General features: G+C 53.1%; 10 protein-coding genes and 1 long non-coding RNA gene across 30 annotated transcripts; 5 read left to right on the top strand and 6 right to left on the bottom strand.

Moving 5' to 3' along the window:
* The first annotated feature begins 73,078 nt into the window (after positions 1-73,078).
* Positions 73,079-83,763, top strand: POMGNT2 (protein O-linked mannose N-acetylglucosaminyltransferase 2 (beta 1,4-)). Of its 3 annotated transcripts, none has more exons than XR_004971651.1 (2): positions 73,079-73,294; positions 78,872-78,931. XR_004971651.1 is itself a non-coding variant. In XM_036333322.1 (2 exons), the coding sequence occupies exon 2, from the start codon at positions 81,552-81,554 to the stop codon at positions 83,292-83,294; it is 1,743 nt and encodes a 580-aa protein (XP_036189215.1). In that variant the 5' UTR covers positions 73,079-73,294; positions 81,441-81,551; the 3' UTR covers positions 83,295-83,763. The 3 variants fall into 3 exon arrangements, 2 of the variants coding, with proteins under 2 accessions (XP_036189215.1, XP_036189216.1); XM_036333322.1 differs by lacking the exon at positions 78,872-78,931 and adding an exon at positions 81,441-83,763; XM_036333323.1 differs by lacking the exons at positions 73,079-73,294; positions 78,872-78,931 and adding exons at positions 79,025-79,070; positions 81,441-83,763.
* A 12,509-nt stretch (positions 83,764-96,272) lies between these two features.
* Positions 96,273-111,025, bottom strand: GASK1A (golgi associated kinase 1A). The gene is made up of 6 exons (XM_036333321.1): positions 110,555-111,025; positions 109,800-109,944; positions 104,858-106,111; positions 98,170-98,292; positions 97,419-97,522; positions 96,273-96,765 (listed from the first exon to the last, which is right to left on the bottom strand). Exons 2-6 carry the CDS (start codon positions 109,872-109,874, stop codon positions 96,555-96,557), a joined length of 1,767 nt encoding a protein of 588 aa, XP_036189214.1. The 5' UTR covers positions 109,875-109,944; positions 110,555-111,025; the 3' UTR covers positions 96,273-96,554.
* An 18,342-nt stretch (positions 111,026-129,367) lies between these two features.
* Positions 129,368-135,811, bottom strand: KRBOX1 (KRAB box domain containing 1). 5 transcript variants are annotated; one of them, XM_036333318.1, is made up of 5 exons: positions 135,620-135,811; positions 133,848-133,929; positions 130,959-131,085; positions 130,306-130,410; positions 129,368-129,625 (listed from the first exon to the last, which is right to left on the bottom strand). In XM_036333318.1, the coding sequence occupies exons 2-5, from the start codon at positions 133,878-133,880 to the stop codon at positions 129,513-129,515; spliced, it is 378 nt and encodes a 125-aa protein (XP_036189211.1). In that variant the 5' UTR covers positions 133,881-133,929; positions 135,620-135,811; the 3' UTR covers positions 129,368-129,512. The 5 variants fall into 5 exon arrangements, with proteins under 5 accessions (XP_036189211.1, XP_036189208.1, XP_036189213.1 ...); XM_036333315.1 differs by having other exon boundaries at positions 135,498-135,628; XM_036333320.1 differs by having other exon boundaries at positions 130,306-130,407; positions 135,498-135,628.
* Positions 135,812-136,754: 943 nt separating this feature from the next.
* On the bottom strand, positions 136,755-146,822 carry ZNF662 (zinc finger protein 662). The gene is given in 5 exon segments (XM_036333314.1): positions 136,755-137,266; positions 137,268-138,256; positions 141,938-142,051; positions 142,692-142,818; positions 146,606-146,822. Coding segments are annotated over 5 exon segments (1,293 nt in total). The 5' UTR covers positions 146,627-146,822; the 3' UTR covers positions 136,755-137,224.
* A 2,280-nt stretch (positions 146,823-149,102) lies between these two features.
* On the top strand, positions 149,103-151,612 carry LOC118668388 (5-beta-cholestane-3-alpha,7-alpha-diol 12-alpha-hydroxylase). The gene has a single exon (XM_036333313.1). It carries the CDS (start codon positions 149,555-149,557, stop codon positions 151,046-151,048), a length of 1,494 nt encoding a protein of 497 aa, XP_036189206.1. The 5' UTR covers positions 149,103-149,554; the 3' UTR covers positions 151,049-151,612.
* Positions 151,613-153,660: 2,048 nt separating this feature from the next.
* Positions 153,661-168,881, bottom strand: ACKR2 (atypical chemokine receptor 2). 4 transcript variants are annotated; one of them, XM_036333309.1, is made up of 2 exons: positions 168,675-168,881; positions 153,661-155,616 (listed from the first exon to the last, which is right to left on the bottom strand). In XM_036333309.1, the coding sequence occupies exons 1-2, from the start codon at positions 168,799-168,801 to the stop codon at positions 154,346-154,348; spliced, it is 1,398 nt and encodes a 465-aa protein (XP_036189202.1). In that variant the 5' UTR covers positions 168,802-168,881; the 3' UTR covers positions 153,661-154,345. The 4 variants fall into 4 exon arrangements, with proteins under 4 accessions (XP_036189202.1, XP_036189205.1, XP_036189204.1 ...); XM_036333312.1 differs by lacking the exon at positions 168,675-168,881 and adding an exon at positions 167,145-168,645; XM_036333311.1 differs by lacking the exon at positions 168,675-168,881 and adding an exon at positions 165,397-167,103.
* Positions 168,882-178,291: 9,410 nt separating this feature from the next.
* Positions 178,292-207,566, bottom strand: LOC118668386. Of its 9 annotated transcripts, none has more exons than XR_004971647.1 (5): positions 192,618-193,416; positions 191,676-192,200; positions 185,348-185,538; positions 183,748-183,914; positions 178,292-178,990 (listed from the first exon to the last, which is right to left on the bottom strand). It is a non-coding gene; the product is annotated as an uncharacterized LOC118668386 (long non-coding RNA). The 9 variants fall into 9 exon arrangements; XR_004971644.1 differs by lacking the exon at positions 191,676-192,200 and adding an exon at positions 188,338-188,477 and having other exon boundaries at positions 192,618-193,399; XR_004971645.1 differs by lacking the exons at positions 191,676-192,200; positions 192,618-193,416 and adding exons at positions 188,338-188,477; positions 191,553-191,571.
* Positions 191,692-200,888, top strand: HIGD1A (HIG1 hypoxia inducible domain family member 1A). 3 transcript variants are annotated; one of them, XM_036333306.1, is made up of 4 exons: positions 191,692-191,785; positions 197,157-197,271; positions 198,584-198,718; positions 199,647-200,145. In XM_036333306.1, the coding sequence occupies exons 2-4, from the start codon at positions 197,175-197,177 to the stop codon at positions 199,694-199,696; spliced, it is 282 nt and encodes a 93-aa protein (XP_036189199.1). In that variant the 5' UTR covers positions 191,692-191,785; positions 197,157-197,174; the 3' UTR covers positions 199,697-200,145. The 3 variants fall into 3 exon arrangements, with proteins under 3 accessions (XP_036189199.1, XP_036189200.1, XP_036189198.1); XM_036333307.1 differs by lacking the exon at positions 191,692-191,785 and adding an exon at positions 194,068-194,087 and having other exon boundaries at positions 199,647-200,888; XM_036333305.1 differs by lacking the exon at positions 191,692-191,785 and adding an exon at positions 194,208-195,833 and having other exon boundaries at positions 199,647-200,888.
* Positions 207,507-238,327, top strand: CCDC13 (coiled-coil domain containing 13). Its single transcript, XM_036333304.1, has 16 exons — positions 207,507-207,628; positions 209,120-209,346; positions 211,298-211,446; positions 213,488-213,630; positions 215,167-215,256; positions 218,949-219,065; positions 220,242-220,346; positions 222,366-222,527; positions 223,228-223,404; positions 224,847-225,053; positions 226,916-227,052; positions 227,531-227,614; positions 230,005-230,127; positions 234,856-235,007; positions 237,389-237,503; positions 238,049-238,327. Exons 2-16 carry the CDS (start codon positions 209,126-209,128, stop codon positions 238,206-238,208), a joined length of 2,142 nt encoding a protein of 713 aa, XP_036189197.1. The 5' UTR covers positions 207,507-207,628; positions 209,120-209,125; the 3' UTR covers positions 238,209-238,327.
* A 4,965-nt stretch (positions 238,328-243,292) lies between these two features.
* On the top strand, positions 243,293-252,407 carry HHATL (hedgehog acyltransferase like). Its single transcript, XM_036333303.1, has 12 exons — positions 243,293-243,540; positions 245,232-245,350; positions 245,720-245,787; positions 246,283-246,396; positions 246,531-246,725; positions 247,094-247,303; positions 247,693-247,864; positions 248,341-248,485; positions 248,588-248,623; positions 251,403-251,604; positions 251,923-252,064; positions 252,187-252,407. Exons 2-12 carry the CDS (start codon positions 245,245-245,247, stop codon positions 252,309-252,311), a joined length of 1,515 nt encoding a protein of 504 aa, XP_036189196.1. The 5' UTR covers positions 243,293-243,540; positions 245,232-245,244; the 3' UTR covers positions 252,312-252,407.
* A 65-nt stretch (positions 252,408-252,472) lies between these two features.
* On the bottom strand, positions 252,473-260,094 carry KLHL40 (kelch like family member 40). The gene is made up of 6 exons (XM_036333302.1): positions 258,262-260,094; positions 256,725-256,885; positions 256,338-256,445; positions 256,022-256,207; positions 254,727-254,873; positions 252,473-253,221 (listed from the first exon to the last, which is right to left on the bottom strand). Exons 1-6 carry the CDS (start codon positions 259,420-259,422, stop codon positions 253,110-253,112), a joined length of 1,875 nt encoding a protein of 624 aa, XP_036189195.1. The 5' UTR covers positions 259,423-260,094; the 3' UTR covers positions 252,473-253,109.
* Between the last annotated feature and the right edge of the window lie 5,992 nt (positions 260,095-266,086).

Genomic DNA, 266,086 nt, shown 5'->3' with positions numbered 1-266,086 from the left:
TCCTGGCTGTGATTAACCCCTGTCTTTCGTTAATGGCCTAAGAAGCACCCCACTCCTCCGATGTTGACAATTGTGGGAGGGACTCAGCCACAACACCTGTTTCTCTTGTGGCCTCAGGGAGGTTTGAACCCAGGTCTCCGGAGAAGAAAAGTTACTTCTTTAACCTGCGACAACAGGACCCTTCCCTTAATCTAATTCCGCTGTGGCCTGTGCTGCTTCACTGAGCACCTGGCGTGGTTTCGAATCCATTAGGCTCAGAGCCACTGTGGGGGCAGCCGAGTCCCATTTCCAGTCTCGGTCCCTGGAGGACACGTGCTCATCCAGGGGACACAGGCACAGCCATCCGTGCTGTTTCTCTGATGCCCCTTCCCACCCGTCCATCCTCCCTCTTGTTTATTTCCGTTGCATGGAATTGAACTTGCAAAAGTCAAACCCCCTGGGATCCAGCCAGACTCGAGTGAGACACCAGGGAGCTGTGGCTTTCCACAGTGAGAAGGCACTTTGGGGGCAGCTTGGTGAGAAGGGGCTTCCACACGCTGGTCTGTCTGCTAGACGTAGAGTTGCCCCAAATGCCCGTTGGCGGTGCCAGCTTGCCGCTGGAGAGGGTCTTCCTGATTCCAGACACAGCAGGTCACGTCCCAGCAGCCTGTGCACCTAGTTAGCTCACCGCACCTCCTCCAGGCCCCCAGCAACCGGAAACTCTCACCTCTCCCCAGAGGACCGCTGGGTGGCACTTGGCATTCAGGTAGGAGAAGGTTCCGGAACCCCCTGCCGCTTCCCTCACCTTCCGGAGTCACTGTTCTGCCATTTCACTCCTGACTGATTCCTGTTTTCTGCTTTAATGCCCAGCACCACCTCTTGGGCCCGCTCTTTCCTAACACCGCCTGCAATTGAGACTCAAATAGTAAAATACACAGAACCGGCCATGTTACCAAGTCATCATTTATGAATCCAGCTCGATTCATTTGTTTAGTCAGATGTAAAGGGCAATAAAAAGCGATTGACTAAGAACAATTAAAACAGTAAAAGTAAATTGTTTGTGTCCATTAAAACCTGCTGAGGCCGTCAGTGGAAAATTGTGGGCCTCAATGTGAAAATTAAAACTATTGATTTTCCCCGAATGTATGTGAATAGCAGAGTTCTAATTTGTTTTGTTTTTTACTGGCTGCAAGCCCCTGGGGTCACAGTGAAGGTAGGCCTTCAATAAGCTCTTTTGGTGGAGTTAATAAAGATTTGGAAAGACAAATATGATAAGAAACGGCCAAGATGTTTCAGGGGGAGAATGAATGTGTCTGAACGGCACCATGCCCAGGCTCATACTTTGTAATTTATTGCATTTTGGGGCTGAAAATGGAAAATCAACGGCAGAATATATGATCTTCATAAGCTGAATTTTTAGGGCTTTGGCTTAATTTATGTGAGTGAGAGATTTTTTTATTATTGTCATTTTATGTTTTTATGTGCCACACTAAATCTTGTATTTCACGAACTGTTACTTTTTTAGTGTTCAATTAAAACACCGATATAAAAGGAATTCACGTGGACAGATCTTTAGCCGTGAGAGGAAACTTGGGGGAAACCCTCTGGACCAAATGAGGAGGTTCAGTCAGGAGACGTGTTGTTGGAATTAAAAAAGCTGTGAAAACAGTATAACATGAAGGTATCACGGTATTGGGTTGGACATGAGCTAGTATTAGGTTTACATTCTTAATAAATGAGAATGCAAACTGTTACACTTCTCTGGAGACCTGGGTTTAAACTTACTGTATAACAGTAATTAAGTGAATGATCAATAAACAGAAATCAGACTTCCTTTTAATCTTTATACATGTCAGGCATGGTTTTCAAATAAGAGTGGATAAAGTTAGAGAATACGTCCGCACTTGGAATACGACATTTAAAAACCTGTTACAATCTTGGTGTTATCTAAACCTGACTCCCAGACACTGATGTTTAAGAGAGAAAAAAGTTTCAAACAAATAGTTTCTTTGTTCCTTTCTTGGGAGACTTTTGTTTCATTCTTCACCCCCATCCCCACCACAGAGAGTTTTCTAAAGAGACTATAAACAGTTTACCTGCAGAAAATGCTGTGGTTTCTGAACATTTCTTCTTTTTTCTCTTTATTGTTATTTCCCAGCCGTATTGAGGTGTACTTGACTGATATAAATTGTATATATTCGAGGTGTACAACATGATGATTTGCTATCCACATACATTGTGAAATGATCACACAAATTAACACATCCTTCACCTCACATCGGTCCCACTGTGTGTGTGTGTGCGGGGGGGTAATAACTCTCTTAGCAAATTTCAAATATACAGCTCAGAATTATTAGAGTCACCACACTGTACATATATCAGACCCTCACAATGTACTCACATCACATAACTGAGCCTCTGACCAACGCCTTCCACCCCACCCTCCAGCCCCTGGCAGCCTCCATTCCACTCTCTGCTTCTATGATTTGAACTTTTTTTCAGATTCCACATAGGAACAAGATCAGACGGTATTCACCTTCCTGTGTCTGGCTTACCTCACTCAGCACCACGTCCTCAACGTTCGTCCATGTTGTTTCAAATGGCAGAACCTCCTTCTTTATGAAGACTGAACCCTTTGCCATCGTGTGCGTACACCACCTTTGGTTTATCCGCCCTTCTCACAACACTGCTGTGTTATTCACGGCAGCCGGGACGTGGAAGCGCCTGAACGCTTGCTGCTCCTGGCCGAGACTCAGACGTGGGCCAGCTGGGCACTCACACTGTCTCCCAGGGCGATGCCGAGGCGTTGCCTGCAGATATTTGGGGGGAGGGGTCCGCAGGGTAGGATGTGTGGCTTAAGAAGCGCTGCAGGTGCCCTGGGTGGGCAGCCTCAGGACCACAAGGGGCACGGCCTCCAGAACAAAGATGCTGAAATCTTGGGGATCAGGAATCTCTGAGAATCTGCTCAGAACGATATACATATTTTCTGATTGTTTGTTTGCTGGAAAAAGTCTGCCTGTTATGGTCTTAGATTAAGAATTCCTGCTACTTTTTGTTTAAATGGGGCTGGGAGGAGTTTCACCTGGAAACAGAATTAACCAGAGAATCACCCAGCTCCCCCTGCGGGGCCGTTCACTGGTCCTCCAGGGCTAACGCAGCCTGAGAGCTGAGGTGCTGTGACCTGGTGACCTCCAATGGATGTCCGGATGCAAGCGATGCCAGGTGAGCGGTGCCCGGGGTGCGGGCTCCTGGGTTCTGCGCAGCCCCTCTCCTGATAGGCCGACGTGGCGGTCATTCTGAACTTACTCGGGAAAGCTGACTCCCGCGCCATTTAAACTGGTGAATGGCGAGGAGGGGTTGGAGTGCTGGGGGTGGAGAGGTTTATCCCGTGCCCAGTGGGGGGACTCCATCCCATGGCCCAGCCAGCGCTGGTGTCTGGGTGGATTTAGGTTTTCACTTATTCTTGAATTTTAAATAGGAAAAAAATACGAGCATGGGAATTAGAACAGATACGCTTTAAAAGACATACAAACTGCTTTTCCTCTTTGATTCTCATTTTTCTTAACTACATCCGACCTGCAGACACCCAGGTACCTCCTGTAGTTACCAGTGGGGGGCGGGGACATCCTGGCCAGGTAGGAAAATAACGAAATCTTCTCATCTTTGTGGCAGGTGTTGTAATGATTTTTGTTTGTTTGTTTGTTTGTTTTTCACTCTACACCATAGTAATTTATTCCAGACTTCGTGGGCAGTTTTAACCTTTGGAATTTTGGATGTTCCCAGGACCACTGTGGAGGTTTGTGTAAGCGCCACGCTCCCCAGTGAGGGCCAGGCACCCAGCAGCTGCAGTTCACTGGGGCCCTGGAATGGGGCCTCCACAGCGAAGAACCTGGGCTACGTCGGGTATCGGTAGTTAAGTTCTTCAGTGCGATCCGGGCAGTGCCCGCTGGGCACCCTCATCCAAGAGGGGGCACGTGTTCTCCTGGTTTCGGAGAAAAACGCTGTACTTTCCCATAAACCACCTGGCGGGCGGGCCCAGCTGCCGGGAAGGTGTTGGCAGGGCTTTCGAACCCTGTTCGGACAACCTGGGAGATGAAGCGCTAGCCCTCTCAGGCCCAGCGGACACGTGATAGACTTGGGCAGTGACATGAAAGCCTTGTCGGGCTGCTCGGGGAGATGTGTCTGCAGTTAAAACAACGCTTGAGAGAAAATCGAGAATGTTCAAGGAAATCCACACGCAAATATTTGTGGGGAAACAGCCACGGCTGGACCTGAAGACTTGAAAGGCTTCGTGGTGGGCGTTCCCGTCCCAGAAGGGCGCGGCGGGGAGCCCCAGGCCAGCACCTCCCATCTGAGGCACCCATCTCACGGCTCTTGGAAAACGCTCACAGCAGCGCACGTGTCCAGGTACTGCTTTCACTTTGATTTTTTTAAAACTGCAGTTTTGATTAATGACAAACATATTGATGTTTGGGTGCTTCCCCGTTCTTTCTCCGTGAAGTCTGGGCCGAGGCGGCAAACAAAATCTAATTAGCTCTTTTGAAGTTCCCCCAAACCCCAGTTCTTTCTAAGCACTCCCCCCACACACACACTTCCTAGTCTAACATGAAGTGTGTGGTCTCTTCTGGTTGTGAAAGTTTTTTTCATTATTTATATATTCAAATGCAGTTTGCATGTGATGCATATGGAAATATTTAGGGGGAAGTAGACTGGTGCCAGCAATTTACATTGAAGTATATAAAAAAATTGATGAGTGGAGCAGTGGATATACATGTGATGAAGCAAGACTAGCCAGATGTTAATCGTGGACGCTATGTATTGGGCATTCAGGGATTCACTTTTATGTGTGTCTGAGAATGTTTACAGTCAAATACGGGGAGGGGAAAAGAGCAGGTCTCCGTCACGTAGGTTTCTTACTCGGATGAAACCCAGGCTCTTTATGCTATAAAAGTCCTGATTTACAGGCAAACTTGGGGGTGCTGATTGCCTCTGAAGACTGGGGAAGTCCCAGTAAACATGGGTTTGTTTTTCTTGCAGTCTTTAATTTGTATATTTACAAATCTAAAAGCCCTGCTCTTTTTAAAAACATAAAAATTATATACCTGTACAACCTTTAGAAAAGAAGAAAAAAGAAACTTCCCCTTAGAACAGTGGTTCTCAACCTTGGCTGCACATGAGAATCACCTGGGAATCTTTTTAAAATCCTGATTTCTGGGCCTCATCCTCCGGAAATTCTGTTTCTTTGTTATGGGGTGAGGCCACAACATTAGTAACAAAGAAACAGAATTTCCGGAGGATGAGGCCCAGAAATCAGGATTTTAAAAAGATTCCCATGTGATTCTAATGTGCAGCCAAGGTTGAGAACCCCTGCCCTAGAACGTAACTCTTTCTTCCAATGATCCACCTGTCCCTCATGGTAACCGTGATCTCTTCAGATCTTGCTGCACGGGTACTGACCACTCGGTTTATTTTTTTTATCTCACAATAAAGTTGGGACATCTTTCCACGGCACCACACGTGGCTCTTCCCCGTTTCTTCTCAAATCTCCATAGCTCTCCAGTTTCATGCATTTGCTGTCATTTATGTAACCAGATATTGGCTGATAGATGCCTTGACACAACAGCATGGAGGGGCAGGGAGTGCTTAAAACACATCATTTGCTCCTAGTTCTAGAGGCTGGAAGTTGAGATGCAGGTGCCAGCAGACCTGGGGGCGGGGAGCCCTCTTCCTGGCTGCGGACAGCTGGCTGCCCTCTCGCTGTGCCCTCACCCGGCCTTCCCTCAGCTGGCTGCCCTCTCGCTGTGCCCTCACCCGGCCTTCCCTTGGTGCCGTGGGTAGGCAGAACCCTCCAGTCTCTTCCTCTTCCAGCCAGGACACCGTCCTATGGGGCTGAGGGCCCACCGTGTGACCTCACTTAACCTTGATCACCTCCTGCCCCACCTCCAGACATGGAGACAGTGAGGCCGAGCTTCAGCATAGGACTCTGGGGGTCCTATGTAGTTCAGGCTCCAGCAGGACACCCGTAAGTGGTTGCACCTGTGGGGCCGCCATCAGCAAGCCTGCCGTCAGTGTACGTGCATGTGGGGAGCTGCGCTGCCGGCTTGCAGATTATCCTTTTAAAAACGGGTAAAGCTGATCTATCTGCTTGAACCAATCAGGTTAACCTTTCTGTCTTTCCCACACGTGGCCCACACGCACGTCCTCCCAGCCCGGCCTTTCACACCTGCTAGGCTGTCACTGGCACGTGTTGGATCAATTTGTTTGCCTTTGCTAATGAGTGGTCCCATGTTATTCCATTTAAATACCTTTCGTGTTCTTACGGACCCAGCATTGCCCTGCGAGGTCATCTGGCTTCTTTATGGATTTCCAAGAATGAAGGCGTGGTTGGTAACCAAGCGTGTAACCATCTCTCTCCACGTTGGCTTTTTCCCTTTTAGTCTTAGGTCTTGTTTTTATAGTTTCTTATACTGCCCCTGTGTGCCTTCTGGAGGCGTTTTCATCAGAGTAGCTTCTCTCTTATAAACTGGCATTGTTCGTCGTCTGACTGCTTCTCCACTGCATCCCCTCTCCTGGGCTCAGGTCCCCAGGCCCCATGATCTGCAGGGGACAGCGCTGGCCCCACCAGGAAGACCCAGCTGCCCCCTCCCTCGCCTGCCTGGTCTGTGCGGCCAGGGCCGCCTCTGAACCCACTGCTGCCCGGCGGTACCAGCTGTTAAATATTGGGCCTCTCACCCCCGCCTAGAGCCAGTGGCGCTGCTGACCCTGCTCTGCAGAGAAGTCGCGGTCAGCTTTCTGTGGGAACTCACATTTAGATGCCGACTCCGGGTCCCTGTGTTACAGGGACAATCTGGGAGAGTCGGAATTCTCCACCATTTCACCAGTGAAATATCCATTTCTCCATGGAATCAGAGGAGTTCAGAAGGTCTGCCCTTGTCTGTGCTGATGGAGGGGCGCTCTGGGAGGCTAATCTGCCTGCAGCTGAGGCCCTCCTGGGGGACAGTGGGTCCTGATGAAGTGAGGGGCTCAGTGGCCAGAGTCCTGATTCCCGTCGCCTCTAGGTCACGGGTCCTCGCTGGCCTCGGTGAGCAGAGAACATGTACCACGGGAACAGTGTTTCTCCACCAGCGCTTGGCTGTCCCTCCCACAGAGCTGAGCTTGGAGGGATAAGGAGACTCCTCCCATCGCTGCCCACCACAAGCACACCTGGACCTCATAGGCGGTGGTGTGACAGAAGAGGTGGCCCTCGCTGTCCTGTCCCAGCAGCGGCCCAGCCCCAGGCCACGTGTCCCGTCTCAGTCACAGGGGCAGCCTCTAGAGGCGCTGGGGGAGCTCATGTGCTGCTGTCCCATTCCAGGGACCAGGGAGGGGGACCCCGTGGAAATAGGACAGAGAGAGGCACCGGGTCACAGTGTTTAACGCAGCAGCCGCTAACCCCAGACACAGGGGCAGAGACACCGTAGGGCCCGCAGGAGCAGGGTGGAGGGAGCCCCTGGCATCGCGGTTATGGGGTGACCCTGTCCTCAGGCAGGTGATGTCTGGGAGATCCCTTTCCATTCATGCCCATCGTGGGCTCCCCGGTAGACAGGAGGGCCATGTCTGATACTGGCTGTGAACTCCCACCCCTTGGGGGCTGCTACTGGGATCTGGTGGGCGGAGTCCAGAGCTGCTGCTCAGCCCCCAAGAGGCCGGGACAGCCTCACTCGTGGGCCAGGATGGCAAGCCCCGCTCCAGGTGTGAACGCTCACGTCTCTTTACAACTCACTGTAAAGTCAACACAACTTGACAAACCGCATTCAAATCAAACCGTCAGACCAAGGGAATTGAAAGGAGCCGTTCAATGGGAAGTTGAGGCTGCGTTGTTTTCCTGAAGTTGACCTGGGCTCTGAGTGCGAGGGGCGGTTTGGTGGCTCTCGGGGCTGAGCCAGACACTCCACCCCTCAGCCATGCTCTGCTCACCACCAGGCAACCTCTGCCCCACGGGGGCCCAGGGTTCGCGTGGGCCTTTATTTGGCACCAACAGTTTTCATCTGGAATCTACCGTGACCCTTTCTCACTAACCCGGGGGCATTGAAGCTACGCCGACTGGTGCCAATACGTTCACACGCTTACTAGCGCAGGGGGACTCTGTCAGTGCTCGGTCCTCGGATAGTTTTTAAGATGTCATAGAATTTAAGGCGAGAGAAACATCACGTGCTTATAGAGAACCTGGGGGCCCTGCGCCTCCGTGCTGGGGAGGAGCGTGTTCTGGTCTCTCGTGGGAACAGACCCGGCTTCCTCCCAGGCTCGCGAGGGAGACGCAGAAAGCTCCCGCCGGGCAGAGGGGTGTGCTGACGGCCACACCCCTAAGATAAAGGACGGCCTTTCCAGCCAACGCACCCCCGCCCCCCGCGGCACGGTGGGGGCTCTCACGCAGTCCGGTCACCCCCTTCGCTGTGGCTCTTCTCCGTGGCCTTCCCCCGCGATGAGAGGATGGCGCAGGATGGTTTTCTCTTCCTGACGAGGTTGGCCGGATCCCCCCCCCGGCCCCCGGCTGGGGGCGTGTGTGAGCTTCCGCGGGCCGGGGAGGTGCACTGCGCAGACCTGCTCTGCACCGGGCTCGCGTCCCCCATCCCACCCGTCCTGCCGCTCACCCGCGGCCGCATCGGTCTCAACGCCCTGCCCTGCGCTGCTGCTCACGCGTTCACACCTTCTGCAAATCGAAGACGATTAGGAGACCATTTGAAAACAATCACGCCTAAATGCAAATGCTTACGTCGTATTAGACTGTTCGCATGTTGCTGAATTATTTCCTTATGGTTAATTACTCCATTTCTTTATAGCTGCCCGGGACTGACTGCGGGCAGACTCGTTCCTGCCGTTAGAAAACAGGGCGACGCGACCGGAAACGGGCCGCCGAGCCCACCGCCCCCGGCGCACCCTCTCGGAGCTTTTCGTTTTCCTTTGTTTGTGGCCAGTGGAGTCCTTCGATTTCATGTAGTTTTTATTTTTAAATAAATATTTAGCGACGGGGATTGTGATGAAAAGCTCTTTACTGGCTTAATGGAGGATTTTTATGGGTCTCCATCACATCAGTGTCTTAATTACTACAAATGGGTAATAAACCCTTCCTCATACAGGAGGATGGGGAACCCAGAGTGCATGCCATTAGGAGCGATTGGATTTTCACTTGATAATTCAGTGAGAAAAAGGAGTAAATACTGTGAATCACAGCCCAAGGGGTAGTCCCTGCAGAGCCACCAGAAACCAGGCAGCATAACTAATCTTCGCAGAGATTTTCTCCGTGTTTTGGGGGGAGGAGGGGTTGTGGTAAAAGAAAAATAGAAATTCATGCAGGGAATGAAATGGTGGTTCATTTGGTGGCTGCTAATTAATTTCTCGGTGTGCCAGAGACACGTCCTTCCCCAGAGAAATGGTCCTTGAACTTAGGGGGACACCCAGAGGGAACCTGCCTCAGGGAGGGTGCTGTGGGTTCTCGGTGTGTGTGTATGTGTGTGTGTGTGTGTGTGTGTGTGTGTGTGTGGTGGTAAGAGATTCAGCCCAGCCGGCGTGGCTCAGTGGTTGAGCGTTGACCTATGAACCAGGAGTTCATGGTTCGATTCCTGGTCAGGGCACATGCCCGAGTTGCAGGTTTGATCCCCAGTGTGGGGCGTGCAGGAGGCAGCCGATCCATGATTCTCTCTCATCATTGATGTTTCTATCTCTCTTCCTCTCCCTTCCTCTCAGAAATCAATAAAAATATTTTTTTAAAGAGTAACTGTTTAACAGAGAGGGAGGGAGGGAGAGAGAGAGAGAGAGAGAGAGAGAGAGAGAGAGAGAGAGAGAGAGAGAGAGATTTGTGCCATGCCAGCACTGCCACGGGTTCGGTGAGCCTGAGGAGGGGCGGTGAAGGATTAAAGAAAAGACAGACAAAGAGAATACAGCTGGGGCTCGGTGGATCTCCTGGCCACAGAGAAGGATCCAGCCAGCAAGCTGAGGCTTTATTTTATAGTCAGAGAAAAACCAGGTAGTGGTCACCATAGTTACAATGTTCTTGTGAGTTTCACTTGTTTTGGCAGCACTTGGGGGCGGCCATAAGGTCAAGCTTAATTATGCTAGGAGGGCTCTGCCCTCTAAGCTGGGACTTGTTTGTGGCTCTGCCACAGGTCCATCGGAGGCTTAACCCTAGAGCTGCTCCCTACAGAGACTCACTTGATTTTACAAACTCACTTGTTGCTGACACCTTGTTCGCAAAAGGCCAACCAGACAACCTCAGAGGCAGTAGTTTCAGTCCTGCAAATGAGAAAGGGAAGAGCTGTTCAGATCTCGAGTAAACCACAGAATGATCTCTCTGGGGAATTTCCTAGTCGGAGGTTGCAGACGGGAGTGTGTCTGAGAACTGCCTAGAAAAGGTGGCAGAAGGTCTGGGCCCCTCCGGGAGACGGGGACTCAGCGGGTTTGGGCCGAGTCCAGGGTCTTTACTAACAAGGACCCCACGCACACACCATGTTTGCAAAACACTCGCTGCTTCTTTTGGTAGTTTAAACATTCTGCTTGAAACTGTCTTCTCTTCTTTCTTTTTTTGTTCTTGTTACATAAATGTTCTTAATTTTACTCAGTTCCTAACCAAAGGGACCCAAATTTCAAGCTAAAAATTGTAAAGATTGCTTATATACCTTTTGCTCTTTCCTTGGCCATCCAATGTGCTGTAATCTTCAAATTCTAATAGCCCCAAGATCACTCTAGAAAATGGCAATTATTTGCACAAATTGGCTCATGAATTGAGTATATAACTGTGTCTCTATCTCTTTTCATAGCACTCGTTCAAATTAAGGGGGGGGGTCCCAGAGAATCCAGAGCATAGCTCCAGAGAAAGAGTGCACTCCCAGCTCCAAAATCCTAATTAATAAGCTCTTCCAGTAATATTTTTGTCAGACCTGTTTCTACAATGATATTTGACTAGAGGCCCGGTGCATGAATTCGTGCACCAGTGAGGTCTCTCAGCCTAGCATGTGGGATCAGGCTGAAACTGGCTCTCCGACATTCCCCGAGGGGTCCCAGGTTGCAAAAGGGCACAGGCCAGGCCGAGGGACCCCACTATTGGGGCCGGGGAGGGATGCGGGAGGTTGGCCAGCCAGGGGAGGGTCCGCAGGAGGACTCCAGGGCATGTCCGGCCCATCTCGTTCAGTCCCAATCATCTGGACCCCAGTAGCAAGCTAACCTACCAGTCAGATCGTCTGCCCCCTGGTGGTTAGTGCATGTCGTAGTGAGTGGTTGAGCGGCCTAAGCATATCATTAGCATACTATGCTTTGATTAGTTGAACAGATGACCGGATGACTGGACACTTAGCATATGAGGCTTTTATTATATAGGATTAATCACTTTAATTGGGATTTAGCATTTAAATCCTTTGCCCTACACTTCATTCCACTGTGCCCCCGAACCCTGTTTCTAGATTCTCGATGTTCCATAATGTCTTATTTATTTTCAAATTAACTGGTTACAAAGCCAAAACATTTTCTTCTTCACTTCAACTCCAGGTTCCATGACAGCGTCTCCTTTCTCCCCATTGGAGAAATGGGTCCACAATATGTAGCCCAAGAGGATCACTGATCTTATATTGTGATAAATATCATAAATCTTATATTCTACTTTTCAGCTCACAAATTGAGGCTCAAGTTTTGATTCAAATAGTAACACATTTTCAATCCTTAAAAGGTATAAAAAGGTCAAAGGAGAGAAAAAAAAATTGTTCGGTTCTACTACCCTGGTGTAGGTGGGTTACTACTTTGGCCAAGTTGGCTTGGAGTCTTTCAGACCTAGATTTTGTTCAGGGTTGAAACTCTCCAGTACCCTGTCGTAGGAAGTTACTAGAAACATCTCACCTGTACGCCCGCATTTCTTCTGGAGCCATGCCTTGTGGAGAGCCCAGCGTGGTTCTTGGAGGTGCCTCACACGACCCACCACCATCTGCTCTTGGCGCCTTTCAAACCGGTCCTCCCTCCGGGTCCTCTTGGACAAATATGAGAGCCAGTTTGGGCACGAGTGAAGGAAGTTTCTCTCTCTCTACTTTTACCTCCTCATCTCCCTCTGCCCCTCGCTTCTTTTCCTCTGCTGTTTCTATTCTGGGTGAACACACAGACCTTCCCATGGGGTCTTTTTGATCAATACCCACAGGACACGCCACAGATGTAGACTTTGGGTTGTGGCTGTTGTAATTTGATACTTGCCATGCCGATAGCCACCACATGTTTTCTTCTGGCTAAATGGCATTTATTTGACATCCTTTGTCACATGACTGATCTTTATCCTGTGCATCCCATTTATCTTCTCTCAGTCGATTGGTCACAACCTCTGCACAGATGCTCACAGCGGCACGGATCCATCAGCTACTGAGCGCTGACGGTGGGCCAGGCACCGGGGCAGCGGCTACAGCACGTTCCCTCACCTAACCCTCCCGCCCCTCTGCCAGGCCAGTGGTGGTGTCGTGACTTGACAAGTGAGGCTCAAAGGGATTAAGGAACTTGCTTTGAGGTGGAAGAGCAAGGGTTCCAACCTAGCTGGTTTCTTGAAGGTTGAAGTCAGTGAATGAATCAAACGGTCTTCCGTCAGCTGAAGGAACTTTCTAGAATGGCACTGAGATGTCTGCCAGAGGAGGAACTTCACAGAGCAGCAGGAATTGGTTCTGCTGGGAGGTTCTGGGCAATAAAAAGCCTGCCAGCCCCGAGCGGTTTGTCTCAGTGGATAGAGCGCCAGCCTGTGGAGTGAAGGGTCCCAGGTTCCATTCTGGTCAAGGGCACATGCCTGGGTTTCAGGCTCAATCCCCGTGGGGGGCGTGCAGGAGGCAGCCAATCAATGATTCTTGCATCATTGATGTTTCTAACTCTCTCTCCCTCTCCCTTTTTCTTTGAAATCAAAAAGTATATTTTTTAAAAAGCCTGCCAGGGCTGTCACAGGTCCTGAGGGAATCATTAAGGGCCTGCCCACCTCTCCCCCAGGGCATTCCCGACTTCAGGTTCACGCCCCAGGCGCTGGCCTCTTCAGTGTTGCCGGAGGCTCTTGCTGGCACCTGAGCCAACGGGCTTCCTGTCCCGTCCTCAGGAAATCTGACTGGCTTGTCACGAGGCCGAGACAGGGCAGGCCTCGCAAACGCCGGTCTGCCGGAGGACATCGCGGCCACGGCATGAGCTGCTGATATGAGATCAGGTCCTTTTCCTGCCTGGAAAGAGTGAAAGTCTTTAGGTGACGGAGGTGGAGGTGTAGCCTGGAGTCTGGGGAGTCCATCCCAGGAGGGGGGACGTGGATACCCAAATGTAGTCCATCAGGCAGCCCGCAGAACCTGCCGGACCCGAGTTCGCTTTTGGTCAAATTTAGTTTCATGAGGAGACAACAACCACCAAGAAGCCAAGTTCTCGTTCAGGCTGTTTGGAGGCTGAGGGTGGAATAAAGGGAACCATCCTTCTCCCCACGAAAGACGCGGAGCCCCTTGTCTGTGCCTGCACCCCCTTCTCCACGCAGCATCATTCTCAGGAACAACTATAAAATGAAACCAAGAAGAGCAACCGACAGAGAAGGGATACAGACCAGCTTTTCTCTTATTGACCTGCTATGTAATCATCCTATTGAGAAAGAAAAAGAAATATTACCGTCCCAGAGGGGGGGAAGGTAAGGGAGGAAAACCTTACCTTGTATCACTGTGGTGTCGTTTTGTATTTACAAAAGGGGGAATCCTTCCGTTATCTTGCAGTAATACATAGTTTTGTTTTTCAGGCTTCTGCAAACTTGCCAATTCAACAAATTTCAACACATTCCCGTTCAACAGATGGTTATGGTTGGTTTTGTGAATTTGTCTTTGCTCGTGGTTGCTCAAAGCACACTTTTAAATATAATTTTAAAATGTTTCTTTCGCATGAAGTGACAGATGCATAAATATTTGGGAAAAGCCTTAAACATGAGGCTAAACTGGCAGGGGTCCATAAAATTCTTATTTCACCACAAATTCTAGAACTCACAACACTGCCCAGGTCTTCATTTCTTTTTTTTTTTTTTTCTTCCCCAGGATGGATTCTAGGGGCTTTCGAACGTCTCTGCTGTTGAAAAAATATAAACACAAACACCCCAGTGGTCACACCAAATGACGCAAGCGAAGTAACTCACATTCTATTTCTTGGTCTCTGACCCTCCTGTTTAAACACAGAAACATGTTGTACAGCAGGGGCTGGAAACAGGAACTGGGCCCAGACAGGCTCACACCGCCAGGAACTTACCCCGGAAACCAACACGTGCAGCCGGGTCCCTGTGTTTGGGAGGAGGACCGGCCGTGTAATTAGGTCTCAGAATCTGCTCTTGTGTAGAATACAACCTTTCTTAAAGGACACATAGCAAAGCCATGCTAATTGGAAGCTTACGTATATATTACTGCAACTGCACTGAGGAACCATAGCAATGGTTTAGAACTCGGACCAATGAAAGTGTTATTGGGTTTTTTGTTTGTTTGGTTGTTGTTTTTTGAGGAGTAATTGTCTTCATTCACACTCTTTTAGAAGTGTCAGCTCAGGGTGGTTATCAGATGGAGCCTGATGACTAGGCAGTTCGATTGTTGTTTGAAAACCTGCCACACCAGTGCCGGGCCTTTTCTCCTGCGGTGGGGAGAGCTGTGGCCCCCCAGGGCCCCGCTCCCAGGACTGCTTTGGCTTCAGGTGCTTTGAGCTATTTCTAATCCATTTCGTGGTTCTCTTTCCACACCATCTGTGCTCCTGGAGGAGGGTTCCTGGTGGGGGACACCCCAGGTCTGCCTGCGAGCCCACTGCCCAGCTCAGAGCAGGAGCCGGGGTGGCTCCCGGGAGACGGCAGGCCATGGGTGTCACCACAGCTGGAATGCCCTGTGACCCCAGGACAGAGAAGTACCTGGTCTGTCTGCATCGAGGTTGCACGTCTCTCTAACTTGGGTTCTTTCGGAACCAGCGTACAGGCCTCCCCCTTCAGCCCGAGGCAGAAATAGCACGACCCAGGCCCAGCTGTGCTGGCCAGGGCATCCCCGCTGCGTTCACGCCTCTCCCGGCTGCGTTTTCTCCTGCCAGGGCTGCCGCACAGCACGCGTGAGCAGCTAATCCCATTAGGAGACGGTCCCTTTGTAGGGCGATCTTGTCAGAAAGTCCCCTGGAGAAACAATGAGCATTGAATGTGGTTGAGGAAATCCTCATTCCAGATGACACAGCCTCTCGGAAACGTGCCCCTTGTGATGAGGCCGGAAAGGCCTGCCCGTCCTCCTTGGCTTCTAGCACTTCTGGGAGATTTTGCGTGGACTGTAGAAATGCTAAATGCAGCAAGTGCATCCCACTTGAGATAAAATAGACATGGGGACGGTTAGGACACCGGCCGTGGTGGTGAGAGGTCACCTGGGTATTTTATTTTATTTTTTTTAATTAAATCTTTATTGTTCAGATTATTACATTTGTTCCTCTTTTTTCCCCCCATAACTCCCCTCCTCCCAGTTCCCGCCCCACCCTCCGCCCTCACTCCCCACCCACTGTCCTCATCCATATGTGCACGATTTTTGTCCAGTCTCTTCCCGCATCTCCCACACCCCTTTCCCTCCCAAGAATAGTCAGTCCATTCCCTTTCTATGTCCCTGATTCTATTTTGATCACCAGATTATTTATTCACTTGATTCTTAGATTCACTTGTTGATAGATGCATGTTTGTTGTTCATAATTTGTATCTTTACCTTTTTCTTCTTCTTCCTCTTCTTAAAGGATACCTTTCAGCATTTCATATAGTACTAGTTTGGTGGTGATGAACTCCTTTAGCTTTTCCTTATCTGAGAAGCTCTTTATCTGACCTTCAGTTCTGAATGATAGCTTTGCTGGATAAAGTAATCTTGGTTGTAGGTTCTTGGTATTCATCACTTTGAATATTTCTTGCCATTCCCTTCTGGCCTGCAAAGTTTCTGTTGAGAAATCAGCTGACAGTCGTATGGGTATTCCCTTGTAGGTAACTGAGTTTCTTTCTCTTGCTGCTTTTAAGATTCTCTCTTTGTCTTTTGCTCTTGGCATTTTAATTATGATGTGTCTTGGTGTAGTCCTCTTTGGATTCCTTTTGTTTGGGGTTCTCTGCGCTTCCTGGACCTGTAAGTCTATTTCTTTCACCAGGTGGGGGAAGTTTTCTGTCATTATTTCTTCAAATAGGTTTTCAATATCTTGCTCTCTCTCTTCTTCTGGCACCCCTATAATTCTGATGTTGGTACGCTTGAAGCTGTCCCAGAGGCTCCTTACACTATCTTCGTATTTTCGGATTTTTTTTTCATTTTGCTTTTCTGGTTGGGTGTTTTTTGCTTCTTCGCATTTCAAATCTTTGCCTTGATTCTTGCGCTCCTCTGGTCTGCTGTTGGGAGTCTGTATAGTATTCGTTATTTCATTCCGTGTATGCTTAATTTCTAGTTGGTTCTTTATCATAACATCGAGGGTCTCATTAGATTTCTTGAGGATCTCACTACATTTATCGGCGGCTTCTAGACAGTTCTTAAGAGACCTTAAAAGTGTGGTTCTGAACTCAATATCCTCCATTGACAGTTTTGTCCTGTTTCTTTGTCTCTGCATTTTTTATGCTTTCTTGGTGCACCCCCTAGTGGTCTTTGTGCGCAGTCTTGTAGTTAAGCCTTGATTGTTGTCGGCAACACCGGGGGTGATTTGACCTCCAGGCTAACTGGCTATGAGAGTCCGCTGTGTCTGCAGTGGGAGAGCTTCTGTGCTGGATCTCTAGGGCAGTGCTAATCTAGCGTTTGCCTGAGGCTATCCGGCAAATGGCTCTGCGCAGGGCTTGGGCGGGGTGGGTCCCCGGGGATCTACAGGGCGGGCCAGAGCGAACAGTTATGGCTGCTCTCAGTTCCGTCCCTAGGGGCTCTGCCTCACAGAGTCCCAGCAACCGCTGCAAACCTCAGAGAGAAAGCTGCCTTCGAGTTCCGACCGAAGCCAGACAGTCCTGCTTCTCCCGTTTGAGTCTGGGTCCCTAGAGACTCGCCCAGATCTGGAGCTCAGAGTCTGAAACTCCCTCCCGATTGAAAGCAACAACCACGCCCTCCGCCGCCAGCCCGCTCCGCGCGCACTCCGCACCTGAGTATTTCACTTCAGCACTGCGCCTCCTCTGAGTCTGGTTATGATATTCTCTTTCCTTCTAGTTGTAGAATTTCCACTCAGCCAGCCTTCCTGTGGTTCTGGATGATGTCCGTTCCGTCTTTTAGTTGTTTTTTGAAGTGGTTGTTCGAGGCAGCAATCTCCGGCGTTAACCTATGCCGCCATCTTCACACCTGGGTATTTTAAAACTACCTTTGGGGTCAGCGCTGGCTTCAATGTTTAGTTCATAGATGAATTAATCCTGGGCTTAGAAGCAAACTCTGGATGCCATCTAGTCTCTCCTGACAACGGCACTTAGGAGAGAGGATTCTAGAACTTGACCTCATTTTAGAAATGAGCACAGTCATCCAGGTGGCGTTTTCTGGCTGCCCGTGTGTTAGAGGTGGTGGCTGTGTTTGGGGTGGTGGCGTGGTTGGGCTTTCCTGGCATCTTCGTCACCGAGAGAATTAAGGAATCAGGCCTCCGCAGAATTGCCGGGATTATATGTGAACCATCAGCCGTCTTCCCATGATACATGGCAGCCTGCATCTTTTGGCTATAAAACCGTGATGCCGTAAATCTGGAAAGAGACAGGCAAATTACAAATTAGGCATATTGCGCGATTAGCTGCAGATTTCGTGATAAATCCTGCACATAAAAAAAACCCTGCAAGGGTCCTATCTAAGAGAATTTGTACACACTCCATATATATCCTTCAAAACGAAGACCGATGAATAATGGTTGGGCCGAGCAATAAATACATAATGAAGCATCACCTTTGACCTTCCCTGCTTTCTATGAGGTCAAAGTTGGGATGGGTTATAAATCATGATTTATGCCTGGAAGTCTCTGGGATGTTTTTAAAGCAGCCCTGCCCCCAGCCCCTGTGGCTTGATTTTGAGTTAGTTTAATTATTCATCAACGTGTAGGACTTTCACTTCTTAGTATCAGGTAAAATAGTAGGTACATTTGTTTCATATTGGCTACAATCTGACTGTCAAGGTTTGGCTTTGTTTTCCACGTCCATGCATTATTTTTCACCTTTGTTTTGAATCTATTGTATTATACTAACCTTAGTAGAAGACAGTTGCAATAAATAAAAACCCAAGATACAGATGCATATCGATGTGATCATAATGCAATTGAAATAAAGGTTTTTCAATAGAATTTCCAGCCATTTTCTTCACCAGATACAGGTGTTTCTATTTTTCTTCAAAATTCAAATGTCTAGTTGCTTATGGGAGCTTTGAGAACTCAAAGACATATATTTCACACACGATTCTAGTGAATTTTTGAAATGCTGCCTGACTTGATGGCGTAGGCATCTGATGAAAAGAAATTTCTAGAAATGGTATTTCCTTACAAGATGACTGGTTAATAGTAAGAGAAGACAAACTGGTTTTGCTCCCGAAGGAGCCGCACATTCATTGGAAACTAGAGAGGGTGCATGCAAATTCCTCTTTATTCCAGTGATGGGCTTTAAATTTGGGGGCTGATGGATGAGCGCGACTGTAATGCGTCCGACCCCTAACCTGCAGCATTGGCGGCCGTAGTACAGCAGCCTGGACAGTGGCAGGCGCTGACTCACATTCCTAGTGCCAACCTGCTCTGTGTCCGTTTCTCTCCCTGCCACGTGGTACCTCTGGGGAAGAGACTGTTGGCAACACACTTGAGAAAAACCCCGGCGCACCTCACCTACGGGGTGAACGCCTCTCTCCTCCCCACCGTGTCTTCAGACCTTGAGCGTTCGTTCTCTCCATGGTGCCCAGAATGTCCCAGCGAAAACGGCGTCGCCGCATTCAGCATCCTTAGCGAGGGCTGGATGTGGGCCTGTGGCCACGGCCGTGAATCCAGTCCCAGCTCTGCACACATGATCACCACCTTCAAAAGCAGGACTTTGAAGGAGCCATCCCCTCCTCAGCTACCCAACAGGCACAGGGTCTTTGGATGACATGTCTCAGGTGCCTCTCCTGCTCCTTGTCCCCTGAGCTGTCATTCCTGCTGTGCCCGTGCCAGCCGCTGGGTGACGCCTCTCTCCAGTCCCCTCAGATCCGTGGCCGTGGCTCGCTCACGGCTTTGCTTTGTTTGCTTCCTGCTCTTGTTCTCATTCTGGAACAGGCGGTTCTGCATGTCTGGCGAGCTGTGGTCTGTGCTCCCAGGACGCGTGGTCTGTGCACCGCACTTGGAGTAACTGGGTCTTCGGTAACATTGCAGGGTGGGAACCAGCAGGGTGATGATCGGGCAGGGGAGGGAAAGGGTGGCCCAGGCTCTCCTCCTGTCGGCCTCTCCTCCCAGGGAGCCCGCGTCCTGACTTGCAGGAAACTCTCCCAGCAGCTCCGCTCCGCTCCACTGTGGCCTGGCGCTCACTGAACACCCCGTTGTTCGTGAGGGTGAAACACACAGGCAGGGAAACGTCCTGAGGCAAAGCCCATCCTTGAAACACAAGAGAAAGAGACGTTTCCCGCGTCGGAGGACGGGTGCCCAGCCCACACCGCGGCCTCCGAGGCCGGCCCTGGCGGCACCACCCGGTTGGGGCAATTGGTTCCGTTAAAACTGGAACTGGGTGAAGCCAGTCATCTGGAGCCAAAGCTGCTGGCTGCAGAGTGTTCTCTTTGCTTCTCGTTTGGGAGCAAGGTCAGCCAATGTGGTAACTGGTTCTTCCGTAGCAGGTGAGGCTTTGTGGTTACCCGACGCGGTGCAAGCAGCCGCCCCAAACCTCGGCGCCTTTTTTAAAAACGGCGTTTATTTGACTCATGAGCGCGCCGCCTGGCAGGGCTGGGTGGGGCGGCTCGTTCTGTGCGGCATCGGTGAGCGGACAGCTGTCCTCATCGGCAGGGTCACGCGTGTCCGGCTCCTGAGCTGGAAACCACAGCCCACTGCACCGCTGGCTTCAGCCTCTCGGTCTCCTGTTAGTCTCTCCCTCCCGAATGGAGGCTCCTGCAGGCAGCTCAGGGCTCCCCAGGGAGGCGGAGGGGGGAGGGGAGAAGGCAGGACAGGGGGCGGGCGGGGTCATGGCCTTGGATGACCTGTCCTGGGGATCACACAGCAGCACATCCTCTGAATTCTAGGTCACTGCAGTTTCAAAGCCCCAAAAGGGGCTCTCCATACCAGGTGTCAATGTCACGTGCGTTGTGTGTGTCTGTGCGGTTTGTGCGGTGTGTTGTATGTGTTGTGGGTGAGTGTGTGTTGTGTTGTGTATGTGAGTATGGTGTGTGTTGTGTGTGTGACTATATTATGTTGTGTGTGTGAGTGTGTGTGTGTTGTGTGTGTGACTGTATGTTATGTTGTGTGTGAGTGTGTGTTGTGCTGTGAGTGTGTGTGTTGTGTTGTGTGTATGTATGTGAGTGTGTGTTGTATGTGTTGTGGGGGTGTGAGTGTGTGTGTGTTATGTTGTGTGTGAGTGTGTGGTGTGCTGTGGGTGAGTGTGTATGTGTTGAGTGTGTGGGGGGGGTTATGTGTGTGATGTGCTGTGGGTGAGTGTGTATGTGTTGTGTTGTGTGTGTGTGATGTGCTGTGGGTGTGTGTGTGTTATGTTGTGTGTGTGAGTGTGTGGTGTGCTGTGGGTGTGAGTGTATGTGTGTTATGTTGTGTGTGTGTGAGTGTGTGGTGTGCTGTGTGTGAGTGTGTATGTGTTGTGTTGTGTGTGTGGTGTGTGTGTTTGTGTGGTCACCTTTAGAAAACACACACTAACACAGAGGCTCAGCGTGACACCTATCGCTTTTCTCACATACATGCCCTCCTGATGTTTCCAAAGAGACCATGTTGCTGTAATAAAAATTAAAATTAACAGCAAAGCAACTGTGATAGGAAGGACCTTGTGCAGGACCTTAGGACCAGCGACGACAGTATACGGTGTGTTTCTTCACCCGAATCCCCGAGCCTCTCGGAGCCTTGATGAGAAGGGAGCCAGGCCGTTCGGGACAGAGCAAGGCCTGGCTGGCCAGCCCCATGGATGCTTCTCGTGTCCTCCTGGGAGCGCAGACCTGCCGGGCGAGCAGCTCGGGGTTGCCTGGACTGTCTCCGGCTTTGTGCTCAGCGGGCGTGTGACTGCGAAGCGGGTTGGTTCTAGCTGCAGGGCACAGCGCTGAGTGGTGCGTGGGTCTCATAGGCTCAGCCCCTGCGGCCGGGCCGTGCAAGGAGCGCACCAATAACACGGCAGGAATGAAGCCATCCGCCAGGGCTGACAAATCCCTGACGTAGATGTTCTCTATGTCCCTATAGGAGCTGGTTAAACGTGATGGAGCTGCTAATAAAAATCTTTGGTGGTCCTGCCCTAGCCGGTTTGGCTCAGTGGATAGAGCATTGGCCTGGGGACTGAAGGGTCCCAGGTTCAATTCCAGTCAAGGGCACACGCCCAGGTTGTGGGCTCGATCCCCAGTAGGGGGCGTGCAGGAGGCAGCCCATCAATGATTTTCTCTCATCGTTGATGTTTCTATCTCTCTCTCCCTCTCCTTTCCTCTCTGAAATCAATAAAAATATATTTTAAACATTCTTTGGTGGTTCTAGCGACACAGCGTTGAACGCCCACTCTCCTCCCTTGCCAGCGGAGCAGGAATTAGACTTTTCGGCGGCTGACGCTGATTGCAGTCTCAGGAAGCGAGAGGCGACTGGACTCCTCGGGGAGCAGGCTCTCCTCCCTGCGATGGAGACTATGACTGACCCTGGGACCCGAAGGCCGGCGCCCTTCCCAGGCTGGGGAGTCCCCCACCCCTCTCCTTTCCCTCAAGGGGCTGGCTCCCTGGCTCACGTGGCTCCATGGAGCGGGGCTTTTGCAAAACAAAGGGAAGTGGAGACGCCAGCCTGCGTCTGTCTGCTCTCCCCCCAAAAGTTCCCAAAGCAGTTTGAAAGGAGACTGCCTACCTCCCAGGAGCGGGGAGTGGGGAAAACTCAAAAACACATCTGTGGCCCCGACTCCGGTGTGGCAGGCGGATGCTCTGGATGGGAGACCGGGGCCTGGAGGTGAAGGGATGTGTACAGAATCGCACTCGGAGAGGCTGGCCTGGGCCAGGTTCTGGCGGCCAGAGTCCAGCGTGTGTGAGTGCCTCTCCTTCAGTCAGAACCACCCTGACCCAAACAGGCAAGGAACTTCTGCTGTTTGCTCTCAGCCCAGCCGTGGCTCCTTGGGTCCTGGGGACAGAGCAGGGGACTGTCAACACCCGGGATCCGGGTTTTGAGCCGCCATCCTTATGTGCTTTTGGACAAGTCACCTGACCTCCCTTGATCTTGAATTTTAAAAATCAAAACCACTTGCTGGGTCGCCATCACGGGTCCGTGAGGATTAGCGGGAAATGCTGGGAGCCTGTGGTGAGTTATGGGCACCGGAGGGTCAAGTGTAAACCGTCTTCATTGCTGGGATCTGCTCTGCTTGCCTCGAACTCCAGGCAGCGCCTACTTCACCTTGTCTAGTCCCAAGAGCCTCCGCAAACAGCGTGACGTCACCCCCAGGCCTTCCAGGCACAGATGGGCTTATTTGTTGGCATGTGGCCTGGGACGCTCTCTTGCCTCATGGGGATTTGACGCCTACACAGGAGTCTGGCCTGTCATCTGTTGACAGAAGTCACTGAACAATGCACCTGTGTCATTAATAGTTGGTTACCAGCCTTGCTGCTTTGGCTGATGGGTGGCCCTGGGCACGTCAGTCAGTCCATCGCTGTTCCTCCTGGTCTGTGGAAGGGTGGACGGCTCGGGGGGGTTCCTGCCCTGTGGGGGCGGATGGGGAGTTCTTCTTGCTGAGAATAAAAGCTCCTCTCTCACCTGCTTTGCAAATGCAGCGCCTCCCTTGCTCAAGGCCTGTAGGTCCAGGTGCCCAGGGGAGCAGAAGGCTCCTTCTGTAGCTGTTTGTGTAACTGGCTGCTTCCCCTGCCAGGTGTGGGGCCAGGGCCGCTCTCTACCTTGTGGCATCACCAACAACCCCTGGCAAGATATCTCGCCAATTGTAATTACCCAACGCAGCGGGTTTGAATTGAATTTTACTACTGACTGGGCGGCTCCAGAAAGAATGGCTGGGAGACTTATGAGCTGTTGGTATTCGTGTATTTTGCAGATGAATTGGTTGTTTAATTGCAGAGAGTGCATACAAGGGGTGCATCTTATGAAATATCTGATTTACCAAATAGCATGGCCCAGTGGGCAACACCAGGGCACTGACAGGTCCAAATGCCTTCCTACCACAGCTGCCAAAACGCCTCTAGGATAATGTTGGAAATTGCCTTGACAATAGCAGGGTTAGAATTGAAGAGGGTCATGAAACCAGGATGGAGGGGGGTGGGGGTGTTGAAAGACACCTGTGTCCGGCCCCACCTGCACAGATCAGTGTTCAGGGCGGTAGAGGCGAGGCCCAGGCATCTGCATACGAAACAAACTGCCCCAGTTGTTGAGATGATGGTGGTCCTCAGAATACAGCTTGAGAAACTGACCCCCGCCCCCCCCATTCATGAACAAAAAGCAAACTGAACAGGTGAATGAACCGGCAGCGTTGAGATTCCTGAAGAAACATTGAAAAGCCTGGCTCAGTGTTCCAGAGAATGGTGCCAACCACAGAATTCAACGTGAGCAAAGTACATATCTTCTAGGTGAAGTTCAACACGGAAGGTTAATGTTCTGGCTTTCTATCGCTGCAGAGAGAGCTATCCAACCTGTAGCTTAAAATAACTACCTTATGTTGCTTTTATTTTTCGGGTCAGGAATTTGGGAAGGACTTGGTGGCAGAGTGAGTCTGACTCACGGGCCATCGTCCGCTGTGCCGATGGAGCTGGGGGGCCTGCCTCCAGGACGACCTCTCCAGTGACAGGCCGCCCCTCGGCCTCTCTGTCCACGTCCTCTAAGGCAGGTGCTTTTTCCTGGTGAGTCACTTTCTGGTTTTTGTTGTTTTTTTTTTAATCCTCACCCAAGGATATTTTTCCATTGATTTTCAGAGAGAGTGGAAGAGAGAGGGAAAGACAGAGAGAAATATCGATGTGAGAGAAACACATCCATTGGTTCCCTCCTGCATGTGGCCAAACCAGGGCCTGGACCGTGGAGGAGCCTGCAACTGAGGTACATACCCTTGACCGGAATCGAACCTGGGACCCTTCAGCTCACAGGCCGACGCTCTATTCACTGAGCCAAATCGTCCAGGGCTGGCGGGTGACCTTCAAGGGGCGGGAACTGGAAGTCACAGGCCAGTGAAGGGCTGGGTGTGTCAGGGGCACAGGGGCACTCCGCCGCCTGACCCTGGCCACAGAGCTCCTGCACCCGCCCAGGTTCGAGGGGGCGTAGGCACAAACACCACCACCTGATGGGGTGTTGCGAGGTCTCAGTGCACAAAGGGCCTGTGGCCGGGGGTTGTTGACGCTGTCCTTGGGAAACACCATTTGCGCGTGTGGCTGGCGGGATTGGCCAAGGGCGCCCAGAGAAGCCAGCCTGGGTAGAGGGTCGTCTCCTACGTGAGGTTTAGGAACCAGTATGTGTCAGGAATGAACACGTCGGTGGTGGAACGTTCGCTCTGTCTCTTTGCATGTTTTCTTGGCATTTTTGAGGAAAGTGCACATTTCCTCTTGCTCTCTGTCCTACGCGCCTTCTTGAACAGGGATTCCAGGCATGTGTGCGTGTGTCCAGTGGGTCAGTAGCTCCGTACTCCGACTCCTCGAGTCTGAAGCATTCGCGCAGCCACGGCTTCGTTCCTCAGCGGCATCGCCTCTTCTCCAATCGTACTTCAAAATCCAATTTCACTGCCGCATCAGCGGTGGCTCTTTCCTTCTGATTTCCGCTTTTTTTCACTCTTTTGCATTTGGTGCCATCATCTCAGCCACCCGAACCACTAGTTACGCTTTATTACACTGGCGCGCCGAAGAATTGCATTCCCCCTCATTGACGGAGGCCGTGCCGCCTCCACACGCGGCCCTGCGAGGTCGCACCGAGCGCCCCGAGCTTGTTAGCGAGCCCACGAACCGCACCTCTCCCTCCTCCGGCGTGCGTCACGCCGAGCAGCCATTTCACACATAGAGCTGCCCCTGTTGGTCTGTCTGTTTTAAATGCCATTTGCTCATATTTGTAAATGCGGAATGAGCTTTACTTAAATTGGATTGCTTGGTTCCAAGCCACTTCTGATGTTCCTAAGGACCAGAGAACCACGGAGCAGAACAGACGGAGAAGGGAAAGGAAGTCTCGGCCATACGCGGCGTCCGAGCAGCCGGGCTGGGCTACAGCTGCCTCGTTCGGCAGGAATGGCCAACAAAGGAAACGGCTCCCCAAAGAGTTGCCGCGGCCTTTCATTGCCCTTTTTTCTCGTGGGTCTGAGACACGGGGCTGAACAGTATGCGGTCAGTTTCTCTGCCTGGTGTCTGGCTCACGGGCTGGGCTTTACTGGGCCCCGGGCCTGGCGGACTTAGGAGGGACCCAGGCAGGCTGCCTCGGGCGCAGTTAACGGGGAAGCTGGATGGAGACCAGCCTCGGCGCCGTCGTGGGAGCCGAGCTCGCGTGCAGGGGCCTGGCTGTCGCGCTGGGTCCAGCAGCGGGAAGAGGGGCGACGGGTGAGGCTGACCCAGGGCCCCCTCCACCGTCATGGCCTCTGAGACAGTGGGCGTGGAGGGCATTCTCTGTGGGCTTTTTTCAGAAGAGCAGAGCGCTAGGCAGCCCTTCTCGCCCGGAGCTCATGGAGTCTCGGAACCGACTTGTGGAAACGCTGTGACGGACGGACGCGCTGTTGGGAAGGACTGGGAGCGGCTGGGGCTGCCGCAGGGGAAGGGTTTTCTCTGGCTTCTCCCTACCCTGGAGCTGAGAACCGCTGCGTCAGAGCAGACATGGGTGCTGGGTGCTGAGTGTATCTAACTCCTGTCGTTTTTTAAAGGAAATGCCCCCTTTTCTTCTTGACTGGCCCGGGGTGGGCCACCTGTCCCCCTCCCCCTCGGCCCATCCCCGGCCACGCATCGGGCGGAAACATGCCAGCCCGCGGGCACCATGAGCCGTTTATTTCTCCATCTGCTCAGGGCCCGTGGGTTTGTGCAGTTACCCAGACTCCGGGCCCATTGGGTTCCCATCTTCTCTTTGTGCCCCTGACTGGCACTGGCAGCTCCCTGGGGCGTGTCCCCCCGGGAGGGGCGGGGGAGGAGCCCAAGCAAACGCTGCCACTCATGGAGAGCCTTTCAGGGCCTCAGGCCTGGGAGCCCCCAGTAGGCAGGACCCTATATGTCCTCTGTCCTCGGCCGCGGGAGGCATGGAAAGTCGCGTGGAAAAGGAGGGGAGTGGTGGTAATCCGACGGCCCACACACCTGCACAGCCACGGGACAGGATCCGCAGGGAAGCTCTCAGCACGGGCCCGGCGACCCGTCGGTGCGCGATAAACGGCCGCCGCTATGGCTGTTTTTATTTTTGAACAAATTCTAGTGCTTATCTTCCGTTGCAGGTTTACGCGGACATTTTCCTGCCGAACGCGTAGAATTAGCTGAGTAAATAGCATGAATATTGGGTTAAATAAAAGCCTCTGCAGACCACATTCTCAGAGCTGTGATTAATTCTGCTCCCTTCTTCTAAATTGCATGTGTGCTCCAGTGGATCAAGCAGAGAGGTGATTTCAAGCTTCTGTTTCTCCTTAAGACGTCGAGGTCACAATTAAGCATCCTTTCTCCCCCCTCTTCTTTGGGGGGAAAAAAAAAATCGAAGTCTCTTCCAACGTATTGTTGTGAAAGGACACATAAATGTCTGAATCGACCACTGAATTTTCCCAAAGCGCCATCAGGACAAAGTGTTAAATGTTCTGATTAAGTCTGTGATCGGTTAAGCTAGAAATCCATAGAGTCGCACGCCACACAATGTTGAATAAATGGCACGCAGCGCGTCTTAATTGTACCCATCTGTCACTCCCCTCTCTTTCTAGATGCATAAAGTTCTCCGAATCTGGAGACACAAACATTTTTATTTCCACTGGCTTGGTTGGGCTTTGTCCTCTTGCTGCATTGAGTCTGGTTTTGACTTAAATATTTGTCACACAACCTTCATGACTCACTTACATTTAAATAGTCACAGGCAATTTCTCTGCCAGGAAGGCTATTGGAGTCAAATTTTACACCAGATCTTTCTTTTTTTTCTTTTTTTTTTTTCGGTAAGAGATGTCATTACTGATTATTTTGTACATCGAAGGACTGTTTCCCCTTCTCCTTTTTGTGTTACAGGCAGCGCATGAGGTTTTCGTTTTCCATCGTGGGCACTTCTTATTGCTTCTGATGCTCAGAGTTGGCACCAGTTGCTACAATGTTAAAAATTAACCAGCCGGCGTGGCTCAGTGGTTGAGCATCAACCTATGAACCAGGAGGTCCCGGTTTGATTCCCGGTCAGGGCACATGTCCGGGTTGTGGGCTCCGTCCCCAGTAAGGGGCGTGGGAGGCAGTCCATCCATGATTCCCTCTCATCGCTGATGTTTCTCTCTCTCTCTCCCTCTCCCTTTCTCTGACATCAATAAAAATATATTTTAAAATAATAATAAACAGGAAGCTTTAAAAAAAAAAGTTAGAAATGGACTTCTGAGAGGGCCACTGCCTTTGCTGCTGCATTGTGTTGCAGGGGTCTGAAGTGCAAGGCCTGCTCCTGACTCGTTCGTTCCATGTGGAGTGAGACCTACTTGTAGGACGGGGAGCGTATACCTCGAGGGCAGGTGGTGAAAGCAAACAGATTCCTAATTAGCGAGCTGCGGTGTGGCCTGCAGACGGCCGATGCTGGGAAGATGAAGTGGAACTTGGTGTGAGTTGAAGATGATCTGGAGTCAGTCCCTGGAGCTGGGAAAACAAGCCTCGTCAACAGAGGGCCAGAGGCCAAGACTTGCCAGGCGTCCGCGTGGGTTCCACCTGCCACACCGCCGCGCACGCCCAGGAATTCTCCGGCGCAGGCCTGGGAATCACAGGCAGGCGTCCCGCTCGCACCGCCGGCGGCGGCATCGCACGGCTAGCCGTTGTTATTCTAGAATGTGTGGGAGGAAGAACCGCTCATTGTGTGCTGGGCTTTGGGCATGATGCTTCTCGGATTGGGTAAGAAAGCAAAGCCTTGTTCAAGCGTAACTTAAACTTTACGGAGTGCTTACTCCGGAGGGCGTGGGAATCATCTCATTTCCTGTGAATCCTCCCAGAAGTCTCCGCAGGCGGCCGTAATATCCCCATTTTCGAAAGACACACTGAGGCCCGAGGAGACGGGTGGGCAGCGTGCCCGGCGGTGAGGCTGGGCGTCCACCTCCTTCGAACCCGCGTCTGCCCTCTGGGACCACAGAGGTCCCTGTCGCCGGGTGTTTACTCTGTCCTAGGAGGAGGCGCTTCTGATTAAACTGACCCCGTGGGGTTCTTGGTGAAAGGATTTTACCCAAAAGGGCCCTGACTGAGGGGCACGGAGGAAGGTCCGGAGCCCGACTAGAGTTTGGTCAGGCAAGTCTCAGTCTGAGTGGAAAGACCTGGTGATGTAGGTGGGGGAGTCCAAAGGGTCCCCGTGCCTCTGCTTAAGGGAGGACTCGCATGCCTAAGTGACCCTCGTGGGAGGTGGACCTGCCCTCAGAACCCCGTGGCATGCACCGCGGCGACTCTTCCACGGCAAGTGCTTCCTGCGAGTGTTCCCCGCAGCCTGGGAGCAGGGGCGCGGCTAGGCAGCTGTGTGGTTCCCAGCTCCAGGGCCTGCTGGCAGGTGAGGGATCCAGCCTGAGACGGGGCACCTGGGACCAGCCACTTGGCGGGGGGGAGTGGGGCTCTTGGTCCCCTGGAAGCATCGCAAGTTCCCATCCTGACCAACAGCGCTTGGCGACCATTCATGGCCAGCCGGGGCGGCTCTAACCACAGGAGAGCGGCAGGCACTGGTGGAGGGGAGGCCGGGGAGAGGCGGAGGAGGGGGGGAGAATGTGAGGACGGAGCTGGCAGACCCGATGACTGATTTACAGGCAGGTGAGGGCGGAGGCGGGATGACGGAGGGGCTGGTGCTGGGAGCCGGCTCCCGGTGGGTGGCTGGAGGAGGCTATTGTTCCACCGTGGGACGCGGCTGGTCCCGGCGGCACTGGGAAGCCCGCAGTGTTGGTCTCCGGTAGCCCTCACCTCCCTGTCACTGGGCCCCATTGTGAAGCGCTCCTGCCCGTGCGTGGCCCTCACAACAGCCTCCCTGTCTGGCGTGTCCAGACGGCAGGCCTCCCGCCTTTGTTTTCCCAGAAAAGGCTCTTTGGAGTCGTCTGTGTACCAACCTGCCTTGTGATGATGACGGCTAGGAGCCCCGTGGGACTCCAGCCCGTGTAAATGAATCTGTGGTTTTGAACACACACACACACACACACACACGTTTATTTTTGAATGTATTTCAGATTTACAGAAAAGGCACAAAGTAACAGAGAAGGTTCTGATATCTCTACTCCACTTGCCCTGATCATAGGCAACATGGTCTATAACCGCAGCCCAGCTGGGGGAATAAGCCTTTGAGGAGAGACTGTAGCACATCCTATATAATAAAACCCTAACATGCAAATCAACCGAATGGTGGAATGACCAGTCACTATGATGCACTCCCTGGTGGTCAGTGCGTCCCCACAGGGGAGCGCTGCTCAGCCAGAAGCCAGGCTCACGGCTGGTGAGCGCAGCAGCAGTGCTAAGGACTGCAAGGGGGCGCAGGCTGGGCTGAGGGACACCCCTCCCCCCCCGGCCCAGGGCACGAATATCATGCACCAGGCCTCTAGTTGTGTGTGAGAGGAGAGATGACCAAGCCCAGCGGACATCTTCCCCAGAGCCATGGGCCGTAGCCGGGCAGGAGAGGCCATGCGCTGGGGACGTGGCTGCCGCATGGACGGCTGTCCCCACAGCAGAGGGCACAGCCAGCATTCCAACTGTGGTCTCCGGACGATGTGTGTGGCATGGACCCTGCCCGGTGACCTTGGGGAGGGGCGAGAGGCGTTCTTCTCCAGCTCAGTCTCTGAAGCAACATCGGACCGTTCGCTGCAGCTGCCCGAAGCCCTCGCTGTCCGGGGGCTGTTGAGGTTCGGGACCCAGGCTGGCTGTCTGCGTCCGGCGACAGGGACCTTCTTCCTCCTGGGCCCGGAAGGCCGTGTGGCTCTGAGCAGCCAGGACCAAGGAGCTCAGGGCCCTGTGGCTCCTCCTCTGTGAAGTGCTTTCATTTTTTTAGAAAACATATATACATTAAATTTTATTTTATTGTTGACAGTCTTACAGATGCCCCCCAATTTCTTCTCTCCTTCCCCCCCTCCCAGCCCCTGCCCCACCCCAGGCCTTCCCACACTATTGTCTGTGTCCATTGGTTCTTTTCGTCTTTGGCAGCACAGAGGACACTGTCCCGAGGCAGGGAGCCAGCTGGTCCGACAGCAGTGGGGACGTGGTGGGGACACGTGGGGCTCTTCCACGCGGAGTGCCAGCCAGGACACCAGACAGAAAGATACATGAAAAGGACTTTGCTGAACAGTGAGCACTTTTTCTTTTCTCCTCACCCAAGGATATGGTTTTATTGATTTTACAGAGAGGGGGAGGGAGAGGGAGAGAGAGAGAGAAACATTGATGTGAGAAACCTCAATTGGCCTCTCAGACATGCCCCAATCAGGGATTGAACCCACAACCTAGGGATGTGCCCTGACCAGGAATCGAACCCGCCACCTTTTGGTGCAGAGGACGATGCTCCAACCCACCGAGCCGCCCAGCCAGGGCTAAACCGTGAGCACTTCTGATGTCGGGCGATTTCTCTGGTGCTCATGCTGGCAAGGTCTGGATTGCTCAGTTTACATTGAAAGCTGCCGAAACTTTTATTTAAGAGCAACACTGGCATTCCACACCATCGGCCAGCGGCAGACCCTCCTCCTCCCGCGGACTCCGGCCTGTGACACTCAGGCCGAGGGAGTGACCCAGAAAGCCTGGACCCGTGGTCACTGCGGGGGACACCTTTGCCGGGTCCCAGGGGCCGCTGCCGACCGGTCAGGGGCTTCTGGCCTCTCAGCTCCCGGAGGCGGTCCAGGTGAGTCGTCAGCACACGCCGAAAGGGCCCATGACTTGTTCTACCTGTTGTTTTTGAAAAGCAGCATTGAGACGCTTGGCATCGTTTGCCGAGGGGGTCTGGCAGGGCACGTCAGAGGGAGGGGCCGACAGCGGGGAGGAGAGATGCATTTCCTATGAAGGATGGCCAGTTAGGACATGTGTGCGTTGCTTATGGATGTAAATGAGAATATTTGGAGGCTCCGTGGTATTATTCCCAAACCCCTTACTTATTATTCATGGCTTCATTATGGCCCCTTTTATTCCCACACACATCCAGGGCGGCGGAGGGGAGGAGCAGGTGCTGGGAGAGCCTTCGAAAGCGCACACATAAAACTCGCCATATATTTTCCTTATAGGTGCCTGCATTTTTCCTCCCATCAAATCTCACTTCTCCATTTCAGCCACATAAATGGTTGTCATAGTGACATTTGCTTCCAGGCGCCGTTGCTTTGGCGTGAGGCTCCGTAGGACGCAATGACCATAAATCCAGCTCCACTGTCCCAGCTCCGCCACCAGTCAGAACCCAGGCCCGCCCGTCGCCACCACCCGCTCCTGCGGCCGCAGAGCAAGTGACGACGACGCTGAAAGTGGGCCACGCCGGGCCCCGGGTCCGAGCTCCTCCGAACGCGGCTGTGCGTTTCCGGGGGGAAGTTTGCCAGGTCAGCTTTGAAAAGGTCATGCAGCCAGTCAGAGGCAGGAGTTCTGTGATTCCGCAGCCAAGTAGGAAGTTTAATTCCTTGTAGGAATGAATCCCTGCCAATCTCGAGTCTGGAGCAAGCATGTCAAACTCGCAGCCGGCGGGCCGAGGGCCTCGTTTATTAAACGGGCCGCTCCGAGGTGGAAAATGACAGCCCCTTCGTCTAGTCCCGAAGAAAGGGGAGGACGGGCCATTCCTAGAGGGAAAGGTTTTCTGGAATGAATGGGAAGTTATTCCTGGACGGAGGTGTTTATTTTCCTTCCCGCCATCAAACGCCTCAGCGCTGCTGAGCGCGGAGGGCACAGGTTCCCAGCGCCGCGTTCCTGCTGCCACCGCTCCTCACCCGCCGTCGCCGAACATGCGCGGCTTTAGGAAGCCGACAGGACCCCTGCCTTTGGAGGAGCCATCTTCCATTTGAAAGTCCTTTATGGGAACTTAAAATGTGCACATTTACTTGTGACCTTTGGGCACAGGTAACCCCTACCTTCTGGGGCAGAAGCCAGACGGCTGGCTGTTGCCTCTCACAGGCTGTAAAGCACGCAGTAGACGTCTTAGCAACTTAGCGGTTTCATGTTCAGGGCGGCTGTGAGCCGGGTCTGGAGCCGCCAGGCCGGCCCGTCGAGCGGGGAAGGTGCCAACTCGGGAAGCGTCGGGGCCCCTCTCGGCCGTGGCCTCGGAGGGCCATCCCGGGACTGTCGGTCGGTATTTATGTCGATGTTGAAACTCCTTTTGATTGAGCGGAACTGGGTCTTTTGTCCATCACCAGAAGCATGTGGCCACTTAATAAGAGCCAATCAATACCTTCCCTGGTATTGGAAAGTAGCCGGGCTTCCCAGAGGGCTCCAGGGAGAGACTCTCCACAGCTGTGCTTCACTCTACGGAACCAGGAGCACAGACCTCGTGGCCCGCAGACCCTGGACGCTGCAGCGCCGTGGATGAAGCCGTTCTGGAATGCTGGGCCAAGTCAGTCTGTGTTCACCGAGGATCATCCCTTCCCGAGGAATCTGGTGTGTGCTGGGGGAGGGGACACCCTGCAGTTAGTGCGGTTTTGTTTTGGTTTTGGGTTTTTTCAGTTTTCCTATGTGTAGCCATTTCTGGTTGAACATGATCAGCCAGGATTCCTGTCGGCCACAAGTCTGCTCCGTCCGAGGTGGTTTGGCTCCTGGGTTTCCTAACAAAGGAATTCTCCCAATTTCTGCAGAGCGTTACCAGGCGATGAATCAAAAAGGAAGCATCATGAATCCGTTCTTGAGACCCCCCACTCACGGGCATTCTGCCCCTGGAGGTGGTGGCAGCGGCTGGGCAGCCTGCTCTCCCCGACAGAGACTCTGTGTCGAGGGAGGAAGAGGAGACTGAGCGGTGGGAGGAAGCTGACGTTGGAATCCCTCCAGGTGGAGTCAGGACGTGGAGCTGGAAAAGCCAGAACCGGCCGTGAAAACGCGGATGTCTGGTTGAATGGCCTCATCCTGCAGCACAGTCCCGCCCCGCTGGCCTTTGTGGGGTGCTCAGCAGGCATCGATCGAGGCTCCTCTCGGCTTGAGAAAGACAACCTGCCTCATTTAGTGAAAGTCAGTCATGCAGGGGCACTGGCCGGGCTGCGGTTCGAGCCTCAGCTCCCCTCCTGACAGGGCCGGGGCAGGTCTCTGAGCTGAGAGGTTCCTCGGTGGGCGCCCGTCACCGGCTCCCGGGTGCACCTGAGAGTCTCAACTGAGGTGTGTTCTGTGATAATGAAATGCAAACACGTGGAGACAGCCCACCTGCAGACGCCTGGAGGCCCAGCTCAGAGCCGCCCTGCGTGCAGGCTTCCTGTGCAGGGGCAGTGACCTGCGTCCCCGCGGGCCGCTCAGAGCAGGACCCACCGGCTCTGTCTGAGCCTAACGGGTTCCCGAAAAGGCTCCTAGCGAGTCATCCGCAAGCACGAATGCTCCCCGCGTGGCCGCTGTGAGGCTGTATCCCCCAGGAGAGGCCGAGGCCAGCTGCCCACGTGGCCCAGAGCTCGCGGGCATTCTTCTGGCTGCCCCAGCGGCCTCCCCCGCTCCCTGGGCCTGCGAGCGGGGCGTCTGGAGAAAGCAAACGCCAGACACCGAGGCCGGGCTCAGGTCCCTGTACGCTTCGCGTCCTTCGTGATGGTTGAAGTTTTTTTTGTTTTGTTTTGTTTTTAAATATATTTTATTGATATTTTTACAGAGAGGAAGGGAGAGGGATAGAGAGTTAGAAACATCGATGAGAGAGAAACATTGATCAGCTGCCTCCTGCACGCCCTCAACTGGGGATGTGCCCACAACCAAGATACATGCCCTTGACTGGAATCGAACCTGTGACCCTTCAGTCCCCAGGCCGACGCTCTGGCCACTGAGCCAAACCGGTCAGGGCTGGTTGAAGTTTTTGACACTGAACTTGGCGGTGTTAGAATAGCATTTAGCAGCCCGTGATCTCGAGAGCTGGTTGCGGGTGGGGAGGACAGCGCCAAAGGACACTGTGTGGGGAATGGACCTGACAGGGTTACGTGCAAAGGTGAGGACCGTAAACCACCCACCCTCCTGCAGAAAAGTCCCCGAGACGCCCCTGGAAACATATTCACATGCGGTGAAGACTTGCTAGCAAGACCAAGTGTCATTTCTCGAGGTCTTGGACGTGAAGGCAGGCACGAGACTGAAGGCAGCCAGGTCCTCCTGTTCAAAGAATTACACAATAATAAGGGACGCCGGCTTCCCAGGCACTCTGCTCGGGCCTTAGTAATTACTTTCATCCCGAAAGCATCCCAGGAAGGCTGATTTTATTGCTTGCGAAGAAGACGTGCCCTCCAGTTATCTGAGCAAAGCCCGTCACAGGCACGTTTATCACGGTATTGACCTTCAGACAATAAAGCGAGTGGTCCAGGCTCCGGGAAGGCATATTAGGTTTGTGCAGGGGCTGTCGCTGGGGAGCAAGGGGAGGAGGAACACTGAAACCCAGAAAACAATTCACATGCATTTGGGTTCTTTTATTTTGTTCCGACTCAGAGAGGCCTGTCATCGTTACAGCACGTAGGTAGTCATGTGCCCAGTGCTCATGTGGCTCTCTTTGGGGCGGGGGGGGGGGGGGGGCAGAAGGAAAATAAGGGGATCCTATATAATAAAAGGCTAATATGCAAGTTGCCCCCTCGGAAGTTTGACCACTCGCTATGACATGCTCTGACCAGCACCAGGGGGCGGTGCGGAACGAAGGAAGACCCTGGTTGGCAGCCAGCAGCCAGGGGAAGGAAGACCCTGTTTGGCAACCAGAAGGCCCCGATCGCCACCCAGGCCTAGGGACCCTCCCATGCATGGATTTCGTGCACCGGGCCTCTAGTTTTAAATAACATGACAAGTTACATGCTGAAATCTTAGATATCCAGAGGAGGCTTAGGTAATCAGAGCCTTTAAATGGAGCTCCAGCCCTTGGCCCTAAATCACAGGCTGGCTGGCAGGAAGCACTATGACAAGGAAAGACTCCTTCCTCCTCTGAAATACATTTTGTGAAAGTCAAGCCAGCTCTGGTCCAACGTGGAGAACAATAATAATTAGAATTAAACAATTATCTGAAATCAATAAAAATACATTTTAAAAAATAACAATAAATCAAATCAAATTTCCCTGAGTTTATGGTGCACATACACTTAGACTAGAGAAACCACCCACCTTGCCTTCCCCGCCCGCTCCGAAGGACCCAGCAGGAGGTTAATGACTGGACCCCTGGACCCGGGACGGCCAGCTGCTGGCCCACAGCTGGCAGACAAGGGGGCAGGTGCCGTCTCCCAAAGAAGGGTTAATTTTCCTCATGTTTTAATCTGACAGAATCTGGCCACGTCGTTGGGTATTCCTTGGAAGTGGGTAGGTTGTGCTTGGTCGACATAAGGAGAGAAGGTGGAGTGTACTTTGGGGTTATTTGAATGATAAAGCAGCAAGCTGGAATTTGTAGAAAGCCTGCCTTTCTGGTGACCAGAGTAACAGTCACACAGAGAAAGAGCATTGGGCAGAGAAACAGTGATGAGGAAGGAAGGAGGGCGGCATCGTGTTTCTGGAAGATTCCGTGTGTGGTGGTCTCCGCGCGGAGTACAGAGCCGCACGCACACGTACTGGCGTGAGCTTCTGCCCCAGCGACTCCACGTGTCAGACACGGCTCCCACTGGTGTGGGGTGGCTCCTCCTGTGACAGGAACAGACCCTTCCATCCTTAACTGAAGACCAACTGTTTTCACTGAAAAAAATCACACAAAAAATAATAGGAACTTACTATAAACATTAAAATAAGTGGATCAAATGGACAATTTTTTCCCCTACCTTGAATCCCGACCATAGGTTTTCCGATGTAAGCGCTGTTAAGCTGCTTGGACAGGTGTTGGATTTGGGGGAAGGAGGCACCAAGTGTGTGTGTACATATTCACGGATTGTGGAGGGCCCTTAAGTTAAATTGGTACCGGGCAGACCCACCAGAGCGAGCGCCTGCTGGGGACCCGCCTGCCGGCACAGTGGGCCTCTCGCTAACACAGCGCGCGCCTCATCCTTGCCTTGTTCACTGTGAACCTGAATGGACAGGGATCACCCGGGCGGGGGGGTCCTCCATGGACTCCGGAGGAAAAGCATCTCTCTCCCAGGCAGAGCAGCAGCTGCCCCAATTGCAAGCATCCCCTGGAGCAGTGGTCGGCAAACCGCGGCTCGCGAGCCACACGCGGCTCTTTGGCTCCTTGAGTGTGGCTCTTCCACAAAATACCGACTTCTGCGCACGGGCCACGAAGCTTCAATCGCACTGTACGTGCGCGCCCGCACGTGGTATTTTGTGGAAGAGCCACACTCGAGGGGCCAAAGAGCCGCATGTGGCTCGCGAGCCGCAGTTTGCCGACCACGGCCCTGGAGCACCTCTCCGTGGGATTCTGAGGCTGCCACGCTAGCCCAGGTGCTCAGACCCCTCACCAGAGAGGTGCTTTAGGCCTCCGGTGCGTCCTGTGAGGGTGGGGTGCTGGGGAGAGGGGGGCTGTTGGCAGGGAGGGGGTGGGGCGATGCCGGAAGACACTGCACATTCAGGCGAAGCCCCGCTGTCGGCGATGAGCCTTTCCCGTCTTGGCACAGGCGGGGGCTTCAGAATCTCCCCAACTCTCAGGCGTGAAAGCTCAGGCGACTTCTCCGCCGCTTCCTGTCAGTTGCGTGACTGACTCCTTTGATGCACGTGAGGCTGCTCTCATAGTGGACCTCACAGGCCTCCCGGACCAGAAGCAGGGATTGGCTTCCCCTCCCCAGCCCCCAGGGCGCCCTCCGGGCTTGTTCCCCTGGCCTTTGCTTGTTTACTGGCATGAAATCCCGGGCTCTGTTTACGTCTGACAAGCTGTTTATCCGGCTAATCACTTCCAATTATGAAGCACTGAGCGGGGCCTTTGAAATGGAAGCCAAGGCTTATTAAAGACTCACTCGTGGGTCTTTATGTCCTCTACACAACCTATGATCTCTCTCTCTCTCTCTCTCAGTCCCTCTTAAGCAAAGTAAGTTTGGTTCTAAATTTCGGTAAGGTCATGGAGGGAGGAGAGACTGGGGTGGTGTAATCTATGCCAACTGTACAGAAAAGGGTGTGTGTCCCTGTCCGTGTGTGCAGAGAGAACGGCTTCTTGTTACATACATGTGTGTTCACTTAACCGTGTAGAGGCCTCCGTAGTATGTCCGTCTGAAATCCCGTTGTCTTCCCAGGGACGCCCTGGGCAGGTGAGGCTCGCAAGCCAGGCTTGTCCTGCGGGTGGTCAGCTCCCTGGGAGTTCGGTGCGGGGATCTGCCTGGCTGTGTCTCTCAGTAGGATCTAGGGCCCCCCAATCCCAGCCCCAGGGGTCCCTGAGACCCATCTCTCAATGAAATCAAGAAAAAGGCCCTGAGCGAGAGCACGCTCAGGTCTACCTAAGGGCCGGGGTGCGGCAGGAGAAACCAGAACCGTGCGCATGGCACCCGGCTGCCCGCTATCCTTCATCAACATGTTACCATAACATGGGTGACAACCAAATGGGAGGCTTTGTTAAGTTTTCTTTTCCTCTTTGGCCTGCTGTCTCCAGAAGTTTCCGTCGCCCGTTTGCTGAGTCATGCCAGTTACCCCTGGGACCCTTCTCTATACGTGGCAGCTGTAGAAAAAACCAAACGGCCCTTTATCTTCATCACACACAAAGGCTCACAGGTACCAGAGGTGTCGGGTCGGAAATAAATCCCATCTTCCTACAATGACTGCGAGCAGGGCCGGCCGCCCCGGGGGCTAGGTCGGTAGCTCAGATTTCACTCTCTGAGATTACTTTGAGCTTCCTGATATCGGGAACGTGCTATGGGGTCTTTTATTTTCTTTTAAAGCAAAGCGTTCAGAAGCGCTCAGTGACAGGAGAGGAGGTCCCTCGGGATGCATGGAGGGGACCGGCATTTCAGGGGAGTTCGCACGCAGCGCCCGCTCACCCGGGCCCTCCGGCCTGAAGGACTGTGTTCAGCCGAGAGGGTCTGGGGTGCTCACCCCCAAAGGGGATCAGCACAGTGCATTCGTGGTGTCATTCCCTTTCAAAGTAGGGCGGTTTTCCTTCTCGGGTGTAAGTGAAAGCATCTCTCACGAGGATTCCTTCGCCCCATCATGGTTGTCTGTACCTCCCGCGAGAGTGGAAGTGATGGGACACTAATCATTAAAGTGTGGAAGCTGCCCGAGTGTAAGTCATTCTCAAAAGGAAACGAACGGTTTCAAGGTCATGTCTGTCGTCGCATCCTTCTCACCTGAATCCTGGGGGTGCTCTGGAGGGGGGCCGGAAGGGGAAGTTAATTCACTGAAATGCAGGCGCAGGCTCCTGTCAGTCACGCGTGGAGCATCATGCATGCGACCTGCCCCCCTGAAGACGGAGTTCCTGCTCCGTCCTCACCTCCTGCTCTGTCCTCACCTCTGGCCAAGCCCCTCCCGGGAGGGGCTCCCGGCACTGCTGGCACTTGCATCTGCGTAAGCCACACGTCTGAGAGCACAGTGCTGTTTTTACAGGCATGTTAGGTATATCGATTTCTTTTTTTATTTGTGGTAAAATACACATAAAATTGATCATGTTAGCCCTAGCTGCTTTGGCACAGTGGGTAGAGCGTCGGCCTACAGACCAAAAGGTCTGGGGTTCGATTCCAGTCAAGAGCACATACCTTGGTTGCAGGCTCCTCTCCGGCCCAGGCCCTGGTCGGGGCTCATACAGGAGGCAACAAATTTATGTGTTTCTCTCGCATCGTTGTTTCTCTCTGACTCTTCCTCTCTCTTCCACTCTCCCTAAAAATCAATGGGAAAATATCCTCGGGTGAGGATGAATAACAACAACAAAATATATAAATAAAATAAAGCATCATCTTTAAATAAATAAAAACTAATCATTTTAAGCATTTTGACTGCACGGTTCAGTGACATTACGTCCATTTAATGTTGCTGAAACACCTTGTTCTTAAACTGGTTTACGGTGGGTTTCTATTTTCATTTTTTATTTTACTTAACAGCATGTCTTAGAGGTTTTTTTTAATGTTTTTTAGCATTTTTGTAGCTTTGCCTCATCCTCTTAACCTGGGCTTGGCATCTCGCGGTCAGCAGGTCTTCGAATCCTTTCCGTAGGTGCAGCCACGAATTCACTTCCAAGTTTTCGTTTTGCATGGAAACTGCCTCACAACATCTGCTGTCTGTCCTGCTCGGTAGTGAAGCGCGGTCCAGAGCCCTGGCGGGTAACAGCCGCTTCCCCCCTCCCTGTTGCTGGAGGCCATGACACGCCCGCTCAGGGTGACCCTGTGCGTCAGAGGTCATCCTCCGTGCCATCTACATGCGAAGAGGCCGAGCATCAGGAGGCACTTGCATCCTGTGGGCTGGTGTGCGCACCGCCGGTGTGTGCCTTCCCCTGGTCGCACAGGGCGCTGGGGCCCACCAGATCCTGCTCCAGCCCCGCCCCACCCAGCCCTGGGCGACAGCATCATGGCAGGCGCCGTGGTCACCTGTGCAGCAGGTGAGCTGTGGTCCCTGCCTCAGGCTGGCCAGCACAGGATCCTCGAGAGCCGGCTCCCCGGGTCTGCGGTGTCCCTAGTCCCAGCCTGGCTGAGTGAGGGAGCCTCAGTAATGCCCTCATGTACGCGGGAAGGGAGGAGATTCAGTTCCAAACCGCTGAGCTAGCGCGGGTCAGGGTGGTGCCTGCTGTCCCCGGGCGGGCGGACGGACGGACACAGAGGACTGGAGCCCTCGCCGGTGGCAGGGACTCTGTTCAGGTCAGGCAGGTGGGGCTCGGCCCGTCCCTCTGCCTTTGAGGGCGCTGTTTGGGGAGTGATGTCAGTGTGCCCGCTGGAGGAAATATAGACGGTGCGTCTTGAAAGCTCTGGTGCTCACGTGCCCTCATAATAATGTTCTGAATCGTCTTCTCAGGCACTTTATGAAATCTATTTAGGCCCGGGAGTCCATGCTATTGATTTTAATGTTGCTCCCGGAGATTGTTTTATGGTGTTTGGGTTTAGAGATTGTGTAATTGCAGTTTCTAATCAAATCCAGCCTCGGATTCTACCCCCCCCTCGGCCCGAGCGCTGCCCTCCCCGGGGGGCGATGACGACAGGGGATGCAAGGCTTTGTAATCGAACACTCCGAGGTCAGTCACTGGGAAAAACAAGCCAGCATTCGCCTCAAAGATCCCAGATGATGAGTTCGGGGTTTAAAAAAAATCTTGTATTTCAAATGCAGCCAGAATCAGCCTAATCGTCTGAGCTGTGGGCACCCAGTGGGCATCAGCAGACTGGCAATCGGCCCAGGCCCGCCTCTACTGTGGGCTCAGTCCCCAGCCCCAGTCGGGGCAGGTGCAGGAAGCAGCCAATCAGGGTGTCTGTCTCACATCAATGTTTCTCTCTCTCTCTCTCTCTCTCTCCCTCCCTCCCTCCCTCCCCCCTCCCTCCCTCCCTCCCTCCCTCTTCCCCTCCCTCCCTTCCACTCTCTCTAAAATTCAATGGAAAAAAATATCCTTGGGTGAGGATTAACAAAAAGAACAGAAACACAGACACAGCACCTGATGCTTCAAAATAACATGTGAGGCCTCCAGAGACCCGTCTGTCGCTGGAAAGCTGCTGCCCTGCCCCTGAGAGGACGGACGGGGAGAAAGGACGAGGTGGGACAGAGGCCTCGCCAGCATCGCACTTCCCGCCCCGCATCACCCCGCATGCCTGTAACCAGCCCGCGGGTGAGAACACAGCGCCCCGAAGCTACTGCGGGCGCAGGGCCCGGGTCCCTGACCTCCAACCCGGCCGTCCTCGCTCTCGGCGCTCTGCTCACGGCCTCTGTGACGTGGCCCTGCTTCCCATTGTTTGGGGCAGGTGGCCTTACAAAGGAATATTTTTTTTTTTTATGATTAGCATATCCTGCCGTCCTGTCATGCTCAGAAAGCAGCAAACGCATGGAGGACGGGGACACCCTGATGGTCTTGTCGCGGAGCCCGCTGTCGGTGTTAGAGGAAAACAATCCACGCTGGATTTAGAATGAATTACCTCCCAATGGCCCCGCTTCGCGGCACCCCACTGCAATCTGGGATGTTGAGAGCCGCTTAACGTGCCGGGTGATGACACGGGGGGCCATTAGGCGGCTCTCCCTCATTGAATGCGCTGGGCGCGACCCCAACCGTAAAGCTGCCAGCAACAGAACAGCACATCTCCATGCCAGACCGGACCTCCCGCCCTGCCTCTGACACCGGGGTCGCCCGCGGCTAGTAAATTAAGATGCAGCATAGAAGGCGCCTGCCGGGGCTGACTCGCGGGACCATGTCAGGACCGGAGACTGCTCTGTCGTTACCGACGCCGCTGTCTGTTGTCAGAGCTGCGTGAGCACAAACCGCGGTCACTGTGTGTGTCAGGAGAGGTGCCCTCTGTCCCTCAGACGCTCTGGCAGTTTTTTGGGTGCGAAGTGTAGTCACATCCTTTCCCCAAACAGCAAGATCTCTGGTGCCAAGATCTGGGTGTGAAATAAACCGAGGAGAGCAGACGGGCGAGGACGGCCTGTCACCCTAACACGTCTCCGGGTGACAAGGAATCACACTTATGCTTTCATGGCATTAGCTTCCCAGGAGTGTTTACCGAACGCCTGCTCAGGTGCCATGGAGGCACCACGTGACCACGTGCGCGAGGATGACGGACGATTCCGCTGAGAAAGGATCGAGTGGTCAGTGCTCGGAGCAGAAGCCTCCGGGGGGTTTGAAGCAGGTGGGGACGAAAGGTTGGAAATCCAGGGCCGAGAACCCCCAGGAAGCCTGGAGGTGCCCAGAGCCTGGGCTCCGGATGGCCCTCTGAGCCCCTCTGAGCCTCTGTCCATCACCAGGGAGGAGGAAGAGGAGGAGGAGCCAGGAACCCCTGTCTCCAGCACGGCCACCTCAGCCGCCTCTCGACAGGGACGGTGGGGAACGCCGTGGCCCGGCCCTGGGTGACACGGAGCAGCCACGTGGGCAGGACGGTGCCGGGGGTTCCATTTCATTGTCTTGTGATTGTCAACATCCTCAATCGGGCATTCCTACCCGAGAGGCCCCTTCAGGCCGCAGGGAATACAGCGGCCGTGCCTCCTCGGTGCTGTTGGTGCAAGGACAGCGCGTGAGGCCGCGGGAACAATCGCCCAGGTCCCCCGAGGCCGGGCCATCGCGGACAATGCGGCTGGGGTTCTGGGGTCTGATCAGGGCTCCCGGGAAAATCATCATGAGAAGCCGTCATCACCAAAGCCACCCACAGTTCTCGGGAGCTGAGTACACGGCAGGCCCCGCGCTAAGAGCCCTACCTCCATTACCGCTTTTTATTTGCTTCCTTTTCAAATTTCATCTGTGAGTGGGTAATAGAGTCACAATTCCAGAGAGCGCAGATAAATGTCCCTGTCCCCTGGCCATCAGTGCCGGTAATGATGTGTGTGTGCCCGGGCAGAGTTATTCCACGCATAATAAGCAAATATCTCCATGTGCTATGTGCTCCTATCTTGTTTTCGTTCTTTTAACACACAAATGAGGACATGCGTGCCCCGTTCCACACTCGGCATGTCCGCTTAACCATGTGCTGGCGTGTGCGGTTCTCTCCAGGTCAGAACAGAAAAGCACCCACTTATTTTCGTTTATTTCGGGAAAGACAGCATTATGCCCCATGCACGGCTCGGATTAACATTATTTGTTTAGCCTTCTGTTAAAAGCCATTGAAATTCGATTCCATTTGTCGCTGAAGACAAATAGCGCTGCAGGGAGAAACCTCGCGTACGGGTCATGTCCCATGTGGGTGCACACGCCTGGGAGAGGGATGGCTTGTCCGGGCGTGTGCCTTGAGATCTGGGCGGCCGTGCCATGGCCCCCGCTCCCCCGGTCACACCTGCCCACAGGGCCGGCCGCCAGGTTCCGCTCCCAGCACGGCAGGTCACCCAACTTCGGGATGAAAGCAGGCATCCTTCTACAGTCACCTCGGACATCATCTCCTTGCAAATGAGCGTCTTTCTGTGCGTTTGGTCATTTGCACTTGCGTTTATATTTTCTTCTATTTTGGGTCACCTCTCTGACTTCAATTTCTAAAAGTTCTTATTTCTAAAAGAGAAAGGTTGGCCTTTTGTCTGCGCTGTAAGCAGCTGATATCCCCACCCCCCATAGACGTGGCTTTGCCATGCTCATTTTGAGAACTGGGTGCCACTGAGTTTTTTATCAGCCTTTTGAGTTTGGGGGCGTGTCAGAGGGTGTCTCCCGTTGCGGTGCCATGAAAACGGCCCCCCGTGTTTCCCCAGCACGGCTGTGGCCCTGCTGGCATGTTTCCATCTCCGATCCATCGCAGGCAGTTCTGGCACGAGATGCAGGTCTGTGTGCTTTGTCCGTTGCTGATGGCTACCCTGTTCCCCCAACACCATCCGACAGGGGCAGAAATGGAATGTTGGGGGCCAGTTAGCATTGTAAGAAACGTTAATCCTGCTCTGTAACCGGGATTGTTTTGTTCTGATTACAGAAGGCACATTCTAACCGGGCTGGGAGGTGCAGGTGGGACCTGGGAGCTCACCTGGAAATGCAGCCCGTCCTCCCCCTCAGGGAGCTGCCTATGGCCATGGGAAGATTAACAACCTGTTGCAGAAACCAGAGCCGCCAGCCCTTTGGAGGCCCCCAGCCTTTGCACACCCACAGGCCTGTGCAAATCTCCAGCCCCCATTCCCTGTAAACTGCCCATTCGGCCTCCCCTTTGCCTCCTTCCCCATGGAACCTCTGTCCTTCTACCCAACATGAGCAGCCGGCGTATGGGGAGGGACGGAGCAGATTCTGTGGGTGACCTGCTGCTCGTCCAGGCTGCCGGCAGGATTGGAATAAATGCTCCTATGATCCAGCCCTGTCTCTGCTGAACCGGCTCCAGGAAAGGCAGGCAGCCCGCACCCACTGACTGTCCCGCTCCACGTCCACGGAAAACCCGTCCTTTCTCACTGGGTTGAGATGCTTCGTTTCTTATACACCGTGATCTCACCTACGCCTCACGACCATCCTCGAGGGCAGTGTTTGTCTCCCACCACACAGGCGAGGCTCCGAGGGGCTACATGACGCGCGTCACACAGCCAGGTGTGCGGCGGCCCAGGCCTGCGTCCAGCCTGCTCCAGCGGCCGCCGGGCTGGGCTGTCTCTCTCGGCAGCAGTCCTAGAAGTTGCTTTGTAAGGAGCTGAGCCCCCACCCGACCCAGGGCCTTCATGTCACTGTGGCTCGGCTCAGCTCCGTCTGTCTCTGTGGCTACTGCCCCCACCACCACCTACTGACATCCACTCTCTGCAGCTCCTGATCTCTAAGGCTTTAAAAGGGAGGCTGTGGGGTCCGCCTGCAGCCGCCCGGGAGGTCCTCTCAGGCAGGACTGCCTCCTGGCGACGGCCAGCGGGTGGTTGTAATCCAGGGCCCGGGCCCCTGGGAGCCACGGTCGCGGCAGCAGGGCCGGGCTGTGCGGCATCAGCCACCCACGGACGAGCACCGCTCTGAGGCTCCACAGAGGCACCTGCTGGCTGCCTCGGGTGGTGATGGGAAATGCGGTCACTCCGTGTGAGTCACGTCTGTGACTTCTGTGTCGATCAGGACTCTGGGCTGTGACAGAAGGCCAACTTGAACTTCAGCAAAGAAGTCCATCTTGTCTTCTCCTCAAACCCCAGAGGAAGCTGGGGTCAGCTTGCCCCGGGGGTGCCAGGACTCGGGAACATCAACACCATCAAGTCTGTCTGTCTTCTTGGCTCTAGTCCCCCCTTCTCTTTCCGTGACCCCTTCATTCTGAGTAGGCAGCCGGGAGGAGCTTAAACAGCACAGCTCACACCATCTCAGGGAGAGGTTCCGGTGACCACAGCTGTGTCCAGGGAAGGGAGGCACGCGGCTTATCGCCGCCCAGCCTGGCCAGGTGACCGGCACCGCTGAGCCCAAACTGGGTGTCAAGGGGAGCAGGGGGCTGGTCTGCTGTGGCCTGGAGGCGGGGTGGATTTTGGGTTGTCGGGAGTGGGCAGGGGTTTCTCCTTGTAAAGCCACCCGTGAACCAGAAAACAGCAACAAGATAAATCCCCTGGCCCTTTGCTCCCCAGGAAAATGTTCAGTGTCCCCGACTTCAAAGTCCCCGAGTCATGTGGGCGGGTGATTGAATTGGGAGGAGCGCATCTCATCAGCAAAGCCTGCCTTGAGTCGCTGCGCTGACAGCTGGGAGGTCAGGCAGTGGGGCGTCCTAGGGTTTGGGGGACCTGCAGAGGAACTGTGCAGCGAGGGGAAGGGGTGGTGTGTGAGTGCTTGTATGAGCGTGTGAGTGTGCAAGTGCGTGTGTGTCTGTGAATATGTGTGCATGCATGTGTGTGTGTGCATGTGAGTGTGTGTGGGTGTGTGAGTGTGTAAAACCAAACTATGCTGCTTTAGTGGAAACTGAAATGAGGCTCAGGGTCAGGAAGTGTATGTACTTTTTAACTCAATATTGCAAAGCAGCTGCTCAGCATTTTTTTCAAGTCCAATCAGTTAAATGTCCTCTCGCTTTCTCTCCCTTCCTGGGTAAACTATGAGGTTTTAATGTTCTTGAGAATCATTTCATGATAAAGACATGGCTCCAGCCCATTTAAACTCCCTCCGACGGGCTAGAGCTGATGTTACGATTTTTTTTTTTCTCCAAAAAGGAGAATTTTGTTTCATCTTATCCTCAATGTAAATTCTTACCATCAGAGCGCACACATCCGCGTCTAACACTTACGGAAGTCCTTTGATAAATGACACCATAAACGCAGGCAATTCTCTACATCTTCTTCACAAGCTTGAAATGTATAAGGTTTCCTTTTAATACAATTGTCTACCCAGCTAACAGGCCATTTTGCAGTCCACCTGTATTTATCATTTGGATAAAAAAACACCATCACCTTAGATTCCTTATTTGCACAGGGACATAAATATCCAAGTAACTGGCAATACCTTGCCCACAATTTGATTTGGTGGCTTGGGGGGAAATAGCTCCGATTTGATAACTGCTCGACCCCTTTCCACCACATGCCTGTGACCTTTGAAAGCCTGGGTGATCCCCACGTGTGTCCTGTGGATCTGATGAACGTGCACCACAGTGCTGAAATGCACTTTTGAATCAGTCAGGCCATTATCGGATTTCCTCTGGGCCCTCGTCACACCTTCACTTAGGCTGCCTTGGGGGAGGGGCTGAGAAAGGTGTCAGCGTGGCTGGACTTTCCAGGTTCCGCCTAAGATGGCCACAGATCACAAATGTATAGAATTGTTGGAAACTGAATCACTTTTCTATTATGTTGGTGCAGTCAAAAAGCCTGTTATCTTATCCTATATAATAAAAGGATAATATGCAAATTGACCCTAATGGCGGAATGACCAGGAACGACCGGTTGCTATGACTCGCACTGACCACCAGGGGGCAGATGCTCAGCACAGGAGCTGCCTCGTGGGGAGTGGGCCTATGCCATCAGCCTGACATCCCCCAAGGGCTCCCAGACTGCGAGAGGGCACAGACTCAGCTGAGGGACCCCCCGAGTGCACGAATTTTCATGCACCAGGCCTCTAGTTAAGACAATAAGAGCAAATCCATTTTTCCCCAAAATGCTTAAATTAATCCATTTTTATAGTTTTTAGTCGTTATTTTTCAAAATAGATTTCAGCCCCTAACTGTTACAAACGTGCTATAAAATATAACAAAATAAATGCATGCGTATCAGGAGATATGTTATATCTTAGGTATGTAGCAATTATATCTTTCTTCATTCGCTACTATTTATTGCCCATGGCTCACAAGCCACTTTCCCTGGGCTGTTCAGCTGTATACTACTACAACAGGTAAAAGGAAAATTTAAGCACGATTTAAGCACAATTACGTTAACTTCTCTTTCCCAGAAACTCATCAGGTGCCAGGAAGTCCTCGGGGACCCTGATTGCTCCCAGCCATTTCTCCTCGTTCCTTAGAATGGGCCCCTGACTCATGGTCCAAAACAGTTGCCAGGGCCCCGGGCATCACAGCCAGGTTCCAGGCGGCAGGACAGAGGAAGGAGAGAAGTCTTAAAGGGTCCCGGGTGTGCAATGTCATGCCCCTTGCAGGCGTACAGCACAGTGACTGCCATGTACGTGCCTCTCTTCGCACTCCTTTAAGGACACTTCGTAGTAATGTCACGCATTTCTGTTTATGTCTTATCAGCCAAAACTTAACTACATCGTCACATCTCCCTGCGTGCAGTGGGGGCAGCTGTGATCTTTGAGTTGGTCAGCAATGGGCGAAAGTCGGACAACAAGACCACACCCTCATTTTACGAGGGGTGAGGGGAGAGAGGGACCTGCCAGGGAGAGGTAACCGGCTCTTCCTGTTTAAAACAGCGACTTCCAGGTTAACCATCTTCTGAGCAAAGGCTGCCTCCCTCCTGTCTCCCTCCTCCTCCTCTCCCTGTGCATCTGGTTAAGGAGAAGGTTCGCACTTCACGGGACAGCCGGGGGCAGGGGGCCCTCTGTGCACTGACCCCCTGCACAGGCCCTGGTGGCCCCCACATCAGGCTGAGATGCTGCCTGTGCTGGTGGTTCCGTCTGGAGGTTGCACCGCTGCTGCTGCTGCAGGCTGGCTGCCACCTGCTGGTCAGGGGTCTCCCAGGCCTCTCCTGACCCACCTGTCCACTCAGAACTTCCACTCGTGGGGCCCGGGGACTTCTCGCCTGAGTGCAGGCAGAGGGCAGCCAGGGGCGAGACCTCCGGCCCATCCTCCTCCTTGCCTTCTTCCCCCCTAGACTCTGGGGGGGTGAGGGCTCCCAGGTCTTCTAGGGGACACAGGTGCCAGCCCCGCCTTTCTGCCACCTCCTCCCTCAAGGTCCAACCTGGGGAGGAGGAGGCGTCGGGGGCACGGAGGTCTTAGGTCTGTGTCCTGCTTTCCTCTCTCCTTTGGCGCTTTGATTTCTGAATTCACACTCCGATGCCCAGGGCTCGGCCGTCCCGTTCACCAGCACCCCTGCCCTCCCCTCCTGCTCGGCCGGCCCCCCTCGGCGCATTTCTGTGCACTGGGCCCCACGGTGAGGGCAGGGTGTTCTGCCCCCCCTACCTGGTGACACGGAGGAAGGGAGATATCCCCGCGCTGAGAGCGAGCCACTGTTTCTCACAAGAAACTTTCTCTCCCCCCTTTTCTTCTCTCGTGTTGGTGTGAAGTTCCCCGACATCGAGAGCGGTGAAAAGGACAATGCGACTCTCCGGCGACACGTGGGGCTCCGGGCCCGCGGCATTTACTGGCTTAGATATTTATTTATTACTTAGAGTGTTTTTTCTGTCCAGGTCTAATAAGTCTGCTGGAGAGACCCGGCAGCCCCTTTCTTACAAGGTGACCAGATATTAATCTGAAGATGAATTCGGGTCCCGCCGCCTCCCCGGGCCGGACTAGCTGCTGTGACTGTGGGTTGGACGTGGCGTTCTTTCCCGTTGAGAGAGAAAAGGCCTGGGGATCCCAGCGCTTTATTGCAGGTGAGCGGGCATCTGCGGCTCTGTAATTTCCTGTCTGAGAGAAGCGGCGAACTCCTCTGGGGGCTCTGTTTGTGGCAAATATTTGCGCTGCTCCCCACGGGGCCCCTAGAATTATTCCTCTGGGTCGGCGTGGCTCCTCTGAGGATGTAAACCTGTCCGATCCCCCAAGTCCCCAACCTCATCCTAAAGCAAAAGCTAACGAGACATGAGCGAGGTTTTCTCAGCACATGTGGCACAGAGGAGGGGAAGCCACCCCCGCCCCTGAAAACTAAGCAAAGTATTTATGTCTATGCTTATTTTTTTTCCTATGGCCAAAGTAGTTCAGAAATATATATATATTTTTTAATATATATATAATAAACCAAATAAAACAGGTATATAAAACAGCAGACAGCGCAAGTCTCCAGGTAAACCACCTGGAGAAGTCAGTGTGTCTTGGTGCAGATTGAATCGTGCGATTTTAAAAGACGTGCAAAGTTTGGGGAACCATAGGGTGGGGAATAGTGCAAAGCAGAGGATGTGGGGTCATTATGGAGACAGGAGATGCCCAGTCGCACCCACTGCCCAACAGATGTTACCAAAGTCTGGTGAGATGCAAAAATAAGAAGCACATGAGTTCTGTCCTTCTGACTGTTGTGGCATTAAAACCGCATCATCATTGCAATGGTCATGGGCGTTCGTTGGTATCATTTCCTTAGCCCTTTCTCAGAGCTGTAGACACGGTTTTCACTCAACATATTTTGGGCCCCTCCTTAGAGGAGCAATATGCCCCCTCCCACTCGGGCCCCCGGGACACCAGGCTCGGCCATGCACATGGCTTTGGCTATTTCGCTGACCAAGCGTATCATTTCCCACCAGAATCTTTAAGAGACAGGGTATGATTCTCTCCGTCGTCTCTTTTCCTCCCCCTGCCTGGGCCTCAGAGTGAAGGCGGTGGGCTAGCTCCCTCTGGGCACGGGGCATGAGGAGGAAGCAGGACCTGGTGGCTGGGAGCCCCTGGGCCCTGCGGCTGCTGGGTATGGAAGCGCGGCTCTGCCTAAGCGGACACGTGCTCACGGGCAAAACTAAGTCACCCCTCCACGGCCTCATCAAGTCTTTAACAGTTTATGTGTCTATGAAACGCAAGCACCCGGGACTCACTGCCGTATTTAAAAACACAGCGGCCCTGGCCGGTTTGTCTCAGTGGATAGAGCATCGCATCCGCCTGGGGACTGATTCTGGGTTTGATTCCGGCCAAGGGCACATGCCTGGCTGTGGGCTCGATCGCCAGCAGGGGGCGGGCAGGAGGCAGCCGGGCAATGATTCTCTCTCATCATTGGTGTTTCTATCTCTCCCTCTCCCTTCATCTCTGAAATCAATAAAAAGATCTTTTTTAAAAAATAATAATGAAAAATAAAAATTACAATGGTAGGCAGTAGTTTGGGTCAAAACTCTGGGTCCACGTGGTCTGGTAAGTAGCCACGGGGCACCTGTGGCTATTGTGCGCCTGAAATGTGGGGAGACAGAGCAAGATGTGACGTGCAGCCCAGCCTTCCGAGACCTCGTACAAAGAATGTGAACTGTTGACCTTGTTCAAATGATCGTGTTCTGGTTCGACTGGGTTACAAACAAGTATAATAGAAGCATTACTTTTGTCTCTTGTGTTTTTAATGTGGCTACTAGTTTTTTGTGGGGTTTTTTTGTTTGTTTTGTTTTTATTGATTTCAGAGAGGAAGATGAGAGGTAGAGAAAGATAGAAACATCAATGATGAGAGAGAATCATGGATCGGCTGCCTCCTGCACGCCCCACACTGGGGATCGAGCCTACAACCTGGGCATGTGCCCCGACCAGGAATCGAACCGTGACCTCCTGGTTCATAGGTCAGTGCTCAGCCACCACGGCCAGGCACTACTAGTTTTTAAAATTACACACATGGGTCATGTTGGACTCATCGGTCAGCCCTGCTCTAAGCTGTGGGGTCCAACAGACCTTGGTTTCCACCTTAGCTGGGCCAGCGTTCCCCCGTGAGCGTGCAGAAGCTGCTGGTAACCCGAGTCACTACGCATCAAGATCATGGACATAGTGAGGCAGCTCACAGCAAATGCTTTCTCTCTCTGCTCTTCTCAATAATGTGATTTTTTTTGGGGGGGGGGTTCTTTTTGCTTTACAATTGCTCATATTTTCTGCCCAGGAGTGGAAGGCGGGGAGAGTTGGTTCCATAACTTTCAATTGCCCCTGGAATTTGGCTCCCCGGCGTCCCCGGTGAGATGAGCTGGTTGGGCCGACGTTTGACTCTGATCATGAGCAAGGCTTTCTCCCTCTGCCTGTGCCCAGCCTCTCCGGAGGCTGCGGTGTGGTCTCGCGATACTGTTCGCCCTGATTCCTTACTCTCCGCTCTAGAAAATGCAGAAGGCCCTGCGCCCTAATGGATTGTGTTGGGATGCTCATCTTGAAATCATTCATCTTTATTGATTCTTTTGACATACACGTTTGGGGCCCATGAAAAGCAAATTCCCCGTGGACCACAAATTAATTTCCTTCATAAATCCACTCCAAGATGCCAGGCTAGTTTATTATCCCTGGGGGTTGATCCATGAGGCAGATTGAGTCATTTGGAAAATGTGTGTCTTACCAGTTGAAAACATTTTTATGTGAAAACTTCCCTCTATTTTAGGTATTCAAATTAAATATATATATTTCATTTACAATTTTTTGGACTCCTCTTGAGAGTCCTTTGCATGTATGTATAGTCGTCTGCAAAGATTTAAAGCGTCATTAATATCACAAACCTATTGATCTAAGAGCCTCAAACTGTGGTGGGTTGCTTGGAGTTCACAGCAGATTATGCAGCTATAAGCTTTATGCTCCATGACCGAGTGCCAGGCATCACCCTTGTCCGTGGCCCTCGGTGCTGCCTTCCCCAAAGGGCTTCCCCGCATGTCCCTCAGCGACGCCTGAGTGAAGACAGTAGAGTGGGGGTCAGGCCCTCTCTACGTGGGAAGCGTAGGAAAGACCAGGCTTGACCACCGTGGCTGTGGCTCCCTGTTTCCTGGGCTCAGGAAGGGGCACCAGGCACCAGGCTGAGCCCTTCCCGGAGCTGCCCTCGCCCCCGACGCCTGTCAGCCTGTCTCATTGCTCGGGACGCCCTGTCCTCCAAAACACCCCCTGGGATTCTGGGCCCCTTCACCAACTTTATGACCTGAGTTCCGGTTCAGCTACAAAGGAAGGAGGACCCAAAATCACAGCGACCTACATTGGATTGGACTTTCTTCCTTTCCCAGGTGAAAGGAGACCTGAGGCGGGCACCCCGGCTGCTCGTGCGGCCCCCCAGGTCTGGGGGCTCAGCTCCCTTTTGTCCTCCACGGACTCCCGCCGTCAGGTCCGCGGGCCAGCGCGCAGGGAAGAAGGTGAGGCGGGGTCTGCCATGGCTGTGACGATGGCTTCCTGGAGTCACACAGAGCACTTCTGCTGTATGAGACAGCCAGCTCAGTCCCTGGGCTGCACTCCGGTGCCAGGGAGACTGGGGGATCCTGTCTTGGTTCTGAGAAGCCACCCTGTTGCTGAAAGTCATTCTTCATATTAACAAAGAAGGGGAAAGAGGATATTGAGGTCAAGAACTAGTCTCTTCTGGTCTTAGCCGGTTTGGCTCAGTGGATAGAGCGTCATCGGACCACGGACTGAAGAGTCCCGGGTTCGATTCCGGTCAAGGGCACACAGGTACCTTGGTTGCGGGTTCCCCGGCCCTGGTCTGGGTGCATGGGGGAGGCAGCCAATCGATGTGTCTCTCTCTCATCGATGTTTCTTTCTGTCTCTCCCTCTCCCTTCCACTCTCTCTAAAAATCAATGGGAAAATATATCCTCGGGTGATGATTAACAAACAAACAAAACTACAACAAATAATAGGCATTGGCTGAATGGCTTCATAAAATCCACTTGGCGGATTTTAAGGAAGACTTCCGTGTGCCAGGCACGGCGTCAGGCTCCGGTGTGTCCAGATGAAGCAAGGCTGAGGATGGTCCCTGCCACCTTGGACCCTGTGTTAAGAGAGACACACCAACCAGCACATAATTTCCCCAACATGACGTTGCCGAGGGTCCCGCCAACCGAGGGTCTTCCGGGGGAAGCGACGCTTAACCTGCACTGGAAGGACCAGGGGACTCGAGCTGGATGACGGGGTGGCTGGGGGAGGCGGGGGGTGCAAACTTAACCAGTATCTGGAGACTTTCCTGACCAGCTGGTTTCCATACCCCAGGAGACCTGATACACACGGTAGTGGACATACTCTGGGGGCTCCAGCCTCACCACATAGAAGGGATTTGGGGGCAACAAGGAAGATTGCTTTGAAGCAGTGTTTGCAGAAGAAGTAGTTTGTATGTAGATCTTATTCTATTTTCAGTGGAGAATTAGTTGAGAGGAAAGATCACTCTTTTTTTTTTTTAATATATTTTATTGATTTTTCACAGAGAGGAAGGGAGAGAGATAGAGAGTTAGAAACATCGATGAGAGAAACATCGATCAGCCGCCTCCTGCACATCTCCCACTGGGGATGTGCCTGCAACCCAGGCACATGCCCTTGACCGGAATCGAACCCGGGACCCCTCAGTCCGCAGGCCGACGCTCTATCCACTGAGCCAAACCGGTTTCGGCGAAAGATCACTCTTGACCACCGGTCAGTGCCACAGCCCTGGGTGCTTGTCTGCAGCCATGCCATGCGGGGGCCTGAGGCACAGGAAAAGGGACCTCACAGAATCGCACTCCGTTGCTGGCGTCTCCGGCACTTCTCAGCTCTCGTCCTCCTGCGAGCGCGTTCCTTCCCGACCTCCTCCAGCTGTGCCAGGGGCCGTACTGACCCCACTGAGCAGTTAAAGAAATCGAGAGAAGAGCTCTTCGCCGTCTTGTAAAAAGCCTACAGCGACGTGGCTGTGGCCTCATCGGTCTGAAATCCTTACCAGGGTTGCACACGCCTACGTGCCAGGCCCCGATCGCTTTGTGAGCTCCTTGAGCACATCATCCTACTTAGTCCCGCCGTCGGCCACTGGGACTGTTCTTTTTCCTCGTTTTCCAATGAGAAACTGAGGCTGAGCCAGGCCCCGTGAGTTCCTGCGGGAGGCGGGCAGGACTGCCCTCTCTGCGCTCCGCCCGCCTCCTGGAGTTACCCGGTTTGGAGACTGAGGCAGGGAGCGGGAGTGACAGAGCGGTGACGGGTTTCTCAAGCTGCAATGTGCGTGCGAAGGGCGGCCCCCCACATCCCCGCCCGGGACCCTCTCCACGCCCAGCGTGACGTTAGCCAGCGAGCCTCCTTCCCGCGCCTCTCACACGGCGTGGGGCCGGCTTCCCCACCGAGGCGGACACGAGAGACTTGGGGTGCTGGTCGCAGAGCCAGGTCCCCAGGCTCCCACGCCGCGTCTGCGTGGCCGCACCTGCATCCGCAGAGCCTCGCACGGGCCGTCTGGCCGCTGAGCAGCGCCGTCCCGTCCCGGGAGCCTGTTAAAGGGCATCCCGGGCGCAGGGCACTGGGGCAGGGAGAGCCCGCTCTGCCACCCGAGCCGCCGGGAAGGTGGGGAGGGGGAGGGTTATGGTCACGGCTCCCGAGGCGCCACTTGCAGTGACCGTGCGGAGCCCTTCACCCGCGACCTGCCTGCCGCAAGAAAGGAGCAGGAATCGGAAGAGTAGCTGGTGTCGTGTGACCTCCCAGGGGCCAGCGGACACCCAGGGCCCTGGGCAGCGCCTGCAGGGGAAGCAAGAGCATCAGGGTTGTCCCAGGCCGAGGGGCCCGGGGAAGAGGTGTGTCTGCGCCATGTGTCCTTGGTCCGCTTGGTCCTAGGATGGGGGCTCTGTGATCCCCGCCAGCCCAGGGCAGCAGCCACTCTACGCCTGGTGCGCGGGGACGTGCTCTTAGCACGATATTTATCTTGCCGCCGCGTAGACCAGTCTCACTGGCTAGGAAAACACGGCTGACTGCCTCCTTGGGCCGTGCACTCCGCTGGCTGGGCTGCTGCAAAGCCATCTGTGTCTGACGGTGGAAATCACTCATCAGCACAAAGGCTGGGGAATGGATGGAGAAAGCTCCGTGTGCGCCGAGAGCGGGCGGCGGGCATTTAGAACCGGGAAAGAGGAGACAGAACACGGGGGGCGAGAAGGGGGGGCAGAGCCTGCAGAGCCCACGCCTGTGTCACACCCCAGCCGCTGTGCCTCACCTGCTGTGTGTCCTGGGCCAGGTTACTTGGCTTTTCCGTGCCTCAGTGTCCACGCCAAGCAGGGAACCCCATGGCAAATACACGCACTAACATACCTGGAACACGCCTGCAACAGGGAGGAGCTCCATCGTGTTCGTCATGTCAGGTTCCAACACGAGAGGGTGATGGGGGCCTTGGGGTGTGGCTCCGCAGGGCCAGGGGGGGAGGGGGGCTCCTGTGGGGAACAGAAGTTAAGGGGGACCCCAAAGTTCAAGATAAATGCTTCGAAAACATCAAAGTCCATGGTGAACAAAACATCAAACATGTGACTAAAGCCAGGGTGCCACCGTGCAGGGTCCCCCGGCCCCGCTCGCCCTGCCCTACCCCCGCCTGGTCGGCCAGGGCACCTGCATTTACTCTGACAGCAGCCGGCACAGGGGCCGTAGGCTGCTGCTCTGATGTTCAAACAGGATTTAAGTATTTATTCTTGCCCCAGCTGGTTTGGCTCGGTGGATAGAGCGCCGGCCGGCGGACTGAAGGGTCTCAGGTTTGACTGTGGTCAAGGGCACATGTGGGCTCGATCCCCAGTGCGGGGCGTGAGGAGGCAGCCGATCAATGATTCTCTCTCGTCACTGATGTTTCTTTCTCTCTCTCCCTTCCTCTCTGAAACCAATAAATATATTTTTAAAGCATTTACCCTCAATCCTGACCCTCCTGGCACCCTCTCCGGTGTGCTCCTCACCCGCCTCGCCCGCGCCCGCCTCGGCTGCTTTCCTTCTCAGGTTCGCAGAGAAAGTCTAAGCGGTCTGCGGACTCAGAGCTCCCAGGGCCGAGGACAGGAAGGTCATCAGTTCCCTGATGTGGCCCGTTGGGGCCGCGAGGCTGCAGGGCCGCTCCCGGCCAGAGAGAAAAGCAACCCGCTTGGATGCATTCTCTTTTCCCAGAAAGCGTATTTTTGAAACTAAACTGAAGGCCGGTGAAGGGAGGGGCCAGGGCGCACAGGGCTGGGCGAACAATCCCGGCCCAGCCACTGCCTCCCTCCCCCCCCACCCCACCCCCTACCCCCGCCCTTGCTCTCACCTGCGGGGCCCTCAGGGGGGCTCTCAGGGGAGGCATCTTGGGGCCTCCGCAGCCTTAGCGCCTGTGTTTATGGCTGTGGATTTAATGGGAAGGACATAAACAGACACTTTCCATCCATCTCACTGCTCCTCGCTCAGGCTCAGCTCAGCGCGGACAGCAGCTCCGATCACAAGCCTGCGGGCAGAGCCCCCCACACACACAGACACCCCATTAACGCATGCCAGCCCCTGCGGCAGCCTCGCCCCCTTGGTGTGGATGGATCCCTTGTTTCAAGGCTGAAAGTCACCTGGCCTATACCTGTCCCCTGGCAGGTTGGACGCTAGGATGTTGGAAGCAGTAAAACGTGTAAAACGCAGGCTGTGAACCGACCTCCTGGGGGCAAATGCGAGGCTGGAAATGGCTCCCAGCCCTTCCCGGAGGAGGCGCTGGCTCCTGCCTCTCAGCCCGAGCACAGCCCACTCCAGGGAGCTGGGGAGGAGGTGCGGTCCACCTGCTGGCAGGGCCACTTACTGGGCCCAGGGCCGGAGCGGGGGTGCCAGGTCAAAGGTCACATCCAGGCTAGAAAGGCGGGAAGTCTGGGTGATGGACGCAGTACCGGCCAGGGCAGCAGTGGGACTGCCGGGTCCCCGATCAGGAGCCTGGGGGTTGTGGCTGCAGATGTTTCAGCTTTGCAGACATATAGCAACAGAAAGTTAAAATACACACACACACACACACACACACATGTGCACACATGTGCACACACTAATACACAGACACAGTCTTACACAGATTCACACACGCATGCACACACTAATACACATACACTCACACAGCCTTACACTACCACACACTCACACACACAAACACACACGCACACACAGTCACACACACTACCACAGCCGTCCAGGCATGAGGAGGACGCGCTGACTAGCAGAGTGAGGTGTGCGCTCTGGGTGCCCAGCGCCTGCCTCTGACTTGGAGTTTGATTCTTTGCGTTAATCTGAGTCTGTTACACCCTGGAGGGCATACAAATTTTCAGTCGTTTTTCAAATAGCATTCCATTTACTGAAATTACCCTCTAGTTTTCCCTCAAACTTTCATTCAACTCTAAAATCTTATTATTTGATTCATAAATCGCACATGTAGGTAAGCTCATTAAAGGAGATTTTGTTCACTATTTGAGCTCATTGTTAAACTTGGTAAATGAAGCCTTTTCAAACACATAAAACTTAATGTATTAGTTGACTATATTTAATTGCCGGGGTCCAACCCCAGAAGGTCCAGGGGTCCCCAAAGGTGTGGACGGAGTCGGCGAAGACTATCCACCCTCTTCCTACGGTGGAGTCCTATCCGTCCCGAGTGCAGGGCGCTTACCTAGGGGTCCCTGTTCGTGCGCCAGATGCTGGGGTCCAACCCCAGTGGGTCCAGGGGTCCCCAAAGGTGTGGACGGAGTCGGAGAAGAAGGAAGGACACGGAGACAGTGTTCAGTTGATCAGCAGCCTAGCCAGGATCTCTAGCCAGGATCTCCAGCCAAGTTCTGGTCTGGATCTCCAGCGAAGTTCTGCTTAGGATCTCCAGCCAGGGTCTGTGTCCATGTTCTCTTGCTAGGTTCTCCAGGTTCTCCAGCCAGGTTCTGTAGCCATGTTCCCTCGCTAGGTTCTCCAGCCAGGTTCTGTCCAGGTTCTCCAGCCAGGTTCAGTCACCAGGTTCTAGTCAGGTTCTCTTGCCCATTTCTGTAGTCAGGTTCAGTCCAGGATCTTTTGCCATGTTCTCTCGCTAGGTTCTGCCTCTAGGTTCTGAGGCCAGTTTCTGTCCAGGATCTTTTGCCATGTTCTCTCCAGCGAAGTTCTTCTGTCTCTAGAGAACGTTCTGTGGAGGTTCTGTGCCTCCTGGTTCTGTGCTCTTCTGTCTTCTTACATCTGTATTTATACCAGTTGATTCCAATCCTATCAATCTCTATTCCAAAGGTTAGGGCGTTTCTTATCTCCATTCCAGGGAGTAAAGATTATGTAGCTTAAGCATGATTGTTCGTAGTTAAAGTGATTAATTACCCACCTGGCACTTAGTTAAGAGGTTTTATTCCCTTCCTAACTTCAGGGGAAAATCCCTACCTGGGGAAACAACCTTTCTCAGAGACCTTGGTTAAAACACATAGTGCCAAGAAGGTGAGCAAACATATTAAGAACAGTATGCCATATATGCCAGGTCCCTTGAAACAGCAAGCATGGACCGGCTCCCGGCATTAGTTGACTATATTTAATTTCCTTTTTAAGAACTTTCGTTTATGTCAATTGTATGTTTTCAAAACTTTCCAAAAGCAATCAAGTAATCGTTGTAACTTAAAAGAATTGTAAATATGCTGAGGCGTAAGATTTCTTACTTGTTGCAATGTTTTAAATAGGTTGGGGCAGCCCTAGCTGGTTTGGCTCAGTGGATAGAGCGTCAGCCTGAGGACTGAAGGGTCCCAGGTTCGATTCTGATCAAGGGCACATGCCTGGGTTGTGGGCTTGATCCCCAGTGTGGGGCCTGCAAGAGGCAGCCAATCAATGATTCTGTCTCATCATTGATGTTTTTATCTCTCTCTCCCTCTCTCTTCCTCTCTGAAGTCAATAAAAATATATTTTTTAAATAAATAAGTAAATAGGTTGGAACTTAAGTATAGCAAGCCTGTTATTCAAGTACACATTTCAGACGGGGGTTTGTGAGGGTGATGATTAAGTCCAGGCTAATTTTTCTTAAAAATAAAAGCATGTAAGAAAAGGAGTGAGTGTAGATTCTCTAATGGAAAATATTATATGGTTAGAGCGTCAGCCTGCGGACCAAAGGGTCACGGGTTCGATTCCTAGTCAAGGGCATGTACCTTGGTTGCAGGCTCGATCCCCGACCCCGTTGGGGTGTGAACGGGAGGCAGCCAATCGATGTGTCTCTCTCTTACCCCCCATCCTCTGTCCCCTCCATCCTCTCTAAAAAAAAAACAATGGAAAAAATATCCTGGGGTGAGGATTAAAAGAAAAGAATGATGCTGCAGATTCCTACTCTTGGACCTGGGACAATCCTTCTGAGGGAAAGAGGGCTACAGAAATCAGGATCCTGGGTTTGAGCCTAAACAGACAAGTGTGTACAGCTCCTGGCGACGCAGTGCCCCTCTGAGTGTGTTCTTGTGCAGGGAGCTCTGGCGCTTGCTCCCACGCAGGCACGAGGAAGGGATCAGTGGTCAGTCGCCGAGACGTGAGGACTGAGGCTGGTGACCTCATGCCCTTGGTTTTATGACTGTCCTCCTATGAATGCTCACTTGTCCATTTAAATAGGTGCCCACAATTCCTGAGTCCTCAGCAGGCCGCCATGGGAGCGCCGGCTTTGGGGCCCTGAGGGCGCACCCAGCCCTGCCGGTCACTGGGTCACTGCGTGTCTGACTTTGCAGGTCGCAGCCTTGCAGAAGCTCGGCATCCTCCCCTGCACAGATGCACGTGCTGCAGAGGGCTGTCGAAGCGCCCACTGAGATTTAGGCTCTCAGTTCAACACCTGGCAGGTGTTAGGTGCTCCATGAATGTGGAGAAGCTGTGCCTGCTCCCTCTGCATCTGCTTCTCCCTCTCACCTACCTGCTCCCTCTGCACCTGCTGCTCTCTCTCATCTACGGGCTCCCTCTCAGCCACCTGCTCCTTCTGCACCCACCTGCTCCCTCTGCACCCACCTGCTCCCAGCACCTGACGGGTTCTCCTCGGCTTTGCTCGACTTGTACAGACCTCAGTGCAGAGACAAGAGCAAGAGGCCTGGGCGTTTCTGCTCCTGCTTTTCCATGAACCCCTGGCTGAGCTTGGGCGCCACTTAGCCCCACTGAGCAAAGTTTCATTCGTTTTAAAGCAGGAAAGGTGGAGCGAGACACTTCCATCGCTGTAATTCTAAGGCGGCTTGGCCTACAGACCCCATGAGCCTACTTGACTATCTGGTTGAGACCTGTGGGCAGAGCGGCCGTTATCTGTGTGCCCTGGGCTGGCAGGGACCTTTACGGGCTAATGACAAAGACTTCCGTTCTGTCTGCGTCTTGATGCCATTACACCAGCTGATAGGCCCGCATTCGGCTGTTACAGAAATGTAATGTCACCACGGGGTCTGCTCTTATCAGCAAAGCTAATCACATTGGAAGCTTTTGGAGTTTTCTGTGTCTCGTGACCACTTGCTTTTACTGCCTAACGTATCTTTAAGTGATAGTTCAGCTCTCTGGTGTGGGAGGAGGGGGCGCATTCTGCAGACTCCAGCGACTCTGCCAGGTAGGGCCTTGCCGGGAGAAGGTGACGCTGACAAACTGTCCCCGGTGCCTCGCAGTGTCAGCGCGTAGTAGGTGCCCTGCAGGTACTTGCAGGGTGAGGGCGGGCAGGTGGGCAGACGTGAGGGAAGGCGTGTTCCAGCTGTCCCGCCCAGCTGTGCCCTTCCTTGGTGAGACTCCCATTTCCATGAGGCCCCTGGCGGGGGGACAGGCAGAACCTGGGTCAGCCTCTATCCCAGGGAGAACCTCACGTATTCAGCCCAGTTATTGCAGTGCAAACACGGCCAGATGCCCCAAAAGTGTGCGATGATGGGGTGGGGGCGCTGTGTCACGGTGGGTGTCCCGTGGGTGGGATGGGGGTGGGAGGGAGAGTGTTGTAGTCAGGGGCCTGTGGCTCTCCTTCAAGCCAACATGAGTTCCCAGAACATGGCCGCGAGGTGCTTCCGGAGAGCGGCCTCACACCTCCGTGGATGAGATGAGAGTTGACACGGACACTCCGACGCCATCTCCCCGGGAGGGCACCGAGGCCAGCCCGCAGGGAGTCCTGCGCAGGACGGCGCTCCTGCGGGCAGCGTGTCTTGGTCATTCACACCCTGGCATCGCTCACGGTTTCCTAAAGTGCATTTTGGGCGCCAGCTGGCTTGACTCAGTGGATAGAGCATCGGCCTGCGAACTGAAGGGTCCTGGGTTCGATTCCAATCCAGGGCACATGCCCAGGTTGTGGGCTCCATCCCCAGTAGGGAGCATGCAGAGGGCAGCTGATCAATGATCCTCTCTTCGTTGATGTTTCTATCTCTCTCTCCCTCTCCCTTCCTCTCTGAAATCTATAAAATGATGATTCCTCCAAGAGATACGCACTTCTCTAGTGGATGGTCCCCAAAACAGTAGGGACGTATTTCTTACGGTTCTGAGAGCTGGAAGCCCGAGGTCAGCATGCAGCGGGGTCGGGCTCTGGGAGGGCCCTCTGGGCTGCAGAGGCATCTACTGTTTCCTCATCGGGCAGAGGTGGGGCGGGGGGAGGGCTTGGGTACCTATGCATGGAACAAGGATGCACAAGGACTGCTGCTGAAACAGAACGAGCAGGGTTCAACCCACAGCTGCAAGGACTATGGGATTAACCCAGGATACTGCGTGTGCTCGCTCTTCCGGCCCAGCTCGGCCCAGCTAGGCCTCGCCTCTGGACTTGGAACTGTGTTAGAATCTGTCTTCAGGTTAAATACCTGACAAATGGAGTTCACAAACGTCCCTGCCTCAGCTACCACGTGGGAGAAGTCGGTAAGACGAGGCATGTGAGAGGCTGAATAGGAATTATATCAAAGTGAGCTTATACCAGGGGTCTGGATTCCCATTTTAATGCAGAGGCCAGAAAATGGTATTTGCTGCCATCTCGTGGGCGTCTTGGGAATAACACCTGAGTGAAGGCTTCCGGGGAAAGTTTTTCTCTGCTGCCATCTAGTGTACATCTTGAAAATAACAGCTGAGAGCCGTCCGCAGGGACCTTTGTTGGGTGTACTGGGTCACCTGTGAATGTTGACTCCTGTGTTATTTACAAGCATATTTCATAGCTTTTACACAGAAGGGCTTCTTAGTTCCCTTTTGGTTACTGATTTCTAGATGAACTGCATCGAGTGCCAGCAATATATGCAATTTCAATTTTTTTTTGAAGTTGGTTGAAACTTGCCTAACAGTATAATATGGTTACTTTTTTTAAAAAGGTGCCAAGTGTGCATCTCTGCTGCCATCTCCTGGGCATCTTGGGAATAACACCTCAGTGCCTGTCGGCAGGAAAGGTGTTGGGGACGGGGATCGTCTGTGCACTTCTCTCTCAAAAAGAGCTCTTCCCTTGCTCACAAGAGTTAGAGGTGAGAGGACACGACACACGGATCTCCCAGGGAGAGACAGCGTCTCACACTCACGAGACACATAGCTGACGCAACAGGACACCCTGCTTTTAGAGGGCAAGACTCACCCCAGCCCTCACAGGACCAAGAGCTTTGGTGACAGGACCCTTTGGGACGCATGCCGGCACTCTAACCACTGAGCAACACCAGCCAGGGCCTGAGCACCTGCTCTTCTCATTTTGCAAAGATGCTGTGAATCTCCAAAGCACCTCTCTCTTCCCTAGGTCAGGGGAGCCCCATATCCCAGTGTGAGGACCCAGACCTGGTGTGACTGGACTCCCTACCCTACCCTCACTCACCAGTCCATGGTGATATGACACGATCCCCAGGTCTCCCAGAGAGAGACTTCCCCACACACTCGCAGGACACACAGCCACTACATCAGGACACCCCCTTGTACATGGTGAGCCCCTTCCCCGCACTCACAGCACCAAGAGCTGTGTTGGACAGGGGACCCCACTCTCTCAGGTGTCACCTTCTCCACACGCACAGGACCCGGAGAGGATGTCAGAGGGCCCCATATTCTCTCAGGTGGATCCACGTTTCACACGCATGGGCCCAGAGCTGGAGGGAGCGGACCCCAAACTCCTTCAGAAGGGAATCCATCCCACACTCAGAGGACTCAGACCTGACAGGACCGGGCCTTCTACTCCCTCCGACGGGACCTCTCCTCACAACCCCAGGGCCCAGGTCGGGTAGGACGGCACCCTGTACAACCCCAGGTAAGACATCTCCCAGCAGGCAGAGAAGCGAGAGCCACCCTAACCGGTTTGGCTCAGTGGCTAGAGCGTCGGCCTGCAGAATGAAGGGTCCCAGGTTCAATTCCGGTCAAGGGCATGTACCTTGGTTGTCAGCACATCCCCAGTGGGGGGTGTGCAGGAGGCAGCTGATCGATGTTTCTAACTCTCTATCCCTCTCCCTTCCTCTCTGTAAAAAATAAAAAAATATTTAAAAAAAAAGAAAGAAAAAGAAAGAAAGAAAAGCGAGCGCCGATGTGCAGGAGCCCGTGTGCTCTGAGACTGCTCTGCGCACAGCAGGACTCCCGCGGCCGAAGAGGCTCTTCTCTTCTGCCATCTAGTGTACATCTTGGGAATAGCACCTACTTACTAAGCCCGTGCCCGGCATCATTTCGCAAGGACCCAGTGAATCCTCCAGTCATCCTCCAGAGGTACATGGCCCCTAGCCAAGGCTGCATTCTGTTCCCACAGGGTGGGACCCACTACTCCCTCTTGCGGGACTTTCCCCAAACTGGCATGACCCAGAAATGCTCAGCCGTCCGAATTCAAATAAGGGACTCGAGGCAGAAGCATGGCGAAAACGAGACTTTCAATACGCCCCGGAGAGCAGTGTCCTTCCCGCACACCTGGAGTCGCACTCACACCTGGAGTCGCACTCACACCTGGAGTCGCACTCACACCTGGAGTCGCACTCACACCTGGAGTCGCACTCACAGCCCATCCATTCAGTCCCTCCTCCGCCTCCTCACTGGCTGAGTACCCGTCACCGAGGTCTCGCTGTCTCCCGTTGGGCCATTCAGAAAAAATGGGGCTGAGGCCCCTTCTAGTTGCCTCCTGGCCCCCTGTCTCGCTGAGGCAGGCCCCTCGGGGGTTTCCACCTCGATGCAATGCGGGCCCAGGCCCACAGGCCCTTGCTCTTCCATCCTCTCCCCTCCTCCCTGCGTCCCGTTTGCCCCGGGGAAACTCAGCCACCGTTTCCATCAGAAGCCAAAGGTGCCGGAGACGGATCACAGAGGCCCATTTCCTACACTCCACGCATTCACAGCGCAGAATACATGCCTCTGCGATTCATCTTCTAGAAAAGAAACGGCCTGCGGCCAGGCGTTTCCTGCATTTCCCCAGAGCAAACGGTGAGGGGTGGGGAGAGGTATGAGAGCTGGGCACGGGCTGAGAGCACCTGTTCCAGGAAGATTCCTGACAAAGGGAGATGGAGGCAACTAGAAAAGGCCTCAGCATTTTTCAAAATAACCCAACAGGAGACAGCAAGGCCTGGGGGACGCTGGGGATCGGCTGTACACGCCACAGCACTCGGCCAGTGAGGGACTGGAGGAGGGACTGGTGCAATCGGGTAAATAGTGCCTTGCTAGCAGGTCCCTGTGCCTGCCACCCAGGACACTGCCCTCTCCAGACCCTGTTATTCAAAAAGTCTCGTTTCGCCATATTTCTGTCTCCGAGTCTGTCAGTCCTTTGAGCTCAGACGGGTGAGCATTTTCTCACAACAGGACACAACGCAGATGTGACAGGACACCCCCCGCCCCCCTAGGAAACTCCCTCTCCTCTCTGATGGGAGACGGCTCCTTACCCTCTCTGGGGGTCCCCTCACACACTCCTACGTCCCAGAGCTGATGGCACCGGGCCCACAAGTCCGTCTGGGTGAAACCCCTCCTCCCAAAGGACCCCCCACGGGGCCCCGCCACGCCCCTCACCTTGGCCTGCGAGGACCAGAAAGGTGTGCCTGGGCTGTTTCCGGGGGGCAGGTCGCAGGTGCCCATTGAAGTGAGCGATCCCGGAGGGACCACCTCTGCGCGAGCACATCCGCTAGACGGGACCGGGGTTGGGAGCGCACAGTCCTGGTCCCGGTTGGCCCGAGCATCGCGGGCCAGGAGCGGAGCCGCGTCCTCAGCCCAGGCCTGGCAACACCGATGCGGTTTGTTCCGTGTCCGCAAGAACACGGCTTGGAAGCGGCAGGCCCCGGCGCAGATCAGGGTCAGAGGCCACAGCCAGACCGGTCGGTGACCGGGGCCTGGGGACACCGCAAGTGGGCAGTGAGCGAGGGGGGTGGGGCCCGGTGACCAGCTGGGCGGGGTGATGTCACCCAGGGGGCGGGGCCAGGTGGGCAGCCCGCAGTGGTGACGTCACCCGGGACCCAGGGGGTGGGCTGGGCCCAGGTGAACACCCGGAAGGGGTCAGGGGTCAGGGGTCAGGTGAGCAAGGGCTTGGGGCAGGTCAACAGCTGGAAGGGGTCCGTGAGTGCGGAGGAGGGTCACGAGAGGGCGCCAACACCCCACCGCCCTGTGTCCAGCTCTGGGTGGCAGCAAGAAGGGCCTGCCCTCAGGGAAGGGCGATCCCCGAGAATGAGGCAGAAAGCCGGCCCTCAGGGCCCGGCCACCAGTGAGCGGCTCTGGAGGGGGCAGGACAGTGCTCCCAGATGGACAGGGTTTGCAGGGGCTGAGCTCAGCTCTGTCCCTGGTGTCCAAGCCCACGGGCAGGGCGGTCTGGGTCGCAGGCCTCTCCAGTGTGAGATGCCCCCATGGTGGGGATGATGGGGAGTCCCGAGGCGGATGGCCCCCCACGGCTGTCTTAAAGGGGGGCTGGCGGCCCCTCCCGCCCCCGCTTGCCGCCCTCCCCACGGGTAGGAGGCATCCTGTGAGCAGAAGGTGGTCTGGGGCTGTGGGTGTTAGGCACTTAAGCCAACTTCCAGAGATTGGTCTGTCCACCCCTCTGTGAGGAGCAAAGCTGCCCGGCCAGGGTGGCTCAGTGGTCAGGTGAACAAGGGGGCGGAGTCTCGGGAACCAGGGGGAGTGCTCAGGTGACCAGCCAGTAGTGGTGAAGCCAACAAGGGCCGGGTGAACAGCCAGAAGTTTTCCCAGGAACAAAGGGGTTGGTCCAGGTGAGCCGCTTGAAGTGGTCAAAGGGATTAGGTGGTGGGGCCATGTGAATGGGGAAAAGGGTCACAGGAGGTGGAAACCACCCCACCTCCCTGTGTCCAGACCTGGGTGGCAGCAAGAAGGGCCCTGTCCTCAGGGAAGGTTGTTCCTTGTGAACGAGGCAGGAAGCTGGCCCTCAGGGCCTGGGGACCAGCCCGTGACTCTGGTGGGGAGAGGACAGTGCTTTCAGGATGGAATGAGGTTTCAGGGGCTTAACACAGCTCTGTCCCTGAATTCAAAGCCCAAGGCAGGGCTGTCAGGGTTGCAGGACAGTCCAGGGTGAGATACCTCAATGCTCAACAACCTTGTGGTCAGTGCTAGGGTCAGTCTTAATGCTTCCATTGAGATTTACCTGTCGCCATCCCTTTGTTCAATTGGCGACTTCTTGCTGCTCACCTGGCCCCACCCCCTTGTTCTCCTGACCTCTTCCAGCTGTTCACCTGGCCCCACCCCCTTGTCCTCCTGACCTCTTCCAGCTGTTCACCTGGCCCCACCCCCTTGTCCTCCTGACCTCTTCCAGCTGTTCACCTGGCCCCACCCCCTTGTCCTCCTGACCTCTTCCAGCTGTTCACCTGGCCCCACCCCCTTGTCCTCCTGATCTCTTCCAGCTGTTCACCTGGCCCCACCCCCTTGTCCTCCTGACCTCTTCCAGCTGTTCACCTGGCCCCACTCCCTTGTCCTCCTGACCTCTTCCTGATGTTCACCTGGCCCCACCCCCTTGTCCTCCTGACCTCTTCCTGATGTTCACCTGGCCCCACCCCCTTGTCCTCCTGACCTCTTCCAGCTGTTCTGATCTCTTCCAGCTGTTCACCTGGCCCCACCACCCCCTTATTCACTTGACCACTTCCCGCTGCTCACCTGTTTCCACCCTGTTTTCACATACACACCCCCTTGTTAGCCTGGCCTCTCGCTCACAGGGTAACCCTATATTCACTGAACACCGAGGCTGGGCCCCTGTTTCCTCAGGATTCTGCAGGAAGTCTAGCCCAGACATCTGTGCCCACCCCACCCCCACCCCACCCCCGGAGGCATCCTCACAGGCTTTTGCTGGCTGTGTGAGGTGTGGAGGCAGCCGGTGAGCAGAAGTTGTACCTTCCTGGCCTCGGCACTCTGGGAACCTCAGTGGGGTCTCAGTTGAGAGGGCCAGTTCTTGGGTTTGGGGGAGACGGAGGAGGAGCCAGAAGACATGTGCCTATATAATGGGACAGGAAGAGCTGGCCCTGCCCCGGGAAGAGAGTCCAGGCTTTGCTTGGGACACCCTTGGGGTCAGTACTAGTGTCAGACTTCATGCTGGGGTTGGGGTGGACCTGGCCCCACCCCCTTGTTCCCGGGACCACACCCCCTGTTCACCTGACTACCTCACAGGTCCACCCTTCCCAGGAAATCACTCCTGGCAGAACCACCTCTCCCAGGGAAGTCACCAGCAGAGAGTAATGAGATGAGTGTGATAGTTAAGAGTGTACCGACAGGTCCCATCTCCAGAGTCCGCTGAGACGAAGCTGAGTGCTTTTCCTCCCTCCCTTCCTCCTTCCTTCCTTCCTCCCTTCCTTCCTTCCTTCCTCCCTTCCTTCCTTCCTTCCTCCCTCCCTCCCTCCCTCCCTCCCTCCCTTCCTTCCTTCCTCCCGCCCTCCCTTCCTTCTGCCCTTCCTTCCTTCCTCCCTCCCTCCCTCCCTTCCTCCCTCCCTCCCTCCCTCCCTTCCTTCCTCCCTCCCTCCCTCCCTCCCTCCCTCCCTTCCTCCCTCCCTCCCTCCCTCCCTCCCTCCCTCCCTCCCTCCCTTCCTTCCTTCCTCCCTCCCTTCCTCCCTCCCTCCCTCCCTTCCTTCCTTCCTCCCTCCCTCCCTCCCTTCCTTCCTCTCTCCCTCCCTTCCTTCCTTCCTCCCTCCCTCCCTCCCTCCCTCCCTCCCTCCCTTCCTTCCTCCCTCCCTCCCTCCCTTTCTTTCTTTCTTTCTTTCTTTCTTTCTTTCTTTCTTTCTTTCTTTTTTTTACAATCTGGCACAGGTTAAATTATGTTCCATGGCAACTTGCATCACTGGAGTTGTCATGGTTACAGGTGAACCTGGAAATGAGCTGTGACAGCCTGGGCTCTGAGCTCCACGGCCTGCACGCCTTAAAGACATATATCCCCATTTGTCTTCTCGTCCTGGCTAGAAAGGTAATGAGAATTAATAGCATTGCCCAGCAAGGTGGAGCCTGTGGGCAGGTGTCGGCCAGGGAAGGGGAGAGCCACTGGCCTCTTCAAATACACGCCAGCCACCAGAGCAGTGTCCCATAACATCGCGCACAATCTTCCCACGCCTCCATCTGCCATGCGCGGGGAGCAGTGGAGAGCAGCTCTCCAAATGGAGAAGCCGTGAGCCCTTCCTTAGGTAAAAGGTAAGAAATAATATCTTCCTTCCCCTTTTCGCCTGGCCTTGCCTTGTCCTCATCGTCCACTCTGTTTCCGTGGTTACCAGCTCCTGATCATTGGCGTATTCCTGACTTGAATAGTCACTTGACATCTCCAGTTTCACCCTCATCACTCCCTCCTCGTCCTAGTTTTATACTCATCCTCCTCCTCCCTTTTCTATTAGCCTGGCCTCACCAGACCCCAGCCCAGCTCAGAGATTCTATTCTGTCATCAGCTCACATGACCAGTTCCTACTGGGGCTGCATGGGTCCCTGTGAAGGGATGGGGGATACAGCTGGGGGTGCCTTTAATTCGATGTCCACATTAGGGGTACCTACCCAGTGCTACACCGCTCTCAGGTCTCTCTGGTTATGCTATTTCCACAAGACAAAGTCATTTGGAAAATGAGCAAATCATTCCCAGGGACTTCGGATGTGCCATTTGCCAGCTTCCGGCCCAAGTCCAGTTCCGTCCAGCGTAGACCTCAAACTTCTGGCCCATGAAGTGAGGGGACTGGACTAAAGCATTGCCAAAGCCTCTTCGACCTCAATAAAATAATCTCACTGTTATCTGAGAGACTGGGCAATCAGCTCGCATCCCTGGTGTGGTTAGACTCACCCAGTGGAATAAAATAGATTAATCCTGAATAGAGTGAAAGCAGGCACCCATGGCAACAAGGAAAACCATGGGCTTATTAAAAATAGAGAATTGTCCTTTAAAACTGCCTGCATTCATCTCAAAGGCACTTAAAGGAAGTGGCTGTGGCCAAAGCAGGTGAGTCAGCAACCTTATTCCAATCCATTAGTGATTCTCATGAGAACGGCTGTCATTTCCCGGATATTCTTCTTCCCCAAACACTTGCCACCTATTGGCAAGTGAAAAGGCAGGTGACACAACAATGTGCAGGGTGTGAGCTCACTTGGATGCAGCGGTTCTCAACCTGTGGGTCGCGACCCCTTTGGCGGTCGAGCGACCCTTTCACAGGGGTCGCCGAAGACCATCCTGCAGATCAGATATTTACATGACCATTCATAACAGTAGCAGCATGACAGTTATGAAGTAGCAACGAAAATAATCTTATGGTTGGGGGTCACCACATGAGGAGCTGTATTTAAAGGGCCAGAAGGTTGAGAACCACCGCGTTGATGTAACCACGCAGAGCAGGCAGGTCGGAAGGCGATACAGCCAAACGCTCACCGTGGAGCTCTCCGGATGGTGAAATTACGGGTGACTTTAAACTGCCTTCGTTTAGCCTTTACTTCTGCCGGCGGTGAGCATGTTATTACTGCTTCTGTAGAGAAAGCACAAACGCTTTCTCGAAAGACCTTTTCTTTCCAAACGTGTATCTCCCGAGCAGTAGAAGCCTCGTGGGAAGGAGCCTGTGCCACGGTGTCACTGTAGAAGCATGGGCAGGTTGGGCTCCCTGGGGGCCTGTGTCCAAGCCATGATTGCCTGCCCAGCCCTCCACCCACAGCGCCTGTCTGCCATGTCCCGGGGAAAACAAAGGGTCATTTCCGCACGTTTTCAGGCTTCTGGGTATGTAGAAACTTTGACGAGGCCAGGGAGCTTTCCCAGCTTTGAATGCGTAGGACATCCCTAAATCATTTTAAATCAGTGTGTGCGGGAGAAGAAAGCTTTCCCCTACCCGTCCAGGCCTGATCATTGCGTAGAGACGAGGCGGATTAACAAGAGCAGTTGCAATAGTCCCCTCTTGTGGACATTCTGAGAACAGCACCCTAGTCATTCCGGGAGCCTCAAAAGAGAATCCAGTTGGTAGTCCTACTGCCGTGGTCGGCAAACTCATTAGTCAACAGAGCCAAACATCAACAGCACAACGATTGAAATCTCTTTTGAGAGCCACATCTTTAAACTTAAACTGTATAGGTAGGTGCATTGTTATTAACTTAATGAGGGTCCTCCTTAGCTGGCCTTTGCTAAAAACGTCCTCAATCTGATTGAGGTACGTTCGCTGAGGTCGACCCCTTCCAACTCTCCCATCCACACTCGTTGTTTCAGATAGACGAGTGTCAATGGGAGAGTTGGAAGGGGTCGACCTCAGCGAACGTACCTCAAAACAATGTACCTTCCCCGCGCTGCGCATCCCGCGGCCCGCCTATGGCCGCGTCTCCCGTCACCCCACCGACTGACACCCCCACTTCTTCTAACGCCACTTCTTCAAAATAGACTCGCCCAGGCTGAAAACTGACTTCTGCACATGGGCCACGAAGTTTCAATCGCACTGTTCGTGCGCGCCCGCACATGGTATTTTGTGGAAGAGCCATACTCAAGGGGCCAAAGAGCCGCACGTGGCTCGGAGCCGTGGCTTGCGGAGCACTGTCCGAGAGGGCTCTCGCCCTTGCAGGGCCGTGTTGAAATACTGCCCTCTTGTGGACATTCTGAGAATAGCGCCCTAGTAATGAATTCTGCAAGTCTGAAAATAAAAGCCTTGTCCCACAGCTCCCTTAAGCTGTCCTCCTGTTTTGTTTTGCTTTTGTTGTTTTTTTCTTTGATTGAGGGATTTTTTTCTACCCTGTCTTCGAATCCACTGGTCCGATCTTCAGCTTCCCCTAATCTGCTGTGTATTCCTTCCAGTGTGTTCTTTATTAATGCTATGTCATTCTTTATTTCCGACTGCTCTTTTTTCACAGTTGCTACATCTTTTCTCATGCTATTGAGCACCTTTACCGTCATTATTCTGAACTCCATATCAGATAAATTTCTTATCTCCATTTCATTCATCTCTTCTTCTGGAGACTTCTCTTGTTTCATTTGGGGGTTATCTTTTTGTCTCCCCATTTTGGCTGCCTGTTTGGGATTGTGACTATGTATTAGGTAGATCTGTTACACCTCTCAATCTCTAGTGCAGGACAGTGTCAAACACTGTTTTTGACTAATTAGATCAGGCAAGGAAAGCCTCCAGAGACCGCCTCTGCCTGCAGACGGATTGGATTCAGTCTGGATTAGCTCTCAGGCAATCGTCCACAGGGATGGCAAGAGGGTTTCCAACCGGGTGGGGCAATTGCTTCTGCCTGGAGGCTAATTGTTATTCTCACTCTCTCAATGGGCCCCAGAAACTCCATACCATGGAGAAAAGGGTTTTTCCAGTAGGTTGGATCAACTGTCTTCCCCCAGGCAAAAACCACTTAGATAGCAAAGGTCGGCCTGAGAAAGATGGCCTCCCCAGCATGAGGAATGACTCAGCACAGGAAACCAGGGTTCGTATCTGTCTTCTGAGCTCCAACCCCAGAGCCCCCAACCCTGGCTTCTGCTCACACAGCTCCAGTCCACTCTGCTCTCCCTCTGCCAGAGCAAAGGTGAGTGGCTGAGCTAGAAATGTTGTGTGTTGGCCCTTTAAGAGGGTGCCTGCATTTCTAGCCGTCTCTCCCTGGCAGACAGCAACCCTGCTGATGTTATGTGGGCACTTTTCTTAGTTCTGGTGCTCTCTGCTGGGGGGCTCAGCTTGGGGATTAGACCCCAGAATTCTCAATGGCAACCCCCCACAGCTGAGATATCTCTCCAGAACTTCAGCTGCTGTCTGTGGGAGTCCGGCCAGCCCTTTCTCGCCTCCGTCCTTCCTACCAGTCTCTGTGCGGTCTCCACTTTCCGTCCTTGGTTATCAGGCGTCTCTCCAGCTAGTCTCTCAACGTAATCTCAGTTTGCTTTTCCCTAATGGCCAGTGATGTTGGAAATCTTTTCATGTGTTTGTTTGCTCTATATCTATGCTCTTCAGTAAAATATGTATCCATGTCTTTTGCTGATTTTTAAATTTATGGCCCAGGATACAGTTTATTTTAATGTAGGTACTATGGGTGCTTAAGAGAGAGTGTGTTCCATTGTTGTTTGATGGATTATTCTGTAAATGTCAATTAGATCCTGTTGCTTTGAGCTTTTCTGTATTCTTGCTGACTTTCTATCTAGTTGTCCTATCAATGGTTGAGGGGAGGAAGTTGAAGTCTCCAACTATAACTGCAGATGTGTCTGTTACTGCTTTTAGTTCTGTCACTATTTGATTGTTTTATTTTGAGGTTCTATTGTTAGGTACATTCACATTTAGGGTTATTATGTCTTCTTGGTGCATTGACTTTTTTTTATAATCATTACATACAATCCCTGTTTATCTCTGCTAATTTTAATAGATGTTGATTCTGTCTTGCCTGAAATTAATAAAGCCACTCCAGCCTTTTATTTTATTATAATTATAAAAAAAACACTGGCCAACCCTTGTGTTCATCCATGACTGTTAGAATTTCTTGGTTAGAGGGCTGCATGTTTTTAAAGACTTTTGACTGTATTGTCAATTGCCCTGTAAAACTTTACCAACTTACTGCCTTAATACCTGGGCATTATCATTTAAAATGATTATAAAGCGAAGATAGGTTTTCCCCAACTCAATAAAGGGCACTGTTTGAGAGCTCTGGTTCTCTGCATACTCACCAGCGTTTGTTATTGCGGTTATTTTTTCCTCATAGCTCAATGTGGGTGAAGGTAGTCATGTCCAGTACACATTTAAATGAGTGAAATTAAAATCTATCCTAGCAGAAGGTCAAGGTGCCTAAAATTCATAAGTCAAGAGATGGGGCATATGTATATTTCAAGCATTGGAACTAAATGCCAGCTGCAGCAGCCAGGAGAGTTGGGATTGGTCACTCTTGAGGAGTTGGACAGACCGGGTGGATTAGGGTGAGGCTGGCAACATTGGAGTGATGCAGAAGAGGAATGGTGCTTTTGTATTTAAGTACCCCGTCATCGTACATTGTGTAAATAAAGCACGTGAACGTATTACTCAATTCGACTTTATAAGTAGTATCTGGTTGCTGGTTTAACTCGCATTTAAATTTATTATCAGGACTCCCATAATTGCCCAAACTTAACACCAGGTAAAACAACCTCTCCAGGAGCGAACTACAACTCCCAGGATCCCGCGGGTTGAAGAGGTGGCGTCTTCTCGGATTCAAACTACAATTCCCAGAATTCCGCGGGTGGTTCTGGCCGGGCTCGCTCAGTGGGGCAGTCGCGCCTCGGGCACCCGCGAGCCCGGCGGCGGGGGGCGGCGGGCGGCGGGCGCGGCGCTGCTGTGCTCCCTGCCTAGGCCTCCCCGGCTCGGGGCTGGCACCGGATTCAGCCAAGGCTGTCGCCGCAGAAAGCCTCCTGGACGCGAGGGCGGAAGTGGTTCAGCCCCGCGGAGCCCCCGCCGCAGGTGAGACGCGCGCGGGGCTGGCGAGGGCTCCGTGACCCGCCTGGGTTTGGAGTGGAAGGATGCGTCCGGACCTCCCCGGAGAGTGCACCACGGGGCCGCCGGGTCCTGGGGTGGAGGGGAGCCCAGGGAGTTTGCAGAACGGAGGAGGGACGTGTGATGCAGGCTGAAGGGGGCGCGGGAGGGGGCAGGGGTCGGGGGACGTGGACCTGCAGCGTCCCGGTGCCGCCGCCCGCCCGCCGGTGCCCGCTGACGCCCTTAGCTCGGGCGGGACCCGGCGTTGGGTCCCCAGGCCTCGGAGATGATGGCGCGCTGGGGCGCGGGTGGCAGGAGCCGGGTGAGGTATGCGAAGAGGCCTGGCCTCCCGAGCTCCCTTGGAAGGCCTGCAGCCCGTCCCTGTGCTACTCGGGGTTCAGCAGGGCCCCTGCTGTGTGTCGGTGATAGGAGCCCATCGCGCCCGCCTGTCCGCGCCTGGGTAGCCTCCGGGGATGGGAGTGCTTTGCCAGGGGCCGAGGTCCGCAGGCCAGAGCCCTGCACTTGGTGGTGGGCACCCAGGGTCTGTTTATGCCAACCGACTCCCAAGCCTCCTCTTGGGGGAAGCAAGCCGTCCCTGGGTAATGTTACCCGGTGCGCTTGGCAGGACTTAGTGGCTAAGAACACGGAACAGGCTTCCGGCACCAATGTTTACTGTTGCACGTGCAGGCCGTTCAGATCCTGATTGCGATTAGCTGTGTGCCCGTCAGCAAGTCACTTGCCCTCTCTGAGCCTGCCTCCGCCTCTGCCCCATGGGAATAAAAATCCCGCACACTGTGGCCACGTGGGCACCCTGCTGGCCTCGGTGTGGTGGGCTGTCCTGTCCGAGCAGCTGCGCTTTTCTCCGGCCGGCCTTCTGGTTGGCAACCCCTACTCTAAGCCAGTGGCTCTCAACCTTGGCTGCACATTAGAATCACCTGGGAATCTTTTTAAAATCCTGATCTCTGGGCCTCATCCTCCGGCAATTCTGTTTCTTTGTTATGGGGTGGGGCCACGGGGTGAAGTGATGAATGTGAAAGGGGGAACCTACAAATGACATCATACGCTTTGGAGCCAGACCTGGGCTCAGACGCCAGCCCCACCGCTTCATAGCTGTGCGGCCATGGGCAGTTCCCTAACGGCTGGGTGAGCTTTCTCAGGTGTGAAATGGCATTGCTCACGCCTGTTTTAGGTTTGTAGGAAAGAATAAATGAGAGGATTCTCATAAAGGACTCAACCTTGCGCCTGTTACACGTGCGAAGCGTGAGAGCCAGTGGATGGGAGCTGTTACCAAGAATAATCGTATGAGGACACTTGTCGGGCAGTGTGCTTTGCCTGTGTTGTCTCTTTGAATTCATGAAACCACCCTGAGAAGTAGGTGTAATTGTGTCTTTTTCAGACCAGGGGATGGCGGCCTGCAGGGGTCACGAACTGGCCGAGGCACAGTTTGTTCTGCGTGGAAGAACAAGTCCTACGTGACACCACTTAGATGATGAATCTAAAACCGTCAGGCTCAGAAGCAGAGAATGGGATGGTGGTTGCCAGGGGTTGGAGGAGGGGAAACGGGAAGGCATTAGTCAAAGGCTGCGACGTCTCAGCTACACAAATGACCGCATCCTAGAGGTTGCTATACCGCATGGGGCCGGTAGGTAGCAACGCTTATAGATTATCATATGCTTAACGTTTTCTCAGAGGATAGATCGTAAGTGTTTTATCACAAAAAGTAACCGTAATAATAGGGCAGGAGGAAGCTTTTGGAGGTGATGGATGGATAGGTTTCTGGCATATCGGTTATGCTGATGGCTTCATGGGTGTGCACTTCTCTCCAAACTCCTCCGCCTGTAGGTATTAATTATGTACAGCCCTCTGTATATCAGAAGGAAGAAGGGGAAACGGCCTAGGCCTAGGGTCATGCCGCTGCTCAGCGACAGGCCGGGAGCTCACATCCTGGCATCTCAGCTCCAGAACAGGTGCCCTGAACTCTGCGGCTCCCGGTCTTTGCAGCTGTTGAAGCACAGATGTGCCTGGGCAGCCTTCCATGTTAGGACCCGGGTGTTCTCGTACCACTTGGGGAAGAGGCGGGACCCTGCAGCCCTGGCTGCTGGTGTTTCCTGTCCCAGTGGGAGGTGCTGTGAGGCTGGAGGAGAGTGGCCCTCCCACCCACGCGGTGAGTCTGGCAGGTGCCGCGTGAGGAAGAGGCAGCTGAAGCAAAGTGCAAGCGGGGGAGACCTGGAGAGCTTGGTTAAGAGAAGTAATGGTCTTGTTTCAGGGCTGGGAAGGGTCTCGAACTGCATTCTCTGGGCAGCTCGATGCTTGGGGGGGGGGGGGGGGGCCACTCGTGCGCCGTGGGTGTGAGGAGCCCCGGACTCAGCACGCCGCTGTTCTCATCTCGGCTGCCCGTGAGAGCTCACACTGCCTCTCAAGACCTCTTTTATGTAAAGAGTTGGAGCAGATCATTTCAAAGGGTTCTTTTCGCTCTAAAGAGGGGGGGTTGTCATTCTAAATTGGTGGCTTAACCCTCTCAGCACAGCCTAGGGCGGGTGGGGTAATGGTCACAGCAGGGTGTACCCAGACTTCCCTCGGGGGAGAGAACGGCACGGCTCCCTGAGCCTCCTGCCGCCGGGGGTATCGCTGTGCCCGGCTCCCTGAGCCTCCTGCCGCCGGGGGTATCTCTGTGCCCGGCTCCCTGAGCCTCCTGCCGCCGGGGGTATCGCTGTGCCCGGCTCCCTGAGCCTCCTGCCGCCGGGGGTATCGCTGTGCCCGGCTCCCTGAGCCTCCTGCCGCCGGGGGTATCGCTGTGCCCGGCTCCCTGAGCCTCCTGCCGCCGGGGGTATCGCTGTGCCCGGCTCCCTGAGCCTCCTGCCGCCGGGGGTATCGCTGTGCCCGGCTCCCTGAGCCTCCTGCCGCCGGGGGTATCGCTGTGCCCGGCTCCCTGAGCCTCCTGCCGCCGGGGGTATCGCTGTGCCCGGCTCCCTGAGCCTCCTGCCGCCGGGGGTATCGCTGTGCCCGGCTCCCTGAGCCTCCTGCCGCCGGGGGTATCGCTGTGCCCTGCTCCCTGAGCCTCCTGCCGCCGGGGGTATCGCTGTGCCCTGCTCCCTGAGCCTCCTGCCGCCAGGGGTATCTCTGTGCCCGGCTCCCTGAGCCTCCTGCCGCCGGGGTATCTCTGTGCCCGGCCAGGTGGGGTGAATTACACAGAGGAAGCCTCGGGTTGCTAAGTTACCGTTGAGAGCCTGTGGGTCTGCGTTTGCAGAGCTCTCCACAACTGCTCTGCCCTTGAGTGATAAAACTCGTTGCTCTGAGGGCTGCCCTGCTTCCCTGTCACTAATTGTACCTCTGAGTCTGATGGCAGATGAACACAGTGCTTGGGAACAAGACCTCTGGCCCTGGCCAGGTGGCTCAGTTGGTTGGAGCATCGCCCCACACACCGAAAAGTGGCGGCTTTGATTCCCGGTCAGGGCACACATCCAGGGTGCAGGGTTTGATCCCCTCTTGGGGCGCGTACGGGAGGCAACCCATGGCTGTTTCTCTCTCACACGGATGTTTTTCTCTCTCTCCCGTCCTGTCTCTCTCAAATGAATAAAACCATCCTCGGGTGAAGATTAAAGAAAAGGAAGTGGAGGTGATAGTAGCACCTGCAAGGGGAGCCTTCGTGAGGCTTAACTGAAAAGGACGGGGAGGGCTGAGGGCTCACCGGCTGCACACCCTGGGATCCGGCAGGGACCGCCCACCTTAACCCGCAGAGGGCTTTACATGTGGTTGCCTGCGCTCCGGGCCTCCCCTGGTGAAACCCAGGCCCTGGCAGCTTCCTCCCCCTGCTTCCTCCTGGCGCTGCCTGCGCCTGCCCTGCAGCCTGACCCCCGGGCTGTGCCTGTCTTGTAATGCAGGGCCCACTCCGCTGCACATGGCTTTGGGTCTGGCCGTCACTGCCCTAGGACGGGTGAAGAGCCTACGGCTTAGAGGTTTCAGGACTTGCTTGGTGGGCAGATGTGATAACTGGGCACAGTGATGCCTGCGGTGGACAGATTTGTAGTGGTCACTGCTACAAATGGAGACATGTGAGCACACAATAGCTGTTCATCTTATCCCCCATGGCCAGCAAAATGCCTCCAAAACCCTGCTCAAACCCCCGCACGCACCCCCGCCCTCCAGGTCACCTCTCTGGCTGCTGCAGCCCCAGCCAGTACTTTCCTGGGATGCGCCTGTGTGCTGCTGCACGCACCTCCCACTTCTTTGTGAATGTTTTATGCTTCCTACAATGAACGAGCTGTCTTCTGATCCCCTTGATGCTCCAGCCCTCTCAAACCAGACCCAGGGCCCCTTGGACGTGTGTCCACATTGGGATCTGAGCATTCCCTGTGAGAACTGCTTTTATTTGAATTTGCAGTTTCACCTAGAAAAACAGATGTCGGCATGTTCTGTCACCTGTTGGAGCATCTCAGCAGAGGCTCACAGGATTCTGTTCCCTGCTTGCAACCCCGTTCATGGCCACACGGGTGCGCAGTCGGGCTGCTCGCTGATGCCAGAGAGGACCACACAGGCCGACCTAACTTGCAAGCGATCACGGTGCCAAGCAAAAGCCAGATGATGGTGGAGCAGGCTGTGTGATCGAAGGTTTCTGCATTGGGGGCTGGTGAGAGGGATGCAGATGAGCCAGGGCAAGGCTGGGCCCCCCTCGGCCTGCTCCACAGTCTCGCCTGTGCTGAGAACCTCGGAGTCTTGGCTGTCCTGCACCTATCTCGCCAGCGCCACACAAACGAGTTCTCTTGGGGCCCCCTCTTTGAAGGTGTTGCATACCCGGGTATTGATAAGGAAGTCGAGTCACAGTCACCGGCTGTTAATGTCGGATGACTGTCTCCAGCTTCGCCCTTTGTCCTGGAGCTAGGAGGACTCTTAGCTAAGTGTTAACTACGCCTGCCCGATGAAATGTGAAGTTTTACAAGGAGCACTCAGGCTGCCGACGTCTTGGCAAAGGGTAAATACTCCGCTCGGAACACCTGGTGCCCTGTAAATGTCTGTCTAACGTGGGGGCACATTTAAGCAATACGGTACCAGTCTCCATTTTATATGCTGCCACCAGCAACAAAAGCGGGTTGGGGATGGATCATTCTGAGGATGGTTATCAGAACTTGTTTGCTCTTTACTAACCGTGTGTGAGACACAGCAGTGCAGGTGGAAAGCCTCCGTAATTCAGCACTAGCAATTCAGCCCGTATCTAGGGTAAAAACACTTTTCAATGGCAAAAGCCTGTACTTTTCAATGAGAATTAGGCACAGCCCTTGGAAGTAAAAGGGTTAGAAAATTATGTAAGACCTCGTGTGGGCACCGTCTTGGCCTGGGCCCTGCTGGGTCTTCTGCAGCCTGGGGCCGGCGGGTGCCTCCAAGCCCGCTCCTGGAGGGGTGACCAGTGGCCCACCGCTGGGCTGGCTGTCCTGCAGGTGGGAATTCGGTGAGGCCAGCAGCCCCAGCCCTCGGGCCTACATATCATCTTCATTCAACTTTAATAGTTGCCATAAGTTATAAGTGAGCACATTTGACATTTTTTTAAAAATATATTTTTATTGATTTTAGGGAGGAAGGGAGAAGGAGATAGAAACATCAACCATGAGAGAGAATCATCGACCGGCTGCCTCCTGCACGCCCCCTTCTGGAGATCAAGCCTGCAACCCAGGCATGTGCCCTGACCAGGAATCAAACCATGACCTCCTGGATCACAGGTTGACGCTCAACCACTGAGCCACACCAGCTGGGCACATTTGACATTTTACTAGTAAGTGGATTTCTGGCTTCCTGGAAAGACCAGCAGAGTAGTGTTATGGACTGAATTGTGTTCCCACAGATTCATATGATGAACCCCGAACTCCCAAGGTGACTGTATTTGGAGATAGGGCCTTTAAGAAGGTCATGAAGGTTAAATGAGGTCGTAAGGGTGGGCCCTGATATGATGGGGCCAGTGTCCTCATGAGAAGAGGAAGAGATACCAGAGCTCTCATCCTCTGAGCACGCAGAGAAGGTGTCCATCTCAGGCCAAGGACAGACACCTCAGGAGAAACCAAACCTGCTAGCACCTTGATCTTAGACTTGCAGCCTCCGGAACTGAGAAAAGACATGTCTGTGGGCCAAGCCACCCAGGCAGTGGCACTTTGCTATGGCCGCCCGAGCAGACTAATGCCAGGCCCTCGTGCCCCCGGTCACACAGCCCACCCTGGCTTCACTCTCCCCTTTGGCTCTTGGTTCCAGTAAGCATGTGAGTCTGTACCTTCTGCTCTTGGCCTGGACTTCTTGCAGCTTTTGCTCCTTATAAGACCCCAAGGCCCCTGTGGATGGCCTGAGCCTGTGCCTGGAGCTGGCCAGCACGCACCCCACCCCATTGCAGGGCCTGCACCCCGTGCCAGATGCCCAGCCTCAGATGGTGAGCCCCCTGGCAGGTGGCACCCCCACCCCAGCTGCCCAGCTCTTACTGTGTCTGCAGGTGTGGCAGCATCATGGACACCTGCCTCCTGTGCCTCTTGGAACAGGTGGGACCCTGGAAGGGGGATTCCCCGAAGCCGTGGCGGCCGGTGGTATTTAGCTGCTCCAGGAGCTGAGCGAAGCAGTTTGGGGGAATGAATTGGCAGCTTCCTCCTGTCTGCCTGGCAGAGCTTTCTTGGGCATATTTTTAGTCCCTTATTTTTCCCCCCTTTCCTTTGAAAAATAGTCTTACTCTGTCATGCTTTGTCCTGAAAGGATTCAGGTGTGAAACTTGCACTGGTTTCCAATAAACATGAACGGGGGAGTGGAGGAGTGAGACAGGGAAGGGGACAGGGGTGTGCGCCAGGCCTGTTGCCACTGTGGGCAGCTTAGTCCTTAGAGGAATCTGGGATCCAAGCTTTGCCACCCGGGGAGGATGGTGTCTGCATTTGTTCCCAATAACATTGGTGCAGGCGGCCTGTCTTAGTGGTCAAGTTAGAAACCCAGGCACTTTAACACCACAGTTTCTAGCAGAATGTGCTGCCCATCCCCAGCAAACCTCCCTTTCCAAGCTCCCCTTCAAAGGGTAACAGAACCTGAAGTGCCCAGCGAAGGTCGCAGTGGGCCACTCGGTATTCATCCTGCCTGTTTCAACACCATTCCAGCACGGCTTAGGGCTGGGTGGCGGAGGACTTAGCATCTAATTATAAACAGTCCTCTCCTCCCCCACCCCCACCCCCACCCCACAAGGTCTCTACCCCGCTGTTGCCTGGCCCTATAAGCTTTGCCCCAGGGCCTGAGCTCAGTGGATTGGCTACTGCTCACACGGCCCCCAGGCCTAAGAAAACCGCCACCCCTCCCACATCCCCACTGGCCAAGCTTGCCTTCGCCACAGGGACACCTGGGAGAGGGCAGGTAGAAAGCTCACTAGGGATGTGAGTACCGGGGCTGAGACGCCCATCAGGTTGGAGGTGGGCCTTCCCTCTCCCCTCTCATTTCCTGGGCATCTTGCTCTCTGACATTCCCGGGGTGAGCTCGTTTTAGCTTTAGCTTCTGCTGGAAGCCGTTCTTGTCTGTGATCAGAGCAAAACTTGCATCGGCTTACGCGCACACGGCTGCCTCAGGGAGGGCTTTATGTTATTTTTTCTGAATATCAATTTATGACTCAGCCACTCTCCCGAATTCCGTCATTTGTAGTAGTGATTTATTTGATTATTGTTTCCTTTTTGGTCAAAGCAAGTTATGTGGCCAAGCCCAAAGTCAAGGTATGGATATGTGTACTGCACCCTGGAAGCAACGAGGGTGGGGAGGAGTACTTGTTTTTTAAATTATTGATTTCAGAGAGGAAGAGAGAGGGAGAGAGAGAAAATCATTGATCAGCTGCCTCCTGCACGCCCCACACTGGGGATCGAGCCCGTAACCTGGGTACATGCCTTGACCAGGAATTGAATCGTGTGACCTCCTGGTTCACAGGTGGATGCTCAACCAGTGAGCCACGCTGGCCGGGCAGGAGTAAGTACTTTTGAATAACAGTCTAACCTGCCATTGTGCCTAATGGTGCACGGACCCCCTGCCGAGGCGGGGACAGTAGTGGGGACACAGCCGAGCGCAGTGCCCAGCACACAGCAGGAGCTTGAGGCGACAGCAGACAGACTGTGCCAACAGCTGTGTCTTTTCCTTCTTCCTGCAGGCCATTGCCAGCCGGTGCTCAGGGTGCCCGCAGGGATGGGGTAAGCCCGTCAGGCCTGTGGCACTTACCAGGGGCCATCCTCTCACTAGGGCCCCAGGTGGCAGCGAGAGGATGCAGCTCTCGGCCGTGCTCAACGCCCTGCTGGTGTCCGTGCTGGCGGCGGTGCTGTGGAAGCACGTGCGTCTGCGGGAGCATGCGGCGGCTTTGGAGGAGGAGCTGGCCCTGGGCCGCCAGGCCCCCGAGGCGGCCGCGGCCCCGAGGATCGACTACCCGAAGGCCCTGCAGAGCCTGACGGAGGGCGGCACGCACATGGTGTGCACGGGGCGCACGCACACCGACCGCATCTGCCGCTTCAAGTGGCTCTGCTACTCCAACGAGGCCGAGGAGTTCATCTTCTTCCACGGCAACGCGTCCGTCATGCTGCCCAACCTGGGCTCCCGGCGCTTCCAGCCCGCCCTGCTCGACCTGTCCACCGTGGACGACCACAACACCCAGTACTTCAACTTCCTGGAGCTGCCGGCCGCCGCCCTGCGCTTCCTGCCCAAGCCCGTGTTCGTGCCGGACGTGGCCCTCATCGCCAACCGCTTCAACCCCGACAACCTCATGCACGTCTTCCACGACGACCTGCTGCCCCTCTTCTACACGCTGCGCCAGTTCCCCGGCCTGGCCCGCGACGCCCGCCTCTTCTTCATGGAGGGCTGGGGCGAGGGCGCGCACTTCGACCTCTACAAGCTCCTCAGCCCCAAGCAGCCGCTCCTGCGGGCCCAGCTGAAGACCCTGGGCCGGCTGCTGTGCTTCTCCCAGGCGTTCGTGGGCCTCTCCAAGATCACCACCTGGTACCAGTACGGCTTCGTCCAGCCCCAGGGCCCCAAAGCCAACATCCTGGTCTCGGGCCACGAGATCCGGCAGTTTGCACGGTTCATGACGGAAAAGCTAAACGTGAGCCACGCAGGGGGCCCGCTGGGCGAGGAGTACATCCTGGTCTTCAGTCGCACCCAGAACAGGCTCATCCTGAACGAGGCAGAGCTGCTGCTGGCGCTGGCCCAGGAGTTCCAGATGAAGACGGTGACGGTGTCCCTGGAGGACCACGCCTTTGCAGACGTCGTGGGGCTGGTCAGCAACGCCTCCATGCTGGTCAGCATGCACGGGGCCCAGCTGGTCACGGCCCTCTTCCTGCCCCGGGGGGCCACCGTGGTCGAGCTCTTCCCTTACGCCGTCAATCCTGACCACTACACCCCCTATAAAACGCTGGCCACACTGCCTGGCATGGACCTCCACTATGTCGCCTGGCGGAACATGGTGCCAGAGAACACGGTCACGCACCCTGAGCGGCCCTGGGACGAGGGGGGCATCGCCCACCTGGACCAGGCAGAGCAGGCCCGTATCCGGCAGAGCCAGGAGGTCCCACGGCATCTCTGCTGCCGGAACCCTGAGTGGCTGTTCCGAATCTACCAGGACACCACGGTGGACATCCCATCCCTCATTCAAACCATACGGCGCGTGGTGAAGGGCCGGCCAGGGCCGCGGAAGCAGAAGTGGACAGTCGGCCTCTACCCAGGCAAGGTGCGGGAGGCGCGGTGCCAGGCGTCGGTGCAGGGCGCCTCCGAGGCCCGCCTCACTGTCTCCTGGCAGATCCCGTGGAACCTCAAGTACCTGAAGGTGCGGGAGGTGAGGTACGAGGTGTGGCTCCAGGAGCAGGGGGAGAACACCTATGTGCCTTACATCCTGGCCCTGCAGAACCACACCTTCACTGAGAACATCAAGCCCTTCACTACCTACCTGGTGTGGGTCCGCTGCATCTTCAACAAGCTCCTCCTGGGACCCTTTGCAGATGTGCTGGTGTGCAGCACGTAGCGAGTGTGCCGAGGCCAGGCCTCGGAGGGTGGCCCCTGCAGCTCAGTGTCCCTGGGCCCGCTAACCCCCGTGGTGGCTTCTGGGAATCGTGTGTTTATTTATTGAGCAGGCCTGCCCTGGGCCTGTGCCCCCGTGACTTCTTACTGCATCTGGGGGCGTGGGGTTCGTAGCACTCTGTGCCCTGTTATGGTGGGACACCCCCTCCCGCACCCTTCTCCCCCCCGAGCATCCATACCCCTGGAGAAGGTCCTTCGGGAGGAGGAGCAGGACGTAAGGATCCCGAGAACCTCTTTGGCCGAGTGATCGTGCTGTTCCTTACCGAGTCCTTCTGGTTGGTGCCCAGGTGTCCGGAAACGGCGAGTAATCAGGGTGGTTTGGGCAAGTGACTCATCAGCTTCCATCACCGTAAAATGCACCTGCAGCCCAATAAGGTGTGTTTGGGTCAGTCATTAAATGATCATAAACATCTCGGCCAAGTCTCTTTATTAGACGGTAGGAAGTGGGGCTGGGAGATGCCCTCCCTTTTTTTTTTTAATCCTCACCCAAGGATATGCTTTCATTGATTTTGAGAGAGAAGAAGGAAGAGAGAGAAACATCAGTGTGAAAGAAACATATATCAGTTGCCTCCCATTTGTGCCCCAACTGGGGGTTGAACCCACGACCTAGGTATGTGCCCTAATCGGGAATGGAACCCACAACCTCTTGGTGAATGGAATGATGCTCCAACCAACTGAGCCACCTGGCCAGGGCAGTTCTGATCTTAATTGTTCCAGCAAAACTGGGTTTAATCAACAGAGGAGATTTGGACCCTTACACCGTGGGAGGCACCTGACTGCCTCGTGGCCTCACTGGCTGGCCAGCAGTCCGCTGCAGTGAGTGCTCAGAGATGCACTGTCGTCTCCGGTGGAACTGGAGCTCGGGTGTTCTCCTCTGAAGAGAGATGCCCTTTTTAAAAAATATATATTATTGATTCCAGAGAGGAAAGGAGAGGGAGAGAGATAGAAACATCAACGATGAGAGAGAATCACTGATCAGCTGCCTCCTCTGCATACCCCGAATGGAATCAAGGCTGCAACCCGGGCATGTGCCCTGACTGGGAATCGAACCATGACCTCCTGGTTCATAGCCACACCGGCTTGGCTGGGAGATGCCCTTTAATCCTGATTGTCAACCAAGGGGATGTGGCAGAGGGCAGCGTCGAGGCCTGGGAAGTGAGGCCGCTGCCTGCTGGATAAAGGCCACAGTTCCGTCTCAGTGGGCTAAAGCTGGGAGTGGGAGGGAGAGGGCTGTGGTGAGGAAGAGCAGTGTTCACCGGGTCTTAGTGCCACTGGACACTCAGACTCAGGACACGAGAGGCCACAGTGGCACGGGGTCCACTCCGAAGGATGCAGGACAGGACAAGGCAGGGTGGCTGGGCAGCGCCGGGCTCTGCTCTTCCACAGGAGGCGCCCTCACCCCAGTCCAGGGGCCATTCCCTTGCCCTCGTCCCCGAGTGACTGCGCAAGGGTGAGATGAGACCCACAGTGGTAGTTGTGGGGGGCACTTCGGCTTGGAAACCCCACAGAAGCCCTTATCTTTTAAAAAGCCACAGCCACAGTTTCCAGGGCCGCTCAAAGGACTTGTGCGGTTATAAGGGTTGTCGCCCCCAGGGGAGCTGTGCTGTGGTGTCCTGCCAGGTGCTGTAGTCCATTCACAGTCCCTCCATCCAGATGTGGTTTGTCTAGCAGAGGTCAATTTTACCATCAGCAGTTTTGCGGAATAAAACGCCTGACATTCCACCTTTATCTGGCTTCCATGGAAACAGCTAGAAAGTGAACCCCAGATCAAATTTGTCCCTAGAGAAGGAGAAAGAGTTTTAGCCTTTTCTTCAAAGGGTGACTCTGATAACAGGTCTGACTGCTGCAAAGGAGAGAGGGAAAAAGTGTCAAAAGCCTTAGGGTCTCGGGCTGTAGCTCATTCTGAGAGATTGGCACCAGGACAATCAGGAGTTTCTGGAGCTGGAGTTGTCTATATCAGACGAGTCTCCTGGTCACTGGCTGAGCCACTGTGGGAAGAGTGGTCTTAGTGCCAGTCGGCAACTGGATTGATGGGAGGAGATCTGAGGGCCACATTTTCGTGGTCAGCATTTGCCTCCGTGACATTCCTTCTACCCAGAGTATCTTTCTCCCTAACTGTACCCTCCACCTGCCACCGTCTGACTGCCACATGGATCCACATGAAAAAGTTCAGTTCAATCAGAAGTCTCAGACACTGCTGCGGGGGGAGAGAGGGGGGGTAAAAATGGTGCAACCACATGGCAAACCATTTGGCAGTTCCTACTAAAGATGAACACATATCTCAGCTACCGCATATCTCAGCAATCCCACTGCTAGATGTACTAGTATACCCATAAATGAATGCCAGCCTTATCAAGAAGACATGTATAAAATATTCCCAGCTCTGACCAGACCAAAACTAAACAACCCCAGTGTCCATCGGCAGGTAAATTCACGCAGAGGACACAGCAGTTAAAGAAAAATGAACTATGGGTATGTGCAACAATATAAATGTCACAGACATAGATGCCGGACCCAAAAGAATATATGCCATATGATTCCAGTTAAATGAAATCCTAGGACAGGAAAACAAATCTGTGGCAGCAGGTCAGAGCCGTGCTACTGGGAAGGGGTCAAGACTGGATGAAGAGGGGAACTTGGCAACGTTGATCAAGGCGGTGGTTCCACAGCAGCTGTCCACGTGGGCAATCATCAGCTTATACCTGAGACTAGTGCACTTGACACACTTCATACATGCACATTACACCTCAGTGGAAAAGGAAAAACTCGGCTCACGTGCTGGAAAACCCATGTGTGTCTCCTCCAGCTCCCTGGCAATTAGGCTGCCACATCCATCCCCCAAACCTCAGCTCAGCTCCCACAAGGAGGTGCCCACAGGCTAGAAGCTCAGGGTGGCAGAAGGAGCTCCATGAATGGCCAATTGGTTCAGTGAGCCAATGGGTTGCTGCCTGTGTCCAATTCACCTTTTCCAAATTTGAAGTCCTGCCTTATGTGAAACTGTCCTGGTATTTTTTCTCTTAACATTATAGCATGAATGCTTCCCCATGTCACTAAGCATTATTCTTTGAGAAGAAGATTCTGGGTGGCTTTGTGTAGACTCACAAAGGAATTGGTAGCACAGCATTTGGTACACCCAGCCCAGCCACCCTTGGATAGCACTGAGTATCACCAGCTTTCCTTCTTTTGCTTCTGTTTGTTTTTAACATTTTTTTTAAATCGATGTTTAGTTAATTTATGGTGAAACACATAGCTCTTTGGTGTAGAGTCCCATGAGTTTGACAGGTACATCCATCCATGTACACACATCCTGCATGGTGAGGATTAGTCCACCACCCCCATATTCGTACTTTTTACACTTCAGAAATTTAGTAGGCAAGAATTATTTCTTTGTTATTATATAGGAACTATTTGGGGGTTTTTTGTTTTGTTTTGCTTTGTTTTTGTTACTCCTCACCCAAGGGTATTTTTTCATTGATACTTAGAAAGCGTGGAAGGGAGGCAGAGAGACAGAGAAACATCAGTGTGTGAGAGACACATCGATTGGTTGCCTCCCACATGTGGCCCTACCATGGCCAGGGATTAAGCCTGCAACCAAGGTATGTGCCCTTGACGGGAATCAAACCAGGACCCTTCAGTCCATGGGCCAATGCTCTATCCATTGAGCCAAACTGGCCAGGGCTACAGGAATTATTAAAGTGCATTTAACATTAAGCATATTATTTCTCAATGCTAGTTTGTTTTAAATCTATGTCTTAGGAGATGAAAAATGGCAGTGAATAAGTGGAAGCTCACAGACATACTCCCAGGACCAAACTGGAATTATAAATAAAAAACAAAAAAAAAAAAAAAACCACCCTGAATAATCAACTGAAGACTAGCTGGAGAGAACCCTGATAACCAAGGATGGAAAGTGGAGACCACAGAGACTAATAGGAAGGGCGGAGGCGAGAAAGGGCTGGCCAGGCTCCCACAGACAGCAACTGAAGTTCTGGAGAGATATCTCAGCTGTGGGGGGTTGCCATTCTGGGGTCTGATCCCCAAGCTGGGTCCCCCAGCAGAGAGCACCAAAACTGAGAAAGGTGCCCACATAACATCTGGCTGTGAAAAGCAGCAGGGTTGCTGTCTGCCAGGGAGAGATGGCTGGAAATGCAGGCACCCTCTTAAAGGGCCAACACACAACATTTCAAACTCAGCCACTCACCTTGTGCCCTGGCAGAGGGAGGGCAGAGTGGACTGGAGCTGTATAAGCATAAGCCAGGATTGGAGGATCTGGGGTTAGAGCTCAGAAAGCATACGCCCCGGTTCCCTGTACTGAGTCATTCACTCAAGCTGCAGAGGTCATCTTTCTTAGGCAAACCTTTGCTATCCAGATGGTTGGTTTTTTTAAAATGTATTTCTATTGATTTCAGAGAGGAAGGGAGAGGGAAAGATAGATACATCAATGATGAGAGAGAACCATTCATCAGCTGCCTCCTGCATGAACGCTACTGGGGATTGAGCCCACAACCTGAGCATGTGCCCTTGACCAGAATCGAACCCGGGAGCCAACATCCTTGCCCCCTCCCCATGGAAGAAGCCGGGGGCCAGAGTAGGGGCAGGTTCAGGGGCAGAAAGACCAGCATCCATGGAAACGCCCAGAACCAGAGAGACAGCCCTTGCCTGCAGGTTGTCCAGCAGTGGGCCTGCAGGAAGTGCCTTACCTGGGCTGGCAGGTGAGCCTCAGGGATTGGGGCGGGGAGGGGGGTCGGGGGGGGGGCGTCCGAAAACCCAGGCCAAGGGGAAATACCTCAGGATGTGCACAGAGGGCTCCGCTCCCACACTCCCTGTGCCTCCCTCCGCGCCCCCCCACCCCCACCCCGCTCTCCCCCAGGCAGAGCTCTTCCTCTGCCCTCTGGTCCACAGCCGTAGCCTCAGTTACAGGGAACCTCGCTTTCCAAACAGAATGCCAAGACACGTGCTCTGACAACCAGACGGCGCATGGAAAACCCGGCCTGTCTCCAAACATCTGGAACTTGTGGCCACCACAGCACACGGCCTCTAATTCCTTCCAAATTGTGCATTCTCTGGGGAAATGTGCTCCAAAAGATATACTGAATGAATGAGAGGAGGAAGGGAGGGAGGGAGGGAGGGAGGGAGGGAGGGAGGGAGGGAGGGAGGAAGGAAGGAAGGAAGGAAGGAAGGAAGGAAGGAAGGGAGGAAGGAAGGGAGGAAGGAAGGAAGGAAGGAAGGAAGGTCCACCAGTTACCTGCTCTGCGACCCTGAGCAAGTGACACCCTGTCTGAGCCTCAATTTCCTTTACTGTCAAACGGGAGCAGTGAAGCCTGCTTCTTGGAGCTGTGCTGGAAGTTTGCGATGAGGAGCATGGGTAGAGCTCTTGGCACAGTGGAGGCCACTGTCCCTGCTCCATTCATGCCAGGCGGTGCTCCCCAGCTTCACGGGCAGACTCTGCCAGCTCCATCTCTGCAGCCTCGCGTTCGTCTGCAGCGGGAGGCTGCACAGCTGGGGTTGCTGTAGGGGTTCAGGAAGCCGCTGGAGTCAAGCTCTCAGCACCGCACCTGGCTGGTGATAAGTCAGTTGTTATGGCTCTGGAATTCCATACCAGAGCCCCGGGGGCAGCTGTGATCCAGAAGCCTGAGTTTTCCAGATAGAAAGGCACCAGGTGTTATGCGAACCCCGCAGCAGGGCCTGAGGCTACACCGGTGACTGAAGTCTCTGAGACGGAAGGAGAACACCCACGCAGAGTGGGACATGAGCAGCACCGGCCACGTGGAAAAGGTTTGGATGTGCAGAGCTCAGGGACTGTTGGAGTCGCACCTAGAGACGGGTGAATCTGTTGTGATCATCAGCCTCTCCCGCTGGGAAACGCCACCCTTTTCCCTGGAATCGCCTTTTTGGGGTGAGGTGCCAAGGAACGGGGTCAGGCCTGCCGTGAGGCCAGCCGGGGAGCACAGTGGCCAGTGGTGGCGATGCCTCACCGGAGACCTTTGGCGGCCTCTTTCTGAAGGCCCATTAGCCTGTGACTGCGGACATCCTCCCGCCCTCACCCTTACCCCCTGCGCTGCGGCCCCGGGGCAGCTCCTGTTCTCGAAGCCTCTGGGTCGACGGGGATGTCCTGATTCGCCCTCCCTGGCAGTTGGCTTCTCTTGGCACATCATTCTCATTCCAGAGGGAGCGGCTGGGGAGGCCCAGGGCCAGCAGCATGCCCTGAGGCAGAGAGGGCTTTTTGAAAAGGATAAAAAGCAGATGAAGTTTCAAGTTTGCAGGAAAGACGCTGATCACAGACGGAGCAGACGTTAACAAGCAAAGAGCAATGGCGGGGAGCCAACTGCCTGTGAATGTGCTCGGCCAGCGTCTGTGTGCAGCTCCACATTCCAGGATCCGGGCCCTGCCTCGTCATCAGCTCTGAATCCAAAGGGGTTAGATGCCGGGAGCCGGTCCATCCTTGCTGTTTCAAGGGACCTGGCATATATGGCATACTGTTCTTAATATGTTTGCTCACCTTCTTGGCACTATGTGTTTTAACCAAGGTCACCTCTCTGAGAAAGGTTGTTTCCCCAGGTAGGGATTTTCCCCTGAAGTTAGGGAGGGAATAAAACCCCTTAAGTAAGTGCCAGGCGGGTAATTAATCACTTTAACTACGAACAATCATGCTTAAGCTACATAATCTTTACTCCCTGGAATGGAGATAAGAAATGCCCTAACCTTTGGACTAGAGATTGATAGGATTGGAATCAACTGGTATAAATACAGATGTAACAAGACAACAGGACACAGAACCTAGACACAGAACCTAGACACGCAACCTAGACACAGAACCTAGATACAGAACCTAGATACAGAACTTACACAGAACCTAGAGACAGAAGAACTTCGCTGGAGAGAACATGGCAAAAGATCCTGGACAGAAACTGGCCACAGAACCTAGAGGCAGAACCTAGCAAGAGAACCTGGCTGAAGAACCTAGAGACAGAACCTGGCTACAGAACCTGGATAGAACATGGCAAGAGAACCTGACTAGAACCTAGTGACTGAACTTGGCTGGAGAACCTGGACAGAACCTGGCTGGAGAACCTAGTGAGGGAACCCGGCTACAGAACCTGGCTGGAGAACCTGGACAGAACCTAGCGAGGGAAAATGGCTACAGAACCTGGCTGGAGAACCTAGCAAGAGAACATGGACACAGAACCTGGCTGGAGATCCTAAGCAGAACTTCGCTGGAGATCCAGACCAGAACTTGGCTGGAGATCCTGGCTAGAGATCCTGGCTAGGCTGCTGATCAACTGAACGCTGTCTCCGTGTCATTCCTTCTTCGCCGACTCCATCCACACCTTTGGGGACCCTTGGACCTGCTGGGGTTGGACCCCAGCAGTTAGAGGAAGAGGAGCTGCCAGGGCGGCCGGAGAGGGCGGTGGGCGCGTCTGTTAGGGGTGGTCCTGGGCTCAAGACTAGTCAGCACAGCTCCTGCCCGGGTTTGAATTCTGGCCCTTCCATCTACCAGCCGGGTGACCTTGAACAAGTTCCTTAACCCCTCTCTGCCTCATCTGTAGGATGGAGATAATCATAATCACAGCTACCCATCAGGCTGTGGGAAGGTTAAAGGCTTTACACCATGTAAACCACTGTCCCAGTGCGGGTACATGGTCACCACTCGTTAAATGTCAGTGGTTCTCATAGCCGGTGCTCAGTAAACACTTGTCAAATGCTGACCTCAGATCTGAACCCACAGCCCCTGCATTCAAGCCCAGTCCTCTGAAAGGCAAAACTAAAAACAATTTAAAGGGTAGATATATAGATGATAGAGATAGAGATGATAGATATATAGAGACATATATATAAAGACTTTCTGAAGCAGGTGGGGACTGATGGGACACCTGCTGAGGAGCAGCACATGAGAAGCCTGTGCCCCAAATCTGAGCCATGGTCAGCTGAGGAGCAGCCAAGGTAGGGACTGAGCTCAACCCTGGATTCTGTGGACTTGGGCAGGGCCCCCTGCCCCCTCTCTCCACCCTCTCCCCAGGGGAGGAGGCCAGTGTTGAGGGGCATGCCCGGAGGTGGTGTCTTTGCTGGGTGGGCTAAGCTGGGAGCACTGGGCCCTGCCCCACAGTGCCACAGGCAGCTGGCATGCACTGGGCAGGCAGGGTGGGGCCGTAGAGTATCTGCCCATGGCCCCTCTTTCTGAGCTGAGCAGGCCTGCTCCCATCAGGACACAAACGTGCTTGCTGGAAGCCTGGGGCCTTGCTCACTGACAGGAAGATTCTGGCTCGGTATCTTCAGACGGGAACTCTACACACACACACACACCTCACACAGACCAGCCAGCCCACCCACCTGCTGGGCGGATTTCCCCTCCTTCCCCAGGCAGCCACCCAGACCTAGTTCCATGCAAAGGAAACCTGCTCTGGGATGGGGTTCAGTCTGCCTTCCCCTGGATGACCCTCTAACTTTAAGCCTCTTGGTCAAGTGCTTACAGAAAGCCCGCCCAATAGAAATGAGTGCCCTAACTCTGCTTTGGCAATGAAATGTCCTCACATCCCTCTGTCCTTAACACTTTCTAGGGCAGGGGTCCTCAAACTGCGGCCCGCGGGCCACATGCAGATATAAATATTGTGTTTGTTCCCGTTTTGTTTTTTTACTTCAAAATAAGATATGTGCAGTGTGCATAGGAATTTGTTCATAGTTTTTTTTTTAAACTATAGTCCAGCCCTCCAACGGTCTGAGGGACAGTGAACTGGCCTCCTGTTTAAAAAGTTTGAGGACCCCTGTTCTAGGGTGACAAGAGCCTCGCTCCCACCTCTGGCTGAATGTAGGTCCACCGGGCAGGAGGCAGGGAAGGGGGGCTCCAGATAGAAGGCGGAACGGGGGCAGTTAAATGGACTGTGCAGTCTGGAGGGGCACACGCCTGGATAAGGGCGTCCTAGGGAAGAACTGAGAAGGAAAGGAGAGGAGAAAATGCACGACGTCAACAGAACACAAACGTATTGGTGATCGTAAGAGAAATACCTGAACCTTCAGAAGCCAAACTCCCCTTCCAAAGGCGTAAATCTTGTTCATAGTTGTTCAAGAGCCCCCCCCACCCCCACCCCCATGCCCCTCTCCCACATTGGAAGCTCCTTGAGACGGTGGTAAAAGAGCTAGAGAAAGGCACAGGGCCCACCCAGATGGTTTTATGGGGAGTGCTAGCCAACCTTCGAGAAATACATGATTCCTACTTAAAGTGTTCCAGGACACTAAAAAGATGAAACCGTCTGAATCCATTTCGTGAGATCTGCTTAATTTAAAAAATAAGACGGCCTGGGAGTGCACAGAAAAGGGAAACCTTAGGCCACATGTGACTGTATCTGCAACGATTCTAAATAAAATGTTAGCAAATTAAATCCTGTAGTTCCTGAGAGACTAACATACCGCAGCCAAATGGGTTTATTCTGGGAGCGTGACTATGGTTCAGAGAGAGACAACCAAGATGACGACGCAGGTAAACACCGGACTCACCGCCTCCCACAACCACATCAAACCTACAACTGAAATACAGAACAGTCGGCACCCGAACGGCCTGAAAGCTGGCTGGATAGAAGTCCTACTAGAGACGTAAAGAAAAAAAGCACATGGCGATGGTGCGAGGAGCGGAGGCCTGGAGGCCGGATCGGCGGTCCGACACCCACGTGTGCTGTGTGTGTAACCAGGAGGGAGATGGTCTCTGCAGAGGCCGCCATGAGGAGCAGGGGGTCCCAGCCCCACACCAGACCCCCAGCCCAGGGTCCCAGAGCTGGGAGAGAAGTCCCTATAACATCGGGCCATAAAAACCATCGGGGGTTGTGGCTGAGTGACAAAGAGGCTGCTGGAATCCCAGGGCCCGCGCACAAACTTACACGGTCCCGCGTCTTCTGAGCTCCAGCGCTGGGGGAGACACGTACAGGCAGGGACTGGAGCGCCTGGCATCGAGGCAGGAACTCAGGGGTGGCTTTCTCCCAGACCGGGGTGCTCACAGGGGTCGTTGTTCTGGTGCTGGGACCTCCCCTGTCATAGGGCCGAGCAGCAGCCATATCTGTTTCCATCAGTGTGGCCCACGCCGTTTGCTCCGCCCTGGTAATTCCCTGAGACCCCGCCCCGTCCAATTTGCAGCCCCACCGGAGATATTTGCAGCAGCTTTTCCATAGGAATGGCCTGTCCTGGATCAGGCTTCAACCTTGGCCAAAATCTCTCTAACAAGCTGCAGCTGGTGACAACGTGCCCCAAACCGATCAACAAAAGGCCCGAGACCCGGCTCTAGCACCAGCTGACCTTGCTTCACAGCTGGTCCTCACAGCCAATTGGCCTGGAGGTCAACTCCTCCTAGACGCCAACAGCAATCAAGGATCAGCTACAAGACTGTGCACACAGCCCACAGAGGGGCGCAGCTAGAGGGCCCAGCTCAGGCGACTAGGGAGGCTGAGCCACTGGGCCCTGCAGGACACCTACTACACAAGGCCACTCTACCAATTCCAGGAGACATAGCTGCTCTATTTAATACACAGAAACAAACACAGGGAAGCCGCCAAAATGCCAAGACAAGGACACATGTTACAAATGAAAGAAATGGAAGCAAACAAACTACTGGGTACAGAATTCAAAACCACAGTTATAAGGTTACTCAAGCTTCTTCATGAGAGCTTCAAGGGACTTAGTGAGACTTTCAAGGATCTTAGTGGTTTGAGAGTGAATGTAAATACTAAAATAAAGCATAGATTACTTCAATAATCTTACAACAGTGACAGCCTTTCTCAGAAGGCATGAAACTCAAGAGTACTCCAAGCGAAAGGAAAATAGATTTGACTCCATGGAAATTAAAATTTTCTACTTGGCAAAAGACACCATAAACAAAGTCAAGAGACAAGTGACAAGCTAGAACAAAATATTTACAACATAACTAAAGGGGAAAAGATTGATTATGCTAACTGGATTCAAATATCTAACACATTAACAAGGAAAGAACGAACATCTCAAGAGAAAAAGGCAGCTCACAAAAAAATCAAATACAAATAACTACTAAATAATTGGAAAGATAACCTCATTAGTGATTAAGGAAATGCAGTTTGAAAAGTAGGTTTCCCTGCCTGGCTAGTGTGGCTCAATGGTTGAGCATTGATCTATGAACCACGGTGTGAGTCTTAGCCAGGGCACATGTCCAGATTGTGGGGCTCAATCCCCAGTATGGGCATGCAGGAGACAGCCAATCAATGATTCTCTCATTGATGTTTCTCTCTCTCTCTCCCTTTCCCTTCCTCTCTGAAATCAATAAAAATACATATATTTTTTAAAATTATAAAATAAAAGATAAAAGTAGGTCTCCCTATCAGTTGAATAAAAACAAAATTTGAGCATAGCAAGTGTTGGTGAGGTGGTGGGAAGACATTCAGTCTCCCCCCCCCCCCCCCCCCCCGGTTGGAGTATAACTTGACACCTCCATTTTGGAAGGAAATTTGGCAGTTTCCCTCAAAATAATACATGCTCATACATGCCCTTTGATGCAGAAATCCACTTACGCAAATACAGCTGGCAGAAACAATTGCACACCATGCAAAGATGTTCATGACAGCACTGTTTATGATTGCTGAAAAGTTGGAGCCACCTAGGGTTCATCCTAATGGGAACAGCTAAGTAAAACATGGCACATCCCTGCCTTGGAATTCCATACAATCATCAGTAAGACCTGGGTCAACCCAGGTGGCTAGTACGGAATGTAGAAAACAGAGTCAAGTAAAAGCAGTGAGCTGACAAACATAGATGATCCTATCCTATATAATAAAAGCCTAATATGCTAAGTGTCCGGTCGTCCGGTCGGCCATTCAACCAATCAAAATGTAATATGCTAATGATATGCTAACACCACTCAACTGCTTACTATGATGTGCACTGACCACCAGGGGGCAGATGCTCCAGCTGGTAGGTTAGCTTGTTGCTGGGGTCTGGCTGATCGGGACTGAGCGAGATGAGCCAGACACTCCCTGGAGCCCTCCGTGGTCCCTCCCTGGCTGACCAACCTCCTGTGTCCCTCCCCGGCTCTAATCATGCACCGGTGTGGTCCCTTGGCTGGCCTGCACCCTCTCGCAATCCCGGACCCCTCAGGGGGTGTCGGAGAGCCGGTTTCGACCTGACAGTAGAACGACTGGTCGCTATGATGTGCACTGACCACATCTGGTCATTACAGCATGACAGCGTTAGGGCCAAGGGGTTTTTATAATAGAGATTTGTATGCAGTGTGAGTGTAAATAAAAATACAAACATACACATCTCTAGGGCATTTCATGTTTTATCTTATGTGCTTCTATTAGTTATGAATTTGGTTTTGGTGAGCATGTATTACTTTTATAATCCTTAAACCAAAAACATAACTGAGTAAGAATTGAACATCTAATGCGTATAAAGATAAAATGCTTAGTGTTTCATTTTTTTAAATGTTTTATTTATTTATTTATTTTACAGGAGTAGCTATCTTTTTTAAAAAAATACATTTGTATTGATTTCAGAGAGGAAGAGAGAGATAGAAACGTCAATGATGAGAATCATTGATTGGCTGCCTCCAGCAGGCAACACTGGGCATGCGCCCCTGGGGGATGGAACCCACAACCTGGGCATGCGCCCCCTGGCTGGAATCGAACCCAAGACCCTTCAGTCCACAGGCCGACACTCTATCCACTGAGCCAAACCAGCCAGGGCTTAGTGTTTCATTTCTTAGACCTGAGTTGACTTTCAGCCCAAGCAGTTCCAAGCAATGAGTATAATTCCATGAAGAACCTTTATCTCATATATGTGTGCAGGCATGTACACATGACACACACACTTACACACATCTACACACACTCATACATTCATACAGACACACACTTGTCCAGCTCTACATATGCATGTGGGATGCATCATTTGACAGCATATGGAACAGTTCATAGAACATTCTTGAATGTCTTTATTGGTGCAAGGAAGTACATAACCATTGCTGAGCAGGCAGAAGAGAATGCAGTGAGATTGAAAACCCAACACCCCTACTTCTTCCAAGCAGGTGGCATGGCCCGAGGCATCCGTGCTGCCCTTCTGGCTCTGGCTCTTTCCATTTGTCGTCAAGATGGGCGGGCCCAAGGACGTGTGGCCATCAGCACGGGTGCTCGTCCAATCAGGTCGTGCTGTGAGCCCCCCACCAGCGAGGCGAGAGCCCCCCTGGGCAGTGTGGGGTTCACGGGTCCTCGTCCCTGAAGACTGTCAGGTTGTGCTCCTGGATGTGTCCCAGAAGGACCTGTCCTCGCCGCTCCAGGGTCTGGAGAACCTGCCTCAGGCCCCGTCGCCCGCCGTGGCTTTCCCAGAACACCGGGTCCACCTGCAGCGACTTGAGCAGCATATTCTGTAGACACCCTGACTGGAGAACCTTCACGACGGACTCAGGGAACCTGGACGAAAGTGCCCGAAGGTCAGAAGAGAAAGGAAAAGCAAACGTGATCTCGGAGTTTCCGGCAAGGTGAAGCCCGGAAGGCCAGAACTTGCACCACCCGGAACCCCGGTCCCAAGGGCCGCCCCTGGATGCTTGTTACCAGGGACTCTTCCACCGCTGAGCTGTGCCAGCAGGCAGGGATGAAGCGTTCAGATGGCCCCATCCCACAGAAGAGCCAGGCCAGTCATCACTGTCCTTCCAGGGACCATGCCCGCTGCTCTGCTTGGCAAATGCCAGAGCCCTAGGAAGGCTGAGCTGCCTGCCAGGACTGAGCAAGGAGACAGGCTGCCAGGCTGCCAGGCTACCCCCACCCATCTAGGGCAAGGAAGGGCTAGCCTGCCTCTACCCCAGCAGGGCAGCTGATGTCCTGTGGGCCAGGAGGCTCTCTGGATCCTGGGGGCGGGCACTCCATCCAGGAGTGGAAGGGCCTGCTGGCTGTGTACCTCTCAGCTTTCCCAGGTCCCCACACCCCTCCCAAGGCTCAGATCTAACAGCTTTTGTCTGATGGCAGACTGTGGACTTCTCCAGAGCCCCGACGGAAGGTCCCATGGTCTCCAGCAGGGCCATCAAGCCTCAGTCCCTGAGCCTCCACCCAACCCCTTTGACCCTCACCCATCTATGCCCTCCAGCAGCCGAAAGTTCAGCCTGTCCTCAGGGTGCTGAAGGTGGGCGGCGTTATCGATGTAGACCAGACGAGATGGATCGCTGCTCCGGACCTCAGGGAGAAGATGGGCAGAGACAGAGGTGGGGGAGGGTGCAGCCTAGCTGGCGCCCAGGGACTGTGTCAGGGTGAAGCGGCTTGGGGGCCTTGAGCTGTCAGTCCCACCATCCACCTGCTACTTGCCAGATGGTCTCCAGGTGCTGAGCAGTCAGCTAACTGTGCTGACACTGCTCGATGCTTCCAGGCATCATCTCAGTGAGCCCTCCCAGCAACCTGAGAAGAGGGCCACTGGTATGAGAACCAGGCACAGAGAAGTTGTAATTTGCACAAGGTCCCACTGCTAACAAACAGCTGGCTGGTTCAAACCTGGGCCAGGCCACAGCGCCATCCTCTGGAACTGCAAGGCAGAGGGACTGAGTCCTGCTCTGGTGGCCAGAGGGGTGAGGAGCATGGGGGAGAATGGGGCAGGTGCAGAGGTAAGCTGCCCGGCAGGACTGCAGGTTGTATGGCACAGGTATAGGCTCACACACACAGCTCACCACCACCCCCAACACCTGTGCCCAGTTTTACGCATTATTCAAAGGGTTCTGCTACCAAAAGGAACAGGATTGGAAACCCCTGGACCACACGATCCCAGAACCTCACTAACAGCACCTTCGGAAGGAGACAGGAAGGCCGGAGTCCGGGTGACGAGGGACATACCAGGATGTGGACCAGTCGCAGCTCGCCCGGGTTTGTGCATTTCTCCCGGAGCCCCTCTTCCGCACAGGGCTCTGAGGGCGCAGGTTCAAAGCCACAGCAGTAGCGATCCAGGCGGTCATGGACCTGTGGGGACACCCATCCTGAGGGCGGGTGGCACAGCACCCAGGCCTGGTCCCCGAGCCACACGCTGGGGGCAGCCCTCAGTGGCTCTGTAGCTGGCCTCCGGCTCCTAACGGGGCTTCTGCTCTGCCCCTCTGGCCGGTGGCCCGCCCTGCACACTAAGCTCAGGCCAGTGGGGATTCCAGCCACACCCACCGCTTCCTACAGCTGTTCCTACGCTCGGGCCTGAGGTCTCGGGTCTGATGCTGAACTGTCCCCTTGGGAGGCCACACATGGCTCCAGGCCATTCTGTGCAGATTTCAACTTGCGGCAGTGTTTACTTCCCGAGAAAGCTACAAGGAATCCTGGCCTGTGTGACACGCGTATCGCTGGCCTCCCCAAATCTTCGCCCATTTAGTGTCTAACAGGAAGGGTCTGGCCGGGCCCAGTCACCAGTTTGATTACTGAGCCACACCATCTGGTTATTTTTTTCCACTTAAGAGAAATTCCGTTAAACGACAACAGACTAGCAGCCAACAAAACCAAGTTCAAATTTCATGTCCACAGCCCTTCAGGATTTGATTCTTTCCCCCCCTTTTTAAAAAATGAGGTGCTACCAAAAAAACAAAAAGAAAAACCTTCGCTATTCTGATTTTCTGACCAACCTACCAATGTGGTACAATCATGACGTGAACTGAAGTTTTTGTTTAATTGAACTTAAGCCGTTGTAAAGCCCTTACTCTGTGCCACGTCCCACTCTGAGTGCTTTGCACACCATTAACCCCTCCCAGCAGCCAGGAGGTCGATCTGTTATTATCCCCATTTCAAGGATGGGGAAACTGAGTCACGGGGGTTGGGTAATGTGGCAGGCACCTGTTTTCTGGCATCAGTTGATGGCAAAAGTGTAGGTGTGGTTCAAGCTGACCCCAGCACCCAGCACTCGTGCAGCCCAGCCAGGGACTTAAGCCGAAGTCTGGGGGTGAAAGAATGAATGGATGAAGTACATTGCTGGCTGGCAGCAGGAAAGATCTAGAGGGGGCTTCACATGAGGACTGTGATCACAGAAAGCCTGCCCATCACGCCACCTCCCTGCCCAGGGTGCCATCACCAGAAGGCTTCAGGGGAGGCCTGGCTCTGTGGTCTCCAAACAGGACATCTGGACAGGACAACACACTGCAGTCTTCCAGGAGGGATAGCAGGCCCAGCTGTAGAGGAGGCACGGTCTGGAGGGAGCCCAGCACAGGGCACGAGGGGTGGCCACGTCCTCTAACTGACCCACCAGGCTCGAAGGCCGGGACTGGTACCTCAGCCAGGGGCTGACCTGGGTCTGGTGGATTCCAGAAGAACCGCTGGCTGTCCCTGGTGCCCCACTGCCCCCCCCTACCCCCGCCATCCCCAACTCGCATCCATTATAAAATGAATCTGCCACAGCAAAAACTGTAGAGCTGTCCCAAGTCTGCAGAAACAGGCCACAGTCATCATGCCATTAATATTTGCCATCGCTCTGGAGGCACCAGCAACGGCATGAGGTAGGAGAAAGAAAGGTGATTAGAAGATATTCATTACAGATGAAATGATGGTGAACTTAGAAAGCCCAGGACAAAGCAAATGAAGTTAGCAGGTGGCCAGTAACCAAACTAATACACAGAAATAACAGCCTCCACACAGACCAAGAGCTACGGGCGAGATCCTATAAAGGAGGAGAAAGGTCCCATTTTCAATGGCCACAGAGGACGAAATACCCAGGAATAACTGAACATGAAAGCAAGGACCCAGCTGAAGGAAACTGATGCCTGCGGGAGCATGACGAAAGGGAGAGACATACCCTACTCTTGGCCGGAAGGCTCTACATTTTAGGGTGTAAATTATTTCTGTCTTAGTTCACACAAACTTAATTTGATTCCAATAAAATCCCAAAAGGACTTGGGGAGGAGAAGGAAGTAACAAGCTGACTCATAAGTTTCATGAGAATAGCATGCAAGAATATGGGGGAAATTCTAAGAAAGGGCAATGAGAAAGACCACACCCTGCTAGTTAGCAACATAAATTACGAAGCACAGTAATTAAAACAGTGTGATTCTGGCATATAAATAGACCCTTTACTGGAACAGAAGAGTCTAGAAATAGACCTACATACATATGGAAACTGGCAACATTGCAGACTGGGGGAAAGATGGATTATTCAGCAAATGGTGCTGGGACATGTGGGTTGCCATTTGAGGGGGAAAAAAAATCACTGTTTTGTACCTTATCTCTTGCTCCAAATAGCTTCCAGATGGATCAAAGATATATGAAAACACATGGGAGAACTTTCAAAACAGCCTGGAAATGAGGATGGCCATCTATACTAATAAAAGAGTAATATGCTAATTAGACGAGGAGACCTTCTGGACGTCCTTCCAGACAAAGCTGGGGGCTTGGCCAGCCTGCAAACCGCCCCCAAATGGCCCTCAGCCCCTCACCCAGGCCAGCCATGTCCCCCAGCGGGGACCCTCACCCTAATGGGGTGTGGCCATCCAGCAGTCATCAGCCCCTTGCCCAGGCCCACCCTGCCCCCAGCGGGAACCCTCACTCCAATGGGGGCATGGCCAGCCTGCAAACCGCCAGTGGCACCTCACCCAGGCCAGCCCTGCCCCCCAAGGGGACCCCAACCCTGATCCAGGACCCCCTTCAGGGCAGACCAGCCGGCCCCTATCCGTGCCCCAGGCCTCTATCTATACTAATAAAAGGGTAATATGCTAATTAGGCCAGACGTCCTTCCGGACAAAGCCATGGTGGTGTGGGCCAAGGCAGAGGCAGTTAGGGGTGATCAGGCTGGCAGAGGAGAGCAGTTAGGGCAATCAGGCTGGCAGGGGAGAGCAGTTAGGGGGATCAGGCTGGCAGGCAGATGAGCGGTTAGGAGCCAGCAGTCCCAGATTGTGAGAGGGATGTCCGACTGCCAGTTTAGGCCCAATCCCGCAGGGATGGCAGTCAGACATCCCCTGAGGGGTCCTGGATTAGAGAGGGTGCAGGCTGGGTAGGGACACACTCCCATTGCACGAATTTTGTGCACCAGGCCTCTAGTCTATAATAATAAAAGCGTTAATATGCTAATTAGACCAGATGTCCTTCCTTCTGGACAAAGCCACAGTAGGCGGGGGCTGAAGCAGAGGCAGCAGAGGCCCCCGGCTGCAGCGATGGCCGGCGGGGGCCGGGGCCAAGGCCCTTGCATGAATTTCGTGCATCGGGCCTCTAGTTTGAAATATAATATATGAACCTAGAAGTCATAAAAGAACAGTTCAATAATAGACAAATTTTAAAAATTTCTGCACAGCAGCATCTGGCACCCTATGGATTGTATGTGTGGGGGTGTGGCGATAGCACACGTGAGCTTATAAGGTGCATGGATAAGTGTGCATTTGTTTGAGATGTTGTGACTGATTTGGTGATTGTCCAACAAATATTTTCTCCTCTCCGCCTTCAGCTCTGGGCAGAGCGTGCTTCCCTTCCCTGACAGTGGGCTTGGCCATTCACTCGCTTTGGCCAAAGGAGTCTGAGCAGAGGCCTTAAATGTGCTCCTGCAGTTTGGTTGAGCTCTTGGGCTTGTTCCCTTCCCCGTGAGAGGGTCGCCCAGGTGGTACTGCTCCTGCAGCCTGGGCTCCAGAATGAGAAGTCAAGAGCAGTCCTGAGCCCACCCACAGTTGGAGCCAAGTTCAACTGAGCCCCACTGACCCACAGACCCTGGAGCAAGGCACGGAGAGCTGGTGTGTTAAGCTGCTGAGTGTGGGCGAGTTTTGTTACACAGCATTATCTCTACAGTCACTAATTCAGAACGCTATGTGGTGGGATGTGAAAAGCATAGGACTTGTGGGGGGATAAGGAATGTGTATGTGTGCAGTTCTTGTGTATTGTGTCCAGGTAAACGGTATGCTGCGATACACACACACAGAGAAAAGTAAGGGTTTATACTGGATCAAACAAAACAAAGGAGCAAGCACACCGCAACATGGGCTGCATGTGGAGTCCGTTCCCAACCCCCGGTCAGAAGGTGCCTCCAGTTCCTGTGCTGGGAAACCCACAGCCCCGCCTCTCTCCACGTGCCAGTGGTTTCTAGGAAGGTGGCATCAGCCAGGGAGGAGGAGTGGACTGGACCAGCCTTCAGCAGACCAGGGAAAAGGTGGCCTGAGGCCAGCCGAGTCGCTTCTGACCACACACCCGACCTGTGTGTGCTTTGGCGGCTGGGACTTGCATCCCCACAGCAGGCCTTGGCAGCTGAGGGAGGTCCCACACCGCAACCCAGGGCACAGACAGAGGGCCTCTGTGTGGAGCAGAAAGCTGCCGTGTGCGCACCAGCTGGACCGGGGCTTTGCGCGGAGGTGCCCGAGCTCCAGGGCACCCCTGCAAAGGTCCCCTCTTCCTGCCCTCAGTCACGGCCAGGTGACTAGTGATGCTGATTGAGAGGTGAGCTCTGGAGTCAGACCGTCCAGGCTGCGTCTCTGCTCCTCCGGCCGTGACCTCGGGCCAGTAACTTCACTGCTCCGGGCCTCGATTTCTGCACTTTAACAGAGTAGAATCTCACTCATAAGCTTGTCATAAAGCGTAGATGAGTTAATTCCTGACCAGTGTCAGGGGCAGTGCCTGCTCATTCTTGAGCGTGTGCCTCCACCAGGCACCGTCTTAAGTACATTTCACAAAGGATCTCCTGTGCGGAAACGTCACAGGTCAGTGTTGTCATCTGGGATAGACCGAGACGAGGATTCAAGTGAAAGCAGTTTATCTGTGAGCCAATCCCAAAACCCAAGCAGGGGACGAGACACAGCAACGACCACTGCGGGTACCCGGGGCGCAATCCCGGTAGGCAACCCTGAGAAACACACGGAATATGCACCACAGAGCGACCCCAGACCAGACAGGAAATAGCTGATGCCTGCAATCCCTCCGTTACCCCTGTGCTCTGACTGGGGGTCCCCAGAAACTCCAGCCTGTTCCCCAGAAACTCCAGGTTACTTGCTGGCACAACAGGAACCTCAGCTGCCCTGTGGCTTCCTTCTCTCTTCAGTGCCCAGGCTTGACCTGTATCATCCATTTCTCTCTCTTCTCTCTCCTCTCTCTCTCCCCTCCCTTTCTCTCTCACTCTCTCTCTCATTTTTTAAATTACACAACCATGTTGATCCTTGCCGAGTCAAGGGTATAACGCTATAAACAGTCGTGTGCTGGTAAATGTTTAACTCCCCGGGAGGAGGGGGCCCATATGCAGCACGTGCTGACTCTCATGGTGACAACAGCCCCACCCTGACCAATCCGAGCTGCCAACACGACGGACAGGGGAGCTGACAGGAGACGAGCCACCGCTACCCAGTATTTCCCAGACAGACGCAAACAGCCTCAAGAGCACAGATAACAGGGAAAATGTTGCTGGGAGCCGGTCCATCCTTGCTGTTTCAAAGGACCTGGCATATATGGCATACTGTTCTTAAAATGTTTTCTCACCTTCTTGGCACTATGTGTTTTAACCAAGGTCTCCTCTCTGAAAAAGGTTGTTTCCCCAGGTAGGGATTTTCCCCTGAAGTTAGGGAGGGAATAAAACCTCTTAACTAAGTGCCAGGCGGGTAATTAATCACTTTAACTACGAACAATCATACTTAAGCTACATAATCTTTACTCCCTGGAATGGAGATAAGAAACGCCCTAACCTTTGTAATAGAGATTGATAGGATTGAATCAACTGGTATAAATACAGATGCAACAAGACAGCAAGAGACAGAACTTAGAACACAGAACTTAGAACACAGAACTAAGAAGACAGAACCTATACAGAACCTACAGACAGAAGAACTTCGCTGGAGAGAACATGGCCAAAGATCCTGGACTGAACCTGACTACAGAAATTGGCAAGAGAGCCTGACTAGAACCTGGTGACTGAACCTGGCTGGAGAACCTGGACAGAACCTGGCTGGAGAACCTAGCGAGGGAACATGGCTACAGAACCTGGCTGGAGAACCTGGACAGAACCTGGCTGGAGAACCTAGCGAGGGAACATGGCTACAGAACCTGGCTGGAGAACCTGGAGAACCTAGCAAGAGAACATGGACACAGAACCTGGCTGGAGATCTGAAGCAGAACCTCTCTGGAGATCCAGACCAGAACTTGGCTGGAGATCCTGGCTAGAGATCCTGGCTAGGCTGCTGATCAACTGAACTCCGTCTCTGTGTCATTCCTTCTTTGCCGACTCCATCCACACCTTTGGGGACCCCTGGACCTGCTGGGGTTGGACTCCGGCAAAATGTGGTGAAAGAATTAGGAAGTAATGGGTTGCTGATTGTTACTTTATATAATTTAATTTTTTTCCCTTTTTTGTTTTGTTTTCTTGTCTATAATTAAAAATTTTAAATGCCTATGTTTCACAACCAGCTCACAAAACTAAAAATATGAACCATCAGCTCTCCTGAGCTGGCACTCGCTACTCCAGCACTCGGAACTGGATGAATAAGCCCAGAGGCTGGAAAATAACGAGAACGGGGGCCTGGTGCTCAAAAGACAAGACTGGGGGGAGAGTAACCATCCATCCCCACATCTGCTGCCCTCCGGGACTCAGCCCGGCCCCACATACCTGGAGCAGGAAGTCGAAGAGAGCCAGGCGTGCCCACTCAGCATGGCGGATGCCCAGACAGGGCGCCTGGCCTGGCTCGCTGCAGCCATGGGCCAGCAGGGCCTGGTACTGCAGCCAGCCCAGGGCCAGAGAGTTCTGGTCATTGTCAGGGTCACCCAGGTGCTGTACGTCAGGTGCCCACCAGATGACGGGCCTGGCGCCACCGTCTGTGTAGCGGTAGGGCAGCAGGGGGCTGTGGAAGCGTCGGGCCACAGCCGGCAGGCTCCGGCGCAGCCCCAGCACGCGGTCCACGTGGAAGGACAGGACCTCGGACAGGTCCCCGGGCCTCTTGATCAGGCCACAGAGTCCCTGGGAGCAGAGTCCGCTGAGCCCAGGAGACGCGTCCGGAAGGGCACCCTCAGCGGAGAAGCCGACCTGCAGCACCTGCCCGTGGCCGGGGACCCTGGCTTTGCCCACCACCTGCCCCTGGGCCAACAGCCGGAGGGTCTGCACATCATGTTCCGTGAACCATGGGGGCACCAGGCCGTCGGTCCCCGAGCCGGTCAACAGCCCAGGGGTCTCGGGGGCACACCACATGGATCCCTGCAGCTCCCCAATGGAGTCAGGCCACCGACGAGTCCCCGTGGCCGGGCTGGGATCCCCTGCTTGCTGCCCACCAGTCAAGGCTCTGCTCCCAGCTTCTGGCAGATCCCTGCCTCTCCCTGGATGGGGCCACAGGGTCGGTCCAGCAGCTGCTCTCTGGTGCCCTGTGACGGGGCTGACCAGGGCGCCTGTGTCACTCTGTGCCTCCCAGATGGGACCATCCTCCCAAGGGGGTCGCAGGTCTTTGGCTCCTGGACTCCTGACCTCATCCTCCCTCAGGGGCACAAGACGCGGGGTCCTGAGTCTCAAATCTCCGAGAGATGCCAACGCAATGTCCCTCTTGACCCTCCGGACATGCCCGCTGTCCCCTCCTGGGGACCTGCTGCTGTCCACTCGCCCTCGGTGGCCTTGCCCCTCAGCACACACCGGGTCGGGGCTCGTGGGCAGGGCCCAGCCTCTCCAGAATCGCAGGTTCCTTGTCCACTGCCTCCAGCGAGAGCTCAGCGCCTGCGGGGCGTGGGGGCCAGGGGTGCCGGTGACGCCCTGGGGCTCCATGGCGGCCTGAGGCTGAGCGGGGAAGCGGGTGACAGCCAGCACAGACAGCGTCATCAGGAGGCAGGAGGCCATGACCAGCCGCCTCTTGCCACGCAGCTTCCTCCGGACCCAAGGTGCCTGGGGGGCGGGGTAGAAAAAGCAAGTGTGAGACCTGGGATAACATCAGCCCAACCCACAATGCAATGGGGCTGCGGAAGGGAGGCCCATCCTGGATCCCTGAGAGGGAAAGGCACGGAGCCCAGGCGAGTGGCACCCAACCGCCTTCCAGAGAGGTGGGCACCTCGGCCAGCTCTCCTGCTTCAAAGCTTGGCTTGCCGGCTTCCAGGGCAGCCTTGGCAATGCCTGCAGGCAGACATGGGCTTCCCCCTGGAATAAACCTCCATATGACACTGGTCACCAGGCACATAAGGGTCTCTTCCACATCTGTCCCCACCGCTGAGTGCCGGCCTTCTCTTGATCTCCAGGGGAGTCCCTGGGCCACTCTGCAGGCCTCTGGTTCCCACCAACACACTCTTCCCTCTCCCAGGGGCACAGATCTGCTCAGCTACGGATGACCCCGCCCAGCCTCCCTGCAGCCAGGGGTGGCCACGTGACTAAGTCCTTGCCCATGGCAGGAGTCCTTGCCTGCCCCTCATGCTCAAAAGGACGTTGGCTGCCAGCCACCAGCTCTGCACCTGCTGGCAAGGACACATCCCGGGGCAGTGATTTTCAACACGTGGTCCCGGGACCATCAGCATCAGCATCACCTGAGAACTTGTCAGAAAGGCAAATTCGCAGGCCGCAACCCAGAACTACTCGATCAAAGCTGGGGCCCAGAAATCTGCGTTTTTACCAGCTCTCCAGGTGACGCTAATGCTTGGGCACCGTGGAGTCACCAGAAGGAAGGAGCTGGGGAGCCTGCAGGACCCATGGGAGCAGGGCTGCCAAGAGCAGTTTGAGCCACTGTGTTGAAGTCAGAATTTATTTATCTTATTAGCTATTCAACTTAAGACAGAAGGCAGTTCTATTTTTAATACGTTGAGAAACCTCCATACTGTCTCCCAAAGTGGCTGTACCAATTTCTCAGTCTACTACAGGTGGTAATTACTTTTAGCATAAAGGGGGTGACTAGCCCAGCCGGTGTGGCTCAGCGGTTGAGTGTCAACCTAGGAGCCAGGATTCCCGGTCAGGGGACTTGCCCTGGTTGCAGGTTCGATCCCTAGTAGGGAGTGTGCAGGAGGCAGCCGATCAATGATTCTCCCTTATCATTGGTGTTTCTGTCTCTCTCCCTCTCCCATCCTCTCTGAAATCAATTAAAAATAAATAAATGAAGGAGGCAGTTACTTCACAACTTGCTTTGGTTGACATGGCAACATGTCCTGAGGCGGTTTCCATCTCTACCTTTTTCAATGTAAAGTTACTTAACTGCTACACAATGGTTCCCAGGGGGGACTGTGCCACAGTCCTTTACCCATTCCTCTACAGCAGCGGTTCTCAACCTTCCTAATGCCGCGACCCTTTAATACAGCTCCTCAGGTTGTGGTGACCCCCAACCATAAAATTATTTTCGTTGCTACTTCATAACTGTAATGTTGCTACGTTATGAATCGTCATGTAAATATCTGATATGCAGGATGTATTTTCATTGTTACAAATTGAACATAATTAAAGCATAGTGATTCATCACAAAAACAATATGTAATTATGTATGTGTTTTCCGATGGTCTTAGGCGACCCCTGTGAAAGGGTCGTTCAACCCCCAAAGGGGTCGTGACCCACAGGTTGAGAACCGCTGCCCTACAGGAAGGGTCTTTAGATGGTTTCCCTTTTTTTAAAAAAAAGGTTTTTTTAAATATATTTTATTGATTTTTTACAGAGAGGAAGGGAGAGGGATAGAGAGTTAGAAACATCAATGAGAGAGAAACCTCGATCAGCTGCCTCCTGCATACCTCCTACTGGGGATGTGCCTGCAACCCAGGTACATGCCCTTGACCGGAATCGAACCTGGGACCCTTCAGTCCGCAGGCTGATGCTCTATCCACTGAGCCATACCAGTTAGGGCTTGTTTCCCATTTTTATTACAGCCAAGAACTCGGCACTGAAGGTCCTGTCCACACAGCTCCGGGGGGAAAGGTGAGGGTTTCTGCAGAGGAGACCCCGAAGTGTGAAGTGACGGGCCCCACTCCTTCTCATTGACGTTAACTTCTCACGGCGTGCCGGTGAGCGTCTCCTTTTGCCCCCGCAAGGACATACGGAAGTGGGCCCACGGCATTCCTCTCACAGACGAGAGAACGCCAGCCCAGAGCGCTGAGATTTGCCCGGCTCACCCAGCTGGCAGGAATGCCAACGCCGTACATTAAAACTAAACGGAGAAACGGCCACCGACAGACTGTGGGCGTTGTCTTCTTCCTCCTCAGAAGGAAAATATGTTTTCAAGTGGGATTCGCCAGCTGTATTCTCCAAGTTTTGGATACCACTGGGGGCAAAGAATTCATCTTTTTAAAATGTCCCAAGGGGACAGAATGTTCGGACCCCTCCCTAGGCCGTCCTTGGCTCAGACAACCTGGGGGAGTTGGCAGGTGCGCAGTTGTGCCGAGAGAGAGGTTCAGGTGGCCCTAAGCAGCTGTCCCCGCAGGGCCACCCAAGGAAAGCTTTGGGCAAAGAAAGGCGGCTTTGATCAAACTGGGGGTGGGGGGTGGGGGTGGGGAGGAGGATCCTCTGAAGAGACTATTCAGCTGAATGATAAAGAGGACATGAGGGGAAGGAGAAAGGAGAGGACACCCACTAGACTAGACAGTTTGGGGGTGGGACCCAGCGGGACCCGCCCGCCTCAGTGCGTGCCCTGGTCAAACAATAGGGCGGCTTAATGGTTGGGGAGGGATGGTAACTGGATTTAGAGCCATGAACACTAGGTAGTGTAGACAAGTACTGAATTACAATGGCACCTGAAAAAATACATAACAATAGGCAAAGCAGTAATAGAGAGCAGGGTCCTCCCCTGGCTAACAAGGGTGTGAGTCCATTGTTACAGATGGGGTTCGGGTGGCGGGGACAAGGATGGGGCAACCTGGTCACGGATAAACCCATGAACCAGGGCCCCATAAGATGGGCAGATGGCACGTGGAGAGGACGCAAGAGAGGTCTTCTGAGAAGGACTTGAAGAAAAATTCCAAGACGCGCCGGTGGCCTATGCACAGGGACCGTTTGAGAGACGAGGACACGTGAAGGAAGGGACTTGAGTACCGTTTGCTCTGGACCTGCCAGCAGGAGACTGTCTCACTTCTGGAGGGTCACAGGGGAGATCCCAGCCAGGACCGTGCCTCCCTTTGGGGCACGGGTCGTCCTTCCCTGTGCCACGACCCAGAACGCCCTGCTCTAAACCCTGGCACCACCGGCTGCTGCAGAGGAACCGGCGGCAGGGACAGGGGCACAGCGGCTTTTCTCAACTCCCAGATGTCAAGAAAGATGACAAAACCTGGGCCTCCACTAATCGGCCACGAGGGACGGGATAGCATGCTGGGCAGCGAAGGGGGTTCTTAAGGACAGAAAACATCCTTCTTAAAAGTGAAAATCTCTTCTCATCTCCTCCTCACCCTTCCTGAGCTGCCCCTGCCAATGCTATCCTTGGCACAGCTGAGGAAAAGCATTATGAACAGGCAGAGACACCACAGATATTTGGCCTTGGGGGCTTCTGGCAGAGGCGGGGCTGAAGGCCAGGGCAGGGGTAATCGGCAGGTCCGCTAGGTTCAGCTCCCCATCTTCTCCCCAAGCAATGCGACCCTGGCTGTCTGGCCGGGTTCTAGCATCCCTTGAGGGACGCGGTCACCTTGTGACAGGATGGAAACTTCCTTGTTGCACAGATGGCAACGGCCGGAGTTGGGGATGTTAACGAAGACCACATGCCATCTTAGAAAGCGAGGGCTCTCGGTCAGAAGAAAAGAAACAGGGAGAAGAGCCCCAGGGAACGCCAGCTGTGACAACAATAAAGAGAAGAATGTTACATTAGAGATAGCAGAAATCGGATCCAAAGCGAAAGCTCCACGCCCTCCAGAGAATAAGAAAAGCAATTCGAGAAATCATTTCGGCAAAGGCTTGGCCACAGGAAAAATGACTTTTTCAAAAACAGCAATAAAAATGGACATGTTAACCCTCTCAGCGCATGTTGCTGCCTTTTACTTGGAACATGATCTGTTCCAAGGTGCTTTCCCACTTGGGGACGAGGACACAGGGCTCCTTCCAGCGAGAAGCCGGGGCTGGAGGGGCTAAGGGAGGGACTGGGCAGAAGTACCCACGAATCTAGCTCTGGAAGACTCATTTCGGACTTCTGGCTCCCAGAACTATAAGAGAGCACATTCCTGTTGTTTTGAGCCACCAAGTTCGTAGCCATTTGTTAGATCAGCAATAGGAGACTACTGGCCACATAAATGCAAAAAGAATTGGTGACCCAGAGCCCCCCGACGCTGGGGCTGTATGACCTGCCCCCTTACTGTCTCCTCTAATTTCTCACTGAGGCTCCTGGCAAAATGAGGCATTCCTGGAAGTCAGCAGCTGCAGCCCCCCTCTCCCCTCCCACTCACACACCTCGAATCTCAGCTCTCCTCTTTCAAAAGCGGTGAAGGCAGCCCATCGCGTTTCCCGTCTCCGCTCTGTGTCTTGAGTAAATAAGCAAGGACTGTCTCCCCGTCCACACACTTGGCAAGGGCTGCGCGAGCACGGAGACAGACCAATATTTCACAGCTCTGGCTCCGTCTCCTCTGTCTGGCCTCCGGCCCTGGTCCAGCTGGATGTGGCCACGCGCTGTTCGGATGAAGTTGCATCAGTGTTAGAAGAACGGTCCCTGACCCCGGACCGCACAGCACCACGTTCCACCGAGGAAAGGAGCTGGGAGGGCGGCGCTCGGCTCCTCTGTGTCATGAAGCGAAGCTGGTCCAGCACCTGACCCTCCCCCTCCTGTGACAGGCGTCTCCTGGGTCCTCGTCAGGGCCCGGCGGTGCCACGGGCTCCAGAAGAATGAGCTTTCCCTTCCCCGTCTTCAAGAAAACGTTCATCTGAGCTCAGGAAATGGGCCCAGGGCAAGGCTTTAAAAGGCAAGCCTGGCAAGGAGGAGCACTTAGTCTCCGGTGTCTTCCAGGCCGCATCCTGCCCCCACACACAACGAAAGCCAAAGTGTCCTGAGCTTCAGCCACACGCTGGGTGACCTGACAGTGGGTCTCCGGGGCGCAGCACTCTAAACCCGCAAGTGCAAGACGGAACAGATTTAAAGGACCATCGTGCTTTTCCTGTTGGCATTCCTGAGGCCCTCAGCTCCCCAGACGTGGTACAGGGAGCCTTAGACCGAGGAACCGAGGAAATGTCTGCCTTCTGACAGCCTGGGGCCTGCGGGAGGGGAGGGGGCTGGCCTGTGGGGAGGCACCCATGTGCCCCAAGTTGGTCCAGAACACAGAGTGCATTGGCAGGGAGGTGTGCTGATCTCAAAATGCAGCAACAGCCCTGGCCGGTTTGGCTCAGTGGATAGAGCGTCGGCCTGCAGAGTAAAGGGTCCCAGGTTCAATTCCGGCCAAGGGCACATGCCTAGGTTGCAGGCTCGATCCCCAGTGTGGGGCATGCAGGAGGCAGCCGATCAATGATTCTCTCTCATCATTGATGTTTCTCTCTCTCTGTCCCTTCTCCCTTCCTCTCTGAAATCAATATTTTTTTAAAAAAATGCAGCAACAGGCATACTGCCTTCCAAACCGGCCTCACTCCCAACACCTTCACCCCATCCCACCCTTTGGTGACATTTTCCAAGTAAACCCCCTGCACAGGGATCCTTGTCTGAAGGTCGGCTTCAGGGGAAGCCAGCCTAAGATCCCACCGTACAGGGCAGTTATGCGAACTAAATGAGATAATACGTCTAGTGCTGACAGTTATTCCAGACTCAGGAGATGCTCAATAAATGTCATTTAGAAGGAGGTAGCAGGGAGGAGGGGGACAGCTGGGAGATGAATCTGCATCGTGAGGCTCAGAGCTGCCCCTGGCTGAGAACCCCGGGACGTGCATTTTTGGAAAAGAACGTGCTGTGTCCCATCTGAAGACTCTCCCCATCTCTGCGAACCCCAGATCTCTCTCTCCCGCTCTCCCCCACTCTCTCAAGCAAATAGCAGCCTGCACATGCAATACCTGCCACTTCAAAAAAAACAAATAGTTGGGCCAGGAGGGAGCCCTGCTGAGCAGGGAGCAGGGGCCAGCAGGGAACCAACAGGATCTGCTGAGGGCCTGCCCACCCTCCGACCCGGCAATTTGATCCCAGAGCCCTTCGCCCATCCCCAGACACCATCACATAAAACTATCTTCCTGTGACTCTGCTAAAGGGAGTGGCAGGGGGGTCACCCAAGGTGTGGGCCTCTGAGGGTGGAGAGTGGGCAGGAAGAAAAACTTCTGCATCACCGACACCCAGCAAAGCGCCGTGGCTGGTGGGGTTGCCCATCACAGGGCCGCCAGCCCCACCACGGAGTGGACAGTGTCCAGCCCACGTCCAGCCTCAGCGCCGACTCACTGCTCGGCACACGAAGGGAGTGTGGAGCGTGCACTTCTGCGCATGGTCCTGGGCGCGTGCAGCGGCCAGGTCTCTGCTCCAGGGACAGAGTCACCTACTTGTCACCAGAAAGACAAACAGCCTCTTGGGTTTGTGTACATTCTCCGGAGAGGCCACAAGTCCTCAGGCCCAGTGTGGATGGCCCACAGCCCACAGATACAGACTCAGCAAGGGACTGGGCACCCCACATCCAAACAGTCCCAGAGGGCCCCACCCAGACCCCAACGGAAAGATGAGCCCCGGCACAAATCTGCTCACCCCAACCTTTCTCCAGACCCTGAGCTGCTGCCAGCGGAGGCGGAGGCGGGGCCAGCGGAGGCGGGGCCAGCGGAGGCGGAGGCGGGGCCAGCGGAGGCGGAGGCGGGGCCGGCGGAGGCGGGGCCGGCGGAGGCGGGGCCAGCGGAGGCGGGGCCAGCGGAGGCGGGGCCAGCGGAGGCGGGGCCAGCGGAGGCGGAGGCCGGGCCAGCGGAGGCGGGACCAGAGGAGGCGGCAGCTCAGCAGGCTTTCCTACTGCCACCAGCCCATAAGCGCTGAGCTCCCAGCCAGGCTGTCTGAATGCTGATTCCAGCTCCACAGCGTCCTTGCTCTGTGACCTTGGGCCTCGGTTTCCTCATCTGTACAATGGTGATAAGAACAGTACCTCCCTCCCAGGAGGGCCCATTCATTAGTGCATGGAGCAGCTATTCCTGAGCCAAGCACTGCTCCAGGCAGAAGAGGTAAGTCAAACACAAAAGAGACAAAAGTCACTCCCCTTATGAAGGTGACAGTCTGGTGGGAAAAGTCACGCATAAAAACAAATCACCCCACTAAGGGAGCCTTATGAGCTGTTGTAGGGAAAACATTCAAAACAGAGAGAGTCTGGCACAGAGTTGGGTTCCATTAGTGTTGCTGTTACTACTACGATGGTGGTAATTTTCTGACAACACCCACGGGGTTACCTCCATCCCGTCGTAGGGCTCCTGGGACCCTAGAGATGGGCCTGGGAATCCTCTGCTCCCTAGACGGGAGGGAGTTAACTGTGGGTTCTTTGTTTCTCCCCCTACCCCCCGCATTTACTGGTTCTGGGGCTCCAGTCTCCACGCTGATTATACGTTGGGGCAGCCCTGCTGGCCCCAAGAGCCCTCTGCGTACCCATGACTGAATCACCATCTTGTTCCGGCGCACAGAGCAGCAGTGTGGGAACACCGCAGAGAGAAGGCATTCTGGAGACCCTGTCATTTGTTGGAAACTTTCTCTGGTTGCCTTTTATGAACAGCCTTACATTTTGGTCTCGGGCCTGGGGAGGGAGGGAGTGGAAACTGCTGCAGGAAAAAAGTTAAGCACGTTCTCTCTGCGCTGTTCCAGAGCTTGCTACTCTCTGGCCAGCCAGGTCCTGCTAACACTCATGTGGCTCGCGCCTACAGTCATCATCGAGGAAATGCCGCATTTCCGTCAGAGATCCGTGCCCACAAGGTGGGACTCCTCTTCAACCAAGTTTCGGGCTCCCCCACATCTTAAGGTCAAGAGCCCTTAAGTACCAGACATATGGGGTGACCACCCTGTAAGGCATGTAAGTGTCTAAGCGCCCTGTTGTACGCCTGAAACTACTACCATGTTGTATCTCAACTGGAAAATAAATAATTTTTTTTAAGAAGGAACCCTTGAACTTGGCACACGTTTACATCTATCATCCGATTACATCTTTCTCTAGCTCACCATTACAGGGATGGTCCGCATGGTGGATATAAAGGCAGTCCGTTTATAGCACACATCCCCCAATCCAGAAACCCTTTTCCTGGGAGCTACCCCCCAACTCATGCTCCCCCTGATGCCCCCCTGCAGGATCCTACTAACTGTCCTAGAGGCCCCGTTGAACTTCAGCCCTCTCTGTTGTCCAGGGACCATGTAATCCCAGCTCCCATTAATTGAACACTTACTACGTGCCGATGACTATTGTACGAGGCACTTTATGCTCACTGCAGCACAGAACTCACAAACCCACGAGGGGGCAGTGTTATCTTCATGGGGGACCTGCGGCTGCCAGGTTAAAGGCTCACTGACTTGCCCGAGGTAGGAAGCAGTTTGAATCCAGTTCTGATTACCACTCACCCTCTGAAGTCTTCCATGCTTTAAAACTGTCCCGAGTCAGGTGTTGTGACAATTACAGGTTAAACCCAGTCACCCTGGGCCACCCCCAGGGAGATACATGAGTGTGAGCGAGGAGCTGGGAACCTTTCCTGACAGCCATCGAAGTGACTGAACAGGGTGGCATTGCCCAGTCAGCCATCCGCACCTCCCCACCCCTCCCCTGAAAACGAGAAGATTTTAACTCAAGTTGCAAGAGAAAATGGTCTGAAAAGAAGAAATACAATAGCACCTTTGTAGTTGCCATGGGATCTCTAGGGCACCGGGAGAAGGGGGGGTGGTCGGGGCTGGGATAGAGAGAACTGGCTGGGTGAGCTAACTCAGACCAGAACCTGCAGACAGTGGCTGGGCATGTGGGGTGGCGGGGGTTGGGAGTGAGGGGGAGAATGTGGGGGGGATGTGAGTGCAGTCCAGGAGGCCACCCACTGCCAACGGCCAGTTCCTGAGCCAGGGTCCAGGTCCCCCAGGAGGTGGGACAGACACTGAGCGTCTGTGTGGACAGACAACAGAGCCACTCTGTCCAGGAGAAAGAGGCCAGTGTGTCGCGCCCACCCACCTCCAGCACAGGGACGGACATCCAAATGGCCCATTCACGGGCCATCCCAGCCTCCAGTCCTCCCACCAGCTGCAGTTTTCCCATCTACTGGACCCAGGCGTCCCGACAGTGCAACCCAGAGTCCCACCCGGCCTGGCTTCTGTCCCCCCACCCACCAAACACTCCTGCTTCGGGGCAGGGTGCTGGGACCCCCGCACCACGCAGCTGCGCTGTGGGTCATCCGATTACCCCTGAGGCTGGACTTCATTCATCTCCTTTGGGGAAATGGATGAAACGGATGAAGGCAGCTGTGGATCCTGCACTTTTTGAAATCGTGACCCTTTGATCAAGTTACAGGTTTGGATATTCCCTTTCCACTCTTACGTGTCACCAAGCATTTAAAAGCACGAAAGCCGCTTTTTAAGCCCTTGACAGAGTGTCTTGAGAATTCCCCAGTGCCGGGTGCACTGAAGTCACCTCGCAGCCCTGGTGCAAAGCCAGCCTGGACAGGGGCAAGGCCAGCGCCGGACAAGCCCAGTCTGCCCTGCTGATGTGCTCCCCTGGCAGGAGCGCAGGACCCACCGTCGGCCTCCACCAGCCAGGCCAGTGGAAAATGTCCCTGCTCTGCGGAGCCCCCGCTCAGAGCCCCTGCCCAGTGCAGCCCGGCTCAGGCCCCGCGGCGGCCCCTCTCAGGCTGGGAGGACACCTGTCTGCCCAGTGCAGCCCGGCTCAGGCCCCGCGGCGGCCCCTCTCAGGCTGGGAGGACACCTGTCTGCCCAGTGCAGCCCGGCTCAGGCCCCGCGGTGGCCCCTCTCAGGCTGGGAGGACACCTGTCTGCCCAGTGCAGGTGCCCACAGGCGGGGCCGGTCCTTTCTGCCTAAGCCTCACTCTCCTCACCTCCCACCACACAGCTCCGGCTCTGACTTGTCGCTTTTTTCTCTCCCATCCTCTCTTTTAGCCGATCCCGCTGCTGTCTTTGACCAGTTTTTTGGCTGATGGTGTTTCTGGAAAAATCCCTACCCGACTTGGCTCCTAAATATGGAGCTGAGAACCTGCTGCACAGCCAAGACGGAAGGATCTGAATTCTCCAGATGGTTCTGAAGAGACTGTTTGCTCATTGCAAGCAAACACCCTCGAAAGCCAAACAAAAACTGCCCACAAGTAAACAGCATGTGACACAGCCCCTTCCCACCGCCACTTAGCAGAAACCCAAGCCCACGGCCGTTGGGGAAGCTGGGCTAGGTGAGGTGGGGCCGCTACAGCCCCTAACCACCCTCCCGCAGGGGCGGGCAGCTGGGCCTGTGGCCAGGAGGACGGAACCGGTGTGGCTGCGCTGGCTGGCAGAGGGCACCAGGGACCGCGGACAAGGTGCTAGGGCAACGTAACACGGTGGTCATTTAGTATTGCAGCTACATCTACCCATCTTACAATTATAAAGGCAGAACCAATTCAGAGGATGAAGGGAGAAATGTCAAAACGTCACCACTGCTCTTAAGAATATCACGTATTTATCTGTTTTATAGAATTGAAATGATTGGTATCCTTTTTAAATAAGCTGCTTCTATATCATGATTACTTCTATATCATGACTAAAGGACACACAGGATAAATGAAAGTGAAGATGAAGAGAGAGGAGGAAGGCAGGTACACAAGGAGAGGCCCGTAGACCCAGATGCCTGAACAAGAAACTGAAGTCACTCCTGAGCTGCCCTCAGGCCCCCATCTGAGGTCGCCAAGGGCTGGAAGTTGTGCCCCCAGAGCCCTCCCAGCTGCTCCCTCTCGCAATGCAGGGCCCGTTCCTCCATGCTGTCCACCAGGATCACAACTGATTGATCGTTCCCCAGACAGTCCCCCTCCACTCCACTCCCTGCACCACCCCCACCTGCTGTCTAAAAAGCAAACACAACTCCACCTCTCCAGGCTCAAAAGCCCTTCCCTGGTTCTCTCTCTCTCTCTCTCTCTCTCTCTCTCTCTCTCTCTCTCTAATAGCACAAATTCCTGGCTGGGTCGGGAGGCTACTAGTACCCAAGAGCCAGGCTCTGCCTCCAGCCCCATTTCTAGGAGGTTTCCCCAACTCCCTCCCAGCCAACTTTTGACAGCTCACTTTTGCCTCTAGGGCTTTGCACATGCTGTTCCTTCTGCTAGGTTGCCTTTCCCTCTTTTTGTTGTTTTATTATTTTTTAACTTACATACAGTAAAAGTAAACATTTTAATGTGCAGTTCTATGAGTTTTAACACACGTATAAATTGACCGCTGCCACAAATCAGCATGTAACAGTTCCATCACCCCAAAAGGCTCCCTTGAACAGCCCCTGTAGTCCCAGCCTCTCCATCCCTGGCCCCTGGCGATGACTGCCTGTTCTCCATGCCTACACTTTCCCTTTTCCAGATGTCACATGAGCAGAATCACACTGTACGGAGCCCCTGAGATTGAGATCTTCCCCTCAGCATGATGCTCAGCAGTCATCCCTGCTGTGGCACGCATAGCACCTTTTCTCTTTCCTGGAGCCGCGGTAGAGATGGGTCACAGTGTGCTTATCCAGTCCACGGCTGAGGGACATCTGGGTTGTTTCCAGCTTGGGAAACTATAAATAAAGCGACGACAAACATCTGGATCCAGGTTCTTGTGTAGACATGTCTTCATTCTTCCTGGGTAAGTACATGGGATGCTGGGTACATGGTAAGTATGTGTTCACCGTCAGAAGAAACCGACAGACTGCTTTCCCTGTGGCTGCGCGGCTGTGCGTTGCCCCTGAGCGTTCCTGTCGCTCCGAATCCCGGGCAGCACTTGATACTCTCAGGGTGTTCTGTGTTTGTAGCTATTCCAGTGCATATGTCATGGCTTCTCTTTTCTTCACTTGACAGAATCCCTGTCCCCGGTCCTGGAGTCTCCCGGGCCCCCTCACTCCTCAGGCTGTGGGCATCCAGCAGGAGGATCCCCCTTCTCATCAGAGCACGCAGCTCACGGGAAAGAAACACTTCTTTGTGCTTCCCTCTCCCCTGAACCTACTACCTGCTCCGCCCCACATATGTGCTCACACAGGCGCACACACAGGCGCGCACACAGGCACACACAGGCGCACACAGGCACACACAGGCACACACAGGCACACACAGGTGCACACACAGGCACACACAGGCGCGCACACAGGCACACACAGGCGCACACAGGCACACACAGGCGCGCACACACAGGCGCACACACAGGCACACACACAGGCACACACAGGCACACACAGGCGCACACACAGGCACGCACACAGGCACACACAGGCACACACAGGCGCACACACAGGCACGCACACAGGCACACACAGGCACACACAGGCGCACACACAGGCACGCACACAGGCACACACAGGCACACACAGGCGCACACACAGGCGCACACAGGCACACACAGGCGCACACAGGCACACACAGGCGCGCACACACAGGCGCACACACACAGGCGCGCACACACAGGCGCACACAAGCAGCATCACTAGGCTGCATTCTCCCCAGGGGGCAGGGTCTGTGTTATTTTTGGTTGTACCTTCTGCCTGAGCACAATGTCTGGCTTAAAGCAGACATTTTCTGATGGATGGATGGATAGATGGATGGATGGATGGATGGATGGATGGATGGATGGATGGGAAGGCAGCAGGGAGCGAGAGGGAGCACCAATATGCACTCATCATAGATTGTGCATTCCCCTTTCATGGCCTTCTAGATGTGCCACTCAAGAATTCCAAAGCTACGGGCAGAAGACTCACGCCCTGCCCAAAAGAGACACGTGTTCATCAAAACCAGGCTTGGAGACTAGCACGGGCCCCCACTGTTTCCTCATCTCCCTGCACCCCACATCCCCTTGCCCTTCCTTCCATTCTCACCCCTTCACCCTGAAGTCACCAGCTGCTACTTAAAGCACCTCCTAGCTTCCTCTCAGTCAGCACTTCTGGAGCCATCAGGCCAGGCCCTCGGGAATATGGCCAGACCCAGGCCACTTCCAGGACCAGGTGTCTGTGCTTGTGCAGGACATAGAGGTCCACACAGAGAAAGGCAGCCCGGAGGCACCCACAAAGCACCGCTGCCTCCTCGTTCTCAGGCCTGTAGATGCAGGCCAGTGTAGACACCTCCAGCAATACAGGGACTGTGCCCCAGATGGAAACACATTAGCAGTCACATCACAAGCCATCCCGGCAAAGGCAGCTCAGGTGGCGCAGCACCAGGGCCTCCAGGAGACCCGTTTCCACGTTGGCACTGTGCATGGAGAGGGAGGGCTGGAGCTCCCAGCCTCCTCCGAGGCGGTTGTCAGCATCTCTGCGGCCCGCCTGAAGCACGGTTCTCCCCCTGGCCCCTGAAACAGCCAGGGCCCTCATTTCTTTGTGAGGCCAATCCACCCTCCACCCCCAGTCCTAAAATACACTGCTTTAGGACCAACTCCTGCTTGGTGTGGTTGGGCCAGCGGATTGTTGAAAACCCTCTGCTCCCAGCCAGCCCTGTGTTCACCTGGCTCATGAATGCAGCAGGAGCTGCAGGTGAGGCGGGTGACCACACAGAGGGTATCCGATTCCTTCAGGCTCAGCCTAGATTGCCAGTTCTGATTCCAAAACCGGTTTAACTTCATGAGGGACTCCAATGCCAGCGTTAGACCCCAGGGGCTGCAGCTGAGAGGGGGCTGCCTTCCCACCCAGCACGGAGGCCCAGGGAACAAAGCCTGGGCCAACCTCTCCAGACTCTGGGCATTTCCTGCCTGGTGAAGAGAGAGATTTAAAGGAGCAAGACACTGTTCTAGAAGAGGAACTGTGTGCACCGGACCCACACATACAGAAGAGCCCGAGAACACCCCCTCAGCTGGTACTGAATGGAATGCGTGGCGACTTCCATAGGGTCTGCTTGACTGTTTGCTTTTGGTCCTGACCAGAGGAAAACCTATTTTTGTGGGCCCTCAGTAACACCCGCATTCTTCTTCTAGCACCTTTGGGGGCACCGAGTGTTTTCACCTCTGTGATTCCATTTGCTCCCTGAAACAACCGATTTTATAGACGAGAAGTCTGAGATTCAGAACAGTAGAGGGCTTGCTCCGAGCCACACAGCAGCCTAGTCCGGCACAAACCTCATTCGGACTCAGGCCCCTGCCTTTTCCCATCACTCCAGGCTGCACCCAATGCCTCAGGCATGTGACGAGGCCGCTGTGTCTGTGAGGGACCTGCACACGGAAGGAGCGGGGAGAGGAAGAACTGAGAGGCCCAGGCCCCAGGCCAGAGTGACCTTCGGGTCACCCTCTTTCACCTGGACTCTTCGCCTGGAGACTGACTCCCCTCTGAGCTTAACCTCCAGCCATTTTAGCTCTTGGTTCTTTCGAGGAGAACTGACCCATGTGTGGGCTCTCCTGGGACCCCCGTTTCCCCTCATGGTGCCTGCCTGATGACATGCTGACAGCACAGAACGCAGACAGACCGGGACGTGCCTCCCACACCCATGCTCCGGCCCTCGCGGGTGGCTAGCTGCGGGAAAATCTTTGATGAAGAGGCTGAAGCAATTAGTTCCCGTGAGCTTGTCTGACTTCCACTTAGCCGGGCGCTCAGAACCCCATTTCCACGGAGAGTCAGAAGCTGGCCATGTGCACTGAAAACAGCCCCAAGTGGGAAGTCCACAGCAGGGAGACGATTATAAAAATCCTGGTACTGATTAGAAGTATGGTTATTAGAAATGTGGGCGTGGAAACTCGCTTTGATAAGAGGTGAAGTAAGACAAATCAGGTTGTGAAACTCCATGTTCGGTATGATTTCAATTCGTTAAAATACTGCTCAAAGAGTAGGAAATACATCACAGTGGTAGCCATGGTTACCTGGAGAAAGAAGTTGGCCGCAAGGCTGTCATTTATACATCCCTCAACAATCAGGAAGAAAACTTTTTTTTAATTTGTCAGTGAAAGTCTTAATTTACCAATATTTTTAATCCAAGCTCGGAGTCTTTGGGACACATCAAGTCTCCCTCCGTGACTGTAAGGAGAGATGGTGAGTGCCCCAATCTTAGCTCTAGAAATATACACACCAAGCCTTGGCACAGACGCATAACCCTTCAGCAGAATAAAAAAAATGCCCAATGGCCCTAACCGGCGTGGCTCAGTTGGTTGAGTGTCATCCCATGCACCGAGAGGTCACCAATTCAATTCCCTGTCAGGGCTTGCCCGGGTTGTGGGCTTGATTCCCAGTAGGAGGCATGCAGGAGGCAGCGGATCAAGGTCTCTCTCTCTCTCTCTTGTTGATTTCTCTCTTCTCTCTCTCTCTCTCTCTCTCTCTCTCTCTCTCTCTCTCCCATTCCTCTCTCTAAAATCAGCATAAACATTTTTAAAATGCCCTCAGGTCTTGCAGCTCAGTGTTTATCTTTGCAAAAAGACATTTAAGGATTCCAGACTTTTAGCTTTACATTTCCAACTGAGGCTTTCCCATCTTATGTACCTTGGATCCATAAAATGATGGTGTGAGCCCTAACTGGTTTGGCTCAGTAGATAGAGCGTTGACCTGCGGACTGAAGGGTCCCAGGTTTGATTCCGGTCAAGGGCATGTACCTTGGTTGCGGGCACATCCCCAGTGGGGCATGTGCAGGAGGCAGCTAATCGATGTCTCTCTCTCATCGATGTTTCTAACTCTCTATCCCTCTCCCTTCCTCTCTGTAAAAAATCAATAAAAATATATTTTTTTAAAAAATGATGGTGTGAAGGAATTACTAGATAAAGGCTTCCATATTCAAACAAGTTGGGGAAGTTTTAATGAGCTTAAGGAGTTTTCTCTATGGAAGGACTCCCCAAGTGGGGGTGTAGTATACATTATTTCCCAGATGAATTTCCCCCCAAACCTTCCATTTCAGAACTTGTGATCACAGAGTGGCAGCTCTACTGGTGCAGGGATTACCGGGGAGGTGCGGTTTTGAACCCCAGCCTTCTAGCCCTGTGGCTCTCTTGGCTGCATCCTGGGATCACCTGGGAGCCTTAGAAAAATACCATGATTCGGGCCCCCCCTGGATTTGGTCTGGGGAACAGACAGAATCAGGGCTGGAAGCCCCTCTTCCCCACACCATAAGCTGTCCATGCTAAGGAGAGCCACCACCAGGGCTGGAGAGTTGACTTCCACATTATTCACACATCATCCATTTTTGGAGTGCAATGGAGTCTCCCTGAACATCTGGTCCAATCTCTCATGTTACAGAGGAGGATTCCCACCCCCCGCCCCCCCTCTTCCTTTGCTGGGTCCAGCCAGTGCCTGGCTGCCCCTGGGGCCCCAGGCTTCTGGACCACAGGACCCTCCCTTCCTGCAGAGGGAGAAGCAAAGGAAGCCTTCAGATCTCAAGGCCATTTTGCTGCCAGAGGTTGCTCATTGGGCCCCTACCTCTGGCAAGTGGACCCTGACGCAGTGACATCCTGACCAGTCCTCCTCCTAACACAACCCCAGAACTGAGGCTGAGAAGCCAGGAGCGCTGGCTCAGGGGAACAGGAAGCCATACTGGCAGCGGAGCAAATCCATGCCCCTTCGGCTGCCAGAGCAGAAGGCAGGCACCTTCTCCCCTCCCTGCACTCTACCCCCACCGCAGGGCACCTGACAGGCTCTGCCATAGACACCTTAGGAGCTCAGAGACTCCTGCACACCAGCAATGGCCCTCGGAGTGATGGCCTTGGCCTCCACTCTCTTCTGGCAACTCTCTTGCCCCTGAACAGGGACTTCTGTAGGAAAAATCTCTACACTTGTGCCACGTTCTGTTTCTTCAATTGCTCCCCTTTTCAACCTTAATTTCTCTCTATCTGCTGTGAGAAGAACACTTTGGCGGATTGGGGACAAGGTGCTCCTCAGAGGCGGGCAGGGGGAGATGGAACACACACACACACACACACACACGCACGCACGCACGCACACACACACGCACACACGCACGCACACGCACACACGCGCAGCCTCATAAGCACCCTTCCTGAGCCCCCAGCTCCTGTTGACCAGCTCTGGGCCTCCGGTGCCAACACTGCCAGGACACCCTTGCACAGGGGAGCTGTTCTCCCAGAGACCCTCCATCCCACATGGAATCCCTAAAGCCCTTCTAAAACCCAGGCCCACAGCGACACTCCCTGAGAAGTGTCTCCCGAGCTCCAGTTTGCCCTCTGAGCATGGGCGTGGGGAGGGCCATAGACGCAGCCAGGAGAGCCATCCCAGGAACTGAAACCCCACAGGGCAGGGTGGTGGACTGTGGGAGCCGGTGGGGTGGGGCCTGCAGGTAGCTTCTACCTGGAACAGAGCTCATCAGCAGCCGCCCCAGGGGAAGCCCCTTTCCCAACGCTGCAGGGGGGTTGCAGCTAAGCTGCCTGGGTCCAGTTCTCAGAGGGTCTGACCATCTTTTCTGCTTGCTGGCATCTGTGAGCTCTGTCAATGGAAGAGGGGCTTTCACACGGTCCCCAGCCTCATGAATGACAGCCCAGACTGGCCAGCACTCCCACATCTGTTCTGTGGTCCTGGGAGGTGGAGAGGGGTGGGAGCCAGGCATTGGAACCTTACCAGGGCCAATATGATTCTATGGTAATAAACGTAAGGTGGCACTTTTTAATATTCAAACGTGGCTAAGCTGTAGAATATAAAATTCACATGCATTTGCCAGGGGAATAAAGCGACATTAAGAGGGCTCACACATCTGAGGCCGCCTTGGGTGCCTGCCAGAATCCTCTCCTCTCCCGACCTGTGGATCAGATGGAGTTTGTGCAGAGACGAGAGGAGGTTACAATGAAAGCCCGGAATTGGGGTCCTCCCCACCAAGGGAAGCAGCAAAGCCGAGTGCCCCTGTCCTCGGTGCAGAAATGAAAGGCGCCACTGCCCCCCCCCCAACCTTCGGGGAACAATTCAAGCCCGGAGGTCGCAGGTTCCCCATGCCCACAGGGGTGCGTGCTGCATGTGGCCACCTGTGTGGGAGTCCGCCCCACCCTTCCACCGCGCTGCCCCTCCTGCGATTCCTACCATGTCCCCCACGATGGCTGGACCCACTCCTCGGTGCTCAGTCGGCTCACCAGCTCATCCTGCCACCCCGGCCGCCCCTGGCACAGTGGTGTGCCAGGACCAAAGGTCCACAGCTTCCCAGCAGCCAAGTGGCCCCTGGACAACTCCTGGGTGTGCGATATGCGCTGGGATGCTTGCGGGTGGAGTTGATAGAGGAGGTCTGGGCAAATGCACGTGGGATCCGCGGGAGCCCACCCGCAGCAGCCTCGAGCCTCCGCGACCAGCTAGGAACATTTGCAGAGTTTGCAAAGTCCCTGCGGCAAGTCCTGGCCCAGCCTCTCCACTTCCCCGAAAGCGCGGAAGGGGGAGCTCCTTTCACAATAAAAGCCCTGCCTGGGGCAGCTGCAGCCGCCTAAAGCGGGGCCCAGCTGCTAGGAAGGCACTGTCCTGCCCTCCCAGGGCTGATAAACCAGGGCTGGAGGCAGGGGGCACAGCTCAGGGCCTGAGCGCATCCCCAGATCCCGCCTCCCAGGTGTGCAGATGCGCTGCAAGCGGGCAATCTGGAGGGACCTGCTGGGAGTCGCCAAAGCCATGGTTTTCCTCTCCCCTAGGGACCCTGAGACTCTGAATCAACATGTCTACACGCGGACCTCTGTTGTGCACTTTCTCATTCCCTGTACCCCTGCTTCCTTCTCTCCATGTATGCAATCCAGGGAACATTTGCCAATACTGTTATTTGAATGTCAATAACAAGCAAGAGGTACCACCGTGTTGAAAACACTCTGGCCATGTCCTCAAGTCAAATATCCACGTGCTGTGACCCAGCAAACCAGACCTGTCCCCAACAGAACTGCCTACAGATGTGCACCAAAAGCCAGGTAACGAGAATGCTCATGGCAGCATTATTCTCAATGATCCCCAACTGGAAACAATCCAAATATTCAAGAGACATGAGCGAATACATCAACAAAAAGACATGTAAAAGGGTATTCATAGTAACTTTTTTCACAATAGCCCCAAATCTGAAATCACCCAAATGTCCATCAGCCAGTAGTATATCCAGTCCATGGAATAGCAATCAGCAATTTGAACAGGTCACTGCTACATGCAACAACATGAATAAATCTCACAGACAAAATGTGGGGAACGCAACTAAACATACAAGTATACACATTGCCCTAACCAGTTTGGCTCCATGGATAGAGCGTTGGCCTGCGCACTGAAGGGTCCCAGGTTCGATTCCGGTCAAGGGCATGTACCTTGGTTGCGGGCACATCCCCATTAGGAGGTGTGCAGGAGGCAGCTGATCGATGTTTCTCTCTTATCAATGTTTCTAACTCTCTCTCTATTCCTCTCCCTTCCTCTCTGTAAAAAATCAATAAAATATATATATATTTTTAAATATATTTTATTGGTTTTTTACAGAGAGGAAGGGAGAGAGATAGTTAGAAACATCGATGAGAAACATCGATCAGCTGCCTCCTGCACATTCCCCACTGGGTATGTGCCCGCAACTAAGGTACATGCCCTTGACCAGAATCGAACCTGGGACCTTTCAGTCCACAGGCCGATGCTCTATCCACTGAGCCAAACCGGCCAGGGCAAATATTTATTTTTTAAAAAGTATACATACTACCCTGGCCGACATGGCTCAGTGGTTAGAGTGTTGCAGGTTTGATTCCCAGTCAAGGACACATACCTGGGTTGCAGATTCTATCCCCACCCCTGGTCTGGGCATGTGCAGGAGGCAACCAATCGATGTGTCTCTCTCACATGATGTTTCTCGCTCTTTCTCTCCCTCCTTCCCTTCCACTCTCTCTAAAAATCAATGGGAAATATCCTTGGGTTAGAGGATTAACAACAAAACGTATAGATACTAGATTATTTCCTTTGTATGCAGAACAGATAACCATAACCTATAGTATGGAGTAGAAATGGTTAACCCTGAGCAGAGGTTGGCTGGTAGGAAGCAGTGGGAAGCCTCCTGGTGCTGTCTAGATCCGGGCACAATACCTCCCACTGTTGGCCTCCACTGAAGACTAACTTGCTATTCACAAGCTTGCTTATTCTCACTTAGCAATATATGGCGACCATTTCCATGTCAACAGAAGTAACTCTCTTTCATGAATTTTAAGTTGCTGTTGCCTTATTTTATTAAACATACTTGTAGGAATCTTGTCTCCCTAAGTTAGTTATAGATGCTGCAAGGGCGCAGCTCCACCTTCCAGAGCACATGGAGAAAGAGAACTGGGGATCCGTGGAAATAGTCAAACCTGGGTTTAAAACAGAATCTCGCCTCTTTGGGCTGTATAACCTGGGACCAAAAGATGTACCCATCCAGCCTGTTTCCTCATCGACAAAATGGGAATAATGCCTACCTCAGGAAATGTGTTAGAGATTTTTAAATAGACAGTGAATGTAAGGAGCTTAACACCTCACAGGTGCTCATCAGATGGCAGCTCTTCTCTTCCACCCTCACCAAGGGCTTGCTCACAGAGCCCTCGAAAAAGCTCCGTGCTGGGGGTGGGAGCGGCTGGGAAGAAGTCAGTGAGGGAAAAAGGAGACATATGTAATACTTTAAACAATAAAGAATTTCAATTAAAAAATAATAATGAAAAAAAGGGGAAAAAAAGAAAAAGCTATGATGATCCCTTACCTTGTTCCTGTACCCAAGCATCAGTCTAGAGCAGGGGTCCTCAAACTACGGCTCACAGGCCACATGCGGCCCGCCAAAAACACTTATCCGGCCCACCGGGTGTTTTTGCCGCCGCTGCCTGTTGCTGAATTTGTTCATAGTTTTTTTAAAACTATCGCCGAAACCGGTTTGGCTCAGTGGATACAGCGTCGGCTTGTGGACCGAAAGGTCCCAGGTTCGATTCCGGTCAGGGCATGTACCTGGGTTGCGGGCACATCCCCAGTGGGAGGTGTGCAGGAGGCAGCTGATCGATGTTCCTCTCTCATCGATGTTTCTAACTCTCTATCTCTCTCCCTTCCTCTCTGTAAAAAATCAATAAAATATATTTTAAAAAACACACAAAACAAAACAAAAAAAACTATGGTCCGGCCCTCCAACGGTCTGAGGGACAGTGAACTGGCCCCGTTTAAAAAGTTTGAGGACACCTGGTCTAGAGGATGACTGAAGTGCTGCTTCAATGCAACATGCTTCCCAATGCCAATCACTTCTTCTCCAGGTCAGCCGGCACTCTTTAGCTGATGACATCATTTAAGATCTGAAGATGAATTCTGAGCACTCGGGTGATGTGTACCTTGAATGGCTCTCAGTCACGGACAGAGATCTCCTTGGAGGAAATACACTGAGCTTCAAGGCTGGCAGGCAGGATCTGCCCCATCCAGGCTGGTCCCAGAATCAAGGGTATACAAGAGAAATGTTTTAAATAATGTGGATTTGAAGAAGTAAACAGCACCACCGTGTGGTCAACATTCCATGTGGAAGCTGTTCTAGGCCTTGATTCGGTCTTGAGTTCTTCCTACTTACTAAGAACCCGGCTTCACAGGGGTGGAGACAGAACTCAGAATTATCCTATGACCCAGCGAGTACAGGGTGGGGAGAAAGTAGGTTTACAGTTGTTCATATGGAAAATAATACAGTAATTAATTACTAACACAAAAAATAAACTGTTTGGCGTACTCACACAACTACAAACCTACTTTTATCCTACCCTGTATATATCTAGAGTATGTACCCACAAAAAATGAAAACATACGTCTGCATTAAAACCTGTACACTAATGATCATAGCAGCATTATTCATAACTAGAGGCCCGATGCACAAAGTTCATGCAAGAGTAGGCCTTTGCAGCCATGGCGGCTGCAGCCCCGGCTTCATCCCAGAAGGACATCTGTCTAATTAGCATCTTACGCTTTTATTATTATAGATGCCCAAACTGTGGAAACAACCCAAATGTGCTTCAACTAATGAATGGATAAGCAAAATGTGGTATTATCCATCTAATGGGTATTGTCTATATATATAAAAAGCCAGCGATTGCAACGCCATCACGACTGGAATGACCAGAGACCAGAACACCACGGCCCCTTGCCCAGGCTGGCCCCACCCCCAGCAGGGACCCCCACCCCGATTGGTGGCGTGGCCGGCCTGCAAACTACCCATGGCCCCTCACCCAGGCTTGCCCTGCCCCCTCATGAGGACCCCCACCCCAATCGGGGGCATGGACAGCCTACAAACCCCTGGTGGCCCCTCCCCAGGCCAGCCCTGCCCCCCAGCCGGGACCCCCCCCCAACCCCAATCGGGGCAAGGCCAGGCTGCAAACCGCCCTCAGACCCTCACCCAGGCTGGTCCTGCCACCTAGTGGCAGATCTGAGACCCCCATCAGGGCAGGCCAGCTGGTCCCCACACATGCACCAGGTCTCTATTCCTAGGGTAATATACAAATTGACCCTAAAGGCGGAACGACCAGAACTACCACTGGACCAGTCACTATAAGGCGCACTCCGTCCCTTTCCCCAGGCAGCAGGCTCCGATCACCTGATGGTGAACAGGGAACTGGGGGTGGGTGGTGGGGGATGTGGGCGGCGCCAGGCCAAGGCCCCTGCCCTGCCTATTGCCCCACACACAGAGGGCAACCAGTGGTGGCGGGAAGGGCCAGTGAGCAGATGGGAATAGCCGACCTCTCAGTCCCTTCCCCCGGCTGTCAGGCTCCAATCACCCGATGGCAAAAGGGGAACCGGGGGTGGGAGGTGGGGGGGAGGGGCGGCTGTGAGCAGCCAGCGAAGATGGCCCTGACCGCAGGCCAGGCCTAGGGACTGTTCCCGCACACGAATTTCATGTGCTGGGCCTCTAGTTCACACATAAAAGGAACGGAGCACTAGCATGTTACACAATGAAAGAAACTTGAAAGTGAAAGCCAGCTGAACATGGCCAGCTGAGTATGGTTCTATTAATACCAAACATCCACAACAGGCAAATCGGTAGAAACAGAAAGTAAGTAAGTGGCTGCCTAAAATGAATGTGGGGGAAAGAGGGATGGTCAGTGACTGCTAATGGATACAGGGCTTCTTTTTTGATAACAAAAATGTTCTAAAAGTAGACTATAGAAATGCTTAAACGAATCTGAATATACTAAATACCACTGAGCTGTACATCTTAAATGGATGAACTGCAGAGTTTGTGAGTTATACCTCAATAAAGCTGTTTTAAAAAGGACATGAAATCAAGCTTTGTATATCAACATGAACAATTTTAATGAATGAAAAACATTAAATCTAGGAAATGCATGTGTCAGCAGAAAAAAATTCATACTTGACATCATTTAAGATGGCTCTTAAACCAACTCCTTACTCTGAAAAGTGGTATTTAAACGTAAGGAATTAAGCCTTTGTTCTGTCTTCCCAGAAGAGATGATTCTGAAGAAGTTTTAATTTTATGGCATCTGACATCATTTTAGCTAAGTGGATACATCTTCTTAATTTTGCGCTGTATCCTAAAGGGAAGGAAAAATCAAAGTATCTGTAAGCTACCTTAAAGTATTTCAATATAAAAAATAGAATTTTAATATATTAATTATCATCAAAAGCAAAAATAAATTTTTCTATCTGTTCTGTTGGTTAGTGGACAAGATAATAATACTACAGTTTTACCAATTTTGTAAAACTGGGGGAAACTGGAAAAAGGTGATCACACATAACCAGACAAGTATTCATTATTTTTTTTAAAATTTTATTGTTGAAAGTATTACATATGTCCCTTTTACCCCCCATTGGCTCCCACAGCCCGCCCCCGCCCCTGCCCCAATCCTTCACCACCCTACAGTCTGTATCCATGGGTTATGCATGTATGCATACAAGCAGACAAGTATTTAGAAAAACGTCTCCACACATCCCCAGGGATAAAAGCATCCCAGTGTGTGGAACGCTCAAGCAGGGTGTTTACTACAGTGTAAAGCAAGCATGTCAAACTCGCAGCCGGCAGGCCTCATGCCTCGTTACATGAGTTTGACGTGCTTGGTGTAAACGGATAGGAAGCAATGAATCACATACAGTCAGTGTGAGCAAGGATCCCAATGTACTCCATGATGCTTTTCACAACACACATCTCTCATGTTGATGAAATAAAAGCAAAGGAAGAGACACCGCTGGCAAGGGCACCCCTCGCTCAACTCACCTGCAAGGTCTGCTTTCCAACTCTGACCTTGTGGCTCAATGAAACACGGCTCTTTCCCTTGTTCCAGCTGAGAGATCAGAGCTGGTTTGAAACTGGGTGATGCTGCTTGAAGGAAAGAAGACACACACAAAGATTAGAGGTCAAGAGGTCAACCTCAGCCTATGGCTACAACTGAGTTGTAGCCAGAGGTGAGGAGAGCAAATCCTGGGCGGACTGAGCTAGAGGTACCCTAAATAGGGGTCCTGGGAAGAAGCCTCAGGATCATGCTCCCAAGGAAGCCTGCAATACCCTGGGAGGCAAATTTCTATTTAAGGGGAAACAAAATTTCTTACCTTCTTTGCTAGGGGATGGAAAATTCTCACTGGGGAAAACAGACACATGGCTCCTAGGGGCAAATCCCACAGGGAGAATAGGGGGCTGAGTTCTCTCAAGATAATCTGGAGGCTCAATGCTAGGGTGAGGGTACCTCTCTAAGGAGGGGAGGGAGGGTAGCTTTTATGGTGGAAGAAGAAGGAAAGCCTTCCTGGAGATCAGACACCGGGGCTGTCTGTACCTGGCAACTCTTGACATTGGCATTTGGGGTCAGCTACTAAGTGTAAGAGAGCCCTTTAACTCCTGAGGGCCCAGGCAGAGACCCACGGCAGAGGCCTTACCTAGGAAGGCCACAGCCGCATAGTTCTCTAGCATCACATCCCTGTACAGGGCCCTCTGAGCAGGTCCCAGGCTGGCCCATTCCTCCGCAGTGAAGTACACGGCCACATCCTCAAAAGTCACCAGTTCCTGAAACAACAAGCTACTGCTCTTCCAGGCCTCAGGACTTTGGTGATGGTCAACACTGTCAATGAAAGGCCTGGGAAGGGCACCTACAATGGTATGTATTTAGTATTGGGACCCTCATGTGCCTGGTGAGTTTTTGTGTAAAATTTGGAAGGTGTGGGGAAAGAGGATGCCAATTAAAGGCAGCCAGAGTTCAGCATACTTTCCCAGTTAGAATCAAATACATGAGCTTCCAATATAAGTGACCTCCAAAGAGACTACTATATAGGAGCTGGGCTTGAGCCTGAGCGTGAAATTACATATATATAAAAGCAGAACTGCCGGGGTCCAGCCCCAGCGGTCCAGGGGTTCCCAAAGGTGTGGACAGCGTCGGTGAAGAATGAAGGACACGGAGACAGCATTCAGATGATCAGCATAGTCAGGTTCTTCTTCATTGTCCTGTTACAGCTGTATATATACTATTTGATTCTATAAGCATGCCTCTATAGTTACATCATGGTATGTTTTGGGTCCTCCTTTGACCTTTTACAGTTCCTTGTTTTCTTATCTGACCTTTGCTAAAAATCTTATCTCTATCTAGCTCTGTTGATTTTAATCTTATCTATTGTCTATGTTTCTATATTCTATTCTAAAGGTTAGTCTCTGTGTTTCATTGTAAGGGCTAGTTTGTTATTTCTATTCCAAGGTCACTATTCTACTGCTCTACTGTTAAGCTATAAGGAAATAACTGAAGAAGATTTTCCTATTCTATGGCCTAAGTAAAGGTTATGTCCTTTTAGCCTTGCTGGTGGGTCTTCCTTGGGACTGCCCTGCGTCGGCGGGTTTTTAGGGGTATAGGCTTTGGTACTTTCTCTAGTGGGTATACCCCTGGGGATGTGGGCCTAGCAAGTCCTAAATTTATTGCTAACAGTCTTAGTCTAAGTTCCTCATAAGTAGTACACGGTATTTCTGTAACACTAGGGGGTCTTACTGATTTATTCCCTTCCCTAGTCCCATTAATCCCTAACTCCAGGGAAACATTCCCACCTGGGGAAACAACCTTTCTCGGGGAGGTGGCTCTGGTTAGAACACATAGCGCTAAGAAGGGGAGCAAACATATTAAGAACAGTATGCCATATACGCCAGGTCCCTTGGAACAATATGCTGTGCAGATGTTTCTTCCCTGCAGCGACTGTGTCAAGCAGCAAGGATGGAACGGCTTCTGGCAGAGAACTAATATGGAACTGAATATGGCTGACACCTTAGCTCTCAGCCCCTCCCCACTTTGTAATAGTTGGTGATTATTTGGGGTGCTCATTTTACTGTCATTTCCCAATTCTGCTTTCATCCCAGTTCTTCCCTCATTCTTGTCTCCTTGTCCACTACCCCAGGCACAGAGCTCTCCCATTTGTCAATGACTCCCCACCCCCATGCAAAGGTAGTGAGGTTGGAGATCCAATAGGAAAACATTGCTTACTTGGAACAGGCTAGAGAAAAATCTGCTTATCAAAGGACACCACTAAGGGAGTGAAAAAACAAGCCAAAGGCTGGGAGAAGATATTTCATAACACATACAGCTGACAAAGAACTCATATCCATAATACAGAACTATAACTAGGAGAAAAAAAATGACATACGATGTATTACAAAATGGGGAAAATAACTGAACAGGGACTTCACATAAGAGGAGATCCATGTAGCCAATAAACATATGAAATAGTGCTCCATATCACTGGTTGTGCAGAAAAGGAAATCTAAAAACGAGTTAGCAATAATGAATGACAAGTGTTGCTAAGAATGTGAAACAACTGGAACTCTCATGTACTGCTGGTAAAAATATAAATTGGAACAACCATTTCAGAAAATTGTTGGGCAGCATCTACTAAAACTAATCAAATGTATACCCTATGACCTAGCAATTTGACTTCTAAAGACGCACCCAAGAGAAATGAGCGTCGTGTCCACCAAAGGGCATATACAAGAATTTTCACTGCATTCCTATTCACTGCATTCTGAAAACAATAAAAATATCCATCCACAGAAGAAGAATGAATAAATAAAATGTAATATAATCATATAATGGAAAACTATTCAGCAATTAAAAAGGACTGTTATGTGTAAAGTTCATAAACACATTGGTGAACAGAATAAGGCAGATACAAAAGAATACATGTTGAATGATTCCATTTACATGAAGTTCAGGAACAAATAAAATTAAACTATGGTGACAGAGGTAGTTTGGGATGGACTGCTTGGGATGGCAAATGATAGAGCTTGTTGTGGTAGTGATAGTGGTCTATGTCTTAATATGAGTGATGGTCATACAAGTGTGTATATATATTTTTAAATATGTTTTCTTTTAACTGATTTTAGAGAGGGAGGAAGGGAAAGGGGGAGAAAGAGAAAGAAATATCGATTGGCTGCCTCCTGCACACTCCCTACTAGGGATGGAGCCTGCAACCCACCCTGACAGGGAATCAAACTGGCGATATTTTGGTGCATGGGACGACAGTCAACCGAGTCACACTGGCCAGGGCAGGTGTGTATATTTTTAAAAAGTGAGCTATACAGTTTAGATTTATATCGTAGATAAATAATACCTCACTGAGAAATTTACGTATTTTATATATATAAATGTTACATGTGTATATACATGCATGTATACTTATGTATATACAAGTTATATGAATGTCTATGTGCATATATATATAAGCATACATGCATATATAAATATATGTGTATATACATATATGTATTCATGTAGAAACAGAGGAAACTCAGCTCACCTGGGGCCCAGCTGTTAAGGACATTGCTGTCATTATCTGACCTCTTTTATTCGGGTCTTGAGGAATGGTTAAGACTCAGGAGCTGAAGGTAAAGAAACAAGCATTAGTAACTGTAACTCTGCTGACCATAACTCCTGCACCCATCTGATCCACCCTATTTTGAGGCTATATCAACTGTTACTCATCAGTTGTTGCCTTGTGTCAGTGACAATACACATCTCACAGTGGCCAGACAGCAGACATGCTGCTAAACTCATGGAGGGTTTAAGTCCAAGGGTAACCAAAGCAGTGATTCAGATTGAGTAAATGGGTACCCCTTGTAGTAGCTGTGTCCTCCAATTCTCTTAAATGATGATATTGTCTTCATATCTTTGTAATAAATGTCCCTTGCAGTGGATACTTAATAAAATTGACATATTAAACAAAATAATTTTAAGCAAAAAGGTCTGATCCATATTGTTGACCTAAAAGTAGAATGGCAGCATTGGCCACCCTATAGCGGTTCTCAACCTGTGGGTCGCAACCATCGGAAAACACATATAGCATATCAGATATTTCCATTACGATTCATAACAGTAGCAAAATTACAGTTTTGAAGTAGCAACGAAAATAATTTTATGGTTGGCGGTCACAACATGAGGAGCTGTATTACAGGGTCGCGGCATGGGGAAGGCTGAGAACCGCTGCTACAGATCATTCCCTTCCACTTCTTCCTACGGGGAAAAGCACAGCTAGGGAGCTGCAGCACAAACAAAACCCAACGGGGAGCGAATCACAACCCAATACACGGCACTAACAGGACCCGCGGCTTAATGCCATTGATCACCAACCTCAACAGTTAGGTTAAGACAATGAGGAAACGTTAAGTGGATGTTATTTCTTGGTCCAGAAATCTTTCCCTATCTCCAATACTGTACCTAGGTAATTCCATGCCAAACACTGGACACACTGGACATTAGGTGCTTGATGGATATGACTCGTCATGAGATTTTTGGGTGTTTTTTTTTGGGGGGGGGGGAGGGATTATACATTCAAATGAGCCAATCCAAATCCAGGACTCCACATTCTCCAATTTGTGAACTAAGTAGCCTCCATTACGGAGGGGGAAGGGGGGGTAGAAGGAGGGGAGGGGGGAGGGGGAGGGACCATTTCAGCACTGCCAAGACTTTGCCTGCTCTGGGGACATTAATAAGCTTCCTGATGGGGTTGACACCAGGGCAGGTGAGTAGATAAAAGTGATCACAGCCCGGCCTCCTGGGACCACCTGGAGCGGGAGAGAGCCGTTAAGGTGGACACGGGCTGGGGGTGCGGCCGGGTCTCCGCAGCCGGGACGAGAGGGGCTGAAACGGCCGAGGGGCCTAGTCTCTGTGGATAGCGTGTCCTGGAGCTCAACCAAGACTTTTTACGAACCTCGGTGTCAACGCCCCTCAAATTCTATCAGTTCCCAAAAAGAATAAACAGGCCGCTGGCTGTGCTGGGGACGAGAAACCAAGGGGTCGGAGCCGAAGGCTGGCGCCCCCTCTCGACAGGATGGACCCGGGGGTGGGGTGAGGACCCGGGGGTGGGGTGAGGACCCGGTGGCAGCAGCCGCCGCTCTCGTCTCCCCGCAGGGCCTCCCCTTCCTACTCGGGCCGGGTCAGACCCGCTCACCCTGGGCTCTGAGCGGCCTACGCAGCCTCCCAACGATCGGAGGTTTTGCACGCGGCCCGCGGGTGCTCGCAAACCAAACTCTCTGCGCGAACAATGGCTGCGCCCCGGAAGTACTTCCTCACATTGACCCGCCGACCAAACCGTCCCTGAGAGTCCCTCTAGTAACTGGAGGACCCCGCATCTCGGTGGTTCCTCCTAGTTCCCGCGAGACGAGCCTAGGAGACGGGAGGACGGGCGAGATAAATCCCGTCTTCTTCCCAGCCTCCAGCGAGCCCGCGCCCGGGTCCTGCACCCGCACCACCCACCTCCTCCGGAAGGAGGCGGAGTCTGAGCGGGAGCCGGAAGCCGAGCTTTGGTTCGTAGCTGCGGAGCCCGCCTCAGTAGTCCCGCCCCTTGGAGGCGGAAGCCACTTCTGGAAACAGACTGGCCCAGCCCCTGCTGGACGTGTTTTCCTCCCGCGGGTGGGCCCTTCCCTTCAGGGCCTGGAAGAGCGATCTAGAGCCTGGAGGGGGATCTGAACGGGGCTGCAGGGCGACCCTGGACGGGGTGGAGGCCGCAGCACAGAGGAGTCTCCGAAATGTTTGCTGAATAAATGGAAGTCGAGGAACGGAGTGGTGATCTTATTCTATATCCAGAAGAACCACCCCCCAGGATGTCAAAAAGGCAGTGCTTTTTGGTCCTCCGTAGAGAGCCACCACGAAAGAGGGGAGGTCGGGAGCAGGGAGAAGGGAGCCCAGTCCCCAGCCAGAAGCCCACCACGCTGCCCTGCGCATCTCTCCTAGACTGTCCTGACCGGTCCGCGAACTTCACTTGTCCGCCACTGTTGATGTCAGTTGTTTAGTTCCTACCAGGCTACTGTGATGCCCCACATGGAGCTCAGAGTTACAGCTCTTTTTACCTCACATTCATGCTCAACCATTGTTTCCCACAAAACCACCACTCTACCAAGAAGGCTGGGCCCAGGGGAAGCATCCTGACCTCGGCCATATCCTATGGAGACCGACACTTCCCCGGGATCCACAAGGTCCCTGTGTGGAACTTAGGTCACATCTTTTCAAGGTTATCTTATCTCAAGTTCTGGGTGGTATGCATAACCTGGGACCTTTATAGGAGCTCCTCTGATCACTCCCCAAAGACTTAAATATGGAAGAGCAGGAGTTAGGACCTCATTTTACTGGCGAGAAACTGCATCATCATAAGATACATTGTTGGTGGGGTAGGTATGCTAAGGCAAAATCAAAAGAAGCTATACCAGAGTGGTTTGCATAAGTAATATTCATTTTAGAACAATGTAGTTTCAGGGGGGGGAAAAATCACTGTCCTTAACATAAAATAATACAATTTTAATACTGTCATTAGTGATACAGCTTCATTTCTCTCCAGTTTTCTTGTCTGCTCTCTTCTTGCCCTCACAGGCTAAGCAACCTTAAATGAGTTTTATAACCTTTCAACCTCAGATTTCTCACTTATAAAATGGGGATGAATATCTACCTTAATCAGATTGAGAAAAATTAGAGGATGTATGTATGGTGGTTAGCACAGCGTAAGTGCTCAACTAAATGTTGCCTAATATGAACATGGTTGAACAGGGGGACCAATCTTGCTAGGGTATCTGTTCAGGAGGAGAAACAGATTAGAGCCGTAGCAAATGTGGATGGTCATCTCATTTTGTCTCCGGGGTTCCTGTATCATGAATATCATAAACAAGTATCACCACTATGTATTCTCTAATGTTCCAGAAGGTGGGAGATCTGACAGTTATAGGTTTTTTTCTCTAGCATGGCACCTCTGGTGCTTAATCAAAACACATTTCTGACTGAAGGCCTTCCCACAGTCATTACATTTATAGGGTCTTTCCCCAGTATGGATTCTCTGATGTCGGATAAGGTTTCCCTTGCAAATGAAGCTTTTCCCACAATCAGTACATTCATGAGGCTTCTCTCCAGTGTGGATCTTCTGGTGCTGAACACGATCTGAGTTCCACGTGAAGCCTTTCCCACAGTCCTTACATTCATAAGGCTTCTCCCCAGTGTGGATTCGCTGATGTTGAAGAAGGGCTGGGTTCCGAATAAAGCTTTTCCCACACTCCTTACACGTATATGGTTTCTCCCTGGTGTGGATTCGCCGATGCTGTCGAAGGTTTGCATTCTGATTAAAACCCTTCCCACATTCCTTACATTCAAAGGGTTTCTCTCCTGTGTGTATTAACTGATGCCGAATCAGTTTTGACTTCCAAATGAAGGTTTTAGCACATTCTTGACATACATAGGGTTTTACACCTGTATGACTTATCTGATGTGCAATGCAATGTGATCTAAAACTGAAAGTCTTCCCACATTCCTTACATTCATAGACCTCTCCATCATGAATTCTCTGATGTTGATACAAGTCTTCAGTTTGATCAAAACACTTGCCACATTCTTCACAGACACAGAATACCTGCTCACTTAGAATTTTCTGGTGTATAGCCAGGTGGGTGTTAACATCAGTATTTTCTGAACTCTCTTCTACTGAGATCATTTCACCTTTGGCAATCACTTCCATAATATCATTTGTAGTGTTCCCCACATTTCTCCCATTGGGGTAGTTACACCACCTTCCTAACCTGCATTTCTCCTCTTCATGGGTTTTTCCAAACCAGAATCTCCCGGACCCACACCACGGGGGTCCTCTTGATGGTACCATGTGGTCCTGCGGCTCCTCAAAAATTTCCTCCTTCAGAATAAAATCTTCTTTCTCATCACTCTTCAACACACCCTCTGGAAGAAGAAATCAGAGCTGCAAATGTCATGATTACCCATGACAGAGTGACTACAGTCACCAATATATCCATTTCTCTCCAAGTGCCAGAGGCCTGACCTAGCTGAAATGACAAAGCAGAACTAACACACAGAAAGCCACCAAAAGCAAAAGGCAACAACTAGACAGAGTTCCTAAGGGCTGTGAATCTCAGCACCAGACCCAAGCATGGGGGCAGTGGTGCTCTTGGGAAATAGTCCAATTGAATCTAAGGGGGACAAGTCAGAATTACTTACAGGTGGTCTAGTTTATAACCTAAGAAGAACAAGCCAGGATTCTGGGCAAAAGACCTGGTCAGAAATCAAGAATCATTGTGGTATACCTGCGGAACCTGAGCTCATCACATAGAGGGGAGCAGCAAGAAGACTCTCCCTCATACTTGTTAACATAAAAAGGAAGTGTAGTCTTCTCATTCAATCCAATCACCAGGGCTGCCATGAAAAGTACTTCCCCAAACTACTTGAGGCAGAGCTGGGAAAAGACTGCCTCCTTTTTTCTCATAGGGTGTTATTCACACCTCTTCCACAGTACCACCTTTTGCTATAATTATACATTTCCATATAATGTCCTATTATTAGATTGTGAGCCCTTCTGGAACAGGCACCAAATATTACTTGTTTTTTAATCCTTGGCAACTAACACAATGAGTAAAATGTGTTTACTTTTAAAATGTTGGCTGACTATAGGCCATCTATTCAGTTTGAGTCTATGACCCAAAATGCACCCAATTTAATTAACTGTGCCTGTTCAATTGAAGTTGGAAGCTTGGAGTTTGTTTTCTCTTGATTGATTTGGAGATTTTTAGAGGATTTTTATTTAGAACATAAATGGCAAAATGGACTTTTAACATTTTACAATGGGAAATACAGAGGAAAATATGTGACTAGGAGAAAAGTGCTCATCTCCTTCTCACCAGTAAGTGGGTTCAGGTTCAATGGCTCTTCCTCCTGCTCAAGATGGGAGATCCAAGCAGGAAGGGACACCATGGCAGGAGGGAGCGCTGTGTACAGTGTGAGCCTCCTGATGCGGGGCCCCGGGCATAAGGAAACACCGTGTATGGTGCGAGCCTTCTGACTCTGTGCCAGGCCCCACTGCGTTAGGGAAACACTATGCCCCAGCTGAGCCTTCTGGTGCAGGGAAGGGTAGTATATAACAAAAAAAGGAAAAGTAATGGATAGCCTGCTAAGATATATATATAGAAGGCTGGCTCCGTGGGAGAAGTGGAGCCCATTAGGAAAGAAGCAGAGATGAAACATGGAAGAAGAGAATGAAGGTGGATGGAAAGACTGGCAACACATATGACTTGAAATTTAAGGGGCGTAAGAATATAAATAATAAGCCCTGGCTGGATAGCCAGTTGGTTAGAGCATCATTCTGATATGCCAAAGTTGCTGGTTCAATCCCCAGTCAGGGCAAATTCAAGAATCAACCAATGAATGCATAAATAAGTGGAACAACAAATTGATGTTTCTTTCTTTCTTTCTTTCTCTCTCTCTCTCTAAAATAATATATATATATATATATATATATATATATATATATATATGTATGTGTGTGTGTAAAGGATAGAAAATAGAGGTACAGGAAATTGTTATTCCATCAGTTCCCCAAAATATGAAAACATATCACTCACTTTAAAATGTCAAGAAGAAATAGGAAAGGCTATGGTTTCTTCTATCTTTCACTTAAGAAAAAATCAGGATAGGATGGACTTGCAAGGAGCTATACCAGAGGCTATGTCAGGAAGCCATGATCTCTGAGTTTCCTTCCTTCCTATCCATCTTTCTATTGCCATCTCTTCCACAAAGAATCGACAATGGGTCTCTCTATAGCAGTGGTTCTCAACCTTCCTAATGCTGCAACCCTTTAATACAGTTCCCCATGTTGTTGTGACCCCCAACCATAAAATTATTTTTGTTGCTACTTCATAACTGTAATTTTGCTAGTTAGGAATCGTAATGTAAATATCTGATATGCAGGATGTATTTAGGTGACCCCTGTGAAAGGGTTGTTTGACCCCCACAGGGGTCACGACCCACAGGTTGAGAACCGCTGTTCTATAGCATCCATAAGAACTGGCCCCTCAGCCTCACTCAGCTATTTCCAGAGTCACTTTTTACTCTAAAGATAGACACCTCTACACAAAAGTCCACTCTAATACACAATTCTTTGGGCTTAGCTAAGATCTGTCCCTTTGGAATGCCCATCTGAAGCCTCCAAAGAAACAAATCACCTCTACACCTTCCAAATGACAACCTTTTAATGCTACTAAAGCCAGGGACTGTGTGTTCCCTGAGTAGTCTCTTCTCTTCTCTGAGACAAAAGTGGACTTTGAGTAGGAGCATGAGCTCCAGGGAGATCTGCTGCAGTTCAGGGAACTAGGGTATGGCTTAAGGAATAACTTAGCTGTTGGCTTTCTGCCTAAATTCCCTTGGTGGCAGCGGGAGTAAGCATCGAGATCCTGAGAATATAGAGGACCCTGTAGTTATCTCCCTACATCCATTCTCTCTCTCCCCCATTATGGAGTAGCCATGCCCTTTGGGTGGAAGTGATCCCAGCTCCAGCTCCTAGTGTAGGCCTCTCTCTGGTCTAAGCTAAGCAGGTTGTCCCACCTGACTAACTACATGAGAGATCAATTCAGGGACCAAGCCAAGTCCATTGGTGCACAGTACTTCCCTGGACACAGTCATTGATTTAGAGCTGGCATAAGACTTAAGCTGGCTCATTGGAACAATACTCAAGACTCCGATTAGCAATGGCTCAAGTCTGCAGAAGGCCTGCTTCACTTCCCTATCAGGTATGAGTCACAACTACCAATCACCTTTACAATCATGAGAGGAGCCAGACTGTAGACAAGGCCAACATACAAGGAGATGGAAACGAGCAGAGCTTGAAATTCTGATCAAATTATTTGCAGCCTACTCTATCTATGGACTTCCCAGTTACATGAAATAATAAATTCCTCTTTACTGTTTAAGCCAATTTGAACTGGGTTGTTACTTGTAATCAGGAGTTTCTAAGCATGGAAAGACTGATAGATGCAGCAAGGAACTGTGAGAACGGAAAATTGAGGGTAGAGTTTGTGTCCCACTGTGCCCACAAAAATGCCCCTGTGGGGAGAAGATAGAATGGAGCCAACAAGGCAATAAGGGGACAGAGTTCTCACTGAGAAGTTAGGAGCAGGAAAGCCCTGTGTTGGGCCTAAAGGAATGCCACGGCTTTCTCCACCAGAAATCCCTGAGGAATAGAAACTGTTTGGTTCAGGGTTATTGAAACTTCTTGATTTACCGTGATAAAGATGGCCGTGATGCCCCAAAGGGCAGCCAGAATCTTCTGCTGGAGATTACAAGCAGGCCAGGAGGGTGGAAAGGCCACCTCGATCAGAGAGTAAACAGAAAAGTCAGGGAGTAAAAGTAAGTGGCGGCCACGTAAGAACATCAAAGATGGGGAAGAGAAAAAACATGTGAATGAAAATGGCACCCAGAGGAGCCAGGATGAATAAAACAAGATGGGGACGCAGAGAACAAAAAGGAATCCCCCTGCTGTTCACAACACGAGGTTAAGAGAACACACAACTATTACAAGGTAAAGATCGAGACAAGGGGACCGGTCAGGTGACTGACACGTGTGTCTCCACTCACCTGAGGACACGCCCTTCCAGCCCTCTCCATCCAGAGCTCCCTGAGGAGCCGAGCACCAGGGGGCTTCCCCTCGCTCCAGCCGGGAAATCAGAGCCGGTTTGGGAAATAGAAACGCTGCTTGAGGGGAAGGAAATGGGACAGACAGGTGAGTGGGGCCACACAGAGTAATCCCAGGCTCCTCCCTCAGGCCTGTGTCTCCAGGGGAAGGAGGGGAAAGAAGGGAAATTACCAGGGAGAACAAGAAAAGGACATCCAGGGAAAGGTGAAGAGACCCAGGGAAGAGGGGCCAGCAGCTTCCAAAGGTCAGCAAGGAGAGCAGGAGATGCTCCTCACAGTTTGAGCGAGCAAACAGGCGATTTCCTCGCGGAGGAATGGAGCTTTCTGGTTCTCTCTCTCTTAGCGCTCTCAGGTTCAGACAGCTGCATGGCCATGTGGTATTAGGCTGCGTCTCCCAAATTTAGGGGAATGAGGGCTTTGTGGGGCAGCAGGAATCTGCTCCCTTCCCACTGTACCCACAGCACAGGGGTTGGGAGGCAGGCAGCTCTGACCCTGGGGCAAGGAGGTCCTATGTGAGGCCCGAAATGATAACAGGACTTCCTACTGCCCAGGAACCACTGAGGTTGGGTCATTAAGAATCCATGAGCCTGAAGATGCTCCTCGGCCGAGGGCTCTGGAAGATTCCTGAGTCTCTGAGGAAGAAGGAACCAGGAAACTCTGAAGGACAGAGACGAAGTCCTCGGGGAAAGACCCTTACCCAGGGAAGCCACGGCCCCATAATTCTCCAGCATCACATCCCTGTACAGGGCCCTCTGAGGGCAGGTCAGGCAAGTCCATTCGTTCTCAGAGAAGTAGACAGCCACGTCTTCGAAGGTCACTGAGCCCTGAAACAACACGTGTTTAAATGCCCTATCCCAGGACCGAGGCTTGGGGTAAGGGGGACACCAGGCAGGCACTGGAGGGGATGCTGGTTGAGTTTCTGGATTCTGACTGTCTGAAGGAACTGTCAGCAGATCCTGCCCCCCGCTTACAAAGATGAAAGCGATCGGCCGCCAGTAGTCTGCCTCTTCATCTTTACTTCCGCAAACCTCCTCTCATCTTCTTCATGATTCTGTGCGGGTTTCCTCTTCCCATCCCTTATGCCAGAAACAACTGTCTGTGCTCTAGGTGTGATCCTTTCCCATGAGTCCTCCTTCAGAGGTCACCAATGGTGAGAACAAAAACCACCACCATTCAGTGAGCCTGCGCCAAACACTTCACATGTATCACTTCGCGTAGGTCTCATGACCTATGAGGGTGTTAGATCCCTTTTATGGAAAAGGAAACTGAGGGTCAGAGATCACCTTCCCCCAAGGATACAGACTGAGACACACCGCCCGCCCGCCCACCTCTCTGGCTCTTACCTGCTATGCCACACGGCCTTGTCTTCACCCCCCACCACCACCCCTGCCCTATGCAGGACCCTTTCTCTCCTCTCCCTCCATGTCACTGCCACCAGCCAGAGGCAGCTAAGGGCTCCCAGAACACCCAAGTTGCTCTGGAAACTGTACTCAACAGGACAGACTCAAACTCGGACTTGACTCTCTGCTCTCCCCTACCCCAACATACTCTCCCACACACCCCACCCTGCTTTTTCTTCCCCAGGCCCCAGTCTCAGTGTGCCCTTTTCCCAGGATCTCTGGGAGCCAGAACTCCTGCACCTTTTCTTTCCTTTCTCTCTCACCCGCTTAAGAAACAAAGACTTCTAATTCCCAACCATTGCCTCAATCGGGATGGAAATCTCCATTCTATGGGGGCACCAGTCTGGTCCATTTCCTGCCAATTCTTGCCCAATGAAGTCCCCACAGCGACTTTCCCTGCACTGCCAGGCTCAAAGGCTGGCTCACCTACACCTACCTAAATAAGTCCCAATCCACGGCACCGTAAACAACCCCATTCATTATGCAGGGGCCCAATTTACCTGCCAAGGGTCATCCTGAGCCACCACCCTTAATTATCTTTTATCTTGTCACCATCCTGTTATGAACTCAAAACCTTTCTTTGCCCAGATCTGAGCCCTGGCACCTGCAGCTCCCCCTGCCTGCAGATCCAGGCCCTCCCTCCTAAGCCTGCAAACTCATGTTCATCTCAAGACCTGGCTTAAATATAACCAGTTCTGTACAACAGGTGTCATGGAAATTCTGGGCAACTGTCACTGCGCACAGCGCTGTGAACACCTCTGCCTCAGCACCCGGCTCGTGTGTATGCGGCTAGCCATACCCAGTGTGCTTCTCCTGATGGTGTCAAAGCCACTCTGCTCCCAGCCTCTTCCTCCAGGTCCTCCATTCTGGGATGTACCCCAATTTCCCGGGGGCCTCACTACCCCCTTTCCGCCCTTTATCTGGGCCTAGAGCCAGGGCACAACTGAGTCAGCTCTGTGGTGCCAGTGCCACACTCACCAGGTGCATCCAGGGCCAGGCCAGCACCAGCTGTCCCAGCAGCAGCTCGAGTGGCCTGGCCATGACCTGGGCCACCCACGGGGAAGTGAGTGTGCCCTGGGCCCACCCGGGGGCTGCTCGTTGTGGGGAAGGGATGCTCCAGACAGGGGAGGGCCTGACATAGCGGTCCCGCCAGCCATGCTAGCCCCACACCCAGCAGCCCACGCTCTGCACGGGCCAGGGTTCTGCAAGGGAGAGGTGAAGGCTGCAAGATTCGTGCCACTCTGGCTTCTCCAGGAAGATGGAGGGCACCTTATCTCTGTGGTCCTTCTTTCTTCCCTCCAAAGATCTCCCTGAAACATCCACTGCCAGGGGCACCGCAGGCTTCCTCTGGGAACCCTTTCCAGGCCCTCTCCCCACGGACCACACGTCTCCATTTCTCTGTACCCTTGTAGGGTGGATGCTGACATAAGCTACTATATACTTCACTTGACTATGTGCCTTATATCTGCCTTCCTTTACTGTTTTACATTCCTAGAGAACAGATGACTTCTGGATATGTTCATCTTTGTGCCTCTAACCTCCACCCAGTGTCCAGCCCCTCTTAGGGCCCAGAATCTTAAAGTGCCAAGGAGTATTTGTTGAATAAAATAAATGTTGAACATTTAAGAAATGTTGAACAGTTGAAGAAAAGAAGGTCCAAAGAGAGGAAATGGCTTACCGAGCATCACACAGCATGTCAGGAAGTTAAACTTAAACGAAGTTGTGGAAATAAATGAAGACCACCCAAACGGGAACAAGCAAACGATATTTATTCAGAGTTTGTAACAGCAAGGGAGCTGGCCATAGTCACTTGCATTTGGCAGAAACTCAAAGTACGCAGAGAAGTGGGAAAACTTTATAGTAGGAAAAAAGGAGGCTTGGGGTGTGCTGAGAGATTTGTTGCCATGAGGGTTGCCTAGGAGCAAAACATTGTATGTAATTGGCCAGGGGAGCATATTAATCAAACTCTGGCTGTTTGGGGATACGAGGGTTATTGTGGCTTCCCGGACTCGTTGACACAGATAGTAGTCTGACTTGGACTGGTTAGTGCAGATAATGCATTACCTTCCTGGGCTGATTGCTTGAGGTTGCAGGTCAGAGTTCTATTTTTCTATATGGTCTGGCCATTATCCATATGTATATTCAGTCTCTTCTATGCACATAATTATTCCCCTTCCCTTCACCCCATAATCAGAACACTCTTTGGGTTTCTGCCTGAATCAGTGCTTCCTGAATAGCTATTCTTTGATCTTAAGTAAACACCGGCTGCCTGGCACTTCGGCTTTTTATTTTTAGGTTAACACCGATATATGCGTGGGCCGGGTTGTCAAGAGCCCAGCGGCCATAAAGGAGTTCCCTTCAATTCTTGGAAAAAAGAAGAAACCTTGAATGCTAGGAAGGCAAAGGAACCATAAGTAAGCCCATCCCTAACTTAAGTGAAACTATTACCCAATCTAAAGGCAGAGTGAAATAATTTCTCCCCTGCACCTCCAATCCAACGGGACTGCTGTTGCATTCTGGGGTGAGGCTGTGGGCAGGAAGTGGCAGGCATTGGGGGGAGCAGTCAGTGTCGTCTAGAAGAGGAACAAAGGGCAAAAAGACTGGGACGTTGGCGGTGCAAACGGACTAGAGACCGCACAAAGAACCCCAATATAGTAACCACAAGAGATAAATGGAACCTTCTGGTCGGTGCCCAGTTGCTCAACACCCTGGGCCATATATGGATAAAGGCGGAAGGACACCGAAACAATGCTCTCGGGGGGCTTCTGAGAACCCCCGCGAATCCGGGCCAAGTGATGGCTTCGCTCAACGAGCAAGTTAGGATCAGCGGTGATGGGAGGGAAGGAGGCCCCCCCCCCCCCGCCCCGCTAGTCCTTCTCCAAACCCAGAGAAGAGATAGAAGAGGCCTAGGCAGGCAGGGACGGGATCCCAGGCGGGTGTGGAGGTGGAACACTGCAGACCTGGGCGGAGTGCAGCTTGCTGACCACGCCCGGTCCCGACAAAACGGGCAACCCAACCGGGCGGGAAAAAGGGTGCGGGGAGACGTGAGCTTTAAAAGGTTCTACGGCAGAATTCTTTGAACGACCCAAGCAGAAGCCAGCAGAGCATATGTCTACCCTTAGACTAGGAAACTTAACTGGCCACGCGGTTGGGCCCGCTCCCTGCTGCTCCCCATGGCAGGGAGTCTGTCTATGTCTCTATGACCGCTTACCGTCTTTGTCCGGGAACTCATTCTTCAAGTTTGCAAGACAACGAACTCGGACCCGAACAGAAATTTTGACATCACCAGCCCCACTGCCTTACTGACCGCTCTGCAGACGAACTGGCAGGCACACAGCGCCCTGGCGCAAACGCTCCACGAGGGACCCCTAAACCAGAGAGCAGGCTCCATGGCCGGAAGTGCGTCACCGGTTTTCCGGCCGTGGCCCCTCCCCGCCGCCGCAGCCGCTCTAGCACGCCCGGAGGCCGCCGCTGCGTGTCGTTGGTCCTTTCAGGCCGTCCCGCCCGCCGCGGTCACCCCGCCCCTGCGATCTGCGGCGCTGCGGCTGAGGGTGGGAGGGAGGCGGAGACCCGTCTCGGGGTCGCCCTGCTCCGTCGAGATCGCTGGCCCCGGTCCACTCGGAGGAGTTGGGAGGCCTCCGCCGGCGGAAGAGCCAGGAGTCCCTTCCGGTCCCTCTGGCCGCCCGGAAGTCTGGATCTGTTGGCGGCAGCGGGAAGGGCACCTGTGGGGCCAGACTGGGACCCGGGTTCAGCAATCTCAGCCCTGGAGTTCTGGCTCGGAAAGAATTCAGAGCCAAGACTCGAACTATAAGAGGACATTTATTTATAAGATCACAGAGTTAGAAGAAGTAATTGGTAGAAGAAATGGGCTTATGAAACAAGTTGTTGAGGCAGAGGAAGGGCCCTTGCAGCTTAGAAGTGAGGGAGGTAAAGGTGACAGGCCTGGAGGGGAGGCGGGGGCGGTGCAGGCATGCTCCCAGGAGGGAGAGATTGGATCCTCCCTTCTAAGGGTTTTAGGGGTGGAGATTTTAGGGGAGGTCCCAAGGCAAGATCTCAATAGATAATTCAGCAGTTTTCCAGGTGTGTCCTTTCAGGGTCGTGGTCTCCCTGGCCGGCACCAGGGCAGGGGGTCATTATTCAACGCAGCTGGTCCTGAGGTCAGTCTTGGTGTCTGGTTTTGCTGCTTTTCTGAGCCTGGAGCTGAAATACAACTGAGGCCTAGATGTTATCTGTAGGGAGGAAAGGCCAGGGAGGTCCGAACCACAAGACCAGTGATATGCTAGGGAAGGAGAGGTCACCCTGGGGATGAGGTCCCAACCTACAACTGTCTGTTGCTAGGCACCTGGTGACCTTCTTGGCCCATGGTCCTTGCTCTGCTCTTGTCTGTCTAACTGCCTACCACAGATCCAGACACCCCGTGGCTGGGGAGAAAGGGGTCAATGCAGTGGGTCAAAGCACGAATCCAAACTGAGCCTGGGGAGCCACACCCTGCTGGAGGCTCTTCCCCTCAGCTCTGCAGCCACACAGAGTGGGTGTGCACCCTGTGCGTTAGGACAACCCTGCCATATGCTTTGAGCAGCACACCCCACACACCTTTATCTCCATCTCTAGCACCACCACCACCCAACACACCTGGCCTTGGCATCCTCCAGGCCTTCATTTAATTACCACCTGATTAGCCTTCCCGACGCCCCGCTTCCCTTCCCACTCTGCTCTTCTCTGGTGCAGCACGTAACACAATTGTAATGATATACTTCTGTGGGCAATGACTGAATGTATTTTCCCTTAGACCAGTGATGGCGAACCTATGATACCTCTGACACGCGAACTCATTTTTTGGGGTTGATTTTTCTTTGTTAAATGGCATTTAAATATATAAAATAAATATCAAAAATATAAGTCTTTGTTTTACTATGGTTGCAAATATCAAAAAATTTCTATATGTGACATGGCACCAAAGTTAGGGTTTTTCAAAATGCTGACACGCCGAGCTCAAAAGGTTCGCCATCATTGCTTTAGACCATAAACTCCATGAGGGCAGGGACTATGTCTGTCTCATTCAGGTTGTGGCAACATTTCTGGCAGTAAATGACCAGTAAATATCTGTTGAAAGGATAGATGGGGCTGTTCCAAGGAAGGGGGGAATGAATGGATGAGTGGGTGTGAGTGAATGAATGAATGAAGGTGAGGATGAATGTAAGGTGGTACTGCCACCCATTAAAAACTGGGGGACTAAGTTCAGCTCATTGGAGTTGGCCCACAATTTGCCAAATGGATTCTAAGGCTGGAGAGAGTTAATGGTGCTGAGTTCCTGCTGTGCCCTAGGCAGTCAGAGAGGACTTCATGGAGGAAGAGTGGGGATGTTTCCAGCTCCTGAGGGCATGTGGAAATCCTGTGGTTACCTGAGGAGACAGAGTCCCTGTTTGAAAGTCATCAGGAAATTAGAGTCATCCGGGGTGATCAGAAGTGGTTGGATTGAGTCTGAACTTCACCTTTCGCAACAATGGGCTGAGCTCTTTGACTGGTATGGACACTAGTCCATACCAGGCGACCACCAGATGAATGGAACAGCCTTTACCTTCTGGGGCCTGCTGGCAGGGACCTGATCTGACACTTCACAGAGGCCTCTATCATCTCTGACATTTCATAATTTCTCAAGATTTCCAGTGTATCCTTGCTAGACAGGTATGCAAACCAGTTGGGCCAGGGCCAGGCCCCCAGGCCAGAGGCTCAGAGACTGAAGACAAATAAGAAAGGGGTGGATGTGAAACTTAGTTACTGCTTAGTACGTTTCTGATGAATGAGGTAGCAAATGAATGAATTACTGCACGTGAGTAAATAAAGGGGTGAGTGGTCAGTAGATCATGGAGGTGAGAGCAGAGGCAGGAAGGCTTTGTAGAGGAAATGCTGGAGCTGGTAAGGGGCTGTGACCCTAAGTTACAGGCTTCCTCCTGGTCCCACCTCCTCCTCCCCCCACATGACCAGGCCCTAGCAAGTGCTAATTTCACTTCCACATACTGTCTCACCAGGGTTATTTATTATAACTTGCAACTGGTAGGGCAAGGTCCGTGTGGGCAGACCTTTTCACTCCCAGCTTGTCAAGGCCTCCCAAAAGCTCTCTGGACAGTCTGTCCAGAGTTTAACCTGCAAGAGCACAGCCATGGTGCCCTGGGGTCCGGTGCTGGGAGCCCTGTTGGTGGTCATCGTCGGGTACCTGTGCCTGGTGGGGCTTCTCCGGCAGCGCAGGCCCCAGGAGCCCCCTCTGGACAAGGGCTCTGTGCCCTGGCTGGGCCATGCCATGGCTTTCCGGAAGAATATGCCCGAATTCCTGAAGCAGATGCGGGCCAAGCACGGGGATATTTTCACCGTGCAGCTGGGGGGCCAGTACTTCACCTTTGTCATGGACCCCCTCTCCTTCGGCCCCATCCTCAAGGACGTGAAGAGAAAACTAGACTTTGTGGAGTATGCGGAAAAACTGGTGCTCAAGGTGTTTGGGTACCAGTCCGTGCCAGGCGACCATCGGATGATCCACTCAGCCAGCACCAAGCACCTCATGGGCCACGGCTTGGAGGATCTCAACAAGACCATGCGGGACAGCCTGTCCTTGGTTATCCTGGGCCCCGCGGGCCCGCGCCCGGAGGCCAGCCGCTGGCATGAGGATGGCCTCTTTCACTTCTGCTACAACGTCTTGTTCAAGGCTGGGTACCTGAGCTTGTTTGGCTACACGAAGGACACGGAGCAGGACCTGCTCCGGGCGGAGGAGTTGTTCACGCAGTTCCGTAAGTTCGATCGCCTGTTCCCCAGGTTTGTCTACTCCTTGCTGGGGCCCCGGGAGTGGCTGGAAGTGGGTCGGCTCCAGCGCCTCTTCCACAAGACCCTCTCTGTGAGAGAAAACCTGGAGAAGGATGGCGTCAGCAACTGGATAGCCCACATGCTGCAGTTCCTGAGGGAGCAGGGGGTAGCCCCGGCCATGCAGGACAAGTTCAACTTCATGATGCTGTGGGCCTCCCAGGGGAACACGGGGCCCACCTCTTTCTGGGCCCTCCTGTTCCTCCTGAAGCACCCAGAAGCCATGCAGGCTCTGAGAAAGGAGGCTGCCCAGGTCCTGGGGGAGGCCGGGCAGTCTTTCACCTTCGACGTCAGTGCCCTGCAACGCACCCCAGTGCTGGACAGCGTGATGGAGGAGACCCTGCGGCTGGGGGCAGCGCCCACCCTGCTCAGGGTGGTGCACGATGACCACGTCCTGACGATGGCCAGTGGGGAGGAGTACCGGCTCCGCAGCGGAGACATCGTGGCCCTCTTCCCTTACCTCTCGGTGCACATGGACCCTGACATCCACCCCGAGCCCGCCGCCTTCAAGTACGACCGCTTCCTCAACCCCGACGGCAGCCGCAAGGTGGACTTCTACAAGGCAGGCAAGAAGATCCACCACTACACCATGCCCTGGGGCTCGGGCGTCTCCATGTGTCCCGGCAGGTTCTTGGCCCTGAGCGAGATGAAGCTCTTTGTCCTGCTCATGATCACACACTTTGACCTGGAGCTGGTGGACCCCGACGTGCCTGTGCCGCCCGTGGACCCCCAGCGCTGGGGCTTCGGCACCACGCAGCCCAGCCATGACGTGCGCTTCCGGTACCGCCTGCGGTCCCCTGAGTGAGCTCTGCCAAGGGGGCCGCCGGCCTGGCCAGCGGGGTTCCCTGGGGGGTCTTCGCCTCCTCTCGCCCCTCTGCAGCCAAGACCCCCGACGACGACTGCTCCCTGCGGCTCTGTGGCACCCCTACCTCTGTCCTGGTGGTCCTCCTTGCTCTCTTGTCTCCTTCTAGTCACCTCACAGGCTTACCACTGTCTCTCTAAAGCCCCTTCAGTGGGTTCTGCAGGCCCCCCTGTCATAGGAAGTCCAGAGGAAGGGATTGGGAGATAACACAGGCCTCTACCAGTCCTGCGGGATAGAAGCTGGTCCCCACGAGGAGCTCAGCATCTTGCCAATATGACCTCCACTCCCCCCTCCTTAATTTTCCCCCTCAATTCTATTCCATGTCTTCTGGAATTTGCATTCTAGAACTGTGTTGTCCAATACCAATACGAGGCAAGCCACATGTGTAATTTTTAATTTCCTAGTTGACATATATATTTTATAAAGAAAAGAAGCAGGGGGTGAGGGGGTGAGAGATCAACCAATGGACTTGTATGTATGCATCTGAGTATAACCAATGGACACAGACAGTAGGGGGGTGAGGGCATGTGCTGGGGGTGGGAGCGGCCGGGAAGAGGTCAATGGGGGAAAAAGGAGACGCATGTAATACTTTAAACAATAAAGAATTTAAATAAATAAAAAATAAAGGCAAGTAAAATTTGTTTTTATAATATATTGAACTTACCCCCATATATCCAAAATATTAGCATTTCAACATGTAATCAATATAAAGAATACTTTCAGATTTTTTTTTTTTTGGTATTGTCTTCCATATCTGGTATGTACTTTTTTTTTCTGGTATGTACTTTTTAAAAAAATGAATTTATTGGGGTGATATTGGTTAATAAAATATGTAGGTTTCAGGGGTACAATGCTATAAAACATCATCTGTATATTGTATTGTATGTTCAAAAATCTGGTGTGCACTTTTCACCCTTCCAGCACGTCTCAGTTCAGGCCGGCCCCCCATTCCAAGTGCTCCACAGCCACGCGTGGGTAGTGGCCACCAGACAGGGCACAGCCGGTAGAGAAATGCTGCCTCCGTGTAGGAATGATTCAAGCATTTCTCTCCGCACCCGGCCCGCAGGGCCCTCTGCTCACTCTGCTGCCAGAGACCTTTTCTAAAAGCATCTCTAGCTGTCACTATTTTATTTTCTGGTTCCCCATTCCCTTCACACACCTGATATTTAAGTTTTGCCCCAGCTGGTCCCCAAATTGTCCATCCAGTGCAATTCAACTTGGCCAGCTTTCCCTGGTAGAACTCTCTCGGTCTAGAAAGCACAGCTGCTTGCTTGTCCTGCCAATCCCAGAGCCGGCTACTCCTGGAAGCCTTCTTAGGTCTGGCCCCATCCCATCCTCAGGCGTCCAGCTGCTGGGGCTCCCCGAGTACTGTTTGCATCACAGCACATCTGTTATGGGTCCTTGCTGTCTGTCCGGGATTCTTCCTCCTGTCCCCTCCCCACACTGGAGCCCATGGGGCTTGGTATCATGTTCCTCATTTCTGACCCCCCAATTCCCCAGCTGTGGATTAAATTATAGACACCTGACTTCCAGTCTCGGCTAATTTACTTCACTTCCTCAAATCACTTCCTTCCCTCTGTGCCCTCACTCAGCTTTCTGGCATATGAACTAGAGACAGTTCCTGTTGCCATGCTTACCAGGGCTGGGAGACGGGGAGGGGATGCTGCCAGAGCTGCAGCTGGCTGATGGCAGGGCCTGGCTGGGGCTGTGATTGTGGGAACTGGTGTAGGGTCCTGGAGGAGGGAGGCCCCAGCAGCATGGACCCCCTGCAAGGACTGCCCAGTGGGGCTTCTCTCTGCTACTCCTCCCCCTCATCCGACTGGCCTCTTCCTTCCTGTTGAGGGTGCCTGTTCTGCCCTGAGTTTTGCCCAGATACTAGACTAACAGGAGTCTGTCCCCACCAGCTATGTGACTCTGGGTCAGGGCTGGCGTTCTCTGGGTCTAGCTGCCCCAAATGATGACCTACCTGGAGCCTGACCGAGCTTTGACTGGTTCCATCCTGTTCCATGAGGGGCCAGCAGCATACAGTGTTAGTAGGGAGCACAGGAGCGGGAGGACGGGGCTGGGAGGCTGGGGGCTGACCATGGGGAGTGAGCTCCCCAACAACCTGCCCACATAGCCAGGCCTGGTGCCAGAGCAGGTGCGGAATGGAGCAAAGTGGCAGGGCCTTCACATACCTCCTTGTCCCTGCCCAGACCTGGGTGCTGCATCCCATCTTCTGCCCCCCCCACCCCCCACCCCCCACCCAAAGGACCATGGACCAGGAGCCTGGCCTGTGGACAGGCTGGGGAAGGGCTGAGGCTCCAGTCCACTGAGTCAGGGCCAAGAGTCTCAATTGAGAGCGAACTTCATGGATCCTGTGACCAGTCTGAGGGTAGGCTGGGACCGAGGGAAGCCTCAGTGGTCAGGTATGAAGTAAATACAAGACTCCCATCCCACAGCAAAGGATGTCCCTGTAACAACAGGCCTCCCAGGAAGCCGTGAGTTCCCAGAATTAGAGAGTGCACTTACAGGCCAATGCCCACCGCTGGCCGCCCCCCCCCCCCCCCCCCCCGCATGGGGACTGCTGGAGACACCCTCTCCAAGGGCCGCCCTCCACTTTCCTTGCAGAGGCTGAAGGCAGTAGGAAGACTGAGACCTGTCCTGACCCAGCAGCTCTCATTTCTGCACCAGTTTTTCTCTCCCTCAGAGAAAAGCCCCCGATGTGTATTCTGTGAGGAAAGCTTATAACAAAGCCAGTCGGGAATGCCGTGCCACTGGTGAATTCCAGGCTCCCCGGGAAGAAAAGAGATGTTTTCCTAGGTAGTAACTGCTGTGAATGCCCTCGCCACACTTCCCAGGGTGGAGGGGGCAGCCCTGCTCCTGGACTGAGCCGCGCCTGCCTTTCCCTGTAGGCAGGTCCCCAGGTGCTGCATCTCCGGATTGCCAGGCTCCGGAGCCACCACCAAGGCTGCAGCATTAAACAAAACAACACCAGGATTTCCCCAGCTGAACGAGAGGGCCAGGAGCGGCCTGGTGGGCGGGAGGCCACAGGCTTCTGGGAGGGAGATGGCAGCGAAGGCTGAAGGTGTTGCAATCACTCTGGCTGCCGGGTGCAGATGAGATGATAGGAGACGGTGACCACAGGACACCGAGGTCAGTTGGGCAACCACTGCAGCAGATCAGGGAGTATGATGTCCTGGAAGGAGTGAGCGGGTGCTGCTGAGGGTTGCGAACTGAGCTCTGGGCTGAGCAGCGTGGTCACGGGGCCCCTTGGAGAGAAGACGCTGGGTGGATGCCCAGCTGAGCTGGGTCCCCTCTGCTCTCACCGGACTGTGGCGTGGCCGCTGAGGCTTTATTTCCCCCGACAGCCCCCTTGTTGGGGGAGTCCTCAGCCTGCCCCTCCTCAAGGTCATTCATGCTGGTCATTTCCTCTTGGACAGTGAGGCCGCTACTCTCACAACAGCTGGACAGTGGGGCCTGGGCAGGGCATGGTCCCTGGTGCCGTCCAAACAACTCGGCCAAGAAAGCCTTTAGGTACTGGCAGAAGCAGCGGATGGAGAAAGCATAGAGGATGGGTGTGAAGCAGCAGTGAAGGAAGGCGATGCTCTCTGTGACCTGCAGCGCATAATCCAGGTAGTTGCTGGTCTCGCAGTCCCCAAAGACTCTCAGGTCCATGAGCGAGTGCAGGAACAAGATGAGGTTGTACGGGAACCACAGCACGAAGAAGGCCACCACGAGGGAGACGGCTACCTTTAGAGCCCGGCCCTGGCCTGGGGGCCTCAGCCTGACCAGGGCGGAGCCGATGCGGGAGTAGAAGAAGATCATGGCGAAGAGTGGAAGGATAAACCCCAGGATGTTCTGCTGGAAGCGGAGTATGAGCTTCCAGACGGTCCCATGCCCTCCGAAATCCGCATGGCAGTTCCACACACCCTCATGGTTTTCATGGATCCGCACAAAGACCATGTCAGGGATGGAGACAGCCAGGGCCACAGCCCACACGATGACAACCAGGAGCCAGCGCTTGGCCCGGGTCCTCAGCCTGTGGTGGGGCTGAGCGTGGACGATCTGCAGGTACTTGTCCAGGCTCATGCAGCTAATGAAGAAGATGCCACTGTAAAGGTTGATGGTATAGAGAGCGCTCACCATCTTGCACAAGAAATTCCCGAAGACCCAATGCCAGGCCACGGTGGTGATCCAGAAGGGCAGGGTCACCACAAACAGGAGGTTGGAGATGGCCAGGTTCAGCAGGTAGACCTCAGTCATCCTCCGGCGAGGCACGTACCGGAGCAAGACCACTAGGAGCAGGAGGTTCCCGCTCAGGCCCAGCACAAAGACCAGGCTGTAGAAGACCGGCAGGAAGACTTTGGCAAAGGCCAGCACCTCGTCCTTCATGCAGGGCACGAAGGCCGCTTGGTCCAAGTAGTACTCGTAGTCATAGAAGGCGCTGCTGTTCTCGGAACTGGCGACCTTGGTGGTGAGTGGCTGAGGGGAGGTGGCCATGCTGGGAGGAGACATCCCGTCCTGGAGCGCTGCAGACCAGAGAGCAGTGCGGGAGAAATAAGATGAAGCTAGGCGATCCCTCCCTCACTTCAAACCCAGTTTCTACTGCTCCGGGATATCCAATGGACCCCTCACGTCTACATCAGTGCCTGCAGCCGAGCAAGTATGAGCCTAAATGTGGGAGCCCGAGTCTACCCTCAATAGTGATGTCACCTTGCGTAGGTATTCACTTCTTACGATTCTCTTCTTTATTTCCTCCCTTGTCATTTAAAAAGACTGGCACTGTCTTTCTGATTTTTCTTTCTTATTTAGGGGCTACCAATTCATCTGCTGATTCTGTCTCCGCACTCTTCCTCGTGTGTGGCTTCTCATTATTCTTCTCCGTGGGGCTTATACATATTTTTTGAATGAGAGCTTCTCTTCAGTGGGCTTGTTTTATCTATAAAAGTCTAGTGTGCCCGCTCTGGCTTTGAGCCTTCTTTACTTCCACCGCCTGAGAGTGTCCCTTTGCTTTTATTTACAGCATTTTATTTATAAGTATAGCTTTCTATCAATATTTTCTTTCATATTTAATATTTTAATATATTTTATCCAGCATTTTCAGGTTGGTAGCAGAAAGGAGTGATCCATCATGTTGATAGAAACTACTAAACTTTTCCATCCCTCAATCTCCTCTTCTTTAAAATGATCATGATAATGAATAGTGCCTACTCATGGGGTTCTTTTGAGGCTTAAATATGATAATTCATGTGAAGCACTTCAAGCCCTATGAAGAGTACTAATATTTACTCAGTAAACATTAGTTTAAATCATTGCTTCACCCAGAACTGAGTCCATCACCTTCCCAGCAGCTTCTTCTCCTCTCCTGTGTCTACCTAACTGAATGGCACCACCAACCACTCAGCCACCTAAGACTGAAACGTGGGAGATATCCAGATTCCTTCCTCACACCCTCACCACCACTCTGCTGCCTTTGGAATATGTCCTCTACCTCCAAGTCCCATACAAATATATGTGATAGTCTTTTAATAAAATTAATACAAATGCACTATATACATATGAGTTCAAAGAGCTGAAAGGGAAAGTCAGAGAATGACTGGCAGCTGCCTGGGCAGAGGAAGCCAGAGGCATGGTCACGTTCTCTCTGGGGATGGCGGTTCCCCAAGTTTAATGGTGTTATTAAAAGAGAGACTCACACGAAGCAGTGATGCGAGTCTGTCATGAAGCAAGACTAGGTTCCATCATGTTGTGTGTTCCAGAACAGAAACATCCTGTCCAATGCACTAGGTTGTTCACCGTGGGGAGCCGGTTTGGGAGGGAGAGAGGAAGGAGTTAAGGAGGGGGATGTGGCCCAAACAGGCCACCCTGCACAGCCACCAGAGTGGGGCCTGGAGGCTGCCCATGATCACGGGCCACAAAGAGAGGAACACCAGCCACCCCTACCTGTTCCTCTGCATATGAGTGTTTATTCTTTGATTCAAAGGAGATTGAACTTTTTCATATGTTCAATGCCAGCTTTACTTCTTTGGTGAATGAGTTATTGTTTTAATGGGTGGGGTTCTCATTTATAAAAGGTTTTATGTTGTAAGAATTTTAGCTTTTTATACAGATGTTGTAAACATTTCCCCCAGTCCTTTCTAATATAAGTTTTGTCTATTTTTATTTTTCCAGGTAGAATCTTGAAACAGATGTTTCTCTCCCTTCCCTGGGCAGCAGCAAGCACCCCTCCAGCACGTGGCTGGCGTTGGGAGCCTGTGAGCTGTGGGGGTGGGAGGAGGAGGTGCTCTTCTGCACTGAGGCCTGATGGGAATTCGTTAGTCAGGAGGTGTCACTAACTAAACACCAGCAGTTCTGCTCTGTCATTACTGGACTTGAGCCTGTTATGGTTTCTCAGAGTCCTTGACTTTTGCTTTAACAAACAACCAAATCTGACGATGGCTTTGATCAAAGCCAGATGTCAGGATGAGCAGGCCCGCGGCTGGCCCACACCACTTGGAACACTCTGTTCCCTTTCCTCTCGGCCTCCTCATCCTTCACTCTGGGAGTCTTTCCAGGTCCTTTTGATCCCCGAGGCCACCAGCCAGCCCCTCCCACCACTTTCATCAACAGCAGTAACCACCCGCCCCAGGTGCACATGGGAAATGGCCAGGCACCTTCACACCCACTGTGGCAGTCCTGTAAGGCACTCCTAGAAGGAACTGTCAGCACCATTTAACCCAGAAGCAAAGCAATCTTCTCACAACCTCGGAGGAAGGCCCTGGCTGAGCTGCATCCCTGGTCCCCACTGTTCTGGTCCCAATCACCTGACCTGCCCAGCTTACTGAAAGGAGCCACCTGAGATAGGTGGGGTCTGGACTCAGGAGGGCTTGGTTGCCCAGAACATTGCCCTTTATTGGCTGGTCTGGCCTGTGTAGACTCCACCATTCCTGTCCCCAAGGCTTCACTGAGCCTCCTTGCAAAACACAGCCTGCCTATGGTCAGCAGGTAACGGCCTCCCAACGATACCCACCTCCTGACCCCTGCAACCTGCCGGAGTCCATTCATTGTCTTCACTATCTGATAAGTGTAGATAGAGACCCCCCCCCGCCCCCCCCCCGCCAAGGCTGGGTGCCTTTGAAGCCCTAGCAAAGGTCGGAGCTAGGCGCCACCTCTGTTTGTCCAGACAGTGGTAGCTGAATCTACTCCCCCATTTATTATTATGTAAATCCTTGCTGATGGGCTAGTCTGCCTGTTGCAGGGGGTCACCTGCCTAAGGGCTATGCTATGGGTGCACTCCAGATCAATAAAAGATTGGAGCAGCCTGAGCATGGGAGGATGTCCTTCGGGACTTGCCGCCTGGTCCCCCAATATTGCAAAATTATCTCGTGTCTTTTTCTCTCATTTGTTGTGCGGCTCCTCTTTCAGATACCGAACCCTACTCCACGCAGAACGTGGAGGGAGTCTTACACGATATCTGACGCCCAACGGGTAATCTGGAAGTGCAGGCCTCGCTGGAGCGAGAAAAGGAAGTTTTCACCAAAAAGGTGTGGAAAACTCACCAAAAAAAGGTGAGGGGAATTCTACCGCACGCAATGCCCAGGATCAACTACAGAAACCCAGGTCTGTAAGTACACTGGGAACGTTTTCTTAACCAGGCTAACAAACGGGGCAGGATTTGGCTTTAAAAAAGTAGATTCGGCTTTAAAAAGGTATATTTGGCTTTTAAAAACTAAGAAACTTTATTATAGGCTTTTGATTTGCATGTTTAAAGTATTAAAATTTTAGAAATTTCTGGGGAGAAACCAAGATGGCGGCATAGGTTAACACCGGAGATTGCTGCCTCGAACAACTACTTCAAAAAACAACTAAAAGATGGAACGGACATCATCCAGAACCACAGGAAGGCTGGCTGAGTGGAAATTCTACAACTAGGAGGAAAGAGAATATCATACCCAGACTCAGAGGAGGCGCAGTGCTGAAGTGAAATACTAAGGTGCGGAGTGCACGCGGAGTGGACTGGAGGGCGCGGTTGTTGTTTTCAATTGGGAGGGAGTTTCAGACTCTGAGCTCCAGATCCGGGCGAGTCTCTAGGGACCCAGACTCAAACGGGAGAAGCAGGACTGTCTGGCTTCGGTCAGAACTTGAAGGCAGCTTTCTCTCCGAGGTTTGTAGCAGTTGCTGGGACTCTGTGAGGCAGAGCCCCTAGGGACGGAACTGAGAGCAGCCATAACTGCTCGCTCTGGCCCGCCCTGTAGATCCCTGGGGACCCGCCCCGCCCAAGCCCTGCGCAGAGCCATTTGCCGGATAGCCTCAGGCAAATGCTAGATTAGCACCGCCCTAGAGATCCAGCACAGAAGTTCTCCCACTGCAGACACAGCGGACTCTCATAGCCAGTTAGCCTGGAGGTCAAATCACCCCCGGTATTGCTGACAACAATCAAGGCTTAACTACAACAAGACTGTGCACAAAGACCACTAGGGGGTGCACCAAGAAAGCATAAAAAAAAATGTGGAGACAAAGAAACAGGACAAAACTGTCAATGGAGGATATTGAGTTCAGAACCACACTTTTACGGTCTCTTAAGAACTGTCTAGAAGCCGCCGCTAAATGTAGTGAGATCCTCAAGAAATCTAATGAGACCCTTGATGTTATGATAAAGAACCAACTAGAAATTAAGCATACACCGACTGAAATAATGAATACTATACAGACTCCCAATAGCAGACCAGAGGAGCGCAAGAATCAAGGCAAAGATTTCAAATGCGAAGAAGCAAAAAACACCTAACCAGAAAAGCAAAATGAAAAAAGAATCTGAAAATACGAAGATAGTGTAAGGAGCCTCTGGGACAGCTTCAAGCGTACCAACATCAGAATTATAGGGGTGCCAGAAGATGAGAGAGAGCAAGATATTGAAAACCTATTTGAAGAAATAATGACAGAAAACTTCCCCCACCTGGTGAAAGAAATAGACTTACAGGTCCAGGAAGCGCAGAGAACCCCAAACAAAAGGAATCCAAAGAGGACCACACCAAGACACATCATAATTAAAATGCCAAGAGCAAAAGACAAAGAGAGAATCTTAAAAGCAGCAAGAGAAAGAAACCGAGTTACCTACAAGGGAATACCCATACGACTGTCAGCTGATTTCTCAACAGAAACTTTGCAGGCCAGAAGGGAATGGTAAGAAATATTCAAAGTGATGAATACCGAGAACCTACAACCAAGATTACTTTATCCAGCAAAGCTATCATTCAGAACTGAAGGTCAGATAAAGAGCTTCACAGATAAGGAAAAGCTAAAGGAGTTCATCACCACCAAACCAGTATTATATGAAATGCTAAAAGGTATCCTTTAAGAAGAGGAAGAAGAAGAAAAAGGTAAAGATACAAATTATGCACAACAAACATGCATCTATCAACAAGTGAATCTAAGAATCAAGTGAATAAATAATCTGGTGATCATAATAGAATCAGGGACATAGAAAGGGAATGGACTATTCTTGGGGGGGAAAGGGGTGTGGGAGATGCGGGAAGAGACTGGACAAAAATCGTGCACCTATGGATGAGGACAGTGGGTGGGGAGTGAGGGCAGAGGGTGGGGCGGGAACTGGGAGGAGGGGAGTTATGGGGGGGGGGAAAAGAGGAACAAATGTAATAATCTGAACAATAAAGATTTAATTAAAAAAAAAGAAATATAACAATTTCTGACCTTTACTTGTGGTAAATAAATAATAAAAAACACAAAGCAAATATGTAAAAAAAAAAAAAGTATTAAAATTTTAGAAGGTAATCTTTTACAGTTCTTTGTGTGTTATTATAGAACATAACCTTTATTTTTCTTGAAAAAGGTACTCTTTTAGATCAGGCTGAAAAAATAGTGCCATGGTCATCTTAATGTGTTTTCTTATCCAAATTAAAATCTTAATTTGTATTTGGAATCTAAAATCTGTCATAAGAAATGAAACCCTGCTGCCGAGTCTTCCTCTGGTGTGGAGAGATTCAAAGGTGGCAGGAAAAGGCAGAGCTATAAGCTCTCCCACAATGAGATTACTCAATGTTTTATTTAAAAATTACTGGAGAACATCTTATGACAACCAAACTTTGGCTAAGATAACCTTGGGTGCTAGCCATTGCTTTAGAAAGCGAAATAGGGAAAAACTTAAAATGTCTTTTTCAATTAAGCATGACTGGGAAAAATACACCATCTGAGTCATTTGCTGAAACTTCCCCCAAAGCAGGATGTGGGGGAAGGGCAGAAGGGAACACATGGCGATCCAATATGGACGCCCCCTCCCCAAGTATTCTAAAATTAAAGTCCTTCTTGTAATTGAAAAGCTTTTACAAATTTATAAATGCATCCAGGATTTCTGTGCACATGTAAAGGGAAAAGGCCAGTTTAAAAAGGAGTGCGCATAGTTTTGAGCTGAACTTGACCTTTTGCTGTGTACAGAATAAAAACCCAAGACTGATTTGGCCTTAAAAATGGCGGAGATGAACCTGAGAAAGAAATGCAGGCTGGTTTCCCAAGGCGATTTAAAGTAGCTCTTTTGAAATTTCCCGCTCTGAGGCAAGTACCACCAGGAAGTTGATAGTCAACTTTACATGTGAATAGCTATGGTTTTGCTTCTTGACTTCCCCAGCAGGAAAATTGTGACCATTTTGAAATTTAGCAGCTATGCCAGGCTTATTGGCTGGAAACTTAAAACTTTTAAGTTCAAATCATCTAAAAGTATTGAGATTTACAATACTGAAATGTTTATCTGAGTATGCCTAGTATGAAGTCTAGAAGATAGAAGTTAAGCTATTAATTGAAAATGCCTTATATTTTATTTGAAATGTATCCTTAAATGCAAAAGTATTGATTTGAAAAATGCCATGTAAGGAAATAGATCCTGTAACTAAATTACATCTAGAAAAAAATATTTTTTTTTCATTTTGTAATGCTAACAGCAAGACACCCATGAAAAACATATGTGGTGTCCAAATAAGCCAAAGGAAAATCATTTGGGCAAATACAAAAAAGGATTCCCCAAGTAAAATTTCCTTTATTAACCTTTGGTCGAGAATATGTTTGTATACTTTCAGAGAACAACTCCAAGACCATGTGGATTCCTGCAACAAGGGATCCCGGAGAGAAACTGACCAGATTGCTCCAGCCACAAAGACAGGAGAGACAGTTCAGAGATGGAGATGGTGAAGACGCCTTGCCATGCTAGCAGTCAGCAGCTGTGCGTCGCTGCAGGGTGCCCAGGACCAGACCATAAAGGACCGGACCTTCATTTTCCACCATCTAGAACCAACATTTTATTGCTGGCATGTACACACAAACTGTTGGACATTGAAACTTGGACTCAGAACTGTTGGACATTGAAATTGGGACTTGATTATTTTTTAAAGAAAAATAAGGGGGAGATGCCGGAGTCCATTCATTGTCTTCACTATCTGATAAGTGTAGACAGAGAACCCCCCCCCCCCCCCAAGGCTGAGTGCCTTTGAAGCCCTAGCAAAGGTCGGAGCTAGGCGCCACCTCTGTTTGTCCAGACAGTGGTAGCTGAATCTACTCCCCCATTTATTATTATGTAAATCCTTGCTGATGGGCTAGTCTGCCTGTTGCAGGGGGTCACCTGCCTAAGGGCTATGCTATGGGTGCACTCCAGATCAGTAAAAGATTGGAGCAGCCTGAGCATGGGAGGATGTCCTTCGGGACTTGCCGCCTGGTCCCCCAATATTGCAAAATTATCTCGTGTCTTTTTCTCTCATTTGTTGTGCGGCTCCTCTTTCAGATACCGAACCCTACTCCACGCAGAACGTGGAGGGAGTCTTACACGACAGCAACCTGTGACTATGTCACCTTCTACAGCAAAAGGGGTTTCCCAGAGGTGACTAAGTTAAGGACCTTGAGATAGGGAGAGGATCCTTGGTTATCCAGGGTAATCACAGGGTCCGCATCAGGAGGCAGGAGCGCTGAGTCAGAGAAGAGGTGACAAGGGAAACAGAAGTGAGAGGGATGCGGTTAGAATGAAGGCAGGCGCTCCCTGGAAGCTGGAAGAGGCAGCGCTCAGACTGTCCCTGGGGCCTCCGAGGAACGCGGCCCTGTTGACCCATTTTATTATTATTATTTCTTTTTTCTTTGTTGCCCCATTTTAGACTTCTGACCTCCAGAACATGAGAATGATAATTTTGTGCTGTTTCAAGCCACTGATTTTGTGGGTTTTGGTGCAGTAGCAGAAGGTGATATACTTCCTGTGACCTTTGGTGCCCTCCGAATCTCAGCCTGAGGGAGTAAGAGTGCACCTGTCCACCTCCTTCAACTTATAGGTGGGGAAACTGAGGCTCAAAGGAAGGGAGTGACTTGTGCAAAGCATACAATGAGCAGTCAGTGGCTGGACTGAGCCATGAACCCCAGGCTCCTGGCTGCCCTTCGGGTCTCTGTTACCCCACCCCTAACTGTCCCTCTAGCCCCGTTCTGGTCCTTCCCCTTTTGCTTTCACATTTCCTTGTTGCCTGAATTCATTTCGTTTATCCAGCAGCACCTGAAGAGGAACGAATGGGGGCGTCAGTTATTCACATCCTCGTATGACTTAGCGGGTAGGAAGGCAATCCCGAATGAAGCTCTGTAGTGGGACTTGAGGCGAATCCAGAGAACTCTACACAGGCGAGAGGGGGAGGCTTTTAAAAAGAGGAGAGCGCCCTGACTGGTTTGGCTCAGTGCATCGAGCATTGGCCTGCGGACTGAAAGGTCCCAGGTTCGATTCCGGTCAAGGGCATGTACCTTGGTTGCGGGCACATCCCCAGTAGGGGGTGTGCAGGAGGTGACTGATCGATGTTTCTGCCTCTCTGCCTCTCCCTTCCTCTCTGTAAAAAATCAATGAAATATATTAAAAAAAAAAAAAAAAGAGGATAGCAAGGACAAGGTCAGCCGAGCTTCCCCTGCAGTGAAGCCAAGGGCACAGAGGCAAACCATAGCTTATCTCCGGGGCAATGATGTCATCCTCTTGGTGACTTCCTGAGGCTGCTGCTGGGCTGGCTCCAGCTCTGACGTAGCAAGAATCCCTGGCTGGAGAGCAGGCCTCCTGAGGACCTCAAGGCCTCTCAGAGGAGCCTCAGGGGAAGGCGATGAGCGAGAGGACGGCGCTCCATCCACCTGGACAGAAGGCAGCCATGCTAGCTGGGCGCCTCCCATGCAGCTCCTCAGGTAATCCCCACCAGAGTTCTGGGAAGCGGCACCATTATGCCCCCATTTTCCAGATGAGGAAGCTTGAGGCTTGGAGAGGCGAAGCCCAGTTGTCCACGGCTTTGCATCAGCAGATGACGGAGCCAGGATTGGATGACCCGAAGGACACAAGTAGATCCGGTGGCTCTTTCTCCCCAGCTCCCCTTTCCACACGGACCAAACTTGGATTTGAAGGGTGAGCCTCTGGCCGTGGGACTTCTGGCCTCAGCAGTGAGTGGCAGAGAAGATTCAAAGTCAGTCGCGACCCGGAGCCAGCTCTGTGGCGTCCGGGAGGCATTCCACACACAGTCACGGAGTTAACCAATCTGCACTCAGTGAAGCTGGTAGCTGGAAATCGGTCCTGGTGGGAATGTCTACACCATGGCAAGTGCTACAGATGGGAGCTCCCCCCGCTCCTGCGTGTGCCCCCTACCCCACCACCACAAGGGAGGTGATCGTTAAACCTTTACTGGCACAACCCTTCTCAGGGCCCCGTGGAGCCTGACCAAACCCTGACTGTCTCGCTGTCTGCCTCCCTGCCTGTCTCCCTCCTCTTCCCTCTTCCACCTTCCACATCTGTGCCACAGCTGCCACAGCCTGAGTCAAGAGCTCTCGAGGACAGGGTCACGTGTAGGTCTCCTCTCCGTCACAGACACCCACGCTGAGCGTGCTGGCCACAGTGCATGAGACCAGTGAACAAATAAACAGCATTGGACATGACCCCAAGAGGCCATGCCAGCTTTCAAAATATAAAACCAAGAAAAACACTGGAGATCACTTCAGTGGACAGTCATTTTTGCTGGCTTCCTTACAATTTAAAACTCTTATCCTTTCAATTGTAACCTAAACCCTCCCTTCCCAGAAGCCTGTGGGGACCACTGACCCGGTGCAACCCCTGCCCCAGCCTCCCCCCTCCCCCCATCCCCTCTAGCCGCCCCCCCCCCCTCCGTCCCCACTCCCCCCAGCCCAGCACTCACAGGTCACCTGTCAGCCTCAAAATCCACCTCCTGGAAGCAGGATCCCCTGCCTCCTGTGACAGACTGGCATTTGCCCAGGGGCTGGCATTAATGAGCACCGTCACCTGACTCCCACCCTTCTCTTGCCTCATTTTCCCTTACCTGGCTCTCTGCCTCCCCCACTCACACCGTGGACACAGCTGAGCCAAAAACCTTCTGAAAGCTGTTCTCTCGGCCCGAGCCAACTCTGCCCTCGCAGCTTGGGAGCCCGTGACCATGCAGCGTGACCCGCCCACAGGCCCCACTATTTCCACTTGAGTCATGTTCAGCCGCCTGCCCGGACCAGTGTCACGGAATGTGCCCGGTGGCCACCCCAACACCCCTGAGGCTCCCCTCGCTGCTACAGAAGGACTGGGGTAGAATGGAGGTCCAACTAGACACCTCCTGGCTACGCTTGGCATGGGCACCCCCTGCCCGTAACCCTGGCATTGCCACCCTGCATGCCCCGCCCCGCTGCGGCTAACCAAGGTGAGTCAGGAGTTGAGAAGTAACTCACACCCTGACCACAGGTTCTGGCTGCGGAAAGCGCTCTGGTGTTGGGGCACGTGGCAGAACACCTGCCTCTGGGGGAACTGGGATCTCCTTCTGGGATTGGGAAAACAGCAGCTATTAAATTCTACTGTGTCCACAGCAACAACAACAAACAACGGTAATACCACCACTTTCACGGCACTTTCTATGGGCCAGGCTGTGTTCTCAGAACCTGACGACATGCACCACTTCATTTACCCTGGCAAAACCACTTTGAGGCAGGTACTATTATCACCTCTACTTTACATGGGAGGAAAGTGAGTTGCAGAGAGGCTAAGGAACTTCCCCAAGGCCACACAGCTAGTAAGTAGCAGAGCTGGGATTTGAAACCAGGCCCGGAGTCTGTGATGCTCATTCAAAAATAGGGGTGAAGGATGGGGACTAGAGATGGAGAAGTGATCGGAGACCAGGCTGCTATCGCTCAGGCTGATGGTGTGGGAATAGAAAAACAGGAAAGAGGACGCGACAGCCACAGGAGGAAGACATGAAGGAAGGAGTCCAGAGCCCGGGAATGACCCGCAGGGAGAGAGCTCATGAATAGCCCCCTGGGGGCAGAGCTGGGTCTCGCCCCCTCCCCCCAACTCCGTTAACCCTGCGGGCCCTGAGACAAAGTTAGACTTCCATCCTGGAGCCCTTGACTTCCAGGAGCCTGTTTTCTCATCCATAAAATAAACACAGCTGGGGATTTCATGAGGATTAAGTCTGATACAATTATTATGACAGCTAACACCATGGAATCCTGTGTGGGACGCTGGATATTGACTCACCTAGCCTCTCACTTACCTTATGGAAGTACAGTACTATTATTAGCTCAGTTTTACAGCTGAGAACACAGGCACAGAGAGGGTAGGGAACTGGCCCAGTGTCACAGAGCAAGTGAGTAGCAGAGCCAGGAACTGAAAGGCAGAGGCCATGCTCTTACACTCAAGTTACATTACCTCGCAAAGAAGAGAGCAGGCCAGCCGTGGTCCCCTCAGCCAGGCTCTCTCTATTTTAATGCGCTTACTGCTCCCAACAACCTTATGGGACAAGCATGGTTATTATTATTCCTATTTTGCAAATGAAGAAATAAGGCTCAGAGAGGGGGAGTAATTTGCCCAAGACACACAGCAAGTGGACGTCAAGACTAGCTAGCAAGTCCCTGCCATCGGCTCCAGAGTCGGAGTCCTGACCCACACCCTGGGAGCTGAGCTCTCTCTCGTCAGACTCTCAGGAGGCCAGCGGCCCTCTGCATGGTCCACCATGGGAATTGCTGCATTTGGATTCAGTACGATGTAAAAAACACAATGAAAACAGCAGTACCCAGTCCTGGCATTTACCTGGGGCTCAGTACCTCCTGAGGCTCTTATATTCCAATCCTCGCAAGTCTTCCTGCTCCTTTGTGAAGAGGCTGCACGGTGTCACCTCCCCGGTTTCACAAGAAGCGGGGGTGAGGAGGGGGGGTACGCTGCGAGCTAGCAGAGCTGACTCTAACCCTGACCACTGCCTGAGTCCTGGACCACTGACCCCACACTCTCTTTCTCTTTCCTTTTTACCATGTATCTTTCCTGATTACAATAGTAATATAGGCTCATTATAAAATATGCAAATACAAGAAAAAAATATGCCCCATAATCTTACACTCCCTCTCCCCTCATTCCGGAATAACCTTGGGAACGTTTCGGTATATCTCATCGGTTTTCTGCTGCACCAACCTCCCCAGATTTGTAGAATCACAGAGTCTAGCTGGAAGACAGTGGCCTTGTCCGGTCTCCAGCAGGGTGGCCCTGCCCCAACTCCTCCTGATTGACATGGCGTCCCCCGCTCCCTGGGAGATGTGAGCCCCGCCTGTTCCCCCGTGCTCCCTGGGACCCCACATGCTCCCTGTTTTCCTGGTTCCTATCAGGAAATGTTTGTGACGTTGATAAATCACAGGCAACCCCTCCTCCCAAAGCTCATTTCAGTTAATGAAACCTAAGCAGTTTTAGAGCCCGACTGTTCAGGGAGCTGCTGCAGTAGAAGAAACATTTTCCTATCTTTCCCCAACTGTTCTTGCTTTTTTTTTTTTTTTGCTGTCACTATTGCCTGAAATTCTACCACTAGAGCTCCTTGGATGTGTATTTCAGCATTATGCTGGTTCGAAATGAAACACAACCAACACCCCCAGGGAGGGTGGTCCACTCAGCATGGGACAGCATGGAAGGACAGATTGGTCCACGTCTTAATGGCTGAGTAACCCTGGGAAAATTACTTAGCCTCTCTGAGCCTTAGTTTTCTCACCTATAAAATGCCTCCTTTGGAGAACTTTTATAATTAAATGAGTGCATGGCCCATAACTATTGGTTCCCTCCAGGCCCTAAAATGACACTTAGCTTTGTACGGGATGGATAAGGGGGAATCCTGGGACTGTTTGGGGCAGAAGGAGGGGCTGAGAACTTGGAGGGGACGGTCATGAGAGGATGGGGAGCACAAGGAGCGAGTGTGGACGTGTGTAAAAGAAAACAGCTGGGGAACCTCCGCCCTGGGAGGGAGGGACCCTTCAAGACCATCATCTGCCCCCATAATAGTACAGCTGGGGAAACTGAGGCCCAGGGAGGAAGGGAAGTGCCTGAAGGCCCCTAGCCAACTATCAGGGATTTTCAGAATCCACAAAGCAGATTCTCAGAACTGGAGTCAACCAAGGAAGGGGCCAGCAGACGACACTCCCCAGACTACACTCTAAAGAGAAAGCTCCACAGTGACCCATCAGCACGTCCCTCTCCCCACACATTCCCCCAAGCACCAGGCCACTGGATCCAGTCCCTCTCTAATTCCTGGGCAGGGCCCACCCCGCTCTGAAAGGGGCCATAGCACACCAGAGCCAGACCCACCTGCCTGGGGATGTACACCCAGTGCACAGGAGGAGAGCAGCAGCGCCGGGTCCTTCCTCAGGGAAGCGCAGAGGGAGAGTTCCTCTTCCCAAGCTCTTCCCCTCTCTGGGCAACATCCTTTATACATCCTCCTTTACACATCCTGAGCCCCACCTCACCACACAGCCTGAACTGTTCTCACTGAAAACAAGTCAAGCTCAGAGACGGGCCACCACCCTGCCCCAGGAAGGAGTATCCACCCCTGCTGCCCGCCCCCATGTCGCCCCTCCCTACCCCCCCCCCCCCCCGCAAAAACAGTCTAATTATTTTGGGAAAAAATGTGACTCCAACCACACCTCTTTGGAAGATCCCCAGCGGTTTCCAAACTGGGCACAAGGGATGGAGGAGCCATGGCCTGTGAGAGGGATCTCTGGGTTAAACAGGCCCCGAGTGACCTATCTGCTCAACTCAAGGCTCATCCCAGTGCCTGCTTAGCAGTGGGTTTGGGGGACCAAGAGGCTGGAGTGAGCGGTGCTTTCTCCCTGTATGCTGATCTTCAGGGCTTTGGTCTCAGCTGCAACTGAGCAGCTGGCCATTAGATGATGTCTAACAGGATGTCTGATCCTAGAGGCCCTGGTGCTGTGTGGGCCTGACCAGTGTGACCTCATGTGTTTGTCCTTACCCTCTTCCTGTGTGTGTGCACGTACACACACACACACACACACACACACACAGAGTTTGTATTCCTGGGAGTGCCTCCTGCCACCACAGGGGGCTTGTTTGTGGTGCATTGTCACAAAAGAACAGATGCAGAGGGTCCGGTCAGGCCTTCCTCCAGAACTATCCTTCCTCCCAGGCCAGGATGCCCTACAAGCTGTAGCTCTTCCCTCAGCCACATGGCAAGCATCACTGTGCTTGAGAAACCATGGACACCGACTGGATATTATGTAGAATTGTCATAGCTGGCATCCTTCCCCCTCCGGGATTGCTGTTTTATCCACTGGGCTCGCCCTTTCTGCAGAGTTACTTCCTGCCCAGATTCTATCTGTCCTTCAAAGTCTTGGATAGAACTAGCAGCTCGATAAGCGATTCCTGAATAAAAACCATGGCTTGGGCCCTAACCGGTTTGGCTCAGTGAATAGAGTGTCAGCCTGCGGACTCAAGGGTCCCAGGTTCAACTCCGGTCAAGGGCATGTACCTTGGTTGCGGGCACATCCCCAGTAGGGAGTGTGCAGGAGGCAGCTGATCGATGTTTCTAACTCTCTATCCCTCTCCCTTCCTCTCTGTAGAAAAATCAATAAAATATATTAAAAAGAAAAACAAAACCATGGCTTGGTGTCCTGTATCATATGGGAAGAAGATTCAAATACGGCAGCACTTTCCCCGTCTCTCCCTTGCTGGCATCTTTGTCTTTAGGGAAGCTGACACTCTGGTCCATCTTGCTCATGAGACTCCCCACCAGAGTTTGAATTTGAGTGGCAGGTTCCAGTCAGAGGAAGTCAGTCAAGGCTCCAGGGTTAGGGTTAGGGTTAGAGTTAGGATTAGGGCATTCCAAAAGCAGGGAGTTCCAGGAATGAGGCTGGCCAGGTAGGCCCAGGGCACCCCACTGCTCTCCAGTCAGTCATCCTGCCCTTCACAGATCCACCCCAATCCTGACCGGCCCTGCTGCACACCAGCCAACCTCACACACTGAGTGTTTCCTTCTTGACTCCCTTTCTCTGCCTTCCTCAGACAGGCATGATGAAAGTGCCTGTTCCCAGAGAGGTGCACAAGGACCTAGACCCACAGGCCACATAGAGTGGAGGCCAAACCTGGGATGGCGAGGAGGGACCTTCCAAGTGGGAGGGCCTCTCAGTCTCTAGTCCAAACGCCAGATACCAATAGGAAGAATAAGGTCCAGGGAGCTGCCCAACAAAAGTTACAGAGTCCTGGTTCCACCATGGGGAATGGCCAAGTTCTAGAACCTGGGTTCTTTCCTCATATCCTTACCCCACTTTTTAACTTTTTTATTTCAACACTAGTGGCCCAGTGCATGAATTCATGCACATGGAAAGGAAATTAATTAGAAGAAATATTTTAATATTGCTTTTTGCCCTTTCTCTATAATAGAAGTGTCAACCAAATTCACAATCGACAATGACAGATCAAAACATGCCTGTGATTGGCACCAGCGAGAGCTTTATATGTATAGATAAACTTGCTTAATTAGACCTGCTTTCTGATTTAGCTAAACTTTTTCCAATCCAGTGAAGCACACCAACTTCTCTTTTAGATAATTGTTAGCAACACAGCAGTAAATATCAACATGAAGCAGATTATTATTGTAGATCACACAGGGAGAACAAAAGGTAAAATATTTAACAGGGGCTTGAAATTTTTAACTGTCCTACTTATGTCCTTTCTTTGGTCCAGGATCTAAAGCAGAATCTCACATTGCATTTGGTGGCTACATCTCCTTAATCTCTCCATTCCATGACAGTTCCTCAGTCTCGCTTCGTCTCTCATCACCCACACAGTTTCGAAGAGAGCTGTAGAGTGACCCTGAATTTTGGTCTGACGCCTCTTCATGATTAGATGGAGGACATGCACTCGGGCAGGCCCACCATGGAAGTGACGTTGTGTCCTTCTCAGGGGGTCATACGGAGGTACACGATTTCAGTGTCTCAGGAGTGACGATGTTAACTTTGACCACTTGGTAAAGTGGTGCATGCCAGGATTTTCCACAGTGAAATTACTATTTATTCATTTGTAATTACTAAGGATCTTGTGGGGAGGTAATTGGAAACTACACAAATATCCTGCTCCTTAACATACTTTCGCCCACTAACTTTAGCATCTGTCGATGACACTTTCTGACAATTAGTACTGCAGTATTTGCCAAATGGTGATTCTCTATTTCCTTCATTCTTTCTACATTTATTAATTACTAGAGGCCCAGTGCACAAAAATTTGTGCACTTGGGGGGGGTCCTACAGCCCAGTCTGTGCCCTCTCACAGTCTGGGACCCCTCGGAGGATATTCACCTGCTGGCTTAGGCCCGCTCCCCAGGAGATTAGGCCTAAGCTGGCAGTCAGACATCCCTCTGGCAGCCTGGGAGCCCTCGGGGGATGTCCACTTGCCAGCAGGGAGCAGGCCTAAGCTGCAGTCGGACATCCTTAGTGCTGCTGAGGAGTGGGAAAGTCTCCCACCACCACCGCTGTGCTGGCAGCTGGCAGCCTGGCTTGTGGCTGAGCAGAGCTCCCCCTGTGGGAGCGCACTGACCACCAGGGGGCATCGCCTGCATTAAGCGTCTGCCCCCTGGTGTTCAGTGTGTGTCATAGTGACCAGTCATTCCCAGTCATTCTTTGTTAGGGTCAATTTGCATAGTATCCTTTTATTATATAGGATAATTTTACTCTAAGAAAAGGGTGACCCTATTTATTTCTTCATTCATTTCTATCAGTATGGACTCATGGGTATCAATTTTATTCCATGAACGTCATTATTTATTTTTCTGTTCCACTGATCTCATCCTCTTTTGAAATGTCAACCCATCTGTTTCCTGTGGAACTGAATTCACAGCCAGGGCTCATCAAACACACCTACTCCTCGGTAGACAGGGCAGGTTTTTGGGGGGGAGCGCAGAGCCTTTGCAACCATGTTTCCCTGGAACTCACTGAGGTATCTTCCCAGCAAGGGCTGGGCCTTTTTCCTATAACTGGGCAGGTTCCAGTCAGGGGAAGTCAGTCAAGGTTTCAGGGTTAGTATTAGGGGCAGGGAGTTCCAGGAAGGGCTGAGCCTGGCCAGGTAGGCCCAGGTCACCCCACTGCTCTCCAGTCAGTCATCCTGCCCTCCACAGATCCACCCCAATCCTGACCAGCCCAGTAGCAGCACCAGCCAACTGCACACCCTGAGATTTTCCTTCATGACTCCCCTTCTCTGCCCTGCTGTGGAGATAACTGCCTAGGAGCCCAAGTGGCAGACAGCTGGGCAGCACGTGTGCAAATTCTTTCATGCAGAGGAAGTGAGCTCCACCCAGGGGCAGTGCCAGCTGCTCTCAGGCAGCTCCAAGGGCAGCATCTGTCAATGACACTTTCTGACAGTAAGTACTGTGGTGTTTGCCAAATGGTGATTATCTATTTCCAGCATTCTTTCTATATTCACTAGTGTGGGGAGCCGATACAGGGTTAAGCCTCTGACTGACCTGTTAGCAAAATCACAAACAAGTCTTCTTCCGAGTCTTAAACAACCCAATCTGAGAGGTGGCCGCTGATTTACACGCTCTGTCATTTAAAAAATAAAAATGGGGGAATTTGCTGGAAGCTGGTCCACCCTTGCTGCTTGACACAGTCACTGCAGGGAAGAAACATCTGCACAGCTTATGTTTCAAGAGACCTGGCGTATATGACATATGTTTGCTCCCCCTCTTAGCGCTATGTGTTTTAAACAGGACCACCTCCCCGAGAAAGGTTGTTTCCCCAGGTTAGGGATTAACAGGACTAAGGAAGAGAATAAATCAGTAAATCCCCCTAGTGTTACAGAAATACCATGTACTACTTATGAAGAACTTGGAATAAGACTGTTGGCAATAAATTTGGGACTTGTTGGGCCCACATCCCCAGGGGTCTGCCCACCAGGGAAAGCACCAAAGCCTATACCCCTGGAGATCCACCGACACAGGGCAGTCCCAGGGAAGGCAAGCAGCGAGGCTGGGAGGACATAACCTTTACTGGGTAGGATAATCTCCTTCAGTCACTTCCTTGTAGCCTATCAGGAGAGCAGTAACCTTGAAATAGCCCTTGTAATGGAACACAGAGATTAACCTAGACAACATTAAAATCAATAGAACTAGATAGAGACAGGATTTTTGGCAAAGGTCAGATAAGAAACAAGGAACTGTAGACCGTTACCCAAAACATACCATGATGTGATTATAGAGGCATGCTTATAGGATCAAATAGTATAAATATAGATATAACAGGACAATAAAAAAAGAACCTCGCTATGCTGATCAACTGAACAGAGCCTCCGTGTCATTCCTTCTTCGCCAACTCCGTCCACACCTTTGGGAATCCCTGGACCTGCTGGGGCTGGACCCCAACACACTAGTTGGAATTTTACTGTAAGAAAGCAGAGCCCTGGCCAGGTACGTCAAAAGGTTGCAGATTCGTTATCAGGCCAGGGTACATACCTAGGTTGAAGATTCGATCCCTGGTTGGGATGTGTTGGGAGGCAATCCATTGATCTCTCTTTCTCACATCAATGTTTCTTTCTCCCCCTCTCAAGCTGAATTTTCAGCCAGGGCTCATCAAACACCTCTCTCTCTAAAATTGATAAACATGACCAGCCAGTTGGCTCAGTGGTTGAACTTCAACCTATGAACCAGGAGGTCACGGTTCAATTCCCAGTCAGCGCATATGCCCGGGTTTTGGGCTCGATCCCTAGTGTGGGCCGTGGGGGAGGCAGTCGATCAAGGATTCTCATCATTGATGTTTCTATCTCTCTCTCCCTCTCCCTTCCTCTCTGAAATCAATAAAAATATATTTTTAAAAATACAGGTAATTTCTTTTAAAGATAAAATAAAATTAATAAACATATTTTTGGTGAGGAGTTTTTAAAAAGCAGAGATAGCCCAGTGCACAGCAGCAAGAGAAGCTGGTCGTGCAGGAGGGGGACTTGTCTTCTTTGCTGTCTATAAGATGTGCAAGGAAGAGGGAGGAATACATGCACTGTGCTCACCTTCTCCCATGACCACATCAAAATTACAACTAAATTTTAGAATAACCACCCTTCAGAGTCACCTGAAGAGTAGCTGAAAAGAGAACTCTTCTAACTACAGATATAAAGAAGAAGCCCCATGAACACTGGTAGGAGGGTGGAGATAAGATGAACTGGTTCCACACCCAGGAGTGTCAATTAAGAATCAGGAGGGGTATCTGGGCTGCAGAGGTGCCCCCTGAGGAGGGAGCAGTCCCAGCTCCACACCGGCTCCCCAGCCTGGACCACCAGTGCTGGAAAGAGAAGTCCCCACATCTGGCTGTAAAACTAGCAGGGATTCCATCCATGTGAGATGAAGGGCTGCTGGGGCCCCAGGCATCCTCTTAAAGGGCCCTCCCATGGACTTACTTCCTGAGGAATTCATTCGATCTGAGCTCCAGCGCTGGGCAGCAGCCCTGAAGGCACCAGGGACATGCAAGGAGGAACTGAACTGTCTGGCTTTAAGGCGAGGACTGGAGGGGAAGCACTCTCTGCCAATTTATAACTTTGTTGAGCCATCCCCTCCCACAGTCTCCAGGATATGCAGGTACCAAATCTGTGTCCATCAAACTCATCCAACCCTGTTGATTCCCTGAGAACCCGTCCACCCACCTTGTGCACAGGCCCTAACCTCTTTCAGGCTTCGGTCCACACTGTGGTCTTCCCTAAAATCTCTGAAAGGTACACAAACCTTTCAGCATGCCCTGTGCATCTTGCTAAGCAGCCCCCAACCCTCTGCTTAGTGGCAGCTGGCCTTGGTTCACAGCTGAACCTATCCTAGGCATCTCCAAGCCCAGCACAGGCAACTACCAACCAAAGATCAGTTTGTAGGTCCTACCAGGTGGCTTTGGACTGGGTACAGGCAGTAGGTGCCCTGGGCATGCACTGGAGACCTCCCAAAAGGCCCAGAACCAACACACCTGGTGACCAGCTTCAGACCACAGCAGAGTACCACCTGATTAGCTCCACAAACAACACAGCAAAAGGGTGAACTCAGCAGGCACCAGAGCCCTGCAATAGTGAATCCCGCTCCATGGGGTCAGCCCACCCACAACAGCTCATCTGCTATAGTCATGGCAAGCAATCTGCTAGAGATAGAGTTCAAAACACTGGTCATAAGATTCCAATTAACTTAGGGGAAGAATAGGTAAACTCAGTGAGAACTTCAACAGGGCAGGAAACATAAAAATGGAGGTAGAAAATATAAAAAGAACCTGTCAGAAATAAAGAATACAATAACTGAAATTGAAGAATACATTAGAGGGAATCAATAGCAGGATAGATGAAGGAAAGGACTGAATCAGCAACTTGGAAGGCAAGGTAGTGGAGAGTACCCAATCAAAACAGCCAAAAAAAAAAAAAAAAAAAAAAGAATCAAACAACAAGAACAAAGTAGCATAGTTAAGGGACCTCTGGGACATCAAGCATATCAACATTCACATCATAGGGGTACCAGAGGGAGGAGAGAGAGAACAAAGGATTGAAACCTATTTGAAAAAATAATGACTGAAAACTTGCCTAACCTTTTGAAAGAAATAGACTTACATGTCCAGGAAGCAGAGTCCCAAACAAGATGAGCCCAAAGAAGCCCACACCAAGACACATCATAATTAAAATTCCAAAGGTCAAAGACAAACAGAGAATCTGAAAAGCAGTGAGAGAAAAGCAGTTAGTTACCTACAAGGGAGATCCCATAGGACTGTCAGCTGATTCCTCAACAGAAACGTTGCAGGCCAGCAGGACTGGCATGAGCTATTCAAAGTGATGAAAAAGAAGGACCTACAACCAAGATTACTCTACCCAGCAAAGCTATCATTTAAAATTGAAGGAAAAATAAAGACTCCCTAGATAGGCTCTGGCCAGGGTGGCTCAGTTGGTTGCAGCATTGTCCCGTGCACCAAAAGTTATGGGTTCAATTCCCCAGTCAGGGTACATACCTAGGTTATGGGTTTGATCCAGGTCAAGCCGCATATGAGAGGCAACCAATACATAGATGTTTCTCAAGCTCTCTCTCCTGCTTCCTCCCTCTCAAAAAAAAAAAAAAAAAAAGTGCTCCCCAGGCAAGAAAATGCTAAAGAACTTCATCATCACCAAACCAGTATTAGAAGAAATGTTAAAGGTTAAAGGAGATTCTTTAGGAAGGAGAGAGAAAGGGGGTGGGGGGGGGGGGAAAGAGGAGGAGGAGGAGGAGGAGAAAAAAAAAAAAAAAAAATAAGATATAAATATTAATAATAAAATTGTAACAACTATATACCTATCAATGATTACTTTAAATGTAAATATATTAAATGCTCCATACAAAAGAAATAGGGTAGCTGAATGAATAAGAAAACAAGACTCAAGTGTCCACTGACAGATGAGTGGATAAAGAAGGTGTGGTACATACATACAATAGAATATTACCTGGCCATTAAAAAATAATAAAATTCTACCATTTGCAACATCATGGATGAACCTAGTGGGTATTTATGCTAAGTGAAATAAGTCAGACAGAGGAAGACAAATACCATATGGTATCATTTATATGTGGAATCTAAAAAACAAAATAAGTGAACAAACGAAACAGAAACAAACTCATAGATACAAAAAACAAAATAATGGTTGCTGGGTGAGAGGGGTGTTGAGGGCTGGGCGAAAAAGGTGAAGGGATTGAGAAGTACAAACTGGCAGTTATAAGATAGTCACAGAGATGTAAAGGACAGCATAGGAAATATAGTCAATAATATTGTAATAACTATATATGGTATCAGGGGTACTAGACTCATGGGGGGATCATTCTGTAAGTTATACAAATGTCTAACCACTATGCTGTACACGTGAAACTAATATAATATTGAATGTAATTGAAAAAAAAAAATTTTAAAAAGGAAAGATGTGCAAGGATTGTTTGCCCTGGAAGGGAATGGACCAGCCTCTGAAACCAGGCACCCGAGATGCACAGGACACGAGGTTGCTTCAACTTCAGAGTAGAGACTTCAACATCCTCACCACTCGGACATGCCCCTGACACACACACATTTTTAACATGTTACACACATGGACTATGACAGTGAAAAGTGGCATCGCATTTTCAAAACACCTGCTTCTCTCTTCAGGCAGTACTGACTGAATCTGTGAACCTTTGCCTGCAGCCTCATCCGCCCTGTACTCCACGGCCCAGCTCCCCTCAAAAGCCCCCCGTCTCCTCCAGTCTTTCTAGGCCTCTCTGATGCCCTGCTCTGAGCTTCCCATGTCAGTATAGGAATTAGCTCGGGGTCAATTTGTCTCCCTACAAGAGCACAACTTCCTCCTGGTCAGAAGCCTTGTCCATCTGCACGGAGGACCTGGCACTACCCACAGGGAGCAGGAAGTAGTGGGCTACCATAGCCGAGCCGGCACCCGACAAACTGGCTTTTTGATGGAACAGCCCCAGTTTGGCTCCCGTCTCATCCTTGATCTCACTCTGTCTCTTTCTCTCCATTTCTATCTTCCTTGGGCAAAGGTCACCCCATCTGGGCTGAGCCCACAAGAGGGTCAGTGTGGTTCATCTCTAAGCTCTTAACACTGGAGTTTCTGAACCACAGACGTGCCCTCCGGTTCACAAGCTCTGCCGGTGCCCGTGTTCACTCGCTTTGAATAGATGTTGTGCCAGAACCTCAGGCTCACTCTTCCCCCCATGCTCCATTGACGGCACAACAGGAAGCAAATGTTGCTCATCTCACCTCTTCCATTTCCCCTTTCTGTCGCCCCCACCAGCTGGCCCCTCCAGCCACCTGACATGTGTTGTCTCTCCTTGTGTACATCTGCCCATATGTGCTCAGAGGGCCTTGGGGGGACGGGGGGTGCTTTCTGCTAAAGTTGGGGGAGGTGGTTTTGCAACCTCTTCACGACTCACCAGTCCCTTGCCTTGGTACAAACATATGTGTTCAAAATCAACATATTTATTCATTTGTCAAAATACCTTCAACCACATTTTACATGTAAAAGTTCTTGTAGTCATTCTCCAGATGCCTCCTCTGTGGGTCAGGACAAGCTGAAGTGATCACACCCATTTTGTAGACAGGGTTGTCAAGGCTCAGAGACGGAAAGTCGCTTCCCAGAAACACAGGGGATAGGAGCCTCCTGCACTTGCTGACTCCCCACCCGAGTGCTCTCTTGTCCACAGGTCCATGAATATTCTGTTTAATTCTTTGCTCCTTCTCTCTAGCCAGCCCCCTCCACCTCAGATCTAGTTAGCTATTCCAGGAAAAAACTTATTTCTTACTCATCTGAGAGTCCCTCCCAGCACAGCCCAGCCAGTACTTGCCAAGCAGTAAGACACTCAATAACAGCTACTGAGTGAACACGTGCTCCTGTGTAGAAGGTCTTCCCAGATCACCTCCTCTGACCAGAGACTTGTCCCAGTGCTTTTTGTACACAAAGACTCCACTTCCTGGGGCTGCTTCCCTGTCTGCAGAGCAGTGACAGAGGGCTGGACTTGATGATATCCGGTCTCCATCAAGTGCCTGGAAACCAGGATGCCCAGCCAGCCAGACATCTGGGAAGGCAAGCAGCAGCAGTTGGCCATCCCCTCAGGTACCAAGCAAAGAAGACAACATCGTGGAGAGCTTTGGAAGCTGCTGCTGTTAAAAACAAACAAACAAACAAAAAACCAATTTAATCCTACAAGCAGTTAATTTAGGTTCTTTTGTAAGATTAACTTGACCTTGGTCATACCTCTGAAACATCATGAGCAAAACTTGAGCTGTTTCCCAAGGTAGAAAGAGGTAACCACTGATCAATTCCCTGTCATTTAAGAAAATCCTAGTATTACAACCCGTCACTGTGAAGAGGAAAGAGTCACTGCCTTCTCACTGTGTAAGCTGCTTTATAACAACACGCCCTGAGCTCCATTCCATGCTTTGGCTTGTGTGCTCCCAGTTTGCAAACTGTCTTTCTGGTGTGTGCACAGTGATCTTGCACTCATTACTGCCCAGTGGCTCAATGGTTTCCCTCCGGCTATTTATGACTCTCTGGCAGTGTTCACAGCTGAGCCTGGGAGTGGGTGGAAGGCGTGGACAGGCTGAGCTTCCTGGTTGCTGCAGCCAATTTCATCCTTCAGATTATTTTCTTTTCAACACTTTCAAAGTCTTGGAAACTGAAACGCCTACTGCCAATCAATAGTCTAGAAATGAAACGCCTACTGCCAATCAACAGTCTAGAACTGGAAGCCTTGCCTGACACTCCCTTCACCTTCCCACCCCACCTGTCCATCCGGGAGGCCCTCCCCCAGTGTCTATCTAGGGCCCAGGTTGCCTGATACCTCCACTCCAACCCTCGACCCCCAGCCAGTTGGCTGACTGCACTCCCCTTCCAAATCCAGACGTTTCCCTCTCTTTACCAGACAATTCTGTAGTTTTATTAAGTTGCTTACTGCATTTGAGGTATATCAAACTTATACCCTCAAAGCGCCAGAACAGTATAACGAACTCCTCTGCATCCATCATCCGATTCAACAATATCAACTAGTGACCCATCTTTTTCGCCTACACTTCCATCCACCTACCCCTTCCTATATTATTTTGAAGCAAATACCAGGCATCATATCATGTGATCTGTACATATCTGAGTATGTGCCTTTAAATGATATTAACTTTGACCATGGTCACACCTAAAAAAGCTAACACTAATCCCTTAATATGATCAAATAGCCAGTCACTGGCCTCATCCATTTTTTCCTTAAGTTTGTTTGTTTGAATCAGCATCCAAATGAAGTCCACACACTGTGAGTGGTTGCTATATTTTTTAAACCTTTAAAACTCTACAGGTTTCCTCTCACCTCCATCTTTTTGCTTTTCCTCACAACTTATTGAAGAAACTAGTCGTCACCCTGCATGTAAAGTTCCCCACAGCCTGGGTGTGCTGAACGCATCCTCGGCGGGTCTAACACGCCTCTCTGCGCTCTGTTTCATGGAAGTTGGAAGTCTGATCAGATTCAGGTTTGATGCTTCGTGGGTAGAGCTGTTCATGCACCGGGAGGCACAGACTGCCTGGTCGTGGCTCTTCTTGTGGAAGTGCGTGGGGTCGATGCCCAGATCCATTCATTCTTCGCCGGTTGTACAATGGTGGCTGGCTTACTTTTGACCACTTATGGTCTCCTCCTGCAAACTCTTGCTCATCACTGACCTAGCTCTTGCATCTTCTGCCTAACTACTGGCATTTCTTGACACTTGGCCACTAGACTTCTGTCAAGGCCACCAGGTACCAGATAGGGCTGGAGATAGCACAAATTCCACCTGAAACCTCCCAGTCAGGGAGCTGTTCTTGAGGGCTGTGATGCTCGCTCCATGGCCATCACAGTGTGCATCCTGACTCCTCCAGACACATTTAATGAAATAAATGTAGTTCAGTGTCAGCTGAGATCACAGAATGGGATGGGCTTACCTCTGACAGGGAATCACCTCCCTACAATTCTCCACCCACTCACAGCTCACCCCCCACAGCTGTCCCCTGACCCTGCAGCTCCAGGTGTGGGACTCAGCGCGGTCACTACTTTGTCTCCTGAAAAGCACTCACATGACTCATTGGTGAGTGTGACAGATATTCCTAAGGTTGGGGACAATGGTGGGGTTTCAGGTTGCCATGTGCCTGGGCCCCTCTCATTCTTCCTCTGTCCGTCCTCGTCCTCTGCCTCTCCTCCCCGCCCACTCCCCTCATTACGTGAAGGTCAGCTCAGTAACGTGGCTGCGATGTCAGACCATCTGCCCCAGGTCTCCCCCAGCAGCACAAAAGACCTGGCCGAGGCTCTGAAACACTGCCCTTCCCTGTCCCCCTTCCCACCCAGCTCCTCTGGATAGAAGGGAACAAGGTGGAGGTACAGATTTCTCCCCTTTACAACTACATTTTTGTGCCAATGGGTCCCTTGGGCGGTGTAGCAAAGCCCTGGATTCCATCTCAGAACAATGTTTTTAACCCATTTAAAACAAAATATGTTTAAAAACAAATTATAGCCCAGAATTGGAAATAACCCAAATGTCCTTCAGTGAGCAAATGATTGAACAAGTTGAGTACGTGTCTACCATGGAACGTTACTCAAGAACAAAAGGAACAAACCATTATCTACACAAGAATTTGGACAGCCCTCCAGGGAAGTATACAGAATGAAAAACAGCCAATCTCAAAAGGTTACATACTTTTGAAAGTATGTAGACCTCAAAAGGTCACAGATTCCATGTTCTGACATTCTTAAAACTACAAAATTATAGATATGGAGAACAGATTAGTAAATGGCAGGGCTGAGGGAGGGGATGGGGAGTGTCTGGCTATAAAAGGGTGATTGCATGAGGGATCCTTGTGGTGATGGAACAGTCCTGGTGATCACACAAATCTACACGTGTGACAAAATCGTATCAAACTAAATACACACGCACATATGTACACCAAAGAGTGCATAGCCAACCTGCAGATGCCCCATGGATTGTGCCCATGTGAGTTTCCTGATGTGGTGATGTGCTATAGTTTCACAAGATGATGCCATTGGGGGAAACCAGGGGAAAGTTACATAGGGAATCTTAAGGGAATTTTAAAACAAAAAGTTTAAAATGTATTCTGAAATAGTTATTTTAAAACACCTTTATGTTATAGTAATACATGTATTCCATTATTAACACATGTAGAAGATCTAGTGACAGATCTTACAGCTACCCTGAAGTAATGAGTGTGAATGATATTTCAAGATACCTGTGACACGTCCTGCTAATATTGCTGTCTTTTGTTGCCTACATCCATAATCGAAGGAGATGCCAATTTTGCCAATGAAAATAAAAATGTAAACTTTCTTCCTATCCACACTCAGAGTTCCCTGAACTATATCATTGATCCCCAAGTTAAGAACCCTTGCCTTGTTTAAAATGGCAACTTTTGCCCGGCTGGTGTGGCTCAGTACTTGAGCATTGACCTATGAAACAGGAGGTCACAGTTGGATTCCAGTCAGCACACATGCTGGGATTGTAGGCTCAATCTCTAGTAGGGAGCATGCAGGAGGCAGCCGTTCAATGATTGTCTCTCAATCTCTCCCTCTCCCTTCCTCTCTGAAATCAATAAAAAAAAATATATTTCTAAAAAAAAAAGTATATATATATATATATATATATATATATATATACACACACACACACACACACACACACTTAAAAAAATTAAATGGCAACTTCCCCTCCTCTGTTACACAAGCTATGATGAACACAAAAGGCAAAAAGTAGAGGGAACATCTGTGTAAGAGACAGTGGTCACATCGCACTGGTAATGGGCCAGGGGAAGGGGGTGGGGGTGGGGTGCGGGCAGGCATTGTTTTGAAATGTTAATTGATGTTTCCCTGTATTGACCATCCCTCCACTCAAACAGCCTGACCTCAGGAATGCTTCTCAAATGCTATTTTGTTCTGAGTACAGGAGCTTGGTGCACTGGATTTATAAGCATGACTTTTTCTGCCTGGGAAAGCTCTGTCTAGTAAGTTAAAGCAGTTGACGTATGTAAAGAGAAATGTTTGAGATGAAGCAGTCCTGCGTGTAAATATTTATGAGTACCCTCCCTGTCCAATCCCTAGACCCCGTCATTTCCCAGTGTAGGAACAATAACAAAATGGGGTTCCTGTATAGAAAAGGCTGCCTGAACACTAGCAGATTGCTATCTTGTCCTATCTATTTTAACTTCCACTAAAATGGGCAACCCACAGCTTCCAGATCCCTCCTTCCTTCCCCTGCTCACCAGATCCGGCATCTTAGTGCACAATTGGAGGAAGGAGCGTGATAGAATAAAACATGCGAGGTACGGCCCCGGGTTTTCCTATTTATTAGCTTTTCGTTGTGTGCACCGCCTTTCTTCTGCCACTGGTAAGCGGGGGACGGGACACACACACACACACACACACACACACACACACTAGGAGCCATCCACTGGGTCTGAGTTGTTAAGCTTTTTCTCTGGGTAGTATACAGCGACCCCTACTGGAAGGCAAATGCCATCACAGAAGAACTCCCAAAAATGCATTCTTCCCCAGGAAAAGATAGGCTCACATCTAAACTCAGACTAATGTTTTCATTTCATGGGAAAACCTTTTCAACATTTGTATAAGTTACAAACCACACATTCTTCCAACCTCCAAAGCTCTGATGAGCTAGAAGCAACACTATGGCACTAAGCAAAATCAAATAAAACTGCAACAAGCAAGTTTTACACGGCCTAAAACCTTTCCAAAGATCAAGATGAACACTAATGCTGCAATCCCACAACCCACCAGATCTTGGAACTCAAGCCACATCAACAGCATTCACTCCACTAATGTCACTTCAACCATGAGCTTTCTTACTTGTCTGTTACTATCTCATTGTCAAGTACTCACGTCCTGGATTCCTTTGCAGCCCGGGCCATCCTAGACGACATACAACACACAGGTTCCAGCAGGATACAGGGTCTATGACAAGCCATTTCAACCAAGAACCCAGATGGAAAGAGCCCTGTGATGTTCTCTTGAGCATCTCCATGACCCTGTGGGGCTCTAGACCATCCCTGGAAGATACAAGGTGACAAGCCACAATTACATAAATGCCAATAGCAAGCAAGGTAAGTCAGGAGACAATTCATAGAGACCACCAAAGCCCTTGACCTCGGGTGATAACGTATCTTTTGAATGTCAGAGTAATCTCCTCTTCCAGACGCCTTAGGGCACAACCTCCCACCAAAGCACCAACCCCTCAATGTTATCCTGGTGCCCACATACCAGTGAGATGGGCCAGACACATCCTGGAGCCCTCCTGTGGTCCCTCCCTGGCCCCGATCGTGCACTGGTGGGGTCCCTCAGCCTGGCCTGCGCCCTCTCACAATTTGGGACCACTCAGGGGATGTCCTGCAGGCCACTCCCCTTTGGAGGGCACCAAACACAGGGCTCACAAGTGCTGCTGTGGCAGTGTGAGCCTCTCCCAATCGGGACTGATTGGGCGCGAGCCTGCGGAAGGCACAGTGGGGCCGGGATGAGCGGGAGTGGCAGGTAGGAGCTGCAGGTGGCGTTGGACTGTGGGTTTTGGCCCGATCCCCACAGGCCACCCTGAGGGACCCCACCCATGCATGAATGCGTGCACCAGGCCTCTAGTATCAATAAAGCTACAGAATTAAGTCCAATATATTTTTATGCAATTTCTTTTTTTTAAAACTGTCCCCCAAAGTATCACTCGCATTAAGTATGTGTCAAACCATGACTTAGAGCTGCACTGTCCCATAAAATAGCCACTAGCCATACATGGCCATTGAGCCCTTAAAATGTGACTAGTATGAATTGAGAAGTGCTGCGTTTTCAGCATCATGGCCCATGAAAGGACAGTGAGGAGACAGTAACCACAATGGTTTGAAAAAGGGAAGTTTAATAAAAAGAATTAGTAACTATTTAAAGGGAACTACCATGAGGAAATAAAAGCGAACTCTAAAGAATACCCTCTGACAGAGGGAAAGTACTCAAAGCAGGAAATAGCTTGGGGTGGGAGGGAGCCCCTCCCTACAGCTGGGACACAGGTCTCTTGGGGTGTGACTGCCACCACTGGATGACAGGGAAGTTCACTGGGTCATCTGGGCCAGAGCTGGTACACAGTCAGAAGCTGAGGCTGGCAGGCAGGCAGAATACTATGGGCCTTGCCTGGCAAGCAAGAGTCCCCTACAACTGGGGTTCTTAATAGGCAGAGGCCATGGTTGGACACCACCTGCTCACATGGATGAATTGTGCCCTCTAGCACCCCCTACTGACAACAATTGAGCCTGCTGGCAATGAAATGTTCTAATATCACAAGAAAAGTAATGAAGGGTGGATTTGGAATAAGGAGGCGTTAAGTGACAACTGGCACACCCCCTCTAAAGGTTGAAGGCTTGATATTGTGCTACCAGGGTTATTGTTGTTTTTTTTTTTTACAGGAACATAAAAAACTTCCCCAAAAGAATTTTACCAACATACTTACTGAGGTTTTCCAACTTCTCCTGGGGGGCAATTAAGGATTTAGCCTTTTACTTTTTAGGCCTCATTTTCTCATGGATCTCTGACTCAGTGTGGCCATGATGAGCGTTTCCTTTATTCTTCCTTGAACATTTCAGGAAACTATGGTCCCAGGATCAATCTCTGGAGTTTTGGGTTCTTTCTGGTACACGAATCCTAAATTAAACAGAAGAAGAAGGACCAAAATGTTTAAAATTAACTGACTCAGGGGAAGTTGTAGTTCCTTTCCTGACCCAGACAGGAACATCTGTGGAACATTTATCTGGTCTAAGAGAACTAGAGCACATCTGATTTTGAGGGGTCTGAGAAGGAAGGGGTGCAAGAGAGGCCAGACAGTTAAACAGGTTTAGTTTATGATGCCTGCCTGAAGCAACAAAGACTTTCGGAAAAGAAAACCAGCCCAGGGGCAGAACTTAGATATGGCATCACCAGTCGTGGAAGGCGAGGGAGGAGGACACAAAAGGAAGACACTACGGGATCTCACCAGGTGGGCACTTATCAATTCATCCTACATTACATCTCTGCTCTTCTGGGGGTCTGGTTGCTCCATATCTTGACTATGCCAAATTGTTGGGGGAGGGGGATACAGACAAAATCTAAAAGCATGCCAAACCGGTTTGGCTCTGTGGATAGAGCGTCGGCCTGCGGACTGAAGGGTCCCAGGTTCGATTCCGGTCAAGGGCATGTACCTTGGTTGCGGGCACATCCCCAGTAGGAGGTGTGCAGGAGGCAGCTGGTCGATGTTTCTCTCTCATCGAGGTTTCTAGCTCTCTATCCCTCTCCCTTCCTCTCTGTAAAAAATCAATAAAATATATAAAAAAAAATAAAAAATAAAAAATAAAAATAAAAGCAGCATTTTGGTAAGGCTGGGGTGGCTCCGTGGTTGAGCATCGACCTATGACCCAGGAGAGGTCATCAGGGAGGGCACATGCCCAAGTTGCAGTCTTGGTCCCCAGTGTGGGACATGCAGAAGGCAGCCAATCAATGATTCTCTCTCATCATTGATGTTTCTATCTCTGTCTCCCTCTCCCTCCCTCCCTCTCTGAAAACAATAAAAATATTTTTAAAAAATAAAGGCAAGATTTTTACTTGTAGGGACTGCATTGTAGAAGTAGAGGAGTGCTCATCGGCCAGAGGTCAGAGATCAACACCTGCAACCCTTTATATGTGGAAATTACACACTTCCTTTGATGCATGGATACAACCTAAGCCTCCCTCCACGATGGCCTTGTGGTCATCAGAGGAGAGTCACTGAGACAGTCAGTCCTCATCACATTCATCAGGGGAGAGATATATAGACCTAGTTGTAAGTTAACAAACTTCAAAAAAGCTATTTAAAAGGGGTGCTACAAAGAAAACATTTAAAGCGGTCCCAGTATTTGTTTAATAAAATATTAAGAAATCTATGAAAGGGTCACAGAATTTGTTATTTCGGAGTTTACCTTTAAAAAAAGGTGACCTAAAACCGGCTTTCTCTTGAGAATAGGGTCATGGAAGACAAACCTCTGCCCCCAAACTCCTCCTGCCTCTCCCTACGTTCCCTGGGGCACTTCACAGTTGAGGGACAACCCCTTCAAGTTTCTGCCATGTCCCATTCTGTGTCCCTTTTGCCTTAGTTGGTACAATGGGGAGAAGACTCAGAGAGGAAAGCCTTGTTGGTAGAGGACAAAGTGCAAGGGGTTGGTAGCCAAGAGGCCCTTCTAATCCCAACTCTGAAATCAGCATGCTGCGGGAATAAGGGCGAGTCCCTTCTCCTCTCTGGACCCCAGGGTCCCTATCTATCAAGTTGGAGCTATTTCAACTCCACGCCCCGCTCAGAGAAGTCAGAGGATGAGAGAACTGACAAAACTAGAATTTGGGGAAAGGTGAAGAAAATGAGCCGCATAAGCCCTTGGCCTGATCTCCTGGTATTAACCCTGGGGAGGGTGACTCACGCTGGCCCACCCAGAACTGCCCGTCACTCCTGGTCCACCACTCCCTTCTTCTCCCCTGACCTGGTAAGTCACATAGGTGGATTGCCTTAGTCATCCACTCAATAGGGTTACCGCCTAGAGTACAAAGACTTGTTTGCACCTCGTGAGCTAATCTTCCTGTTTGAAAACTCTAAGTCTGACACACCTATGTGGACATATGGGCAGCAATTTCCCTGTGCCTCGCTGCTACCAAAGCCCAGGTTTACAGCCTTCTCAATATGTACTCTGCATTGATCAAATAGTGTATTTTACATATTCCAAACTCTGTGGCCCTCTGACTGACCGTTATCTCTTTTCCCCTTCTCTCCATCCAAAGCTCACCCACACTTCCACCCTGCTTAAGGGGCAGACGGGCGATCTCCTCTGTCCCTTCTCTAATTGGCCAGTATCAGGTGGCTTGATGTTCCCCTCTCCTGGGAATGCTTTGCCCAATAGTATTCTGACTGGGACAAGAAAAAACAGCCAACCTGTTCTGTAGAGTGGCTGTACCATTTTACATTCCCACCGCTAATGTATGAACAATCACTTCTCCACATCTTTGCAGTGTTTGATAATGTCACTATTTTTAAAATATATTTTTGTTGATTTAAGAGGGGAAGGGAGAGGGAGAGAGAGAGAGAGAGAAATATCAATGAGAGAAAAATCACTGAAAGGCTGACTCTTCCAAGTTCCATACTGGGGATTGAGCCCGAAACCTGGGCACGTACCCTAACAGGGAATTGAACTGTGACCTAGGAATTGAACTGTGACCTCCTGGTTCATAGGCTGACACTCAACCACTGAGCCATGCCAGCCGGACCATTTGGATATGTATAACATCATTCAAGGGACCATACAAAATTATCAACTTAAATTCTCTCTCATCATTGATGTTTCTCTCTCTCCCTTCCTCTCTGAAATCAATAAAAATATTTTTTTAAAGAAAAAAGTATCAACTTAAAAACTAGCATGCTATATTTGGTTAAACATTTAATAAACTCACCCCTAATGCCTTTTGGCAGGGCTGTTTGGATAGCTGCATGTGGTTCTGCTTGCTTCTGGCTTAAGATACTTGCAGGTAAGGGGAGGACGTGGACAGCTCACTCACTACAGCCCAGGGATCACAAGGATTCCAGATCCCAGCTAAATGTAAGAGCAAATGAACAAAAGGTGGTCTTTTTAAGTTATTGGTAAACTGCCCTTAAGCAACAGCCCATCCAGTTTCTAGGGAATTTACAATCTGGACAATACACTTAACACCTCTCGCTGCCAGTGATCTCTCTCTGATCAGCCACACTGTGCTGGGTAACAGGCTCGCTTTTAAATATATATCCTATATAATAAAAAGGCAATATGCAAATTGACCGAATGGCAGAACGACCGGAATGCCCATGGCCCCTCCCCCTGGCTGGCCTTGCCCCTGAGTGGGCCCACCCACCCTGATCCAGGGCAGAGTCCTGGCCAACAAACCACCCGTGGACCCTCGCCCTGGCCAGCCCGTTCCCGATGGCTCCCATCAGGTGGACCAGCTGGACCCCACTACTGCACAAATTCGTGCACCAGACCTCTAGTCCTATCTAATAAAAGAGAAACATGGTAATTGGCGTATGACCGCTACCCTTCCCATTGGCTAATCAGCAAGATATGCAAATTAACTGCCAGCCAAGATGGCGGCCAGCAGCAGGCAGCTTGAAACTAACATGAGGCTTGCTTGCTTCAGTGATGGAGGAAACCAACGTTCCCCGCCTGCCTTGCCAGCCTCTGAGCCTGCAGTTTCAAACATTGTAACAAATATAGATGCTAAACAAAACCCCAGAAACCAGCTTTTAGCCAGCTGGGATCTCAGAGCTGGAGTTGATACAGAGTTTCGATTATAGAACCGAAACAAACCAGATACCTGCTTTCAGGAGCGGAGGCCTAAGAGCTGGAGCCTCAGAGCTAAAGCTGGCCCAGAATAAAAAAAAAGGAAAAAAGGAGCAGTTGGGAGCTTCAGTCCCAGCCTGAAAACAGCCCTCAGCCCCTCACCCAGACTGGCCAGGCACCCCAGTGGGGACCCCCACCCTGATCCAGGACACCCTTCAGGGCAAACCAGTCAGCCCCCACCCATGCACCAGGCCTCTATTCTATATAGTAAAAGGGTAATATGCCTCCCAGCACTGGGATCAGCGGAGCTGAGAGGCCTCCCGGCACCGGGATCAGTGTGACAGGGGGCAGTGCCCAAACCTCCTGATCGCCCTGCAGCTCTGTGTGTGACAGGGGGCGGGGCCACAACCCCCTCACCCCACGGGCCCTGCTCTGTGCGTGACAGGGGGTGGCGCCACAACCTCCCCATCAACTCTGCCTTGAGTGTGACAGGGGGCAGTGCCCCAACCCCCCAATCAGCCCTACCCTGAGCGTGACTGAGGGTGGCATCGCAACCTCCCAATCTGCCCTGCTCTGTGCATGACAAGGGAAGGCGCCCCAACTCCCCAATCGGCCCTGCTCTGAGCCCGACCAGGGGCTGCACCTAGGGATTGGGCCTGCCCTCTGCCACCCGGGAGCAGACCTAAGCCAGCAGGTCGTTATCTCCCGAGGGGTCCCAGACTGCAAGAGGGCACAGGCCGGGCTGAGGGACCCCCCTCCTCCCCAGAGTGCACAAATTTTTGTGCACCGGGCCTCTAGTATTTATATATTTCAGAGAGGAAGAGAGAGGGAGAGATAGAAACATCAATGGTGAAAGAGAATCATTGATTGGCTGCTTCCTGCTTGTCCCTACTGGGGATTGAGCCCACAGGGCATGTGCCCTGACCGGGAATCGAACCATGACCTCCTGGTTCATAGGTCAATACTCAATCACTGAGCCACACCACCCCAACACTAGCTCACTTTTTTTAGTGGTTACTTAACACTCATCATTTAAAAAGCTTTCCTGGCCCTTATAAAGCAAAATGGCTGGACTCTGATGGCTAGCACTTGACTGCTGGTCCAGAGTGAACTTGGGTCAGGCAGAAAAACCTTTCTTTTCTGGTTTTCCCACAACAGGGCAGGTAGGTTCCAGTCCTTAGGCAAAAGCATCAGCACAGAGGGAGACCCTCAGGGCCATCAAGTGGAGTGAAGTGACTCTTCATATAATCCATTTTTCTCCCAGAGGTATTCAAGTGATTTTTCCACCCATTATTTTGTGCTTACTGTGACGGGATCGAATTCAGATGTCAGCCACCTTTATGAGCCTCGATTCATTAAGCCATCGAGACAAACAGATGGTGCTTTGCACTCAGTATGAGGGCAAAGTGACTTGGAGAGCCCAGAGATCAGTCAATAAAAGCCTATTTGCAGTGCCATTGAGTATGGCAGGGCCTCCCAGAAGAGGCACTCATTCTGGGCGAATTAGCGGACTGTAAAAATAGCCCTAAGTCGTTGTTGGGAGAGACAGAGTGGGAGAAAGCAGATAGGCAATCAGTATCCACAGCAGTGAGAGGTGCAGGGAGGGGGGTTCTTTACAGAAGTGTGCAAATAGTGGGAATCAAAAGACTGTATTGACATGTATAGATAGATATTATCGATATTTACAGATATAGATATACACGTTATAGGCAATTAGTCATGAGCTGAGCAAGGACCACGGGCCAAGTACACAAACGCACCAGGGCAAAAAAGCCCCAGAATAGGGGCAAAACTGGGAAAACAAGAACCTTGCCCCTAGGGCAGCAGTTCTCAACCTGTGGGTCGCGACCCCTTTGGGGGTCGAACGACCCTTTCACAGGGGTCGCCTAAGACCATCGGAAAACACATATATAATTACATATTGTTTTTGTGATTAATCACTATGCTTTATGTTCAATTTGTAACAATGAAAATACCTGGTGCATAGCAGATATTTACATGACGATTCGTAACAGTAGCAAAATTACAGTTATGAAGTAGCAACGAAAATAATTTGATGGTTGGGGGTCACCACATGAGGAACTGTATTAAAGGGTCGCCGCATTAGGAAGGTTGAGAACCACTGCTCTAGGGGAAAGCTTTCCTCCCATAGCAAATCGCTGGTCCTGTGGTTTGAACCCCCTGAGCTCTCACACCGCGGACCATGCGGCTCAGACAAAACTGACCTTGAGGCGGCCGGGCTCTGCACACCCGGCCCGCCTTTCCCCGGGGGAAGGGGCGAGAGTAACGGGAAGTCCCCTCGGGCCGGGAGCCCGCGGCCGCAGCACCGCGCAAACCCCACACGGGAGCGCTCACCTATGACGAGATCCCCGCGCGAGAGCGGGTACTTCGCCCCTACGGCGCGCCAGCCAATCGGGAACCCGCTCTGGGCCGCCCCACCCACCGCGCACACGCACGCACACACCGGCGGCTTCCGACCTTCTGATTGGCTGGATCCGGCTGTAGGCGGGACGGGGAGAAGCCGGCCCGACGGCGCGCGCGGGCGGGGGCAGAAGCCGGCGAGAGTGTGAGCGGTCCCGTTGCATTTGGTGAGTCAAGTGTGGAGAGGTCCTGGGAGCGGGGACGCCCGATTTGGGGCGGGAGGCGGTGGGGTCACGCTTGGCTGTGCCGAGAGCACCTTGAGGGGGTTGGGGGCCACGAGGCTGGGAGTGGGCGAGGCCGGGGGTAATGGGGACGAGGTATAGTTGGGGGCTCAGGCCGGGCCGCGTGGTTCAGGGAGTTTGGGGAGGTGGGGGGCGGGGGTCCAAACACAAGGCCTGACGCCCTGTCTGTCGGGTGAGGAGAGACGGAGCCAACGCGGAGGTGAGGCAGACGTTTGTGCAGTGCATCGTGGCCGGGAGGGTGGACTCTCGGATGGGACCGTCAGGAGTGACCCGCGGAGGGGCTGCGGCCGAGCGGCGGCTGAGAACTGATCGGGAGGCCGAGCGCTCGGGCCATGGAGTCCTGACAAGGTCACGGGGAGAACGAGGGCGAGGAACGTGAGAAGGTGGAGAGGAGGGCGTAAAAGCCCACGACCTTCCGGTCCGCGCCTCCTCCTCCCCCGGACCCGGTGTGCCCTCCCGCCCTCCGCGACCCTCGCCGGCCCGCGGGAGGGGGCGAGGCCTCAGACCGGGTTTGAAGCATCTGGGACGGAATTGGCACCTCTTCCGGTTAGAGATTACAAAACACAGCCTGCGTGTGGAAGGGAGCAGCCGAGATGATTCGGCAGTGCTACTCGCCCTTCTCTCCATTGCCGGTGTGGGGAGCAGCCCCCCCCCCCCCCACCCCGGACTAATCCTGCCAAAGGCTCTTGGGAGCAGGACCGGTTTGAATGAAAAGCTGTGAGCGAGGGATCGGAGTACCGGGCCCGGCGTGACGAACCTGTTTGAGTCCCGCGTACCAGGGCTGCTCCTAACTCCGTGCACCAGTCACTGGAGGGGGTGGGAGCTTCTGCAAGTGCACTCTCCTGGGTCCTCACCTCCTGGAGTCAGTCCTCAGGGTGGGGCCTTGGCAGCCATTTTTCCACAAGCTGACAAGCTGGCCGATGCAAAATCGGAAACGGAGATGATTGTTAGATGCCGTTCTTGAGGCCCGAGTGGCCGCTGTGGAGGCCCGGCAGCCCGCCTGTTGCGTCACCGGAGGCCGGGCAGCTCCTCTCCCCTTGCGCCAGACTCCCAGGTTCCTGTGCACTTGCAAAGGTCTTCAGGGGGAGTGGTGTCTTGCTCAGCCCACAGAGTGCTTCGTGTTTGCTAGACGGGCTTTGAGCATCTGGTTGCTAGTGCCTCTTTCACACCTGTTCGACTTTCTGTGGCAATCGGCGTCAGTTGCTGTGTGTGGATGAGGAAATAAGGGGAATCTAGGAGTGCTAGTGGAAAATACATCTTTTCAAATCACAGTTGTGAAATTGTCAGATATGAAGCTGGGGCAGAAGGTTCCATTTAATGTTAGGCATGATATATGCACATACTTTTTTACAATTCAAGGAAAGAGATGCAGACTTCTGTTATGGAATGGATTTCAGTATTTTTCCAGATTAAAATATACCAGCATAAGATGGGTGGTTTGGTAATATATTGTTAATCACACGAACCCTGGACTCTGTCAGGAGAGCTTGGTTCTCGTCCCACCCTGCCAGAAATGTATGCCTGTTGTTGAGCAGTTCCTATAAGCCTTCCTAACCCCCTTTCCATCTGTAAAATAAGGCTGTTCGCATTAATCATGAGTTGTTATTTTCAAATTATATGATTTATAGTTACTTTAAATGGTACTTTAAATGTTAACCATGTTCAGTTTAGGTGGCTATAAATCATGAATACTTGGGAAACTTCTAGGTGGTAATCAGAAAGAATTATAAAAATCTTATATTCAGAGTGTTATAAATATAACACAGAATTTATAAGACAGTATAAAGTATAATTTAAGTGTTGGATTTTTAATGTTTCTGTTAATATTATCCTGAAATGTTCACACAAAGTATCCTGGATCAGACAGATAATCTAGTTACTTAAAGCAAATAATGACCATATGATTCTTACCCAGGGACTACTTTCTGAAAGCCAGATGAAATATCCTTCCCACACAAACTTCAGAGTCTGGCCGAGACCGGTTTGGCTCAGTGGATAGAGCGTCGGCCTGCGGACTGAAGGGTCCCAGGTTCGATTCCGGTCAAGGGCATGTACCTTGGTTGCGGGCATATCCCCAGTGGGAGATGTGCAGGAGGCGGCTGATCGATGTTTCTCTCTCATCGATGTTTCTAACTCTCTCTCTCTCTCCCTTCCTCTCTGTATAAAAATCAATAAAATATATTTTAAAAAAAAAACAAAAAACAAAACTTCAGAGTCTGTATCATAGGTGAGGAATGGAAGTCAGTGGATTTTCTTCTGTTCTTTTAGACAGCCAGCCCTCAGCCCTCTCCCTCCTGAAAGGATGGGGGTTTGGGGGGGAGGGGGAGAGTGAGGAGGGAGGCTTTTGCTCCATTGCCCGTGGACAATTAGTGATCCAGATGTGAGAGTGTAGAGCAAAAACTACCTACTTTCTTGCTCTTTAAAAAAATATTTTTTTTTTATTGATTTTAGAGAAAGGAGAGGGGGAGATAGAAACATCAGTGATGAGAGGGAATCAATCATTGATTGGCTGCCTCCTGCATGTCCCACACTGGGGATCAAACCCCAAACCCCAACGTGTGCCTTGACAGGGACTCAAACCATGGAATCAAACCATGACTTCCTGGTTCATGGGTCCCCGCTCAACCACTGAGCCATGCCAGCAGGACCTACTTTCTTGCTTTTAAAGACAATTCCCAAATGACTTCTTAGTTTAGGAATAATTAAGGCAAAGGAAGAAACATGCTTTTATAGCTGCAAAAGAAGATGCTAGATTTTAAAAGTAGATTGTGGTATATAATAGTTTTGTCTCTTGTGATTGCAAGAAGCCAAGACCTACTGAGGTTAACCATTTTTTTCCTTTCATAGATAAAATATAAGAATTAAAATACATATAAACACAAGGTATATATATGGTTCAGCATTCTTCTTACCAACTGATTAAACCTGAGAATAATTTTAATCGTTGAAATATATTACCTTTAAATGTATTCAACATTTTGTGGTGTACTTCCTACATGCAAAGCATCGTGCCAGGCATTGGAAATAGATACAAGCAGGACAGGTGTGGCCTCCTGACTTCAAGGATTCTAGCAAAAGAAGCAGTTAAATAGGCTTTTATAAGAAAGAGTTATGATAGAGAAAACATAGCCTTCGATGAGACTGCATAACCAAAACACCTTTAGAAGACTTTCTAGAGGTCAGTTAAGGTAAGAAGCTGGAAAATGAGAGGAGTCAGCTATGAAGGAGATGAAAAGGGAAAAGTGTTCGAGGCGTCAGCTTCTGAAAGGCTGGAGGTATAGAGATCATCTATAAGATGTTTAATAGTTATGCATTTGAGAAGTTCATGATTAGTTATAAAGGCAACTAATAGACATAGTAGCCTAAAATAAATAGTGTTTAATTTTTATCTAGTCCATTTATGTAGGTTCTTGAAGACCATCCTCAAATATTTCTCTGTGAAACTTCCCAAACCTACTTTAGCTAAAAGACACCACACTGTAATTCAGTTCCCGTTGTCTTTGTTATGCTATTGACAAGTAGTCACATTGTCATGTCCTTTTTTTTAAATCTAATTTTTGAACCACTAGTCATTTCTGTGTTTATGTTATCTCTTCAGGTAATATAGTGAGCGTCCTGAACCTTGAGCTTGTTGAACCTTGTATATGGTAATAAAAAGCTCAGTAAGCAGGGGTTTAGTCACTTAGCAGATAACGGAGTACAAAGAAAGTCTAGTTGTAATCCGAGTTTTCTTTCATCTCTGATACTGCGTAACTCCTCTGGATTAAGTTGTCTTTCCTGTCAGATGACAGAATCACCTCTTCCCGGTGGAGATGGGGCCTGGAGGGATGATTTCACTTTTCAAACTAAGTAGTAAAGTTGGGTTTTCTTTGAGGGCCTTAGCCACGCTCACAACCCTCGAAGAGCAAAGTGTTGGATGAGGGCTCTTGTTATGGAAGGGAGTATAATGCACAGGAAGCGCCCAGAAGTGAAGGTAAGATTTCACATGGGTAGTTGACTTTCGACTTTATTGTAATTGACACCAATCAGAGACTTGTGCACATATATACTCTGTTTGACTCCCTTATTTTATCTGTGGGTAAAGTTTATAGGCAGTTCAAATCAGATTGGGGAAGAAGGAAGTGTATACAGTTACTGCGACTAAGGTGAAACTGAATTTATTACCTCATTGTAATGAAACGCCTGCTAACTCACTATGTAAAGGAAGATGATTGAAATGGGAGAATGGAGCCTTTTGTCCCTGTGATAATTGAAAATAATCTTTTTTTTCCTGCCCCCTTATTTGTATAATGGTCAGGCCAATATCTTGCCTTTTTTGATATTATTTAAAAGAATAATAATATAAAAGAAAGAGAATTTTAAGAAGCCCAGGGAATATAAGGTATGTAGAAAAGACAGCTAAAGCTTGAGAGATATTCTTTTATTATAAAAGAGTATAGTTTGATTTTATGCTGCAGTATTGTTTAAAAAAATTATAACCCTAAGTTATAAAAATCTATATTAGTTCAGTTGAACATAGTTATGTTTAAAAGGAGACATTTCTAGCAATAATATTAAAATAAAAGCTTTGTCCTTAAAAGGTGTAAACAATGAGTCTAGAAATTTTGGCTAATGAGAATAACTGTAATCTTCCCCACAGACAGCCACCATCAATAATAAAGATCAGTGTAATCGGTTGGAAACTATTCAGAGGCGAGAACTGAAGCCGGGTAGCATGTTGGAATAAGTCAGCCAGTTGTGATTGAAAGCAGTAAAGACTACACTCAGCTACACTTAAAAGTGCTTAGTAGTATTTTCACCATGATATTGAAGAGGCAATAAGGAGTATCAGTTTGGTTTGAATAATTTAAAGTTGTCAAGTTGAATTGAGTAAGGAAAAATTTTTAAAAAGGATGAAGATAGTCAGAAAATTAATAGCTACTATTTTAATTGACAAAACTTAAAAATGCACTGTTCACCTATGGATGAGGACAGTGGGTGGGGAGTGAGGGCGGAGGGTGGGGTGGGAACTGGGAGGAGGGGAGTTATGGGGGGAAAAAAGAGGAACAAATGTAATAATCTGAACAATAAAGATTTAATTAAAAAACAAACAAACAAAAAAAGACAAAAAAAATGCACTGTTATGAACAGTGACATGCTAAAAAGGAACTGGTGTATGGAGAAACTTCTAAAAATGTTTTTCAGAGTTCATGGATATACCAGATTTTTATGGAAACTAGGATTATTTTAAGTACATCCAGTCATTTAATATTCTAGTTGCTTTTAATTGCAGAACCTCATGGAAATTCTCTTTCAGGAAGATTCTTCAATCAGTATGTCATCCAACACAGATGTTTCTCTTTCTTCATATGATGAAGGTCAGGGATCTAAATTTATCCGAAAAGCTAAAGAGGCACCATTTGTCCCTATTGGTAAGTTTGGCTTTGACGTTCTGATAATCAGTCTATTGTATGCTGTGACACAATCAAAGTGTGATCGATTCGTCAAATACATCCATAAGCATTATTTTCAAATTTTTTTCAGGTGTGGTTGAAATATGCTGAGATTGGCATATAACTATCATTATAGAAATGCTTCTGTGTGTATTCAGACTTCTTGCTTTATTGACTCTTCTTTCAGTGAGTGTGTTGGGGCCTGGACCCCCTTAGTCTCTGTGGTTTGCTAGAAGGACTCAAGAGGCTTATCTTGTTTTTGGTTTTTTGTTTTTAATATATTTTATTAATTTTTACAGAGAGGAGGGGAGAGGGATAGAGAGTTAGAAACATCCATGAGAGAAACATCAATCAGCTGCCTCTAGCACACCCCCTACTGGGGATGTGCCCGAAACCAATTCCCTTGACTGGAATTGAACCTGGGACCCTTCAGTCCGCAGGCCGACGCTCTATGCACTGAGCCACACCGGTTAGGGCTTATCTTTTGTTTTTTCATTCTTTATTGTTGAAAGTATTGCTTATGTCTCCTTTTCCCCTCTCACGAGGCTTTTTTAAAAAAGCTGTTCTACTCACAGTTACGGTTTATTACAGTCTCTGTTATATTAATTGATTCCCTTTAGAGAGGGAAGTAGGACAGAAAGGAAGAGTTCTCCTGGTTCTCTTAAAGGAATTTATCTCCTGGCTTCACAAGCCCACATTTTGAAGATCTTAACTTTATGAGTCTGCTACTTTTTGCTACCATCTCAGGATTTTTGGTTCTGAGTAGGGGAATTAAAAATACAACATGTATATTAGCTAATTAGTGGTCTCATAAGCATCCTATGTAATAAAGAGCTAATATGCAAATGGTCATCGCACCCTCATGCTGGGGCTGGGGGACCTGAGGCCGGGTGGCCTGAGGCCAGGCCAGGGGATCTGAGGCCGCGCCCCCTACCCCAGCAGGGCTTGATGGGGGGTGGGGCCAGCCGGGTCTGGGTCTTGCAGGATTTTGAAGTGCGGGTGGGCAGGGACTTGACTCTGGGTCCTGTGGTATGCTCTAGACTCTGACGGAGGGAGAGTTTCATATACATTTTACTAATTTTCTTTCCTTTCATCTCTGACACTTCTATTATAGAAAAAGGGCAAATAGCAATATTAAAATATTTCCTCTAAATAATTACCGTTTAATGTGCACGTGCACTGGGCCACTAGTTTTTATATAAAATAGTAGAAAGTACATTGATTGGTGGTGAAATCATCTTGGTTCCCTGTCCCCATGTATCTGACATAATTGTGACTATTTGTTTCTCAGGAATGGCGGGTTTTGCAGCAATTGTTGCATATGGATTATATAAACTGAAAAACAGGGGAAATACTAAAATGTCCGTTCACCTGATCCACATGCGTGTGGCAGCCCAAGGTTTTGTTGTGGGAGCAATGACTCTTGGTAGGTACCTACAGGAAATTTCAAATTTGTGGTTTCCCATTAATGAATTTCTTTGTTAATAAAACAAGGTACATACTTTTAGCTAACTTTGAAGCACTTTTCAGATATCACTTATATTTGTTTTCCTAGAAAAGTGATTAAAAATAGTTCAATTCAATAGTGACATAAATTTACTGTGTATGATACAGGGTGGGGCAGAAGTAGGTTTATAGTTGTTCATATGGAAAATAACACAATCATTAATAAATAATAATACAAGAATGTACTCACAACTGTAAACCCACTTACTAAGGTTATAAAATAAAGGAAGAAAGACAATCCTGTCCATCACTGAGTTTATAATTTCACTGAAGAGCCTAGATATGCATAGGGTTGGAAGTAAGATCCATTTTCTGGAAGAGACCTATGATTGCTGTTTTATTGAGTTGAAGATAAAAGAGATTTTTTAAATGTAGGTATTAAATGCTTTTATTGGCTTTATGATTCATTGACTTTATCTGGTATTATGTAGCAAGAGCAGTACCTTTTAAATTGCCAGATAAATATTAAACAGTCTAAGCTAGTCCATACGAGCCTCAAGCTACTTGGGAAAGTAAAAGGAATTTTAGAAATTTAAACTGTTTAAGAAGGCAAGAAGGTAAGCAACCGGGGGTCTTGTTCCCTTTATAAAGATTGCATGCTAAGCATGCATAGAAGCATAACCAATGGACATAAGACACTGGGGGATAGGGGACTGTCTAGGGCGGGGGGATAAAATGGACACATATGTAATACCCTTTGTAATACTTTAAGCAATAAATTAAAAAAAAAATTGCATGCTAAGCAAAGGTGCTACTTTTAGCTATTTTATGAGCCATTTTTAATTTTCTTAATATTGAAAAAAATATCTTTAAATGCTTAACCAGCATTCTTTTTTTCCTTTTTTAAGGTATGGGCTATTCCATGTATAAGGAATTCTGGGCAAAACCTAAACCATAGAAGAAGAGATGCTGTCTTGATGGTGTTTGCTATAGTTAGACATCTCATATTGAGGTTATATGTTTATGTTGAAAATAATCATTTGAGAGGGTCAGACAATAACACATTAATTTGAATATTGGCTTCCTTTTTTGCAGGCTTGATTTCCCAGGTGACTAAATTACTAGTGACTAGTTCACTAGCTAGGTCATTCAGGGGAGTCAGGTTAGCACATAAGAAATGCATTTGACGTGGTAAAATGTCCACCTTGTTAAACTCTTCTGGTGAAATTAGTTCTAAGCAAGAACTACATGCCAATCCTGAAGTACTCCCAGTTGCTGCAGAATCTCACATGCTTTTGATGTTATGTAGGAATCCTATTTGCCCCAGTTACTTTGACTTTATTCTGCCTGCCTTGTGGACTGAATGAGGAGTTCAGTTTTTAGGGTTGATTGGCTCTTTTTTTTTTTTAAATATATTTTATTGATTTTTAACAGAGAGGAAGGGAGAGAGATAGAGAGCCAGAAACATCGATGAGAGAGAAACACCGATCAGCCGCCTCCTGCACATCTCCCACCGGGGACGTGCCCGCAACCCAGGCACATGCCCTTGACCGGAATCGAACCCAGGACCCTTGAGTCCGCAGGCCGACGCTCTACCCACTGAGCCAAACCGGCCTCGGCTGATTGGCTCTTAACGAACCCTTTCAGAACAGTGCATGGCATATAATGTTACAAACCTCCCCACAACTGAACGTGTGTGTTTAAACCAAACCTAACATGCTGATAATAGCTGCTAGAAGGTAGTATTTATTTTAGAGTCACACTTGTAAATGTAAAATAATTATGGACCCCAGTTTAGCTCTTTTCTAATTGCAGAATTATATTTTTGCTGCTGTTATATTAGAATAATTTTTAAATGTCACTTTGAAATAGATATATGTATTTTAAGTGCCAACACAAAGGTAATGAAAGACAGTTTTAAATATTTGCTGTATGTTCATTTTCTCTGTAAGAATCATAAATGTTAAACTAAACAAATACCTATAATGGAAATGATGACTGATTCAAGAGCAAGCTCTGGAAAGACATTATACAGAAACTTTGATGTACTACAGAAGGCTTTATTGCACTTGTGAAATTCTAACCTGAATTACATTCCATGGTGATAACATGGTAAATGTATTGTTATTAAAGTAAGTGAACATGTCAAATGTCTTGTATTTATTTCAATTTAGAAAAATAAATCATTCCTCAAAGTAGCATAAAAATTAAGTTTCCAAAGAGATAAACCAAAGAACTTACATACTCATATGCATATCCCATGGACATGGGCAATAGGGTAGTGAAGACCTGGAGGATGGGGGAAGTGGGAGATATCTGTGAAACTATCAACCCTAAAAAATGTATTAAAAATTTAAAAAGTTTCCAGAAATGAGGGAGAGCATTTTGTACCTTTGGTAAGAACCATGGTTAAAGAATATTTACCAAACAGGAAAAATGGCTAACATTTATTGTGTGCTACACACTGCTGTAAGCACCTTTAAGTATAATGTCATTTAAGTTTCCTAACAACCCTAAGCGTTAGGAGCTGTGGTACTCATTTCATAGAGGACTTTGGCATGAATAGTTTAAGTAACGAACCAATGTTGCATAGCTAGAGAAGGATGTAGGTTTGGGACTGGAACCTGTATAGTCAAGTGGTAGATGCCAACCGGTTTTAGAGACTTGAAATGTTGGCCTTTGTGAAATTAATGCTGGAGTGGCAGCATTAATTTTGGCAGCATTAATTTTATTTGTTATAAATAAAATTAAATGAGGTTATGGCATGGTCTTGGCTCACCACTGACTGTATAACCTGGACCAAGTCGGTTTTCTCAATCTTTTCCTAGCTGTGAGGTGAGAGATTGGTCTAGGTAATTTTTATGGTACTATTTAGATCATTTATGGGTCTGTGAGAAAGTGATTTAAAATATAAGCTATTAGGAATTTTAATCAACTTCAAAAAGATGTTATAGGAGATGCTTATAGGCAGTCTTAACAGTTGTTTCTGTAGAAGAAAAAAATTGGGAACAAGTTTCAGAAATTTGTCATTTTAATAGATGAAGATATTATTGATTTTGTGAAAATAAATACTAATTTGAAAGAAAACGATCTGGACAAATGACAGAGGTTGCTGGGAAGATTAAGTGCAATGGTGGATATAAAGGGCTGAGCATAGCACCTGATGCATCAGTCATAGCCAATTGGTGCTGTTACCCTTGTAAAGCTTGGGGATGCAACGGCACAGGAGCTACGTGGGCCCTGCCCTTAAAACTCACAGTCTAGTAGGGAGGGTGGCATTAAATAAGTGGTGACCAAAAGCATGGTGGGTATTGGGTATAGGATGCAGCAGGGACTTTGGGCTGGGGGTCCTAATCCAGGGTTGGTGGCAGACGGTATCCCTGAGGAAACGATGTCCTGCCTTAGGCGACGGTCTGCTGATCTGTCACCGAGAGTTGGAGTCCTCAGCTTCCTGTTGTGTGTTACTGAGGCATTGGTGCGGGGTGGTTCCGTGCCTCTCCTCCACTGGTCTGTAATTTTTTCATCCAAAGCACCTGGCTGGTGCCTGGCTCATATAGGTGTTCAACAAGTCTTTGTTGAATTAATTAGAATAAATAGGTTTGTGTTCTTTTTCACATTCAGGATCCTGCTGTCCCCAAAGCAGTTACCTATGTCTAGTTAGCAAGCAACAGTAACATCTGGTGATGAGAATCAGAATTGGACTCCATACTTAGATAAACCCTCAAAGGACCTTCCTTTCTGTATCAGAATTTTGGAGTAGAGGATTGGACAATTAGGCCATGCCTGAGGGAATGCTACTCAGAGAGTTAAAGGAACTTGAAATTTAGGATCAATGCTCTTCTAAATCTATACAGCCTGTGGCAACATGCTTACTAGGCCAGAACAAAGCCGAATGCACACATGGTATTTAAAGTTCTCACGTGTCAAGTACTGGGACTGCCAGTTATTTATATACTTGATCCTGTTTGAAAGTTCTCCAAATAGAAGGGAGAAATTTGAGAAATGGAACATGTACCAGCCTTGACGGGGTTGCCACTTTCTCAGTGAATGACTTATCTGGGACAAGTTCACGAAAGAACCAGCACGGCCCAGGCATCCTAGCTGTAGTCTTAGTCACTGAAATGAGGCCGAATAATTTGTTTCTAGCAGGACAAACGTGCAGTTTTCTCCTAAATTCAGTAGCGATAAATGGGTCTACAGTGGAGGCCAGCGTCCATGTGCCCCTCAGAGGAATGTAGGAATAGGTCCTTTTGAATATTTTGAGCTGCTTCACCTTCCGGCTCGAGCCCTCTGACCTACACTCCGCTTGTCTACAGCCACACCCAGGGTCCTCCCCACTGGTGCTCCGTCCTAGCTCACCCATGTGTCAGCGATGCCCTCCGGCTCCCACGGTCACACTCTGGGCTCAAACTCAAGCATCTTTCCTTCCTCCTGCCACTTATCACTATGAAACCAGTCACCAGGGCCTGCCAGTTTTTCCCAAGCAAAGTCTCTCAACATTCAGATTTGTCCTTTTCCTCTCCCTGTTGCCAACACTGTAAACCTAGGTCCTTCACCTCTGTTCTGCCACCTTCCTACAGCGGTGCCGCTGATGCCAGAGCCCTGTGCCCAGCACTGCCCGGAGGTGAGATTCCCATATACAAAAATTTTTTAAACTCGGTCTTTTTGTTATTTAAGATTTTAAAAATTGATTTTTAGCGAGAGGAAGGGAGGAGAGAGGAAGAGAGGAAATAGATGTGAAAGCAGAACATCAATCGCTGCCTCCTGCATGCCCCCTACCGGGGATGAAGCCCACAACCCAGGCCTGTCCCCTGACTGGGAATCAAACCCAGCAATCCTTAGGTGTATGGGATGATGCCCAACCAAGCCACACCAGCCAGGGCTATCCTCAGATTTTTTCTTTTTCATAAATGAAAATCCTCTGCCAATATTTGTTTTGGCCGTTATAAGAAGGAAGGTGAGATTCCCATATACAAATGGTCTTGACTGGAGGAGGTGAACGAAAAGCCAGGAAGTACACAAGGCACTGGGGACCTAATCAGTAGGGGAAAAGGATGATCACTGAGACCAGCTGATTTCCATCCATGTGTTTGAAAAGACCAAGAGTGATCTGAACCAAGAGTGAAATTGAGAAAGTTTGGGGCAAATATAAATGATATTACCAGTGCATTGTGCTGAGAGCTGGAAGCAGAGCCAGGGTAGATCTCATTCATCGGAAAGATCTCTTGGAACTAAATAAAGACTAATGAGTCTTGGCAGAACATTTAGTTTCCTAACAAAATCAACATATGATGAATGAGATCACCATACACTATATACAAACACATCTTAGACAAAATAGCTCCATGGGTAAAATAAGACTTGAAGTGGTATGAAGTGAGACGCTGATGGCCAACAAAAGCCCAAATCCTTGGTGAGTTGAAGAGGCAGAACTGACAGTGTGTATCCAGCACCTTCCAGCCCACGGGAACTTGAACCTGGAAAAAAGGAACAATTTTTATGCCCCCGGCTAAGAAGAGGCATATTTAATAAGACTTAAAATATCTCAAGGCAGTTTGCCTCTGTTTGTTCTGAATTCGTACCCACAATATCCTTCTGGTAACTCTTGGCTTCTTGTGTGTCTGATTCCCGGAAGGGAGGGGCTCTGGATAAGGGTCACTGTCCCCTAAAGTAAACTGGTGACTTAGTGTTCTGGGTAATACCATGACTGGCGTAGGTCTAGCCTCAAGAGACAACTCCTGGTCCAAGGACCAAGTCCAATTATGGAGCCTAGCTTTAAGATGCAGCAAAGCTTACTTCCTTTTTGAGACAAAACTGCTAAATATGGAGTGGTATTTCATTGTGAGTTTGTGGTTTTTATGTTATTTTATTTTTACTCCTCACCTGAGGGTATTTTTCCATTGATTCATAGACAGAGTGGAAGAGAGGGAAAGACAGAGAGAAATATCCATGTGAGAGAAACACACGGATTGGTTGCCTCCTGCACCACCCCTACTAGGGCCTGGGCCTGGGAGGAGCCTGTAACGAGTTATGTGCCTTTGCCCAGAAACGAACCTGGGACCCTTTGGTCCACAGGCCGATGCTCTATCCACTAAGCCAAACCAGCTAGGGCTTTTAAGTATATTTTTATTGATTTCAGAGAGGAAGGGAAAGGTAGAGAGAGACAGAAACATCAATGATGAGAGAATCATCGATTGGCTGCCTCCTGCATGCCCCCCACTAGGGATCAAGCTGCAACTGGGCAAGTGCCCTGATCAGGAATCGAACTGTTACCTCCTGGTTCATAGGTCAACCCTCAACCACTGAGCCATGCTGGCCTGGCTCATTGTGGGTTTGATTTGCATTTCCTTAATGGCTAGTGATGTTGAGCATTTTTTCATGTGCTTCTTGGCCATTTGTGTATTTTCACTGGAGAAATGTTTATTCAAGTCCTTTAACCGGTTCCAATTGTTTTTTTATTGCTGTTGTTGAGTTTGCTCAACTGATTTTTTAAAAATATGTATTTTATTGATTTCAGAGAGGAAGGGAGAGGGAGAAAAGATAGAAACATCAATGATGAGAGAGAATCATTGATTGACTGCCTCCTGCACACCCCTACTGGGGGTTGAGCCTGCAACCCAGGATGTGCTCTGACGGAGAACAGAACTGTGACCTCCTGCACGCCCCTGGGTCGGAGCTCAACCACTGAGCCACACCAGCTGGGCTGCTCAACTGATTTTTGACAAAGGTTCAAAAGCAATCCAATGGAGGAAGGATATCTTTCAAGAGATGGTGCTGGGCATCCGTAGACAACAAAACAAAAACTTGACTTAAATCTCACACCTTATGCAAAAGTCACATCAAAATAAATCATGAACATAAAACGCTGGCACTTTTAGAAAATGACAGGGAAGTCTTTGGGATCCAAGGCTAGGCAAGGAGTTTTTACACTTGACACCAAAAAAGGAAGAAACTGATCAACTGGGCCTAATAAAAATGTAGAAAGTTGTTCCGTGAAGTCCTTGCAAAGAGAATTAAAAGACAAGCTACAGACTGGGAAGAAATTTGCAAGCCACATACCCAACAAAAGACTAGTATGTAGAATACATACAGAATTCTCAAAACTCAACAATTAGAAATTGGGTGAAAAGACACGAACAGACACTTTACCAAAGAGGATATACAGATAGCAGGTAAGCACAATGAGAAAACTGTTCAGTATCATTATCCATCATGAATGTCAGAACCACAATGAGATGTCACCACACAGGTATCAGAATGGCTAAAATAAAAAACACTGCAAAGACGCGGAGAAACGAACGCTCACACATTGCTGGTGGGAATGTAAGATGGTACAGCCACTCTACAGACCAGGTTGGCTGTTTTGTTTTTGCTTTTTTGGTAAAACTAAACATGTGATTACCATACAACTGTACTCCTGGGCATTCCAGAAAAATGAAAAGGTAGGTTCACACAGAAACTTGTATATGAACGTTCATATCAGCTTTATCTGTAATAGCTCTCAACGGGAAACAGCCCAGAAGTACTTCTATGGGTGAAAGGTTAGACAAACCTGGGCACATCCATACTACGGAAAACTGCTCAGCAATAAAAAGAAACAAATTATCGATACAACAACTTGAATAAACCTCCAGAGAATTATCCTGGGGGGTGGGGGGGGAATCAATCCCAAAAGGTTACACGCTATATTATTCCACTCACAAAACATTTTTGAAATGACAAAATTTTAAAAACTGAGAGCAGATTGGCAATCACCAGGGGTTAGGGACTTGGTGAAGGAGGGGGGGCGGGGAGGGAAGTGGGTGTGGCTGTAAAAGCCCGACAGGGGGGATCCTTGTGATTTAAGTGTTCAGAGTCTTCTCTTCACTTTGGCGATCAAACGGACATGTGTGATAAAACTGTATGGAACTAAATCTGCACACACGTGAATACCCGTCAGACGGGGAAATCTGAGTATGACAGGTGGGTTGTGTCAATGTCAGCATTCTGGTTGTGATACTGTACAGCTCGAGTGGTCTGGCGCTGCATCTTTGTGCATGTCTATGAGGCGGAAGCGAAGGAAAAAAATGAGATAGTTGAAGGTTTTCACATTATAAAAGCCTGAGTAAATATTCAGAAAGCTTCCTCGGATCTTCTCTCCTAGAACTTTACCTCCCACCCTCAGATGGAATTGAATATAGTAGTGACTTAAATTGGGAAGTGCCTTAAAAAAAACAAACCACAAGAGTTTTTTACTATGAAAATAAACCACATCCGTTATATTTAAACTCCTCTGAAGTGCAAACATGAACACAGCACTGCAGTTCCAACACCAACATGAAATTACTCTTTCTCACTATTTCTATGCGTCCCTCCCGGTCCTGCTTTCTGTGCCCCATTTTAAAAAACACAACCTTCAGGGCATGACCTTTCCCCCACACTTTTCAAGGACAGTCAAGGTGGGGTCGGCCACTTGCTTCACTCACCGTCACAACATGACCTTTCCCCCACATTTTAAAAACATTTTTCAAAGACATTCAAGGTGGGGCCGTCCCCCTTTCAACTCCCCCGCAGGACTGCGGAATGTGCACCCTGCGCAGAACGGCTGGTCCACAAAACTATCAGAACACGCGGCCCAGAAGCGGACCGCCGCTGTCAAGCCTCCGGCACACGACACCCGCCCCCAGCCCCCAGCCCCCCGCGCCTCCTTCCGTACCTACCCCGCCGCCGCACCCGGGCCCCCGGGCCGCTGTCACTTTCCGAACTTCCGGCGCCCTCTGGGCCACGTGGTGACGTGACGGGGCGCTGCAGCTCGGTTTCCCTGGCGACAGTTGCCGGGGCAGCGCGAGCAGCGTCCGGAAGAGGTGGCCCCGCTGCGCTGGCCCCGGACAGCAGGAGCGGAGCGACCGTTGTAAGTGCGGGGAATGCGCAAGGGCGCGGGCCGGAGCCGGGGGAGCCCGCAGCCCCGGGGGCTTGGATCGGAGCCGGAGCGCACACGCTCGCCCGGCGCGCAGACACTGGCCGGCCGCTCCCTGCGCGCCCCACGCAGAGCGAGGACGCCTCCTCGGCTCCGGGGATCCTCACGCACCGCCTCCTCCCTCTCCGGGCACTGATTTCCGCGCGGCACTGGGGTTAGTGAGGCTCCCAGGGTAGGTCACCCGCCCGAAGCCACCGAGCCGGTGGCCAACTCGGGTCCGCCTGACCTCCAGCGCCCTCTTCTGGTCTCTGCTGCGGAGGCCTCGCGCCCGCGCGCGGGTGGAGCGGGAACTGCGCCACCTGGTGGCCGCCACTGTCCCCGTCCTCCCGCTCCCGGGCCAGCCCCCGCTTCTCTTCCATCTCTAGACACCTTTTCAGGTGAAATTCCTCCAAATGGGCTTGGCAAACTAAGGCTCACAGATCAAATCCAGACCACTGCCTATTTTCATAATAAAGTTTTGTTGGAACACAGCCACACCCGCCCACTCACGTCTTGTCTGTGGCCGCTTTTCACTGCAATGGCACAACACAGCGGCAACAGAGTCCTCTGGCCCACAAAACTTAGAATATTTACCATCTGGCCCTTTACAGAAACAGTAAGTTGGACTCTGTTATAAATTTAGGCTAACCAGACTTTTTCTGTGAGGTGTAGGAGCAAGGTGACCTAGAGGTGGCATTATCAGGGGGAAGGCATGCTGGAAGGAGAGACTGCGGCCAAATCCCCCAAAGCCTTTGGTGCCTTTGGACTTGGTTTGGGGTTAACGGGCATCTACTGAAGCTTTTATTTATTTATTAAAAATATATTTTATTGGTTTTTTTACAGAGAGGAAGGGAGAGGGATAGAGAGTTAGAAACATCCATGAGAGAGAAGCATCGATCAGCTGCCTCCGGCACACCCCCAACCAGGGATGTGCCTGCAACCAAGGTACATGCTCTTGACTGGAATCGAACCTGGGACCCTTCAGTCCGCAGGCCGACGCTCTATCCACTGAGCCAAACCGGTCAGGGCTACTGAAGCTTTTGAAAGTCATGATTGAGTCCCATCCCTAGGAATTGGGATTTAATTGGTCCAATATGTGCCCAAGTCATATTTTGGGAGCTCCTGAGAGATTCTAATGTTCGGCCAGAGTGGAGAGCCACCGTTTTAGGGACAGGAAGGGGGAAGCGTTGAGTCTGAGTGATGGGGAGTCTTCTGATGCCATGCACAGTTGGGGGGCAGAGTCAGGGCTAGAGGAGGATGCTCAGCTCAACTTTGGTTTCCAGGGGATTGAGGTGGGGGGTGGGGGTGCGTCTTCTGAACTTCCACGTGGCCACATGCAAAGCTAAGCAGTTAACTCCAGGGTTGGGGGCTGCAGACCCGCTGACTGTGTACTGAGCCCTCATGGGAAATGTGCGTTTTGTGAGGTTCCTCTTTTCCTCCTCCCAGGGCAAGATGGCAGCGGAGGAAGGCTCGCAGGACACCTTGCGGCTCCAGTTCCAGGCCATGCAGGAGATGCAGCACAGACGGTTACAGAAGCAGATGGAGAAACAGAAGGAAAAGGAACTGAGCCTCAACAGCAGAGACGATGACCCGGAAGAGCCCGTGGAGGTCTTCGATGGCCTCAGCCTTCTCCAAGCCGGGGAGCAAACCTCGCAAAGCGGCTTTGAGCGGCGGTAAATGCACGCCTGAACTCTCCCCGGAGCGCCGCAAAGAGGTCGGGAGGTGGGCGAGAACCGATAGCAGAGAGTTGGGCCGTCAGGTTGACTGCATATGCGTTTGTAAGTTGAGACGCAGGGTTATTGGCACAGGTTGTTATCGAACACTCTAGAGCAGTGGTTCTCAACCTTCTGGCCCTTTAAATACAGTTCCTCATGTTGTGACCCAACCCTAAAATGATTTTCGTTGCTACTTCGTAACTGTGATGTTGCTACTGTTATGAATCGTCATGTAAATATCTGATATGCAGGATGGTCTTAGGCGACCCCTGTGAAAGGGTCGTTCGACCACCAAAGGGGTCGCGACCCACAGGTTGAGAACCGCTGCTCTAGAGTCTGGTAGGTCTGCGGACAAAATTGGTAGGAAATGTACTTAAAAACCACTTAAAGTTTAATTGAAATCTTGGAACTCATCAGGGTGTAGTCTATTCACTTGGATTTTCTTATGTCATTTCTCATGGAAACTGGGTCTGGGTTTCTGAGGAGCTGGTTGGCTAACTCTCATGGTTCATCGGTTCATCGACAGTCATCGCTCCCATTCCCACCTGGGATTGTTCCCCGGGCAGTGCCCCTTTGCTGGCCTAGCATCACAGAAGGCTGGCTGTGCTGAAGAAGCTCTGGGCGGGTTCCTTGCGGTTTTACAGTTGGTGGAAAAGTCGAAGAGAGTCCATAACTTTCTCACTCTGCTCCGAATTCGACGTCCCACGGATGCATGTTGATCTATACAGGAGTCTGTATTGACACAAAATTCTCTGTTTGTCATTTTTCATAAAAATCACTGCAGTTGTTGAGCTGCCTCTTTGTGTCTGGCTTCACCCAGGATCTTTTTTTCTCCACCTTCAAATTCTACGGTTTATGGTTTCTCAATTTTCAAAATGTTCTACTAAAAATGCTAGTTGATAAAAAAATAGAAGACCTCCCGATAATTGAAACTTCATCTGGCTCTTAAATATTAGCTCCACGTTAACCCCAGAGCTATTGGCAAATGACCTTCCCCCAAATCAGGAACCTGGAAGCGAGGGAGACTTGAGCCATTGGTGGATTAACAGCAACAGCAATAATTTCTATAACCTTTAACTTCTATCACGGATTTACTTTCCGAGCAGCTGTCGCTGGGGAGCCTGTCCCATTCGTAACAATGGAAGTGATCGCAGACGCTCCGTTATAAATTGCCTTGCAGACAATTTATAACACACAAAATCCCCACCCACCCGATTTTCTGTCAGGTTTACCGAAAACCTGGAGACGTAGCCTCAACGTAAGGCTTAGACAAATTCTGTTTGGTCTTCTAGCACGTGTGTGCAATGATACTGTAAATCCCCTTCTAAGCATCACTTTATCTGCCTTTCACAAGTTGTGATATTTATCGCTTCTGTAGTCCGTCCATTCTAAATGCTGGATAATGCATTTAGGATTTCTTCTTAATCTACACCTAATTTAGGAGTGGGGATTTTTTTGTTTTTTGTTTTTTTTTTAGTTCCAGACATATGATAGGTTTGCCGTTTTGTTTTTTCTAGAATTGATTTCTAATTTTAGTCAATTGCCATGAAGGAAAACGGTCTGTAGAGCTATGTCCATTCTTTGGTATTTGCCAAGATTGCCTTTGTACACATTCCATGGATGCTTAAAAGGAAGATGAATTCTCTGAGTGGAGGTTTTACGTCCCGCTCTGTTGAATCCGTAGTAAACCATGTTATTCAGATTTCTTTCTCCTCTCACGTGTGCGCGCCTGTGCGTGTGGCTCGTGTGCAGCGAGTCTCGATTTTGAAACCAGTGTGTTAACATCCGCCCATGGAGGGTCCCCTAATTTCCCCTTCCTACATTGTTCAGACCAGTTCTCATCACCACCTGGTGCCCAGCGGGGCAGGCAGACCTGGGCGGGGGCCGTAACGCTGCCTGTGCCTTGCAGGGTGCTGGAAGATGAGATCGAACAGCTTCGCCACCAGCTCAGGGAAACGGTGGACGAGAACGGGCGGCTGTACAAGCTGCTGAAGGAAAGGGACTTTGAGATCAAACACCTGAAGAAGAAGCTGGAAGAGGACAGGTTCGCCTTCACAGGTAGCTCCACCATCGCTGCGATGGGCAGACAGCGGGTTCCAGGCGGCAGGGGCCCAAGGAGAGTGCTGAGGGTCCGCTGTGGTCGGGCTTGTCCAGATGAGTCCTGGCAATGAGGGCGAGGGGAGGGAGGGCAGGCCCGGAGGCCAGCACAGGACGTGGGAGGGGAAAGCCGCAGGGATAGAAGGACTGGGGCTCAGCCGGGACTCCCGGCGAGGGTTCTGCATGGTGCTCCCTCGCTGTGTATTCCCTGGGCCAGCAGGGCCCATTTCCTGTGGGTGCTCTGGCCCCGACGTTGAATCTTGGACGTGGAAACGCCCCAGCGGTAGCAGGCATTTACTCGACTCGCACTGCTGCTCCAGAGAGGTGGGCGAGCCGGGGAAGCCAGCTGTTCCCCGGGATTTCCTAGGACCCAGCACGGCCTAGAATGGACGGGGGCCCTGCAGGTCCAGGCTGGACCTTGGCTGTGTTGGTGGAGACCTTGCCCCATGGGTCTGGTGGGGACCGTGGCTTTGTGGGTGTACATAAGATTGACCTTAGCCCTGTGGGCGTGGGCTGGACGTTGGCTCTGTGGTTATGAGCTAGACCTTGGCCCCTGCTCCATGTGTGCCCGATGAGCAATCCCCAGGTGGCTGACCAGTAAACCACAAAGGCCAGAATGGCAGAGAGCAGCGGGCCTCGCCGGACACCTGCCAGAGCGTCCCTCCCGGCCTTTGATCTTAAATGCCTTCGAGGGTGGGGACACCCAGAGGACCAGTTCCAAATGCAACAGCCAGGGGCTTTGGCATCCTGACGGACCCTGGGGTTCTACTGCGCTTTCCTGCGTGCTCCGGCCGTTTCTATCTAAAACAGAACACCGGAAACCAGGCAGAAACACTCGTCCTGGCTCGGGGCTCAGACGTGCCGGGCAGCCTGCCCTGGCGCAAGGCTGCCGAGAAGCGGTGACTCCACCGCCTGCCCTCGCTAGGCCCCGCACCATGCGGCCTCCTCCGTGGCATCCCTCCAGCCACCCCTTCTGCAGCCTCCTGCCCTTGCCCACGGCCTCCCGGCTGCTTCCTCAGACACTCCACGCACTTTCCTGCCTCCGGACCTTTGCGCCTGCTAGTTCCTCCGCCGAGAACACCCTTCTGCCTGACCGGTCTCTCACTTCATTCATCCAGGTCTCTGTCCACACGTTGCCTCCTCAGAAAGGCCTTTCCCGACCGCCCTAGAGCAGCATCACCCCATCACTGTCACCCCCTTGCCCAGCGTCAGTAGCACTCATTCCTCCCGGGTATTGGAGTGCATATTTATGCTGGTTTTTTATTATCTATAAAAATCTTTTTCATTCACCATTGAGTCCCTAACGCCACGAGTGTTCGACACTTGGTAGAAACGCACTAAGTTTTGACTGAATGAGCACGTGCAGCTGTATTATTAGGTGTTACCACCAAATCCTGTGTAAGGAACAACCACGTCACCTCAGCAGCGCTCAGCAGTAAGCGTTGATTTAGCTCCGACCTCTGGGGTTAGGCTGCGGGTCAGCCGGTCCAGGCCGGGCTGGGGTGGGTCAGCTTTGTTCTGTGCGTCTCTCTTCCTCCTCCTGGGACCAGCCAGCTGGCCCTGAGGGGGTGGCCCAAGCGACAAGGGCGAGTTTACCTGCACGAGAGCTTCTCAGCCCCCACCTCCACCTTGTCTGCTAGCGTCCCGTTGGCCAAAGCCAGTCCTTGTCACCCCAGCGTCAGCACTGGGGGGCACAGCCGAGTCCCGGGCAGGAGGTGTGGGTGTGGGAGCCTGTCTCCCAGGAGGGCGTGGAGGACCGGCCTGATGACCCCCTCTCCCGGAGGATCAACACTCCGCTCCCCGGTCGGTCATTCTCCTAGGGCGCACCGAGCCTCCCTCCGCGTGGCTGCAGTGCCTGCTGGGGTCGGTTCTGGCGCCCAGGAGTGCGGGGACTCTCCTGAGCCTCTTTCAAAGCCCTGGCGGCTGGTTGGCAGGGGGGCGTGCGTGTGCTGTGTGGGCCCGTGTCTTTCACTCACCCCGCCCTCTCTTCCTTCCCCCCGAGGGTCAGCCGGTGTGGCTGGGGATGCGATCGCCAGCAAGATTGTCGAGCTGTCCAAGCGGAACCGGGTGCTGATGGCGGAGTCCGAGGGCGCGAAGACCAGAGTGAAGCAGCTGAGCAATCGCGTCCGGGAGCTGGAGCAGGAAGTGAGGCGCCCTGCTCATCCCCGTCTCCGCCGGGCCCCAGCACCCCGGGCCACCCCTCCACAGAGGGAGCCGCACTTGGGGGCTGTGGCTCCTTCTGAAGGGCTGGTGGGTCCGTGGTAGCAGTGAGCTCCCCAGTCTGTCGCATCCTGAGAGGGGGAGCGTGTCCGGAAGCGAGGGGGACAGGGGTCACGGAGAGGCAGCACAGAGGTCAGGACGCGGCCTGGAGCCTGGCCGCCTGGGTGGGAACCTCAGCTCTGTCGCTGACTCGCTTTGTGACACTGAGCGAGGTGGTCCGCCCGCTCCCGTCTGTCACGTGGCGGTAGGGACAGGGCTCCCCCGACGGTTTCCTGAGGAATGAATGACTTCACGTTGCAAAGCGCTTAGAGCAGGACCCAGCATGGAGTGAGCACTGGATGCACGTTTGTTAGATGCGTTAACGGGGATCCTGGCGAATTGGAAGGTCAAGCCAGGAGCGTGCTACCAATCGGTCTCACTTCTGCCCCCTTCCTCTTTCTGCTGCCCCCTTGCCCCCCACTCCTGCAGCTCATCCCAGAGCCCTCCAGCAGGGTAGGGCACAGCCCAGGCAGTCCACGTTCCCGTAGGAGCCGGGATGGGATCCATGTGCCAGGGAGCACCCACCAGCCTCTGCTCACACGGCAGCAGGAGCCGAGGCTGGAAGAGGCTAAGCGGCTTCCTGGAGCCGCATAGCACGCGGTGGTGCCCGATTTCAAGTCCAATTCTGTGGCTCCGCAGCATCCTCCCCGTCACTGTGCCTGGCACGGACCTGGGGCTTCTTTCTTCCATAACACAGTTCTGAGACCCGTCTCAGGCTCTGTGCCAGGCCCCGGGGAGACTGTAGGGATAAAGTAGGCCTGGCTCTCGCCCTCCTGGGAGATAGACCAGCACCCATGGCCTCTTAGAGGAGGGAGCGTGCCCGGTGGGCCCCTGGAGGATGAGCTGGGAGAGGTGGGGAGGGGCCCCCATGCCAGGTGCCCGCAGGTGCGGGGCCCTGAGTGCGGAAGGTGGTCTGGGAGGAGGCCCGTGTGGCGGGAGGGGAAGAGGATGAGGTGAGAGAGGTGGGGGTGGGCCATGCCCAGCTTGTTAGGCAGGGCGTGGGCTTTGTGTGAGGAGCAGTGGGGGAGCCAGTGACGGGCTGGTGGCCTGTCTGTATGTGGTGATGGTCTCGGCCATGGGCCCAGGTAGCAGGTCCTCAGCGTCTCCTCATCTGAACCATGAAGTCTGTCTTTCCTTACCCCTCCCAGACGGCTGTTAGGGCTCCCGGGCACCGACCCTGGCTGCAGCGTCGTTCTTGTTAAGTTGTCAGTGACCCCCAGGGCTGCTGCTCTGTCCATGGGACCCTCTCCCAGGGCATGTGGCGGATGAGCGTTCCCCACCAAAGACCCCCAGGTGCGCCCAAAGGCCACCACGGAGGCCGGAGGTCGGCAGCCACGCACCCGAGGGCGGCCTGGGCGGCTTCACTCGGCGCCGCAGTCGCTGAGCAGAATGAAAGATTAAGTGTGGCGCTTGCTTTTCCAGCTGCAGATGGCCCTGGCCAGGCTGCCGGCCAAGGGGGCCACCGACGCGGGAGCTAAGCCGCCGAGGGCCCAGCCGGGAGACGGAGCCTTGGTATGCGCTTTCCTCTGTGCTGGGAGGCAGCGGGCAACTCCGGGAGGGCGGGTGCCTCTGTCCCGGGTCCACCTCCACCCCCCTGGGGAGCGGTGCCACCATCGCAGCATCCACACAGCAGCCATTGGGGGGCCACAATCCCCGCCCAGGGATGCCCCAGCGGAGGCCAGGGGGGCCTAACGCAGAGAGGGGCTCGGGAGGGGGGGCCCGAGGACCTAGAAGCCTAGGATTTCAGGACCAGAGGGGAGGGCCTGGTCCCACCAGCCGCCCACTCTCAGCCCAGCACCCTGTACAGCATCCTCACTGGGGCGACATCCCACTTCTGCGTCACCCCCAGGGACAGGGCGCTCACCGCTGCCCATGGAGCCCTGCTTGGAGGGGGCGGTTTATTTTCTGAGAATTCTTTCCTTGACCGGAGTCTCGAGAGCATCCCAGAAGCCTCCCTGGACATTCCCCTGGGAAGCAGCCAGCTGGTGACCCGGGTCGCAGCCTCAGGACGCCCAGCTCAGAGCTCCTGTCCCAGCCCCTCCGCCCCAGCTCTCCACCACTCAGGACCGAGTGGCTTCACGCCCGTCCCGGGGAGAGCTCAGTCCTCCGCGGGCAGCGCCGGGCCCTGGGGGTCCAGGGTGGATGTGCCTCCTGAGGGCCAGTCTGTGTGAACCTGCCTGGCTGCTGGGGGCGCGAGGAGGGCTGGCCCTCGGCAGGGGCTGGGCTGAGGGTCCAGGGCCTTTCCTGGTTCTGAGGGATGTGCTCAGCGGCCCCGGTTGACCCAGAGCGCTGAGCGCCTCCGTGCCCCCGGCCAGAGCTCCTGGAGGGGGCAGCGCTGGCCCAGGCACTTGTGGAGACTGACAGGGTCTTCTGAGCCCTGCGACCCAGAAAATAAAAAATCCGGGGATCCCAAGAGGGCAGATGAGTGGCCATGTCGAGGGAAGGAGGGGGCAGGGCCTTCTAGAGGGCTGGGCTCTGAGGGCACAGAGGGAGGGTGCCCCTCACCCCTCGTCTGAGACTCTGAGACGGCTGGGAGGTGGCATGAAGGAGGGTTCCTGAGGGGGGCCCTGCTGGAGAAGGGGGTGGGGGCGGGGCCTCCAATAGGCTCAGAGGCCGGGAAGCATCGGTATTCTATCATGTTTGCTAGCTGGTGTCTGTCAGCTGGATAACCTTGGCCTGCAGCCCAGAGCCCCTGAGGGGGAAAAGGGAATGTGAGCCAAAGGAGGCTCTGGGGGGGGGGGGTCCCCATGAAGGGGGCCTCGAATGGCAGCTGGGGGGAGGTGCCCATGGAGGGGGCCTCGAATGGCAGCTGGGGTGGCTGCAGGGAGCCTGGACGGTTTCTGATGGAGGAGCAGGTGATGGGCTGCCCGTCTCAATTCATCAGTGCCCTGTGGTTTTCCTGGGCATCTTCTGACCAGAGAGAGAACCAAGGCAATGTCCCCCCACCCCCAGTAGACTGTTCAGAGTGGAGCGGGCGGCCCTCCCTCCGCTGGGGCTGCAGGAGGCGGTGGTGAGAGCATCGTTGGCGCTGCCGGCTCCCCGTGAGCTGGGCTTTACTTATCCCCTCCAAGGAAACAGCCCTACCCACGTCCCCCAGAGCCTGTGGAGTTTCACTCTGGGCGGACACAGCTTCGAAACGGCAGGAGGTGGGGTTGGCCCAGCTGCCAGGCACGTGCACATGGGCCCCTACCGGAGCACCGCCTGGCCCTCAGCCCCCTTTACCAGCTGCCGGGCCCAGTCAGGCTAGGGTCCCCAGCATCGCCCTCTGGCAGAATCTGCCCCAGGCAGTGCCCTTTACCTGTGTGATCCTATCATCACTTTGCCGGCCCCAGAGCCTGGTGACACCCACCCCTATCCCCCCATCTTACAGATGAGGAAACGGGCTGGAGAGACATCATGGCCTGGGTTCTAGGTGCAGGTGCTCTGAGCAGCTCACCCACCAGCAGGGCCCGCGGGGCTCCTGGCACCGGAGGGGGTGTTGCTTCCCACTCCAAGGCAGAGTCAAAGCCGCAGAGTAGCTGGGAGAAGACAGTGCCCAACAGCCATGAGGAGGGATGGCAGGCAGGGCAGCCAGACGGGGGAGGACACGTAAAAAAAAAAGGATTAAAAAAAAGATGCCCTTGGGTTTTGTGTAAGTTCCCAGCTTGCAGAACTGTTCGCGTCGGTCGCTCTGCTTGGCCTCGTGGTGGCGCTGTGGGAGCAGGACCGGGAGGAGTGTTTTACACCCACTCCATCATGAGGAAACCTGGTGCGGCCGGGCTTTCCCGCTGGGCTACCCAGAGCCTTTGGGGGCCCACGGCGCTCCCCAGACCCAGGCTCCTCGGATCTGCCTTTCCCGTGGGCGTTGACACTGGAGATTTTGTTGTGTCCGCTAAGGGAGGCTCAGAAAGCCACTGCAGTCCCCGTCCTGCTTCCCAGAAGTGCGGCCCCCTGGCCTGTTGGGACAGGAGCAGGCGGTCTGTGTCATGGCTGGTGGGACGCCCAGCCCACCAGCCAGCACTCCTGCTGTCACGGTGCCTGGGCATCAGCAACGGCTTACGTGGGTGAGTCGGCTGGTGCAGGGGAGGAGCAGGCTTCTGATCCCACCTCTGGCACCCCCAACCCGCTGTGTACCCCATAGCAAGTTACTTCCCCTCTCTGGACCTTTCTCCATCACCTAGGGTAGGGGTGTGCGTGGGCTGAACTGGGAGTACCTTTCACGCCGAACTTCTGCGAGTCTCGGGAACTTCTACTGAAGACAGAGAAGTGGGCAGCACATTGGAGAAAATTTTACATTTAATAGTTGAAATCAAACATTATTTAAAAAAACAAAAAAACGTTGCTAAGAGTTCCAGGAGGCAGAGTTTTCATGGCTGCCACAGCTCTTTACGCCACGGGAATGGAGCGTTTGGGGATTAAACAGGGTCCTTATTTCTGTTCGGCGAGCTCAGTACCAGGAAAGGGACCCAGGCCCGGCTGGGGGTTCCAGAAGAGGGAGGCCCCACGTTTCGGTGGCAGTGGCCCTCCTGCAAAGGAACCGATTCCCTCTCTGTTCCGAGTGAAGATGGGTGAGCTGTGAGGCTGGTCTCTGAGCACAGCAGAGAGAGTGCACAGCCTGGAAGTGTGGCTCCCCCTCTGTGGTCACCGTGTGTGTGTGTGTGTGTGTGTCTATGTGTCTGTGTGTGTCTGTGTGTGTCTGTGTCTGTGTGTATCTGTCTGTGTGTGTCTGTATATGTGTGTGTCTGTGTCTGTGTGTGTGTCTGTGTGTGTGTCTCTGTGTGTGTCTGTATGTGTGTGTGTCTGTGTGTGTCTGTGTGTGTCCGTGTGTGTGTCTGTGTGTGTCTTTGTGTGTGTGTCTGTGTGTGTCTGTGTGTGTGTCTGTGTGTGTCTGTGTGTGTCTCTGTGTGTGTCTGTGTGTGTGTGTGTGCGCGTGTGCATGCACATGCAACCCTCAGAACAAAAGGCTCAGCCCCGAGTTGGGCTGACAGGACTCACATCCACCTCCCTCTCTCCCAACCAGGTGCCCAAGCCCAGGGGGCTTACCCCCCACCAGCCTCCACTTTGCAGCTCTAAGGGGCTGACAGCAGAACCTTCTTCACAGGGGCTGATGAGGATGAAATGAGAGGCTCCTCGCTGAGCACTCGGCAGGGCCCCGGCACGTGCTCGGATAAGGGGGGCTCTGGTTATTACCACGGCTCAGGCTCTCCATCCTGTCTCTCCCCCAGCCGGAGACCCCGGAGCTGAAGGCCTTGCAGGACAGGCTGGCGACCGCAAACCTGAAGACGAGTGACCTCCGAAACCAGGTCCAGTCTCTGAAGCAGGAGCTCCGGATGGCCCAGAAGGTACCTCAGGCTCAGGCCTTCTTGGCCGGGGCTGGCATCGGGAAGGGGCATGATGGGGACAATGGGTTCCATTCAGGACAAGCGGGGGCTTGGCCCCGTGGGCACCATGCTGCTCGCTCTGGGTCAGGCTCCAGATCCAGTAACTTCCTTCCACCAGCCCTGGAAACAGAACCATTTGGCGAGGGGGGTTGCTGGCTGCCCGGGGAGCCCTGCACGCACGCCCACGTGGAGCCCTCCCAGCCCCGGAGCGAGGAGGACAGTGCTGTCCCCCCAGGGAGAGCCCTTAAAACCTGCCTTGTGCCCTGTGCACCCCAGTGGATCCTGGGCCTCTCCTCCCTAAGCCCCCTTGGACTTGGAAGCCAAGACCTGCCTCGTGCCCTCTGCCGTCGCAATATTAGAAAATGAATCGGTTGTTTGTGTATTCCGGGCCCCCCTTCAAAGGCAAACGCTCAGGCTTGGGAGGCAGGCCCAGCGGCTCCATTATTTATTTTTATTTACACAGTGAATTCTCTGGCATTTGTCTGTCCTGCTGGAACGACTCAGATTTCCAAAACAGTGTTCTATTGTAGAAACAAGCACCGGGGACGCGGTGCGCCCAATCAGGTTTCCGTGACGGGCTTCAGAGGGGCCCGGGCACAGGCCGAGCGTGCCGTGTCCAGCTCAGGCCTGAACGCCTCCCGTCAGCAGCCGCAGCGTTGGGCCTTCTGGAGCCAAACGTCCCCGATTGACATCCATAAGCCCCTCTGCCTCGCTGCCCTCAGACGTGGCCCGGTGTCAGTGGCTTTCACAGAGGGCGTGGCCCCGTGGCCCTGCACTTCCTGTGGCCATCCAGAACGAACTCAGCGCTAGGTGACGGGTGAACAAACTGAGGAAGCAGGTTTTGGTGAATTCTGTGGTTCACTCATCCCAGAATACGTCATGAGCGAGGGGCCCCACCTGGGTGTTGTCAGCAGTTCCTTGTCTGCTCTAAGCATCCATCGCCAAGAAATGCTGGGGACGAGGGGCCTGCTGCCTTCCCGGGGAGAGCTGCTCTTGGAAGGTGGTCAGCTGGCCTCTGGGGTGGAGGAAGGCTGTGTGGGCAGAGGCCGGGCCTTCTGGGAGCCCCACGCACCCGCTCTGCCTCCGAACAGGCAGGGCCCTCTCTCCCGGCCACACTGAAGGCCGCGCCCTTTCCAGGTGCTGGCCAGCGAGGTTGGGGAAGATGTGAGCATCCAGCAGCTTCTGTCCTCGCCAGGGACCTGGAGAGGTCGGGCTCAACAGATTCTCGTTTTGCAGAGCAAGGTGAGTGAGTCATCAGACTTCTCCGGGCCCTGGACGGAGGGCTTGAAATGCCCCCCGAAAGACCCCCACGGACCCACATCAGAGACACAGGGCCCCCAAAAGGCCCCCTGCAGGGTCGTCGTTTCCCGTTCTCCCCAACCAGCCTGATTTAATTTGTCATTTAGTGAACAAGCATTTATGTAACCGTTACCATGTGGCAGGCACTGGCGCTTCACAGAGCCAAAGCCTCTGATTTATTCGACTCCAGGCATGTTTCCCCCCAGTTCGTGTAAACTTGCGTGACTGGCGCACTTGTAGGCTTTTCCCAGTTTTGTCCAGATGCTCGTAGACTTTTGAAAGTTTTAATACCCAGTAAAAACTTAGCCTGGCCTCCCTCTTTCTGTTCTAAACGTTCTGAGCCTCCCTAGAGGCTCAGAGCAGGGGGAGTCCGACTGCTTGGATCAAATCCCAGCTCTCCCCTCACCAGCTGTGTGGCCTCGGGCAAGTTCCTTCCCCTCTCTGTGCCCAGTTTCCTCATCTGCAAACACTGGACTCTGCTAGGACCTCCCCGACAGGGCCGTTGGGAGGACTGAAGGAGCCGGGGTGTGTAACATGTTCAGCACAGCGCCAGGCCGGAGGAAGCGCTGGACCGAGGTTAGCTGTGCTTAATTTCCTCTTTTTTGCCTTCAAACCAAGAAACACCAGTCGGTGTATAACTACCACAGCTGCCGAGCACTTTGCCCTCATCCCAGGGACTTCGGGGTCACAGCTCCTGGGTGGCTTTTACCCTCGGGGGCTCCTGTGGGATCCTTAAAACCAACCTGAGGAGGGAACGGCCCTCAGGAAACTGTAACTAGTGACCAGTGTGGGGCCTGGGGGTTCAAGAGACTCGGGTCTGAGTGTGGCCTGAGCCGCTGGTCCACAAGTTCTGTGACCTTGGGCAAATCACTTCTCTGTGCCTCAGTCTCCCCACCTGTAAAATGGAGGCGACGGTCCTTTTCTCATGGGTGGTAGGGGGCTCCGTGAAATAACATTTGTAAAGTTGTTGTTCATCACTGTTGTTGTTAAGTTGCGTAAATAAACTTTTAAAAGCAGTCCTGCGTTCCTTAATGCTCAATGGAATCACCACACAACGCCACACGAGGGCATTGACATGCGCTTTCACGGCCTCACTGCTACCCTTTGCCAGTGAGTCTGGTGAATTTTGCTGCCCCCACCTGCTCTGGTTTACCCAACTTCGTTCCATCATTTATGTTATGTCGACATGGGAACCAGGGTTAGAAGGACCCTGGGAATTACCCACTCCGACCCCAGGGTGATAAGCCCCCCCACCTGCCACTTGCCGGGCAGAGCTGGGCCCGTGCCAAGGGCTGCCCCTGGGCCACCGTAGGGTTTCCCAAAGCACTTGTTTTCCACGAAGGTCCCACAGGCCCTGCCCCTGGCGCTCCGACTTGTTGGTCTGGAGTGGGCCCCAGGATTTGTCATTCCAAGGAGCATCTTGGGAGTTCCCGGGCTCAGACAAGCTCAGGGTATCCCGTAGGGCCATGTCACAGACGAGAGACCTGATATTCAGAGAAGTTCAGTGAGGCTCCCGTCCCTGCCCCCCCCTCTGCGGCGCCTCTCGCACGTGGCCAGGACCCCGGGCCGCCCGAGGAGCACGCCACGCAGGTCTTGGGTGGCCAGTCTGTCAGAGTTCTTCTAACTGAGGTCCGCTGTCCTCTCCCTCCCAGGTTCCTGGGGCTACACATCTGCTTCTCGGCCTCAAGGCCCTCGGAGACGGGGCGCTCTTTCTCATTGACTTTGATGCTTCCCATTTCCAAGCTGACCCTCTCTAGTGTCTTCTCTTGTTTTGCTCAAGGTGCCACCTCAGATCCCTCCCCTCCCCAGCCCCCCCCCCCTCTGGGGCTTCCACGTCCATCTGGAACTGTGGTGTCCTCTGCCTGGTGGGGTCCCCGTCACCCCTCAGGGTGGCCCTCCGAGCAGTCGAGTCTGACTGCAGACCGGCCATGAACAGCGAGTCTTACCCCCCGCCCCCCTCAGGTTCGAGAGCTTGAGAAGCAGCTGGGACAGACCCAGAGCCAGTCTGTGGGAGCAGCCAGTGACGAGCTGTCCGTCTGTCCCGACCCGAGGAAGCTGACGGCACAGGAGAAAAACCTGCTGAGGATCCGCAACCTGGAAAGGGAAAAGCAGGAAGGCTGGGAGGTAATGCACGCCCCGGGGAGGGCGGTGGGGCCTGGGGATCATGACGCCCCTGCAAGGACTCGGAGGCAGCCCTTAGAGGCAGGAGACCCGGGGGTTGGGGTCACGCTGTGTATGTTCCTCACATCCTGAGATCAGCTGGAGCCGCCTGACTGGGTCCTCAGGCCGAGCCCATTTCATGGCCTTGGGTGGCCCCATCCTGGCCGATTGGGAGGTTGGATCTGAAACTTCCATTGTAAAAGTAGAGGGGAAGTGTCCCGGCCCCAGAGGTGTGCAGGGCCCAGATGGCCTTAAAGGAGCAGCGCTGGGGCAGGTGGGCGGCCTGGTATCACCCCCGGGGCCTGCATCATGGAAGCACAGCTCTCCTCTCACCCCAGCAGGGGGAAGGGGCCGCGGTGGGGGGAGGACCACCCCTGGAGGACAGAGCCAGAGGTGGCCATGTGTTTCCTCTTAGCCTGACTCTGGCAGAGCGGGGGCAGCTCCTGGGCACCTGTGAGCTGGAGCCGAGGAAGGAGTGCTGGCATCCACTGGTGCCGTCTGCCCTGTGCTTGGGCAAGGGCTGGAGTCGGGGCCCCGGCTCCACTGACTTGCTCTATGACCTTGGACAAGTCCCCTTCCCATTCAGGCATCGCCTCCCAGTGAGCAAGGCAGTGTGCTGGGGGGCCCGCTCCGCCCTGCCCAGGATTGCACTTTCTGGTTCCAGAAACTGGCTGCTGAGCGGGACGCCCTCCAGAGAGAGCTGGAAGAGCTGAAGAAGAAGTTTGAGGGCGTGAGGTCCCGGAACAAGGTGCTGGCGAGCGAAGTGAAGACCCTCAGGAGTCAAACGGGGACCCTAGTGGAGAAGGGCCGGCATGACGACGAGCTCATTGATGCCCTCATGGTACGGCCCCTCCCAGAAGCCTGCGATCCGGCCCCAGCCCAGCCCCTGAGAGCCCTCACTGGACCCCAAATGCCACCTGCATGACCCCGCAGCCCATGGCCTCCAGATGTTCACTCCAGGGGCAGGAGCAGCTCAGAAGCGGCCCAAGGGCGTCTAGAGGTCATGGTGTATGAGACAGATGTCAGGCACAAGCCACCAGGCCTGTGGACCCCAAAGGAGAAAGAAATGGGTGAGGGCGGAGGAATAGGATGACACTTGGGTTATTTTTCATCAGGGCATGGGAGGGACAACTGAGGGGCCAGCACAGATTCTTGTCTGTGTGGCAACGCGGAGCCCCTCCCTCTGGGCCCTTGGGGAGCAGTTTGTAATGGTTAGTCCCCGAGGATCTGTATTACAACCCGGTTTCACAGACGGGGAAACTAAGACTCCAGCTGGCTAGATGAGTCACCCAAGGCCATACAACCGAGTTTATCTGCCTGCGAAGCCTTCCTTGATGAGCAGCGCCGCTCTGTGGTTCTGACCCCAGCCTGGCCTGTTCTTTCTGGGGCCTGCGGCACCCAGGACTTTTGACTCTGAATTCCAACTTTTGTCCTCGGTGGTCATGCCTGGCTGACCGGGGTACCTGGGGGAACAGATGCAGACGTAGGCACCGCCCCCATTCCGTGATCACTTCGGGGTGGGGGATGGAGGGCCACAGGAGACCTGAGATCCGGGCCTGTCTCTGTTGACACCTCATTGTATGATCCTAGGCCAGTTGCCTTCCCGCTCTGAGCCTCAGCTCCCTGTTTTGAAATAAGGTGTGGGGCTGGGTGTCCTCTGAGGGCCCAGTGTGCCACCATCCTTTGTCACTGAAGGTGGCATGATGAGAGCTGCAACGCAGCCCAGCCCTGCCATTCACCAGCAGTGCCCCTGGGCTCCCCGAGCCCCATCTCCCTCCACGGTGAGGTGAGGACAGCAGCCCCCTCCTGTTCCGCGTCACCAACACGGTCCTTCCTGGCCCGTAGGCAGGACACTTCCACCTCAGAGTGTCCTCTGGGGCATCTCGGGGATGGGGCCTCCGGCAGGTGCCAAAGAATTCCTGGCGAGCGTGCTGGGTACTGCCTGCAAGGGCAGTCTCCCAGCAGAGGGGGGTGGGGTTTCGTTTTGTCCAAATGTCCCCCCGCACTGGCTGAGGGGCCACCATCTGAGCTGCTTCCCGTTGTCCCAAGAGCCCCTTAGACATCCTTGGCCCCGACCTCAGGGAGGAGAAAGTTGAAGAGAGGAAAAGGGCCTGGCTCCCACCTGCCCAAGTGCTTTCCCAGGGAACACAGTGTCCCCGTGAGGCCCCTGCAGGCACAGGGCATGGTGGGGTGCTGGTGGGGGTGGGGGGGTCGGTGGCCCCTTGTCCTTCCTTACCCAGGGGCCGTGGCTGGCCCTCGCCTGCCCTCCTGCTCGGCCCCCAGGTCCAGCTGAAGCAGCTGCAGGAGGTTCTGGGCAGCCTGAGTCTGCAGGAGGAAAAGACGCGAGCCTCCCAGCACCGCCTGGACCAGCAGCTCAACAGCGAGGCCCAGCAGAGCAGCAGTCTGGTGGCCCAGCTGCAGGCCATGGTGGCTGAGCGGGAGGCCAAGGTGCGGCAGCTGGAGCTGGAGATCGGGCAGCTCAGTGTGCAGGTGAGGAGGGCACCGGCTCGGCCCAGCAGCCGTTTCCCAGTCCTGGCGCGGCCATCCGCCATCCAGAGACATCTCAGCCCCGTCCGCACCCTTCCGCCTGACTTTATTCAGGGTGCGCCGCACCCTGCCTGCTTCCACCTGGCCCCCCGCTCATCCTGCACGCACCTGTCCTCTCCCAGGTACAAACCTGACTGTCCCCCTGCTCTGCAAAAACCTGTCCCTGGCTCCCCACCACCCAGTCCTCACGGGCCCAGGCTCCTTCCAGCTCATCCCCTCCTCCTCATGGTCCCAGGTGGTGGCTGGAGAGCAGCCTTCACTCTCACATCCCAGGTAGCAGGAAGCCACACTTCCTCATCCAGCCGGCAGGGCCCCATGTGACCAGCTCTTGCTGCCACCCCTCTGTCGCCTCCTCCTCGCCCCTCCGGTTCCTGCACGCTCTGGCCGCAGGGATGCCATTCAGCTCCCCACTCGGCCCTGCTCTCTCCCCCGCTCTCTCTCCCTGCTCCAGGCCTGACGCTCACGCCTTCCCGTCCCTCCCCCACACCCTGCCTGGCCAGCTGCCTCTCAGCCGTTAGGTCTTACCTAGCATGAGCCCCCCTGGGAAGCTCCAGGGCCCCCGTTCTCTGTTATGTACCCCTCCTGGGCACTCTCCGAACGCCCCGTGCATCCCCGAGCCAGACTCGTCCCACTGCGCCATCATCTTCCAGTTTTCTCCCCTTGAGGAGACACAGACCATAGCAGCAGCATCACGGTAGATGCTCAGTAAAGGCATCTCAGGCGTGAGCTCCTGAAGATACGCTGCCCTGGCCGACCCCTTGAGGGTGCAGCCCGGGCTGCTTGGCGTCAGGCACGAGGGCTCTGTGGCCCCTCCCTGTGGTGCCGGTGGTGCCGGGGGCAGGGGCTTTGGTCACCTCTGGGGAGGACTCCTTGACATCCACACAGGTTTCCCAGGGATGGGAGCCTCTCGGCCAGCTCGACCAAAGGCGTGTCTCAGAGCATCCCTGCCCTGTTCCCAGGGTGCATGGTGCCGTGGGAGTCCCGGGAGCCCAGGGAGCCCTCCGCCCCCGGCTGGTGTGGGCGGGTGTGGGCGGTTTGTCCTGTAGCCATCCCTCCCCAGAGGCAGGCCAGCCTGGGCCACGGGATCGGGGTGAGGGAGAGCCGGGGGCAGGGGGAAGGTTTGGGGACAGTATGTGTGGCAGTGAGTGGGGGCATTTCCTCGCCCAGGCTCACTGGGGAGTGAAGTCTGAAGGGCACACGGCTTTCCAGCGTCCCCACCTCAGCGCTCCTGGCTCCGGGCACACAAACGGGGGTTGACCCTTTTCTCAAAGGTCACCAGCCGGCTGGGGGCAAGCACTGCCCACCAGACAAGTTTTCTCAGAACGGATGGGGCTGTCCACTCCTTGCTGGCATCCTGCAGGGTCCTTCAGGCAGGCCTCACTGCTATCCAGAGGAGGGGGATGCGGGGGAGGGATGGGGGCCCGGCTGCCTCTCTGGCCGCAGGTGTCTGGAAGTTCAAGTTTCTCCAGCTGGCGGCGAGGGTGGGGTGGCCGAGAGCGACGGGCCCACTCAGGACGCCAGCCTCTGATCGCCCGCAGGCCGTGCGTCCCTTTGGGACCAGAATGTAGAGCAGCTCTCCAGTCCAGTCCGGCCTCGCACCCGGCAGCTCCCTTCTGAAGAGAGGCATTATTCAATGTCATTATCATGCAAGGAGCGCCGGCACCAGACAGGCCTCGTGTCTCACTCCTGAAAAGAAGCCTCTTTCATGTCCCCTGAAAGGCTCGGAATCCAGCCAAGGCCCCCTCCTGCCTGCCCAGGCCTCAGAGCCAAACCCTGAGCATCCAACCCGTGTCTGTTCCCTGCAGTATCATCGGAATAAAGGCGTGAGCGAGGGGTCCAGTGGGCTCGAGGTCGGCCCTGCCCACACCGAGGTCCCGGAGGACGCGGGCCTGGCCAAGTCCCCGGCCTCGGTGGGCGACCATGGCAGGCTCAGATCCCCTCGGTAAGTGGCCCGTGGGCGGCAGGGGTGGGGAAGCGAATGTCGGTGACTCAGAGGAAAGGAGGCTTCTGCTGCCTCGGCTGGGAATGCGGAGATGGCTGTGGCGTCGTCCTCCCAGCACGTGGGCCTCTCCTGCTCGCTGGCCCCGCATCTGCTTGAAGGGCAGGAGGCCCAGCCCCCGCCACCCGCGGAGCCTGCGGTTGCAGCTCCCTGCACAGTCCTCTCGGGACTCACCTGCTTCTAGGACTCACAGCACAGACCTGTGCTCGATTGTTCGAGGCTCTGACATCTCCCGCTTTCTCGTTTTGAGCACGAGCTCTCCAAAGAGCAGCCAGCCAATCCACAGGCAGCTTCGAGGGCCAGCACTGGCCACCTCCTCGGGGCTCCGGGCCCTGCTAGCCCCGGCTCCCCGCCCAGCTGGTGGGGCCTGGCAGGGCCAGCCTGCCTCCCCGCGGTGACAGCCCCTTCTGCCTTCACACAGCTCGGTGACCAGCCTGGGCCACACACTCGTGGAATCTGCTCGCACGTGGCCTTCCCCGCCCAGTCCTCACGGGGCCTCACCCAGGTAAGAACCCAGCATCCCCGGGCCCTCTCCGTCCTTCCCATCCCTGACGCAGCCGGGAGCGCCATCCCATTAAAAGGAGGGGATACTGAGGCCAGGCCAAGTCCGGGAACTCTCCCAAGGTTACATAAGGACGTGGAGGGCAGGGAGGACCTGGAGTGCCTTGTCCAAGGTGAGAGGCTTGGAACCAGTCCCGGCCTCCGACTCGCAGTCCAGTGTCCCTGCTCCTGCAGCCTGAACGGGAATCTTCCAGGGCCCAGGGCCCAGCCCCTCCCCTTGTCTTCGCTTGCCCGCCGAGAGTCAGCCTCTGGGGGAGAATTTCGCATCCTATGCCTCCCCACTTGAAGGCACTGATAGCCCCTCCTCCCCCGGCCCCATCTCTGAGATAGAAGCCAGCCTTGTTCTCAGATGGGCTCTTTGTTCTTGGTGCTGCTCACGGACAAAGGGAAGCTTTGTCCTGCCTCTGAGCCCTGCCCACTGTCCCCTGGAACCCTGCCCCTGCTGCCAGCCCCTCCCCCACCCCACCCCTCAGGCAGGTCAGCTCAGGTTCTGATGGGAGCCGCCGAGTGGGTCTAGGCCAGTGGTCCGCAAACTCATTAGTCAACAGAGCCAAATATCAACAGTACAACGATTGAAATTTCTTTGGAGAGCCAAATTTTTTAAACTTAAACTATATAGGTAGGTACATTGTTATTAACTTAATTAGGGTCCTCCTAAGGCTTCGGAAGAGCCACACTCAAGGGGCCAAAGAGCTGCATGTGGCTCGCGAGCCACAGTTTGCCAACCACGGGTCTAGGTCCACTTTTGACTTGCTGAGCAATTTGGTCCTCCCAGGGCTTCCGTTTCCCAGGAAGTGCCCACGACACTTCTGGCCTGGCATCCGGCAGCTCGGGGACCATGGCCAAGGCCAGCCCTGCAGCTGCCCCGCTCAGCAGCCTAGAGTCACAGGGCATCTGGGGAGAGAGGGGGCCAACTCTGAGCCAGGGGGCTCCCACCACAGTTCTCCTGCCACAGAGAAGGACAGGCTCTGTCTCCGAGGCTGTAGTCATAGGAGGAGGACCGGGGAGGTGGACAGGATGACCTCTCGAGGTCCCTTCCAGCCTGTGTGGCTGGGACCTGGGCATGCCACAGGGGTGCAGGGGCCCGTGTGCTCCTGGGCCCAGCCTGCTGGTTCTCAAGCTGGTTCCTTCCACGATGCAAATGTTTACTGAACCTGAGCACGTGCGGGCCCTGCCTTCATGGAGCTTGCGGTCCCTTCCCATCAGTGGCAGGACGGGTGTGCGTGGGGCAGGGGTGACCCAGAGAAGGTTTCCATCAGGGATGGCCTGGAGACTGGTGGGTGCCTGGAGTAAGGCAGGGTGCGCCCCCACACGGGAGATCAAGGAGGTGACTGGAGTAGGACTGTCCGAACTGTGGTGCTCACACGGATCAGCGGGGCTCTGCCAGGTTAGATGTGGGTTCTGAGTCGGCGGCAGGTCTGGGCCAGAGACTGGGACCCTGCATTTCCAACCAGCTTGCAGGCGATGCCCCGGCCGCCAACGCGGACACCACACTCTGAGCAGAGCAGCAAGGCCTTGGTCAGAGCATGGAGCCTGCGCCCTCAGGGCCCTCTCCACCGGCCCCACCCTGTGCAGAGGGACCACCAGGGCCCAGAGAGGGGAAGAACCTGCCCAAGACCACGAAGCGCCAGCCTCTGGGCTGGCCTGTCTGTGTCCTGTGATGCTGAGCACAGCTAGGGTCGCCAGGGTCTCACTGGGAAAGGTGAAGGCAAAGCAGAGGGCAGCTTGGGACTCCCACGTGGCCTCTGGGGGGTTGGGGTGAGGCAGAGCTTACCTTCTGTCCTGACCCCGGCCACTGGGGAGGGCTGCTAGGCAGGCCTAGTGGTAAGGAGGGAAGCAGTGATGGTCCGGATCAGGGCTGGAGAAAATGGTCAGTTCACAAAGCCACCTATCCGGGCTCTGGCAGAGTGGGCTGGGCTTGGGACCAGGTCAAGATTTGCGAGAGGGCGGGGGCAGGCTGGCATTGGGCAGGGAGGCCATGCCCCTGGCCACACAGGTACCCAGAACACCCCAGGACCCTAAAAGCCAACTACTGTGGCCACCAGACTTATTCCAGGCCCCTATGAGGGGTTGGATGAACAGAGGTGCCCTGGTGGGGCCTGGTGTGGAGCCGGCTACCCTGGTGTGAGGCCTGGAGACTTCAGCAGGGCCAAGAATGGTGGCTGAGGAGCAGCCAGGGGTGGAAGACCAGGGGGTCAGGGGGACTGGGGTGGCTTCCTCCTCTCTGGCCATCTCTGAGGACCCCTGAACGTCCTTCAACTCTCCGCCACCATCGTAGTGTGTCTTCAGGTAACCCCTCAAATGACCTCATCCTGCCTTCGTCCTGGTCCCCAGGTTCTTGGACTCCCCAGAACACAAGGGCTGGCAGGCCCAGGTGACAGAGCTCAAGGCTCTCTGGCAGGCCACCGAGGTGGAACGCAACCGGCTCACCGAGTTCGTCACCGTCCTGCAGAAACGGTAACCTCTGGGCTCAGGGACTCCCTTTCATGGGCCTACCTGGGTCGGGGGTGCACGGCCTGGCCAGGCGTCGTCTGTGACTGGGTCCACGTGACCGGGGAGTTGGGCTCCCACAGTGTTGGCCAGGGGCATTCCCTGACACAGCTCATGTCCCCACCCAGTGCCCACACCCTTGGGGCCCTGTCGTCACACCAGTTTGCCCTGTCCTGAGGTTATTGCAGGCAGGTGGACCTGAGGTGGGGGTCTCAGGGAGAGGCTCCCTGGAGTAGTGAAGTCAGTCCATCAACCACCAGTGGTTAAAGTCTATGGTGAGTATGGCACTCTTTCGGCGCCATCGGAGGCTAGACTGGTGTCCGGAGTTACAAAGGGAAAGAGAGCAGCTGGGAGCTCGGAGCTGGGACTTCTGTGGGGAGGCCAGGGAAGCGGGTGGCCCGAGGCAGTGGACCAGGAGGCATGGTTTTCTCCAAGGGGTTGTTGACAGGTTTCCGTTCAGATAAATCAGTGCTCCTCACTCAAGTGACCCTTTGGCAAGAAACGCAGGTGCCCTGGCCAACACATGGCCTAGCCCCGTGCCCTCCACAGCGAGAATATAAAGGACATCACCGAGTTTCCACCCTAACAGGCCGTATCACATGTCAGTGAGGGCGCTTTGGTGACAGGCAATAGAAACCGATTCCGGCTAAGCGGAGGGAAAGGCAGGCACTAGGAGGGTGCTGGCAGGCTCCAGGCACCGAGCAGGAGAGAAGCTCGAGAAGGTCCCAGAATCTTGGTAGCAGGGACCTTGGGTGGTCTCCCCCTGGGCCACTGGCATGAAGGCCCGGTGGCTTTCAGTTCCAGTGCCCGTGGGTTCTGAGGGGGAATTCTAGCTGGCCCAGATCACTCTCGTGTCCCTCCCTGGACGCGGGCCAGGCATCTTGACTGGAAATGCCTCCAGGTACTCACAGATGGAGGAGGGGCAGTGTGTTAAAGAAAAAAAGAGGAGGGAGGGGTGCTGGGAAGTGGTCAATGGATGGCCGCCACCTTAGCGGCGGGAAGTGATCAGCGTTCGTTGTTGTCTTTTCCTACAGTACGCAGGGAGGAGGATCTGATTTCCAGACACGCTCAGGTCTGTGAGAAAAGTGACAGTAATTCTTTCTCTGTCGTGGAAATGGAACGGGAGGAATACACCCGTTCAGGCTTTCTCTCCCATTTCCCTTGAGTCGCACCTGAGCGTTGGGGGTTTTGTGAACCAAGGTGACGCAGTTACCTGTTTCCGCAGCAGAAGCCACCCCACGCGGAGTGGCTTGCGGCGGTTCTTAGGCCGTGGAAGTGCTCCTCCATGGAACGGCTTTTGTCTGTGTGGCGCTCTTGGGGTTTCAGTGGTCTGTGCTCGGTCATTTATGCTAATTTCTTGGTTTAGGGTTTCCTGAACACACAAGTGCTGGCCTTGTTTTCCATTTCCTCATGCTCGGTGCTCTGTCCCCCACTGAGGCCCTGGTAGACTGCGGGCATCCTTACCCCTTCCCTGGCTTGCAGGAGGAGACTGCCTCAGTCCACAATTACGCAGACAACTCGCTCGCAGCTCGCTGCCTTGTCTGAGCCCAAGTTCACGTCTTCTGCTCTCACACTGGTTTTGAGATTGGAAGCTTTACTGTGACAGAGATACAACTTATTGCAAAAAGACTCCTTTTCCAACTCCCACCCCCCACCAATTTCCCACTCCTCACAGAAAAGATCGGTTAGAACTTTCAAAATGTTTTCTTTGTACATCCAAAAATATGCATGTATATGTGTACATATGTGTATCTGTAGATGCACACACACATATAATTAATTAAAAGACGGACGCACACTAGGCACATCTTTACGTGTTTGTGGGAGTATATCCGTGTTATAAACTTCTAATAGTGGGATCTCTGAATCAAAGAATATGCACATTTAAAATGTCCACAAATAATGGCAAATCATGTATACGGTATTATGTATATAACGTGTGATATTGATCTTCATGGAGATCTTGTATCATTTGTATTAAATTCATTCCTGGATAGGGGGACCTCCTCATCTGAGTATTCTTTATCCCTATCCCAACAGTTACAGTCCTCGTGAAAGCAAAATTTTTAACATCAAAACATTCACTCACTAATGACTTGGTGTAGCCATCACTTCCCATTGCCATTCGGTCCATTTGGTCAAACGCTCGTAATGGAATGAAAATCAATTACAAAGTAAAAAGGGCGGGTCTTTAACAATGTCTGGGGTTTCATGAGGTTGGTGCACATGGTCTTGGGGAGCTTCTAGGACCAAAGCCATTGACAAACAGGAGTCTAACCGCCTCGACTCAGCTACTGATCAAAGAAGAAGCAATTAGCCACGTGTGGCCAGTGTGACCGAGGAGCGGAGTTTTTAATGCCGTCTGATGCTCATTCATGTGCATTTAGCGACACATGAGCATTATGCTGGCAGCCACGGTGCCGACCAGCACAGCTCTCTCAGCTTCCATCGGACTCCCTGGTATGAATATGTTAGTGACCACTATTCTCTTTCCCCTGTTCATGGACCTTTCAGGTGGTTTGAGTTTTTTTGCTTCTGCAAATAGTTTCAAGGAACATACTCAAACAAGTTGTGTTAAGAGGCCTGTATACTGTGTTCGTGTGCTGTGTGGTGTTAGTAGTTTGTACTTTTCAAAATTGTCACCATTCAGTTCCTTCTTGACTCGTCCAAGGGTGCGAAGACCAGTTCCTCCAACCCTGAGAATTTCCCGGCAGCCACTCTGATCGGCACGTGTGTCTGTAACCTTTGCCTGCCTCAGTCTCAGGGAGTCCCGGCCTTCCCGCTGAGCCTTGAGTGTCACCAAAGTCGCCAGTGCCCCACCTGGCCACAGGAACGACTTACCCCCAGCCCCAGGGAGGTCAAACAAGTCCTTCGTGAGAAATAACCAAATAGAAATAACCTTCCAGGTCCACGAATCCATTATTGTTATAGAAGAGACCAATAATAATAGCCGTAAATGACAATAAACAGAAGGCAATCACTCAACCCAAGAGAAGCAACAATTAAGAAAGGAAATGTAACCATGACATTTCTAATGCAACCCCCTGGGGTGGACCGGATTGGGTCCCCCTCTGGGGCCAAAGGGACTTTGCAAAAGTAATTATTGTTATGGATCCCAACGTAGGAACATTATCTTGGATTACCAGGTGGGCCCCGTGTAATCACTTGAGCCCTTAAAAGCAGAGAGATTGCAGCACCCGGGTCTGTCGGAGAGCCAGAGAGCCGCAGCAGAAGCCCCAGAGACTTGGGGCGTGGTGAGCGTATCCGGCCGGCTTAGAAGAGGGAAGGGCCCAGGTGGCCTCTAAAAGACAATGACCCAGCCAGCAACCAGCAGGAGCCGGGAGCTCAGTCCATCCATTGGATCTGACTTCTTCCAACCACCCGAGTGCACCGGGAAGCGGATGCTCCCCCAGAACCTCCAGGGACCAGCCCAGGTCCGCCAGCACCTTGGTTCTGGCTTGTGGAACCTGGAGCAGAGACACCCACAGAACCTGCCGAACCCTCAGGCTCACAGAACTGAGATAATAAACTCGTGTCACGTCACGCTGTTTACGTTTGCGACCATTTGTTACAGCAGCAACAGGAACCCGATACACCACCTCATATTAACTCAGCCAGGACTTGGGAGGTGGAGGGGTGACGCTTGGTCCTAAGAGGAGGGGATCGAAGTAAAACGAAATTCTCATGTTGCACAGCAGGAAGTCAGACGATTCCATTTAAACCTTAAAAGGAGAGGCATATCCCTGGCTGGGTAACTCAGCTGGTTAGAGCCGTGGTCGGCAAACGGCGGCTCGCAAGCCACATGGGGCTCTTTGGCCCCTTGAGCGTGGCTCTTCCACAAAATACCACGTGCGGGCGCGCACGTACAGTGCGAAGTTGACTTAAAACTTTAAGTAAAGTTTATTAAGTTAATTTTAGGGAAACTTGTGGAGTGAAAGAAGATGTAGTGTCGAGGACTGAGAAAGGTATGTTGAGATGGTTTAGACATAGAGAGAAGATGAACGAAAGGAGATAGACGAAACAAGTACACAAGACGAGTGTGGAAGGGAGAGTTGGCAGGGGCCGACCTCAGCGAGTGTACCTCAATCAGATTGAGGACGTTTTTAGCAAAGGCCAGCTTAGGAGTACCCTAATTAAGTTAATAACAATGTACCTACCTATACAGTTTAAGTTTAAAAAATTTGGCTCTCAAAAGAGATTTCAGTTGTTGTACTGTTGATATTTGGCTCTGTCAACTAATGAGTTTGCCGACCACTGGGTTAGAGGGTCGTCCTGATACGCCAAGGTTGTGGTTCAATCCCCGGTCAGGGCTCATCACAAGAAGCAACCAGTGAATGCATAAGCAAGTGGAACAGCAAATCTCTCCCTCCCTCCCCTCCTTTCCTCTCTCTCAAAAGAAATAAAAAAATAAATAAAACATAGCAGCATAAGCACCTGCGGAAACAAGGCAGTGAATAGTCCAAGCAGCAGCCAGGCGTGTTCGAGGTGCTTGCTTCTGGCGAGCAGGCATTGGGAGTGAGCAGGGTGCAGATTTTCCCCTTTCCGGCCTCGGAGGGAACGATAGGGATTTTAAACGCACGTGCCCGTGTTAACTGCATCGAAAGGAAAGAACAGCCCGTCCCACCATCACCCGTGTCAGATGTGCCCACCTCCCTGGGAGCCAGGGAGTGCGGCAGCCCCTCGTCTCGCCCCCAGGGTGGAGGAGAGGGACGGCCGGCTTCTGGAGGCCCAGCGGAGGCTGCAGGAGGAGCGGCAGCGCAGCGTGGTGCTGGAGCAGCACCTGGGGAGGATGCACCTGGAGCCCAGGAGGACGGCCTCTCAGAGATCAGCCTCCAGGAGCAAAACAGGTAGGGCTGGACCAGGGGCCCAGGGCCGGGGCGGGGAAGCCTGGCGCCCAGTGGAGGAGCCGGTCAGCAGCCCGTCGAGGAGAATGTGGGAAGCAGAGGCTCCATCAGGGTGGGCTCTGCCCGTCCCTGCTGCCCCTCTCCTCTTCCCCCGGCCTCCCAGGCAGACCCAGGAGCCCCAGAGTGCCTTCGTCCCAGGCGGCCCTGGCCCGGCTCACCTGTGAGCCCTTAGCGGAAGGTGGCAGTGCCCTGGCTGGATGTCCTCAGCCACCACCCCACCCCTCAGCCCTCTGTCCCGAGCTGACGTCGGCGGGCGGCAGAGCTGGCCGGCTGGGAGCCAGAGCAGCAGGCCGGCCAGCAGAGGACCCGTTCTGCCCCCAGCAGTCGTCAGCGGGGCAAAGGGCCTCTCCTAGGCCTGGGGGCTCCTGTCATGTGCCCCACCATCCCCGCACTCACTTCCCTCTCATGGTCTAAGGTGGCGGCTTCCGCTTCCCACCAGCAGCACGGAGGGGAGAAGGGCAGGGGACAGCCTGCTCCTCGCCTTGGAGGGAGCGAACCTGAGGTTGCTGTGTCACTTCCGCTTTCATGGCCTTGGCCAGGTCCTCCCCTAGGACCACACCGGCCTGTGGAGGGCGTTTATTGTCCTAACCCAAAAGGTCTACGGCTCTAACACAGGGCTTCTCGAGGGGCAGCAGCGTTAGCGTCCCGTGGGGCTGAACCGAGCTGGGGGTGCCGGATGCCAGAGCCAGAAGCCTTTCTGGGGTGGCTGACTCCCACAGGGAAGGAGTCCAGTGTGGAGGGCTGGGCCTGCCTCCCTCGGACATCCCATCCCAACCCCCACTGCCCTGCCTCTCAACACCCCAGTCCTTCGCCCTCCGTCCCCCCAGTCCAGGACACCCAGACCTTTGGTGCCAGCCCAGCCGGGATCGGGACGGAGACACAGAGGGGAGTGTGCCCTTCTCGCTGCTCTGGCCAGCAGGGCCCAGGGCTCTGGCCTTCAGCTGCTGCTGAGGGCCCAGGCTGAGGAAGGCCCTGGCGCTCAGCCTTGCTGACCCCCTGGGCCCTCAGGACCAGGTCCCCAAGGACGTGGTGTCTCTGGGACTGAAGCTCCCCCCCCGCCGAGCAGCCCGGCCCCCGGCCTAGGAGGGCTAAACACACTGCCTTGATCCTGGCCAGACAGTGAGGGGCAGCTGCCGGGCAGAAAGTGCCCCTGTGGCTGCTGCCACCCGCTGGCCTGTGGCACGGGCAGGGCAGCCCCCAGTCAGCAAAGGGAGGGGCCCCGATTCTGGGGTTTGGCCGCTCAGGACAGTTCAGTCCAGTGAAGAGGGTAGACGAGAAACAGATAAACCGGTGAAAGACATGCTGGGACCTAGGTTAGCTGGAGGCAGGTGCTGTGGCTTGAGGCAGCGGAAGGGCAGGTGTTGGAGGGAGCAGCTGCTTTTTGTGAGGCGGCCGGCCGGCAGAGATGGTGGGAGTGGGAGGGGACGAGGCACACAGGTACTGGAGGGAAGAGCAAGTGCAGAGGCACCCCGCTGGGAGCTCGGCTGGAGGTCCCCCTTTTAGAGGAACCACAAGGAGGCCGTGAAGCTGGAGCAAGTGAGGGGAGGGAATAGGAGGTGAGGTCAGGGAAGCCGTGGGTGCTGAGGAGGTGGTCTGACCCGCAAGTGTGAATTCACTCAGGCCTCACTAGAGGCGAGAGAACTGTTGTCCTCATTTTACAGGTGAGGAAAGCAGCTCAGAGAGGTTGATGGTTTCCCTGAGGCCACACAGCAGGGGGTGAAAGCCAGGTCTGCTGATGCCAGGTGATTTCCCCTGAGCCCCATCACCCCGAGGGCCGTCCAGCCCGAGGGCCTTGTCAGCACAGAGGTTTTCTGATGCTGTTGATCGTGCCCAAGTTCCCCACCAGCTGGGCTTTGATTTCTTTTTCTGAGCCCAGCCATGGTCCCTGAGCCCAGCCACCCCGGACCCTCTGTATGTATGTATGGACGGAGCTGCTGGCCGGAATGGGCACTAGAGTTGGGGACCCAGGGGTCTGAGGGCATCAGATGAAGTGACTGCCTAGACTCAGGCTCAGCCTGCAGGCCAGGCCTCAGGCCCCACTGCCTTCCAGAAACTTGTAAAGTGCAAAGAGGAACAGAGAAACTAGAGGAACCACCTTGGTACAAAGTCAGGGCTAGAGCAGAGGCCATAGCCAGTGTCCAGGGGGATGCAGCTCAGGTATCAGGGAGGGCTTCCCGGGGGAGGCAGGCCTTGCCGGCACCTTGAAGGAATTCTAATGTTTCAACAAGCGGAAAAGCAGGAAGCGGACAGTCGGGGGTGGAGAAGGAGAGTGTTAACACGGGGCCAAGGCCTCATCATGGATAGCGGATGCTGCCGCCCCACAGGTCTGCCCGCCTCTACCACCAGGCACAACCCAAATGTGAGAGAGAAGAAGGACCGGTCTCTGACCCAGCCCTCCAGCATGCCCGTGGAGTCCCAGATGGAGGAGATTACCACCAGGTGCCCTTGCCCTGTCTCCCGGAGGGTGGCACGGTCTGGGTGGAGGTGATTCGATGGGCAGAAGGATCAGGTCCCTCCCCTTGGACCTCTGCTCGTCCAGAAGGCTGGCCCTGCCGAGCCATGGGTTGTAGGCCTGTAATTCAGCGACTGGCCATCAGGAGGTGGAGAGACTCAGCCGTGACCCTGATAACCCCAAAGTCTCAAGAGAAATTTCATTACGCCTGGGCTGCCAAACCCACTTTGCTCACTCGGTTAAGCCTTGCAAGGTCAAATGCAGTGATGGGGAAGGAAGGAGGGGAACCTCGACAAATGAGTCCCATCCTTGAGGCAGCCAACCTTTTGGGAGGCGACCTGGTGCCAGGCCCAGAGAGGAATCCTACATGGTGTGTCCCCCTCCTCCCTACCCCTCCCCCCCCACCCCGGGTCAGAGGGAGGCTGCGCCTGAAGGGCGGCGGTGCTGATAGTCCCATCCCAGGGCCTTCCGTGCGCACGCACGCACGTGCTCCAGGGCGGGCCTCACTGAGCCCTCTCTCCGCGTGGTCCAGGCTGGCCATCCAGGCCGAGGAGAACGAGATGCTGAAGGTTGCCCTGGACGGGGCCCTGCGGGGGAAGGAGGAGGACTTCCGAATGTACCACGAGACCCTGGGCCAGGTGAAAGGGGTCTTCCTGAAGGCCCTGCGGCAGCAGAAGGAGGACAAGCGCTAGGACGGCGGCCAGTGTCACTCCGGCCGGATGGGGCCGCCAGCTCAGCCCTGCTCCTGGGAGAGGCTCCCCGAGGTGACAGAGCCAACGTATCAGGCCAGGAGGGCAAGGTAGAGGCCCCAGCGGAGCCCTGGGCAGAGCCCCGGCAGGCATGGCTGCCGCAGGGAGAGGCCCAGCAGCCTGCTCAGCTCAGCGACGCTCTGGGACAAGCTGGGGGTGGACAGATGTCGTCTCAGACGGGTGCTCATTGCCCTTGTCCTGGGGCCCAGCAGGAGCCCCTGCCTGCCCACGTGACTTCATATGCACAAAAGAGCCCTGGCGCTCCAGGCTGGGCGCATCCCCCAGGCCCCCACCTCACCCCACCCCTCACCAGGGCATCCCTATACCCCCACCCCCCATGACCCCACCTGTGGCCATCCCCACCCTCTGCCGATGTGGGAGCACGATGCTCTCAGCCACCTTGTCGGCCCGCCCCTCAGGGCTCTTCCTGAGAGGCAGACCCTCGGACTTGTAGTAATAATGATTTTGTTCGTAATCGCTGCAGCTCCCAGTGAGTGAGCATCTACTGTGGAAACCTGAGCCCATCTAGTCCTCTCGGAACCCAGGGGCTGTTACTCTATGTTACACTTGGGGAAACTGAGGCTTGCGGAAGGAAGCTGAGCTGGTATTGAACGCTGGCCTGCCTGCCTCCGAAAGCAGGGTCCTCTGTGCAGCAGGCCCCGCATGCCTGCCCCGCTGCTGGGCAGGCCCACCCCGGCCAGCCGCTCCGAGAGGCACCTCTCTTTGCTTCCAGTGGCTGCTGGCGGCGGAGGGCAGTGGTGGGGCTGCGCTGGAGCATGGGCAGGAGTCCCGCTGAAGGCACGGGGCCCCTTCCTCACCACAGCAGGGAGCCCGCAGCAGGAGAGACAGCCTGGCCACACCTGGGCACACGCAGGCCCACACACAGATGCGGACACACACACATTCCCAGACGGGAGCACCAATCGCAGGTGTATACACGCACACCCAGACGGGGCTGGCTGCACACGCAGGCCCCTCCACACAGGCCTGTTGCACATGGGTGTGTGTGTGGGTGTAGACGCATGCTCCCACACACCAAGACCAGTCCCTGTGTCATGTGTGCAGTGGCTCACAAACTCGGGAGCACAGACTGTGAACTCCGCCGCCCCCCTTCCCCCCTCCCGCCAGGGGAAGCCACGTGGGGCTCTTGGGACCCCGTTTGCTCAGGACCTTCCTCAGGGACATGGCTGTGGAGGGACTCCGTGCTGAACCCTCAGTCAGGGAGCCGACCCTGCAGGGGTGACACGGGCCTAGAGGTCCCCAGCAAGGGCTAATGAAGGCCGTCGGGATGAAGGGCAATTCCGATGGCCGGACAGAGCGAGAGAGGGCCTGTGCCAGGAGGAGAATGTGTGACATGAGGAGTGGACCAAAGGCAGAGTCCGAACACCAGGCCGAGTAGCTGGGACCTTCAGCTGCAGGCGAAGGGGAGCCCAGAGGGTGATCGGAGCATGTGGGGTGCAGGCTCTGGCCCTCGGTGGAGCCTCTGGGAGGGAGAAGCAGGCGTAGGGCCAGCCTTCCTCAGGGATGGACGCATCAAGGGGCGGTCAACTCAGGGAGTGTAGCGTGGCATGGCTCATGCACTGACCATGCCAGGGTGGTTTTGCTACCCTTCCTGGCTCAGGGCTGGGTCTGAGAGAGGAAGGGGCATCTGGCCACAGGGTCTGAACAGGTGGGGGTGTGGGGCAGGTCTCTCTCCTCACTCCCCAACTGTGTGGCCTTGGGCAGGTGACTTAACCTCCCTGAGCCTGCATATCCTTGTCCTTAAAACGGGGAGGATAATAGAATCCTCCCCCTAGGGCTGCGGTAGGTGTCAAAGAATAACAGAGACATTTGCTGGTTATTAGCTTGCTGTTTACTTCTGTACAAGGGACATGTAACCACGGGTTGATGTTGGTCTACAGAGACAATGTACATAAGAGAGAAGGGGGGCGGGGGGGGGGGGAGTGCCATCAGGCATAGTAAATCTAGTTTGCACATTTGGGGGTAAACTGATTAGCTGGCACCTTGCAGAGCTCAGCCGGGCATTCAGTCCTTGCTTAGGCCAGAGGTGGGCAGAATGACCACTGGTTCACTGACAGGTTCTACGGGCAACCTTGAGAGCTTAGCTGGGGAGCTGTGGGCCAGGGGTCCCCGTGGCGTCTGCTGGCACCTCCCGTCAGCACCCAGCTTGGTTAATCCAGGTCCCCTCCATTCCCATCAGATTCTCTCTCCAGGAGTCACTGAGTTTAAAAGTGTCCAAGTGCTAGGGGAGCATCTGGCACACAGTAAGTGCTCAATAAATGCGTGCCTTCACGGTGCCTCCATCAGTTCAACAAAACAAACAGCTCTGCCCCGGGCACAGGGTCCAGGTGAGGCAGACTCAGCCCCTGAGCTCCAAGAAGTCCCAGTCCCCCATCCACGGAGACGGTCGGCCATCAGTGAGTGGTGATGGCATGCCAGCCCCTGGGCGATCAGACTCCCTCCTGCTCTCAGGGAGCTCCTGGCACAGTCAGAGGGACACGGGGGGGCCCGGGTGGGGGTGGGAGGACAGACAGAAGGTGGCACTGCAGAGCCTCCACCTTCCCTGCTGAGGCTCCCGGGCTCATGGCCCAGCTCTGGCGGGGGGCGGGGGCGGGGGGGGGGGGCTGTCCAGAGCTCCCTGAGGTGTGAGTGGGGGAGGGTGGGAGGGAGAGGCCCAGGGGAGCCTGGGAGCAGGATTCTTAAGGGAAGGAGGGGTTGTCAAAGGGGCCCAGGACTGGGGCCCTGAGGGGTCTACCCCAGGTGGGGGAGGGGGCAGCCTGGACCGTCCAGGTGAATCCCAGGGCCCCTCCTGAGCAGAGCCACCTGTCCCTGGGCCCTGAGGAGGCCGCTCCCAGCCCTCAGGCAAGTGGGCCGCAGGTGGGCTGGACTTGCCTTTCACAGATGAGAACACCCTGCACAGAGCCACTTGGTGGTAGGGGGAGGGGCAGGGCAATCAAAGAGGCCTCACGTGAGGCTCCTCCCTGGCTGCACCCCAGTCAGGTGCCGCCACCGACCTGGGCGCTCAGGTTCCCACACTGACAGGTGAGACCTGGTGGAGCCATGGGTGTGGCTTGGCCACTGTCCCCGTGGGGGCCTCTGCAGCACCACAGCTGAGCTAGACAAGACTGCGGGGCGCTCAGGCTGATTCAAGCCCCAAACACATTCCATGGGCCCTGGGTCCCTCCTCTGGGCCCCACATCCAGGGTCTAGACCAGCGGTTCTCAACCTGTGGGTCGTGACCTGAAGGCCCTGCAGCAGCAGAAGGATCCGGCCCGTTTGAAATGAATAAACCAAAAAAAAAAAGACCGTACCCTTTTATGTAATGATGTTTACTTTGAATTTATATTAGTTCACACAAACACTCCATCCATGCTTTTGTTCCGGCCCTCCGGTCCAGTTTAAGAACCCATTGTGGCCCTCGAGTCAAAAAGTTTGCCCACCCCTGGTAGACCCAGCCTCTCTGCCTCCTCCCCGTCTCAGCCAGCCCACCGCCACAAGGAAGTCCCTGCCTGCCCACCCCCTCTCCACACAATGCAACACACACACACACCACCCCCCCACACAACCAACACAAAACAAGTTTACACACACACACACACGAGCTTTCCTCACATTTTTACTTTGAACAACAACAAAAACGCCCAAAGAGCTGAAAAGGGACTCTGCCCACCACATCTTTCCACTTGTGACCCCAGATCCTTGTGCTGGTCTCACCCTAATCGGGTTCCTGCCCCTCGTTCTGTGGACTGGCCACACCAGCCACTCTCACACACAGGGTGCAGCCGGGCCATCCAGCCCCAGGTCCAAGGGCCTCCCTAGCCCTCCATGCCGAGCTCCCTGGAGACCCCGCCGTGAGGGGTCCCCCGGTGAACATCTGCCGTGTGTGAGTCCTGCCTCCCTGGGCCTCTCCAGTGAGAGCGTTTCGGCTTCTCTTTGTGAGCAATTCGGTGAGCCGAGCCCTGGCCGTGGAGTGAGTTGTCAAGCCCCTCAGGAAGGCAATCTGGTTAGGGCCGGAAGTCTGCCCATTTTTCGGTGAGGATCTGAGGCTCAGAGAAGTGGTCACACCAGCGAGGGGCAGCTCAGGGTGGCCCCATCAGAGAAGCTGGGCTGAGGACTTGGTTGCGCCGTCCCAGAGTGAGGCCCTGCCCACCTCCCCCAGAGGAGCCCCAGTTGGTCAGGGACATGGCTGGCTGCCTCCACCCTGCCATGGAGAGGATGCCAGTCACTCCATGTACCCCCTCAAGCCTGGCCGAGTGACCCTGCTAGCACCCCTCACCTGGGCAGCACCCCATGGGACAGGGCTGGAGCACAGAGGGTCCCACAGCCACATGTCTCGTGTCAGTTCCAATCCCACTGGGCAAGTCAGTCCTCCCCCGGGCCTGATGCCCAGCCGGCCAGGACTCTCAGCATGATGGCATGGCCTAGGGCAGGGGCTAGAACAGGGGTGGGCAAACTTTTTGACTCGAGGGCCACAGTGGGTTCTTAAACTGGACCGGAGGGCCGGAACAAAAGCATGGATGGAGTGTTTGTGTGAACTAATATAAATTTAAAGTAAACATCATTACATAAAAGGGTACGGTCTTTTTTTTCAATAGTTTTATTCATTTCAAATGGGCCGGATCTGGCCCGCGGGCCGTAGTTTGCCCACAGCTGGGCTAGAAGGTCTGCCCTGGGTCAGCCCATGGGAGTTCACTTGTAAAGGTGCAGGCTGGAGTTCTTGGAACTGATCATGCAAGTGTGTGTGTGTGTGTGTGTGTGTGTGTGTGTGTGTGTGGTGGCTGCAGGGATCTCAGGCCTAGAGAGACCAGCAAGGGACACCTGGAAGGCTTCCTGGAAGAGGGGAGTTCTGGCTAGCAGTGACAGGAGGCACAGACTCTATGGGCCAGGGAGGCAGGTTAAAGTGAGGCCCAGGTGTCCCTTTCTGAGACAGTGGCCACCCCTTCCACCCCACCCCCACCCCCACCTCCACCCTCACCCCCACCCCCACTGAGATCCTCCCTGCGGCTCCCTGTGGCCAGCAGCTCTGCAGCACTCGGCTCAGCTCCACTCCGCTCAGCTCCGCTCCAGGCAGGCCACCTCCTCCCTGCCCTCTTCCTCCCCCTGCTCCTGCTGTCACCACTCACCGCTCACAGCCTCGAGGAGGTGGGGACCCCAGGGCTGGACACACCCCACCGTGGCCCCAGAGCCCACCTGGTCGGACGGACAAACGCTTGGACGCAGGACCCCGGAGCCCCGAGGTGGGCAGTGTGCCAGGGTCCCTCACAGCCTCCTCAAGGTCAGTGCCAGCCGGGGATGCAGCTACTCTGGGATCCTTGAGACCTTCAGAGCCCTCCCCAGGCTCCTCATCTTAGACCTCAGGTCCCAAAGTGGGCTCTTGCCCCAGGTGTACTGGAAGCCGACAGGACCAGGGGACAGGGGGGGACTTCTGTGTCCACAAGCTGGCCCAGGTCTGGGGGTCAATTGGGAGAGGTCCCAGGCCGGGAGCCAGCCCTGGCCCTGCTCACAGAGGCCTCACTGGGGACACCCGCACCGGCCATGGGGAGCTAAAATTGGAAAGTGGCGAGTGGGAGGCAGCTGACAAAGCTATTTCGCGGGCTCTTCACCGTGCTCCGGTTTCAAGCTCCTGCTCCATTAACCTGATCCTTGGGGCCTCCCTACCCCCGCCGGCCCATGAGGAGGCGGCTCAGCCCTCAGGCCGGCTGGCCGCACAGAAGTCAGGCGCAGCAGCCCCCTGGTTTGGGAAGAGGCAGCAATGGTCCTTTTATCTGTGACCCCAGAGGGGCTCGCTGAGAACCCCTGATCCTGTCCATTTTGCTGTATGACCTTGACAGGCCCCTGCGCCTCTGTTCCATGGCCCCTCCATCTGTAACAGGGAGAATGCTGATGCTGGGGACCTAGGAGAGCTGTTATCAGACTTGGTGAGGGAGACTTGGGCGGGCACCTGGGTTGGGAGAGAGCCATGCCTGCTACCTCTTGGCTCGGCCGGCCCCCCTTGAGAGGGTGTCGGTACATGCCCCCCTCCTCTCCCTTTTAATTTGGGCCCTGAGTCTGTTACCCATGGGGCCCTTGGGAAGGTCCGGGGCCAGGCTGGAGCTGGATAGGGAAGGAATAGGTGCTAGCTGAGGTCCCAGGGATGGCCCAGCAGAGCTCCTGGGGACAAACCAGGCTCTGGTAGAAGGGAGTGGCTAGGCTAGGCTCTCCCTGAGCCTGATACGGTCAGCACCTTGGACAGCGGCCAGTGCCCTCCCTGGTGCCTGTCTGGCCCCACTCCCGCTACCCCAGGGCAACTCTTCAAATAGCACAGCCTCCAGCCAGCATCCAGGGCCTGAATACACAGAACACTGAGAGACACAGCAGGGACCAGGGACACAGGCAGGGACCAGGGACATGGCAGGGACCAGGGACATGGCAGGCTGGGGCTCAAGGGCTGATTGGGGGTGTGGGGGGTCAGCGAGAGGCTGGAGGCTTGGTGCTGGGGCTGGACCTGGGGAGGCCAGGGAAAGTAAAGGCGGATCAGGAGGGTGTGGAAGTCAGAGAAAGGGCGGGGGGGGGGGGGCGCTTTGTCAGGACTGAGGGAGGCTTACTGAAGGGGGTGGGGACCCTGAGGGCCAGAAACAGGATTGAGGTGATGCAGAGGGGGCTGCTCTACTTGAGGGGCGCCTGAGGCCTGGCAGGAGCAGGATGAGCAGAGGGTGGGGACCAGCCCACCGCCAGGTATGGGAGTAAGTGAAGGTGAGGAAGCAGGCTGAGGGTGGAGAATATGCTTTCAAGAGTTTCAATGGGAAAGACAGGAGCTTGGATCAGGGGAGGCCCGGGAGGAGTTGGGGATGGGGGAGGGGAGAATGATGGGAGGAGACAAGAGGGGCAGTCTCAAGAGTGGGGTCCTCACCACCTCAGCAGGGGAGCATAAGGTGGGCGAGGCAGGACTGACGGTCAGCGGTGCCCTCACCCAATCTGTCTCCCCAGCCACCTCCAGGCTATGGGCATCAAGACAGCGTTGCCGGCGGCGGAGCTGGGCCTGTACTCCCTGGTGCTGAGTGGGGCCCTGGCTTATGCGGGCCGGGGCCTCCTTGAGGCTTCACAAGGTAACCGCTGGGCCCCTGGGCAGCGGGGTGGGACCTTCTCTCTCTCTGGGGGCCTCAGCGTTCCAACCAGCAAGGCCAGAAACTCAGAGGCTCCAGACCCAGGTGGTCTCTGGGCCCTGGGTCAGGGCTGAGCCAGGTACAGTGACGGGGAGGCACAGACGCAGGAGCACAGACAGAGACCTGGACACAGAGCCACAGAGAGAGAGACGCTCAGACCCTTAGGGAGACCTGGGCCCAGGCATACAGTGAGACCCCAAGAGAAACAGGCAGAGAGAGACACAGGCTGTGTAAGGTGGGGGCCAGCCTCGCGTAGGGCAGGCATGGGAAAGGCGGGGCGGTCCGCCCCCTGAGGCCACGCTCTGTTCTCAGATGGGGCCCAAAGGAAGGCCTTCCGGGAGTCTGTGCGACCCGGCTGGGAGTACATTGGTCGGAAGATGGTAGGTCCTTCACAACCCAGGTCCCTGGCTGGGGTCCCTGGCCCCTGGCACATCTCTCTGGCCCCAAACCTGTCCGGATGCTCCCCTTGTCCAGATGTTGAGGGTGCTCCCAATGGGGAGGGTCTCCAGCACCTTCCCTTTCCCCACTGGCCCCTCCTTCCCAGACCCTGCTCATTCAGGGAGTAAATCGAGACGTGCCTGGCAGGGGCCTCCAGCACCATCCTTCCCAGGAACAAGGCAATAATGGCTTCACGTCAGGCAATGGGCCGGGGAGAGGGTGAGCTCTGAGGGGCAGAGCAGCCCACAAGGTACTCCTCACGCCTCTCTGTCTCCCTGCCTGATGCTTCCCTCAGAGGGGAAGGCAGGGCCTCCAGCCATGGCTCTGCTCTCATGCGTCAGAAGAACCTGGGGGCTGGGACGTGCTGGGACTCTGAGCAGCCCGAGTGCCAGCCCATCCTGCCCCCGCCCCACCTTAACCTGCCCGGGCCCACCCAGGACGTGGCTGACTTCGAGTGGGTGATGTGGTTCAGCTCCTTCCGCAACGTCATCCTCTTCACCCTCTCCGGACACGTGCTGTTTGCAAAACTCTGCACCATGGTGGCCCCGCAGGTGAGCAGGGCCTGAGCCACCCCAGCCTCCCCCACCAGCCCCTCCTCAGCTCCAGGGGCTGTGGAGAACCCACGCCGGGGTCCCACCTGCATGTGTCTGGACAGGTAAACGCAGCCTCCCCCCCCTGCCCACAGCTCCGAGCCTGGATGTACGCTGTGTACGGGGCCCTGGCCGTGGTGGGCACGATGGGCCCTTGGTACCTGCTGCTGCTGCTGGGCCACTGTGTCGGCCACTATGTGGCCTCACTCCTGGGTCAGCCCTGGCTCTGCCTTGGCCTCGGCATGGCCAGCCTGGCCTCCTTCAAGCTGGACCCCCTCATCTCCTGGCAGGTGTGCGAACGGCGGGACAGGGATAGAGGGTGCAGGGATAGGACCTCAAACCTCTCCCACCCCATCCAAAGCCCTTCCCCCCAACCTCCCTAAGCCTTCCCTTCACTTTCCCGGCGGTCTCCCAGCCTTTTCCCAGGGAGGATGCCTGGCCTACAAGGTGGTCCCCTCCCCCAAAGCAGGGACGCGTCCAGCTCATCCTCCGCCCCGCCCCAGCCCTGACTTACCATGAATGGGGCCTGAATGGCCAACGTTGACTGGGTCTGGAGAGAGGAAGGGACGGGACCAGGCTGGGCCCCTGGGGAAGCTGGGCGGGCTTCCCAGAGATAAGGGGCACCTGGTGAGCTGGCGGCCTGCTCTCTCCCATCCAGAACGGGTTTGTAACAGGCACTTTTGATCTTCAAGAGGTGCTGTTCCAGGGGGGCAGCGGCTTCACGGTGCTGCGCTGCACCAGCTTTGCACTAGAGAGCTGCGCCCACCCTGATCGCCGCTACTCCCTGGCTGACCTGCTCAAGTACAACTTCTACCTGCCGTTCTTCTTCTTCGGGCCCATCATGACCTTCGATCGCTTCCATGCCCAGGTGAGGGGCACCCTGGGGCTCTCAGAGCTGAGCTGACTGTCCCTCTTCAGCCAGGGGTTCCCGTCTCTGATAGGACTCCCGGGGTGGGCTGTGTCCCCTCCTCAGGCATGACGGCCTTCCTCAGACCCCAGGACTGGGCCACCTTCCCCCGCTCCTCCCCCCAAGGATCACAAGATGGAGATGTGTCTCCTCCCAGACAGGACTCTCCTCCTACTCAAATGGGATTCCCAAGACAGGACTGGGTCTCCCCTAGCCGGCTGTGCCCCCTCCTTGGGTGTTCCCACCCTCAGGCCAGGCTGCCAGGATGGAGGCAAGTCTCCCTCACCCTCAGATCCCCAGGAAGTCAGTTCCAGGATGTCACTCCCATTCACATCCTGGACATCCCCCAGGTGAGCCAGGTGGAGCCGGTAAGGCGTGAGGGTGAGCTGTGGCACATCCAGGCCCAGGCGGGCCTCAGCGTGGCGGCCATCATAGCCGTGGACATCTTCTTTCACTTCTTCTACATCCTCACCATCCCCAGCGACCTCAAGTTCGCCAGCCGCCTGCCGGACAGCGCCCTCGGTGGGTGCGCGAGGGACCCAGAACAGGGGTGGGGTCTGGGCTACCCCCCCCCCCAAAGATAGACCTGTATTCCTATGGTGTCACCGCTGGGGAAGCTTACACCCTAAGGGCACAGCACCTATCTGAGGGTGTGGGAGCAGGAACTTATTCCTTGACATGTGTGGGACTTGTTCTCTTTGTCCTGTGAAGCCAGACTGGTATGGGACAGAGCCCTTTCCACCTCACTGGGGCCTCGGGCTGATCTCCACAATGGGATGGGGTCTCCCTGGGGTGGCCAGGATCCAGGAGGTGGGGAGCAGGGTGCCCATGGAGCAATCTGGGCAGCAGGACCTTCCCCCAGACCTGGAGATTGTCAGAAGCAGAAGGCCAGACTCAGTGATTCCCTCTAGATTTGGGTGTCTGGGGGTGGGGGTGGGGTGGGGGTGTGGGGAGACAGGTGCGACACCCGCCAGGCCGTGACAACATGCTGTTCCCAGCTGCCCTCGCCTACTCAAACCTGGTGTATGACTGGGTGAAGGCCGCTGTCCTGTTCGGCGTAGTCAACACGGTGGCGCGTCTCGACCACTTGGACCCGCCCCAGCCTCCCAAGTGTATCACAGCGCTCTACATCTTTGCGGAAACGTGAGTGTGGGCAGCGGGCATCTGGGGGCACGCCCTTGGGTTCCCCTCTTCCCTGAACCTCTTCCCCTACGTGATTCACACCCAACTGCCCTCTTCCCACAGGCACTTTGACCGTGGCATCAATGACTGGCTTTGCAAGTGAGTCGGGGTGGGGTGGGGTGGGGTGGGGTATGGTCACAGTCATCGTGCCAGGGGTTTGAGCAGGCAGTACAGAGACTGGTCCATGTTTGAAAAGCTCACCCCTGGCCCAGAGGAAGCAAGGAGGACAGGGAGGAAATTGCAGTAGAAGTCTAGGTCAAAGACACAGAGGTTTGTTGTTGGGTGGGGCCCGGGAGGTGAGAGAAACAGCCGGAGTAGAGACACACAACAGGAAGCCGGGGCAGGACTTGGCCATCAATTGCAGATATCAGGAAAGTGAGGGAGACGATTCCCAGATTCATGTCTACAGCCTGGGAGGATGGAGGGTTCCAATGGAGAGATGTCTGGTTGGATTCTGGGAGACACGTCTGTGGAAGTTCAGGGAGGTGGTTCAGAGAAGCCTGGAGGGTGGATGGAACTCTGAGCATTATGGGTGTGGGTGGTCTTTCGGCCTTGGGTGTCCCGAGGAGAGAGAATAGAGTGAGAAGGGTAAAGCAGGGTTGGCCGAGATGGGGCGGGGAAGAATTCTGGTTGGGGGAGAAGTAAGAGCATGTGGAAGAGGCTGAAAGGAGTGGTCAGTGGAACAGGAGAAAAGCCAAGGCCAGGTGACATCCTAGAACTCAGAGAAGACCACCCAGGCAAGGTGGGTGCAACTGGGCCAGGTGCTGCTGGGGTCCCGGAAGCTAGACACTGAGCGTTAGTGTGGGGGGGCATGGAGGATTCAGCCTTTCACGGGAGAGGCTGGGGCAGGTGAGGTGTGAGAAAAAACTGAGGAACTATAGGAGAATTCATGCATGGACCACTCCGGGAAGAAGCCTGGCACTGAAGGGGAAGACAGAGGAGTGACTGGCGAAGATGTGGGGGTTTTAAAGACAAGAAATAGTGGAACATGCCTGGGTGCTGGAGGGATGACTGCTTAGAGAGGAAGGAGTGGGTGATGCAGGACAGAGGACTGGTTGGTGGAGTGAGGTCCCTGAGGAGGGAGAAGGAGACGGGACCAGCAGAGGCCTGGCTTCAGGTCACGGGAGGCCAGTGTGCTGCCGAAGGATAGCAGGTTCATGTCGAAGGTGAGGGATCCCACCTGAAGGCTTTGGTTTTCTCCATGGAGTAGGAGGCGAGGTCACCAGCTGAGAGGCAGGATGGGGGCATGGAGGGAGGTGGCATCTGTGTGTCTTCCTAGATCCCCCCACACCCACTCCCCTTGACAAGGGAGGTAAGGGTGGCGTATCCACTGCAGAGCATGGGAGAAGCCGACTAGAGAAAACTTGGCATGGAGAGCTCTGGTGAGGTTGGAGACAGTGGTTTTATAGACTCTAATGTGTGAAGGTGTGAGATTTCCCCCATCAGCGCTTAGCTTCTTGGGTGCTGGTGAGGAGAAAGGGGGTGATTGGGCTCTCCCAGGTGGCTGAGGAGAGGAATAAGGGGTTTTAGGTTACTTATGATGATGACTCACTGAATATAAGCCTGTTAAGGAAGATGAGGAAGGGTGGGTGCCAATGAGATTGGAGAACAGAGCTGGGAGGCCAGGCCAGGAGGGACTGGGGGAAGAATGGGAATTAGGAATGAGTGAAATTTCAAGTGGTGACAAAGTTGGGGTGTGGCCATGGGAGTGGGTGGCTGAGGCGGACTGGAAAAGAAACCATTGGAAATGAGGAGGTCAAGGATGTTACTCAATGGGCTGTCTACTGAATTTATTTAACAAGTACTTATTAAGCACCTGCTATGTGCCAGGCACTGTTCTAGGCATTGGGGATACAGCAGTGAGCATGGCAAAGACCCCAAACTCATGGAGCTTACAGTCTAGTGGGGTGAAACAGACCATAAGCAGGTAAACACACACACACACAAATTTAGAGAGTGGTAGGCATTATGGAAGACTACACACAGTATAGTGGGATGAAAACTGGCCGCCGGATCTGGGCAGACCTCTGTGAGATGATATTTGAACTGAGATTTGAGAGATCAGGGAATGTGGGGAAGATCATTCGAGACAGGGGGGCAACGGGTGCAAAAGCCTTAACGCAGGAACTAGCTGTGTCTGAGGGACAGGAAGGCCAATGAAGCCAGAGCAGAGTTCACGAGGGCAAGAATGGTGGTGACGAGGTGAGAAGGCGGACACGGGATCTTCTAGCCACAGTAAGGAGGATGAATTTATTCTAATCGTAATGGGGGCAAAGGTTTGATTGTGGAAGTGAGGTGACCCAAGCCACACTCTTAAACGATGCCTCTCGCTGCTGTGAGGGCAGGGGGTGATTGCAGAAGCAGGGAGACGACCTAGAGACGTGCCTTAGTCTCTGTGGGAGGAGATGGCCCGGACTAGGCTGGTGGTAGTGGAAGTGGTGAGCAGTGGCCAGGGCTGAGTGGAGACCACTTGCAGGCACGGATGTGGGTGGAGGTGGGAATTGAGTATCCAGGAAGGCACGAAGGCTCCCAGCCTACCACTGAGTGGATGGTGGTGTCATGAACTGAGGTGGGGATGCAGTGGGTTTGGGCAGGGATGGGGAACCTGTCCTTCAAGTGAGGAGTCTGGCAACCATGGGACAGGGGGGTTCGGAGGGAGACTGGACTAAAGACCCTGGTTAGTGTTCAGAGCCTTGGGCTTGGATGCGGCCATGTGGGGACTGAGTGAGCACGGCTGGAGGAGCTCTGGAGTCCTGGACTGAGCCCTCCACCTTCCAAAGTTGGGTCCACGAAGAGAAGCCACCGGAGGTCAGGAATGTTGCATGTGCTGTCCCTGCTGGGTACCCTTTGCCCGCCTCCTACCTGCCTTTTCTCACAGGTACGTGTACGACCACATTGGCGGGGAGCACTCTGAGGTGATCCCCGAGCTGGCGGCCTCCGTGGCCACATTTGCCGTCACCACTCTGTGGCTTGGGCCTTGTGATATTGTCTACCTGTGGTCACTCCTAAACTGCTTTGGCCTCAACTTTGAGCTCTGGGTGCAGAAGCTGGCAGAGAGGGAGCCCTTGGCACACATTGAGGTGAGCAGGGAGGGGCTGGCTGGGGGCTGCTGCTCTCGGAAGGCTCCCAGCCGCACTTGGTCCCCAGTCCAGAACTTTCTCACCACCGCCCTCCTGGTTGTCAGGACAATGGCTCACCTGGGGGTATCTGGCCCTCCCTGCCTTCTGCGTGGTGTGGGACCCCCAGGGCTGGCTATGTTGGTCAAGCCCTCATCTTTAACAATGAGAGAGAGCTGGCCTGGGACTCTCAGGCCCGGGCATATCCCAGGGCCTCCGTGACCATGACCTCTTCCCTCTGGGCCTCTTGCCACACTGACAATGCTTTCCTGCACCGCGCAGGCCTCTCTGTCGGAGCAGATGTCTCGCAGGGTCCGGGGTATCTTTGGGGCCATAAACTTCTGGGCTATCATCATGTACAACCTTGTAAGCCTGAACAGCCTGGAGTTCACAGAGCTGGTCGCCCGGCGCCTGCTACTCTCAGGTGAGGGATACAGAACGTGACCTTCTGCAATGCCCCCACCCCCCTCACCGCAATGCCCCAGGGCGGGTCGAGTGGGAGGGGCATGACTGAGAAGAGTCACCCAGGACCTCTTCCCCCGACAGGGTTTCCCCAGACCACACTGGCCGTCCTGTTTGTCACCTACTGTGGTGTTCAGCTGGTGAAGGAGCGAGAGCGAACCCTGGCGCTAGAGGAGGAGCAGAATCAGGACAAGTTGAAGCCGGAGTAGGAGGGAGGGGGGAGGGACGGCTCAGCTCAGCCATTCCTGGGCCCAGGCCAGGCCAGATGAGGCCTGACCAAGAGAATAAAAGACTTTTCTATCACAGTTTGGCTGGCCCCTCCCTTCCCCCCCCCGCCCCCCCTCCTGCCCCCCCCCCCCCCCCCCCCGGCAGTCCCCTGGCTCCTTGTCTATGCAAGGTGAGGAGCAGGGAGTTCTGGGCCTCGGGGGGAGGGTCAAGGTCTTGGCAATGTGGAGGACACGCCCACATGGAGGGCAGAGACCACCAACCCGGGTAACCCCAAATCTGAGCACTAAACCCCCAAACCTTCAAACTAGCTGGTCACTAACTCTTGGGGCCCCGGCTTCCGGACCCAGAGCTGCCCGCTCAGAAGGCACTTTATTCTTCTCACAGAGGAGCCCTATCTGTGCTGCAGGGAGCACGCGGTGGGGGCCGTCCCGCTCTGACAGCCAGGACTGGGGCTTGTGGGGAATTTGCTGGCACACAGCCGGGCTGGGACAGGGCCGGGATGCAGCCGGGGATGATGTCCCTGTGGTTCTGGCTCAAGAACAGGGGGACATGGTGGAGACCGGAGACCGGAGACCCCAGAGAGGCCTTAAGTTCCTCGTCCCTGCCCCAAGGCTAGGACTGGGCAGCTATCACCTTCCCCGCTGAAGCAGCCACTCGGCCATTACAACAGGTCCAGGTGGGCTCTGGCCTCTCCCAGCCTCCTCCCTGGAGCCCCCAGGAGGCCCGACCTGTGTGGGCCACGGGGTGGGACGGTGCTGAGTTCAGGCCCTCCGGGCTGCTCACATCTTGGTCAGGCGCAACACGTTGAGCCGCACGGGTAGGAAGGTGGCGCCGGTGGCATAGGCAATCTCCCGCAGGACACCTTCCCACTTCTTCTCGTCCTCGTTATATCTGCAGGCGGGGCAGGGACAAGGAGCTTGGTCAGCCGAGTTCAGAGGCAGACCCAGCAGGAAGGGGTGGCTGGGTGCCCGAGGCCCACCCCTGAGGAGTCCCCACCCCACCCTACCCCAGCCCTGGAGAATGGTCCACTCCTAGAGGTTTCCCATGTTCTGGGAAAGGTTCCCACAAGAGTCACCCCCAGAGAACATCCACCCACATTCCAGGAAGGGCACCTTCCTCCAAGGAGGTCTACATCTTCCCTTGAGATGTAGATTTTCCCTCCTCCGCCCTCCAAGTCCCCCCAACTCCCACTCTCCCAGCAGCAGTGCCCCCTGCAGGCTGCCGGCAGCAGTGGGAGAACTGAAGGATCAGAAGGTGCCCCAGGTGGCCCGGACCTCTCCCCTCCACCCCCAGGAAGGACCAGCCATGGAAAGCAATGGCTCTGCGGAACCGGGGTCTGGCAGATCTCAGTCCTGGCCCCAGGTCTCCCCCCAGAGCCTCCAGGAGGGAGGGGAGAGGAAAAGGCCCCTGTTTCCGTGGGTCTGTGCCCTAAACTTGGGGTCAGCTCCCGGCTGTGACACTGTTGGGGCCCCACAGTGGGGCATGGTGTCATGTGTGCAAACCCAGACTTTCCCAGCTGTGGCAGGCTGGCACGGCATGGCATACTCAGCCCCACACTGGGCGCCTTATGTGCCGCACCAGCTCAGCCAGGTTCGGTGAGCCCGAGTGGGGGCGGTGAAGGATGGAGAAAAGACAGACAAGAGAAGAAAGCTGGGTCTCGGTGGGACGCCGCCCTCTCTGATGGAGAGGGACAGCGCCACAGACTACACGCCGTGTCTTTATTTTATAGCAGATTCCACGAAGCAAAGTAAGGGCGTGGTCAAGATGTTTACAACAGTCTCCTGGGTTTCGATCCTACTCAAGTACAGGCACCTGAACTCTATCAAGCCCACATCACTCAGGCACGTGGGGCCACGTGTTCGGCGCATAGGTTCACGCTCACAACTACAGCTGTTGGCTATAATTGTGCAGGGAGGGCTCTGCCCTCCAAGCTGGGACTTGCACGTGGCCATGAGAGGACTGTGCCCTCTCTTTAGTCCGAGGCTTGAACCTGTCCAAACACTGTAGCCCAGTGGTTCTGAACCTTCTGGCCCTTTAAATACAATTCCTCATGTTGTGACCCAACCATAAAATTATTTTCGTTGCTACTTCATAACTGTAATGTTGCTACTGTTGTGAATCGTCATGTAAATATCTGATATGCAGGATGGTCTTAGGCGACCCCTGTGAAAGGGTCGTTCGACTGCCAACGGGGTCGCGACCCACAGGTTGTCCACACCCAACCAAACTGGAGAGAACCGGGGCTGAACGGGGGCTACTGTCCCTTCCCCCAGGGCTCTCAGAAGAGGGATCAGCTCTGCCCCCAAAGAGCCTGCCAGGTGCCGCGGTGCCCGCCGTGAGGCTGTGAGCCGTCAGCCTTGCTCATGATGCCCCTCACCTCCCGGGGCCAGGCTCACCTCCAGATGTCGTTGAGCTCTGTGGGGACCAGCTCCCCGGACTCAGTCTCCAGAGTGGCAAAGCCACCGATGGCATAGAGGGTGCCCGCCAGGCTGACCAGGCTGAGCGAGCTGCGCTCCTGCGGGAAGGCCTCAAAGGGCGCCCACCTGGGGGTGGGGGGGAGGGAGGGAGAGGAGGTGCATCACCGGGAGGCCTCAGCAAACCGAGTGACTGTCCCACCCCAGCACCCACAGCCTCAGTCGCACCTCTGAAATCTGAACCCCAGGGACCCAGGCTCTCAACACAACGTCCTGCTCTGGACCTTCTCAAGAATGCCCACCTGTGCCCCTGCCCAGGCCTCAGAGTCCCAACCCTGCTCCCCTTCCCCTTCCCTCTGGTCTTCACGTCCTTTCCCACTCAATCACCCCCAACACTTCCCTTCACTGTCCCTTTGGCATTCTACCCAACCTGCCCCCCAAAACCCACTATGGGCCTCCCCTGCGTCCCTCCTTCCCTCCCACTTGCTAGCCCAGTGGCCATTAAGCCCCCGACCCCTTGGACTCCTGCCCTGACCCCTTCTCCCACAGTCCAATTACTCTCAGGGAGTCTTCATCCCCACCCTCCAAAACTGCTCGCAGGTCCCCGACTCCCCAGGGCTTGGGAATCCAGGCGCAGCGCACGCACTGCCGGTGTGACCTGCTTCACACCTACCTCAGCTGTCATGAAGCATCTTAGTAAAACACAGATGTGCGCTCACAACCCCTCAGAGGCACTGGGAGCAAGTTCCTCAGCCTGCTGGCCGCCTCTGCAGCCCCAGTGCCCCCTCACCACACTCCGTCCGCCTGAGCAATTCCTCTACGTGGGCCGGCCCTTTCTCCTGACTGCCTTGGCACCAACTGTCCTTAGCCTGGGCATCCTTCTCCCACCACAGCTGTTGTCTTCCTGACCTCCCAGGGCAGGGTAGCTTGGTCACCACTGCATCCCTAGGACCAGGCCAGTGCCTGGTGTGAGTCTTTGAATGAGGAACCTGGCATCTCCTACCCCAGTCCTGGGAGCTCTCTCCTGCCGACCAGGCTGGCCCTAAACCTCGCCCCACCTTGTGGGGGAAGCCCATCTCACTACTGATCAGGGGAGAGGGACTACTTCTGTGCTGATGTCCAAGCTCAATTGTGAAAACCCAATTCAGGAGCTATGCTGCTCTCGGGGGCTGACTGGCCTAGGCCCAAAGCCACACAGCCAGGGGGTTCCAGGGAGGCCCTTGGCCCCTGGTTGCCCTTCCTGGGGAAGGGAGGAAGAAAGGAGGCAAGCGGCGTACTTGTTGTCTGTGATGCTGTACACCTCCACGGAACTGGTCAGCCCCGTGTCCGTGACCCCGGCGGCCACAAAAATGCGGCCATCGTGCACGGTGGCCCCGAAGAGGGACCGGGCCGTCTGCATGGGAGCCAGCTCCTTCCACTCGAACTTCTTGGGGTCATAGACGCACATCTTGTTCAGGCACTTCCTGTGGGGTGGAGGCCGTCAGAGAGCCAGGCAGCGGGAGCAGGGCACCTCCCCCCCTTGGCCCAGTCCCTCCCCAGGCAGCCAGGACACCTGCCACCCTCTGCTGCGCCCACTCCGGGCCTGAGCCTCACCGGTTGCTGCCTTTGCCGCCAATGACGTAGACAAGGTCCATATGGGAGAGCACCGCGTGGCCGTACACCGCATAGGGCAGCGGGTCCGACTCCCCCCATTTGAACGACCTGAGGGGAGGGGAGAGGGTAAACACACTGGGTCCCTGTCTCTACATCCACCCACCCACCCACCCAACACGTATTGGGGTGCACCCGATACATTACCAGAACTCCCCAGACCTTCATTTCCTTGCTTCCATGTCACCTGCCAACCATCCCGCCTCGCCCCTACCTAACCGGGTCTCGGTTGGGTTCCCCGGCCACACCCTGCGGTCCTAGACCGGTGTCCTGGCACCAGGCCTCACCCGCATCCTCAACCCCCGGCGGCCCCGCCCCCGCCCCGCTCACAGCCGGTCGTAGCACAGCACGGAGTCCAGGCTGCTCTCCCGCTCCTTGAGCTCCCGGCCGCCGACCACGTAGATGGCGTTGAGAGCCTCTCCCAGGCCGAAGAGGCAGCGCGGCGAGGGCAGCGGCGGCATCCCCAGCCACTCTGAGTCCAGGTGGTCAAACTGCGGACCAGGGGCCCAGTCAGCTGGCGCCCCCACAGTCCCAGCCCCAGCCCAGCTCAGCCCCATCAGGCCACCCGGGTCACCGGCCAGCGCAGGTGGAGGTGGTTTCTGGAGGCAGTGCCCGCCTCCTTTCTGGTTGAGAAAGCCCACCCCACCTCCACCCCATTCCTGAACCGGCAGATGCCGGAAGATCGCCATGACAGCCCCAGGATGGGGCAGCTTTCCCCCGGCCCTGGCCCTTCCCCTGTTCACCTCCCCGCCCCCTGTTCTCTACCTCATCCCCTGGCACAGGAACCCCACCCAGCTCTGCCACTCACCCTTAAAGCCTACACTGTAAGCCTGTCGCCCTGTCCACCTGGACAGTCTTATAATAACAGTGCCAGTGGCTCACCTTTTTGAAAAGTTTTCTGAAGACTGCGTCCTGTACTGATGAACACTTTATACCTGCCATTTAACCTTCAAATGACCTTATCAAGCAGGAGGAATAATACCCTCACTTATGAATGGAAGCCCAGAGGGAGTGAACATGTGCCCACCTGTGCCCACCACTCACTAGGCCAGTGACGGGGAACCTTTTGAGCTCGGCATGTCAGCATTTTGAAAAACCCTAACGTAACTCTGGTGCCGTGTCACATATAGAAATTGTTTGATATTTGCAACCATAGTAAAACAAAGACTTCTATTTTTGATATTTATTTTATATATTTAAATGCCATTTAACAAAGAAAAATCAACCAAAAAAATGAGTTCACGTGTTACCTCTGACACGCGTGTCATAGGTTCGCCATCACTGCACTAGGCTCATTCTCCACCACCCTCCCCTTTGGGTCTCCAAGTTCCACCCAAGTGGCAAGGCCCACACCTACATGGCCTGCCACCAGGAAGCTGTTGCTGCCCTCTGAGATCCCACAGTCCCACTACAACTTGGACTGGGCACCCCACTCTACTGGTCCTTCCTGTGCCTCAGTTTCCTCATCTGTATAATGGGAAGACTAGGTAGGATGATCCCTTTGTCTGGGACACACTCCAGTCCCCGACTCATGCAAAGGCCCTGCCCAGAACCCCTACACTGACCTTGCTCCTCCTTCTCACTGTGCCTGACCCCAACCCTTGTGCAGGGCCCGGGCCCCCAACCTATCAGACCATCCCGGGGCTAACGTGCCCCTGAAGCTCAGTCACCAAAGTTATGGAGCCATTGTCCACTGTCTATCACCGTCTTCAGCTTTCAGGCAAGGGGCTGTTGGTGAACCTCCCTGGCCTACATCTCCCCGTAGACCAAGGACATTCGCCAACACGTAGACACAGGTCTCTCCTGGGCCCCAAGGCTGACCCCCGGCCCCAGCACTGGCCACCCCCTCCCAGCGCTGGCAAGGCACCTGCAAAAAGTAAGAGCTCATGGGGTCTTCTTTGTTGTCCTCGTTGATGAAGAGGCCCCCGGCCACGAAGACCTGGTTCTCCTTCGTCACCAGGCTGGCGTGGTTCTTGGGGATCTGAGTGGAGAGGGAGGCGCAGTAACACTCATTGGCCGCCGGATCGTAGGCCACGGCGCCCTCCTCGCTGATCATAAAGATGAGGTCCTGCAGGAACATGCCGAAGCGCAGAGTGTCGTTGAGGATGCCAGGGAGGACGCGCTCGTCCTCCTCCTCCCCTTCGGCCTTGGCGTCGTCGCCGGTGCCCTTGCCGGCCGCCTGGGGCCCGGCTGCCTCCTTCCCCTTCTCCTTCTTCTTCTTGCGCAGCACGGTGAGGCGGCCCTCGTGCGCGTCCTTCACCATCTGCACCTTCCGCAGCAGCTCGGGCTGGGCGCGCACGAGCGGGTGGCGCTCCACGCGGCTCTCCAGGAAGGCGCGCGGCAGCAGGCGGCAGCGCACGCTCTCGAAGACGGTGGGCAGCGCGCGCTGGCGCTCGGCCTGGGCCTCGGCGTCGCCGCTGGCCGCCCACCGCATCACCGCCTCGAACACCGCCTCCTCCTTCTCCACGTTGAGGTCGTCGCTGGAGATGACGGCGATGAGCTCGTCGGCCGAGAGCCCCAGGAAGTCGGCATCGCGCGCCACGAGCGGGAAGCGTGCGCAGATGAAGTCGCGGGCGGCCACGGCCAGGCGCGCGCAGTCCAGCAGGAGCCCGAGGCGGAAGACGGCCAGGCAGTTGGAGAGGCACAGGCGCTTCTGCAGGAAGGACACGCAGATGGTGAAGATGGACGGGATCTGGAAGCGGTGCGCCGCGGCGAACAGGTCCTGCACGCTCGCCTCGTCCAGCGCGATCTCCGACGTGTACAGGTAGTGCAGCACCTGCGCCACCACGTCCGGGGCCACCTCCTCCAGGCGCAGCTCGCCCGCCGCCTCCGGCTCGGCCAGGAAGCGCGCCCGGAAGTAGGGGCTGCAGGCGGCCAGCACCAGGCGGTGGCACGGGAACTCGCGCTCGCCCACCCGCACCACGCAGTCCAGGAACTTGCCGTGGTCCAGCATGTCCTTGAGCCCGTCCTGCAGGAGCGTCTGCTGGTACAGCCGCTGCTCCTCCGCCTGCTCCAAGCCCAGCGCCATGGTGAGCGGCCTAGGGTGCAGCGACCAGGGGTGCCAGGGGCCTCCTCCCTCTGTTCCCTGCTTTCCTGCTGGGTTGTGCTCCGTCTACAGCTGTCTCGGTGGGCTATATATAGAGGTGGGCCTGGCCCTGTAAGACGAGCTGCCTGGCCTCCTGCACATGACGCAGAGGAGACAGCTGGGCAGAGGGAGGCCCTCTCCCAGAGCAGCCTTGACTCAGCCCCGCGGACTCATGGGACGGGAGTGGGGTTTCTGGGCCCTGCTGGGAAGGTGAGGGCCTCACTGCCTCATTTCTAAATGGAGCACAGCACGGCCTTGATCGCATTCTGAAGTTGGGCAGTGCCCCTTGGGGGAGGGGGTGACCCAAGCTCTGCCCCTTACATCAGGGAAGGGCAGGTCTTGGAGTCCCACCTTCGGTCTCCCTCATGCCTTCTGGGTCTTTCCATCAGGTGCCTCTATTTCCTCTCTGGAGTATATCTCACTCCAGCCACCTCTGGATATAGTGTGCTTGGGTCTGTGCTCAGAGAACTTGAGCATGACATTCAGTCATTGGGGACCTTGTTGTCCCACCTTTAAAATGGGAAGATGATCTCCCATGTCTGCCCCAGCTCTGAGATGCTCCTTCAACTGTGCAAGAAAGCAAGAAGGGGCCTTAGGTAAACAAGATGGCCACTTTTTAGGGGGAAAAAATATATATATTTAATATATTTTTATTGATTTCAGAGAGGAAAGGAGAAGGAGAGATAGAAACATCAATGATAAGAGAGAATCATCGGCTGCCTCCTGCACGCCCCCTACTGGGGATCGAGCCCGCAACCTGGGCATGTGCCCTTGACTGGAATCGAACCTGGAATCCTTCAGTCCGCAAGCTGACACTCTATCCACTGAACCAAACCTGCTAGGGCAAAACATATATTTTTATTGCTCTCAGAGAGGAAGAAAGAGGGAGAGAGAGAAACATCGATGATGAGAGAGAATCACCGACCGGCTGCCTCCTGCACGGGTGGACACTTTTCTGTGGAGCCTGGGGCAGGTCAGATCTCTCTGTTGAGCCTCAGTTTCCCTTCCTACCCTATGAGGAGGTGGGGGAGTTAGACTAGGAGGGCCTTAGCTGAGGTTCAGAAGCACTGAGGTTCTGTATTCCTAGGAGTACACAGTCACAGGGTATTAACACTGTTAGGTGTCAGACATGCTGGAAAATTAATTTCCTAGAATTCAACTATTCTAGGTGTTTAAGCCCCAGGTTTTTAACATTCTGGGGGAGGGACATTCTGGATTCTAAGGTTCAAAAAGATGTTCACTGTCTATGCTCATTGGTCTTGGCCCATTCTAGGCTTGGCCTGAGCCTGCCTGGCCCTAGGGCCCCTACACCCTGTGTACAGCCTAAGGGATCAGAGTAGAGGCCCAGGACAGCCAGTCCCTATGCCCACACTGCTCTGGACTCCTGACCGCCCCACCCCGCTCCACACACACACACAACAGCCTCAGCCACCAAGATTAACTTGTTTCCAAAGTGCCAGAGGCTGCAGCTGTGGGTTAAATTTAGCCCCCAGGACACTGGTGTGAACTGTTATGGGGTATTCTCCCATCATTCCTCTGAGTCACTTGTTTATAATGCAGGCTTGGGGGGATGGGAGGATTGGAGAGGGGACCTCAGGCTGGGCCAGGACTGAGTCACCTCCCCTTTTGTGATCCCAGCCATGTCACTGCCTATTCCTCCTGAGCAGTGCATTTGACCATCCCTTGCTCACCCCACCAGCAGGTCCCAGAAGGCACAGCACCTGGGAAGGCCCTGGAGGTGGTCCTGTCCACCGTGCAGAGAGGACAAGGAGGACGAGTGGTGGGCTTCCAACCCAGCCCTGGACTGCAGGGCACTTCCAGCAAGTAGTCAGTGACACAAGGCGCTGAGAGGCTAGGCAACTTGGCCAAGCCACACAGCGGACAAGTGGCCCAGCCCAATTCAAAGCCGATCTGCCTGCCTCCAAGGACTGTGGGTATCCTTATCTTACCGCTTCCCACAAATTGACAAAAAAAAAAAAAAAGGTCAGACAGAAGGTACTGACTGAACAATTAACTTATATTTACCGAATGACTCCACGATGTATTTTTAGATCATGATGAATCCCATCGTGCTCACTCCTTACCAGGCATTCCATTACGTGGCTCATTCATTCATCGAGAACCTGCTGAGGATGCACCTGAACATCAGGCAGGAATTCCTGTCTTCATGGAGCTTACATTCAGCCCAGGGCGTGGGGGTAGGGGGGTGGGTGTGGAAGACAGCAATAAATAAATTATTATGCAGCATGTCAGATGATACTGCTATGGTGACAGACAGCAGGGAAGGGGGCGTGGGGAGTGACAGGTGGAGGTGGTAACAATGTAAAATGGAATATTCAGGATGGGCTCACTAAAAGGTCTATATTTGAGCAGGTTCAAGCCATGGAGAAAGCAGGGCTCCAGGGAAGGGAACAGCTGGAGCAAATGCCCTGGGGCAGGAAGTGTCTGGCTCATTCTAGGAACAGCAGGAGGCCAGTGGGGCTGCAGCAGCAAATGAGGTGAGTAGAAGGAGATGAGGACCGAGAGGAGAGGGTGAGGGACCCATGCAGGACCGCGTGCGGCGTGTACAGCGTTGGTTTTCCCCTCAGTGACACGGAGAGCCACTGTTGTTGTTTTAATTCGAATTATGGGAAATGCAAACATATACAAAGGTGGAGAGAACAGTATGCTGATGTCCCATGTACTCATCATCCCACTTCAGCAACTACCAGGTCATGGCCAGGCCTGTACCCACTCTGTGAATGACCCAGGGAGCTTGGATGTGGGTGTAGGAGAGAGAGGGAGGCAGCGTGACTCCACTGCTTTCACTGAATCAAAGGAAAATGTCACCTCATTTCATCCCTTTAATCTTCACATCAATATCATGAGGTAGGTATTAGTTTCCCCATTTTATAGAAACTGAAATTTAGATGGCTAGCAAATAGGGAATCAGTCTTATGTTGTTTTTATTTAGTTATTTATTTTTATTGACTTCAAAGAGGAAGCGAGAGGGAGAGGGAGATAGACATATCAATGATGAGAGAGGCTCCTTGATCAGCTGCCTCCTGCATGCCCCCTACTGAGGATCGAGCCCACAACCTGGGCATGTACCCTGACCGGAAATCGAACCGAAACCTCCTGGTTCATAGGTCAATGATCAACCACTAAGCCACTCTGGCCAAGCTGTTTTTAAATAGCATTGTTGAGGCATAAGTGACACCCAATAAACTGCACATATGTAACGTGTACAATTTGATCAGTTTTGATGTATGTATACATCAAAACATGCGTGATTGTGAAACCCCATCAAGATAGAGGGATATATCCATCACCCACAAGTCACCTCGTGGGACTTATGACACCCAGTCGAACATCACCAAGGGTTCCTGGACTGTGAGAGGGCCCAGGCTGGGCTGAGGGACTGGCGCCCCCCCCCCCCCACGTGCACTAATTTTGTGCACCAGGCCTCTAGTGTTTTAATAGTACCTGGCCTGGAAAAACTCCTCTGCTGGGCAGAAGTGGGAACAAGTGACAAATTAAATTGTCATTGGAACCTCAGCCCACAAAAGTAGGCCTGGACCTGCATGCTAAACCTAAGCAGGGCAACTGTTTGTTAAAAAAAATAAAAATAAAAAAAGAACTCAGAGTCTCTAACATAATAGCCAACATGTCCAGGATACAATAAAAATCACCTGTCATAATAACCACCAGAAAAATCACAACTGAAATGTGGAAAGAACCAACTGACAGCAACACGGCGACGAACCAGAGGTTAGGGTGATCTGCCAAGGGGTTTAAAGCAGCCATCGTAACAATGCTTCCCCAAACATCACAAAACCGTTTGAAACAAATTTTTATAAATTGAAGGGAAATCTCAGCAAAGACATGGGAGTTATACAGAAGAACCAAGTGGATATCATAGAACTGAAAAACAGAATAACAGAACTAGGAACTTGCTGGATGGCCTAGTAGGAGTGGGGAGATGACAGGATAAAGTGAGTGCACTTGAGGACAGGTTAATAGAACACTTCCAATCTGAAGAATAGAGAGTATATATATATATATATATATATATATATATATATATATATATATTTTTTTTTTTTAAATAGAGTGAAAAAAATTTGCATCTCAGGCCCATGAGACAAGACAAGAAGTCCTCTACAACTCAACAACAGCAAACAACCTGATGGAAAAATGAGCTAAGGAACTGAATAGAAATTTTTCCAAAGAAGACACACAGATGGCCAATGAGCACAGGAAAAGATGTTCAATGATACTAATCACTAAGGAAATTAAGCCCAAACTGCAAGATACCACCTCACACCCATTAGAATGGCTACATAAAAACAAAACAAACAGAAGATGTGCAGAGATTGAAAGCCTTGTGCACTGGTTGGCGGGAATGTAAAAATGGTGCGGCCACTATGAAAAACAGTATGCCAGTTTGTCATAAAAATAGGATTATCACATGATCTAGTAATCCACTTCTGATCATGTACCCAAAGGTGTTGAAGCAGAGTCTCAAAGAGATATTTGTACACCCACGTTCACTGCAGCATTATTCACAATAGCCAAAAGGTGGAAGTAACCCGACGTCAATAGACAATAGACAGATAAAGGGATTTTTAAATGTGGTATACACACATATACACTGGAATATTATCCAGCCTTGAAAAGGACGGAAATCCTGACATATGCTACAACACAGATGAACCTTGTGGACCTTAAGCTCAGTGAAATGAACCTGTCACAAAAGGACAAAGATTGCATGATTCCACTTATAGGAGGGATCGAGAGCAGTCCGATTCATAGACAAGGAAAGTAGGTAGAATGGTGGGTGCCAGGGGCTGGGAGTGGGCAAGGGGAACAGGGAGTAACTACTAAAGGGTGCAGAGTTTCAGTTTTGCCAGATGAAAAGAGTCTGTGGATAGATGGTGGTGATGGCAGCACAACAATGTGAATGTATCTAATGCCACTGGCTGTACCCAGCCTATCCTGACTTACCAGTCATGACTTCAAAAAGCCATGTAATCAGGGGGTAGGGCCAAGGGCACTGCTGAGCCAGGGGCGCATCACGTCCTCATCTCACTGCCCCTGCTGTGCCCTAGAAGGAAGGAAGGCCAGCTCTGTCCAGCAGCCAGCGCTGCTCTGCCCGTGTGCCAGGCCACCAGGTGTTAGTGAGCTGGTTGGTCCCAAAGAGCAAAACGGAGGAGAGCGCACAGAGATGCCAACTGTGGTGCCCACCATTCATGGCCCCCAGCCACCCAGTGGCCTCTGCCTCCCAGCCTTCCATGCACATGCCATCAACTTGGAAATATAGTTGATCCTTGAACTATGAGGGTTTGAACTGCATGGGTCCACTTATACATGGTATCCTATGTAACAAATCCTATATAATAAAAGCATAATATGCTAAATGTCCGGTTCAGTCGTCCATTCAACTAAAGTGTAATATTTAGCTAAGGCTGCTCGACCGCTCACTATGACGTGCACTGACCACCAGAGGGCAGACACTCTGACCAGTAGGTTAGCTTGCTGCTGGGGTCTAGCCTATCAGGACTGAGCGAGATGGGCCAGACACACCCTGGAGCCCTCCTGCGGTCCCTCCCCGGCTCCAATCGCACAAAGGATGTCCGACTGCTGGGCCTAAGCCATCAGTCAGACATCCCCAAGGGTTCCTGGACTGTGAGAGGGCCCAGGCCGGGCTGAGGGACCTGCCCCCACCCACGAGTGCACTAATTTTGTGCACCGGGCCTCTAGTTTTTCAATAAATATGTACAGTTCTATAAATGTATTTTTCTTGTAATTTTCTTAACATTTTTTAGCTTATTTTATTGTAAGAATACAGTATATAGTAGAGATAACATACAAAATCTGTGTTGCGTGATTGTTAGCGGTAACGCTTCCAGTCAACAGTAGACTGAGTAGCTAAGTTTGAGGGGAATCAAAAGTTATATTATATAGGATACCATGTATAAGTGGACCTATGCAGATTTTCTAGTGCATTGCATTCGGTGACCTGAACCCCCATATTATTCAAGGGTCAACTATACTTTAAGGATGAGGGAGGTGGGGTGGGGCTGGAGGAAAAGGCTGTGTAGAGGTGACAGGCAAACGGATGGGTAGCAAGAAGGAAGAGAGCGGAAACAGAGAAGCCGACCAGCCACGAGACCAGGGGAGCAGCCAGGCCTCGGTCTGTTGGCAAGCCTTTTTCTAGGGTGACCTGAGTGAGCCCATTCCTTTCGGCCAAGAAAGCGGGCCTGTGTGAACAGGCAGCATCCACGCCTGGGAACCTGCACCACCCACCAGCCTCCCGTCCTGTTTCCCAGTCAGACCCCTCCCCCTGCATCCAGAGCTAAGTGACATGAAACAGGGGCCTCATTCACCACAGATCCCTGGACCTAGAGCCCCACCTGCCTCAGAGGCCTCTACCTGTCTTTCATGAGCTTTTGTCCTCCCAGGCACCCACCACAGCATCTCTGATATCTGGCCCCTCCAGAACCCCCGCCCACGAGGGGAGGGATGAGTCCACAGGGCTCGTCACAGCACCCCCAGTGCTGAGCATGAATGGGAGGGACGCCGGCGGCTACACACCTGGTGCTCACGGAAACCACACCTACAGGGG

This window comes from Myotis myotis, unplaced genomic scaffold, assembly GCF_014108235.1.
Source record: "Myotis myotis isolate mMyoMyo1 unplaced genomic scaffold, mMyoMyo1.p scaffold_m19_p_13, whole genome shotgun sequence".
Lineage (NCBI taxonomy): Eukaryota > Metazoa > Chordata > Mammalia > Chiroptera > Vespertilionidae > Myotis > Myotis myotis.
The sequence above is the reverse complement of the archived record's forward strand: the minus strand, read 5'-3'. Positions and strand labels throughout refer to the sequence as shown.

Bases quoted from the DNA above. Each gene is read 5' to 3' on its own strand.
- POMGNT2 (XM_036333322.1), top strand. From the start codon at position 81,552: ATGCAGCTCTCGGCCGTGCTCAACGCCCTGCTGGTGTCCGTGCTGGCG.
- GASK1A (XM_036333321.1), bottom strand. From the start codon at position 109,874: ATGTGGTCTTCGTTAACATCCCCAACTCCGGCCGTTGCCATCTGTGCA. The intron at 97,523-98,169 runs GTATGTCCCTCG...CTTCTCCCTGAG, and splicing joins TGCGACTGGTCCACATCCTG to GTCCGGAGCAGCGATCCATC. The intron at 96,766-97,418 runs GTGAGGGTCAAA...ACTTTCGTCCAG, and splicing joins CTGCTGGAGGGCATAGATGG to GTTCCCTGAGTCCGTCGTGA.
- KRBOX1 (XM_036333318.1), bottom strand. From the start codon at position 133,880: ATGACAGCAATGTCCTTAACAGCTGGGCCCCAG. The intron at 130,411-130,958 runs GTAAGGCCTCTG...CTTTCCTTCAAG, and splicing joins TGCGGCTGTGGCCTTCCTAG to CAGCATCACCCAGTTTCAAA. The intron at 129,626-130,305 runs GTGAGTTGAGCG...CCTTCCCTTTAG, and splicing joins TTGGAAAGCAGACCTTGCAG to GATACAGCGCAAAATTAAGA.
- LOC118668388 (XM_036333313.1), top strand. From the start codon at position 149,555: ATGGTGCCCTGGGGTCCGGTGCTGGGAGCCCTGTTGGTGGTCATCGTC.
- ACKR2 (XM_036333309.1), bottom strand. From the start codon at position 168,801: ATGTATAAAGGATGTTGCCCAGAGAGGGGAAGAGCTTGGGAAGAGGAA. The intron at 155,617-168,674 runs GTGGGTCTGGCT...TCTGGTCTGCAG, and splicing joins GGGTGTACATCCCCAGGCAG to CGCTCCAGGACGGGATGTCT.
- HIGD1A (XM_036333305.1), top strand. From the start codon at position 195,777: ATGAGGGCTCTTGTTATGGAAGGGAGTATAATGCACAGGAAGCGCCCA. The intron at 197,272-198,583 runs GTAAGTTTGGCT...TTTGTTTCTCAG, and splicing joins GGCACCATTTGTCCCTATTG to GAATGGCGGGTTTTGCAGCA. The intron at 198,719-199,646 runs GTAGGTACCTAC...TCCTTTTTTAAG, and splicing joins TGTGGGAGCAATGACTCTTG to GTATGGGCTATTCCATGTAT.
- CCDC13 (XM_036333304.1), top strand. From the start codon at position 209,126: ATGGCAGCGGAGGAAGGCTCGCAGGACACCTTGCGGCTCCAGTTCCAG. The intron at 225,054-226,915 runs GTGAGGAGGGCA...TGTTCCCTGCAG, and splicing joins TCGGGCAGCTCAGTGTGCAG to TATCATCGGAATAAAGGCGT. The intron at 227,053-227,530 runs GTAAGTGGCCCG...GCCTTCACACAG, and splicing joins GGCAGGCTCAGATCCCCTCG to CTCGGTGACCAGCCTGGGCC.
- HHATL (XM_036333303.1), top strand. From the start codon at position 245,245: ATGGGCATCAAGACAGCGTTGCCGGCGGCGGAGCTGGGCCTGTACTCC. The intron at 246,397-246,530 runs GTGAGCAGGGCC...CCCTGCCCACAG, and splicing joins GCACCATGGTGGCCCCGCAG to CTCCGAGCCTGGATGTACGC. The intron at 251,605-251,922 runs GTGAGCAGGGAG...TGCACCGCGCAG, and splicing joins AGCCCTTGGCACACATTGAG to GCCTCTCTGTCGGAGCAGAT.
- KLHL40 (XM_036333302.1), bottom strand. From the start codon at position 259,422: ATGGCGCTGGGCTTGGAGCAGGCGGAGGAGCAGCGGCTGTACCAGCAG. The intron at 256,886-258,261 runs GTGCCTTGCCAG...CCTGGTCCGCAG, and splicing joins TGAGCTCTTACTTTTTGCAG to TTTGACCACCTGGACTCAGA. The intron at 256,446-256,724 runs GTGAGCGGGGCG...CCCTCCCCTCAG, and splicing joins GTGCTGTGCTACGACCGGCT to GTCGTTCAAATGGGGGGAGT.